The following is a 288,358-nucleotide window of genomic DNA, read 5'->3' as shown; positions in this document are numbered from 1 at the left end:
TCAGAAGTGGGTTGAGGAGCAGACACCTCCAGACTTGAATTCATCCACTAATGCTTCAGGGAGACCAAGTGAGAAAAGGTCAGAAACCAGCAGCGTGCATGAGGAATGGCAAGAACCAGCCTTTCCCATCAGAGAAAAGAAATAAAACTATAGCTGTGGAAATGGGGAGGTGAAGAAGACAAATAGTAGGAAGGGAACTGGCAAAGACAGACCTAATGGCAAGACAAAACCCAAACCCCATCCAGGTTGATTCTTTTTCATAACGTTTGCAGCTCGTCTCTCTGTTCGCTGCCCTGAATCAGCACAGGGCTGGCAGCAGTGAAGAGGATGGGGTGGTGGATGGATGGGTGAGACAGCGGCCTCGGTGGCATCCAGCCTCGGTGCTGCAGCCAGCTACGCACCTCTGATCTCTGCAAGACGAGTCCTTTCCCCGTTGCCACATGAAGTCTCAGACGAGCCCAAGGCAAAGCCTGCTGGCAACCGCAGTGCCCCAGGCAGGGACAGACTTGTTACGGACTTCTCCCTGCCATTTATCTTGAGCTCCCTTTGCCTGGCGCAAACAGCATGCAGGTCTTTTGCCTTTGGGTCCTAGCGACTTCCCAGACCCTTTACAGGTGTATCCAAAATTTCCAGATGGTAGCACAGCTAGTTCCATTAGCAGCATTGTGTTTTCCTTTGCTTTCTGGTACGGTCGTGTTTTTTTCCCTCATCAAATGCTTCAGTCCAGGCCTCACGGTTGGAAATTTTGTTTTGCTGCTTTTAAAGACTAGAACAGTGCCTTTCCTGGCCTCTTCATTATCCAAATAATCTAAGGACCTAAGCAAGAGAGATAAAACCCCGTGCTAGGCAAACCTGGCACAGGAGGGCAGAATTTTCTGAAGCAGCCGGTCACAGCTCCTCTGCAAACATCGCCTTCCTTCCCGGCACTTTAAAGAGGTTTTTGCACTTGATATATTCTCTTCGAAAGAAAACAAAATCCACATTAGCAGATTTTAAAGGGCTTTCAAGCTTCCCAGCAGCCTTGAACTCACACGAGGATCAATGCTTCATGGTAACAAACTCCTCTGCTACCCAAGCCAGGCAAAACCTCCAACATATTCCTGGTATTTCTGACACCTGGAGGGAATCTACACTTTTGACCACATTTTTGTACCAACAAACGGGGTCAAGGAGGATAACAACTAACATCAGAGACTCAATGAGCCCAAGGCACGCAGGGAAGATTGCCTTGTGCAGTTTAGCAGCCTGACCTCTTCTAAAACAGCACTAAATTGTGCATCCTTGCTTGAGAAGCCCCTTGCTTGGGAGAGATTTCAGTGGGAAAAAATAGCTGGAAAAGGTGAGAGTCAAGTGATTTTGCAGAGTTTAACTCTTTCTTTTTATTTGTGGTACACGGATAACAGGCTATCTGACTGGTTTATGGCACTTTGGTGTGCTCTCCAAGAGTTTCCGTGGTTATTTCTGGAGGGCAGCTGTTAGATGGAAAGCAGTATTTGCTGCAGTTTGAGGTTCTGCCCTCTCAGGCATTTTGCAACTACCGGAAAGATGCAAAAAGCCTCAGACAAAAACCAAACCAAAACAAAACAATGAGGATAAAAAAAAATCCAAGACAATACATTCCTGAATTTCCAGAAGTAATATTGGCTTATAGGGAGGGAAGTGCACACAACAGCTTCTGTTGCTAAAAAAACAAGTTTGCACTGTTTTGGGTTCAGCGTTTTAGCCAACTGCTAAGAACTTTAGAGTAAATCTCATCATTTCCCAGGGCCCAGATTGCATATTGGACCATATACCCTGAAATGTTTTTATTTAATTTGAGTCCACATTATGCTGCCTGCATATGGTGACACACACATTTCATTTTATGTAGCAGATGCTGCTTTGCTATTGAGAATGTAATATACTGAGTACATTATAGTATCATTTGGTCTAGGGTAACTGCAGTGTTTTTTAACTCTGATTAGCCTTAATTTTAAACCTGATTTCCTAAGGAAATGAAGCCTATGACGTCCCACTCTGTATGCATGCTGGTGCATGCTGCACATCTCTTTGCTTGTCCATCGCTTTCCTATTCCTTTAGAGCTTGGGGGCCAATTCCAACGCAGTAGGGGAAAACCCAGGTAACTCCCCCTCACACTGCACCAAACAACTTCATGTGGGAGATTAAGTTCACGATACAGGTTCATGAGTCCTGGGAAACTGCGCTGACATAGCACTTTCCTCTAAACCGTAAGCACTCCTGAAAATTAAAGAGATAAAGGTAATAAGGCCATTCTCCAGCAGCACCTGGGGAGAGGTATCAGTCAGGCTGAGTTGTGCTGCTCTGCACAGCGACAAAAGCCCATCTCAGTCTTAATTAGAAGCTGATTAAGGTCTACAAGTGATTTCAGCTTTGCTGACCTCCCTGCTAGCTCACCCTGTGGTCCCCCAGTTTGATCCGCAGTGACCAGTTTCCCGTTCCAGCGGCCACGGTGTTGCGTCAGGGCAGCCCCGAGTCCTGCCATCGAGGGGGTGATGTTTGGCTACAGCTCCGACTCCGTCGTGCTGATCACATCCAGCCCACCTGCTCCTGTTTTCAGATGATTTCCACGGGCTCAGCTGAGCTCTTTCAGGAGGCGGCGGGGCACAGCTGTGGCTGAAGTGAACGGCACTGGGAAAGCCAGGCGACATTTTTCTGTGGCTAATGTTAACGGTGCTCTGCACTTCTCAGCAAAATATCATGAGAGAATAAATAGCAGAGTAACTGCACTCCCATGCCCACCGTTCAGCTGGCACAAACAAGAGCTTGTTCCTTCTTTAAGAGACCAGGCACGGTGGGGTCTTCCCTCCATGCATCCCCAGAGCTTGGACCAAAGTGGTTGGGGAACAAGCTTGCCGGCCAGCACGGGGAGCTGGTCTGTGGGAGGACAAGAGCTGGCAGTACCACCGTGTGCTGACCTTGCAGGGACCCTCACTGCCCCGACGCCGGGCTGCCGGGACCTCAGGCACCTCGTTGGCTGTGCCCGCCGTGGCGGAGGCGATGCTCGGGCTGATGCACGGTGCAGCCGACAACCCAGGCTCCGCTCAGCCCGGGATTCATGAACTCTGCTGTGATACAGTACAGATGCCGGCCAAGAATGGCCATAAACAGCACTTAGTGATGCATAATATATGAAAATGGCTCATGCTGAGCTTTTAGATACAGAAGGACTTTTTTCCCCCTAATACTATTACAACATTCTGCTGCAGCCATGGAAGCACCATCATAAATATTTAAAATGAGGTTTAAAAGACCCAATCTGTGTGGATTGAATATTTATGGCCACCAAACCACTGACCTTTAGATTTAGGGTACAGCATACATAAAACAGCCTTATTAAACTACACACCACAGGTCAGCCTGGGGATCAAATCCAGACTGAAATCTCCTTCTGAGCATTTAGGATTTTTTAAATTTGTTCCTATTGGTGAACAAACAGAGTGTAATAAACAGGGATTTCAGCGGAGAGGAAGGATCTGCCAGGATGGGCAAGACCTATGGAGGCTGCACAGGGCTGGGGCTCTCCCCCCCTCCCCTGGGGAACAGCCCAAATTCCCCATGGGCCTCCATTTTCCAGCATCTAAAGCAGAGCAAATAATAGCAATGGGGTCAACCAACAAAAGTTGGCCAAGGTGTTAAATGCAGCGAAAAACGCAACGCCAGGAATAACGGGAATCGCTTGTGGTTTTGCAGAGTTTCCTCCAATCGTCTCTGCTGCCCTGGCCTTGTCCTGCTGTGGTGCTGAACGCCCCGTAACGCAGAGCCGGGTGTGCTCAGCCAAATCAGGGCCTCAGCGCCTTCATTCAGGTTTTTTCCAGCAGACCCGCTGCAGTTGAATACTTCAATCAGAGCCAATCAGAGAATTTCAAAACCGCCGTGCTTCCCAGCTGGCACATATGGTTTTTGTTCTGTTTCTTGAGGATTATGACTCACGCTCAGTGTTTTCAAGCTAAAGCCCCACATTCCCTCTGCGCGCTCAGCTCATCAACCCGGAGCTTTCCTCCCCAAAACCCCTGCCCGAGATAGAGATGAACCCACCCTGGAGAAGGATGGAAAGGGGGACCCCACTGCCAGCACTACCCTGCACCCTGGGAACCTCCTCCCCGCAGGCAGGTGCTAGCACTGGGCAGGTGATGCTGGGGCTGGGAGGACAACGGCAGGAGCTGCTGGGAGCCAGGACTGGACCTCACGCTGGATCCCTCATTGGGGTGCAGCAGAGGGCATGCACAGCATCCATGTGTTTGTGGTTGGTTTGGGTTTTTTTTTTAGAGTAAGGCAGGAGCCTCTCAAGAGCTCAAAGGCCTTTCAGATCTATTTGTAGTCAGCAGTCTGCAACCCTCCTCTGATGTATTTGCATACTTAAAAATTGGAGAGAGGCGAGAAGATAAAAGGGAAGAGTTTGTGCATGCCAAGCACTGACCTGCAGAACCCAGCGCTCACAGGGACCACAGAAAGGTGCCACCTGGTGAAATCCCATTCCAGCTGCTGGAAAAGGCGAAAGCCATGGGGTTTTTTTAACCCGTTTTTGTTTGTTCTTGGCCTACTCCAGCTCTTTCCTTTTTTTCCAATTACTATGTTCTTCCTCTCTTAAGAAACCTCCCTTATCTGCCAGAGCACGTGGCAGGTTTGTGCTGCCTCGCAGACAGGCAGGGCTGGGGCTGCAGGTGCAAGCGTGAGGGTTCCTGGCAGTTCGTGGTCCAGCTGGACCGTGCGTGCCAGAGCCCATGTGTTAAATAACTCAAGCCCAGCATGGATGAGCAAGGAGCAAGGCTCAAGTGCTGTTTAAAGCTTAATGGGGTTGGTAACAAGTGCTGATGGTTCAGTCACAATTTTGAACTCGTTTGCAGCGCGATGCCAGATGAGCACCACTCAGATGCCACTTACAGTCCTGCGCGGAGAGGTGCTGCGGGGAATGTTTGCAGCTGAGTTTTTGTGTGTGTGGCTGTGTTTCCAAGTGCAATTTTCCCATCTAGCCTGTGGCCAGTGATAATCAACGGGGCAAATGTGCTTTTATTGCTTTTCTGATGATAGGTTTTCCATGATTCGCATCCATTTCTGCGAGGTGTTCCTGTTCCCCTGCCATAGCGCTGCGTTAATTGCGCTACTGATGACTGTCTACCAGATGCATGTCACAAATTATCCATGGGAACTGGACATCATTTTTCTGACATTCCCGGATTTGTTAGCTGGAATTGATCCTGCTGCTACATTAGTTGGAAAATAAACAAAACCACAGCCAAGCTGGCTGCATGCCTATTGCTAGGAACCTGCTGGAAAAGACGGAAGATCCAATATTGCAATTAATAGGTCCACAGGGGTGTTTTGAGAAATGCTTCAGTGTCTTCACTTTGCTCTAGCCCTTTGCAATGCCTTCAGTGCTTCCTTTCAGACTGAGCCAAAAGCTGCTACGGATAATCGCCGCGCTTCCCAAGCCTGCTCCCCAAGGAGACCCACCAGGATCTGCCTTTCTCCTCTCGTTAGTGTCCTCTCAGGACTGCTGACAGCTCAGAGGGTTGCAAGGGGAAGCAGGGACAGCTGTCTCCACTCTCCATCTCAGTTCCTTCTAGAGACACTGGAGCAGAGAAACCTTTTGCCATCCAGGGCCTCGACCGCGGGTCCCTTCACACATAACCAGGCAGCAGCTGTAGGTGCTCATGGGCGGCCAGGGTTTGAGCAAGCCAGGAGTCTTTAACTTGGGTCTTTCTCAAGCCAACCCCTGTATTTTGCAAACCTAAGGAAATATCCTTAAAATCTCTCTCCTCCTCTCAAATTCGGATGGTGCCAGAGTTCCTGGGGGTGGAGCTGGCACAGAGGCAAGGCGGCTGCTTCGCCTTGTTTCCCTAGGAAGCTCTCCCGCCTGCCAAATCAGCCAGCGATGGTTCCTGTAGCCTGGAGAGCCAGGAAGAGAGATCGTAATAATTATTTTTGTATGTAAATAGTTGGGAGACATTCAAATGGGAAAAGCTGTGCAGATCACAGAAGGCCTTAGAGGGTGTAGGAAGGATTAATTAGTGAGAGTGGGCGTAGGATGTACAGAAACATGTGCTGGCTTTCGTGGGTTAAAATCGTTGGGGTCCAGCTGTCGTCTGGGGGGAAAAAGGCAAAGAAAACATCTGAATAGGTGGAACCAGACTTATTTATGTCACTAAAGGGTCTGTCCCTCTCCCTTAATAAACTTTGCAGAGGGAAACATTTTCTCAGGGCCATCCAAAGGGGTACCCTGGGGAATCTTTGGCACACAAGAATTTGGGAATGCTCTCGCTGCTTTGTTCCCTCGTGTGTTCAGCAACCTTGTCTCCTGTTCCCATCGTTTTTACAGGCTTTCTTTCCCTGTAGCTCCATCTCTGAGCTTGGTGGTCTCCACAGCAGCAGGGATGCTCAGGGAATCGCACGGGTCCTTGGGGAGCCCTCCCTCCCCTCTTGCTGCCCTGGGGCTTGTGCTTTCGGTGCTCCTGGTCCTTGGGTTTTTAGCAGCTGCCTGGGAAAGGGCAAGGAGCCGATGGAGTTAAGCCATTCGCAGGAAGGGGGAAGGTTATATACCTCATCAAAGCAAACCTTTATGGGTGTTTGACTAGCAGCTGTTTGTAGGCACTTGGCACATTAGCAGAGATGCTGCCATTTATTGTGCAATCATCATTTAAAACCCTCTCCTTTTCTTCCCCTCACTCCGCAATAACCAAAATGGAGCAATAAAAATCCAACCCAAGGGGGACAAATAATCACCTTTACAGTTTGTCCCTGGGCCTGATCTGCTCGCTGTTGGAAAGCTGTCTGGGAGCACGAGGGCTTGTCCGCGCTGCCTGGGGAGGGGGTGAGCAGCACAGGGCCACCCCCAGACCTCTGCTGCCACCCTGCCCCCTGCCCGGGGTGTCCCAAGGGGGGATCCAAAGGGGAAGGGGCCATTTCGGAGCAATCCCAGCCAAGCCGCCTGACAAAACCTCTCCAGTTTGAAACTGGTCCTGCTTCCCTTTTTCTGTCCTCGGGAAGAAGAAAGAGCCAAGACCATGATGGGAGCTAAACTGTTGTTTTTGCTGGCTCAAAGGCACTCCAATAGCCATGGTTTTTTTAAAAAATTAAATGCTTGCATCCAATTGTATTTGCACTGTGTAATGTCCTTATCCAATGCAATCACTTCAAATCACTGTTCTCCAAATCCTCTGGGGCGTCTGCAGTGAACAGAGGGCCCAGGTCAAATATAAACCTTCTGGCTTATTTGGGAATGTGTGTGTCAGTGTTACCATTGCATTAATGAACCGTGTAAATCATAGCCAGTTGTTAAAAAACAGAGGGGAGAAGGAGGGGAAGGCAGAAGGGACTTTATACCCTTTGCATAGAGAGCTTTGCAGCTACAAGAAATCTGTGTCAGTGTTGCAACTTGCCAGCTTGGAGGACATAAGTTTCCCATCCAAATATTTCTTCTTCAGAGGCTCTTGCTGCTCCCAAGAGATTCTGCGGAAATTCATAAAGCCCAACTTCAGCATGCCTTCAGAGGCATTTACAGAAGGCTATTATCAATGTGAATATTTTTAGTTCTTAAAAAAAAAAAAAAAAGGTAGAGAAAGACAGGTTGCTTGTCTACTCCTTTAAGCTTTCCCTGCAGTGCTGGGATGCAGGGATCAGGCTCTACCGTCTGTCACTGATTCCCAAATACACAGCGATGTTTCTTGGTTTGTCAATCACCTCTCAGTCTGCACATAATAAAAGCCCAGTCCTAAGAGGGGTTTCTCAGTTCCACATAATGTACTATTATTACTTTAACGTTAAAGGGAAAGAGAGGAGGGAACTGGATAACTGGACATATTGCTTGGCTGCAACTGTGTTTTTTTTTCTGGCCGTCTCCCTTCCCTCTCCATCTGTCCCAAGAGCCAACGTTCTCTTCACTTCACAGCCCATAACACAGCCCTGCGTTGCAGACAGGCCAGCTGGGTTTGCCATTTCATCCCTGCTCAGCTGGACAAACCCCTTTCCATCCCAGGCATTGGGGCTGAGTGCTTATGGGCACCAGCTGAGGGGCCACACCGGAGCAGACACGCTATTTAACAGCCAGGGAGGTGTAAGATACTGCAGCTAGAGCAGAATACAACATCTTACCAGGAACTCCCTGGCCTGCCCTAAGATAAACACCCACTGCTAATACATGTGCACCCAACAGTTACCATACGGGGAGTGATCTGGGGGTTTTTATGCTCTATTTTTCGCTGCTGCTCATGTCACCTGTAAAAGTTTATATTCCCTATCCATTTTATCAAGGAGACTTAATTTCCACTGTGTTTCCTCTCTAGAAGCTTGGCACTTACCTGTTCAGTAGAAATCTTTATTTGCTGCAGGTGGGTTCAACTCGTGATGTAGCTTCAGTCCTCTCCTCCCAATGCTCCTTTCCTGAAAATACAAACCAGGATGGTGTAAGGCAGAACTGCTTCCGTAGTTATCATTTTCCTAAGTTATCTTTACTAAACCCATCGTGATGTACCTGCCTGCAGTTTGGTTTGCGTTACTACGGGCAATGTGTTTTGGGAGCTTTGTGTTTTGACATCAGGCGACAAAGCAGGTGAGGTAAAAAATACATAGTCCATAACGATCCTCATCTATTACAAAACCCAAATGGGTTATTTCTAAAATTAGCTTTAAATATCTCAGTTTTGAAATGTTGTCAACAAAAAGAAAGGAATTGATTTTTCACAGTTATGCAGGTGACCGTCAGCTGTGTCCCTGCCGCAGCACCCAACAGCCACACTTCCCTCGGGGCTGCGGGTGCCACCTAACACAGGCACCGCGGCAGCCAGTAAATGGTGTGGGAGAACGCGTTGAACCCCAGGTATGAAGGTGTCAAGCAGGGAGACAGCTTGGTTCCGGATCTGGGTTTGCTGAACTGAGATACACTTGAAAAGCTTTGGAGAAATGGTGTCTAAAAGCTGTGGGTTGGGCCGGCCGGTGACAAAAGGGACTCGGAGTCGCAGTGAATCATCCCAACACGCTGCACATGAGTGAGCCGGTAACGTCGCACCCACTACGGAGCTGTACGTCATCTGTGCATTGGTGGATGCACGCTTCACCATCCTGATCCAAAATACCCTGCTAACCACAAGAAGAAAACCACATTAAGCTCATCCAACAACACTGGGACAGCATTTTCCCTTCTCTCCTCAGCGTCAGATCGCTTAGATCATTTACCAGAGCTATGGAGGAGATGTGTTTACTTACACTGGCTTGCACTAGGTCAAATCTGGAATCAGTCATCCACGGGGTAAAGAGTGACAATATTTCATGCCCAAGTAACCCGCCTTGTGAAAGAAATGAAGCTTACATGCTGCTTGGGCTGATCTGATCTTTATTTCCTGAAGAGACATATTTCCAGTGCTCATCATCATTATTAGCACAAATGTTCAGAACCGCATGCACCAGGCGGCTGCTAGGAAACATCCACCGCAACAGCAGCCGGAGTGAATTCAATTTGCCCTGCTCTAATAGCAGAGCCGGTCCTTGATTAGCCAAGGTAGAAGCTGATAGATGGGGGTGGCTGGGGGGTTAGCTGCCTTGTTCCTGATTTCGGCTCAGCTGACTGTGGTTGCCTGGGCGTTCCCTACTCCAGGGCAGGGCAGAGCATCTCCGCATTGTGAGTACAGCATCTGCAAATCCCCCCTCCTTGGGGTGACCAAAGAGACAGAGCGACAGAGCAACAATAGATACCAGCTTACTGGTCCAGAGTGGAGATGCCAGCTGGCCATTGAGTTTCAGGTGGTTACAGCTGCATCAAGGAGAGCTTGAAGCAGTTCATCCTTTAACATGCTCTTCCAGTCAACTACAAACAAGAAGATCCTCCATCTGATGTCCACATAGGGTTGTGCAGTACATGTTGATGATTAGGCAGGGATGCAGGTGGAAGCAAGGCCAAGGTGTGGTTGTCCACAGTCAAAAAAAAAATGCTGCTTATTTCAGAGAGCTCAGAGCCAGGCAAGGAAACATAGCTGAAGATAAAAACCCTGCCCAAATGTTTTTCCCTAGCTCCTAACTAAGCCAGCCTGCTGCGGCATCCCTGGAGCAGTGCTAATCCTCTAAATCATCATCCCTTTCCCACGACAGATCCCAAGTGAGATGAATTGGTGACATAGGAAGGAGGGGGAAAGAAAACACAGGAACTGCAAAAGAAAGTGGTTTTACCATTTTGCCCCTTGATTAACTACTGCTGCTCGAACGCTGGTTTTCTACAGGGAGCGAGCAGCCCTGGTCTGAAGCCTAATGGAGCGTGCTGGCACGCGGGACGCAACTCGGCTTACCCTAATTGGCTTCATCACCAATGCACCCGCAGCAAAGCCCCCATTTGTTTCACTTTGCTTCCCCCTGACCAGCAGTGCCTTGCTGTGTAAAACCAATCCATTTCCATCTCCTCCAGGCCCACAGCGCTGCTGCAATTTTTTCCTTCCTATTTTGAGGCCGACATTTGCAAATACGTGTATTTATACATAATCCCTTCTTTTGCTGAGGTGTTTTTTTAACCAAGCTAGAATGAGACAGTTATACATTTTTTTTATTTAATAGTGAGATGCCATCAGTGCCTCAAGCTGCACATTTTGCTTCTGCAGGAGTCAGGTATTTACATGCTGGAATAATGAACCATCAGCTGAGTTGCTGCAGAGTGACAGGGACATTCTGCGGTTTATGACTTTTTGTGAAAACAGTCCCCAGTCAGTAAGTGCAGGTTTTCTCAGGAGGAGCAGACCCTATTTGCAATTGATATTTTCAGGGCAATGGTAAGCTCTGAGCTGGCGTGAATCAGTGCAACAGCACAGGGTGAGATGTGGCTGTGTTGGAAATAGCCAGCGATCAGCTCAATTGATCCTCATCTAGAGATGGTTCTCTGGGACCCGGAGTTGGAGAAATGTAATAACAACATACATTTCTATTTTCTCTGCTGAGATTAGTGGCTTTGAAGCTCCATTACCCTGCCTTTTCCCTGTGATTTGGTTTTAGGGTTTTTTGCAATGGTTGATGCCTAAAGGCCAAACCCCTGGTAGGCAGCATCCTCCACCCCAGAAGGTGTTGGTGGCAGAGGGACATCACCCCAACGGGCTCACGGCTCCCCTGCACCCACGGTCCAGACCAAACCTTCCAACACAAACAGAAGAGGTGGAGAAGACCTGAAGTTTCCACTCCTTGAGTGATTCTAACACTTGTAATGGGGCAAAAGAAAGGAAGCATAGAGCCGAGCTGAAGTGTAGCACAGGGGTTAATAAAACCACCAGCAATGAAACACTTTGAAATGTTTGATAAGAAACTATTCCTTCCTTCTAGGCTTGCAGTTTCTCTTATTTTTCTTCCTTTTTGAAAGATTTTAGAGCGGTAAGGATTTTAACTACATCCACATAATGCAGCTTCAGACAGCAAACAGGATTAAAACCCGACTCCAGAAAAGGCAAGGAAGTCAGATTACTTGTCAAAATTAAATTTGCCTTTGGATGCCATTACGTTCTACATTAAAAAGCTCTGGGGATTAGGAGATAAAAGAGCTAAATCCAATCTGGAGACAGGCTCAGAGGAAAATGTCAGCCAGCCAGTAATCCAGGCTCTTTTCTCTAATAGGATCCTCCTGAAGTCAAAGAAAGTGAGAATAATTATTTAATTCTATTTTGGAGTCTGGCTTCTTTATCGATCCGGCTCAGCATCGCTGAATCAACTGGTGGCACAGAATTCACAGCCCCCACCAGCTCCACAAGCGGTTTGCTTTACTGGCCACGCAAAACGGGCCCTGCAGGTCTTTGTGTCATTCACCGATGGATTTAACCGCGATGAAACCGTGCCCAGCTGAGGAGCAGGGAATGGTCCATATGGAGCCGAGTGGGACACTCGGGGGTAATAATTCACTGTAGCCTGTGGCCAACAGTAAAAGTCCTCTCTTCAGTATTTTTTCTTTTTTAAAGGTAATAAAAACAGATACGATGCTGTTGCATGTCCTTATGCCATAACAACCATAAAAGCCTGACACTTCCCATCTTCCAAAGACCCAGAGGAACGGAGCCTTTTCTAGCAGATTCCCCTTCATCTTTTGAAGTACAGCCACAGAGCCAAAATTACAGTCTGCCCCAAATATCCTAGCACCTAAAAGACTGTAACCATGGTTGCACAGTTATCTGCAGTCATGGTGATCTGCACAGACACGCGTGTATCGACTCAGAGGATGATTTAATTCTTCAGCGTGGTACAAAAGACATGAGAAGCCCCGTGCTGTCTGACGCACTGATGGATTCATGCCAAAGTTTTCTTTAACCTGAGCACCAAAGCTCTTTGCCTACCACCGTGGACGAGAACCAGCGATCAATAAACATCAAAGTGTGTTAGGGCTTAGCGAGAAACCGTACACGAGTAGGGCTGGTGGGCACGTGCTCTGGTTGCCAAATCCAGGGAGATCAGAAGATGGGCTGTACTCGGTCTTGTTTAAGGCAGGCCCAGATGATCCTGGGAGTTCAGAGGTGGGTGAGAAGCAAACGCTGGATATAAGAGTGTTATTTTTAATAGGAGAAGGAGAGCAGGTGTCTCTGAAGAGCCAGAGAGATCACGCATTGGAGTTCAGCTGAATGCATGTGTCAAACTGCAGGTCAAGAATTATTTATCCAGAGACACTCTTCTACTCCAAAAAGGAATCAAAAAATAGCCTTGGAAAGAAGCAATAGGTCTCTGCTATCAAGTAGGGAAAACAAAGGCTCTACAAGACCCCAACAACTCTGGGGCTGGAAAATGCACCTTCTCATGTCGAGAGGGCAGCTGTGCAGCCTGCAGGTGGTACAGAAGGTAAGCGAATGTCTAACGGGATGGAGAAAACTGCTTTTAAATCCTCCTATGTGTTTGCTAAGTACTTTTTTTTCTGCTGGTTCAGGCACACGTTGGTACACCAGCAGGGAAGTGCAGGGCAGGAGGCTCCGGTGGTGTCTCCAGCATCTGCACCAAACCTCCCTGCCAGGGGCTGCAGGGACGAGCGTTGGCGTTGCCTGCAAGGGCTGCCCGTGAAGCGGGCTGCCTCCAAGGCGGTGGTGACCGCCAGTCGCCGGTGGTGGCCAGGAGGCGGGTGCTTCCCGTGCACCAGCCGTGAAAAGTGCTTCCTACTGTCACACCACAGGGTTCTGTGCAGGAGCTGACACCCCCTCTGCAGGGCTCCAGCCACCACGGGCACACAGAACTAGTCCAAGAAGCTCCTTTTAAATTTTTTCCTCGTGTTTTCCGAACATGCTTTCTCCCCAGCCAGCTGCCTGTGGATGCCGTGTTACTTCCCGGCAGTGACAGGTAAGTGCTTGCGCGGGGACGTGGAGGGACCGAATGTAGGTCATGAGCAAGCCTTTGCTCCCCACAGGAGCATCTGTCAGCGCTGCTGACTGGCTGAGGGCAGGAAGAAAAGCAAGCAACCCTCCACATCGCCTCAACCCCCAGCAAAGCCGGACCTGGGGCACCCCTACCACCTCCCTTCCAAAATTAAACGCTTGCCTCTATCCTTCAGGTCTCAAATCTGCACGCGCAAGCGAAAAGGACAGCAAGGCCGTTGCCACCAGCCTTGGCAGCCCACGTCATGCCCGCAACTGCTGGAAGGGCCAGGCTCTGCCACCCATCCCTCCTGCAGCCCAAAACTCACCCGTGAGCAGCGCAGGTGCTCGGCCCCAGAAGGACGGGGCCCAGAGAGAGGCACCACTCGCTGCCTTTGCTTCTCCTTTTGCAACTAAACGCAGCTTCCATGCCTGAGCCTGGGGGTATGGTAATTTGTACAAATCACAAAGGGCAGTGAGGGGAAAAACTGCAGCAAAGCTGGCCAAGCCGATGTGCTGGAGGGGTTTCTGGAGCCAGCAACATGGGTTTAATGACAGAGAAAACTGTTTGGGTGACATGGTCCTACCAGGATGCCATTGTCAGCGCCTCTGCCAGCCCTGCCCTTCCCACTTTGGCACACAGAAGGAGGCCCTTCATGCCTGATGCATTGCTTTTTTTAATTAAACTAGCTGTAGGGAAATATAACATTTTCCTTCAGTAACTCATCCCCCCGGCTCCCCTATTTTGTCATTTTAATTAAAGCCAGCCCCAGCCACATTTTGGATGTTTGCAGTGATTAGTATTAAATCAAGCTCAGGCCTCAGGGACTGGCCACTTTTTTGCTTTTTCTTGGGTTTTTTTACAGCAAAAAAACAGGAGGGTCTGAGACTGAATGTGTGAAACAGGCAACACAGCCACCAACACAGAGACTTCAGGCCTCGTTAGGGAAGATTTTAGCTCAGTTTACTGAGTTCCCGCTGGCTTTCCTCATCAGCTGGAGAGAGATGGTCAGGTCCAGGATGGTGAATGTGGGGAGAACCAGCTCCTGAGGCACTTGCTTCTGGAGGCAGGACTGTGACTGCGACTGCCACCATCTCCTCCTGTGAGCAGCTCATGGGTTTCTCAACGATGGAGAGCGGGCAGTGGGGTTGTCATGCCCCAAAACTCAGTCTTGGGGCTCCCGTGGCTGAATTTTTCAACCGTGTCTCTCAACTTGATTTTTCTTTGGAGAACAGCCAGCTCTTTACTTTGTCTCTCAGTAAACCCACTCTGGCCCCTCATCTTGCTTACACAGAGCAAAAGACAGTCCCAGACCTTTACAGCGTAAGGAGGCGAGGAAGCTGGGAGCTGTTACCTGCCCCGGGCAGGCAATGTCTGACCCGGCTCTGGCCATCCCTCCCTCCCAACTTGTGCCCATCCTTATATCTGGAGGTTTCCTTAATGCCTATCCTGAGCCTTCCTTCCTTCAAGGTTAAACAATTTGCCCAGAGCTGCTTTGATCATTGTCAGTGTTTTAATCATGAGCTATAAGGTATTCAGTGTTTTTCTTAAACCCACAGCTTCAAGGCCAGGTAGTTACCTGGGAATTACACATTTTACTTTGAAAAAAACCTTCTGTTGGTAGCCTTTAGAGTGCCAGAGCAAAGGGGGGGGAAACGTGATCTGTGCATCAGCTAATGGCTCAGAAACAAAGGAAGGAAAGAGAAAGGATCCCAAGAAGGATTTCCTAAATCTGCTTTTTTCACATAATTGCAAGTTTTCCCTGTGCCCGATTCAGAGTATTTCCGAGCAATAGCACAACAGCACTCGATGTTTCTGGCAACCAGGAGAGAAGTCACTGTGCTGTCAGGGCACAGCTTCATCATCGCCAGAGTCTGAATTTCACTCCCAGCTGCTTCTCAGCAGGGAGCGATTGCTGGAGGTGCACGGGACCGAACGCTGGCACAAGCCACCTCCACTGCCCTCCTGACCCACCAACGGTCACCCCTTAGCGCCAGCACCCATCCCTCCAAACCCCTAAGCACGCAGCTCATTTTAACAGCCCGGCCACCTCGGTGGAGACAGCAGCTGAGCTCTCACCCCCGCGTCTGCCAAGGAGAGGCGCGCAGCGGGACTCCAGCTGAAACCAGGCTGGCGGGACGTCCCTCCCCAGGTAATAAAAGTCGAACCAAACACCAGATTCACCGTCTGAAGGCTAAAGCCACACTGTGCTCGTGTGTGAATGTAAACCTCCCCGAAGACAGCGGGTACCTTCTTTTGACATTGCAGGCAGGGGCATCTTCTGCAGCACAGGAGGAGGATGCTCGGCGCTTCGCTGCGGCACGGAGGTAAGCACGCCGGCCAAAGGCGGGGGGGGGGGGGGGAGTGAAAGGGAGGCAGTGCTGCCAACTCCAACTATCTGAGCAGTAGCAGATGGAAGAAACAGGAGGAAGTATTGCAGAATGACTCAAGATTGTGATTTTTGCACAAAAGAAAACTGTTCTTTCCAAAAGTTTTTTTAAAAAAAAACCCAAACAAGCAATCTTGTCAACAAGTCCCTGGGATCACGGAGACCACAAGCCCTTGCAGGGACACCTGAAATTGCTCCAGCTTCTTCCTAGATCCAAGCTGGAGTTACATCGTTCTGCTGAAAGCACACACGGAAGTAAAAGCGATGAAAAGCGAGGGCTGCGCAGGCAGGAGCAGGATTTGTGTTTCCATTTCTCATCCCGTACACAGCGCAGGAAAGAGAGCGGCTGCAGACAGCGGCGGTCGCCCCTTGCCCCTGCCCTGCTCAGGCCCCCCCCTGCAGATCCCAACACCTTTAGCAAAGGTGCCCACGAGGGCACACATCCAGCCACTCGCTATCTACCTCGCCTTGACCCCTAGAAAACAAGACAGCGCATGCAAAGACAGAAGTTGAAGCCTGAATACCGAGACCTCAGAGAAGTAGCAGCCACATCTAAATGCCAAGCAAAGAGTGAAAATATTTCAGCAACAACCACAGCCTCTAAAGGGAAGGACCAAAAATCTTGCACTAATCTAGAAGCACAGAAAAAAACCCTAAAACCTTCTGCTTTCAGCCACTCAGACTTATATAGCCTCCTTAGTAATGACTCGGAACTTCATTAATAGTCATTAAAGTTACTCATCACACCTGACTCAGGCTTGCCTTTGACAAGGCTGCAGAGGCTTTCTGCAATGGAAGGCGGTTTAACCCCATCCCTCCCCAGGATCCCTGGGCTGCTCCCTGCTCTCACCCAGCCTTTAGCGCCTGCCTCTCGGGGCCTGCTGCGCCCCTCGGGGTGCGGCACGTTAGCATCAAGCTGTTTCCAGATGTTGGGAAGGCTGGGCCCATCTGGGTCCTACTGCATGTCTCGATGTCGTATCTGAAACGTCAGACCATGAACCTGAACGATGCAAATGTTTTTTGCCATGAGCTGCACTTCTGCTCGTGCCCTGTTGCTGCATCACCCCCAGTTTCCCACGAAGGACTGCCAGGGGGGAAACAGGAGCCTGCAAAGCCAGGGAAGCGTCATGTCAGAGCTCTTTCCCCGCTATCCCGTTTCCAAGAGCAGCCAGTCCCAGAATCCAAGGATTGCCAGGCAAACTGCTCCGCTGCGGGAATGCTGCAGCTGAGGAAAGGGGCAGGCGCAGCCCCCAGAGTTGCTGCCGGGTGGGTTTGCAATGAAACACTTGGCACTGAAGAACTGACGGACCTGACCTTCCCAGAGTTTAAGGGCGAAGGGTTTGCACCGTGCACATCAGCACGGCTTTAGGCGAGTGCTACAGAAATGCTTCAGAATAAATTAAACGCATCCGACTCCCCTCAGAACGACAAATCAATCTCATTTACACGTCTCCCCCACAACTCTCGAAGTGCTGATGCTGAGAGAAAGTTCCTCCGAATTTTCCCGTTTTCTCACTGTCTGTCTTCGTGGACGTCTCCCCAGTCTCCCTCGTCAGAGCTCTCTCGAACAGCCATATGCCAACGCAACGCTGGGAGGATGGAGCTGAATCAGAGGAGGAGGAGGATGGGCACCTGCACATGTTCTACCACGTTCTTGAGGTGCCATTTTGTGCACGAGCTCATCCGCTGCTGCTCCCTCCACGCTGCCATCCCCAGCATCCAAGGGCTCATGGACTGTCCCGCGGGGGTCTCTCCCCTCCCACCCTATCTAGCCAAGAGCTCACACATTTCCAGTGGGTGAAGATGATGCAGTGAGAGCAAAACACAGCTCGCTGTTGCTAAATTTGGATATTCTTGACAATGACATGGCAGGAATCAGCAATCCTGGTTAAATTAGCATGGGGGGCATCGTTCCCCTGTGAAAGGAGCTTTCATTGCTGGGTGTTTTAGTGCCTTCCTATCTACCACATTAGCAGTGAAAGCTGACCCCCATATCAGCTCCTGTAAAAACAAGTGCTGCAGGGACTCAGTGTGGTTTATTGCAAAGGAATCAGTTTTGCATTACAAAGGCCAGCAAGGAAAGCTTTCTGTGTTCTCCTGGTGCTAACAAGAGCTGTAAACTCAAGCTGACTGGAAGCCTAAAACATTAATTGATCAGCCTACTTCTGCTGGCCATGCAGAAGCAATTGCTATGGAGTAAAACAGAGAAAAGATCCCTTTATAGCTCTCACAGAGTATTTTTCCCCAAAGGAAATTAGCACCTCTCTCCTAAATAGGGACTGTATGATTTTTAGTCTCTTTTTGTATGCTTGACACACTTTTTTTCCTCCTTCTCTCAGCCTAAAATAAGCACACCTGCTGGGTAAACAGAAATGAGGGAGAAACGCTAAGGAATGGGAAGAAACGTAAATTGCAAGTTCTTATCACACGTACTAGAGAAACACCGGGGTGATACGGCTCTCTGGTCACCCGTGGAAGAAATCTGTAGGTGTAAACACGCACACGTACAGAAGCAATTGAAGGTTAAAGCTGGGACTCTTCCACGTAGGTCAGGTACACCTCCAGCGTGGGGTTTACGCCGGTGAGCCTCAGCGAGCAGCCCAGGTACCCACTGAAGACACTGAAGATGTAGATAAAAGCACATGCTGTGTGGCTGCCTATGCCTGCGTGTGCCAACAGGACTGTCGGCAAGGAACCAAACACCCAACTGGTGCTGGGTTCGGAGAGCAAGAGAAGAGACCAGCAGGAGGGACGGATGCTCTCCTTGGAGGAGGAGATAAACATGATTGTAGCCCCTGGGCACGCAGCTTTTGGATGGAGGCGCTCTGGGAAGTAAAGCAGACACATTTCTGGGATTTCATCCGAATCGCTAGCATTATTACATGTCTGCTTCCAAATTGAAACACGGTTTATGATCAGGAATTCTTTGGTCATAAATTGATGAGGTCTAAGTTAGTTGGAGCCAGCTGGGAAAGGACTTTGGAGCCCACTGTGGCTTTTTCCATAAGAACATCTGGTCAAAGCACAGCTGGAACGGTCTGAACCTGAAACAGCTCCCTGGGGCTGCAGAACTGGGCAAGAAGCGTCCAAAGGGATGTGTGATACGGGCGAGGTGCATGTTTTGTCAGCAAAACTACTTTTTAGGAGCGAGAATGAGAGATGACTTGCTGCCCTTCTCCTCGCAAGCTTGAGGCTCTGGGCACGCTCCTCAGCTGGCACCAACACCCACCGACGGCCCAGTTTAATCCCCAGCGGCACAGGGGTGCATTTATATGCCACTTTCCATGGGAAGAATATTTACACGCAATGAATAAAAAAATGATGAGGTAGTATCAGCTTTACGGGCTTGGCTCGCTGGTACGGTGTAGGAGGAAGCCTGAAAACCCCAGCGTTCGTGCCGAGCCGTACATCCTCAGCTGTTGTACGTAATAATCTGTTCCTAATGAAGCTTGAACTGAAGCCAGTGAAGTTGTACAAATATAAGGGAGAGGAAAAAAAAACCACAGGCCTTGTGCTTTAAGTCTACATTAAATCTTGCCTGCTGAATAAATATTAAATATTACAGATCATTTTGCACCTGGGGGTGATGAGAGGCAACCACGCTGAATGCAGCACCTGCTGTATTTCATGTTCAGGCCCAGCACCCTGGGTATCCAAGAGAAATGTATTGGAAAATATAGCTCTGCACATGTTGTTAAACATGATATATATCGTACCAAATTCTTCAATGGTTTGGCACAGTCTGTTGAACCACTCTAAGGAGGAGGATCCTTTGCACAAAGCCACTGGTTTATGAATGTGGACTTAATACACTAAACCTGACTGCTATTTATCACACTAGATCTGAGAGTGATTTGGAAACAGCAAATCACTTAGTACACTGCCTCCAAAACTGAACTTAACCAGCCCCCAAGGAATGACCCCGTCCATGGTCATTGCTTCCATTAAGCTCTTTGCTCTTGACATGTTTTTATCTGCAGTTATACTACAGTGGTGCTACAGGAGTATCTGACCCATCATCAGCTTTCTAATAGAGACGCTCCAGTTTTATACTTTTCTTTTCCCCCTCTGAACACCCGTAGAAAGGAAGGTGCGGGATTGTTGGAGATATGAGGGGAGAAAGAGTATTTTACAGGCTGTTCACCTACTCCTGTGCACACACACACAGAGCTGGTAATTGCTGCATCTCTCTCTGCAAGCCTTTGTCCATCAGTCCTTGATGATGGTGGACGTTTGCTCTGGGTTTCAAGGGGTCAAGCAGAATTTCAGGCTGGAAATATTCTTTCCTGGTGTTCACACTCAGAGAACTGAGCCAACGGGTGACGAGCAGCGAATGCCTCCCGTCCACTTGAAAGTTGAGTGGAGAGCTGTACCAGTACAGCTGAACGGAGGAGGATTCGATTGTAAGCAGAACTTAGACTGGCTCAGGTTGTTCCTGGGGCTTGATCAGGCAAAACTGAAATCATTAAGAGCTTTGCCAGTGACTTTATCAGGCACTTGATTCGATTCTCACCTGATCCAGTAAGAGCTGGCCTTTCTCCTATTAGTTACTGATCCTGCCTTGGCACCACCTCGCACTTGAGGGGTCCCTGGTGTTCTCGGGGAGGAGTTCCTGACACTGGCACCCGGGAGCTGAGCAGAATAGGGGGACCACAGAGCACGGGTGCTGCACCAGGCTCTGCCTTTCCATTGCTTTCAAAGGAGTGGCCCCACAGAGGTGGAACACAAGAGCCCCGAGTTTACTCTGACCCATTTGCTCATCAGGTGAAGAGCAGCTGCAATGCATAATCCTCTGTGACAAAGAGATTTTCCCCAAGAATCCCATAAAGGACTTGAAAATTACATTTATGGCTTCATAAAGCACTTTGCTAACGACTTGCTTTACCACTGCTAAATCAACTGAAATCATTTAGCACTGTCCTCTTGTAACTTTCCACAGTTGGTCTACAGGGAAAAAAAAAAGAAAGGGAAAAATAAAAAAGAGTGCTGACATTTGCAAAATACATCTCAACCCATATTAGATGGTGTTAATTAAAATGACTTGCTGGGTAATGAGCTACACACACACAAAAAAATCAATCAGAGTCTTAGCGCAATTAAAACTCCAGTTAGCCCTGCTCTGCACCGGCGCGGGCAGCACCAGCCGCTGTGGCCCCGGTGGCACAGGGCTCACCTTGCAGCTGAGCCTGTGCAGCTTCCTCCGATGAATAATCCTTTCCACACACCACCTCCTTCATCCCTGCAGCACGGTATGACGGGGCTCACGCCTTTCGTTGGATCAAACTGCTCCCGCGGGTGCTCCCGCAGGCACGGGGAGCAGCCAGGCGTGCCTCGGCAAGGCGCCGGGCGCTGGTGAGCTGGTGTTGAGGGACAGCAAATGCTTCTGCTGCCCTTATTTCCCGGCATTTCTCCCTCCATCCCCTCAAACAGACCATCTCCATCATAGCTGGAGACCAAACGCTGGTCACGGAGGCTGCACGCAGCACTGAGCCCCTCGGCTGCCCTGGCTCACCCTGGCTTCGCTCACAGCTTCATGACCTGGCTCCGATCAATACTGGCAGATAAGTCAAAGGATGTTCCAAGAACAAGGGAAAAAAGCAATGAGAGATTGAAAAAAAAGCCATATGAAGGAAAAACACTGTTTCATGTCCCCAAAAGTGCCTTTCAGGGTGGTTAGATTGCGGTGAAGATTAACAGCGAGGTGATCATTTTATAACACCATTGCAGGCACCCTGTGTATTTGAAAACTGAATTGCAGAATGAAGCGTAACCACATCTGCAAAGTGGAAGATTTCAATGCTCTATTGTGGAGCGAAGCTTGGCTGCGTATTCTCCAAGCATTTTGCAGCTTCTGCTCCAAAATTCAGGTAAACATCTGCCTTAGTTTAAGTGCTTCCTTAATACCAGTCCTTTACGAGAAAGGGCCTATTTCAGAAAACGCAGTACAAGGCTTCTGCTTTCTAAAGCTCTTATTAAGTGTCAGAGCAAAATGGGCAAAACTTGCTGGTAAAAGGAGCTGGGCTGACAGCACTGGAGAAAAGTGGCCTTTATTCATCTTCTGAACAGGTACGTTCGGGCAAGCAGCGATAAAAGCTCTCTGCTTTGCCCAACCCAGCCCTGGAGGACAATATGCAGAGATAGAGAGGAAGTTTAGTCTTGCAAGCTTGCCACGAAATCCATACAGCATATAATAAATAACAGTAATGGGCCTTTTTCATTGATTCTCTCTTGAGACTGTCATCCGAGCTACCAACCTGGGGAATTGCAGTGGAGGCTCGGGGAGGCGGGGGCGGCAGCGGGGCGAGCCGGCAGCTACAGCTCAGCTGGGCTGAGCAGGGTCTCCCAGCAGTCATGAATTTTAGTTAATTCTCTCTCAGTTTGGGTTTGGCTTTGAGGCAATGCTGCAGAACTAGAAGTTTATGTTTCCAGACTTATTTACTAGACCATTACGTAATGTGTCACACACTGGGTCTAAAACATTCACATTTCACCATTTTAACTATATTTCTAAAAGACAGGGAGGGGGAAAGAGTTAAAATGGAAGATGCATTTTCCCCCTCTCTTTAGGTCTCATCGCCCCTTGTGTATTCAGGCGCACCACCGAGCTAACAAACCTTTCAGATTTTTAAATACGTAAATTATTACTGCACAAGTATCTGACAGTCTCCCCGATCTCCTCCCCCTGTTCTTTCTTCCCCAGCTGTGTTTCTCGCAGGCACCGTGGGAGCTGGGGCAGAGCTGACCAAAATCAGCAGGAGGCTAAACAGGGAGAGGGAAGAGCATCTTCTGTTCCCAGTACCCATGGGAGAGAGCTCTCCTCCCATCTTACGCTCGCTCCCATTATTCTGCCATTAACAATGAGGCACAGCTGCGATGACTATGTAGGAGGAGAAGCCCTGGATGGGGCTCGGTAAGAAAGCCTTTCTCCTGCTCAAACACACCCATAGCAAAAGAGAGGAGAAAATTCCTACTTGTCTCCAGCAGCAAAGCAGGCACTATCAAGGGGCCCCAGGATTTTGGCTGTCAGCCTGCGGGCTGTTCACCAGCAACGACTGGCATCATGGCACAGAGCCTTTCCTTCCTAACGTGGGCCCAAATAATTGATAAGCGCTGTCAGGAAAGGTTTGAATGAAGGCGAGTGTACCAACAAGCCTTAAGTAGAGGCTTTTATTTATTCCAGCAAAGCCCCTGGTGACCCTGTGAATCAGAAGGATAGTCACATATGCACTTCAGATTTAATTTTCTTAAATAATGTATTGTTAGAAAGGATGAGAGCTGGGGTAGGGCTCTGGCAAGTCTGTTGGTGGTGATACACTGAAGGCAGCTCTGAAATACCATTGCTGCGATGCAGCTCTTCAGAGGACAGGGCAGATCATCGATTCAGATTTAAGCCTGTGTAAAAACTGGATCATGTGCAAGAACACATGTAGCGAGTTGTTATGAAAACCCCTCCGCCTCCCTGCTGACAGTGATAAACATCCCTGAATTTTCCCCAGGGAGTGATAGGAGTGCCAGCCTTCACTCTGGGGAAGGCAGAGCCAGAGACACCAGTAGCATAGCAGAGCAGAAGGGAAGTGGATGGGCTTTTTTTTATAAAGCAGGAGGGACCTAGCCAAGTGGGGATGAAGTGTTTTGACAAACTGGAATACCTACACAGGTCTGGGAGAGCTCCGGGTGTCGCAGTCGCGGGCTGAAGCGCACTCTGGCAGCTCAGGATGGATGCGACCCACCCCCCCGCTGCAATATCGCAGTGCATCGAGACGGGAGCGAGTTCGCTCTTCACACCTCGGGAGGACTGAAGCATCTCTCCCACACTTCTACAGCCAGCAAAAATGTTCACATTTTCTTAAAGGAAGAAACCAAGCAAACAAATGGGAGTAGAAGCTATTCATCACTGTCTGAAAATGATTCTCTCTGACTGTTACGAAGTTCAAAGTGTAAAATGCAGAAGTGGGCAAGCTCGGCTGCACCTGAGCTGCTTCGAGAATAGCTCTGCTGTCGGGATGTGCGTGCATTTTTAATTATCTCTGTTGAGAGAGTGTGTTTTGGTAAAGAAAGATGGGAGGAGAAATTTAAATCCCTCTTCAGACCGAATTTTTACAGAAACCAAGTCAAGGTTTGTGCACACCATCACTTTTATATCCAGACTTGAAAGACTCCAGATCTAGCACGGGGGCTCCACAGTTCTCTCTTTCTCCTTAGTTTTAATTTTTGTCCAAAAAGTCACACAATGCAGGTCTCTATCCACCAGAAGCACTGGACACCAATGTCAGGAGCAGCAGGGGGACTTCAGTGTGTAACTACCACTGAAGGGGGAAGGAATCATCCTCTCTTCCTTGTAAACGTGGGAGGACTCCCTTTCGTAAAAAGCAAATTAAAAAAAAGTGCCTGCGTCATTAAAAAAAGTATGGATTAAAGAAATCATCAAGAGAGATACAGATGCCAGCAGAGCCTGTTGCCTTCAGAAAACACTTATCAGCATCTTTGTCAGAAGGAAGCCTTATTTTCCTCTTTCTTCATAAACTGCCAAAGACGATGGGAAGCAGAAATAAATGATGAATGAAAGGCCTTAATTAAATACAAACCAAGAGGGACTTGGGGCATTGTATTTTAATCCAGTCTTCTGACAGCACTTCACAAGCCTGAGGACAAGGTCTTACTTACATTTTGTAATGCAAATGAACTGCTGCACTATCAACCTTCACACCCCCCCCCCCCCAAGAGACAAGATGGGAGAGTTGAAGGCTTTGGAAAAAAACCCAACCTCTGAGGGGCCAAGAAGAATTAGCCATTTTTGACAAAAATGCTGCAGCAAGCAGTCAGCTTGGGCTCCAAAAGCAAAGCCCTGCGAGCTGTGAACGATCTCCCCAGCTCACCCTGGTTAGGCGGGATTTTCATGGGAGCTGCCTGGAGCAGCACAGGGAAATTCAGTCACTCAGAGAAGGGCTCCCATGGTCTGAAACCAGAGGTTGGGGGAGGAGGCATCGGGGAAAGGGGCTTTCTATACTCATCTTCTCACATCAGAAGATGAGCCCTTTCTGTTGGGTGGGTCTAATCAGGAGCTGAGCCTGTGTTGGGCCAAAGCACCACAGTGCACCCTGTGCTGCCAGAGCAGGTACCTGCGTGTGCATCACGAATCTGGGCAAGACACAGAAAAAGTACTTTGTTGCCTCAGAGCAGGAGAAGGTTGCCAACCTTTAGGGTCAAAAACCCCATTAAAGCGATAAGAAATGTCTTCCCAAGTACTCTCAGAGCCTTCATACGTTCTACCCAAAACACCGAGCCTTTACACCCATCTGGGACTGGCTTGGATAGCTGCACCCTGCAGCTGAGATGGTAAAGGCAAAAAGACAAGGATTGGCCACTGCTGTTGGCCTATTCCACTGCAAACATGCAGCAGCCACTTAAAACATCAGCACAGTGAGACTGCAAAGGTGTCTCCCCAAGTACCTTTTCATCTTCAGTCCACATCATCATACAGCACAGCAAGAGAACTGAAAAAGCACTCCCTCCATGAGCTTTTTTCTTCTTTTCTTTCTCCCCTAGTCCTTCCAGATCTAATAAACAGGGCTAATAGACAGCTACATCCAGAGATTTACTGCATTTAAGCCTGACATGAGGATCCAGAGACGGAGCCCTCAAGCGCTGATTTGTATTCAGCACGAGCCGTTAGCTCAGGGAGCGATGCCAAACCCGGTGCTGAAATTCCCTATTTCACAGTGGAAGACTTAAAAGGCTACAGGCACAATGTCATCAGAGATGGTTTGAACTCATTCACGAGTTTTTTAATAAGACTCCCAAGCTCTCCGTTTGGGTTATGGGAGGATTTATGGGTTTAGAGAAGAACTGTTCTTGATACATCTTATGTGAAGTTCAAACAGAAGGAGAATAACTCTCTGGGAGACAGTGGCCCGGGCTGGTGACAAGGGAGCAGACTCTTGCAGCTGGATGTGCTCCTGATCCTGAACAAGTCTCCTCTTTCCCAGACCAGCCTCAAAGCTGGAGAACAGGCAAGAGGCAGGAGGCTCATTAACAACCCATTTTGTGTTCTTCTTGTTTGCCTCTGGTATCTTAAACCTTTAGGCATTTCAAGGAGCCTAGGAGCATTTCCAAGCCTTTTCCTTCAGCTGTCCCATCAGGAAGCAGAGCCTTTCTCCCGTACAGCCCCAGGCACCCACAGATTTTGCGAAGGTCTCACTGAGCAACCCCTGTCAGAAAGCTTCGGCAGGATCAGGGCTGATCCAGGCTCTGACGGCACACAGCATCCAAGGCCCCGCTGAAGGAAGGGCCAGTACCATTTGCATCCCAGCATGAACCCATCTCACATGTCCTCCTCAGAGGCCGGGCAACTGGTGTCCCTGTCACTGCCGGCAGAGAATGGCTCGTTGAACACTGGAGTCAGACTCACTACTTATCTCTGGCAGACAGACTGACAGCTTAGTGCTCTATCATCAATATTAATTGGCTCATTAGCAAAGGCTTGTAAAACCAGTCCCAGGGATAGGGGGAGGGGAAGGAAAAAAAGGGGCGAAATCAGCAAACCAATCTATCTTTGAGATTTTTAAGCTTTTGACTATAGATTTCTTTTTTCCACCCAGAGTCAGCCAGAGCAGGGAGGGGGTGAGGCCTGTGCAGCTAAACAAATCAATTGATGAATTTTCTCCATGACATTCAGGAGCTGAGTCCTGGGCTAATCATAAAAAGGCACTGCCAGAGGATTTTAATAAATCCCTTTAATTAAGCGATATGTTTTAGAATTAAATTATGATGAAAACTATAAATCCTTTCCCAACAAATGGAGTTCAGTGCGTAGAGAAGGAAAAGGGCATTCCTCTTTTTATCTTTCTGGTTTTTTTCTACCCCTTAACACAATAGGTTTCAAACAATTAATTATCAAACAATACAGGAAGCCGTGTTTTATCGCCCTGCAATCCAGCCTTTTAAATTAGTGGGATTTAACCTTGCACTAACTAATCCTGTGCTAGCAGAATGGTGTAACTTTTTTTTTCCCCTCCCCTCTGAAGGTCTCTGGGGCTTTGCTCCAAAATAGTTCCCCACAGCTGAGGCTGGGGCAGCTCTGCAACCACCTCTGAACGCAGGTGGCCCAGCCTGGGACCTCTCCATGGGATGCCTGACCAGTATCCCCTCTTCAGGGTGAGCAAGGTCCATACCCCGAGCTTGCCAATGCCCCTATAGAAACCTCAGCCCTGCCTGTCATCCCCAATGCGGAGTTCAGCCAGCCAGCCCCAAGGATGTACAAGCAAAAGTGTTATTCGTGCCACCAAGCGCAGTAAAATACCCTTATACGTGAGGGGTTTACACTGGGAGAAGGTAGATGGGTCACTTGTCCCTGACCCCAAGAGTCTTTGCTCGTGCAGCTCATTGATAATCACAGTCAGCAGCAGCACCAAGACCTCCTCAGTCCTGGCTTTGGCAGGAACAGATCGATGTCCCGCTCCTGCCCTCCCATTGATCCCTGGGCACGGAGCAGGCGCTTGCCTGTTTTGCAGTACATGGTTTCTTGAGATGAGAAACCTCCCCGTGGGACCCAGCTCAGCACTTTGCAAAGTCCCACAGGAGAAGGGAACTGCTGTCAAGCAGGAACGTGCAGGTAGAGCAAGAAAAATCCCTGGTTCGTTCACTCCTGACCAGACCCAAAGGCAGGGTTGTGTGGAGCTCCCAGCTGTAGGTTGGTGGTTTGTTAAGAAGGGGGTTGGTAGAGAAATGAGAATTACAGGGGGACACGGAGGAGGGAAAGGTCTGTCTTGCTGCGGTGCTCACACCACCCTTCCCTTGTGTCTGTGCTGCTGTGGCTCTGCTGAGGTTGTTTCTTAATTGCTGGTTTATCTTGTAGATTGAACACAGAGCTCGTGCAGTTCAGTACAGGGAAACCTTGAACCAGGGCAGCTGAAAGCATGAAAGAATGGAGTTGCATGCAAACAGTTTGGGAGGAAAAAAAAAAAAAAAAAAAGAAGAAAAAAATTGTATACAGCACTGTGCACAAAGCTTTACCTGCTCGATGGGCTGCTTTATCCATCAATCATTTTGTTGTATAATGCAAGATCTGTCTTAATGCAGCACAGAGAGAGTCAATAAGGATGGGAGAGAAACTTAACGGGAGAGATTGCTCCCCAAGATACAGCCTTGTCACAGCTGAGGCAAACAGAGGCTCTTTGTTAGCTTATTCACCCCGCTCCACCGTCATTAGACCTGCTGCATAAATAGAACTGTTCATTTTCTTCTCCCAGTCAGCTCTCCTCTTCCATCAGGACATCAGTGCAAACAGGGTATCAGGCCATGGTAATAACCTTTTCCAAGGCTGGCAATAATCAGGAAGAAAGAAAGAGAAGACAAAACCAAAAATCCAATTGGAATAACTGCTGAAAGATTGTAAACAAGGCGAAGGAGATTCAGAAGTAAAATAATACAGTATTGAGAAAATAAACTAATAATAGGAGCTTTCTTAACATTAGCTTCCCTGCTGCTACTGGAGGACCAGTGCCCTGCTGCTATTTCTGAAATCCACGGAGGCTGCACCAGGACCAACAGCAGCACTTACCACACATGCACCGCTTTCACTTTTAAAAAGTCTTGCTCTATCACTAAGCAATTTACCCCCAAAGCAAGCAGCACCATTTCTCATGAGCCTCCTTCCCGCAGAAAGTATTTTGGGGTCAAGAGATTCACAGAAAATTTTCATATTCATTTGAAAAATATCTATTATTCTAATCAAAATCCCAAATCACAATAAATTTTTTTTTTTTCAGTTTCCAGATGCTGCCAGCGCTAAACCTTCTGCCTTACCTCCACTTAACTTCAAAGGAGAAGCAAACACAAAGGGAGCAGCTCCTGAGCCCTTCACAGTTCACAAAGAAGAAAAACCCAGCAGCTGCTGGCTTTTTATGGGGCAAAAGCAACCTGGAGCCTCACCTGGTGAAATCCTGGTTTACTACCATGTGCCTCGGAATGAACCCTTTCAAAATAATGCAAGCATGAGTATTTTTCAAAAGGAAACAAGACACACGTAGCCCTGAGGTTTCTCACCCTGGAAACCTTTTCTGGGGCTTTTAATTTACCTTGCCGTAAGCATCGCCACTTACAGAACAGGGACACTTTGCCACACCAACGTCACCTCAGTCTGGCGTGTACATACGTTACCTCTTTATTGCCCAGCAGCCCATTGATCCCATGCTTCCTTGTTTCTGCCAAGATGCAAAAACCTGCAGGAATCACAAGAAATGCTAAGGTGAGAGAGGAAGAGGAACAGAAGCTGCTGTTTACCCGTCCCTTAGTGAAACAGAGGGTCATAAATTTCCAAATTAAAATTCTCTTGAAAGATGGCAATGGATGGAACATAACTTATTTCTGGTAAAACACAATTGTTTTCAATAATTAATATACAAGACACCTTTAAGAAAGGCAGAGGTCTTGTGAGTGGAAGGTGCAATTATTGTTTCATTAAAGATTGATTACATGTGTGGCCAGTCATTTGAATAACGGCTCTGCTGACACCTTAAATGGAATGATAAATGAGGTTGGGTCCACTGCTGTGACTTGATGAACAAGTTGACTCATGAATACTACTGACAAACAGCAGCATCTTTCCAGCCCAAAAGGTCATCTGAAATATTAAAGAGCTGAAGATCAAGTAACTATGAATAAGGTCAAACAGAGTGTTATGGTGACAGGACTGGAATAAATTCAGTGATAATTTTCCTACATTTATGCATTCGTTTTTATTTTATTTTTGTTATGAAACGAATCCAAAGGGATGGCCTCACTCAGAAGTGAAAGGCAGAGCGTTTGTAACAGCAGAACAGTTACTCTGCTCAGAGGGAAAAGGAAGGTGCCCATTTTAAATGACAGGATCCATCTGGAAAAGGGTGGCTGCCACCATAGTAGAGTCATCTGCTTGTGGGAAAAGTGCCATGAAATCTCTAGGACGGAGAGGAGCCATCTCTCTCCGACTGGTGGAGCCCACAGGTCACCCTTCCCTCTCCCTGTCGAGCAGGACCAGGCGTTTCGGGCAGGCTCCGCGGAGGAGGGCAGAAATGTGGTGGCATTTCTAGGGCTGCAGCATGGTGAAACCTGGCAAAGGCTCAGGACAGCAACCCCTGCCTGCGGTGCTCATTAGATCCTCCATGGGCAGGTCTTCCCACACCAGAATTCCAGCCTGGTGGGATGCTCCTCACGCCCGCTTGCACCCGGTGCAGAGCAAGGCAGACCCAACCTCCCCAGGCTGGGGCTGGCAGCCTGGGGGTTTGCAGGAGGAGATGGAGCCCTTGATACGCTTCCAGTAGCCATCGGCAGCCGCCTACGCGGCCATTCCACGCTCCCGTACCTCCAACTCCCCTCAGAGGCAGCATGAAAGGAAAGCATCCAAAGCACATCGTCCCGGGGGAACAGAGAGGGGGGACAGAGCTGTCACTAGAAGCACAGCTCGCAGTTCAGCCTTGTGCTCAGGGCCCGGGCAGGCGAGCGATGCTCCGTGGGTGTGCACGCCAAGGCACCGATGGGAGGGAGAGCAGCCTGGGGTCCTCACCGCAGGGACGTGAGGAACCATCTGTGAGTCTTATCCCCCCACCCCTCAGTGCTTCTTACAAGCCCTCGCACTATCATCGACACCGATTGTGCTCCAGACAAACGCACGAAGCCCATGACATTTTGGCTGTAGCCTCCTTGGGTTGTTGTGGCTAGAACAAGCAGAATGGGGGGGGGTGAAGTGGTCCCCTCTTCAATGGCAAAGCGGGGAGCAGGCCAACGCCAACATCCTTCTGCAGCCGGCAAAGTTTACAAGGCAGGAGTTACAGTAAGAAATAAATGTTGGAAGTAAATGCCTTAATGATATTCATGATCGGGTTTGCCCTAGACTGCAGCGCTAAGGAGACCCTCTTCTATCAAAGTCAATTAAATGGTTGCTGTTCTCCTAAAACCCAGCAATAAAACAAGACCTGTACATATCCATTAAACTGCAGTACACATCCATTAAACTTGCTTTTCCTGCTGCAGTTCATTTACTGCCAGGTTTGGACTTGATTCTGGTATCGTTTACGTGAGTTTTACCCTGGTGTAATAGCAGAGGCTTTGCAAAGTCAGTCTGGCTGATTTATGCCAGCCTGGTACAGATACTGACACCGTTACAAAGGGGATGAGACACTTTCATTTCAACGACCTGCAAATAATCTTTGTGCATCAATAAACCCAAGAGATTAATGGTTTGCTAAACAACCTGGTTATTCTACACGCACACACACAAATCTATATGTGATTCTTGAAGCAAATTCCTCCTGGAGATAGGAAAGCTTTCTCCCTGCAAACACCTTCAGGAAATTTCTGCGGAAGAGGAGCACTGTCTGCACACTCCTCCTGTCCCCCCAGATCGTGGGAAACTGAGTTGGAGGTGACAAAGGAGGGTGCCGTGCTGGGGCTGGCTGGGCTGTTTGCACAGAGCTGGTCTCCCTGTGCCAAGCAGGCTTCATTCCCAAGTTAGCAGCAGAGCGCTCCTGAGTTGGGAACCTCCGGGTCCTCAGCTGCACTCAGCTGTCAAATTAAATCACTTAAGAAGAACAAAAGTTTTTTTTTCCCCTTCTACAAAACTTGGCTGGGAGTTTGCTTGTGTCAAGCGGAGTAACGTCCTTAAGTTTGGGACTGAGTTTCTCCTCTGTGTTTTATCAGACATCAAGAGCTTTACTGGATCTCATACTCTGCTGTCAGCCATGCCAATCCTTTTAAAATAAACCTTCAAAAAGCATCTGGAGCTTTTCCCCGTTACTGGGACTGAAATCCCTGTCCCAATTCCATCCCCCCAAAGCTCTAGTAGTGCCCTGGGCGCAGTAAACGTATGTTCCTTCCTGCTTGTTCAGGTTTTATGATGTAGGTGGTGATGATGGATGGTGCTGAGATGGCAGATACAGCTCAGCCACCAGGAACGGACGGCAGAGCATCCGGAAAGTTTAACTTTTTATAACTACTGTTGGTATTTCAAAGTGCTTGTGGGGCATCTGCTCGTGCAGTGCAAGACAAGGCGTTGAAATTACCAGCACTTTAAAGATGCCTTTGCTTTCTTAAGATTTCCTTAAGAAGTCGCCCGGTAGTTTTCTTAAAAGGAGCTGAAGATGACAGAGAAATGGTAGAAAGGTAGAAAAGGGAAAGGAGAAATCAATGTTCGCCTGTAGGCAGAGCACAAGGGAAGTCAGGCAGGCAGGGGGACACTTTCACAAGCATCGGCACATATTAAAAGCTTGTGTCCCAGTGGCTTTCATGCTAAGTTGAGCAGATGCCTTTGAAAAGAAGTTCCATACATCCCAGCAGGCACCACCAGCTCTGTTCCTTTGCCTCTCTGGAGACTGTCCACCCTTAGCAGCCCTGCTTCTCTCTCCCCAGCTCCAAGGAGCTGTGGATGCACAGAAAGGAACGCGCTCTTGAAGGTGGAAACCAAGGGCTTCTTAGTTGTAGATGATGTGCTTGATGTGCCTTTGGGGTGACCCGTGGTGATGGCTTTCATTTTGCCTTTAAAGCAGCTGCAAGCACAGAGCTACGATGCTTCACGGCAATAAGCAGGGCTGTAATGAACCTGATGGAAAAAGAAGAGAAAAGGTCACCACACCCTTGTCTATTAACGTGGCCCTGCAGAAAGACCCAGTGCTAATTAAAACTGTGGGCTTCGCAGCCAGGAATACTAATCCTTACCTCTGTACTGGTCTTAATTATCTACCTCTGTGTGCTTCTTCAGGAAGGGGAAAAACAACCCACGTTCAATCTAATTGGCTTAATTTTTATAACTATATTCCCCCTGAGATCTATTTCTAAAACACTTTGGACTATTCTTTCAATATCCTTTTCTTATATCCTTATGATCATCTCATTCATTCTAATTTGGAAAGAGGCTCCGTGAAAGAATGAAAAAAACCTCTGAGTTTCTTTTGGTTTATGTCGTGCATGATGTGAATTTCCTGACAGCAAGACTTCTGGGTCTCCTCCTAAGAAACCCTTTATTTTTTTATTCCTGACTAGAAGTAAAACCTATTTTTTTAAGGCAGAAGATGAATAACAGCAGCAGCAGCACTCCAAAGATTGTAGTGGAGTGTTCTCAATTTTAAAATCAAGATAGGCTGTTTTTGTAAAGGAAAAGCTCAGCTTCAAAGAGGAATAAATTCATTCACACGCAGGATGTCTGACTAGTCTCTCCCTGCCCTCTAGTCTGTTTATCTCAGGCTTGTGTTCTCTGAGCACTCCAAACCCTCCAGAAATACCCCTGAAAACACGGACTTTGCAAAGGGTTTTAGTCTTTCTCCTTCTCAGTTTGGACTTTAATTATTAAAGACAAAAGGAAGAAAAAACAAACAAAAAAAAAAAGGTGAGAGCTTTGAGATTTATAGCATCCAGTAAAGGCTCTGTGCACGGTGATTTACACAGCCACAGCAGTGGTCTGATTCCAGAAAGAAAAATGTGTGGGACTGTATGATTTATGAACACTCACCTGGCATTTTCAAAATTGTTATAGCAGCAAACTATCAGGCCAATGACTCTGTTAGTGATCACCACTGAGCGTTAGGCCAGGTAGCAGACCCATAACATACACTTTGGTGCATGTTTGTTTACTTTTTTTAAATCACATCACCATCAATACTTAGCCATGGGCCACAGAGGTAGGGGGATGTGCCGGCAGATTCCTGATCACAGCTTGAGGCTTGTTTTCATGGCCAGCTGCAGGAAAGCCATTAAAACCAAGTCTTTATTTTGGCTATTTCAGCTTCCCAGGGTGAAGTCTCTGTGGCTGACCCCAGCCCTGAGAGTCACCAGCAGATGTGGAGCTGGTGAATGATGCCAGAGGGCTGGATTTTACAGGTGCCCAAATCCCTTTTAAAAATCCAGTCTGAAAGGGTGATTCAATCCTTTTCTCTTCAGTTGTCTAAAGCTAAAGCCACTAGTTTCAGGTGTGCTCTTAAACTGGAGTCCCTCAGTTCAGCAGGGGAAGGAAACAGCTTCTAAAAGCATTTGGTCCCATATGTCTGAGGAGACTGCGAACAAACTCCAGGACACGATGCCTATGCCAAAAAGGATGCATTCCCTTTTTAATCAATTCCACAACATTTCCATACCCTTGCTGAACAGGAGACTGCATCTGGGAGTGTTACACTGGTGAAAAATAGCAGAGGGAAAGAATAATTCAGTGTGCAAGGCATGGGAGCTAAGAAATGTTCCCAGTGAAAAACTGAAAAGGAGTTGATGAACGGGGAGGAAGGCTGACTCAGACGGAGGTGTGATGGTGTGGAGGAGACTTGGAGGCTGTTGAAGGAAGAGGAGGGCAAAGAGACCCTAATTTCTCTTCCCCTTTGTGGTAGTGGGCAGGAGCCCCATTCCCTGGAAATACACACTTCTGCAAGTGCCCTGGCTCCCTGGAGCTGGAGCGATGAGAAGTTACGGTGTCTGAGGAACCTTTAAAACATATTGATATTTACGGGACATCATTTAATTTGCAAGGCATTACAGCAAACCTCAAGCTGGGCACGAAGCTGAGCAACGCAATACTCTCTCCTCCTGCTCCTTTTCCCTTTCCCCCACCCCTCCTGAAATCCAAAGCGCACCTTAGTGCCGAGATACATACAGCCAGCCTAAAAGCGACGGAATAAACCTGTCGGCAGCATCCGGGTTCAGTAGCGAGAGAACTCCTCTGAGCAAAAGACGGTGAGATCCACATGCCCCAGTTAAGCTCCGAAATACCAGCCCCATGGCCCCTCTCCAAACGAATATTTCACTTTGTTTTCTTGGAGGGAAGCGAGCGCTGCTGGTCCTGCCGGCGTCGACGCGGGGCGGAAGCTCACCGGCGGGGACAGATGGACCCGGCCGTGAGTCACGGCGGGGAGGCTCCTCGCAGCAGACGGCGAGAGGGAAAAACAACTCCACGGCGTGGCAACCTGCCCGTCTTCGCACCCGCGCCAGCAAAGCACGGGCGACACGCCAGGCAGGAGCAGCCCCCGCGAGTCTCCTGTCCCCCTGGCTGGCTGCACCCCCGGGGCACAGACCCCGCTGCCCCCCCGACGCGGGATGTCCAGGAAAGGAGCTGGGTCAGGTCCTCGCATGGTGGCTCCTCCGGGTGACTGGAAGATGGGCTGCTCTCAGCCCTTGTCTGGATCCGGCCCTGGAGGAGATGGTCCCAGAAAGTATGAGGAGGTGATACAAAAGTCATTTAGCAGCGGGCTGAGGTGTGCACACTCAGGGGGAGAGGTGCAGGGGAAGACGTAATCAGTTAGATAGGATTTTGAGCAGAAGTTTCTTGATCGTTAGCATATTAATGAAGTTGTTAATAATATGTTAACCTTTCCTCCTTTCTCCACCCTGGAAAATCACAGCACTTCTTTGGTTCAGTGAAAAGGGCTGCCCTGCGGGAATGCGGTTCTTCCTGCCGATGTAGTCATTAGATTTAGCATAAGAAATAGGTTCCTCTGAAAAAAAACTTTCAGTGACTGAAGGCACCCCCCAAATCTCTGGGATACTGTCTGCAGGGCAATCCAGCCCTCTGCAGCTCAACGCCCAGCTCCCTTCTCAGAGGAATCTGCTTTTCCATTTGTTTCATTTATTGCTGCCATTTATTTATTATTTGGTAGATTTTATTTTTCCGTAAGCAAACATGACTGGATAGAAACTCAGCAGGGATAATAGATGCTTTATGGGTACCAAGAATAAAATATCAGCAGATGTTACACAGGAACTAAAGGTGTTAAAGAGCTTTCACTGCTCTTGTGCTCCTCGGGAAGAGCCGTTCCTTCCCTCTCTCTGAAACTCTAGTGAATGAAACTGTAGTTTTCTCGTACAGTATTTCATACAGAAGACTCCAGTTACTAACCAAGGATGTGTGCTGAGGTAAAGGAGATTTCCTCAGTCTCGGAGAAAAATAGCTTTGGATAAAATTGATTCCTTCTCTCCTTAAAGCCTTTGATTTCACACAGGTGGCTCCTCCAGCCTTTCCTGCAGCAGAGTCAGTCCAGGCAGACAGTGCAGATGATTACGTATTATTTCTCCTTACCACTATCATTGCCACAGGCTCAGAATTCTCTCCTGCATGCAACGCCAGTAGTACAGGTCTAAGCTGAAACCTAAGCTCCGGCCATGCCACAGGATTGATGAATTCAGCATCAGCCCTGGCCTGGTGGGTCTTGTAAGCTCCTATAATTTAATTTTTCCTGCTGTGATTTATGACACAAGGTGGAAGGCCCTGCTCGTGTTATTTTTGAGGAAGGAGCTGGAGTTTTGCAAACAGCTTTGTGCTTTGGGACCGAGGCAAAAAGAAAACCTCACTGCCATCAGTGAGCAGCAAATTGCGAGCCGCCACGCGGCTTTGCGGAAAGAAGGGACGTGGAAATTTCTCACCAAGTATCTTAGAGTTGTTGATGGCAACGAAAACACTAATTTTTTCTTGATTGCCTGTCAACCAAAATTATTCATCCCGAGTGAGCAGATATTTGCAAGGCTGCATTTCTTTGGTATTTAAACATATGGGCAGAGGATCCATCACAGCGACAAATGAATCTCGACAGATTCAGAAAAGCAGCTACACCCCAAATCTGGACAGGGACTGAGAACTTTCTCCCGTCTTTGGGAGAGTTGGAGCCTCTTCCCCTCTGTGCACCACATTGCAAAGAGAAACCTGCCCTGCGGCAGGCGCAGGGGAAGCAGAGCCCGTCGCAGACGGGAGATGCAGCTTGGGCTCTCCGCTGTCGCAGCCAAAGGGGGTCGGGGACCACCAGGACCCGGCGGTCTGGACAGCAGTAAATAAATTGACAAGTAAAACCAACAGGAATGGACAGAGGTGTTGATCCTCTGTGGCATCCCACACAACGCCTGTCACAGCTGGGCCTCCTGAACATCCTCCTGCTTCATCAATACAGACCTGGGAGGTGATTCACCTCCACGCGCTCTGGTTGTGGAAGCCTGGCTCTGAAAAACAAGGGGAGCAGTGAGAGCCCCGTCACAGCCAGGAACCGTGGGGCTGGGGACACCTGAGCGCCTCTCTCTGCCATCCCATCATCCCCAAAGGAGCCTGGTAAAAACGCAACTCTGCGTCCTGCATACGGGAACGAAGCCCACGGATCTGGTCCTCACCTGGTGCGATGGCACACGGGGCCGCTGGCATCAATAGAGCACCAGTGCTCTGCACTGGCTGGGGAGAAGCCCTAGACTGGCTTTACTGAGCGTCGTCGAGCAAGCATCTTTATGCAATCCTCTCTATAAATCATCTATACAGTGTCTATAAATCTCATCCGTCAAAGGAAGCAATACTCCATGATTTATTTTTACAGCTGGCTGCAAAATTTTCCTCGAAGCATTGCTTTTAGGAGAAAATGGCTTTTTAACAATATGGATACCTGGGAAAGTTTTTCATTTTGAAAAGTTTCTCAACCAGAAAAGAGCCATTTCTGAAGATTTCTGGAATTTTGAATGACGAGAGGAAATATTGAATACTTCGCCTTGGATTTTCTCCCTCTTCCCCACGAGAAAAGGGATAAATGTATTTCAACCCCATTTCATTTTCTGTTGTTAGTTATGTTAAGGCTTCTACCACATCAGGGGCATGCTACAGGACATCCATAGCATTACATGATACAGAACAATCTCTGACCCAAGCAGAGTACGGTCAGGCTTGAAATACAATGAATGGATTGTGAGAAAAGAAAACAGGTAGAAAAAGCTGCAGACTTGGAGAGGGCAGCAGGCTGGGACCCAACCGTGCATTTAGTCCCTTTATCCACCCCAAACTGCTTGTGCCCTTGACCAAATCGCTGAAATCATCCTCTCTCCAGCTGCTGCGAGAGGCGTAAGGCTGTTACTCACATCTGCTGCAGGCTCATTCTTGCTCCCGTAGCTTCTGTCTCTGTTTCCTTGTCCACGCATTGGCCCCTATTTTCAGCCAAAGTCTTTCAGGGCTGCTGCAATAAACAGTAATAGTAACTGTATAATGAGATTCCCACTTTCCCCCACCTTCATTTTATTTTTCAGGCTCGATTACTGAACTTGTATTTCCTCCAGATAATTTACACTATCTTGGCTGCAAACAAATGGGCAGTTTATTATCTGCAATTGGCCTCTGCAAGAGGACTGTGGCCGTTCTTGTACCGATGAGTTTGAGCTCTGCTTTTTTTTTTTTTTTTTTTTTTTTTTTTACCTCTGAATGATATTTCTAAGCCCTTTCCTGGGTGAGGGGAGATAGTGCATTTGTTATTGATAGAATTTCCATTTAAATTGAGGATGTTGCTCAGTGCAACACATGTACGAGTTAAATGAGACTCTTTCCTCCAGCAAAAGGCAGCAAATTATATGAAGGAAAAAAAAAATGTTGGGAAGGGGAGGGGGGAAAGGGAGAAATCACAAAACTTAATATGAAATCCAGCCGGATATATGCCTGCAATAAAATATCTAGATCTTAATAAGGCTATGGGTAAAGCTTGGATTACATGACCAGCTTTATATGCTATCTGCTATTCAGCAGCTGCTTCTCTTGAAAGCTCCTTTCTCTGCTTGCCAATCCGATTAGCTCTCTAGAAAATTAGAAACAAAACAACATAAAATCTTTTGCTTTTAAAAAAATAAATAGAAATGTGGCCACGAGAAGAGGGTTGGATCAGCCCCAGAAAAGCCTTTTCGAGTGGTTAGTGACTCCGTGGGACAGAAACTTCAGGTGGATTTCCTTTCAGTCACAAATTGTTATTTGTACTGGAAATTAGAGGGAGGGATCTCCTGAACAATAGGAAAACACAACCTGCTGGGGTTTGCGAGTCCTTGCCAGCCCTTCCCCTGGGCAGCAGAAAGAAGGCTCCAGAGCAGCAAGAGGAGGATGTCTCTCCTCTCCTCCTTGGCCACACACCACCAGCTCTGGAGTGACGCCTGGGCAGCTTCTTGCGAGCAGATTAAGGGCATCCTGACCGCTCCCCTTCAGCTCCTGAATTAAAAAGCACCGACGCAAACCAGCTCCTGCAGCTCTGCCCTTGCAACCTGCCACTTCCCATCAGGTCACGTAGTGCAGCCCCTAGAACGCATTTGGGCTTATCCAGAGTTCGGGTCCAGGACACTGAGCTCACTTGAGCCAAGCGAGGGCAAGCAGGTGTAACTGGTGGCCTGAAGATGCTCCTGCCTCTGCTGACTGGCAGCCCTGGATAACAGGCAGTGGTTATCCGGAGCACAGAGGGTGTAAGAGGCGGCTCGCTCTGCCGCGAGTGGTTTCTAGCCACGAGGACGCTGTGCCAGCCGGTGGGATGGCTCATCTCCACCCGCCCTCAGCTGCTTTCTACTTCTAACCAGAAAAAGGAAAAAAAAAAAAAAAGCCTTGCAGTGAACCAGCCTTGGCAATTACTTCTTATCAGCTCTGGGCAGCTGGGGCAGGATCCAGTGGATGTGTGCGTGCCAGCCCAAGTCCCATCATCCTGCCGAGTAGAAAATAACCCTGCAAACCACCTTAATCCCTGCAAAAACTGGAGATCAGCCTGCATCTGCTCCAGAAACGCACTCAGGCATGGACTCAGTTGGCCAGGCTGTCCCTGCTCTGGCTGCTGGGGACAAAGGAGGGGCACCAGGACCGTAAGCTGCTTTCTAGGACGAGTGTGCTGAGCCATGTTTCTGTGCTGGGCCGGTTTATACCTTCCAGGCAGCACAGGATCCATGAGATAAGTTTTTTTTTTTTGCCATTTGCAGGGTCACCTCTAAGTCTAAATCACAGGTGTGAAGTAATCAGCTCCATATTGTACGTTGGCGGTTGCTACGGGGGAAGAAATGATTAATTTATCACCCATTCCAAGATCTGAAGAAAGAAAGATAGAAAGGGAACGAGAGAAGGAAAAGAAAGAAGAAAACAAAAAAAAAACCCCTCAGAATAATTCTGCCTGAGCTGCACAGGAGCATTATTTATGGTCCAAAACTTCCACAACCATCTGAATATAAAGCAGAATCACATCATTGATAATACTGTGCCCCGATCAGAGGAAAGAGACATTTGAGAAGGAAGAGGAGGGAAATGGCATATTTTCAGCTAGCTGGGGAAATTGCAAAGAGATTTTAATTCCAAAGATGCTGAACAAATTGCAGATGAGACTATGAGAATAAATAGTGTCGACTCATAGATCAGCACAACTTGATTTTCTCCCCTTTAAGTGCAACAGTATCAATCTTTAGAGGGAAGGGAGTGAAAAAATCAAGGTGGCAAATGAATTATCCCTCATACCTCTCTTCTTACACTGGAGGAGAGAAAAAAAAAAACCCAGCTGGTAACTCTTGCAGTGTGAACCAGGGGTGCTGCTTTGCTGGGCAGACAGGCTTCGTCAGAAGCAGCAATCGAAAAAGCTGGAAAGAAAGCGGGGTGGGGAGAAAGAAAGTGTTTACAGACAATAAATATTTAAGACTGCTTAGTGCTTCCTCCTGAAGAAACTTACAGCAGGGATTAATTTTTACATATTCTGCCTGCTCCACTAACCTCTTCTCCACAACTGCCCCACACCTCCTCGCACAGACACACAGCAGGGGCTCAGCAGCCAGCTCCCATGGGGCCAGCCTAGACCCCAGCCCGGCTGCTCTCCCGGGATGGGAGAGGGGATGGGACGAGTCCTCATGGACCGTAGTGGAGCTACAACACAGCGGTGCCAGCTCGGGTCAGATGAAGGGAGCTTGCAGCTCGGGACTCGAGCTATGAGACAGCTTTGACTGCCAGGCATCACAGCCTCCCCCTGATTCCTGTCCCAGGCTCCTGCCAGCCCCCCAGCCCCCGGCAGGGTCAAGCTCAGCTCCACAAATGCCACCCAGCACAATCGTTATCAGACCTTGCCTCAACTTCTGTTTGATAGGGGAAATAAAAATATTAAGACTGTTAATACTAGAAATGTTTAACTTCTTTGTACTGATCCTCTTTCTAGACCACATGAAAATTAGTAAGAATGAGCTTCTGCTACAGCACGTTGAATTAGAGGGACCCATTTTGGGATCGTACTAAACTTCCATCAGTTCCAAGGCACATTTGTGGTTTGCAGATCACTACAGCCAGTTATCTGGTGTCCTCATCAGGTCATGACAGGTCTCTGCTGATACATCCCAGACAGCTAAAAGAAGGCTTGGGACTGAAGAAAGACAAAGAACAGCTGATAATCAAATCAGCAAGATGAAGTTCATGCAGCTTAACAGAGACGAATCTTGAGAGGACTTTCAGTGCAGGAAGGAGCCGCTGTCACAGGAGCCAACACTGGGTTCCAGGTAGGAGACGGCAGACAGAGAAGCCAACTTCAACACGATCTCACTTGAAATTTCAACACAAACAAAACCTTCCCAATATCCAGGTTCTCTTTAAGAGGCTGAGTTCAGCCGTAAACAGTCTAAAAACTGAGCTGGAGACCAGTTCCCCCAGTTCATGACACCGCAGTCTGGTGCGGATCCAATCTGACATGCGATTTGAACAGCCCGACGTGAGGGTTCCCATCCACACAGCACAGAAACCCCGCAGCAGCCAACCCACCTACACGCTCCCGGGCGGCGTCTCGCTCAGGCCGCGTTTGCTGGTGGAAGCATCACCAAAGTGGAACTCGCGCCTCGGCGCCTGCGCTCCGACCCACCGGGACACACCCCCGTGCGCCCTCCGGGTGCTCCCGCAGCAACTGCTCAGTGACGTGACCCTCCCTGCCCGCAGCCCGTCCTTAAAACCTGCTTGTCCTTGGACAGCTGCTCGGCAGGGAGCCTGACCTGCCTCCTCAGCACCACTGCTCCGTCCGGGACCTCAGCGAACACGGGGAAGGGAGAGGAGGCTCTGCCACACCTCTGCTGCCGTGGAAGGGGACAAGAGTGGAGGACAGCAATGGTGAGTGGAAACACAACCACTTCTGACACCCACCCGCCCTCCCCACGTCCTCAGGGCCCCACAGCCGGGGCCGGCTCTGGGAAGCGGCTTGGCACGCAGCTCGGCCGCCGCAGGCTTCAAAGCGCCGGGAAAGGCAACGCCGAGGGCAGAGGAACCAGCGGAGGCCAGCGAACACCAGAGCGCCGAGGGCTGCTCGGAGCAATTTTGCAGACGGGTGTCTCCGCTACGTTCACAGGCAGGACCCGGGGTTTTGATGGCATCTCCGCGTCCCTGCAACGTGCGCCGCTCTCCAGTTTTCAGCTGCTCTCCAGTTGAAAGAGTTGTCTGGTGCAGAGCCAACTTGACACCGGCCAACTCAAATCAAGACACTCAAACCTCCTGTTGATAGTCTGAAGCCAGCACGTGGAAGCTGGTTTCCCTCCAGCCAGTGGAGAGCAGAACCCCTGGGGCACTTTGACCTACACGTCACCTTCTTAGCGAGGGGAAGAAAACACAACTCTTGGTTTGTTTGGAGAGGAAAGGCCAAAGAGGAAACAACGAACGCTGCACCCGGTCCTTCCCAGCTTCCGAGTTAGTTCCAAGCATCTGGGTGTTTCCTTCACATCTCCTGAGGCACGTGAGGTGCTGCAGAGGCCGCTCTGTGCTGCCAGCGCATCTGGAGCTGAGGAGGTTTCCATCCACACACTTTCACTGGGAGCAGTATTGCAGCGAGTCCTTTCAGTGACCCCCAAACTGAACATAATAAAATATCTACACTCACACACTTACTGCTGCTTGAGAAGGGTTTGTTCAAGCTGGAGCTCCAGGGAGTACCAAGAGGAAGCGGTTTTCACTGCAGTGTCTTAAAAAGGGCATGAAACACAGAATCCAGCAGGAAAACTACTAGGAGTTCTGGAAGCCGCTGGGTCTGTGCACTGGCTCCAGATTTCCTCTTCCACTCACTGACGGTAGCATCAGTGCTCAACAGTACTCATTTCAGTTAATTGCTATCTACCATCAGCTGCAGAGCACTTACAAGGGATTCAATTCCACTGCATATTTGCTAATAAATTCCAAATGACAGTGAGGAAGACAGCTGTATTTAGTTGCATTTACCCTCTTATTAGCAGAGCTGAATGAGACCCCATTTCAATTCATAATGGCTCCAACAAGCTGCGTCATTGTCAGAAACTCAAATTCAAGCTCCCCATCGCCGGCTCGAAAGCAAAAGTCATCCAGCACCCCCCTGCTTACACAACCGCCCTGTGCCTGCACACAGCTCCCCATCTGACCAAGGGCCACGCAGAACGGCTGCCTCTGTGGCTTTGATCCTTGGGCGCGGTGAGAACCGAAGGCAGACGGGAGTTATTTGCTGGTTTAGCAGCGTTTTGTGAAGCACCTTGTGATGCTGAACTGGCATCCGTAGAAACTTTCCAACCCAAGGACCACAAAACACTTTGTGAAGGTGCGCGGGGAGCTATTGCCCGTTTTGCAAAAAGGAAGCCCCAGCTCGCCCACGGGGAGTCAGCTGTAGAGAACGGAAAGCAACCCAGGAGCCCTGGCTCCCGGCGCCTCTGCCAGCTCCTCCCTTGCAAGCACCACGTGAACCATCACATCAGAGCTGCTCTGTTGGGGATGAGCTGGAGCGTTTTCTGCCCAGGCGAGGATGCCCGCACAGCTTGTGCCACCAGCTCAACGTGATGCCAGACAATCCCTGAAGATCCAACCCTGCCCAAAGAGATGCCCCCAACTCCCCACTCCTCCCAGTTTTGTATCACCAGCAAACTTGCCGAGGGTACGCTCTGTCCCTTCATCCAGGTCATTGATGAATGCGTTGAACAAGCACACAATGACATTTTTCTCTGTCGTCTGAGGAGTGAAACCTCTAAAAGGTAATGAGCACAAATTCAAGCCTTTCTGCTCCAAAATTACTCAAATATCAAAGGATCATGATGGGATGTAATTAACCTGCAGCATTTGAGAAAGCTCAGATGGGATTGAGGTGCAAATGTGCATTTCATCTCACCCTGGTTAACAGTTTCACTTGAGGCCCAGTTTCGAAGCACTTAAATTATGAGATGCAAATACTTTCCAGGGTCTGAGGAAATGATGATTAAGGAGATACCAGTTTGAAAATTAATTCATTAAAACATGTTCTGACTCCCAAATAAAAAATAAAAGAATAAATCCACCAAACATATGAACTGATCGAGATGCCTCTTAAGGGGGACTGTGCAGAGAACTCACTTTCAAGGAGAGCGAGAACAAAACCTTCTGAAGAGCCTGGAACACCATCTCTTTGCGTGGCTCAGCAGCAGGGTACAACCCCAACCACCACCTGCCCGGTGAGCTACAGGAAAGCGAGCGCGGGGCCAGCAGCACTGGCTCGCCAAAGGCTGGCGGACTAACGATGCTCGTGTCCGGGGATGCTCCTTCCTTCCCAGGGGGCACCAAGGAGGATGCTCAACCTGCGCTGCCCGTAGTTTGTCTCACCCGCACACCTCTGGCTGTGGGCTGCAGGTAACAGCTCCAACGTCTGAAATCTGCCACGCAGGGAACCGAGCGAGCCGGCGCCTGCAGGAGGAGGGATTTGCAGGCGCTCGTGTTTTGTCACCGAGGGCGCTTGAAATGAGCTCGGCACAATGAGGGAAACATCCTGAGTTTTCCGAGAGCCTTTTCCTTTCTTGTACAACGTCAGCGCCTTCAGTGAAATGAATCCATCGCGCTGCAATGGAACAACACTCTTGAGATGATTTCACCAGAAGCGAAGTGCCATTTCCTTCAGCTACCTCCAGAAACCAGAGGGCAAGAGAGGACACGCAGCCTGAACGGCTTTTCATTATAACTTTACTTGGGCAATTAGGTCAACACATCCTCTCACTAAAACATACGCTGTCACTTCAAGCAGCACACTGCTCCTGCTGCAAGATACATTGGGTTACAATTACGATATACATTAGAAAAACAAATAGTTGGCTTATCAACAGCTATACAGTGAAAACGGCCAACTTCTTTATTTATTACCCATTTTATTTATACTATTGGTCTTCTATTACCCAACAATATACAGGGGTTCATTCATGCCAAACTTGTGACTGAAAACGGCTCGATTCTGGTTTGGGGGATTTCCAAATTCAGAGGCACTGTAAATGAGACGAGAGGTGTCCAGGCTCAGACACCCTTCAGCAAGGTTAACGTTTACCTGATGCAAGTTTGGAAATTAAATCCGTGGTGGTGTACAAACTTCCTGTGTAGTTTGATTCAATTTCTTTCATTTGCCACCAGAATGATAGATGCCTTTTGAATTCACAAACGCTTCCTCTTAGAGCAGATAATTCATGAATAGACGTTCCCCTCCTTCCCTCTCCCCCTCTCTCCCTGTTGTGTATCTTAATTAACGTTTCAAGTCTGGCAGCTTTTTGATTTCCATTTCAACAGGGTCTCTGATCAACCTGCTTGAAAGGAAAACCTTAAAGGAGGACAATTTTTTTTTTTTTTTTTTCGGTGGCTGCTCCTGCTTTCTCCTGAAATTCAACATCGGGCTGGCAACGGCAAGGAGCAGCTCCAGGCTGGGGTCCGACCTGCAGCAGAGAGGCTTCAGCTCTGGGGGAGGTGAGGGGCTGAAAGAGAGGCATTTTTCCAACCCAGGCATCTTTCTGGGAGCCCCCAGCAGGCATTTGGATGTGAATTAGCACTTCAATCCCAGAGACCAAACGCTCCACCACACTTGGCTACGTGGACAAGAGACCACCCATGGCAGAGGGACCCCACTAGCAGGTCCCAGTCCCTGCTCAGCTGCCCAGGTAAAGTTTTTGTGCTTCAAAAGGCACAATCTGCATGTTTTTTCCCCTCTGGATCCCCAGGCAATGGCACAACCACAGCAGTCCCCATCCCCGGGGCTGCAAGACAGCGCTGCAGCCCAGCATCTGCCTTTTGCAGGGCCAGGACCATGGCTTGGCCACGCTAGGGGACATCCCCAAGGTCAGGCTGGCAGATGACACCAAGACAATGCTCACCCAACACGGTTACTCTCTTGAGCATCCCAGGGTGCTCAGGGAAGGCTCCCCCAGGTGCAGGCCATGCCTGAGCCAAGGAAATGGAGCAAAAGGAAAATTTGCTGCACTAGAGAGCAGCTGAAAAAAAAGCCAAGCACAGCACAGAAAATTTTCTGCAAAGAAGAACATCTTGTTGTCAAATTAACATATTAATAATTAGGCAGAATGAGAACGTTAAGTCCCAACGCAGGGCCCAAAGATGGCACGTTTGCTCTCTGTGTTCAGCCGTGTCGAGCAGCAATTCCAGGGGTGCCTCTGAGCGTGACAGCCTGTGCCTTACAAGATGTAATTTTAGCGCTTCAGAGCTCTCTTGGTTATGCATCTCTTAAAAAAACAAGCGTGTTGGCTTCTCTCTGAAGGAGAAAAACAGCTTCTTCTTCAGGTTTTTCACATGTTTGATTTCTTTGGGGTGTTTATTTTTGCTCTAGGCTATTTGAGAAAACCCATTAAATACAAGCATAAATGGCAAAGTTTTGTTTGCTATGAAGGTAGAAACAGGCGGGGCCTGTCTGAACTATTGAGTTTGTGCCTCTGGAGAAAATCACTTTGCTGCCATGATGCCACAGGATGGAAAAAATCTGTAGCCAGAGAAGTTACAAGGAATAAATGAAATGGCAATAGGTGCCATAAATAAAACTACAGCACGTTATCCGTCCCCTCCTGCCCCGCTTTGGGGATCAAAAGCAAAACCAGCTTTCAGTGCTGTGATTTGGGGAAAAAACCCAGCGAAAGCCCCAAATCCAGCAGGTTGATTATGTGCCCAGAGAAAATGCTGGTACTGAAGCTCTCCTCGATGCGAGAGCCGACTGCCATTCCCCCAGCTGGAAGCACTGAGGGAGGGATGAGTTAAGAGTAAATTACTTCCGAGGCTGTAATGCTCCAAAGGATTGCTCCGTGGTGCTTTTGCAGAATAATCCTGGTGGACCAGAGCTCAGTGCTGATGATTTTGCAGTGACAATCCCCACTTGGCCAAGTGGGCACAGCACCCTGCTCCTCTGAAGGAGAGATGGAGACCAGCCCAGGGGGCAGCACTACAGACCTATGGCGCATCCCGGGACTCGGCTGCAGGCACTGAATGCCAGGGCTGATATTCAAGCTTTGTATTTCCCTGTCATTGCTCAAGTCATGAAGCTGTACTTTTGTACTCTCTGGTGTCAGTAGTGCCTCCTGGTTGAAATCAGAGCTTGGATAATGCCTTGAAAAGCGTTAAAGCTCTGTGGTTTTGGGACGCTGCGTAATGGCAGGAGAGCAGCACCGGTTAAACGGCGACCGGCAGATGTTGGGAACATCAGCCCAGGTCGGATTCAAAGGTTGCTCTCGCCTGAAAGTAAGAAAAATACATGGAAAGAGAACAGAAAGGAAGGAGAAAACCAGAAGTCTCCACTGCAGTGACACGATGATTTATGGGTAGTTATGATAAAACATTGCTTCCCACCTGCTGCTGTCGCACTACGCAGCACAGCAAAGCGGAGCGGAAAGTGGAGGAAAAAGGGAGAGCAGAAGAGGTGGCTGCATCAGATGAGCTCAGATTCCGCCCTTGGCAGCACCAGGTGGTTACAGGGCCGGATCCTGCCCCACCACCCGCTGCAGCACTGGGCAGAGTCTGGGCATGGGCTGCCCCGGCTGGGTGAAACACAGCTTTTCTCTGGGAAGAAGGGGTCAGGTCACACAGCAGTGGCCAGAGCTGGGATTGTTGAGTATTAGGGACCGAGCACAGCTGACAGCCCTTGCACCCATAATTCCTCTTACTGCTGCAAGCTGAGACATCGCTGAGTGTTTCCAGCCACGCTGTGAGCAAAGGTCCGGGGCATCGCTGCCGCTGCAGGCTGCTGCCTTCACCCGGACCCCGGCGGAGGACGGGATGCGATGCTCTTGGCAGAGGGACACCAGGCTTGAAGTGCCAAGTGACACAAGAATCAGCCTGATGCGACTCAGATCACCCAAGATAAAACAAAAATATCTGGAAATTGTCTGTCTGGAGGAGTGCCTGGCTGGCAGGAAAGCCACAGCAGTGAATTTGCAGTGGCGCAGTTCCCGGGCAAGGTGCTAAGAGAGCCGGGATACGTTTGACTTGCACTGTATTAGCTTCTGCTGGAGACTCTGCAGTTTAATTTAGAGGTGGTGGTGAGCTGCCAGGAGTCATCTCCAGCTCACTTGCTCTTTCTCACAGAAAGTCATAGTGAGGTGGGTTTTTTTCCCCCCAGAACTGTGGGTCAGGTCAGTTCTAGTCTTTTGATTGAGACGTTAATAAAAAAAAACCCAAGTCAAACCAGGCCCAGCTGGGGAGAAGACGCTGGACAAAAACCAGCTCAACAATGACAATAGCTCTAGCACATAGTGCTGCAAAAGCCTCCCTCTACCCAACGCTTTACATATCCTCTTCATGCTAAGGCACATTTCTCTCCCCTTCTCGTTATAACCTCCCACTTTGTCTTGCTGCTTCTCTTTCCAGGAGAGCTCTAGTCACACTAAGGAAGCCCAGTACTTTGTACAACACACCCATTCACAGTTTTTTGTCTAGGTTGTTTGCCCAAACTCACCTAGACCAGAGGGAAGAAACACCCAGGATCTGGTCTCTACATTTAATCATAGCCAACACCCCTTTTTTAGCCATTTTTATTTTTACCAGTCTCATGTAAACACAGTATTTAAGGAGCCGGGAGGAACACTGCTTTACGAGACAATAATAGAGCAGGGCGCATCCCAACCAAAGCTGTTGTGTCTTGCAGAAAGCAAACTGGGTGTGATCACTGCACGTCCCTGCGTGGCGCAGACCGGACCGGGAGCAGTACACGGCAGAGCTGTGCCTCCCCTGGCATACTGCACCCCCCCAGCCCCCAGCCCCCTTCCCCACCGGCTCCCACGAGAAGCAGGAACGTGTCTGTCACCACCAGCACAGCCCCAGGGTCAAAGCATGACTAGAGGGAGCTGCATTTTTGAAAAGCCGCCTTACACCGCCCTGGCAAACCTGTGGCTCCATCCCAGCCTGCCCCCACACCCCGGCTGCTCCCACATGGCCCTGGCCAAGAGGTACCTGCACCAGCACTTCATCCCCTGCATGAGGCTGTGCTCCCAGTGGCCTCCTGTCCCATGGGTAACCTCCCAGTGAAGTCTCCGGTGGCTAATACATGGGTGAGCTTGTGCTGAAGGCTCTGCCCCACGGCTTACTCTTACAAGCCACATCGAAATGGGCTTTTTTTAGGGACAGCCACTGCTCCGCCAGCTGAAGCAAGCCAAGGGGCTCCAAGATAAGAGACAGGGAGCCGACAGACACACAGCTAGCACAAGGACCTGGGCCCCTTTCTCCAGAACAGGGCTTAGAAATAAACCGAGAAGGAAAAATTCCCATTTTACCAGCCCGAGTTAAGTCACACAGCAGTTTGTGTTTTACCTTAGGAAACAGCCGGGAAGCAAACGTACACATCCTCAAGCCTGGGTCAGCTCAGGGAACTGGATGGGAAGAAACTCTTCAGGCTTTCACCTTCTTTCTTAATACACAGAAGCGCACAAATCCCAGCCTAGTTAAGCCCCTGCCTGTTAGAAAGAAATCAAGGCAGAGTAAAGCAGACAGTAGTAGCCTCGCAGCTACCCCTTCCCCTGCCCAGGCTGGGCTCAGCTGCTTTTAAAGGCTGTTGGAAATGCAACTGGGCTCAGCTGCACTTGGTTAACCTTCACCCCACGAGTTCTACCCGGAGTGGCTGCTGCTCTGCTCCCCCCAGGGCTGGTGGGGGTGATGAGCTCGGTGCTCTTGCTCTCCTTGCTGCATCCCGACCCTGCCCTTGTGCACCATCCCCGAGGTGGGGGAGGCAGCTGCTATGCTAGGGTTATGCCCAGGCAAAGTCCCTGGGGTCTGTGTGGGTTTGGGTTGAGCAGTCCCATCCTCAGAGGAAACCTGAGCTGCTTTGGGTGCTCACACTCGTGTTTCAATAATCTGTTGTTTTCTGTTGTGGATCTTCCAAAAATTACCCTCCCTATCTCACCCAGCAGACAGTTACTGCATTGTAGCTCTAGCACCCAATCATGGGCTTTCTATTATATGAAAAGAGGGGGAAAATATGCCATAGCTTCTGCATCTGGCAGTGCCAGAAACAGTCAAATCCTCGCTCAGACCTCTGCTTTCTCCTAATGGCAGATCAAAGCTCCTCCATGCAGTGAGACTCTCAGGCATTTGCTAGAAGCGTTTGCTGCAGCCAGCAATGATCCAGTGCAAAGCACAACTGGCAAGTCAGCACAGATGAGGTTACTGTCACCTTGAAGCATCATCAGGATCTAAGTTAAATCTTTCTAGCCAGGTCTAAGTAATTCAAGTCATTTCCCCCCTAGTTTCTTCCCCCACCTGTGGTACCTCTGCATTTCTGGGGTCCATTTGGATGAAGATTTGGCCATAAATACCACAAGATTTCAAAAATTACTCCTATAAGCCAACTATCCACTTAGACTAAAGGACTTTGGCTCCTTATCTCAACACCTTATCTATGATACTACTGCTAATTGCAGCCAAAGAGCGAAGCGGAGAGGCTGACGGGGACAAACAACTTTGCACAGTCATTGCAAAGCTTTGTGCACTGAGGTGGGTTTGTGCATGTGTGCGTGGGTTCGTGCTGCACGTACCTGCTGTGCTGCAAGTAACGACACGTTTTCAAGGCGCAGGCATCTTCTTGAACCTGCAAAACCAGGAGGACCAACCGAATGACCTTTGCCAGAAGCCCCTAAGAACCAAAGCGGTGCAAGTCCAGCCGCAGTGGCTGGGGTTGGCAGGCAGATGCATGCAATTTCTTACAGTCATTTCCAGAGGAGCCGTCATCTTCTTGTACATCCCTGGAGTGAAACCCACAGGAGATAAGGAGAAGAGGATGAGCGAAGCGTCCCCCGTGTTGCCTCCCCCCTGGAGCTGAGACATGAGTTTGGAGGTTGAGGAGCTCACCAAGAAGCTGGAGAAACAGTTTGTTTCCTGAATTCATCTCAGGGTGAGAAGATCAGCTGCTGTGCCAAGCAAAGTCTCCTCAGGTGCCACTGCCACTGGGGTGGAGGAGATGGAGAGCTGGTGGCCACCTGATCTTGTCCAGATCCCAGCTACCAAAATCCCTGGGTTGGATTTTTGCACTGTTAGGCCAACTGGAGTTCCTCACTGACGAAAAAAAAAAAAAAATAAAAAAAATTCTAGGCCTGGAAGTTCTCTCTGTGAAGGGTTTGTTTATTATTTTACAGTATATATTACCTTTGAGCACTTTCACTGCTTCTCTGATGAACTCTTCAGGCTCCAGTGAGCAGAAGGGTCGTGGGGAAATCCTGCTGCAATCAACTTCAAGAAGACATTCACATCACGTTGATTTAGGTGGAAACAGTAAACTTGATTTATTGAAAAAAAAAATCTATTACATTTATTCCTTTATTACACAGGTTTAAAATATTTAAAAATAGCTCTTATGGGCATTACACTTAAATTTTATGACATGTTTATTGGACTTTGAAGAAATGTACAATATGTCATTCGACACTATATTTTAAAAAGGGCCTTATGTACTAAAATTTTTTTCCATAGGTTTTATTTTTCTTATCAACATTTGTTCAAGTCATATATATTAAGGGAGGAGGGAAATAAAATTACACAAAAAGAATGTCTGCAAATACAAGTAGTAATTTTATTGCAATATACCGTAGCTAAGTGGTCTGGGGAAATCGGAACAGTTTGGAGCTCAGTACAATTACAACACTGTGGAATTCAACAGAGGAAATTTTTTTTTTTTTCTTAAAGCAAAGAAATAAAAGGAAAAATAAAAGAAAAAAGCTCCCTTGATGAAAATTTGTAACAGAATCACATGACCTAGACAGACACACACGTGTGTACATACATCAATATATGGCTTTTCTGTTGCAGAGAGGAATGTGCAACCTTTTCTGACCTTCCCACTGTTCCTGAACAAGGCTCTTGCCAAGGTGGCCAAGAAGCTGACTTCTCCTATATATTATTATATACTCCTTTTCACTGCTTTGAGGCTGGAGCCTGCAGGTTTTTTTAGGGTAGCACCTTTTTCCACCCCCCTCCAAATGGAAAAAAAAAAAAATACAAGAGAACAAAACAGAAGAAGGGAGATGGATGGACATGGCTCTCCCAGACCAAAAAAAGCACCACGGGGCGTCGCCGCTGCCTCCAGCATGGCTTTGCCTCCCTTCCTCGCGTGCTGCTGCTCTCTGCTTGGGAAGGAGGGGGGAAAAGACATCATATATAGGCTTTTCTTCACAGTTAATGTGATGTCTTTTCCTTTATGGTGAAAGACCCCCCTTGGCTCAAGCGTTGCTGTAATACTCCAGGCCAAATAACAATAAAAAAAAACACCCTGCAACATCTATTTTCCAGCTGAGAGATCTAAACAAGGAAAACGGCCAGGGAGAAAACAAACAAACAAACAAACAGAAAAAGAAGATGGTGTCAGCAGGTTGCAAGCTGAAAATGCTGCATGGAGGAAAAAAAAAAAAAAAAAAAAAAAAAAAAAAGCAGCACCATCCTGGCAGAGCCACCGTGGGAAGACCAAGAAAATTGCAGACTCCCGGGAGCGCTCGGTGGGCGGGCAGGCACCCACACGGCTTCAGCATCGCGTCAGGACATCCAACAAATACATAAATTAGCACCACAAACATTCAGCGACTGAGTACAATCTGGTATGGTTACCACCGTACAAAATGCATGAATAGTCTTGGAAAAGAAAAAAAAAGAAAGAAAAAAAGATGCAAGCACATTTAATACCTTTTCTACATGGACCGTATAAGCTACCGCAATACAATTAAGGAAAGGAGTGGGTCTTCTACATAACAAATATGAAGGTGGCATGCATTTATAATCAAAGACTGTGGCAAAAGCCTGCAGTCTGTGTTGGAAGTGGCTAAAAAGCAAAGGCTGTTGGGAGATTGGCCAATGGCAGGGTATCACCAGTGTTGTATTAAAGTCATTCAAATAGATAGCACCACAGAGACATGTAAAAATAAAAAGCACCTTATTTTTTTCCTTTTTTTTTTTTATCACTTATATTCAGAGAGGACAAAGGGATTTCCCCTGCCACTGCAATCTGCTGCTGGGAATGGGTTTTTTCTTTATTATTATTTTAAAAGAATGCTGAAGGAAAAAAAAAGAAGAATTAATTTAAAACATGTATATTAAGGTGTATAGAAAGGCAGAGAGTCAAAGCAGAGTCTGCTTTTTGGGTTTTGCAGAAATCTCATTAAAAAGTGGCTTAAATTTCCTTATTTTGAAGCAAATCATTCCAAAAGGCATCTGTGGCTCGGGGGCTGGTTTTGCCACTCATTGGGCCCTCATCCTGCAAAGACTCGTGCCTGGGCGTAACTCCAAGCCCCTCCAGATCCAGGCTTGGGGTTGGGAAGAGGCAGGAGCAGTGGGGACGTGAGCCACCGTCTTCATTCCCAGGTGGATGCTTGGCTGGGATGGTGGTGGGAAGGGTGGTGGTTTTAAGAGAGACAGGGTCACATGCATGTTTTGAAGCCAGAAACATTTAAACATTTAAAATAATATACAATACAAATATTTACTTACAAACATACAAAAATATAAGCACCTTTAATACATGGGAAAGAGATGCCCAGTGTGACTTTGAGCTATCGAATTCACGGGGTTAAATTTTGTAAGACGTAGAATTACGCGATTCAATGGAGATACTAAAAATTCTGGAAGTGGCCATGACGTCTACTTGCTAGAGCAGATCCAAATCTCATGGAAGTCAATGAAATGCCTCCGATGAGCTTCGGCAGGGTTCGGATTGGAGCCAGGACTGCCGGGACTTCAACGTCAAGCTGGACACAGGAGTTTCAAGTTTTTTCCGTTTTTCCTTAGAAACGAACAAACAAAACGATAATCTATAGCCCAGCGCTCGGTATCGCTTTGTGGCAAGAAGAAGAAGAAGTCTTTGATGGTGGTGGGGTCTGCTGGGTGGCCATGGAGCAGCAGTGGCGGGAGCAGCAGCGGCGTGGGGACAGGTCTCCGGGCCACGCGTGCGGCAGTCGGTCATGCGATTCTGCGTCTGTCGTGGGAACGGTCCTCTTGGTCGGCGGTTCGGTACGTGTGGGTGCGGTGGCGCAGAGGAACTCGGGCAAAACGAGGAATGAAATAAAACGGAAAAAAATAACCCATCGCTGTCCAGTTTCAGAACGTGCATGTGACAAGGAATTCTTTTTTCTTTTCTTTTTTTTTTTTTTGTTGTTTTTAATTAATTAAATGGCGCAATGAGGTTACGAGGTTGCTCATTTGGAGACTAGTTTTCAGGTGGCTCTTAGCCCATGAAGCAAGCTGGTCCCACCTCGAATCCAAATTTCTGTGACGCTTCTCCGAAGTCATTGAACATGATGTCGACTATAGGTACTTGCTCTACTTTGGGCGTGTTGATTTCCAGGATAGTCTTCTGATAGCCCTTCTTTGCCTGATGGGGAGAAGAGGGAGACAGGGGAGCTCTGATGATGCCTCCAACCCAACAAGAGCAAGTTATCATGAATGAGCATTCACCAGTCAAGCTGGGAATACGGTGATGATCCTGCCGGGGCATTTTCTGAGCTAAATTAGAGGCACCCAGCAACCAAACACCCTACATGTACCCTGGAGATATAGCAGAAATGCTCCCAAGTGGGATGGTGACCACTAAGCAAACTCTTGCGAGATGGCTGTCCTGAGCCCAGACTTTGGAGCAGAAGCTGCTGCTGCCATGCAGATCGAGAGACACCAACTCTGCTGTCAGCACATCTCAAAGTTAGAACAGGAGCCTGGTAAAATGGTTGAGGCTGTGGTATAGTTGTTTTGCCTCCCCGAGGACACGCATGGGTTGTTGAACAAATGTGAGCGATTTAATTTGAATATATTAGTTTGACTATTATCTGAGTGCTATTGGAAAGATCACATTTAAAGTTTGATGGAATTCACAAGGTGATGTTGTCTTTTTATCGTGCCCGGTAGCCATACAGTTATTTCCGAAATATAAATAATTATTAGAGGAGCAGAAGTGCACCCGAGGGCATACAAAGCTGCACAAACAAGCGAATTTATGGAGCAGCTTTTGGCTCTACCTTACCCTCATGATTTGTGTGTCTCAAAAGAACAGGCTATATCACAGCTACTGAGAATGGGCTGTAAGATCAGGAAAACCACATTCAAATAATAGCCCAAACATTAGCCCTGGAGATCTGCTGGCACCAGCTGCAGCAGCCTCTGTCACGGCCAGAGCACGGGTCCTACCAGGACCTCTGCTGCAACGCTGTGTCGGGCAGCCCAACCTCATTTGTCTCATGGTAGGGCTCAATCTTAAATATCCTGCCTGTGGTTCAGGAAGGGTGATCTACCAGGGTACCAGAGACAGTACAGGAGTACATCTCTGTGCCCAGCCATCGCACCGGGCCTCGTTCAGCCTCTCCTGGTGCCTGTTGCTCCCCCTGCTCTAGTTCTTGCTGCAGTTGTTTTATTTGCAACACCGAGAGCAGCTGTGCTAACAGCCGCCTGTGAGAAGCAACCAAGCAAAGAAACTCGAAGGAGCTACAGTCCTCTTTCCAGGCAAACGTCAAACATAGAATCGTTTAGGTTGGAAAAGACCTTTAAGATCACCGAGTCTGACTGTTAACCCAGCGCTGCCAAGCCCACCACTAAACCATGTCCCTAAGCAACACACCTACACGTCTTTTAAATACCTCCAGGGATGGTGACTCCTCAGCTTCCCCGGGCAGCCTGTTCCACTGCCTGACAACCCTTCCAGTGAAGAAATTTTTCCTAATGTCCAATCTAAACCTCTCCTGGCGCAACTTGAGGCTGTTTCCTCTTGTTCTGTCGCTTGTTACTTGGGGGAAGAGACCGACCCCCACCTCGCTACAACCTCCTTTCAGGTAGTTGTAGAGAATGATAAGGTCTCTCCTGAGCCTCCCTTTCTCAAGGCTGAACAACCCCAGTTCCCTCAGCCAATCTTGTTTTCTAGACCCTTCACCAGCTTCATTGCCCTTCTCTGGACACGCTCCAGCAACCCACGTGTCCTTCTTGTAGTGAGGGGCCCAAAATCCAACATAGTATTTGAGTATATCCCCCATTAGGGAGAGGAATGCAGGGCACCTGAGCCCAATCACTTAAACCAAAAGGCTTTTCAGCAGGCACATCTGCCTTGAAATGCGCAACGTGCGATCTTGCTGCATCCCTAAGAAGGGAAAGGGAGGGGAAGGCACTTTTTACCGAGGACACATTGCATTAGCAGGAGATACGAAGTACTTGAGGATAAACTTCCCCATGTGGCTTCTGAGTGTTTCCAGAAGCGGTATGGATGCCCTTTCCCTCTCTGCAAGAGTGCTAAAAGAAGCGATTCTAATCCTCGTTGCTCGTGTGTGTGTGTGCCAGAACAGAACCACTTTCAATCAAACTACGAGGAGGGCTTTTTCTGTCAAACATCTCAATCTTTCCATCCTGTGGGCTTCAAGCACTGCAGTTGCAGAGGGTGAGAATTATGCATGCTTTTGCACCAGCAAGCTGGGTCTCAAAATAAATGCAAGCAGCACCTGCTTTGCCAAATTTCTAGCTCCTGAGGGCAGATTTTTCTGATCTCAATCCAGAATCAGGCATCCAACAGAAGGAGGCAGAAGCAAAGGGAGGACGCTGAGCCTCATTGGCAACTCTGGCTGTTGCTCACGGTGAAAGCAAAGGTAAAGAGCAGTGTGGGCTGCGCAGGGAGAGGAGGGCTGCAGCGTGATGCCTGCTTCTGCACTCAGCAATGCAATGCAATGCATCCCCATGCCCAGCACAAGCCCTGGGGCTGCACACAGCAGCATTCTGCAAAAAAACCCAAACCAATCAACCCAATGCCAAACTCTTAATGCTTTGCCTTCAAGAGATCCTGAAGACACTTGAAAAAAAAATCAGTATCAAAACCTGCAAAATTCATATGCAACTGGGTGTCATTTCTCACCACTCCCCTGTGAATAAACAGAGTAAGAGCAAAGGCAACAGGGAACATTTAAAAGGAACTGGTGGTTTTAGGCAGGTCCCTTCCTTTACTCGAAGCCAGCAATAAAGCAAATTAATCTGGTTCCTAGAAGTGCTGCAGCTTCCCCTGACCGTGAGCGGAATCGTGTATTCCCAGCATAGGGAAGAGCAAGCTCGACACCTCCCATGCTGGGGACAATCCTCAAGGCAACTACATCAATGGGCACAGGAAATATGGAGGTGATTCGATCCAAGACAGATAGTGCTGGTCAACCAGGGGAGGGGGGCAGACACCCCCAGCACCGACCCCTTTTTGCAGGGACTGGCCGAGACCAGCTCTGCCCACGTACCGCGCAGCCGTCCAGGGCGGCTCGGATGTAGGGGTTGTTGTCGTAGGACATCTCCTCGTCGTTGGAGCCCAGGAAGCGGATGGCCTTGTCGTAGCTGTTGGTGGTGGCGTCGTGCCAGGCTACGGACTGGTAGCAGTTATAAGTGATGTTCTGGTGGGCCGAGGCGCTCAGGAGCCGGAGGAAAGTCATCTGCACCACTCCGATGGGGTTCCCGTCCGAATCCACGTAGGAGAGCTATGAGAAGTGGAGAAGGGGAAACACTGGACAGTGAGGGGCAATGCAACATGTCTGGGGGGGTCTGGGGACCACCAGTCTCGCCCATCTTTATTACCCTGTGCAGACACTGCTCCTGCCACACTACGGGCACAGGGCTGCTCTGGTCCTCCTGCGGCCAGGGCACGGCTACCCAGGGCAGTTTACGTCTCTTGCTGGTTGTGAGTTAAAAAATAAGGCTAACGTAGGGTAGGAGGAAAAAGGAAGGGGAATTTCAGCCCTGATTGCCAAAAGGTGCAGTGCTAAGCAAATTTTGGGATATATGTCTCAAGTTTAAGCCGATGCTGAGCATCAGCATTTCTGTAAGGGTTTGGGGCTTTATTTTTCTGCCCTATTTGACACGATTTTCTGACTGCTGTGGGCGTTTTGTTCTGCACACACTGGGGTATTTCCCATTAATTTTTCCTGGGCACCAACACGCTGGCTTTGAAGCAATCTTTGCACTTAAGCTGCAGCAATCCTATTCCTGATGATATGGTCTCGGTGCTGCCCTGGTTGGTGAGGCTACGCTCACCTAAAGGGAAAATGCATTTGCTGCCCTCAGGGCATGTCAGGAAACACAGAGCTGCACTGGCACAGGGATTTACTCCATTCACACATCAGGCTCCTTTTCTCCCTGGGAGGAGAACGGTGTCTAGAAATATAGTTCTGCAAAATGCAGTTTGTTGAAACCCGCTTCCAGCACCTCGGGGACTCAGGACTTTCTCTCGTACCCCACCAAGGAAGCAAACACACAGTGGGAATGCTCGTTTGCACGTATAAACCAACTGCACTTCAGGTGGCATCTCCAGCCATGGCCAAGCTACCAGAGCTGCTGTTCATCACTGTCCTCTATGGACAGGGGGTTTGTTTAGAAATGACCAGGAGAAAAACACAGGCACACAAACAGCGTAGTGGTCTTCAAGGTACCATGAAACATCGGTGCAAGCTGCAAACAGTAGAAGAGATTCATAACCGGACAAAAATCATGATTAAAAATATAATAAAAATAAATAAATATACCAACCGGTTGTCAGGATACCGTTGCACTGTCCTCCTGAGAGTGAAATATGACTGACCATGAGAGACCACGCATGCCAGGAGCAGAGCTACCAGAAAACCACCAGGACGTGGAAGGAAGGGGACACAAAATGCCAAGTACTTGGCACACACACAATGAGACGTGGCACTACTGATCTGCAGGACCCACCTCTATTTCTCTTATTTGTTCTTATTTCAAAGCAGTGCTTGGTTCAGGAGCCTGACTGCTGCTTATGAGGTCTCGGTTGCTGTTCTGCCTCTGCAGACTGCATGAAGCCCTGTCCCAGCTTTACAACTGGAGCCACTGGGAACTTGCATAAGGCTTGCTCCTGGGAACATGGGTTTGCAAAAATCAGTCCTTTCCCGTTTTCTCTGTGATAGCATTTCCCTGTGGCAGATGCCATACGGCTATGAAGGATAACAGGACAGGATGGGTGGCAGGCCTTGTTAGAGCTCCTGGAAATTGTGTGTAACACACAGAAGGAAAGCAGAGTCCAGAAGAAAACATCTGCAACCCTTTTATCCCTCTAAATGGAGTTTGGCTGTATCATGAGAAACGGTAAGAAATCAGCTCCAACTCTGTCTCATTGATTAATGACAGTGTGGAAGCATCAAAACAAGATGGTTTTCTTTGTATCTCGTATTTACTATGTTCTTCTTACTTTAGGTAAGCCCAGAAGAAAGGCAAGCATCCTCATGGCTGTACACCTTGTGCAAACACTGAGATGGATACGGAGCCCCCCATGTCAGCAGACTCTGCTCTTGGCTTCAGGGATCCTTGTGGGCTCAGCCTCCCCAAAAGACTGCGCTCGGGCTGCGTGGAAAGACACCAGGGACCTTCTCCATGGATTAATGGGAGCAATGCTACACCCAGAGGGGAACTTGAACTCCTTCATCCCACTCATCTACACATAGATTTCAACTGATCTTGGATCCAGGCAAATATCTCCCCAATTCACCAATCTCATGGCCCCAAGTACTGACTGGGGTGAAATGAGAAGTACTTTTAAAAATAAAATAAAATCAAATCAAACTGTAAATTTATGGCTTGTGTGTTTAACAGTTTTGCGGTTTGCTTAGGGAGGTCTTCTACGTACTGGTGGCTTTTTTCCAAACAGAAAATGCAGGACAGGTAAAAAAGCAAGAAAATGGCAACGCAGAAAGATGGAACAAAGGGCTCCAAGTAGCACTGAAATTTCTATTTTTAAAAAAATGGGCCCTAAGCTCTAGGTTGGCAATTCAGCCTCTAACGTAGCTGATGAACAGACTGTGGGGGGAAAGAAAAAAAAAGCAGAGAAGATGGAGAAACGGAGGTACTCATAATATTAACCGATGAAGTGCTCTGTAATTAAGCTATGAGTAGTTGCCCTCCAAGGAGCTACGAGGCTGAAGCCTTGGCTTTGCAGCCTTACGCGATAATGCAGAAAAGCTGCAGAAGCCGTATCTTTCTTGTGGGCAGAATCAGAGCAAAACGTGTTTAGTGGCGATGAAATGCGGCTTAGGAAAACAACGCGGTGATTCTCTTTGTTGTTTGCCTTTTAAGGTGGAAGTTTGGGACACTGTAAGAAACCTCTGCCCTGGGGAGAGGGCGACTGCACGAGGCTCCTCAGCGCGGTACGTCAGAGCATCTCCTGCTTTCAGGGGCAGGTCGGTTTTATCCGATGAGTATTTCCTTCTTCCCTAATTCTCCTGGTTTGACTGAGCTCATTATCTGCAGCCTGCTAATCCTACAAGAATTGATACACACGCAGGAGATTTCTGTTGTTGAAGGAGACCTGGCTTACACAAATCAGTTGCTGCTCTGACATCCTTGACCAGGGCTTCGGCTCTATGGGAGCGATGGATCTGTACACAATGCGAATGTCCCGTTAGAGGACAAAATACCAGAGCTTTTTCTCTGTTTTACATGCTGCTTGCTTGCTTGCTGACAGCAAACATTTTTTGACCTTACAACAGTTCTTCTTCCTTGAAAAAAATCCTTAATTGTGACCAAGTTAAATTCCTGTCCACCAGGCTTGGCAAACGCGTACAGCTTCAAATCTTCCTTTAGACCAATGATTTCATGTCTCCCAAGCTCCGAGGGTGGCATGAGAACCCCTAGCGTGGCTCATCTCCCGTGTGGGAGATGAAATCCATCCTTTGGGGAAAACCAGACCAGAGATGGGCAGATTCACCACCTCAGCCTGTGTACCAGCGAGCACAGGCTGTGACACAGCTCTGGGCTGAAGCATCACGTTAGGGGTCTCTCAGTTCTTGGGATAAGGCTACACTGCTGGGGGACAGCACCATGGGGAGACCCAGTTTGCCTTTGCCATAATGGGAACTGCTTAGGAGACAGCAAGAGCCCTTCTGCTGCGTGAACCCCGCCGCAGCACTCTGCAGGGGCAGACCTGCAACAGCTGCAGCTCTGCAGGGTCCCCAGCACGTCTGCGTGTCCCCTTCTAACGCAGGGGAAAGCTCTTCACCTGCTCCTCGGTCTCCAGTCAAGCAGACTGGAGAAAAAGCATCACCATTGGGGTTTGTTTCTTTTTCAGTATTCCACCTTAAATGTTTTTACTGCGCCTTGTGATGGTTATTAGTCCAGCATGCAGAGTGCAACAGGTCTGGCCATACCAAAGCAGATGACGCGCTCTGATTCAGACTAGAGGGCCAAGGTTAGCCACTTACCAAAGACCCCCGCTTGTATTGACTATACCATGTGGAAGGCTGTTCTTTGGGCCAACGAGCCATTTTACTCTGTAAAATATGACACGGGTTAAAGAAAAACAGAAAGCACCAAGATGCATCTTACCAGTTTACCGCGCTTGAATTCACTGAACCAGGAGCCTGGGTTTTCCTTTGGCCAAGAAGTAATTCTAGCCTAGTTTGTGGACGGCAAGGAGGAAAGAGAGAAAGAAGAAGAAAAAAAAAAAAAAGAAATAAAAAAAGTTACATTCAGTTCCAAAAGCAGAGCGTGCATGTCTTACTGAAACTGTCCAACTTCCTCTAAAATGTTTTCTTAAGCTCTTTACACCAGTAACAAGACCAGTTGGTAGAGCCCTAAGGTACCAGGAGGCTCTCAAGCAGAACGGGACAGTGTGGTGGTGCCCTGGGTGCCCAGCGCTGCCTCGGCACCAGCCTCCTTTCCTAAGGGCTAATGATCTCTGCCTCCTAGATACTTGGGATGCAAAGCCAGCAGTGCAGTCTTATCAGCAGGAGGGATAAAAGGAAAGATAAAGAGGAAAAAAGAAAATATCAACGGTGAAAGATGCCTTGATCTTCATGGGAGGGCTGGAGTGGAAAAGCAATTGCTGATAATGGAGAAGGTTGCTGTCACTCTCATGCCAAATCCAGATGCTGTGGGGCTGGGAAAGGCAAAGGATGTGGTTAAGGAAAAGCCTCTGCCAGCCTCCTGTGTCTGTGCGGCAGCAAGGTGCGGCACAGGCAGCGCATCCTCCGCTGTCAGTGCTGGACCATCGCACGTGATGGAGCTTCAACTACCCGGAGCAACGCAGGGGGTGACCTTGACGAGAAACGAGCTGTCGGAGCATCCTTTATGGCAGCCCAGTCTAAGCAGCTGAATCATTTGAATCAGAGCCCAAGGAAGAAGCGTGGTTGCCGTCTGCTCCCTTACCCTCCCACAAGCTCCCGCACTTCTGCCGCAAATCTCCCCAAAACCAACAGCCAAGATATATGCAGGTGTCTTGGGACTGTCCTATCCTTTCCGGTACGTGAACCATAAAGTGAGCCAGTGTGTTTCTGCTGGGTAAAGGCTGGACTGAAAGGGGATACGGTTTAAACTCTGCTGTGGCTTATAATAAAACCACTCAGCCAATACTTAATGCTGGTCTGGTAGCTGTTTTCACTCCTCTACATGGAAAAAAGCAGGCTGAAGCTTCTTCTTATTTACGACGGTATTGCAAAAGCGTGGCACAATTTGCATTTGAGGAGCATCGCAGCAGTCAGAAGAGCAGCTCCACAGTGGACAAGATGGGGCCAAAGAGCTGCTCGCAGAACGAGCGTGGCAGGAGTCTGAGCCACTGTACGATCACGGGCAGACTCTGCTTTTTTAGCTGTCAACATTTTGAGGAGAGCGATGGCAAGTTAATGCAAAGGAGAAGAAATCCATCTCCTATTTAAACAGCCCTAACAAAAACTCAAGGAAGATTTATGTGATGTGTTATTTGTCCTGCGCTGGCACATATTTCTGGTGGATGAAATTCAGCAAGCAAACACTTTTCACTGGAGTGAACAGCTTTGTCTGCACCTTAACCCAGCTGGAGCACAACTGTGACACTGAGAGAGCTCCCCCAGGCCACTCTGCAAGAGTTTCTGCTTGGCCAGTGCAAGAGCTGGTCCCTCGGCATTGGGGAGAGCAGCTCCAGAAAACAGAGTGCAGGGGTACACGACAAAAACGATGAGTATGGTTGAGCTAAGCGCATCATTACATAAATAACTTAATCAACCTCGTTCATCGGTGCCAGGAAAAGCACTGAGGCTAGTTGCAATCGTTTAGGATCATTTACCCACAAGAAACACCAGGAAAAATGACAGGAGATAAACATTTATCTGCTCTGCCTGAAGCCACAGTGAGGGGAGAGGAATCAGTGGTGCTTATGCATGCAGACAGCAGAGCGGCAGCCTGGCTGTGGGAGGGAAGACAAGGAATGAGTTAAATGAAGCTCACGGGGAGCCACAGTTTCTGCATCAGCACACACTTCTGCCTTTGTAAAGCAAAGGAAAAAAAAAATTAAGGTTTTAGCATTTATTATGCCTGGGAAATCATCAAAGACTTGTCCCAAATCACAGTTTAAATCTGAGTTACTCAAAGAAATTCTCTTTGTAAACATACTCCTTATTATTTTAGAAGCCAACGTTGTGTAACAAAGAAATGTTCTGGGTCTTTAATCCTTGCTTGCTATTGTTCAGTTCTCCTGAAACTGACTGTCTATGAATATTCATATTAGGAAACACTCTCTTATCACCATGACATGGGGGGGGGGGGAGGGCGGGGTGGGGGGGGGGGATGGAAATAAAAAAATAGTGTGGACTTACTCCTTCAGATTTCTTGTCAGGGAAGATACAAGTCTCTCCACCAGCTGTGAAATTACAGTACACTTTGAAAGAGTCCCTGGAACATCCTTGGTTAGGATCAACCCAGTATTCACCTGGATGCACAATAGGGAAAGGAAGGGAAGAATCAGCACTGGGAAGGAAGGACGATGGGCACTTCAGCAGCCGTCTTACCAGGGATGTTTTGTCTCTGTCATAGGCTACTATTTATATGTGTTTTTTGGAGAACTGGTTATGTTCTGATTCCACATGATCCTGTAGCACCTTACAGAAATAGCTATTTTTTCATCATATATCCCCATTCTCAAGAGTAGAACAGAATATTTCCACTGGAAGGGACCTAACAAGGATCATCTAGTCCAACCCTTCTCTACATGTTCCTTCTTTGTCCTCACGGAGAACCAGGGCCAGGGACTCCTCAAATTACTTCTCTTCCTGCAATCACTTGTATTCACCGAGTGGAGCTGGGAAACCCACAGTGTTTTCCCCGCACCCCCTCTGTCCCGGGACACACCGTCTGGGAAATCGGGGTGGCAGAGCTGCAGATCCTTGCAGGTACGTGCTGGGTTATGTTGAGTGCCCAATGGATGCTTCATTTGCTCAATTTCCAGTTTCAAGGAATTCAGCGACCCGAAAATTTCCTCCATGCCATCTGCATAGTCCATGTAGTTGTCAGCATTTCCATCATCCACCAACTGGCTGGCGTCAATGTTTCGCCTGGTCCTCTTGGAAGACTGGATGGGCAGTGGCTGGATGACTTCTCCAGGAGGACCCTGATTCACGGGGAAAGAAGATACAACTTCTCAGTGCGTTGGCAGTGGGGAAGAGACAGAAGAGATGGCCAAAGCAGCCACCAGCACTGAGAAGCAGCATCACAGGACACACACTAGACATATCAAACACCCGTGACGGTACTGAAAAAAACCTTGGCCACCAGGCCTGAACATTGGGTCTGCTCTTGTCATCTTCCCACTAGTAACTATTCCCTTCCCACCCTGCTGTATTCCCCAGCATCTCTAAGAGATACCAATCCATTGCCAGGATTCCTGATATGTTGAATCTTTGTCCAGAAATCTTCTACTTCCTAACATTACAACACCCATTAAATCTGAACCTCCTTTCACACTTCATGTAATGGGTTGTACTTACAGGAGGCCCTGGGGGCCCAGGAAGACCCGATTCACCCTTTGGACCTGTTGGACCCTGGATGGAAAAACAAGGGAAAAAACATATAAGTCACTCAGGAAAAAGCACTTGTCACTTACAGCACATCCCCAACATTATTGCTTTCCATAGTCTCTTGTGGCAGAAACTTTCTTTCTGTCCCTTCAGGCACACAAGAGGAGTTTCCTTGCAGCCCCCCAAGAAAATATTCGTTTTGGTTACTTTTGATGTTTAGGTAAAAGAAAAGATCAGTCAAACGCTTGGGGTTAAACAGTCAGATTTTGCTTAGGCTTCCTGAGAAAAAGGAAAGCTCTTCCAATGCATGAAAATGTGGAGTCTCCAAACCAATTCAACAGTTTTATAAATCAAATAAAATCTTAAAATTAATAAAACATGGAACTCTGCATGGGAAAGAGACATTAGGAAGTTGCCCAAGAGGAATTTTTAGTTGCCTGCACAGATCTGTAACATGAAGCTTGCTTCAGAGTTGCATTTCTCACCGAGCTCTTTGCTTTTCAGCTTGCCACCTCCCGCTTCACAGTCTATTTTTAATACCCTGCGCTTTACAGCAGTAGGTTTTCTCCTAAGGACTACGCACTGGATTCCTCCTTATGATCTTTTCTGCACTGATGTTCAATGAAGTACAGTGTGTGCAACAGAAACCTTCCCCAATTATAATTTCTGGGCTTAGACAGCCTGAAAAGGCTGCATTTGCTACAGTCAGCTTTGGCTAATTGCCTTAATGCCACTGACGTGGAGGAGTCGCAGCAGGTTGTACCCTTAGTAAGAGCTCCTCAGCCTCTTTGTTTAACAATGTCTATACTCACTGATGATCCTTTAGCACCTTTGGGACCAGGTGGACCCTGTATAGAGAAAAAACACAGAAAGGAGTCAGTACATTTCCCAGCAGAGAAGTCACAGAGTGGCCTTATACAAGGTGGTTTTATTTCATTCACTTCCTTTCTGTTTCCACTTTTCACATCCACTTGAGCTCGGTATTGCTTTTATTTGCCAACACACCAAAAGCATTTGTGTCAGACCAATCTCTGTCAGTGCTCCACGCTCCTGCTGAGCGATGGGGACTGGAAAAGGTGCTGTGTGATTCCTGTAACCCAGGGCTGATCCTAGCTCCATGCCAAGGGCACCCAGCAAGAGCCAATGCTGGTCACCCAAAGGTGCAGGCTTCAGCCTTTGGGCATCCAGTGGGGGGAAAAAAAAGATATATCAAAAAATACAAAAAAAATCATCATCTGATTGTAGAGAATCCAATGAAAGGGGGAGAGCAATAGCAGGGGCTAACTTCCCTGCCTTGATCACACCGTGCCCATCTCCCAGCGCACACACCACCTCCCAGTACTCCTGTAACTCATTCTAGTGTTTTCAGTGGGCTCTGCTGGGCAACCCGTCTCATTGGCATCCTCATGCAAGGTCAGGCCAGAAGGACTGTGCTGGGAGCACCAAGGTGACTCCAGGGGGACTGTGTAGCTCTCAAGGAATTAAAAGATAATTATTCGTCACGTACCGGTAATCCTGGCGGCCCTGGAGGTCCGATTGGTCCAGAAGGACCTGTGATACCCTGGAAAATAAAAGCAGAACACCATTGAGTTGCATGCAGCAATGCTGGCCTGTAACTACACAAATAAGATCTGCTCACAGACGACCACCCAGGTTTGGAGGACTGTTCAAATCTGGAGCTTTAACTGGTTTTTGAGCATGTGCTTGATTCAGACAAGAGCATGACTGGGGAAGCTATCTCATTTAGTCACACCATTTTAAAAATCAGTCCTCTAGATGCATATTTAACGTTACCATCCCTCCAAGTCTACTCCACTCTTTTCATACGATCCTTGAAAATCTGCTTTCCGCTAAAATGGGTCATTTTGAAGCATCTCTACATTTCACATGTAGAATAAACTACATTAATAGAGAAAATATTCCTCAAATACTAGCAAGTCTCTGCTGCTAAGGATAACCATCTCTGCTATGCCGTACCTGCTCAAAGCCAGCAAACCCTGTAACTCAAAAGCACCTTTAATTAGGGTCTTATGGAATATTTACCTGCTCTCCTTTGGGTCCAGCTGAACCCTGGGGGCCTGGGAGACCTCTGTCACCCTTTTCTCCCTGCTCTCCCGGTGGTCCAATAAGACCAATTAAACCTGGATGACCCTAGGGGAAAACAGCAGATGTTAATTATGATCCCTCACCAGAGGTACCCCAACACCAAAGCTACCCAGCAAAGACATTTCTAGATACAACCCCAAACATCTAAGCGAGGTGATAGGAGTTTGTAGCTATCCCTGACACCTGGAAGTGGCAGAGAGAGAAAAGAACCAGCTTTTTTTTTTTTTTTTTTTCCAACAGAAAACGCTACAAATAGAGAAAGAGAACTGCTGCACTGGAGCATCTGCTCATTCTGTGTGCTAACATATAACACATACATTTCTAAAAGATTGAGAATCATGCCTTAAAGCAAGCCAGGAGTCCACACCTCCCTCTGCCCTCTGCCAAAGCGCCTGTGTTCAGGCAGCCCCGACAACCAGAGCTGCTGTGGACTGCAAGGGCTGATGTAGGGGAACGCAGGGAATCAGCTCCTCCATGTCACCTCGCTGTCGTCAGTGCTTGTGATACGGGGATGGGAAACCAAGACATGGATCCAGATGGGCAGTGGCACACACGCTCACCCACAGCCCAACCCAGTTCATCCCTTGGGCCACATTCACAACTCTCCATCTCTCCTCTAAAGATATGTTTGATGCTTCCAGAGCATGACAGAGAGCACACAGGGCTGGTGGCATTCCTCAGCCTTGTCCTACCAGCTGCAGGACCCCTCTACAATGCCATTTTTTCTCCCACACCCAGACATGGGCATCAGGTCGTGCAGCAAGATCGTGTGCGCTGTTCTCACCTTCTCCCCTTTAGGACCAGAGTCTCCTTTAAGACCAGGCAAACCCGGTGGGCCCTTTGGGAAACAGGGGGAAGAAACAAAAGAGAGAATTAATTCACTTAAAATGCATTCACCGATTTAAAAAATTCGTGGAATTTGATGGTCTGGACATACCATTGGGCCTGGGGGACCATCTGGGCCAGGGGATCCCGGAAGACCTTGTTCACCCTGTAAAACAGTGAAACTCCTTCAAAACAATCATTCATGACAGCAGGGCTCCTAGCTGGGATTATTCTGATTATTCACCCATCCCTCATCTGGTCCTTGTGCCAGGGAACATTTGCCCTGGCTTCTCACGGATGGTAAAGGCAAAAGGATTTACATTCCTTTCATGCTCAAATTTCTACTGGAAAAGGGACTTTGGAGCTCATGGAAATGTTACCCCATAGTGGGTGAGCAGAACCAAGACTCAAATAAAACATGCTGGGAGATGATATTCCTCATTATGTTATTTCCACTAAATATGTTTTATCTGCTGTCAGGCATTTAAGCACAGACAGAACGTTACACTAGGAGAAAGGCATCCTCCAAGGGAGATGGGTTACGGTAAAGCACCAGGAACAACCCTGCCCAGAAGCTTTCTCAGACTTTGCTCAGTTTGGGAATACTCACGACTGGACCAGGAATCCCTCGAAGGCCATCGGGGCCAGGCTTCCCTGGAGCACCTTGGGGACCAATTGGGCCTGTCTTCCCAGGAGGTCCTTCCAAACCAGCTTCACCCTAGATGCAAGAGGCAGCAGGGTTTAATTTGCATTGGGGCATCAAACGATCTCCTCAACTACACCGCGGCTGCTGCCAGGATGTCGCAGAGGGGACGCAGGTCCATGCAAAGCACAGGAACCTTTCTGTTCGTTGGTTTTTCCTACTGCTCCCTACTCCTTGCGCATTAAGGACAAGTCTCCAAACTACTTCACTTTTCAGCCTTGCCTATTTCTGCTGATTTCCAGAAGAAAAGGCCCTTTGGCTGAGAGCTCTCCTGAGCAGAAAGCTTTCCTGGGGTCGGTCCTGGGAGATGAGCTAGGAGAGGACATCCTCCACCATCAGCATTCCTGCGGCTGTCACGGCAATTGATCTATAATTTGCAATGCCACTCTACATTTCCCCACCACTCCTACCAAAAGAGTCATGGTCCAATCATGCTGTGTTTACCCTGGGAAAGGACACAGGGTTGTGCACAATGTATTATTTACAACACACTAAATTGCCCGATATAGCACTTTTTTATTTCAAAACAAGGAAAACATTCCCATGACCTTACCAAGCCCTAATTGTCTCCACCAAGCTTGTTAAAAGATGAAACATAAGCTTAGATTTGGGACCATTGGCCTCAAATTCAGGCTGATTTGTTGTAACACAGAGCAAAATCAAACCACTGTCTTTCAAACCAACCAACGTTGTCAGAGGGTGGTCCTTTTGGTGTACAAAGGACATAGAAGAAGTGAAACCCAGATCAGCTCTTACCTTGGCTCCTTTCTCTCCTTGCCTTCCTTCGGGACCAGCTGGACCAGGAGGGCCCTGGAGAAAGCACAAGAGAGATGGAAAACACAATTAGATCACACTGATCTGAAACAGTCTATTGGAATTAGTAAAACGGTGCTACAGCCCCAGGAAAGAAGACAAAATGGAGACAAATATCTCTGAAAAGCTTTTTAAATTAGCTTCTCACTAAATGAATCCCTGGGCTCTGCCAGCAAGGCAGCAAGAGCAGGAACACCTCATACTTGTATATTCTTTTGAGTGTTAAAAAGCTCAAAAAAATCCCTGGGATTCAGCTGACTACTTCCCATCAATTTCCAATAGCTGTGAACGGTGCATCAATTTTTCTTTTTATTATTCTTATTCATTTATTTTACATGCTACTGCCTTGCATTTACTGTAGACCTAGTAATACCACTAGTTTCAAGAAGTCAGTACAAATACATGTGGAAAAATACTCCTAAACAATCAGCTTACCCTTTTTCCTGGGGGTCCAGAGGGGCCTGGCTCTCCCGTGGGACCAGGGGAACCCTAGAGGGAGAGAGGAGGAGAACAAGCCATAACTGCACCACGAGACATGGGAAGGAGGAGCAAACGTGTAAAACTCGAGTGGAGATCTAGAGTTGGTGCTAAGCCGAGGCGTGGGTGGCCAGTACAACTCCCAACAGCTCCTCAGGGGTGCAGGTGGTATCTAGTTTTATCCCTGCCCACCATGCAATACCATAAGGCACGGCAAAGTTAAAACCAAAGGCTAGATTTTGTTTTTCCATAAGCTAATTTTTTGCTTTCAGGATGTATTGCTGAGCAGCCTGGATGGATGGCAGCAGCCAGGCTGACGCAGACAGGGGGACAGGCATCAGGGGACCAGCGTGGCAGAAGCTGGTGGGAATTAGATGCTCTGTGGTGTTCTTCCTTGGACCTGCTCCCAGAAAGCATGGGGACTGATGGGGAACAAATCTCATCTATCCAGTTACTCACAGTCTGTCCAGGTTCGCCATCATCACCTTTGTCACCAGGGGGACCGTCTTGACCCTACAAAGGAAGAAGAAAAAAAAAAAAAGCAGGAGTATTTAGAGTATGAACAGAGTTGAGCAGAGCGTTGGCAGCAGCAGATATGGTTCAGCGGGTCTTCTTGTCATCAGGCACCATCCCTTCCCATCTCCTGTTGAGAACACTGGCAGCAAACGTCCTGTGTGAAATAGTGTGGATAGCAGCATTCCTACAGCTACTGCCCCAAAGGCTGTGGCATGGTCAGGCAGTCTTATGGTGGGACTTCCTACTCTTTCCCAAGTCAAGGAAGAGTAAACGCCAGAGGAGTTGCTGGTGAACGAACAGCACAAAGTCGTATTTCAGTAAACCAAGAGGAGAAACCCAACTGCCCTTCTGTGAGACAAACACTTACAGCTGGACCAGGTTCTCCAGGAGGACCAGGGTCACCAGGAAAGCCAACTGGACCCTGCAAAGAGAGAAGAAGGATATCCCCAAGTCAGAGACATTGCATCTGGAGAACTGCAGAGCACTAGTGACTGCTACCCCAGCGACCACCAGGGCAGTCACCCTACGGAGCAAAACCCAAGTCCCTACCCTCAAACACAATCTCAGATCACACCCCATCTTTGCATCTTCAGTGATTTCATCCTGTCACAGCCACCGGTTCAGCTCTGCATCCAGACTACACCAAGCCCCAAAAGCAACCCGGGGAGTTTCACCTAGTTTTTCATAAATACACTGGACAAGTGACAGCCAAATCCTCGCAGCTTTGGGGAATGGGCAGATTAGAAGATTTTGCTTTTGCTTACTACACCATGTGTAACGTTTTTCACTGGAAAATCCTCTCAAAACATTTAATGACTAAAACACTTCACCATTCTTCTCTGTACAATGTCTATTGTGTACCTCAAATGATTCAAAGACCGGCATTCAGACAGTAGACTACAACCAATAATGCGATATCCCAAAAACCCATCTGTTAAGAGAGATGAGTAACTCCCCTGCCTCCTCTGCTGTTACATACCATCTTTGCTTATCACATAACAAATTTCTTCAGCCAGCATGCATCAAAGAAGCTGGCAAGATAAATACCGTACCATTGTCACCTGGTATAAATCAGTATAGCTCTATTGGCTTCAATAGAGCTACAGCAATTAGCATCAGCAGGGATCTGACCCTAGAGGTACAACTCCCAAATTCACATAAATCTCCTCTGCACTATTTTGGAAGCTTTGCTCTGGTGCAGAGGACCTTGGCAATACATAAACTCAAGCACAGAGTAAACCTACTGCAGGCCCTCCCCATAGGGGTAAGTTTTCTGATAGACTGCAAAAAGGACTAATAATTCAAGTATTGCTGGAAGATACGGTACAGCTGGGTCTTTTCCTCATCAGCACCCTAAAGAAGAGGACCAATATCACATATCATTAGAGGAGGAGTTCTCTGGCTGGTACACTATTTCAAATTTCCACAAAAATCTCTGGAAAACACCATTTCATGCAGAAGTCTCTGCTGGGCAAGACAAGCAAGGGGTACTTACAGGGCTGCCTTTGGGCCCGTCATCACCCGGCGGACCTTTGGGGCCAGGGGGACCAGCAGCACCAGAGGGACCTGCTTCACCCTTTTCACCTCTTTCACCTTTAGGACCCTGTAAAGGGAAACGGGTGTTTCTATTATCCAGGAAAACAACCTACCGATCTCTAATTATCATTTAATCAATTCTGAGAAAGAAGCTCTGTTTGTACCTCAAAACACAAGGACATGATTTAGCAGTCTCTTCCCACAAAGATTAAATGGTGTTCACGTTGTTCAGTCGTGGGTAGCCCATATTCGGTGACTAAACGCTATACTATAAATACCCAGTAACATGGGGATGTGTCACCTGATACCCAAACCAAGGATACAGCTGGTTCAGTCCCCGCAGCCCCATCCATGTCTGACACCCCTTCAACCAGCTCCTCGGGGGACACCACTGAAGAAAAGCTCCATCAGAGCAAAAGCCACCCCCATAGCCTACTTACCGGGAGGCCAACCTCGCCGGGAAGACCAGGCTCACCAGATTCACCAGGTTCACCCTGCAGAGGGGAAAACAGGATGAGCACACTTGAATTTCTGCAGGGTGCCAAGTTTTCTGCTGATATAGCAAAGCCCCTGCATGAGTGTTGTAGCAAACTCCCGCTGGCTCCAGTCAGGTTTGTCTGGATGTCTTACCTTCTCTCCTACTGCACCAGGATTTCCTATTCCTCCAGAAGGACCCTGTGGACCATCTGCTCCTGGTGGTCCAGATGGACCTCTGGGTCCAGGTGGGCCTGGCGGCCCCTGAGAGAAAGGAGGCAGAAATTTAAGACACGTTTCTTGAAGCAATGTCTGTCAGTGATGAAAAAAAGAAGTATGAAAGCATCTTACCATTTGCCCAACATCACCTGTTTCTCCCTTCTCACCAGGTGGCCCAGGCAAGCCCTGTGGAGGTGGAGGCAATGAGGTTTAGCCATGAACATCTCAGGTGGAGCCCCAGCTCTCGTTACCCTAAGCCCTCCCTCCATGCTGCAAATTACCTGCAAGCCCACTGGGCCAGGGGGACCAGGGAAACCTCGGGGTCCTTCATCACCTTTCTGACCAAAGAGGCCTTGCTGTCCTCTGGGACCTGGCTCTCCATCGGCACCCTACGAGGAAAGAGTCTACCAGAGCTTAGCAAAGTCACGAGGCAGATGCAAAGCCCCATCCCCACCACCTCCTGCCGCAGCCAGTGGCCAATGCCCTGCTCGCGTGTTGGGCATCAGCAGCGTCTGGCAGAAACTGCCAATGCTCGCGGTGCCTCCCAGGAGATTTTGTGGTAAAAAAGAGGATTTCTGCCAACAGGGGACAGTACTCACAGCTGGGCCAGGCTGACCGATTGGACCCTGTGGGCCAGTAGGACCTGGTGGACCCTGCCATGAAACAGAAGTGCAACATCAGGTTAGGAGCACAGAGTGAGAAAAACTGGCCTGGAAAAGGCGATGCCCTTCAACACAGCCTCCGTTAAATATGCATTAATACTCGAAACAGAGAGGGAGGACAGGTCAAGTCTCCCCCAACACACCAGCATCCCTCAGCCCTGGTGCCAGTGGCACAGCAGACACATCTAAATGCATTTTTGCTCCAGCAAAACAGTATCACCCAGTTCTACCTGGACACTTATGTGTAACTTATATTCGTCAGGCTCTGAGCAGTACATAAGCTTCCTCAGGGAAGCAGCTACGATGACGTCCACCCCACTTACCTGCTCCCCTTTGTCGCCCTTGCTGCCCTTCTGGCCAGGCTCCCCAATCTCACCCTGCCAGGTACAAAGAAGCACAGTTAATTCACTTGGTGACCACTTCTATATCTCAACATTCAAACAATAGTCCTGTGTGTCTGCATCCTCATCCCAAAGATGCCAATTCCCACAGAAACACCCCAGAATGTTCCAAAAAAGGCCAGAGATTTGGCCACTCCAGGTGTAACCAGACCCTTTTACATCCTAAAACTTTCCTTAGCCGCCACGTGATGCAGGTAGCATCATTTTTGCAGACCTTGTCAGCAGTGATGAGCGATTCATCCCAGATAATGTTTTCTAAGAATCCTCCAGTCCAGAGGGGCTTAATGAGAGACCAGGGAAAGGTACTTAATTCAGAAAGGCCAGGCACCCGCGGGCAGGCCACCTGCTACAGGCTTCGGGGGAGGCTAACTGGATGTCAGCGAGCAGTTTTTGGCTGGCAGAGCACACACAGCCCAGTTTCTCTGCTGCTCCCCCGATCGGACGCTGCCGATCTCTCGCAGGGTCGCAAGCGCCATAAAACACCCTTGTGTTATGACCAGCAGCACGTCCAACCCGACGCGGTGGAAGCAGCGTGGTGGCAACGGGGCACCAGTTCCTTCCCAGAGTGACCCTGTGCAGCGGGGAGCTGGTCGCACCTTGTCTCCATCCTCTCCGGGGGGGCCAACAGGACCTGCTGGACCTGGCAGTCCCACGGGGCCCTGGATGCCATCCCGGCCAGCCGGTCCTTGAGGACCCTTCTCGCCCTGGAAGCAGAACAAGCAGACAGGTCACACAGAGCTCTCCTCCACCCTCCAACCAACCCATTACATCCCACTAACATTCTATTCAGCTGCTAACAACCCCTGACTCTACGGGCATGTATAGCAAAACCAGTTTCCAGCTGACATTTCATCAGACTCTCTGTGCCCGCTGTCTGAAACAAGACAAACATTTCCATTTTGAGAGATACAGAGCAAACAAATCTAAATGGTGAATAGCCAGATCACAGCTGCAATTTCACTGCTAAGCAATATAATCAGATTTAATCTAAACCCTCTGCCATCTCTCTCTAGACTTCAAACAAGACCCCAGCTAATTTTTATTCCCACAAGCCAATTTTTACTGATGCTGGTCCTGGCTGCCCCCAGCACTCGCTGCCTCCTCCCTCCCTGGCTGATCCCCAACTAATGGGAGTTTCTCAGGAGGCCCCAAGCTCCCTCCTGAGCTTCTGGACAAAGGAAAACACCTGAAGTGAATAAAGCTGTCCTCCTGCCTAAACATCTACTTGTATTCCTCCAACCTGGAGCCTTCAGTTAAATTTGTTTGTTTACAGGAACTGAACAGTGAATATTTTTCAGTTTTCTTGTCCATAATTTAATTGCATCTGAATTCCTGGTGCTCTCTTCTGAATAATTAGGTGTCACATAAATTGCTTATTTATCTCTCCACTGATACATCACACAGGTACTGGGCAGGACAGTGCTCATAAAGCTGATTCACCAGGAAATTCTTGCCTCTGGACTAGCTGCTGGAGTTTCTAATAAGCCAGCAAATGCGGAATATAGAGGCTGATAAACACTGTCGATAACGACAACCAATCCCTCTAAGTGTCCTCGTGTAGCCTGAAATCACCGATGCCAGCATTTGCTCATCTTGCTGGGTCTAAAGCAGAGCTGAAGTTTGAGGCAGGCGATCCAAAAGTCCCTACAAAACCCTTCGGGCGTGAATAAGAGGCAGAGCCTTCCTCCTCGGGACCGTCACGGTGCTCTGCTCTCCAAGGACAGAAATAGTCGGCCCAGCCCACTCCCTCCTGCCCGCACGTGACATTTCACGCGCGTGCCTGGGGAGCGAAAGACGTGAGAGTTTGCGCGGGCTGGCTGGTGACGGCTCGGGAGAGGGACCATATGGCAGGACTCAGCCACGCTCTGCTCGGGCTCCTGCTGAGCGCAGCCCTTTCCCTGGGCGCCAGCGGGATGCCTGGGAACGCTGGTGCTGCTGCAGCACGCAGCATCCCGGGAAGCAGAGCCGAAACCTCCGCAGCACCTTCCTGTGCTGCCCCTTGGCCGGGGCGGAGGGAGGGTAAGGGTTTATTTGGGCTCAGCGGAGCCGGCTGCTGCTGTTGCATCCTTGTAAGCGGTGCCCGGGCTGGCTCACTTCTCTGCCCAGAGGCCTGTCCTTTGGCTATTTGTCACCAGGAGGTCACGCAGGCTGTCATTTCACCTATTCAGTCTTCATCCCTTCTCATTGCCTGAAGACATTATGGTCCCTGGGATCACATCCATTTTTGATTGCATGCATGACACAAACGGGGCCGTTGAGCAGCTAACGTTCAGCGCTTTGATGCACCCAAGATGAGAAAATCCCTTTCTAATCGAATTCCTTTTTTTTTTTTTTTTTTTTTAATCTTTTATACACCTACCCCAGGGAATGTCTCCATGCTCGGCTTCCTACTGTACACATTTCTATTTGACCCACAGCTATTAATCTTTATACTGGTACTTACTGGGGCTCCCTTTTCACCTGCGGGTCCCGGAGGTCCCTGGGGGCCAGGTCGCCCTGGCAACCCTATCGGGCCGGCTGATCCTGCGGGACCACGCTCCCCGGGAGAGCCCTGTTCAGAAAAGAAGGAAGGAAGCGTTAACTGGAGGATCAAGCTCCACCTACATACAGGCAGAAAGAAATCCAGCAGTAGGATCCTGCAAATCCATCATCAGTACGTAAGCAGGTTTGATGGGGTCACTGCGATGTGATGACTTGGTACCATCAGCCTAAATAGTCCTGCAGATCTTTTTTTTAATCAAAATCCCTGGAAGGGCTGGGTTCTCCTCTGGATGCCGCAGGGAGCTCAGTTCCTGGGGGCACATTATCAGCTTGGAACAAGAGCATGAGCCACTTCATGGCCAATGCAGCAAGGAGGGCTGGATAATTAATATTTTCTTCCAGGAAGGCTGCACTGAGCATGAATCTCAAGTGGGGACAACTTTCAGAGGGAAAGCAGGTGACTTAGAAGCAAAATTCTCAATGTCCTGAATCATTCCAGTTCCCTCAGCTTGTCACGTATGTTCACAGCTGACACCACAAAATGACTGAGCTGTTACATGCATGTGTTGTAAAATAAAGCAATATAGCAAGTCGTTAGTTAGTGCAGAGGAAATAACGGATAAAGCACTGAGCTGTGACTAACCCTCCGTTTTGGCTTGCCAAGCTTGTAAACGCGTTAGGTGGTGCCTGTAAGGGCAAGGATACTCACTGCTGGACCTGGGGGGCCTGGGGGACCTTCGTTGCCTTTCAGCCCTGGAGCACCCTGGAGGGAGGAAAACAAAGCCATTTTGGGAGGTGGGTGCTGTACTGCCTGGGCATCCTTCCCGCTGAAAGGACCAGGCAGCCTCTACTCACAATGGGGCCAGGGAGACCTCTCTCTCCAGGGAAGCCTCGCAAGCCAGGGGGACCGTCCTTCCCTGGGAGGCCGGCGGGACCAGGGTCCCCCTGCAACGACAGTGATAAATAGCTGAGGATTTGCAGACTCCGTAGAGACCCAGCTCCTCTCTCCAGGTTCAAGTGGTGACGAGACACTGCGGAACATCATGTCTTTTCTGGAATCATCCCTCTCCATCTCTTGGAGAGAGGCAGGCTTGCCAGGAGGGTGAATTCAACAGGTTGCTGGTCCCTACCTTGGTCCCTTCTTTTCCAGTGAGGCCAGGAAGACCTTGTTCACCCGGGGGACCTGGAGGGCCTGGATGTCCCCGCTCACCCATTGGCCCAGTCTCGCCAGTTGGACCCTGAAGAAACAGAGATCAGGGAGAAGGTGGTGGGTATCACCAGAACAACCAATGAAGGAAGAGGTGCAGGCTACCAGTTTAGTCCTTTAGGTTGCAACGGGATGGAAGAGGCTCCTTCCCTTAGCTGTCCCCTGCAGCGCCATCTGTGCAGAGATGCCTCCTTTGGCATCTAAAGGGACCTTGTTTCGGAAGTGGGTAACATTTCACTTGACAGACTAGAGGCATTGGGAACCTCTGGAATGAAAGCACTCACATAAATGAGATATTATTACTGCAACTATTATGCTTAGGGTTTTGGTTTTTGTAATTGAAAACTTCCTAAGTATTCTACAATCATGCTGATTCTTCCTTATATGGGGCATAAATAATGGATTAGGCTTGTACTACACGGCAATTACTGACTGCCTCTGTGCTGTACGTGGGCACTAATGACGAGTGTAACAGAAGGCCCAGTGCAGAAAGTTCCCAAGTGGCCCATTTTGGAGGAGGACAAAAGCCACGTGCACGAGACTATAACGTCCCTGCGCGCTGGTGCCCGCTGGGATGGTGGTTGTAATTCACGTCACGCTGCAGGGTGCCACTTAGTGTAAGCAGAACGATAACATTGCCATCGCTCAGCAACCACAGATCACGCTAACTACGCGCAGCAGAGCCAAATAAAATTGCCATAGAACCTAATTTGCACTTGAGAAGACAGACACAGTCAGGGAATTGCCCCTAATCGGGGAATTTACAAATCAGGGCCTTTACACTATCATTAAAGAGGACAAATTAATTACTTTCTAATTAAAGAACAACCTCCCCAGCAGTTCGGGAAAGAAGACTCAATCCAAAGCCAGTCCTGCTCACTCTGGGACTCTGCCTACGAAACTGGTCCATGAGCCTTGCGTGCCTGTACTTAAGGCGCATGAATTGCGGCCGTGCAGTTACTACTTACAGATTGCACGGAGTTCTTTGTGACTAAAAGAGAAAGAACCCAACTCTGACAGAATCTGTCAGCACTTTATACTGAAGATGGATGCATTTCTTCGTAACGGCACGTACGAGTTTACACTGCCCTGAACACCCCAGCAGTTCTACAGCCCTTTAAGATCACGTTTAACTCTCTGGCTGCTTCAGGTCTTTTAGTCAGGTTGTAAGCAGCTGGTCTCTCACCCCACACCAATTTTACACCAAGGCAGTGCTGTTAAGTTCTCAGGAGCCATCTCATTTACAGCAGCCTTCAGGCACGTTGTCTAATTGCCGTCCTAACACGTCAACAAGGTGGGCTGGGACCCACTGGGGTATTTCACACCCTGGCTAGGAATTTCAGAGCCATCGAGCTTGCTTGGACACGATTTTATCTTCCCTGGAAGAGGAGTCTCTGTGCTGCACAACCTGCAGTCCCAGCAGCTCCAGCTGAACCATCACGGCTGTGAGAACCCGCTGTGCCAAACTGGTGAAGATGAGTTGCAGAGGGCTGGTGCAAGCACGAGCATTTGTTTCTTACCTGAGGGCCTACGACACCGGGGGGTCCTGGAGGGCCGGTCTTGCCTTGGAAACCCTGTTAGAAAAAGGGAAAAGAGAGAGAAATGATACTTCTGCCAAGGAGTACTCCAGCAAGGGTCACAGAATGCCACCCGACTGCTCCTCCTCTGGTGAAACTACTGACCAGGAATGGGTGGAGACCCAAAGACAGAAGAAACAAGAAATCAAACAGAAGGTGGAAAATATGTCTTTGTACATTCATACAGGGGTGAAACAAAGGAAGAAAAAGGGGTTCTCAAAGCTCAGCTCTGCCATTTCGATGCAGCTACTGTGGTCTGGCTGAAGGACTGGCCATATATATAAAAGAATTTCCTACACTCATAAAAGCTACAGAGGAAATGGCTATTGAAAAGTCAGTGCAAGTTCCTTCATGCTCAGCAACCCTTAAAAACCATCTCCCTTCTCCTGCTCCCCGTTCTGGTACTGGTTTAGGCTTAGCTCTGTTTTAGGCTTAGCTCCCAGGCTGGCTGACCACGTTAGGGCACCAGCTGCGCCAATCTCCAGCCCCGCTGAAGCCCAAGACCCACCAGCCTTGGGGGCCGCGTGAAGATTTATTTCCTTCATCAATAGGTGTTGAAAGAAACCACAAATGTGTTTCTCTCCAAATGCTGATGAGTAGTGAAGTCTCCATGACAGCTACTTATAACGACACTTTGAAGAGTGACAATAACGAACTATCACCGCTGCAATTCTTTAGCTCTCCTAAGCCACTCTTTAAAAAGCACATTAATTATCATTCTTACTATAGCATGCTGACAAGCTTGAGAAATGTCATTTAGGGCATACAGGCTATTTTCTCACTGCCACAAAAGAGGATCAGATAAATCCCAAGCCAACGGTAATGTGTCATGCTAAAAAAACTACTCAGTGCTATTCTAGCTGTCTGCAGATCACAGAATATCCTGTCACTGATGGGGAAATGGCAGAACATCTTTGTGAAATGAATGGACAATTTAAACTCTTATCATAGAAAAATATTTCAGCCATTTCTGTGCAGTACTTTTCTTATTAATCTGAAGAAAGGGGTTTCCTTTTACCCTGCTTGAGCCTTAGGCACAGGGTTTTTAGAATTTTTCATAGTTTTTTTAAGATCCCATCTTTGTAAATCTAGTATGGTCAAATATTTCAACACCCTTCAGTGTGCTGAAGCTCAGTTGCTACTACATGAAAACTAAAAATAAAGAGAATTATTTGACACACAGATTTCAAGTCCAGGTTTTCTTGCATGAAGATACAAGTCTACTGCTAAATAATGAGTATTTAATTTGGTTTTATGTTTCTCTCCTTGCTTTTTGGCACTGTGTAACGAAAGGGGGACAAAAAGGGACTTCTGTTACCTGGGTCTGCACATATCTGTGTGCACCTCAAGAGGAGAAAGTGATCTCTGGAAGCTTGTTCATGGCACAGACTAACAGAGCTTTTGTTTTCTGGAAGGATTTGCCTGTGATAGGCAAGCTACTGCTACAATGACTGAAGAAAGGTATCAGGGAGTAATTGCAGACCCCAAATAATTGATAGCCCATTCTCCATTCATATTTATGCAGACTTGGAGTTTGATGCTTTATTCCAGTCTCAGAAGTTGATAACAGCAAAGACAAGTTTTCCCTGCTGCTTCCAATTTGAATGTAGGTGCGCTGGATGTTACAGATAACGAAGGAAGACTAAATGTCACAGCCAGGCTCTGGCAGGTGAAAACTCTTCTCTTCACCTTTAAGTTAATCCTGACCTGAGGACTGTGTGTTTAAAAATACCACAACCATTACCTTAAAGTCAGTCTTACAGAGTGTAAATAAATCTCCGGTGTTGCGCTGAGCAGTATTTGCATTGCCTTGCTTAGCAAATGCCAGGCGAGTTAATTAAATTGTTGTGCGATAAGTTGAGGGGGAAAAAAAAAAATGCATAATGTGCACAGCCTTTTTAACGCTCATTTGCTAGGAAAGGCAGTGGAGTAGAATGCAAAGCTGAGTAGAGGAAGTGGTTTGGGGTTGGGGTTTTTTTTGGCTGTAAAATAAACACAGAACAAAGAGTCTATCTGCTAACATGCAGCATGCAGCGTTGGGGAGAGGGATATACCAACAACAGTGAATGAGCTGGATTGTAAACAGCCGAGGAAAAAGAATAAACATCCCCAAAAATGCCAAACAGAAAGATACTAATTACTGCATGCAGAGGAATACATGGCAAAAGGGTGATTTTTGCTTAGGGTATATCCTTCAAGCAAAAAAAAGGTGCAAAAAACAGACCAGAGACGCACGACAGCCAGGGTATCATACCTTCCACATGCCTCATCGTTCTCCTTTGGTGAGAAACAATGATTACATCTGTGCAACAAAACCTTTTAAAACGGACAAAGCAGTATGCGCACGATACAGTGAGGTACCTAAAGAGCCAGGAGCTCCCTGGGTTGCAGCAAGGGATTATTGCTGGAGGGGGCTTAAGCAAAACTCGGTGAGGCCCTTGTGCATCGCTTTGGCTAAAAGGCAGCGTCAGCAGAGATGCTTTCCTTACTCGGGTGCTAAGGTAGCAGTTGCAGTAACTGGTGTGGACAGAAGGACGATAGCAAAACCATCGCACCCCTCGTTGTGGCCAGGAATCGCCTTCTTCTCAAAACAAGCACTGCCAAAACTGGGCTGTGACTCTTCTGCTGTGCAACAGTTCTTGGCGTCGGCCACACGGCGCATCAAGAAGTGACAAGCGTTTATTTCTCCCCATTGCGGGTTCCAGAGAAAATAAAACTGCCCCTGACCTAACGCAGCTGGGTGCGGAAAGCTGAGCTTCCAACGGATGGAGCCCGTCTCGCATGAAAAGTCTCAGCTATTGCAGCCCTAGAGTTACGCCTCTGGAATAAAAAGATGGAAAACCTGCACATCTCCAAAGGACAGAGTGGGAAAAAGCACAGACTTTACCCATAACGCTCCAGAAAGCGGAGGCACAGCCTTCCCCCTTGGGAGGCCAAAGGGACGAGCGCTTTGGTGAGTCCTTGGGGCACAGAGCCCGGCTACAGGGGCTGCTCAGAAATCACCCCCCAGCTACTTCTCCACCTCACGAAAGCAAGAGCCACACCAAGTGCTGGCGCTGACCCAGACTCAACCCCAGCCAACATCCTCCCACCTGGCGAGGAGCTGCCCCTGCAGCACCCATCACAGCAGAAACCCAACTGCCTCTGATGCTGGTCATCAGCACAACTACACCTCTCCATTCCTGCTTTCTCTGTGCATGAAGCACATGTTGACCTCCACCATCTACTCAAGGGACAGAGAAAGAGAAGAGTTGGTGCACAACCTTCACATAAATCATCATTAGGCCGACCTGTCCTGCTCAGAAGAGGGTTGCTTCCCATAGACCATCCCATGCAGCTGGAGAGACACAGACCACCAGGGAAACCAAACGTGTGGCCACATCTCCCCAGCTGCACAGAAGGGTTTAGAAAAACCAACCGGCAAGACAAGACTCAGGACTAATGATCTGCCCAAGATTTTTCACTACTTACAGTTTCTCCTCTCTGTCCGGGGTGACCAGGCAATCCATCCTTCCCAGGAGGACCCTGCAGCAGAAAACCAGGGTGAGAAGAAACATCACTAAGCGCTCCGTAGTAAAACTGTGATAAGGACTGAATCAAACCTTCTTGCCTCCTTGCCTCAGTTCCCATCCATTTTACAGTGACGTGGGGGTGCTCAGAACCCTAGAAGAACCCTCTCCCATGCACCTCCCAAAGGAAAGATTTATCTTACAGGTCCAGAGCAGGAGCGAGCTGTCCACCACAGGAAAGGGAATCACTCCAAAAAGGTTTCTGAGGTCCCCCACCAATGTAAAATAATTGCAGAGACAGAAGTGTTACTCTGTTGTGCTGTCCTCCCAGTATACAGAGGGAAAATAAAGAACAGAGCAACCATGAAAGATCCTAGCGATATTGAGTCATTAGGAAATAAACATTTATAATCAGCCGCAATTTGCTTGGCTATTTAAAATCTTAAACCATCGGGTTATTGTCATGATGTCTCAGTAACGTCTTTTATTTCGTACGTCACCGCTTGCCAGAGAAGCAGCTAAGACTGAGCTGGCACAGGCAATCACAGCTGGACGAGAAAGACTTTTTTATTTCTTTGCACGTTCTAGAAAGAGAGTTACTTACAGGGGGGCCTTTTGGTCCAGGAAATCCAGTCGGTCCTTGAGGCCCTGGTGGTCCCTGGGATGCAAAACAAGGCAGAAGACACATTTAAGGAACCTATAATTCTTTACTATGAAACACTAGCTCTGTGTAGGCAGCAGATGAACACAAAGATACAGAAAATCAGCTACTTCTACCCCAAAGAAATGCCCCAGAGAGCAAGATGCAGCTGCACGGGGCCATCCCTTGAAAATAATCCATGGAGAGATAAGAACCGCTGGGCATTTTTACCCAAGTGGCCCGTCCAGCTGCAAAAAGCACTGCAAACAAAGAGGGCTATCATCTGCTTTATGCCTTTCCCTCCCAGCGCTATGAAAAACGGGGCTTTTCCCATCCCAGCTCAAGTGAGAGCACCTGGGAGCTACCAGCTTGTGCAGGAACAAAAAAGAAGAGGGGTCAGTGGCTTTGGGGCCAGCGCTGCAAGGAGCTGATGCTCTTCAGAGTGCTGCGTCCCCGGAGGGGTGTCAGCAGCAGCTCCACCTTCACTCCTGCGGTCACAGCCAGCAGATGCAAAGCAGGGACCAATTTCATATATTGCCTCCTTGGGCAATGTTGTAGAATATTTACAAACAAAAAAAACACCAGGGAAAAAGCAGAAATTGAAGCAAAAAAAATCAGGACAGTCCCATTGTTTCAGCACCTAGCGTGCTAGAAACTGGGGAACGCAGCACGAGGTCCTAGAGGATCAGCTCCTCCAGAAAACCAGGACTTTGGCTGTCTGCACAAAACCTGTGGGTGACTCCTCCCTTTTCCCATGGAGCGATGCTTATACAGGACACCTAAGGTCCCATTCGAGCCTTTCTTGGAGAGCGACCTGTAGGCGACTTGCGAGACTTCTCTCCACACAAACGTGTTTCACCTTGTATTTCTAAACAGATTTTTCCTTTCTGCTGACCGAGGTACGCCAATCTGCATCCTGGCTCCAGCGAGCTGCCCACCCCTCTCTGCTTAACAGGGTACTTGGTAGGATGCTCGCTGTAAAAAAAACCCCTCAGCACCACCTCAGCCCTGCAAACCCGCCTCATCTGCCGCGTTTAAACGGGTTTGGATTAAATACCCTGCTTTAGCCCCACCGAGTTGCCTTACCCTTTCGCCAGGAGGACCAGGGGGGCCGTCACCACCAGAGTTGCCCTTTTACGAATAAACAAAACAACACGCCATTAAAATTACATACATCACCGCTGCAGCTGCTTTGCGCAAAGACTTCAGATGGCACCAAGCCCACGGTGACACCACACCCCACCAGCTCCCCAGCCCCTCTCTATTAATCATTCTGCATCAGGAGCAGCATCCAGTGACAAACGAGCAGCTGCTCATTCCCCCCACATCGCTTAATAAAAATACAGGAAAGATAACGTCAGTGAGCTCAGGATATTTCCACCAGATAACGGCCTCCCTCCGAGAGATAAATGCCACTGCAAAGATGAGGTATTTATCAAAAATTCATGCCAACACAAAGCTGAGACATTTATTTTTAAAGCCGGCAGCATGGTAGTGACAACATCTCACTACAAAAGCTTTCCTTCCATCACGCCCAGCAATCGATGGTCACTTAATCAGTCTCTACAGCAGGTTCTGGAGCTGAGGGTGCCTCCAGACCGGCTGGCAGAAAAATACTGATTTTGCCCAGTGACCAATCGTGGCTGCACAGTGGGCATGCAGAGTGGCTCGGCATGGTGCAAGGTTCTGGAGCCCAGCAGCAATACGTGCTCCTTCGCCCGTGACGCAACCTAAGGCCCCTAAGGTGGTTCAAATGCAACTTAAACACCAAAAAATAAGGCTTAGCAGAAGCACGAGTGGATCGTAGGGTTGTGCTGGTCCCTGAGGTGGGGGTGGCTCTCTCCACTTCTGGTTGCAATGGCCCTTAGTTCGGGCAGACACTTGATGTCCTGCTGAAACGTGGGCCAACGCATTTTTTTAGGACCTGTGCATATACTTTCTGGTTGGGCTACGAGCCATTTGGCTGGGTGATGAAGCTCAGGAGAGCTCAGCTTTCAGAGTATGATGCAGAAAGCAGAGAAGGGAAATGGAGGGAGATGAACCAGGCAGTCTCTTACACCAACGCTTTTCAGGACACAATTCCACCACTAGGCTCCCCAGAACCTTACCTTTGGGCCGGGTTTCCCAGTGCTTCCCCTAGGGCCTCTTTCCCCACGTGGACCCTTAAAAAGACACAAAGGAGAACATTTTAGCCCTTTCTTGCTACTCACAGCACTACACTGGGGTCAGGCAAAGCACCCAAGCACCTCAGCTGCGCCGGCTCCACGAGCCATCCCACCGGCAGCGAGGGGATGACAGGAGCCTTCACCACTGCCACCGTAGATCTGGTCTTGTTCTGACCTTGAACCACACTCACTGGTGAGCCCCAGCCCCAAATCACCGTGTCCCCTCTGCTCCGCTTTAACTGCTGAAGGACAGATCCTACCCAGTGAGGACACAAACCAGACCCCACTTTCCCCTGACCTTAACAAGCTTTCAAAATGCACCAGCATGAAGAAAAGGATCATTACCGTTGGACCGCGCTGCCCCCTTGGACCTGGTTTGCCAGGTGTCCCCTGGAATGAAAAAGAAACGGAGAGGAGTCAGCAGCCAGCACCCCAAGCTGAGCTTGCAGCAGGCGAACCCGCAACAAAGCCTATCGCACACAAACTGCCCCCAAGCCACTCCAGTCCTCATTTGCAATGAAAAGGACAACAGCAAGTTTAATTTTTGTCTCCTGAGTCTTGTATTTATTTTAATTTGTAATGCTTGGGCAGCTGCTTTGCGCAAAGACTTCAGATGGCACCAAGCCCACGGTGACACCACACCCCACCAGCTCCCCAGCCCCTCTCTATTAATCAAGCCCTGCAGGGTAACGCCAATGCCCAGATGACATCTACCATCTGAGGGAAGGAATCTCTTAAGAAAAAGTACCCTGAGCCCTTTAAAACACCATCATAAAGACTTTCAAAGATGAGGCCACCCACTCGGACCATGCAGTCTCCTAAAAAGCCAGCCAACACACCAGAGCCAGCAAAAAAAGCACTCCTCTACCACCCTAAACCCCATAATCCTTTCTCCCACTGATCTCCGCTCACCCCTTCACCCAGCTCACGACGTGGGGAAGGGCTGGTCCTCGCCTCGGCCGGCTCACGCTGATGCACACACGCGTGGCCAGGCCTGCGCTGTTAAGCATTTAGGGAATGACAGCGGCAGAGGAGGATTCCTGCTCCGAGCAGTTGTTTTATGCCACGCAAGCCAATTAAGCTGCCCCACATATTTACAAATCTTTCTTCATCTCTGTGAACTTTGCGCTAAACAAGTAATTTAAGACATTGTTTTGCAGCAGCGACAAAGCAGCAGGCTCAGGAGATCTGACAGATGCGCTCAGCTCCCTGTAATGGGGGACTGTGATTAATTCTGACAGAAAAAAAGACAGAGATGGCTGGGTCCTAAATCTGGCATCGTGTTAAGCTCCATTACCCTGAGCCTAAAAGAAAACTAATGGCCTAGAACTTGCTCCCTGAAAACACTATTTTGGCTAGTGTCGAGTTCCCCCAAAAAATTCCAACAGGTTTAACTCTCTTCCTTTGGATCTGCAGTCCAGTATTGTTACCAACCACCTGTTAAAGCAAGGCAGAGAAAGGCTCGCTTTCTATGCAAGGAACACAGAATGCTTAAAATATCACTTGTCATTTTCTGCCCCAAATCCATCATCTCACAATCTTGCCTTCTCGTGTTTGGCACTCATTAACCAGGCGAACATAAAACAGGAGCTAGAAAACTTTACAATCAACTTTCTTCAAGCTACTAAAATTAGCCCTGCTGAATCCTCCTTGTTCTGTGGCTCCATTTAATAAACCCTGCTGGCACACCTTTTTTTAATTAATTACAAAAATCATTTTAAAGTACTCCAGCTGGTTTCCCTTTAGCTCCGGGAGGCTAAATTCAGAGCAGGTGGAGAGGAGTGTGTGCCACCTCCCTGCAGGTAGCCCCACACTCTCCTCTCCTTCTTCCTCAATTTTATTTTTAAGCAAAATTTTCCCCTGCTTATTGCTGTCATTAATCATGCATACAGCACTGTGTACGGCTGCGAAGAATTTATATAGCACTGTAAATGTACACAGACCTATATTTTTCAAATAGGGATACCAAGGGAAAGGCATCTAAATTCAGATTATTTTCTAGGCATCCAAATAAATGGCTGAATTTCGGTACCTCCACGCACCCCCCGGGCTCTGTCAGACTGGGTGAGCAGGGAGATCTATTACCCCATGCTAATGGCAGAGGCCTATTAGCTCTAAAAATAAGACCACTTATTCACATCTAACTATTGATTTTATGATCAGGTTTTGAAAACACCCAAGCCAGCTCACCTGAGCTCGCCTCCAGCTGCGGGCAGCCAGGTGAGAACACGCACGGTAACCAGCCGCCGCTCACCAGGACTATCGTGGTATTTAACAAGTCAAGCTTCTCCAAAACCACCAAACATCCTTCCCTCCCTCCCATTTTTAACTCCACCAGCCCTTTTGTGCAGCTGAACAGCCAGAAGTTGTGATTTCAGGTTTGGGGAGTGTTAGTGCTGCAGGCTCTGCCAGCACCAAAATCCAGCTGCTGGCGCTGGCAGGATCTGTTGGTACTGCTCTCCTGCCTTTGGCTTTCACCTTTTTTTTTTATTATTATTATTTAAAGACTTGGGAAGACTACTTGTGTTGCTGAAGTAATGAGCTGGAAAGCTTATTTCCATTCCTAGATGATGATGATCGTAAGAGAAACGTGTGATTCATATTATTTTGGACACAAACAACCGTGTTGAATAGCATAATAGTAACACCATGTAAAAAAAGACAAACAAACAAGTTTTGGTTGTTTTCAGCTGCAAATTGGGTTACTCCACAATGCACTGGAGAAGCAAATTTTAGAATCTCTCTTTCTTGACTATATGTGGACATGCTTATAAAACCAGCAAATTTAATGGTCTCAGGAGAAACAGAGGAGGATTTATCAAGTCTAACTCAATGAGGCTTAAATTAAGTTGATGGTCTCCATTTGCTTTAGCGTGGTGTGATCCCAGATCAGTCTATTGTTCTGTATATAATTGCTTTTCACTTGTTTAAAATTGGATACTTAGGAGCAAAAAAAAGAATGATACCAAAACAATTACTGAAAATCAGTATTTCTTAAAAAAATTTTCGAGCTGGGCTCCTTTCACTAAAGGAGAGATTTGCCCATGAAAATCTTCTCTCTCTCACATACAAATAGACTGATAAAACAAGCACAAGCTGCTGGATTGGGTGTCTAAAATGGCAGAAAGTGTCCAATTGCACGTTGGAGAGAAAAAAAAATATTAAAATTACCATAAAATAAACCATCATATTTCTATTCGACAGAGGTGTGCCAGGCCGTGCTCCCCCTTAGGGTTCAGGATGCCAGTCCCTGTCCCTGCTCCCCACGTAGAAAACCCCTATAATTTCTCCCCAAATTCCTGTCTCTTCCTTTACACCAGAAGTTTTGGGGCTGCCAGCCCCACTGCAGCACGATCCAGAGCCCAGCCTGGCCCAGGAGAGGGACAGTGTCCACCAGGCACCTCTCCTGAGCCAGGACAAAATGCGCTTTTGAACCTGAAATGCAAAAAACCCTCTTCAGTTCCTAAACTGAAGAAACGTGTGGATGCCAGGAGGCATAACTAGGTGTCCTCACCAGTTCCTCCTAAGAGCACAAAGCTCATTTAGAGTAAAAGTGAGCAAACTGCAGATTTTTTTTGTCATTTCTTGTCTTATGGTGGCTTGGTCCTGAAGTTGGGCCCCTTCCCAGCACACCTGCTCCCTCCTCAATCCCTTTCAGGCTGGACATTGCCAAAATCCAATCAGCCTAACCCTTGGGGTGTTTTTCCCCAGTCTCACACATGACCAGCTCTGGGTACCTGCTCTGCTCCCTGAAAGCTTTCCCATCCCAGCGGTCTGGCTCTCCATCCCACCAGAATAAAACTAGCAGATGGAGCAAGAGGGATGCAGATGCTCAGGGATGCAAAGCAGCACGTCCCTGCTCCGCTGAGGCGCCGATGCCCTGTTTTACACCACCCGAAAATCCAGCCCGAGGATTTTATTGCTGTGTATTTGATAAGGCGGGTGGTAATTATAGGGCTACAGTGAATTCAAGGCTGTCGTGGCAGCTGCCTTATTCATGGCCTCCCTCCTCCTGCCTGGAGCAGAGGGAGGGGAGAGGAGGGGAGAGGATGCTGCATTTGTAGTTCAGAATGAAATGAAAATTACTCAGTGAAAAAAAAAAGTAGGGGTGGATATAAACCAAATTTCAGTGGCATGATATTAATGAAGTGCAAAGTGATTTATATTTTCTGGGCTCCTATCAAACACGTCTGTTAAAAGTCATTTGTATTTAAATGAGAGCAAAAAGGAAACTAATTCCGCTCTCTCTCCTCACTCCCTCTTTTTGTCCCTGTGACCAGAGCTGATGCAGAAAATGACTTTATGTTTGTACTCTGAATCCCCTAATTCAAGCACATCTTCCACAAAATAAAAATAAAACGAAAGAATCATCAGCCTATTGAGACAATCTCTACTCGGGAGCAAAATCTGCGGAGGTGGGGTGAGAGGTAGAGACAAGTCTGGAGGACAGAGCCCCCACATTTTAAGGGTGTTTATGAATTTAGAATAGCTCCACTTATTAAAAGGAGGAACTTGTAAGAGTGTTTTCAGCTATGCATTTTGAATCTCAAGTTAGGCTAAAGATGGTTCTTGCTGCTTCTGAACAGATTCACCCATCTCTAGTAATTACTGTTAATTAAAAAGCTCTCCGTGCCCTGAGCAAAGTCTGACAGCGCGGGAAGGATCCAGGTTCAGAGAAATCTCCTAAAATATCTTGAGGGAAAAATTTCCAGTGTTTAATTGGAAAGCTGCTGTCTGCAGAGCTGCCTGGGCTATTACTGGCATCCTCCTCTCTTGCTAGTCCTGGGCTCCCTGCGCTGGGGACCTCATCCTGGGATGCGAGGGGGTGGGATGACCCATTTTGGGCAACCCCTTTGTGCAAACGCAACCAGAGCACCAGCAGCTGCCTGCAACGGAGCATTCCCCACGTCCTGCCCAAGGACCAGCCTTTGGAGAGGGAAAAAAAAAAAGCCACAACAAAATCAGCAAAGTGGCTAGACAAAACCGCTCTTACCCGTGTGCCCTTCTCTCCGTTGGCTCCTGGAAATCCTGGGAAGCCGATTGAGCCCTTGGGGAAAGAGCAAAGAGAGACAGAGTGGTTCAAGACACTGAAAGGGGCAGCTCTGTCCATCCATGCCAGGCGCCCACTGGCCTGGAACAACCCCCTAAAAGTGCCCGCTGACATCTACAGCTCCCCATGCTTTTTTATTTTTTAACCTTCCTTTCATAAAAACAAAACTGAAGACTGACCCAAAATGACCTCAGAAACTAAAATCCATCCAAAAATAACAATAATGCAAAAAATAGTCCATGCCTCATTAGGAGTCACTGCAAAGGCCCAAGCCCGTGGCTGTACCCGGTGCCTGGGGAACAGGCAGGCTTTTGTTTTTTAGCTCCTAAGTCACTACGTTGCACATGAAAATTTAACTCCTGGCTTGTTCCTTTCTGATGTCAGTGCCTGGAGAACAGCGGCTGCTGCTTTTAAAATATGAATTAGTCAAAGAAATGCAAAAAAACCACCCCCTACCCCAGATACAAAATGCAAATTAAAAAATAAACCATCAACACCAGAACCAGGAAACAATCTCTTGCAAATAATGATGTCTCCAGTGTTAAACAACTCTTTTTTTTTTTTTCAGCAATGAACATGAATAATAAAATATGATTCTTAAAAAAAAAAAATTAACAAAAACGTAAGTTCCCAAAGCCTCCAGGGTGTGTAAAAACTGGGCTGCAGCCTTAGTCTATGTAGTAGAATTCACAGTTTTACTTTAAAAAGAACATTTGAAAATGGCCCAAATGAAGGTGGGCGTGCAGATAAGATACAAAGGATGTTTGCAAATCTGCAAATGGCAGTTTTACTTTAATTTCAGGGAGACCCCGATTCATTAGCTAGTCTCCTTAATTAATTAGTTAACGCTAACGCAGATCTTTGAAGATATAAAACATAATACAAGGAGAAGGACTGTTACGCCTATTACAAGCACGAGAGCTCACATGGAGCCTGTTTATATCCATCACCAAAGCGGTCCCGCACGCCCCCGCGTGCTGCAGCCCCCGTCCCACTGCGTCGCTTCCCGCCGCTTTAGGAGACTGAAGCGATGCAGAACCAGGCGCTGATTCCCATCAGCTAAGTAAGGGCCGGGAGCTATTTTTACCCATCGATAAATTTATCCTGCATGGGAGGGAAGGAGGGACCGTGCGGTGGGAAACGCTGCCGTTCCCCCTCCTCCCATTAGCAGATGATTGAGTCCTCTGCACGACACCACCATCAGAGCCCAGCCAGTGGCCGTGGGGCTCCCCAGCACACCCAGTACCTCTTTGGGGCTGAACCGGGCCGAGTTACCTTTGGACCCTGCCTGCCCGGGTAGCCGGGCAGTCCTGGCACGCCGAGTTTTCCCTGAAACACAAATAAAAGCGTGTTAGCGCGGGCAAGCGAGACCTCGCGAGCAGCTTCGGGTTTGCACCAGCACAAAGGGGAGATGCCGAGTGCAGAGAAGTCAAGAGCAAAGCAGGTGTGACACGGGGGGAATAAAGCTGTTGGGGCGCTCCGATGGTCCTCTGCCCTCCCTGGGGGAAGCCCAGGGGGTCTGATGCAGAGTGACCACAGCAAACATGTCAGGGACCTAGTGGGGAAGTTATTTTTTGTCATCTTTTTTTTTTTTTTTTCAATGATGGATCTAAAAATTAGGCTGGAGTCCATGACACTTAATTTCCCCATTTTTTTCACGATGTTATACCCAAGCAGATAACCCCAAAGAAACCAACGTCTCAATGCGCTCAAGTCATGCTTGTGCAGTAAAACCATCGTCCCTGGGTCTCCTCTGGTCTTTGTGTTGAGCAACTCAGGCCAGCCTTCACACAAAGCTCCTGCAGCTCCTCTTCATCCCTTGGCCCTAAAACTGCCCCCTAATGCTTGGCATTGCCCCAGCCACCCACCTGAGACACCCCAAAAAAGCGGGTTTTACTGTAAAGCTTTCCTGGGCGATTCCATCCTTGAGACTCACCTTCTCTCCAGCAGGACCAAGAGGACCTGGATCTCCATTGGGGCCAGAACGACCTTTGGGACCTTCAGGACCATCTTCACCCCGGGGGCCAGGAGGTCCAATTTCCCCCTGTTAATCACAAGACAAGTGTTGATGAGGCAGGCAGGTCCCAGAGCCCGTGCTTGTTGACAGCAACACCCTCATGGCTGCAATCAGATACTCCATGGAGCTGCTAATACAACTCTTGGAGAAAGCTGGTCTTCACCAAGAGGCTCAGACAAGACTGTAAATTGCAGAGCGTTATTAAAGCACTAAGCTTTCATTCACACAGCCTGGCCATTATCTCCAACAACAGCCATCTTTTCCTGTAGCCCAATTATCCCGTCTACACGCGGCATGTCTCTACCAAAACAGCCTTCATTAGCTCTGATTGCAACACACCCTTTTACCCACCTCCCAGTTCCCAAATCGCAGTTCGATGTGCCAGCAAGCCCTGGGAAGCGTTTAATTGAGGGTTAAACCGGGCAACTGGAGAAGAAAGACTGGGCTGGAGCTTTTGTGCTGAAAATCATTAGGAAATCTGAGAGCCAAGAGGACCGAGCTATTAACGTGAATTGTGACACTGCAGGCTTCAGCACACAAAACAGCAGTTGTCGTTTTGTCACGCTGGGTAACAAGAGATGTTTCCACGCTGCGAACACAGGCAGCCTTCTTCTCGCTCACCAGAAGCTGGGTGGACGCAGATTTATCTGCGAGGCTCTCGGGTACCCCGTGTCCTTTCATTGCCCATCATAAAGCACGAAGAGCTTGCTGGTGGGAGCTGGAGTCGTGAGCTTTGTTTCAAGGAGCTTATGTCTATCTGTGTTTGGCGAGGACGGGAGTCACCTCCCTGAGACGCCACCTTCAGTCCTTCTTCCTTAGCGAGAAGGGGGGGCTGGGGAATCTTTCAATTGTTTTACCTGTTCAATTACACAGTCCAACGCCAGCAGCAACGGAGGATTTGATTTCTACTTTTACAAGCCTTCATGCAAGGTGTTCCTTTTTCCCTTAAACACAAGGATGAATGATGGCAGAGCTCTCCTGATCCCTGTGATGGCTTCAGAGCTCAGGGGGGACGCCAAGCCCCAGGCAACGCATCACTCAGAGAGGGGACGAGCACAGCCCCCTGTCCCCAAGGGCTGGGTGTGGAGGACTGACAGACACACCGCAAAGCCACAGGCTGCAGCCGCTGCCCACGTCCGAGCATGATTTGGGGTTTCTGGTGGTCTGTGTGTTCCGCCGATTTTAAAAGCTTTTCCAACCAGGCAACGTGCCCTGCTGCTGAAGACACGAGTCTAATATAACACTCCACCCCTGGCAGTTTTCACAGCGCTGCTTTGGTTTCTATTAAACTGCATTTACACTTCACATGGTGATGGTGTGGAAGCACATTAGGCTCAGCAAATAAAGATGCCTCCCAGACCCTAGATGTAATATTACAGGGCAAAAGAGATACTGGAAATAAATACATGATACAGCTGGATCACGCAGTGTTCCTAGCAGTCAAAGGAGCAAGACGGGGTCCTTTATTATCACTCAGTTTTATTTTACCTTCAAGGGGGGATTAGCAAATTTAGGGATTTACAGCTGCTCTGCTTGAAGTGAACATGAAATTCCTGCGTTCCTGCCTTGAGATCGGACACGCCAGAAGGACTCCGCCAGAAGCCCACCTTGCTGCTCTCCCCGAGCCGCCTTTGCATGATAATGCACAGGCTTGAAAGGCAAAGTGCTACAGGATCACACTGGTCATAGACTCTTACCCGGTCTCCTTTGATGCCCATATCACCTTTGAAGCCAGGGAAGCCATCTTCACCCTAAATAACGGAGAAGGGAAAAAAACAGACAAGGTGTATAGTCGGAAAAAAAGAGAAAAGGTTTCTCTGGCCTCACTGTACGGCCCCTACCCAGGGAGAACAAGATCAGGTCCCTGCACCGCCCATCACATTGGTTTCTGCAAGTCTTTGGGGTGCACACATGGGCATGGAAACCCAGCCAGGCTGTGACTGCTGAGGACCCCAAGGAATCACAGCAAGTATTCCCTACATCCCGTCCTGGCTGCAAGTCAAGATCACAAATCTGGCCCGATGTGTGGAACAACACCTTGCCAGCACTGGGAACCAATTATTTCTGAAGTACAACTGGTTTTATTTTCATGGAGGATGTTCTACACCATGCTTCAAGGCAACCTCCAGGACAGTGGCAATATTTCTTTCAGCCAAGAAGGTTTAATTGCAGAGCTCAAATCAATAATGTATTTCATCCTACAGCAAATCTCTCATAGGCAATGAAGTCCCAGAAAGACTTTTAAAGTTTGGAAGGTCCCTGCCAGGATTCCCTAGCTAAAACTGCCAGCTTTGCTGCCGAATTGCTGGGGGCAGGAATGAAGGATCTGTTTATGGGACCAGGGAAGATTTTTCTCCCCTTCCTGCTCTTCCTCTGGGAGAAACCAATTGCATCTTTAACACATGCAGAGAGAGACTGTCTTGACTCTTTCACTGAGTGGGATTTCACAAGCTGCTCTGATGACCGGGTTGGGCAGCATATCCCATACGCTGTTACCCGCTTTAACACACCACAAACCTTTCAGCTCCATTGAATCACTCAAGCTGCAAATTTTGTCAGGAGGAAACCATCCCGCTGCTGGACCCTGAGCTGTCAGTAACGGCTGGCCCCAGCAAACAGCTCAAAACCTTAGCGTGTCACGGAGGCTCGATTACTCCCAGGTCTGAGCCAAGGTGTGGCAGAACATCATGGAAGGTACCCAGCCTGCACCCACTCCAAAAATAGAGGTTACCAGTCCTTTGGGGGCTCAGCCCCATGCTTGGCTAAGAGAAACCCTCGTGCAGGAGAAAATGTCACGGTGAGCACCCTGCAGGACCAGTCTACAAAAAATTTTCAAAGCCTGGAGAAAATCAGTCCAAATGTGCTATGTTAACTCACCTTTTCACCTTTGGTGCCTTTCAGTCCACGAACACCATCTGCTCCCTTGCAGGAGATAAAACAAGATGTTACAAGGGTGTACGTAAGCTTAAGAGGGAAGAATCATTAATCATAATGATTTTTGCTTCCTCTGACGTTGACAATGGTATCTTTGCAAACTGTGATGTTCCTAAACACATTGCTAACCAAGTATCAGCCGCTGACATCTGGCTTTTGGGTCACCAGTGAGTACCTTATACTCACAAACCTCTGCTGACTTGATTGGGCAGGTGCAGTTGGTGGTCTCTGCCCATTCCCTGCCCAGGAGTTACGTATCCAAGGACAAAACTCACTATGAAAACTTTTTCTGTGTATATTTTGAAAAAAAACATTTCCACCCCTTGCCAGCACACCAACTTCACTTGGGTACTCACAGAAAAAACAGCGCTCGAGCTGTGCACGGACTACTTGGGAAGAGAATCCGTCTTAAAATCTCTGAGCACATAGCTGGAGATTTCCATGCTCCTCTGCAGCGGGCAGCAGCACCACATCTAACACCCCCAAAGGTTAAGCTTGGCTATTTTTTACCATGGTGCTCACCTCTGTGCAGGCACTATTTTTTTAAAGTACATTTAGGCACCAAAATGAGAGAAAAAAAAAAAAGTAGCAAGGCTAGTGTGGGCGTTTGTGACATGGTGCAGAAGGCCTCCAAAGCTTCACCAAAGCAATCAGTCCATGGTGCTCAGCCCAGAGGTGCTGACTGTGGTCAGGATCTTCCCCCTGCTATGTCACCAGCCCAAACCTGTTGGACCTCCACACTTCCCAGCTATCCTGCCTCTTGGGGTAAAACATCACCTCCAGATACCCGTACCAGCTGTACTGTGCAATGCGCCTCTTACAATAAAAACCAGAATATTTTGGTTGTTTTTCTTTTTTATTTGAGGAATAATATTTTGCTTGGGGTATTTTACATTTTTTCTTCCCCTTCACAAGTCAAGAAAAAGTATTATTAAAATACATCAAAATTTGTGCAGCAGGACAGGGTTCTGGTAAGCGAGGCAAGACCTAAAAATTATTTATAGCTACAAACCCAATGAGACGCATTTTTTTCCCTGAACTGGAGGCTCAGGCAGTTAATAGAAGGCTGCTTGTAGGAAGCAAACCCTTGTCTGTACACACTACGGGTTTGGTGCATGGCACACTTTCTCTAGATCACTCTAATGTGGAACAGTTCCACTCTGGTGGTAAACACAACAGCAAACCATTCCCTAATGGGCCACTACAGCTGAATCTGCAACCTTGCAAGAAACAAGATGAAAGCTCGCTTTGGCTAAATACATCCCGCTTAAATTTTGAAGGCAGAACACCAAATGTGCTTCTGCTATTGAAAAAATATACAAGGGGGTTTAAGAGAGCTTAACTTCACCTATAGTCAGTCCCCAAGCTGTGTTTGTAACTGCTAGCACAGATCCCTGCAGATTCATTGGACCTTTGGGATGCAAGATGCATCTGCACCTGAACTAATATATCTTGATGGGCATAATAGCCAGAGCTGAATGGGGAAAAAAATACCCACTGCTGCCTTATCAGCATGCAAGCGCTGCACGCAGCGGGAGCGAGGAAAGAGCTGGAATTCAGTCTAGTGAAAAAGCACATTGCTGAGACGCACAAGCTTCGTCTAACAAGGTTTTGGATCAGGAGCATGAAAAGCTGGCTTTGTTTTAGTAATAGCCTATTTTGTTTTATTAACAAGCCTTGCTAAAGTCTTCACATTCTGTCTGCGATTTACTTTGGTTGTAAACTGGAAACGATTGGAATGGGACTGAGCCATGCTCACAAAGAATTAAAAGAGAAATCTCTCCAAAGCGCTGAATGATGGAGTTATTGGGGAGCAGGGGACTTGCAATCCTCATGGCCTGCAAGAAGATGCTGGACCAAGGCTCACTGGGGTGGTGAATACAGTTGGTCACGGAGGTGACCGCTGAAGTGCCCTGGTAGGGCATCTGGGCCTGCTGGCAGCATCCATCTCCAGCACAAGCCGGAGAACTCGAGTTGAACAAGCAACACCACGGACACTGTTTCTGCATCCTCCTTACCTTGACTCCACGTGGTCCTGGGTAACCGATGGGGCCCTGAGGACCTGGTGGACCCTGGCATGAAAAAAAAGCAGACAAGAAAAACCCATCAGAAATCAACACAAAGGTGCAGCAATAAGGAGAGTGTGTGGAAAAGAAATATCCCAGCCATCTGGCTGCTTCAGACCAGGTGGAAATGGCAGTGGCCAGCTGAAAATAGCTCAAAATAGCACAGAGATCTACAGGAACATCGCCTAGAGCAGGTGCACTGGGCTGAGCCAACAGCAAAGGTCCATACGATAGGAAAGGAGGAAGAGAAGAGACAAGACAGCAACTTGTTAGAAAGGGGATTTACACATAAGGTTGATAGTTTGTGTTTTGGATTAAAGAAAAGAACAAGAACACGTTCTGCCGTCTCCCTCTTTCCAAACCATCCTCATTTCACAGTAAGGCAGCTGAGCTTGGGATGATGATGGTCACACAGAGGAGTTATTGCTTGAGGCACAAGCCCCAGGTAGGTGTCCTTCGGCCTCAGCTGTGTAGGAGAGGGGATGCTCACAAAGCTCCTTTCTGGCACCGAATGCTGCAAATCCCCAGGGACACCACGAGCTGTGCTAGACACGGTGCCCGATACACATCCTGCAAAAACTCTCCTTCCCACCCTCGCTGCCATGCTGTCTGATACCTGCAAATAAAGCCTGTTCTTCACTGAACCCAGTTGGCTTTCATTTTGTTCAATTCCCTAACTAAACAAACACCCTTCCACTTCTCCAAGCTTGAGACGGACAATTTTTTCCAGCCTGACAGACAGATGGAGCCGACAGGTCCACCAGTATCCCAGACCTCGCGCGACTGTCAGCTGGAGGAGACCTTCAGCGCCAGGGATGCTCAAAAATCACCTCCCTGCCATTTGCTAAATGCCTCTTCTCAGCACAGGGAGAACCAGCCCAAGCCTTTATTGCCTTCTCACATTCTGCAGAGGCCAACGTTTGAATTTTCAGCCTCGTGTGATGCCGGCCGGACAAACGGCCGTGGGTTGTGCTCTGTGCAGAGCCCAAGCAAGGCTCGAGCAGACGTCCATCAAACCGGACTGCGCTCTAATCAAAGACTTTTGACAAACGTAATGTTTTTCAACTGAATGGGACGCAGCAGGAATGCAGATGGTAAATCTCCTGGACAGACGGACGACTGTATAATTTAAGGACTCTAGCCTCCAGCAATATTCTCAAATATATTGTTAAAGAGGGACTTTGAGGACCAGGGGAAGAAAAAAGAAGGCCAGGAAATACAAAAAGAGTTATTTTCTACATTCCCCGTGCCACAAAGGGTATTTATTTGTGTCTGATTAAGAGAAGGCTTCCCTTCATAGTTTCAGTTTTCACGTCCGTTGGGCTACAGAGCACTGCTGGCCAGGAAAGCTGGGAGGCGTTGAAGAAAGACCAGTCCAAGCACCAGAAGAGTCTTCCAAGCAGATGAAAGCTGGGCTTAGCTTTCAAATCTCAGCAGGGTTTGCTTCTTGCCATCTCCACTGACCCACATGCCCTGGCTGCTCAGCCACCCCCAGAGCCCCAGGGAGATCTGTCTCCACCCAGCTACCGTGACCTCCCCCTTGGCAGCAACGAGGGTCTTGTCGATACCCACCTGACTCCCCTTCTCTCCAGGAGGACCTTCTTTGCCAGGATGACCCTATTAACGAAAGAGACAAAGAAGAGGGAAATGGGTTTAGTGCACATCTAGCACTTCAGACACCGACAAGCTTGCTCAGGCAGCTATGATTTATTTCTAAGGGAACCATTGCTCACCAGGAAGCACTTTCTGATACAAGTAGCCCCCCTGAAGCCAACTTGCAAGAGTAAGCTTTCACCAAAAGGAAGAGAGCTGCATTTGGGTCCTTGGTGGTATTCTACCTGGTTGTTTTACCCTTCACCACCTTTCAGCAGAGAAGCACAAACCATTTTGCAATACGCTTCACATATTAGAACACCCCAGGGAGTTCAGCAGCAAGCAGCATATGAATTTTGCAGATAGGAAAACAGATAAAATTAATTCCGTGCGTTAGCAAACTTGTGAAGGTCACAAGATACCCAGACTGGTCAGAGCCCCTCATTAATTTCCTAATTCCTAGAGTCCATTAAAAGATCTCATGACAAATACTCAGCCAACCTGCATCCCCGTTAGATGCCAGCTGGCTGGATGCTGGCCAGCATTCCTCTTGGGATTTGATGCTGAATAACTCAACATCCAAGAGTTTCCAACACTTTAGAAGCCTTTTGCTGGGGTTGCAGTCAGCAGAAAACAAAAGCGTGAGTTGCCTCAGATATAGCTTAGAGGAACTGGGGAAACCCATAAAAGTAGTTTTTAGTGTTGATCTTCCTACTGTTAGAACCAAAATGGAGCCAGGATGGAAGATGACCCTTTGGTCAGCAATGTCTGTACAAAAGCAGCAAGCCCCTGCAAAGACACTCACTGCACACTCAGGGACCTTTTATCTTATGAAGATGATGAAAGCATATCCACCTACTCTAAAGCCACTAGGACCTTCTGCACTCAATGGTTTCTTTACTTAGAACTCTCCTCTAAATACACAAATGACTTTCTACCTATACAACGGGGAAAATCGTAAGAGTATTTTCCACCATCAGCCTTCAGAACAGGAATGTCAGACAAGCTGAGTTTCATAAAACAAGCTGGTTTAATAAAGAAACGAAACATCAGCTGTCATTTTTACATCAACAAAATGGAGGAGAAAGTGCAATTTCAATTTGTCCTGTGAATTTAAATGACACCAAGAGCATCGGTGAGCAAAGGGGGTCACATAACCACACTTGCCTTCAGCTCCTGATCTCTCTCTGCACCCCAGGAGAGGCAAAATGGAAGTGCAGCAAGATTTCAAAAGCTTTTGTCCACTCTGCGCTAAATCATCACCATCTTCAAAATGCCCATCTCCATTACTGCTACTATGATAAAAACTCATGAGCAACTTGGTTGGCTTTCGCAGTAAGACGCTTCAGGCCCTGAGGGATTTTCAGATCTCTTCCAAGACCACTTTCTATAAAGAGAACAGGGGTGGGTTTTTGTCCTGGGAAAGAACTATCCACGTGTTTACAAACTCTCTGCAAACCTCATGGCTACCTGTGGCACAGGACCTGTGTCCATTCACACCCACATGTGCTTGCAGCTCTTATACAGCCTTCAGTCTGCATAAAAATAGACCCGGCATCTTCTCCAGCTGAACTTCCCTGGAGGGCGCTGCAGGAATTTCACATCAAAAACTACAGCTTTAGAGACGTCCTGGGCTTTGCTTTAGCTGCTCTGTTGACTCAGCTAACAATTGTACGAATGTTCCAAGTGCCCTCCGTAGGAATGATAATCCCAGGGTGGGAAATGTATTTTTTTTCTTTTTTTTTGCCATACTCTGCATTTGCATTAGTAGAACGTAACTGTTTTACATTTGTCACTCTTGAAACCAGGTTCCTCTGAGGTGTGTAACAATGAGATCAGGTTTGAAGGCCAGAGATTTTTTCTTAAGACCAATTTCTAGAGCAAGCAGTGAATGATGTTTAAAGTAGGCTTAGGAGGAGGCTGCAAGAACACAACATTGACGTGCAATTTCAACCTGTTCTTATCACCGTTCTGCAGCAATGCCCCGCGGCCCCAAGCGAGACGAGGACTAGTGCTGCGGTACGAATAAACACACACTCAGGAGACCATCCCTACCTCCGTGAGCTGCCAACCTGTGTAAGACAGAGGAGGAACAGGAGGAGAGGAAAGAAGCCCGAAGAGATGGTGAGAAGTACCTAGTGCTGCGCTGCCAGGCTGAGCAAAGCTTGGAGCAAGGCCAGGGCTTCTCAAACTCAAACCCTTCAACCCAGCCAAAACGTGGGCAGGGTGAGCTTGACCTTGGCAGGCTCACACGCTTCACAAGCCCATGGTGCACCCCAGCGTGGATGGGTGCAGGATCAGGCCCCACCGCCCTGATGCCAAGCAGAGACCCAGGAGCGGACGACTTACCGGGGGACCATCTGCACCAGGCATGCCAGGAAGACCGGGTTTGCCCAGCGGCCCCTAAAAACAAACAGAAAATCAACAGCTGCGACGGTCAGAGTCTCCAGAGCATCGGAGGACGGAGCTTTTCAGACACATTTCTTGTTTTTTCTCGCTGTGAAAGGCTGCAGAGGGGTGAGTCTGTTGGAAAAGCTGCCGTGACTTGTAGGGCGTCTGCTTATTCCCGTGGGCAGAGTTGTTCCAGCCTCCTGGGATGCTGCAGCGTTAGTGCCAGCACCTCACACGTACGGACATGATACAGCCATGAGAGCTCAACAGGAGGCGCTGGGGCACGAGGCATCAAGCTGCTGTCCTGTCAAAAGGGCACGACGCTGCACACGTGTGTAAGGACAAGTTGGAGGATATCGAGCTATGGGGCCCAGCGGACCGAGAAACGCCCATTCTTTGGTGACAAACGGCAAGGATTAACTGGCAAAGGAAGACTGGAGCTTGACTGTGCTGCCACTTTAACACTCTTCAATGATTACCTTTTTAATTAAGCAACCCCTCCGATTTCTCACACCACCGAGGAGTGCCACTGCTGTCGCGAGTGTGTGACTCAGCACTGAAACCTGAGAGCCCTTTATCTGGCAGAACTGCTGAAGTGCTCCTTCACAGGAGAACGATCCATAATTTCAGTCCACCCCATGCTGCCAACACAAGCGGGGGATTCTCCCGGTGCACACGCCGGGACACACGCTGTGTCCCTACTCAGCGGGAGCTGAGCAAACACACGGAGGAGAATTACTGCTCTGTAGGCAAAACTGTTCCCCTTGTTTAAATCCTGATGGTCCCAGGGCTGCCTGGGGGGAACCCAGGCCAGCACCTACCCCACGTCAAGAGCAGTGGAAAATCAGAGAGAGCTGGAGCAGGCGGGGAGCGGGGAGGAGGCAGAGGGAGGGAATCTCGGCTGAGCGAGCCAAATCCATGGGCTCTTCCCATTACCATCCCGCTCAGACTTCCAGGCATTTAGCCCACAGAAAAATACAATTTTCAGTCCTCTCCTAATGTTTTACCACAGGCTGCCTTCAAAACGTTTCTCTTAAGAGGGGAAATGAATGCAAATATTACGAATTAGAGGTAAACCGTGCTTTCTTGTCTCTCTTCTGTCTGGAATGAGAGGCATTAGACTTTCATAGACACGGCTGCAAACAGATGTTGCATATGGGGCAAAGGAGCAGCTGAAGTAGCAAATGCATATTAATGGCAACGGTTGTCTTAGGTCAGAGCTGCAGTATTTAAACGTACTTTCTCTCCTGGGGGACCGATCGCGCCTTGTGGACCTGGAAGACCCTGCGAAAAAGAAAAAAAAAAAACCTAGGGTCATTAAGGAACAAGCTATTCCTTCCAAATGCATTTTGGCAGTGCCTCAGCTGAGTATCATTGTAGGGCCTGCGATGGCTGGGGATTTCCCCAGCTCCATTCATTCTCAAAATGTCACGCAAGAGACGATAAAATTTCATTTTTGCACAGCCTGCCTCCTCCGGAGAGCTGCACCGCTCTGCCGTGTGCAGCCAGGCTCATCCCCAGGACAGAAACAGAGATGCTCTGAGGAGCAAGGCTTGCTAGAGCCGTGGAGAAGGCTGACAGCAAGGCTTGGACATCTGTGTTACCCATCTGGCTCCACAGCAACTGGACCGTGGGATGCTAAAAATCAGACTTGAGCCACAAGAGGTGGCTCGGCCGAAGAGACTTGCTTGGACCTAGGTTTGGCTTTGCATCACAGCAGCAAAAGCCAGGTGAGAACCAAGGAGATTTGAAACTGGGAGCGTTTTCAGGAAGATTTTGGGCCAGCAATGTATCATCAAGCCAATTCCCAGCAAATCCCCTTATTGCTGGTCCTGTCTCTGGCGGGGGAGCGAAGCTCGTTCAAAATTAGCATTCCTTTTCCCTACCCATGGGAAAGGAGTCGTCCTCTTACCTGAGCACCCGGGTTACCCTGCTGTCCTGGGGGACCTGGCTCACCTTGAGGACCCTGTGAGAAGACAAGCGCCGAGCTGAAGGCAGGAAAGGCGAGAGCGGAGCCAGCGCTTCCTCAGGCACCGCAGCTCCTGCCCCCTGCACGGCCCCGCACCCTCACGCAGCCCTTCACCACCCTCCCTGACCCGCTGCCAGTAACTGAGAGCTCCTGGGAAAGGGCAACACCTTCCCTCCATCGTTGTTTCAGGGCACACTCACTTCTCCGCACGGGCATGCAGCCCAAGCGAGCCGAGCAGGGCTTTAACGCTACCTGGCTTTGCACTGGCTCTTCTGCAGGGAGTCCATTTCATCCGACCAGTACAAAGTTTAAGGCAGGCAAAGATTTTTTTTTTTCCCCCTCTCACTTAAATTACTGTATCTTGATATTCATTAGAGCAACACACATCTTGATGAAAATGTTTGATCTTTCATGGGGAAATAATGTGTAATTCCATCAGAAATTATAATAAATTAACATCCATTTGCTGTAGGAAGATACTCTCTGTGGTTTTCACAGGCTCTGACAGGAATCTAGACCAGGCTAAAAAGCAATTAGCAAATTTAATTTAATAGAGTACATTTTACATTTCTTCCTATATAATATCTGAACTGTCTGTAAAATTTGCAGTGAAAACTTACCACATTCCCCTTGGGACCTGTTTGTCCATCCATACCAGCCACACCCTGAGGAAGGATTTAAAAAACAGCACTAAGAAAACGTCCTGTTACTTTGCACCGCCAAAGTGGAGAAGTTGCCACAAAACCAACAAAACATCAGGAGGCCTTTTGGACCGCGTGGAAAGGGAACAATTTTCTAAAGGTGTTTGGTGAAGCAGCCAATTCCATGAACCCAGTTTACACTTTAAAAAGTCATTTCAGTGTTTTCACCTCTGGTTTAACCCGCCTGTGAGGCAGAATCAGCACCAGATCGAGCAAATCCTGGCTAAGTACTGCAGCCAGATTGCCTCCGACAGCGAGCAGGCACGGCGTAGCAAACGAAAAGAAAAACTGGACAAAAGACCTTGCTCGGGGTGCGAATGCATCGTTCAACGAGGCAGCAGCTGAAGGCAACAGGGCTGTGCTGCCTCGTGCCAAAACAAAGGGCAATTGGGGTCAAACACTCCCTGAGCATCTTCGTTAAGGGGGTAACGTGGTACACAGTCAACTGAGGATGTCCTGCTGGGGGTTCCCCTGCCTCTATTTTGCTCTGGGCAGGGCAAGGTACCTGGTGTAACGGCACGCTTGTGGGAGATGAGGCGGTTTTGGAGCAGATCCTGAACCCTCATTAAATTTCAGCAGGACTAGGAGCTCAAAGCAAAGATGTCTTTGTGTCCCAGGAGGGGTTAAGGGCTTTCACAACGCTCACCGTTAAATTCTGACCCTTTTAGCTCTAGCAGCAGCCTACGTTTCAGTTTTTAAGTCCTGGGACTTCGGCGAGCTGCAGTGATTTACGGAGAGAGCCCCTGCATCAGCACTTCCAGCAGCGCACGACAGATAAGGTGACTGTCTCCCGAATAAAAAACGGCATGTTCTTTCCTTGGCTTTCGCCCGAAATATGAACGAACTGCTTTAAAGTCTCACCAGCCCTCAGGCAAAAGTTAATAGCAAAGCCGCTGTGTTAATAACTCTCATTCTTCCCTTTCAGCCTGAGCGAGGCATTAATATTTACTCAGACGGGCCAAATCTTGAGCTGCTGTAAATGGACGTGATGCCACTGAAAATGGGGATAATACGGACTTTGAGCCATAACTTTTTTTTTGGAACACCACTTCTTTTCCTTGCACAGACGTATAAAATTATGCAGCTGTATTATCTGCTTGAATGACTAATGGGGACAGGGTATTTCGCTCAGAAAGCCCAGCTGCCTGCCTGAGGAGGGGAGCAGCCCCAGGAACTCACCGGTGGCCCCGGGGGTCCCGGCGGCCCCTTCGGTCCCAGCAGTCCTCGAGGTCCCTGTTGGGGGAAGCAAACGGGGTTAGCGCTCCCAGTGCCCCCCTGCGCCGCCACGAGTGCGGATCGGGGTGACCTCATGCACGGCTGAGCATCGCTGCGCCCGGGGAAGCGTCGGGGCTGGCACGGCAATGACCTTGCTGGTTCTGCAGTAACAGCAGCTTTCTTGGTTTACAAACCGCTAAGAGAAATCCTGTGTGCACACATCCTTGGGTTATAAAGATCAATAATATAGGCACAGACATTTATTCTTTGGATTGGAAGGAGGCCTGCTTAAACCAACTTTTTTTTTTAAATTAATTTAATCATATTCCTGGATTACTCTGTAACGCACACAGTGATGCAAAACACAGCCAAGTCATTCTAGCCAGGGGGTATTATGAAGAACGACCTGATAACATTAATGGATCATTAAGGTTAGCATTTCAAAATCTCTCCGGATTTAATTTTTACCATTGACAATCTATACAACTCAACAAGGCTGGAAAAGGTTTTCAGCCTGCAGCATAAATGTGCGTTTTCAAAGGCATATGGTTCTTAAACCTTAACCAGTCAGGACTCCTGGTATCATGGTGTTTTCTTTCCATTTCTAGCTTTCTCGCCAGATTTAACCTTGTGTCATCTTCAGGGAAATTGGTAGGATTGGAGCATCACACTGAATAAGCAGAGACATGGCAGGAGAACTGTATTCATTCAGTAGGAAGCTTTGGAAATACCTCCTCTACCTCTTGAGCCTTCAAGTGTGTTTGTAGTAAAAGGAAAGGGATGGGGTCTTGTGTGCCCTCAGTTGCAGATCTGGAAGCTCACCTTTTAAGTGCAGACCCTTTCTTAAATTAGGGACTGTAGGGGAGCTCTGGGTATTAACAAGGATGATGCTCATTCACTGTCACGGAGCAGAGTGGTTCTTGACTGATGGGCTTTTTTATCTGTCTGCCCAAACATTATACATCCTTTTTTATGAAGCAGAGAGGACAGAGGAATTAAAATGAAATGTTAGAGGAGAAGATAGGAGACATTAAGGAAGTGTCTGATCTTGGGGACTGGGGGGATTTTGATCCTGCAAAAAACTCGGTTTGCAGCAAAAACTGAGTGCATCCACCAAGCGGTCTGTCCCAGCCACCAGAGACCTTCACGGGTTAAAGCCTGGCACGGCGAGCCCCAGCAGAGCAGAAGCTCTGCCTGTATCAACTGGCAATGGGAATGGGAAGGAAATGGAGCAGGATGGAGAGAAACCAATTTTGAAGTCCCACCGCTAGTTCCAGTTACCAATAAATCTAGAAAGACCCTCTTTTGGCTCAGGGCAGAGAAAAAGACAAACACGGAGATTTGGGGTGCGTGTATTTACGACAAGTTTCCTGTAATGCAATTTAAACCTTTACTCTGGCCATCGCAGATATTTTCACTCATGTGGCTGAAATAAAAATAAACTTCCCTGCATGCATTATCATCATTTAAGTTCCTCTTTTGTTACTGTGTTACCTAAGCACATAAACGCTTTTAAGAAGTTAATAACCCATAAGTTATTGCCTAGACATGTGCTAAGGAGATAGCTGAGTTGATTAATCTTTCCCAGAAGTTAATCAGACATCTCGTCTATAATTTACTTCCAGTGAGTCCGTAAATGCCAACCCTTCCCCTTCTCCCATGAAGTGTGTCCAACAGTTCTCATCAATTACTCCCAGGCCACCACGCTGGGCCTCAGAACAACAAAATAAGACATTTTGAAAGGAAAGCCGATGGTAAATGATAGATAATGTTCTTTTCATAACAAAGGAAATGCATCTTGGAGTAAATAAGCAGCCAACAACTGTTACACACACAAAAAACTACAAATAACCAGAAGCAGAGTTTACCACGACCGATAAAGTAAAAAATACTTGGTATTGGGGGAAAATGCTTTCAGAGTCTCAAACTGACAACCCAACTGATTTTTTTTTTTTTTTTTCAGTGGGATACTCTGAAAGCATTTATTTGGATTGATCAGGAGATTTTTGTTCAACACCACTTGCATCTCCTTTTAACTTCACTGACAGTAGGAGCCCCCCCCCTTCGCTAGCCCGGATTCAGCTGCTCTGGTGTTAGCAGCACATGGAGGCCCAAACACTGACAAACGCTGCAGATTTATGAAGTTTTGTGGACTTTGAACAAAATATTGACCCCACTGAAGCCAGGGAAAAAGTCCTCGAGCTCAATCCTGCCACGATTTCACCCTGAGATTTAAAAAGGATCGCTCACACCTCACAAAACTAAGTGTGTGGGCAAGGGAACTGCACGGCCAATTACTGCCATTGCCCGTGCAATAGCAGACAAAACCATCCCTCACTGGAGTTTGCCATGAACAGTCATGAAAACCGTATTTCACATATGTTTACCATGCATAATTTCTACCCCAGCCTACTTACCTGAATCCTAAATAACACATCAGGAAGAAGGATTACATGCAGGAAAGGTATGAGACCAATTTAAGTGAAGTTTTACATTTAAAATTATAGGGTTTAAATTTCAAATGCTAGCCAGGGAGCAATCAAAATCAATGAGAACTGTGCTCATTAAAAAAGAATAATGAAATCAACCACACAAAAACTACCAGAAAACATCTTCTCTTCTTGGTAGCCACCTTAGTGGGGAAAAAAAAAAAGGCAAGACAGCAAAGATAACTGCCTAAACCGTTCACATGGACCTTCGAGCAAGAGCAGCTCCGTCCGTGCAGGACCTCAGGGGTCTTTGTGAGCACCAGAAGAGCTGCCCCTAAACCATTGTTATCGTATCAAGACCTTGACTAAAGCAGTGCTGCTGTACGTCAAGCCAAAGGAGGAGATACTCACAGGTTCTCCAGGTAGACCTCTGGGTCCAACTTCTCCATCATCTCCCTGTTCAGCAGCAAAGGCGCAGAGAGAAGCAGCAAAAGAGACAGAACCAACCAGTTATATTTCAGTCACATCGCAGGTGTTTCGTTCTTGTTAAATAATAATCACACAGAAAACCAGCTTCCCTGGAGTAATAAAAGGGTAGCCGTGCATAAGGAAGACCTCGTAAGCCTGGGGACTAATACTGCGTGTGCAGCATTTACCGAAGATTAGAAATGCTGTAAGGATACTTCATAATTCACGTTGATGTTTATAAAGATGGATTTTGCTAATAGACAAGATATTGTAGAAACAATTCAGGGCATGCAAGTCAATAACCGCAAGATTTAGTACCAAACTGAAAGGCAAGCCAGTATGGGAGTGCCGCCCTGGGAACGTGATTCAGCCAAATCAGGGCTCCTCAGATAAACCAGGGGCAGCAAAGGGGTAATTCTCCGTCCCTCACTCCCATCACCTGCTGATGGCCCCCCAATCCCCAGGAAGTATAAGATGGTGCTTCTCCTGAGTTGCTTTTAAATCACCCAAAGCCTGTGGCTCCCTCTGAGGAAATCAATCCCAGCAGCCAGCCCTTGTAAACCCTCCTCCTCTGCTGATAAAATTCACGCTCTTCTTCCCACTTATGTGCTCCGAACTTCTCTCCCTGCGCACCTTACATGGTTTCTTTTTCTCTCTAGAATTAAAGTTCTCCAGACACTTGCTCTTCCCCCGCAAGACACGGGTTCGGTCTTTTCAACTTCAAAGCATTTTACAGCCGCAACTAATTAATCCTCACAACCTCGTGGTGAGGAAGGTGCTATTATCTGTGCTTTACAGAGGAAACAAATAGCCAAAGGTGAAAGAAAACACCGTGGAGGGGGATTAGAGCCTCGGAAATCCATACTCACTCCTCCGATTAAACCACATGCTCCTCACTGCTATGGATTAGCATTTTCAATCTCTCCTCTTAAACCAGCCCTTCTAGACCTGTAATCACTTAGCTTGAGCTTTGCTGAAGGCCTTCAACTATTGACTAAACAGCATAGAAGAAGTAGTGAACAATTTAATCTTTGACTCCCACGTCTGTCCAGAATTTTTGTTCTCCAAGTCTTGCTGCAATTCGCTTGCTCTTAGAAAAATAGAAGTGATAGTTCACCTGGAGGATGAACACTTCCCTGGTGTTATTTTGTTCTTTTAACAAACCCTGAGTTTTCTGACTGTAAATCTTTAAAAACCAGCGGCTCTTTTCACTTTTATTCCCACCCCCTTGCTCTGCTTCCCTCTCACCATGGCTGCCCACAGCATTCCCAGGACACAAGGACGAGGTGCTGCCGCTGCTGACTGGCAGCAGCCAACACACTGGTGGCTGGCTGCTCTTGCCACGTCTCCGGCTGACATTGCATCTGCTTCTTGTTTACAGGAGTTATGAATTCAAAGGACTGCTGAATCCAGAGATAGACTTACCCTTTCCCCATCCTCTCCAGGTGCCCCTGGGGGTCCGTGGGGGCCTGGCTCACCCTACAAAGAAACAACAGAAAAGCTTCAGAGAAGGTAGAAACTCTCTGGCAACAGAAAACCCTGGGTAATGTTGAGAAACCAAGCAACAGGCTTGACTTTTCTGTCTGCACCATGTGCTGAAGGTACCGATACCTTCACAGTTCTCATCTCCCTGGGCTCTCTGAAGCAGCAGCCCTTCTCCACCTGCTCAGGGCCAGGCGTGGGCTCCAGCGCTGCCCAACTAATGTCCTCCAGGGGCCAGAGCTCACGGGATTCACTGATGACATTTCAGCAGGGGTCTGGGAACCGAGCAGGCGCTGTAGCTCCTTCAGGAGAGGAACTCGGGCTCTGCATGCAGTTATTGCTTTACCTAAGGCATGCTATTCCATTTCTAGCTGATTAAGCATCTCTCTCAGGCACCATCTTCCCTTTCCTGTGCAGCTTGTAATCACGATGCAATCTCTACTGTTCAAACGTTCCCTTGCTTTATAAAGCAATGGCTGCACTCTCTAGGGAGGGGAGGCATGAACAGCCTGCCAAAATAACTGGCTTCTTGCGTATTTCCCCCGTTGTTTAATTATAAAGCAAAGAGAAGAATCCCATTATAATTTTTGGCAATTCCCATCCACAACTGCACTGTCTAAAAGCAGGTTTTCCTTCTTGCTTTATTTTTTTTTTATTCTGCATTTTATTAAGGCGACTTCCCCCCCCTCCCCTCCCCCCCTTTCTGATTTCAAGCAGTCCCAGAAGGATCTTGCAGCTTTCCGGGATGTGAATGGCCTGCCTGGGAGGGATGCTGAGACATCCCATACGCTCTTATGGGACACTCTCATCCTTTCCCCACTGCACCACTGTGGCTTGTCCCCAGCAATAGCTGCCCTCCTCCCAGCACCTCCCAGCCACAGTCTCATTACAGACCATGGCCAGAAGACAATTGGAAGATAACTTACTCTATTTCCCTTCTCACCAGGCAAACCAGCCAAGCCATCAAACCCTCGGTCACCCTAAAAGAAAAAATAGTTTAGTACATATTTCCACCTGCTGTTGAATATCTTTCCAATTTGTTTCCTTTCCATTCCAAGGAGGCATCGATCTTCTCCCTCAGACCTTCAGCCTTCACCTTCCATTAGACCAGTGATAATTTCAACCTTATAGATTAAAAGCTGGAAAAAAGCTCGAAGTCATTTTACCTCATCCCTCTTCCCCCAGCACCTACAGTTTTAAATGGTTTTCCATGTGGATGTCAGAGACTTCTCCGTGATCCAAAGCATCTCCCTACTGGACAGGTTCTTCTAGTCCAATTATTTACTCATTTATTTTTAATTTCATGGAATTACAAACAACAATCCACTGGTGAGCAAACTGGACACTAGTATTCCCACACCTGACAACGGGTCCCCAAACACCAACCTGGGCTTTACTGCGATCCATCCCATACATCCTTTTAACCCTCCTGGATGCTCCAAGGAAACAAATATATATAAATAAATGCTGAAAACTGTCTTAATGAAGTCAAGGTCAGAAGACAGATCTGTTTTGACGTAAAGGAATGTCATCAGCTGGTAAATTTGGTGGCTTCACGTGGATGCTTAAGTGTATTGTGAAAGGGATACCTCCATGCTGCCCTGCAAAGAGCAGCCTGCTCTGCCTGACCCCAGCCTGAGCAGGCACAAAGCCAGCTGTGAGACCAGGGATGTATAGGGGATGTATAGCCCCAAACCACTGGTACTGGGAAGGCAAACCAAGGCAAAGACAGCTCCCAACATACCTCTTTTCTTACACATCTCCAGTAGCTCCTGCCACTGCCTACTGCTGTAAATGCAGCTCTGGGAGTAGGATGCCAAGCCCAAAATAATGAGCTCTGCTAAAAGGCTGGGTGTGTTAATATGGGCTTGGCACCCTGTTGGGAAAGTCACGCAACCTCGCGCCGGCAGAGCGCAGGCAGCACTTGCCAGCATCTGCCTGCACGTGACTGTGCCAACGTCCCCTAAGTGCGTTCCTCGTGTCCCCCGCCCAGGTCTGAGGATGCTCCCAAAGGAAACGGGCAACGATGAGAAATTAAAGTTGTGAGGAAGAAAAAGCAAAAGCCGTTCGTCCTAGCACAGGCGGGCAGCAGGAGCCTGCCTTCCCGCGGCTTTCTCCCGTGCCCACGAGCTCCTCCGAGTCGGTACGCAGAGAGCTCGTGGGGAACCATGGCAAGATGTAACAGGGCTTCTCCTCTGACCTTGTGCCCTGTTCCAGTCTCCTGTTTTCTGGGGGAAAACGGGGACAGGAATGCACAGGGACAGCCTTTTTCCAAAAGCCTCAACTCTTTGGAAAAGAGAGAAGACACAGGGGTGTCTGCAAATCGTGACTGACACCATCTCCTAACACCCAGGGTAAAAGGCAGCGAGTACCAATGAGCAGACTGAAAAGTAGCTTTTTCTCTATAAAGAGGTGAAGCCACATGTATTTTCCAATACTAACAGTATGTGAAAATAGTTCCAGCTCCTCCCTTCCATGAACCATTTACCTACTAGCAAGGAAAGGAGAGTTGATCACACCTGAGCAGACCGGGGGACAGATCGGTCCAACCAAGGCTGTCAGAGGCACACCCAGGGTAGCCAACAGCTCTTTCCTCTTGGCAGGTCCTAGAGCAGCGCTCTGTCTCCGCTCGCAGCAAATTTCCTTCTCCTTTCCAGCCCAGCTCGTTACTCTGTTTTCCCTTCTTCCCTGGCATCCACTCTTGAGGGCAGTTGATGCCCATTAAAGCACTTTACTGGATAAATGATTTGCAGTCTCCTGTCTCTCTATCAAAACCCCCCCATCCATTCCATTCAGTATCTACGCAGTAAGGTACTTAAACCTTCTAATACAGGATTCTCTGAGCAAACTTCCTCTGCATTCAATTTCCATAGAACAACTTCTTGCTTGCTTGATAACACCAGCAGATCGCAGCTGAATGAAGGGATTTTGTCTCAAATAAAAATGCAGGGCATTAGAATTCCTCACCATGCCTTCTACATTTCCTCACCCAGTTAATAGGTATCCTTTTGTTAGTTATATTTTAGGATGTTTCCAACCACTCATTCATGTTTGTTTTTCATAATTGGGATTCCAAAGCATTTGTTCTACAACCGCAGCCAAGGGAGCATATTTCATCCTTAAGAGGATCCAGCAATTTAAAAAAATTTGCATCAAAATAAAAAAGGAAAAGAAAGGAAAAATTGCTATTCTGCCTTCTAGGTGTGTGTTTAACTTCCCTCTCTCAGACATAGAGCCCTTGACTTCACAGGAGTTGCTGGACCATTTCAACAACCTCCTCCAAGCAAGGTGAGCTCCTGCCAAGGGTCCCGCAGTTCACGCTTGCTGAAAAGCCGACGCAGATTCCAAAAGCACATAAATAGGTGGTGCTACCTTTGGTCCGGTCTGGCCTGGCATTCCCCGGGCACCATCGCTGCCAGCTCGTCCCTGCAACAGGGAAAAGCAAAGTCAAATACAAAGGGTAAGGCAGGACCGTGGGGACATCTGCTCTTTGGTCTGCAGCTGAGTGAAGTTTTATTGAAGTCAGAGCTCGCCGGCTGGGGAGCCGCTCCCCTTGGCGAGGGAAAAACACTGGTCTGCTTTTGAAGCAGCATCCCAGGCTCAGCCCGGCGCTAATGAGGGGTGTGAGACAAACGGCAGGGAAGCTGCTTCGCTACACGGGTCGCTGGGACATGGTCATTGATTTTAATTCCACATAATTCTCTTCCAGCATGTTTTAAGATATGCTAATGAAGATGTCCACAAATTGAAATGAGATAATTTTTTTTTTTGAAGGAAGCTAGACGTGGGTCACACAAGACACCTTGTTTCTTCCTCTGGCAAGCCACATCACGATGAGCCAGAGGATGGAGTAAAATAAAAAATCAGCATCAGGGATGTCGACAGAGTGAGTGAGCACGATTTATACCAGCTCCAGAACCCTCTGGGGACTGGATCCTCCTCGCACACTACTGAGACTTGGGGACTGTCCAAAACCAGCCTGGAGCGTTTATGCAGCTTTAACCTCGATGCCACAAAAAAAAATAATAAAATAAAATGAAGACAAAAGAGCGGGAAGCGCAGACTTGCAGTTCTCCCCACTCCACCCGGCTTTTAACTCTCATCCTCATTTGCGTCTGCCCAGATGGACAGAGAGGTCCTGGACAAGCCACCAGCTGGCCACCGGCCTGCTCTTGTGCAAAGTTCTAAGTGCTCAGAAAGTGTTTGGCAGCAGAAACAACTTCTAGCAGAAATTGTAGTTAATGCAGTCATCAGGGCAGCTCCCAGGACACTCACCCTGCGGCCTGGTTTTCCTGCCGGACCGGGAGGACCTTGGATGCCTCGTGGACCCTGCATCAAGGAGAGAGGAAGAAACGCCATGACCCAAAGGCAGGACAGTCGGACCCAGAGCCTGCTGACATCGCAGATCAGGTGCTGCTGGGGCTGTCAGGGTCACCAGGGCCACAGAATGGGACATGAACCCCCTGCGAGTAGAGCTCATGGTTCAAAACACACAGGAAAGGCTCAGGACCGAGCATTTCTGGACAGCAATTGCACACGTTATCCACGGGGAAGCTTTTGCCCTACAAGCAGCTCCATGTGGTGGAGACAAATCACTTCCCCTGCCACTAGAAAATGGGAATTTTCCCTTAATGCAGGATCTGTGGCTTGGAAGAACATTTTCCTGAGCATTAGCAAACTCCCCACACTCCAACCTATCTCATATTTTACAGGACTCCTCCGCAGATGTCTTTGCAGGAAAGGACTACCACCTGCCGAATTTTACGCTGTTGGCTTAAAATTATGTCTTAAGCCTGCATTTGGATACTTGAAGTGAAGTTTATTGCAAAACAGATGTTCCCACACCTTCCTACTTTCAGCTGGCATTGGGTTACTGACTTGTTCCTTCACAACAGCCTCTAAAGCAGGACTGGCTGCTCCATGCCTTCGTTTCCCCAAGACCCCCCTCATTGCCCAATATGCCCAGACTCACCTGAGGTCCCATTTCTCCAGCTTCTCCCTTTAGTCCTCCACTGCCCGGGGGTCCCTTTGGACAGAGAACATGATTTATTACATTTTTCCACAACAGAGCCAGAGGGAAGATTCATACCATGTTAAGAAAGAACCATTCACGCAGGTAACCCAGAGCATCCACGGAGCCAGCGCCCGCTGGGTCTGCTCTGTCCTCGCTTGCCCATTCACTTACCATAGGGCCCGGCCGCCCCGTCAGACCCATCGGACCCGCTGGTCCTCTCAGTGCAAGCTGGAACAGAAAGAGAAAAGTTGCTCAGCTGGTGCCTCTGCTTCATTGCTGCAATGGGACAAAGCCACCGTCTCGCCACCAGCCACACGTTCTCTCCACGCCCCGAGAACCACGAATCCAGGGAGCAATATCCATACCCTCAGGGGTTTACCCAAGAACGTCCAACCTGCTGCCCCATCAACTCTTTTCTGTATCTGCAGATGGACAAAGCCCCCAGACGGTGCCTGGGTCTGCTGAGAGGACGTACGGACCTACACCTCTATGCCCACTCTGCACCACGCATGTGAAGTACCAAACCCTGTATAGATGCCTACAGGCACGCCCTGGCCCAGACCCAGGGCAGATGGAAGGGCGAGGACTTACCTGCACTTAAGCCAGATGAGAATCTGCCCCTACAGGTCAGATCCCCTTTTCCATCACCACATACAGACACAATAAAATGGATGCTTTTGGCAGCAAATTATTGAAGGTTAATGTCAAAACTTTGCCTGGATAGACTATAGGGCTTTGTTCACATATATTTATGATCCCAGTTCAGTTTAGGAGGATTCTTTCTTTATGATCCTAAGAGTTCAATTTTGGAGAGATTTTTTTCCTTTTTTCTTTGGTTACTATTTAACATCCTGCAAACAGAGTAACAACTCTATTTGCCACAAGGGGCTTTTAGCTCGATAATTAAGGAGTCACGTAACCATGCGTCAAGTCAGTAATTTCCACGGTGGGTAACGGGGCTGGTCCACGGTTTAAAATATCACTCGGACAATTCATTCCCTCGTGACAATTTAACACTTTAAAAGAATTGTAATTATCTGTGTACTCCAGTAATTAAAATCTACCCATGATTGCACTTGGAATGGCATAAATATTGCACAAATGCTAGATTGTGTGGCATCTTTTTACAATACCCCATTAAAAGGGAGATGTTCTGAAACACTGCTGGCTGGGGCAATGCTCAGCGTCTAATGAAAGCCAGATTTTAAGGGAATAAATCAACTTAATAATGCAATTAACAACAATGATAACAAGAAAAACAAACCCCCAAAAAGGAAAGAAGATATCCTCCCTCCGCAGGACTCCTTTTCCCCTCCTGCCATATCCTGTAACTTCCCCACCAAAAAATGTCATTTATTTCCTTTTGTGCTTTGCTATCAGGGTGTTCAGCTAAAACTGTCTGACAAAAGGTTGAAGTTAACCAAGAAATGGATTTTTTTTCCTTTCTGGAAATATTCAACTTTTCGTCCACAGCCCAAAAATCATCCAGGATTTGTTTGGTTTTTTAAATTTTTCCCAAAACCTGAAAATTAAAAAAAAAAAAAAAACAGAGGAAAGGGTCTTTGAGTGAGGGGAGGGAGATTCTTTGTTTTTTTCATAACAGTCACATTTTTCAACAGGCAGAAAAAAAGAGAATAAAAACAGAGTGCCTGAGAAAGCAGATGCTTCTCATGAAACGTTCATCTGGTCAAAACCCCTATTTCCCAGCAAAATAAAATGCTGATGGAAAATCTGTAGGCAGCCTTGAAATTAAGACTGACAAGGTAACAGCAGAAACATAATCCACCAATATTATTCTCAGAGCAAGGTTAATGGACAGGAAAATGCAGTGGCTGGTAGGATCAGGGCTCTGTACTCTACCTGAATACGTATAAAATCAATCTCCTTTGTAAAAGGGGAGTTGGATGGAAACCAGAACAGCCCCAGCTAAGCTAAAACCCTTGTTATAAACCTAAAAGGGCCGTGTGCCACCCAGCTGGGTGGAGACCCCGATGGACTTTGTTTCATTCAAGGGTGAAATAAATTGCTTTTTAGCGTGTTTCAGCAGACCAGCCCAAAAAAGTCTGTGCTAATACGACCGCCAACAGCTCTGAACAACAGACTGGCTACGCCTGAGCCACGCATCCCAGCTGCAGACAGATGTGGGCTTCGGATCTGAGGAGCACACCTAAGCTCTGTCCCTGGATGATTGCATCTGGCAGGGATAGGTGCGACGCCCCCAAAGCTTTGCACCCTGCCTCCCTAAACTACCTTCTACGTTCTCCTTTACTGCAAGGGTGGGCTTACAGACAGAATTTGGTCCCTCCTGGGCAAGACTGGGGCAAAGACAGCAGGATGGCACTTGTGGGATGCCCACGTGCTCCCTCCTGCTGTAACTGTGCTTCTCGCATCTCTGCTTTTAACACGTCAGTGATCCAATGTAACTTCACACAAGCACTCGTGGAAGAAAAGTTTCAAGGCTGTGCTGGCTAGAAATGAAGCTTTGTTTGGAACAGGTGATTGTGAAGCCTTACACACTAAGGTGCTCATCTAGGCAGGGAACAGGACTTGTACCGGGAACGTGCATGGCCAGTCTTGTTTCACCAGGGAGTCTATGTGATAAGCACCACCAGGGATTATTTGATCATCAATCAATAAGGTCATCCAAGGGAAAAAAAATGGTTGCATGGTTAGTCATCATAGATTACCAAATAAACACCATAATGAAAATTTCAGTCTGCCTGGTGAGATTCGCAGAGCTGGGAACAGCTGACGTCTGTGATGTACGTTTAATTAGTACAATTTACTGGGGGGAAAAAAACATGAAGAAGAAAGAAAACCCCTACAGCACACCCCACAACTCCACAACTGTTCATATAGACAAAACTATCAGCATAAACAGCAAACACTACTGAAGCCAGCAGGTCTATGTCTACTGGCACCAGCAGAAGGCCTGGTCCAAGACCTGTAGGCAATTTAAAATCACATTTCTAGGGCCTGGCCTATCGCTGGCCATTAGTAAAAGGCCAAGTCATCCAGATGTCACCGCCTCAAGCCGCAGAAGCAATTCCACCTCAGGTGAGAGGCTGTTACCCCACCAGCACCATGGATGGTGCAAGTATGAAGGTATCTCCTCCAACATTTATTCTGGTCCTCCTCCCTTCCTTGGGCACCTGCTGCAAGAGACATCCCCACCACCCTTCACTTACCCTGGCCTGCTGCAGGATGGCTTGGGCTTGGGCCTCCTGGGCTGAAACAAGAGGTCCTTTAGAGCCAGCATCTCCTCCTCCACTGAAGCGGAACTGATGGGAACGAGACGGAGAAAGCAGGTCACAGGGTTGCTGTCCCTCCACCCTCACGCTAGCCTGACTCCTAACAACTCTGTTCAGCATGACTGACCCAACCTCATCACTGTCCTTCCAGCCCATCCCATTAACCTGTGGTCTCAGGTCACACAACTCACAGGCACAAACCGACCATTTCCCATGTCTGTACCCTCACAGCAACTTCTGCCAGCTCAAAGTAACGCACAATAAGAGGGATTGTAGGCTCTGAACTGTAAGGACCTCACACACCACCACTCAAAACTAAATGCAAAGTTCTCACAGGGCTGATATTCCCTGTGCGGATGCTGTTGGCCAGGAGACCCCTGGAGATGGGGTTGCATGGGGTTATTTGGCTGTAGCTGCCCGTTTGCCCCAGGGCAAAGGCTGTACTTCTCAAGTGTGGCAGTGTGCTTCAAAGAACAGAGTTTGGACTATTGTTCAAGCCAGGATCCTTCAGCACACAAAAGATTTTTTTAAAAAACACACCAAGCATTAATGTTTTATTTTCCCAAACTTGAAAGGGAGGGAGTTTAACGTTTTCTTTTGCCTCTTCCACCCCCAACAGCCACAAGCCCACTTTCCAGGACACACACCCTTCCCCTGCCTTAATTGCATGTGTGTTTGGGGTTTTGCAAGAAGGACTCTCCAGGCTGCAGAACCTACTTGGACTGCTCTTTCACCTCCATTTCACCTCTGCATTTTGCTTCGTTGGCGCTAGGTATATGTCCACACGAACTTGGCAAGCAGATTCAAAGAGATGCAATTTATAGGCCTATGGTTGGTTACTTTAGGGGCCAACAAATGTATTGTAATGGCCAGCTAAGCTCCATGTTGAACACTTGGCCCAGGCTGTCCTAGGCACCCTGCCAGGAACCTACACAAGTATCACTCTACCATTTGGAGCCCGTACAAGAGCGTTGTGGTTTTTCACTAAAGACTCTTTCCCTTTGGTACCTAACCACTTATTTTCAGCAGCTGGTTTCCTCGGGGCTTTCTCACATCAAAGCAGACACAAAATATAACCATTCCTTCAGCATCCCAGGACCAAGAAGGCTGACTCAGTACTTGCTAACTTCATGTAGGAGGGAAAAAAACAATGCAAAATAACCACTGGTCATCAAAAGAGACCGGTTCATTCAGGTACTTACAACTTTGGCACCTGCTCTGAAAAGCTGTTAGAGTTTCCTAACTGTAGGAGGAATGGTTCTGCCTGGAGATTTAGCCCTTGGATATGTCTTCAATTGCTTCTTCATGACTTTCCCTCTTCAACATCATGCCCAGTAAGAAACACTTAAGCTAATTCATCACTTCTGGAAATTTTAACCTACCTGCCCTGTGCTTTTGACCAGTGAAGAAGTTAATGCTTTGCAAAACGTAAATTTACAAGGGGAACCATCTGGATCCAGCTTTTATACCAAGGAAAATGTGTCCTTGGTGTAAAAGAGATGTGAGACTTCTGCAAGAACAGGCACTGAGCAGTGGCAAAGCCAAGAAGCCTGACTCATTTGAACGCTTTTTTAGGTACGCTTTTGTACTTACAGGTAACATCAGCATTGTCCCTGGTGGTCCTGGTAAGCCGTCTGCTCCTGGAAGACCTGGGCGACCAGGTGGTCCCTACAAGAAGAAGAAATAAAAATAAACTTCTGTAGCGTCATGTTAGCCATGTCCATACGTAAGCAGCCATGGCTGTAAAGGCATGGGTCGTGATACAAAAGGTTCCCTGTCTTGACAGAGAGGCACTGAGCATAGACATCCCAACGGCATGACCGATTTTGTGGAAGCACATCTCTAAGTGCACATGCATTTTCTTAGTAAATCCCTCTTCTTACACCCTGGCCCCCATATTTCCAGGGTCTGCCATATACAGTTTTCGAGTGAGCAATAAAAGTCTCTGCAATGTTCCAAGTTAATGGAATCGATGTTTAGTTGGGTCTGTTAAAACTTATTAGGAAAGTATATGAAACTTCATAACTCAGGTCAGTGAGACAGAAACGTGGAAAGATAAATACATTTCCATACATGTTCAGTCATCTGGGTCCATTCCATTTTTCTCTCTGTATTTTTTTTTTTTTTCAGTCCTATGAGGCTACTTCTGTCTACAACGGAGTGATCCTGTCAGCAGCTGTAAATCAGCAAAACTCCGGGGATCTCAACGGAGCTGTGCTGATTAACATCAGCTGAGTATCTTTAACTTGTACTAAAGAAAAGAATATGCAGTAAAAGATCTATTGATGAAGCTATAAATAATCAAATATGGCCAGTTTTCCTAAGACAGATCATAGATTATCTGTATTCCCAATTGTCTACTTGGCAAAAAGTTTAAGTTAACCCAAATTTGCACATCCATCCAGCAACCCTACATGCAAATGAGGACTACATCGACCTACTCAACGTGCATGCCTAATTGCAATTTTCACACCAGCTTAGGGACCTGAAGGCAAGTGTGACTTGATCACATCCCAGTGAGGCCAAGAGGAGCCCTGGTGCTCATTTCATGGCAAAACAGACAAGACTGCCTGACCAACAGCTCAAGCTTGAGGACTTGGACACTCCCCTATTTAGTAAACATCAATAATAAATCCATCTATGGAGAGCCACAGCTCTTGGAAGGGCAAGCAACCAATGTCTCTATTAGTTCTTGCTCTCTTCAACCTGCCTGAAGCCCTCCAGTCCATGGAGACATCAAACAAAAATAAAAATAAAACCCTGCCACAAGTCACAGACATACACGGACATGCTACAGGGAGACAGAAGAGCCAGACCTTGCCCCAGAAAGTCACACATTCACCCCACAAGGCAAAGACTAAAGGTGGGAAAGGAAGGAGGGAAAGAGAAATAGTTAACATAGTCCCTGAAAACCAGAACATTTAAAAAATAAAAAAACCAAACCACCAAACCAAAACATTTGATGTGTTATCCTTGCCCCACTGTCTTCTGGCAAGATCTTGGCGCATCTCTTACATCTCTTTGTTCCCTCTTCTTCCATTCCCTCTATACCATGTTCAACTTAACATCTCCCTCGTTTTCTCCCTTTCAAAAAGGAACCCAAAACATTCAAGCCGAAGTTTCAAGCCCTAAATTAGAGCCCAGCACCAGGGTGGGGGTGAAGAGCTGCCACTACTCCACCCTGCCCCAGCCCGCCCATCGCTCCGGCCGGGCTGCGGCTGGACCTGCACCACAATGACAGGGCAGAGCAGCGCTGCGGCCAAGGAGCCGAGGTCTGCACCGCAACCGGCCCGGAATAACAACGCTGCTCCCAGCGCTGCAGCAGACAGCACTGCAGCCAGTGATTTATCAGCAAAAAAAAAAACAAAAACCAACACAACCCAACCCCGAAAAAACCCAGCAGCTCCCTCAGCGCTGAAGGGAGACCGCGTAACACACCAGCCCATCCATTTTTCAAGACGAGCTCATGATGTTACATTCATGCTGTTTACTTAGGCTGGCCGACACTGGAGCCCCTGACTCCGCTGATGAGGTGCAGAGGGCAGACCCATCTGTTGGAGCAGAAGCACAATAAATAATTTAGGCCAGACTCATTTTATATAATAAACTTTCTTCCCTCTCTCTCTTCTCCTTTAATTCCGGTCCTGCATATGATGGATCAGGAATGAGGCTTGTTTATCTCTCTGTGTGTACTTTGTCTGACAAATGTTGATGCAATGTTTTTATACATAAACGCCTCTTTTTGTCTCAGGTTGGGTGTGTGAGGTCTTTTCCTTGTGGGGTAGAGCAGCGGGGGTGGGGGGGGGCAATGGTACGGAGGAAAAAACAAACGCATAAAGCACTTTGTAAATTTAAATTCATGAATGCCTTGAAGAAATGCAGCATGCTAGACTCTTGGTGTAAATCTGTGTCACTCTTATTATGTAAATAGAGATTAGCTGATATATAGCAGCCAGGGATAGGGACTTCAACTTTTATTTGGTGCAGTGCTCTAAAATGCCACGCTGAGTGCAAACACTAATGCAATATTTCAAGGGAATATTTAAACTGAAACCTCAGTGTGTTAGTGCTCCTCGAGCAGCAGACGTTGACAGGCAGAGTGCCGCCCAGCAGCCCACAGTATTAAGCCTCAAAATTTGCTTTAAGTGTCTCTCTCTAGGATTATTTTTCTGCCATTTTCAGTCCTGGTCGGAAAATTATTCAATAGAAGATCACCCTTGCAGTATCTGGGGTCTTTTAGGTAAGGCCACACTTGCCATCTGATGGAAAAAAAAAGGGCACCCTGAAAATGTCAAGCCTTTCAGAACCCCAGTAAGGATTTTAGGGACCCATTATGCTTCCAAGATGCAAACCTGTCCTCAGGTGGACTAAGTCCATTGGGACACAATGACTGCGTAGTCTTGGAAGATACAGCTATTGCTTTGGGCCCAGCCTTCCCCCAGAGGCGTGCTGATCAAGCCCAGAGCACCCAGACACCCCAGTTTTCCAACAGACAGCGGGCTGGGTGACAGAGCTGCAGTTTGCTCTAACGCTGCAGCCCATCTCATTCCAAGGAGCACATTTTCCCACTTTCTTCATTCCAGTCCGGAATACCCATGCAATAGCTGTCTGGTCTCCTAAGTGACATATTTCCTTCTTCCCACTGCTTGAAGAAACCTGCCTAAGTCATCCTGAACCACCCTCGCCCCCCCCCCCCCCGACGAGTCCTCCGAAGCCTCCCACAAACAGGCTGCTCTGCAGCTTTGCCGGTGACGCGAGCTCTTCTGCGCGTTGTAAAATAACTGGGATAAATGAACAAACTGGCATGATGAATAAAACAGAGCTAAATGAGTGTTGGCCAATATTAACATAGCTGAATATTGTTGGTGTATTAATTCAGTGCACCTGCCTGATTGCAAATAAAAAGTTTTTCTATCAGATGCAGGCATAGGAAATGTTCCTCACTGTATACATATAAGTGTCATGTAAATTCATGAGCTATGTGCAGGGTTAATAACAAACAAATTAAAAGAGGAGCTGCTCTAATTGAAAACAAGTGCTTCAACACAGTTGCAGTTCCTGGCTGTGCAAGTTCATCACTTCTTTATGCACAATATGTTGTATTACATTCTGTTCTGGACACTCAGAAGAGCAGGATGTGCTATCTGTGCTAGAATGCAAATTATGCCTTTCATTTCAGGGCGTGGAGCAACGTCACTGGGGACAGTGTGTCTGCTGCTGGTTGGCTTTGCACGGCCGTTCAAGAGGAGCCCGGCCGGCAAATGGCTGCATCTGCCTGGACAAATGGCAGAAACACAGACTCCCTCGTCACCAGGGTCAGCATCCATCCTGCCAGGCAACTGGATTCTTTGGAGAAAAAGCAGCACATCAAGAAGAAGAGAAAGCAGAGCAACACATGCAGGATGAAGACCCACCACACAGCTCTTTTGACTAATCCTAGACCGCTGCAAGATGGAAACCACTGGTGGGACCTCGCCCACCCTCTCTGAAGTCCAACACCAAAGAATGCAGAGCCCTCCCTTGGTCCTTCTGCCAGAGTGGTGCAGGAGGAACCAGGACGCGGTATCTCAAGGGTTAAGCCACCCTCTCTGAGAAGTGGCCCTGGCTTCCAGCCATGGGCTGAACCTGCAGCTGCATTGACTTTCTGAGCCTGCAGGCACCAATCGATGGAGCACAGTCAGGGCCTCTCGTTCTCAATCATGTCACAACCACAAGAAGCATTATTACTATTCCATCACAAAACAATAAATACACCAGGAGTGTAAATGAGGTGGTGGTCTTTACAGCAATGCTCCAGGGGGGGATGCGGGACTGCTGTGGCCAGCGGACTCCGGCCAAGTCCCTGGGGACCAACAAGGAAACAAAGAGCCTTAATTGAAAAAAAAAAAAAAAAAAATATACGAGGCCCAGGTTAGGGTCATCACCACAAGAATGCCCCAACACCTGAGTAATCTCCTCAAGTACACCTTCAAACTGCAGCAGACACTTCCCAGGGCAGGCCAGCAATGACTTTATTTCTCTCAGTGGCTGTAATTTGCAACACGCTGGTCGTTGGGCTGGGAGGTGAATAATGAAGATTTGGAGCCTGCTGGTTGCTTTGTCCTCCAGCAGGCAGGAAAGCTGGGAACCCAACCCCTCCTGCCCATGGCCCCCCCTCAGGGGTCCCAAACCCACCCCAATGGGACGGTAATTTGGAAAAGCACCAGAGCGCGGAGGGGCAGTTTCCCATCTCTTGCTTATTGCTGATGAGCAGGTGAGATGGAGAACCACCTCGATGGGTGGGAAAGGAATGATGGCAGCATTAAGGAAGGGCAAGGGTACATCAGACAGAAGGGAGACCACTGGATTTTAAAAGCTGAGGGGAGAAGGGAGGGGTAAATACCAGCTTAAAAAAAACACCACTGCAAGTTAACAGTGGGTCAGTCTCCACTTAACCCATGCAGAGAGCCAGGCCGGGAAGGACTTAGGGAAAAATACTCATTCTTTCTACCTAAGTTGGCGTTCTCATATTTGGATACATCCCTTCTTATGTCCTGGTGTCACTTCCAGAGGTGGCTCAGCTGATGTTGCTGTGCCCGCAGCCAGGCCGGGAGTAAGAAGAAATGAAAACCAGAGGGTTTGTTGCACACCTGACGGCGACCACAGAAGAAGCCATGGCAAACTTCTGGCATCGCTCCAGCATTAAAAACAAGGTTAAGGGGAGAAGCTTGGTAGTGCAGAGATCTTGTTCTGATCCACTGCAATGGAGTGAATTCTCCCTCTTATTATTCTTTCTGGGTCTTGTGTACCCAATTAAGACAAAAGAGTTAAAAAAAGAAGACAAGCGAGGCCACAACGCAAATCTTTAACAGCAGTTGCAGCAATCAGCTGTATTAAGATACACATCAGAACAGCACAACACCCCTTTATCTACCCAGACCTTCCCATTTCAATCTGGTCATTGTCTTTTTCCCACCTTGTCCGGGCAGAATTCAGAGGAGTTGGAAGCCCTACAAACACAGAGAGCCTGGGTCACCCCAGCTTATCCTTCCCGGGCACCCAGGAGACAAAGAGGAGATGGTTCCTCATCTGGAAACCAACTGTTGGATCGTTGGAGGATGCTGCAGTGCATGCGATCCTTCACGGGCAGCAGGCTGCTTCTCTACCAGCAGAAGGTGCTCGGGACCTCCAGGATTAGGGATTTGCTGATAAGTCCTTCCCTTCCTCAGGAAGGTGCTTTGTATTTGCTGAGTGTCAGCACTGACACAGCAGTGGGATGTTGTGTGTTCGGATGCATCTCCTGTGACCTGTGTGGCTGCTGCTCCCTGCCCTCCCGTGCTTTCCACAAAAAAACTCTGGAAAAACAGCTCTCCGACCAAACCTGCCCTCAGAAACCCACCTGTAGGCACATTTTTTTGCCCTTTTTGCTAACAGGGCTGTTGGGATGCCTCAGGCCATAAGGAGCCACAAGCGGAGGCTGGTGTTAGGGCTCCTGGGAGCCCCACTCCCCAGCTGAAGCAGCAGCGCACTGGAAGCTATTTTGAAAGCATACGTGACTACGCTCAACATCAAGACACGCCGAGGCACCAAAACGGTGTCAAGCTCCAAACTCTATTTGGTTTTGCTCACACAGACCTGCTGAAATCAATGAATTTATTCATGCAAGACGACTGCTGCTGGGACACGTGTATCTGTGCCACTGCTGCGCCAGCCTGCAGCCCTGCACGCTGCTCCGCTGGGCTGCATCAAGACAGGAACCGTCCTTCTGCCGGCACAGCCTCGATTTTGGTGCTCCATCACCCCAACCTGTATCACTCAAGGGCGCTGCGTGCCATCCTCTAGTTTCAGACCCAAACCGAGCTGCTCCGGCAGCCAAGGCCGATCCCACGTCAGCCCCTGTGCAAAGCCAGAGGTCATTTCAGAGACTCAGCTCAGGGAGTGAGGAGAGTAGGTTTTAATTTTTGGCATTGCCAAGCACACTGATTCCCCCTCAAACGGTGCCTGCGCACCACTTACTGACCTGAGGCTCCTGTTCGGCAGCTCCCCAAAACACAGGTCATTCCTGCTGCCAGGTGGGGACTCGGCAATAACGAATAAATACGCAACTCTGACCAAACTGCGGTGCTAAACTCTGGGATTTGGGGCCACAGCCCACAAAAGTGCTGGGGAGCAGCTGCCTTCAGTGAGACACCATGAAGGTGGAGGCTTCTGCAGGCAGCAGTTTACAAAGCAGCAGCTGCCAGGGACAAAACTGATCTAAAGCAACATCGAAACCAAACATGCGAACCCTAAGTTACTGCCTTGCTAAAGCACAAAAATCAGTCTGTAGCACCCGCTGGTACAGACCAATAACCCACCTACGGAAAAGGCAAGCTGCTGCACAAGAGCCACCTTCCCACCAGGACACAAAATGAGTGTAAGGAAGAACCCACAGCAGGGGTGCTGGCGTGACCCTGGCACCACCCTGGACCCAAGCAAAACCAAACAGCCTACCAGGACTCACAAAACGAGCTTGAACGAGGATGTAGAATCGTGGTTGAACTTCATTTTAGCGTGCTAATGGCTATTTTGTGTGTTTGCTCATCCTGTTTTCCCACTGCCACAGCCCAGCTCCTGCGCTGGAAAGAGCAGCCACACGCCAAACGGTGCAAAGAGAGCAGAGGGTTTGTCAGCCTTACTCTTGGTTTTAACCTGGAGAAAACCACTGAAAGCGTTTGACCAGCATAGCTGTTCCCCAACCCTTTGCCCCTTGACACAAAGGTCTGCCCTGTGTCCTACCATAAGCTCCTTTTGGGGCTCACTCAGAGGAGATGGCTCTGGATGAGCAGTATTTTGGGGCTCTAGTAATACACCACAGTCCCACTTTGCACACACAAAACAACCCAAGGCTTCAGCCAAAGAGGAGAAAACCATGGGTACTCACTCTCTCCCCAGGGTCACCCATTAAGCCCACTGGTCCAGTTGGTCCTGGAGGTCCTGGAAGGCCCTAGCATAGGAAAGATAGAAAACAATAAGCCACTAAAGGAAAACGTGTTATTATTTGTAACATATTTGTACAACAGGCAGGAAAAGAATTAGAGCTTTCTGTTTATTTTTGCACCAGAAAGTCAGCCCCGAAGCGCTCTGTACACATGCACGGCATATGGAAGCAATAGAGCCCGGGAACAGCCGTGTGCCGAGCCCTCCACGTGCCCCCAGCCCCACGGAGCCTTGCATCCTTCGGCGTAAGGTGTAGATAAAAAGCCACTTACTGCTGGGCCTTCGGGACCAGGTGGGCCTTCCACCAGCATACCCTGGGCAAGAGAAAGAAAAGGAGTGATTAGCAAGGCACGTCCTCAAAGTCACTTTGGCTACAGGGCGAGAAAGCCCAGTGCTTTATCTGGTCTTAAATATTTCGGGTCTTGCTGCTAGCTCTAGGCATCCCAGAGCTGAAGGGTTCCCACTCTCTCTGGATGACATCTCCTGTGTCCCCATTGCCAGAGGCACAAAAGGTGCCGCCCATCGAAAAGCCAAATACTGTCTATTTGAATCAGACAGGACACGGCAAACCAGCCCTTTCCCCCAGCACAGGATCACCTTCCTAACCACAACCCTTCTCCCTTAGCTCATGGCCAGGCAAAGGGCAAACCCTGGGGCACAGCCAGCCTTGATGGTGCTGGAGCGGGAGAAGAGCTCCTCTTCAGGAAGAAGCTGCTTCTAGACCCAAGCAGCTTAAAAAAAGTTAATAATCAAATTGCAAGGGTTTTTTTTTTTTTTTTTTAAATTACTTTCCCAGCAGACTGCATGCTGTGATTTACTCTGTGTACCTAGGAAATCACTGTGTGGGCAAAATGGTAGAATAATGTTATTCCATTCCTTTTAATCTAAATATTTTGTCATAACTTTAAATCAGGTCTATCATGTACTCAGTAGAATTGAGCTTTTTTTATTATTTTTGCCCTCATGAGTATGCAAGAGGCAGCAAAGAAACCTCCCAATAAACCTGACGAAAGCTTTCCAGAAGGCATCAGGATGATCTGTTGGGAAAAAGCCCACAGCAACCACTGCCCTTTTAGCTCTGGACCCGTGGCTGTGCCCCCAGCAGTACCCAAGTCAAGCCAAAGCAGTCCCAGCACTTGCCAGCTCATCGGTAGCAAACAGGGACATTTCTTCTATGGGATGAAATCAGCCTGTAAAAATCCGTAGATAAGCAGTCAGCTCGTATGGGAAAAGCCCAGAGGAAGCAAGTGCAGGGACTGGTCTTGGGTCACCCTTGGCCAGTCTCCCAGACTCATGCCCCAGTGCTAAAAGCCTCGTCTGACCCCGTGGCAGCCATTACAGCAGACAGGGCTGAGCTGGATGAGTCTGAAATGTCTAGAGGAAAAGCCAGGCATTCCTGCACCAAAAGCCACAGTCTCTAAGACCAGAGGAGCAAAAAAAAACAGGATAAAACATGCTGCCATGAACCACCTCTGCTTCCATTGGTAGGATGCGTGGTTCTGCATCACTAGTGCACAGCCAGCACTGTTTTCTCTCTTTCCCACTGCCCATACTACTTATTACCACCTCATTCAAAAATCTGGCTTTCACTTTGAAGCAACTTGATCTAGTGGAAGGTGTCTCTGCCCATGGCAGGGGGGTTGGAACTAGATGATTTTTAAGGTCCCTTCCAACCCAAACCATTCTATGATTCATTGGGATGTGTTAGGGGAAATTTTCTGCTGCTGTCATCACAGAAGTACCTGTGCCGTCGTTCCTCACCAGTAAAGAATTTAGGTCATGGACTTTGCCCCATGCCCATTTTGACAGCACTTTCCCTGCCTGCCATGGAGACACTGCTCTCTTCTGGCTGGGAACTCGGAGTGAACCCCACACACATTCCTCTGACCTGCACTAAGTACGAGCTATTTGCTGCTGGAGGCTACCAAGAAGAGGCAAGCTATGCTGATGGAAGTGTCCCCCAGGCCATCTACTAAGCACTAGCTCCTTTTCAGACATACGATGAGGACATTGCACTGGAAACCCCAGAGGTCCCAGCAAACCTTTCCCCACATGGGCACCCCAAGGTCCATCCCTGTTGAGACCAATGAAGGCACGTTTTGGTGTGGCAGGCTCCAGAACAGAAACTAATAAATGTCTCTGGGCTGGTGCAGAGAGCCGTGGCCTACATATGTCTCTCCCCAGGAGATTTTTGGGCTGCTGGGTGCCAGCATTACCATGGTCTGAGCACGAACAGCACCGAGGCTCTGCTTCCCATCGCTGGCTGCAGAGCCTCAGGACGCTCCTCCGCATGGGGGAAGAGTCTGGGCTAATTAGCCAGTTTGCAATGCAAACATCCTTGGCATCTTCCCATATTTATCTGTGGGTTTATGTTGAGCTCTAGCTTTAGGGACATCTGGAGATTCTCCTCGGCAAGAAACCTCCACTGTTTATATGACTGCTCATCAACAGGAGCAATGGAAACGTGGGAGGGTTTTGGGACCAGGACCAGTGGGGGGATGCCACCAAGGGCGATCATCTTGGGGGTAGCAAGTAAACCACGGATTTGGGACTGTCCCAGGGGAAAACCGAGTGGTGCTTCCACTCGATTGACACCCAGATGCTACCCACAAGTGTAGCTAATATCACAGAAACAGCCCAAAAGCTGGCTGCAACACACAAAGGCGCCACGCAAAGGCGGATCAAACCCTCCCCCCAAAGGCAGGTGCGAGCACCAGGGTCCCCCCCAAAGAGCAGAGGGCTTTGAGGAGGCGAAGGCAGCCTGGTGCCTCCAGAGCAGGGATACTGGGGATCCCAGCCATCCCCAGCTGCATCCCTCCTCACCCTGTGCCTGTGCTGCCCCGCTGCCTCCAGCGAGCGTCAGCACCGAGCAAGGATTGAGGGACAGGCAGTTTGAACGAAAAGGGAGAGAAAATCCAGCAGAATCTGACTTCTGCGTTTGGTTTTTAGTCCCCCCTCTGCTGCAGCTCCCATCGGGAAAAAAAAAAAAAAAAAAAGCGCTAAAGAGCATGGCAAATCTGAATTTCTCTCTGCTGAAGAGGAACCGCACGGAGCGGGAAAAGGCGGCATTTGGTCTTGTTTATTTTCTGGCAAAAGCTATACACGCTCCAGTGTTTTGAAATAGCGAAGGCGGCCAAATTCTTTCTGGATGATTAAACTTAACTATTTTGTTCGCTTTGTAGCATTTCAGATTGGTTCTGGACAGGGCAGGCTGGGTTTCTGCCATCGTCTTCATGGGGTATGGCTGCCCCCCACCCTTCCCACACCTCCAATAAGCAAATCGCTCGCTCCTCCTTTTGTTTGCAGTGTGAGAGCGAGACCCAGGAAGGAAGAAAAGGAAGGAAAGGTCAGAAATGCTTTCATAAGGCACTCGTCGAGGCTTTTCAAGCCCCACTGCTGCACCCCAGCTTCTCCCTGCCTGCCCCCCTCCCCCCTACTATCTGCAAAAGTGTCAGGCAAAGAAGGAAAGGGCGGAAGAATTAAAAGAAAAATAATGGCCTCCGAGCGATGGGAAGTGCCGCCGCGACGCTGGGCGCCGCGCTGGCCCTCTGCCAAGCAAAATTAGGTTAATTGAGTTGCTGGTGTGCAGCGAGCGTGTGCTCGGCTCTTGGGGATGAGGCTCAGGGGAGGTGGTCGCAAGGACCTGAACCCTCAGTTTCCAGCCCGGGGAGGAGCAGGCATGGAGGTACCTCAGCATCCTGATGTGCAACGAGGGACAGACACACGGCCATCAACCAACAGCCTCTTGCTCTGCTCAATGGGCACCTCTGAGCAAACACCAGCACTGGGAGGGCAGCTGGGGACCAACTCCAGCCTCACCCAAGCAGGTAGGCAGTTGGGCACCCGCATTTTTTGCGGACTACGAAAGGCACAGGCCTATAACCGTTCTTTAGAGAGAAAAACAACCTCAGAAACAGGCCAGGGCAGCATCGTAAAGAAAGAGAGCGCTGGGTTCCGCTCCTGGGACAACACAGGGTTTCTCTGAAAGTGGAAAGCTGGTGGGACCCTGGAGCAGACGTAGGAGCAAACCTCTGCTCTCCCACAGCTGTGTGCAGGGAGAACCCTTTTATTTCCACAGAGATGAACCCATTAGTTGCACAATTAAAGCCGGCCCCAAGCTGCAAGTTCAGGTCAGGATATGACCTGGCCACCGGCTGCGGGCGCTCGGGGGAGCGGGTTCGCTGCTGAGCCGGGGGCACTTCAAAACCCCCGGAGAGGTGAGACATGCCCTCTGCCTAATGCTTCAATTCTAAAAAGCCTAGGTTTTCTTTTGGTAAATGAGATATTTCATGGGAAATTCCTTCATAATTTAGATCATGCCTTGAAGTTTAAAAAAAAAAAAATAGTTACAGGATTTTACATTAAAAGTTTTTAGATGAACCAAGTAATTCTTCCACGGGAAATTTTCCTTCCAGCTGTACTGCTGAGAGCACCAAGCCATACCGAATATACCCTTTGTACCTCTGCCTTGTGGGGGGAAATAAATAAATAAATAAATTTTAAAAATCCCCAATCAAACAAAAAACAAACCACCATCAAAACCCCAGATGGTCCTTACCGGCTCGATAATGGCAGGCTCCCCCTTCTGTCCTTTCTCACCCCGTGGGCCACCGATCTGTAGCACACAAGGGAAACACAAAACCAGTCAAAGATGGCATCGCCTGCAGCAGCATCCCCACTCGGAGCAGGAACTGGAGCTCCTGGGACAACTTCTGCAACCAAGGGACTGCTGATGTTCGTCTAGTACAGCAACCGGGCACCTCCTCCTCGCCTTGTGCAAAACACGCGCGCTGCAGGTGGATGAATCCAAGCAAGAGGCTTTCCCTGGGTTTTCGTTCCTAATCTCCATGCTAGAAGTGATGTGAAGACAAACATTCTGAACTAGGCTCACTCTCGATGGAAAATTAACCCTTACCCCTTCATAGATGGTGTCCTGGTTAGCAGGCATGCCAGGGCCAATATCAGGAGAGACCGTTCGATCGTAATAGCTATCGTAATAATTTCCATCATATTCTTTTATTGTTTCCTCGGTGAAATCTTTATCCAGATCCTCTCCTCCTTGAGCAGGCTGGAAGCAAAAGAGCAGCAACATGTCAGGGTGCAAACCTCTTTAGGCTGCACACGCTGGAAATATAAGGGGAAGACCGTGGTTTTTGCAAATTAAGGATGTTTTATTGTAATAGTTACAAATAAAAAGGACAAGGGAAGTTAAATTCTGGAGTTTTTAAGGTCTCCAAGGGTCTTTTCCAATGGCAGGCAAGAAGGATGGGAGGTTCTTTACGTCAAAACATACACCCTGGCTTTCCCTGGGATTTCTCTGTCAACCCCTAAAATTAAATTGTGAGTACAAAAGCCTGAGTGAGGAAAACAAAACACGGCACAAAGCAACAGCTCCCACCAGGAGGACCCCACAAACACCAGAGGTCTAAAGAAACAGGGAATAGAAGTTTCAAACTCCAAGCCCTATTCATCTCTCACAGCTTCAGTATTGGAGACACTGGATTATTAAGCATAAAAAGTCACACATCCAGTCGCATATTTAAAACGCATGTCAAAAACTCAATGTGTCATTATGAGTAAATGATTACAGGAGGAAATGTGGAAAAAATTCAAGTTTGCTTCTACAAAAATCCTCCTCTTTGTTTAGTCTGGGATCCAAGCTGCGAGCGTGCTTGTCCAAAGAGCAGAAGGAGAAATTTTTATAAATCCGATACATTAATCCTTGAATCCTTTCTGAATCCTTACAGCAACAGATGTTAAGGACCACAGGCAAGGACATCTAGACAAGTGTCAGAATTTCCTTGCTTCTCTCCACACCCCTGCGCTTTCTGCAGCCTGGCAGCCAACCGCCTCTTGGCATCCTTTAGTCTGAACAGCACGGTAAAGAAGAACATGCGCTGATTATAGTTTTGTTTTGTTTCTTTCCCATCCAGGTAATGACCAAAATGGTCCATAAATTCAATTATTTCCAGTGCTTCCCAGAGAAATTCTCCTCACTACTACGAATTCATATTTGCTTAAATGCCACCACCACTTGCAGACCTTGTTTCTGTGCCAACACCACTCAGAACCCATAAGCGTGAGCATCTGTATCTCAATGCAAGGGGTTTTAAAGTAAGAATAAGCCTAGTACTAAAGGCAATTATTGCTCTGCCACCCCATCTTTTACCTCTGCAAATACCAACTGGTATTTGCAGAAATTTGAGTTTGGCAATTAGTCAATTAGAAAACTTGGAGAAGTTAACGTTATTTTTCCTTTGCACTGTTCAAATGGATCTAGCGCTGTCGCACACGTCTTTTATCCTGTTTGAAATCTTTTATCTAGGTTTGCACTTTGAAACCTTAAAACCTGTTTATCTTGCTATAAAGCTTTTGGGGATAATACAGCAAGCTTTTTTCAAATTGCATTTCTTGAAATGAATGTCAAAAATGTCTGGTTTGATATTTTGATTAAGGTCCCCAAGTCAATTTGCATGGAAAGATACACTATTTTGAATAACTCAGCAGAGAAGGAGGAAAGTTCTCCATGCTGAGATCTGCAGGTGTTTTGGAGAAAAACCAAAACAAAAGCCTAAAAATAATCTCCTTAACAATGCTGGTAGACAACCTGAATCACAAAACAGTCCACAAAAAAAAAAAAAAAAAGGAGGTCCAAAAATATCTGCGTGCAAAAAGCTGTGATAACAACTTCATTTAAATCACCTTTTAGTCTTCCCTTTAGAGAAAGCGAGGCAGATATGAAGCCCTAGTATATGCATCTAGACGAGTAAAGCAAACTGCCTGATGAATAGCAGGCAATGAACAAAATATATCTGTCCCCAGCTCCGCTTGTTCACGGGAGTACTGCTGCCTACTAAATCTCAGAATTGCTTCGCTGGCATTTATCACAGAGTTATTAGCTGTAATGACACCCAAGCCTGGGAGAGTTCAGTGACTACACTTGCCTCCAAAAACTCTCATGCAGCCTCCATAAAGCTTCACTCGTGTAAAACTAACCCCCCTTTTCATTCCCATCACAGTCTTCCCAAGACACAGACCGGTGAACTTCAACCGTGACGGACATGTCCTGCTCTTGCAACACCCTGTGAAGGGATGCTAAAAAGGACCGTTCTGCACCAGACCAACATTATCCTGTTTGCACCCATGACCCACAGCGAGCAGTGCCAGGGCTGGCAGCTCAGGGGACACCGGGTGTCCCAGCCCACCTCTGCCCCGCCACACGCTTGCATCCCTGGCAACAGCGTGGGAGCTCTGGCTGCAGGCAGAAACCTGGGACTACTTGAAACTACGCTATGCTTATTCGTGACCGTGAGCACTACTTTTTTTCCTAAACTAACCAAAAAACTATGCAATTGTTTATATACATATATTTAACAGCAAATAAACTCCAACCACCTTATCAGGCTGTATCTCCTGCTGAAACCCTATTTCTAGGGGCAGCTGCACACATGAGATCCTGATCCTCACTTCCACACTGCTCAAAGTCTGCTGCTGGATCAAAGGACTCAGTTTCCCCAGGAGTTCACGGCTGCAGGCAGAGCCCTTAGCTCCCACTCTGAGGTGTAAACCTGCAACCCATATCCTCTTGGGTATTTATTCCTCAGGTCAGCACTTTTTGGGAGTCTTCCCTGTGTCACACCACATTCGTCTTCGCCTCAGTGCACGGGAATCTCCTTCAGCCGGGGAAACTATGTCCTTTTCTCTGCTCATCAGCTTCAAGATTCACTGGAGCAACCCCCCACTCCAGGACCAGTCCTGCAGCCCTCGCCACCTCAACGCTGTCTCTTTTGGAGCTGCTGGAAGGGGACAGTTTGCATTCTCTCCCTGCAAGAAACTTTGCTAAGAGCGGGCTGAGCTTTCACATAGGAAAACTTCGCCGTGTGTTTCTCTACCTGAATTTTCCTTCTCTTCTATGTCCCTTCCCTAACAAATAAAGTGGCCATCGAGCCTCTTATTTCCTCTTCCTTTAAGGTCACGCTATCTAATCTTGAATTCCTCTCTATTAGAAAGTTCAAATTTGGCCAAAGATTTCTGGCTCTTTGTCAGGAAACAGAAGAGTTTCCCATCCATGGGTTCCCTCAGGTTGGCACTTGCTTCCCCGATATGCTGGAGCCTTTTCTGTTTCTCTCTGTGTAACATTTTGGGCTGCTCAACCTCCTCCTCTGCAGCACTTCTTTTTATCCCCAGTTGGCTGGATTGGATCCCCGCCGCACCACCAGCCCTCGGGGCGGCTGGCTCCCCTCCTGCCTCACTCCAGCTGCTCAGCTCTTTGCTTGGACACTTTCCCCAACACCTTTTCATTCAAGCTTCCAGGTCCAACTCCAAATACGTTGGCCAACTTTTGCTGTCTCTTTTGCCACCTTCCACCGCCTCGCAGAAAGCCTTGAGTTTTGACAGTCCCATAACTAAGTAATCCTTCTCCATTTGAGGAGGAACCACAGAACTCTGCCAAGTTCCGTCCTACCTCTGAGGAAACATTATCCCACTATCGACTCCCCTTGCTGATGCTCCTGGAGAACAAAAAAATTGCCTATTTATTCCCTTGCATACAGCACGCAGCTGCACGACAACTTATCTCAGTCTCACCTACGGATGACACCAATGTTCATCTATTCGAGCACCAATATAAAAGTCAAGAACTGGGCAAGTCTTAAGGATAGAAGAGTCTCAAGTGCAACATATTTAATCTGAAGCATATTAAAGTGTGGGTAACTAAAAATGTAATCACTCCAACAGAAACGTCAGCCGTGGGATCTGCACTGATCTCATCTTTGAGCAGATCCGTGCACAAAACAGAGGGGCTCCCTCTGGGTGAATGCAGTAGCTTGAAATCAAGGGTTTGTCCCAGTGTTGAAACGGTTTTTTAGAAATTACAATCTCAAAAACGTAAAGATGGTTATTCAGTGGGAATGACAAAATATTGATGTCCTCCATCAAATCAACATTTTAAGAATTTATATTAATAGCTTTGAAATAAAATGTTTTTACTTAGATTTTAACACCAACCCTCATTTTTCTTTTTGTCAGACAAGCACTTCGCACAGGGAGATGCAGATGTCCATATGAACAGATTTTTCCAGGGGAATAATCCTTAACCAAATTCTAAATATCTGTGTTCCACAGCCTGAAATATTTGGAGTGAAAATATTTTACAAAAAACTTCCTCTTCCAACAGCTGCCCAAACCATATGGATGAACACATCTCCTTGCTCTCGGGGCTATGAAATACCACAATCAAAAAAAGAAAAAAAAAAAAGAGAAAGGAAAAAACATTCATTAAAATTACATTGGTCTCATTGTAGGTGATGATGGTACTCGTGGGGAGTTCAGCTTCCACGGCATTTTCGGTGAGTCCACCCTGGTGGTCTACTTCTTCGCCGTAGTTGACATCTTCATAGGGGAGAGGTGTGAAGTACTCTTCGTTAATGGTTTCATAGTTGTACTCGTCGACAAGGGGATCATCCACCGTAGCATCCTCTTTTGTCTGCTTGCCGGGGTTCCCTCCACCAGGCGAAGGCGTAGGGGCAGGATAGTCCTATTGCAGAAACAAAATGCCAGAATTGGAGAAAGAAAAAGAAAATTCTGTATCATGTTCCACCTCCCCTTCTATAAAGGTGCCATTTATCCACCACATCTTGGCAGGACCCCACGTCGTTACCTGCTTGGTTTCAGGTCTCTCTCCCGCAGGCACTTCAGGAGTGCTGGGTTTGGTGGTGGGTGCTTCTGGCTTTATAGATTCGTCAACGTCTTCGTAGTAGGGGTACTCATAGTAGTAGGTGTCACCTTCTCCCTCCCCATCGGTGTACTGCAAAAAGAAGATGAGAAGCAGAAAATAAGCTGGCAGCACCCAAGCACATTCCTGCCAGCTCTTTTAGACATTTTTTCATGTCAACGGGGCCAGGCTGTGACGCAGGTCCATGCAGTGAAATCTTTCCCTTCCTCTTGTTCATCAGCTCCTGTGAAGCCTTCACCAAGAGACTGGCTCTGGGCTGCTTTGGCAATGACTGTGATTTGAGGTTCCAAATCATCTCTCAGTCCTGTGGCACGTTCTCCCTCATCAGAAAGGATGGACCTACCCTGCAGCAATTCAGTCACCCATGGTAACACAATTAAAAAAAAAAAGAAAAAGCATATTTTTTTTTTTTTTTTAACCTCAGATGGTTGAGACCTCCCAGGTCACATATCTGACATGTTCAGAGAGGGGAAGAAAACACTTGAATCACTCAGCCACCCTGAGAAGCGGAGATGCTATTTTCACTCATCTGACTGCACTAATAGCATCCGTGTGACTTCCCATCCACCCGCAGCCCGCAGGCAGAAGGGCTTCGAAAACAAGATATTTGCAGCGTTTTCCACAAGGTGTCAGTCATTCTTCAAAATGAAACACAAACAAAACATTTGGTTACAGCCAGGCATGGCAAATTTCTTCCCCAGCCCATCGCTCTCACTGGCAGCAGATGCCGGCGCGTGGAAGAGTTATTCTTACATGGAGCAACACAGCCCTAAGACAAGCCAGCCCTTGTTGAACTGCTGGCTCCAAACGAAAAGTTTTACTTTCCTACTACCACATAGTTTGACCATACTAAAAAAATCTATTTTGTTTTACTTATTTATTGTTTCTCCAGAAGTGCTGGCAGAATGGTTATGGCACTTCCCCAGGGCTGGGCGGCCGTGCCTTGCCTGCAAGCATCGCTCTGCTCCCCCAAAGCCCTGCTAGGCTCAGGTTTTTAATTCAATCCCAAAGCTAAGCCGGAGCAGGCTGACAGCATTACAGCTTCATGGGGATTCAGCAGCAGCCCACGGATCTGAGATCAGCTGAAAGCAAGAGAGTGCATGGACCGGCAAATCAGACCAAGAGAGCAGCCAAGATGCTGAGAAGTGGCTGAGGATGCCAGACACTTGAATTGTTGTGAGCTGAGCCTGAGACCTCTTAAAAATGGTTTTAAAAATGGGTAAAATTCAGGTGATGCTCTTCTGGAGATCAGCCACACCTAGACATTTCTAATTGAGCAGCAGAAATAAAAAGGTATCCTGTTCATTTATTTATTTTTATCTTTTTTTTTTTTTTAAGAAAAGATCTGAGGCTAAGTCTTTGTACAAAAAACATGGAGCACAGCAGCTTATATAGATGAGCTGGGAGCACTTCTGCCAAAATGAAACTCAAATGTCAAATACACGGGCAAAAATCTTTCCCCCTCCTTTAATACCTGTTATTTCAAAGCATATTGAAAAAGAACTGCTTTATCTTTTTACAAGGTCAACAGTAAAATTTGAAATTCAGAAACACGTCCCTGTTTTGGACAGGATTCGACCTGCCAGGGAAGGTCAGTATTTCACACCTGGCTCAGGTTGTCTCTCCTGCAAGTTTTTGAGTTCCAAGCAAATATTTCATTTCAGCCTCTGGAAACGGGAGGAGCACAGAAAGGAAGGGAAACTCCTGAGGGCAAGAGCTGAGACCAGAACCTGCAAACCCCAAAAACAAGCTCCGTCTCTGCTCTTGCTTGTGAGTCGCGGGGAAGCTGAATGGGAGGAAGAAGGCAAGCGTGGCTGCAACCGCAACATGGAGCTGGATGCTGCTGCCCCAAAAGCATCCCCAGACCCTGCAAGAGACTTACGTATTCATCCTGGTTGGGGTCCTGGGACTGGGGGGAGTCGGGGATGGCGGTGTCGCAGTCGGGGCTGTAGTGCTCGCAGTAATCGTGGGCTGCTCGGGGGTCCGCCACGATCAGGAGCTGCTGGATGTCACCCTGCGGGGAAGGAAAGAGAGAGCGTCAGGGGACGGACGGTGCCTGTGGAGCCACCAGCCTGAGACTGCAGTCGAGGGGATAAATATCACCGAGAAATGAAAAGCAAAACACTTGGCAGGGCCACCTCCCTGACACGGGCACGTCGCCTGAGATGAGCCAGGCAAAAACTCTCTGTCGTCCAGCAGGTCAGGCAGACGCTTCTCTCAGGCTGCTCTGAGGTGTGAAGCCACCACGCTTCACGTCTGGTTCCAAAAAATAACCTCACCTGCAGAGAGGTCACCCCACACCTATCATACAACAGCACTGACAGCCCCAGGCGAGGCGGGTGCAGTCAAAATAAGAGAAAAGGGCTCTGTGCACCCCAAATCAGCAGTGTCCTGTGGGTAACAAAACCAAAACTCCTTTCCTGCCCAGTCCCACACAGCTCTGCAGGGCTCTGGAGTTGCCCTGCCCCATCCAAAAAGCTGTTTATTGACCTCAAAGCCACTCTGCTTCTCCCACCCCATCAGCTGGTCCCGTAAAAGACATCACCCCTGCTTTCCACACCTTGCCTCACCTCCATTTTCCACCCACAACAGTGCAGCAGACACAGAAAGAGATCAGAAATGCATCTAATGACCAGAAAAAGAGGAAAGAGGGAGGAGGTTTGCAGTGGCTTATTGAAAATCAGGTGCAGAGCAAGCTCATTAGGCACTGAGGCTGCTTAATGGACCACTCGCTATATAGTGAACGCAGAAGGACGCAGCCCCGGCCCAAAGGTCAGAGCAGAAACTGCTCTTTAGTTTCCTAAAGAAACACCACGCTGCTCAACCCGTGCGCCAAACCCCAGTTTATTCAGTAGACAGTTACATAAGACTTTACTATTTGGATGATTAGAGCTGATACTCTAATTAAGGGGGGAAAAAAAAAGTCTTATTTAATAATAGAAAGACACAGCTAAGGCATCAGGGGAAAAAAAAGGAGCATTACAGCAGAACTGGGAGGATGACTTGGGCACGTTAATAGGAACCAGAAGCTCCTAATGGAGCCTGGCCAGGCTGGGAAACGGCCCCGTGGAAAACCAAAGGATATTTTTGAAGTTATGGGCAAAATCTGCCTTTGTGCACGCAAGCTGCACACAGGCCAGCTGTGGGTGCCGCTGGGTCCGTGGGGAGCTCAGCCTCCCGTGAACACATACCAATGTCACACGCACGAAAAAAAAGGGCTGTTCACATATTTGGCAGAGATCAACAGGGAAAGAAGGTTGCAAGGACCATGTGGACCTCTGAGGGGCAGGGGCAGCTTACTGCTGCCTGGGGGTTTCCCTCCTCGATTTCCAGATCATGACATCCATCTCTGTAGCAGCTCACCGTAACATCTGGGCACCTCTCAGATACTATGCAACTCATCCTAAAATCGAGCATTCATTTTAGCTTATTAGTCATTGTTTCCTGGGAATAACCTTTACAAAGTTAACAGAAATGTCTGCAAAATGGTTTTCAATTTTCTATTTTAAGAAAGTCTTTCCTTCCCTTTCTCTTTTTTTAAAAAAAAAAAATAAATAAATCCGTAGAACAGTTCTGTCACTGCTGTTCTGGCTTTTTCTTTTTCAACATAACCACCTAAAATAGGGATGCAGTATCGAAAAAACAGAAAATGCCAGGTTTTTGTCTTGTAGAACATCTCCCATTTCCAGCCAGCTCTGGCCACCATGTGACAGTGTGACCTGCATGGGGAGTTTGGCCATGGTGTCACCTAGAGTACATCATCCAGCCCTGAGCAGAGACTTGAAGGAGCTGGGGGTGTTATGGGGCTGCTCACAACATGTATTATTACCCCTGTCTTCAAAGGCAGGTCAAACAAAACAGGCTGCCCCTTCAGACCTCCCTCCAGTGGGGATGCTCAACCTGGCCAAGGCAATTTGCTTGAAGTCAATGATATGAAGATTGTTCCAGCTGCTATTTCTGCACACAGGACCCCAACCAGCCCTGTCCCTCGTTGACACCCGAGTTAAGCCACTCATGCCCTTCTCTCACTTAGGGGGTTAAAGCTCCCCAGTTTCCACAAGGTTGTGGGGATTGTCCAGCACTGTTAGGATAAGCTGAAATAAAACAGCCACAAAAGCAGACTTGGTACTTGTCTCCAAGAGGCAAGGAAGGAAGGCTGAAAGCTTTTTCTTCCTGATAAGGTTGGATTTACACCTCAGGGGGAGCTGATAGACTGCATCCTATAAGTGACCGGGACTATAACTGCGTTTCCTCGAGGAACAGATAAAGCAAAGAAAGGCACATTGGCTAAACACAGTGCAAAAGGTTAAGCGGAAGAGAATTTGCTAAAGCTGAGCTTGCTTTTGGTTTCAGCTGATGGCAGCTCCGGAGCTACGAATGAGGAAAAATCCTGCCTCAATCCCACCCTGCTCCCCTGCAGCACAATGGGAGCTGAGCAGCCTCTGGGTCTGATGGCTCAAGGCATTGGCAGTGCCTCTGAGTACACGGAAAGGCATCACCTGCAAGTCCCAGGAGCCACAAAGCTCCAGTCTTGGGGCCACAGCAGAAACCCCAACCTCACTCAACACACCGAAGGACAGCGTTGGCCCAGCAGTTGCTGCTGAGTGAGCGGGGGATGATGAACAAAGGAATCTTCCTGCTAGTTCTGGGTCAAGAACCTGAGAAAATCAGTACATAACTGAATAAATTCAGTACACGAAGGGTGCCAGGAAAAAGCATGAGCCGCATCAGACAGCGCCTTCAGAGCTCACCACGCTTCATGGGCATCCTTCAACATGCCTACTATTTTCCCATTTCCTTTTCAAACCAAATCAATCACCCTGCCCAGCAAAGTTCATCCTTTTCTTGTTGTTCCAGCAGCAGTGTGCAAACATGCAAAATCAGAAGGAAAACCAGCGCATCCGATTTTGGAGGAATGAGAGCCCCAGGGAGCATCTGAGCTCAAGTACACTGACATGGGTTGAGCAGCTCAGTGGTGGGGGAAGAAGGAGAGCTCACAGGGTTGCTAGACCATTCATCTTTGTTTCATTAACAGCAAGTGCACAGCACTGGTGGATACCCTGTGTTAACACTTGTAAAAACCAGACAGGAGTAAAACCTTGTTAGCAAGATTCCCAGTCAACTGACCTCATCCCTCAGCGCAAAACAATAAAATGGGCTAATTTAGCCTGAAATAAAAAGCCCCACTATCTGAACTTCACAAAAGATGCACAAAGCTCTGCTGTCAAGAGCCCCATTTCTTTGATTTAAAAAGCCGACTTTAAATAGAGCAAGCCGTGCTGGGAGGTTCGCGAGCCTTTTGTGTCCTCTCAAGTGTGTTGCCGCTAATAAATTTCACCAAGAGATAGCTGCCCCCAGCCCCGGCGCGGGCTGACAAAGGCAGCAGCCAGCTCCGCTCCCTTTCCTCACTCAAGTGTCTATTTGTTTCACTGTTATGGTTACACGAAACACCCAAAGCCTCTCTCCTTCCTATGTCAGCATCTGCTTTTTTCAGCAAAAGCAGCGATAACGAAGACACCGTTAATTTCCACACCCCCCCCCTCCACACACATGCAACAGCTACGGATTTTCCACGAAGCCTTTGTAAGAGAGAGAACTTACAATTACATTAAGAGAGCGGCTTAAAGACTTTACCAGCCAAGTCATCAAGGCTTTTAAGACTTATTTTCAACTAGAGAGGTAACTAAAGTCAGAGAGCAAGTCAGTAACGTGCTGGTATTGCTTCAAAGGTGAGGTCACCAGCACAGTGTCCTCCAGCCCCAGCCACCTGTGCAGACAGTGGGACAATGTCCTTTTGGCACCTGAACAAATTGGGCACGTCTGGGCACACAGGGCTCATGAAAGCGTTCCAGTAACCGGGGTACTTCTTTGCATGCAGAGGGCAAGGCACAGATGCACTTTCCTGGTTTGACAAAAAGATTTGAAGTGGAGGGGAAAAAAAAAAAGGTCAATTTTTGCCTGAAAACAACCAACGTTTCCTTCGTCAGAAGAGCTAGTTTTTGAAAAGGAGAATAAATCACATTTTGACCTTTATCCCTAGAGCTTCCCATGAAGAGAAAGGACAGCACATTTATGAAAATGATTGTGAATTGCGAGGCTTTTATTTGCTCCACCAGATGTAAGTGCTGTCAGGACCAGTAAGAATCTGTCTGACATTTATGGTAAAGCCATTTATGCCTGATGACTCATTTGCTGTATGGATTAAGTTCCATCAAGCCAGCTTAATTCAACTCCCCAGCCAGCTCCCAGACAAGACTGGAAAAGCTCTTCTGGAGCATTTTTTAACACTTATTCTATATGGGTGCAAAAATGTCACATCACTTCCAATGACATCAACTTCAGTAACTTGGAGAAATCGCTGTGGTTCAACAAAACAAACAGCTGGCAAGGATAGTCGGAGTGACTTCATCTGGCATTGGCAGCAGCTCCATAAATACTGGGATTCGTCGGGGCTGCAATGCACTGATAATTAACTGGACTGCTGCTTTAGTGCATTACCCCAGAAGTCTTAGAGACTTTTAACATCCACCAGAATAAATACTGCTTGATGTGCTTTTTTAAACTCCTACGTTTAAGTTGGATACCCACAGGCCCAGGATGGACAATTGTAACACACACACGCAAACCTTTAAAAAAAAAAAAAACCCTTAAAAAAGCAATTGAGATGTTGCTGAGTTTTATCATGACAAACTCCCTAGTTCCATAAACGCAAGCATAGTTGAGTGGCTTATGAATGGCAGAGGTTCAATGCAGCTCCATGACGAAGTGAAAGCTTAGAGATCCCCAGACACCAGCGGGCTTCCAAAAAAACCTAATCCCTGTCTCGGAGACAGCCTGCCAGCCCTCCGATGTTCCACTTGATAAAACCTGTCATCAGCACTTGCCCGTGGATGGAGGCTCTCCGCTAAGGACACGGCAGCTGCCCTGCTCCAGGGCTTCGAGCGGCTCCTTCTCTGCATAGGTTTTAGTAAGAGGGGTGTTGGAGAAGTCAGTGAAGAAGGGAAGCAAGGGGTTACCCAGAGCTCATTGTGCCCCCGGCTCTGCCAGTGTAATGAGACCCCAAGTCAGAGGTATAACTGCTCAGAGCATCAGTGCATCGTTTGTGGTACTGGCATCACCCCAGCGCCCCTCGTTTAGACATAACTGCTCCAGAAAAGAAGCCAAACCGCAGCAATGCAGTCAGACAAAGCCTCGTCACTCCCCCTGGCCCCTGTACCTGTCCCCGTCCCCTTGAACCTGTCCCACGCACAGGCCAGCCATGGACAGGAGCAAGCTCACCAGATGGAGCAACTGGTACCTAGAGGACATCCTTTGGCCTTCCAAAAACATTGTACTATAAAACGTGAAGGCAATTGTTGAACGTCTGGCTCAAAAAAATAAAAAGAAAAAGCTCGACTCGCGCGCAGTCATGAGTCAGCTACAAATACTTGGTGGTTTGGACACATCCAACCCGGATGTTTGCTTCCCCATCCCGCGCAGAGGGGCTGCAGGAATGGACGGGGCAGCTTTGCTGCAAGACCTCTGCTATTTCCCCTCTGAGGCTTCAGTTACCACAAGAATGGCTCCCTCTGGCTTTTGGCACTCAGACAGGAGCCTCTTCTGAGCCCGCTTTAGAAAAAAAACAGGTTTAATTAAGCAGAAAAAGGATAGAAGTTTCGCTAGAACCAAATGTGGCTTCAAGGAAAAACCTCTCTCAAGGGCTGATAATAGTTTCTCTTTCTCACTGCATCTCCGTCCGGGAAAGGAGGTACCCTAAGACATGCCGTTCTCGCAACACATCAGCCTCATCCTGCATCCCCACCCCAAAGCTAAGCCATTAGCATTTCTGGTATTAAACTTACGGAACACAAGCTACAGTAATTATTTGGACAATCCATATGCCTCTTTCCCTGACCACAGCAACAAGAAGCAAGCAAGCCCTTTGGCTCAACAGTAATTAACCTCCCTGGTAATTTTCAGCCTTTATATTTTATAATCCTAGGGAGGAACCCAATTTCCGATCACACGAGGATCCACCAACTCGCTGTTAGTCCTGGCTGCTGCCTTTGGAGAAGCGGGGCAGGGAAGCGCGGTCCCCTCCTCTGTGCTTCTTCCCTGAACCCTGCTACCCTCCACTCCGAGCCATCCTCACCCCCAGCCCTGCTCCAACGGATGGAAACACGGTCTGGCAACGCCACGTCGTGCTCCTTTGGGGCAGCTGCTCCACAGCTGTTTCTTACAAAAGGAGGCTTTTCGGAGCAAGGGGCTGCATTTCCTACGTGCTTGCAGAGACCACAGCACGCTCTAGGTCTGTGGGCATAATATCCCAATACAAATTGTGAGCAGTTTAGCAAAGACTCTTTACTGGAAGGGAAGGACAAGCGCTTCTCTAAGAGGAGAACAAAAGCCAGATGGCTTTGCTAATTCTGGAACGCTCTCCTGAAGAAGCTGTCGCTCTGCCAATACCCAAATACCAGTCGAGTACTCAAGTCCTTAGTAGAGCAGGAGACACTAATACAAGGTTCATTTCCAGGCAGCTACTTCCCTGCCCCCAGCCCCAGCTCCGATAACCACGCAATGTAAATAACACCCTACCCCAATGTAAACACCACCCCCGGCAGCGGCCACGGCCGCCGGGGCAACACCGAGCACCCCCCGCGCTTGCCGGAGCAAACGCGAAGCCAGAGCTTATGCCAAAGCCCTTTTCTGTTTAAGTGACAATGCAGAGCTAATTCCCAAAGACAACATACGCAGTATTCATCAGCAGCGTGGATTATTTACGCAACAGTGCTTTACAGGCGGATGGACCCATCCACCATTCCAGTTTCCTACCCGCAACGGGCGAAAGATTTTCTTGCCTTTCCAAATGGCTGAGTTTGTCAAACCCATTAATCATTGCTGACTTCTTCCTGCCACCTTCTCTGGCACCCTCACCAAATCCTGACAGCCCAGAGCCCCTTTGCTCTCTCCAGTCCCACGTAACATCTCTACAGTCGCCCTTCCTTCAGCCCTCTGCTACCCTGGTCCACTTAACCATCACGTCCCGCCCCAAGAGCTTCTTGGGGGGGGCGGGGGGGACGTCACAGGCAGTGCCCAGAAGAGAACAGAAAAGGGACAAGATAAAAAAAATTTGACTAGGCTCAAATAGACATTTAATGATGGGGCAAGAGCCAAAGACAAGCTCAAACTTGCCACCCAGACCACACGGTCCTGTCCTCACGGCACTAGCTCTCCATCCCTTCGCTGCCAACACTGATTCAATCCCCAGGCACTTCGCCTAATTGAAACCTCCATCCTTTCAGAAGAGACGTCTAATCACCAGTTTAAAGATCCCCAAAAGCTCTGGGGCTGCTTTATGCTTTCAGCCGATTGGACTTCACCTTATTCAGCCTTGTCCCTAACCGACTGAAGGGTGCCCAGATGAAGCACTATGTGGGCATCGCAGAGTCTGTTGCCCTGGGGCTCCCACCGTAAGCCATAAAGGAGCATTGCTTCCAGCGGGTGACGGGTCTTTCCTTGCTAAAAGCTGATGCCTTGACCTTGGAGGACGGTTTTTGTTCAAAAACTTACCACGTGGGTGGAAACACCCAGATAAGGCAAATTAACAACCTGCCATTTAATCAAGATCCAGGAACTTGGGGGACACAGGGCAAAGAGAAAAACAATCCTTAAGAAAGGGGCAGCTTGGAAAAGAGGTGGCATTGGCAGAAGCACAGAAAACATCAAATCTGCAAAGTATTCACCGCAAGGCTATCACAGCAAAGCGTTTCTCCAGGGGTTTTGTTTCAGGGCTGGAAAAGCCACTGCGGGGACAGCGCAGCATCCCTCGGCAGGTCCGCCCCACGCAGCCCTCCTCCAGCCCTGGCTCTGATGGGGCAGGACCTGCAGCACCGCACTGCGCGAGAGGCACGGCTGCTGGTAGCAAGGGGGACTTTCTCCAGCAAACGGGAAAGCTTAAGCTAAAAAAAAAAAAGAAAAAGAAAAAAACCTGAAAGTAGACGTGGCCAACTCAGCAGAAACTGGACTGTGGTTTAAATCTCTTGTCCTTACAACGCCAGCTGAGAGGCTCCTGCAGGAGCATCCTGGGTCAGGCAGCGCAGAGCAGGAGGCAGCGTCCATCCCACGCACGTACCAGGGGACGGGTCCAGCTTTCCCTTGACTCATGTCTGGTGCTGCAAACCGCCAGACATCGGCTGCGTGCTCCACAGACTGCGCTGCAAAGCGGGCAAGTACTCTTAATGACTGTTGCCGCTAATTACACAAGGGAGCAGGCCCCACCCAGAGGAGAAATGACTCCTCAGCTTCTGTTTACCCTCACGCCTTACGGCTCTGTGCAGGCGGCCTTACATCACCCGCTGCAAACGTGGTGGCATCACCCTCACGCACTGCAGCCCTCTGGAACAGGATATTCGCAAGCTTTGATTTTCCCTTCCACTTCGAGCGCCCCCACTCCCCTGCCAGCCCAGGCCCCTCTTAAAAGTGCTGCCATCCAAGGGCGTGGATGCTGATGCGCCCGCGTTCCTCCTCTTTCGAGCGAGAACAAACACTGCAACTCTTTCGATGGGATGAGAAGGTATGCCCAGGGCAAAGCTGCAGCCAAGCAGTAGGGACTGCAGGAAAGGCAAAGGCAGCCAAGATGCCTTAAAAAATAAAGCAAATACAAAGACCTGCTAAAAACACTCAAAGAGACAGATATCCTTAAATCAACAACCGTCATGCTCAGACGCTCAGCTCCATTGGCTCTTTTTATATATTTATGTCTGTTAAACAAACCACAACCTAGCTGCTAGGATTTTTGGGTGTGAAACAAGCAGTTAGGGACACGGAAAGCAGGATGCAACTCAGCAAGCCCCTACCCGACAAGCTCCAGCCTGGAAGGATGGACAGACAGGGAGAGGGGCTGTGGAAACCGATGTGACAAAAGGCTGCTTTATATTCACTCCTTCTGTACAGCCTGGCCAAGCACTGTGGTTAACACAGGCAAAAATAATATGAGAGGTTTCTGCAGCTATTTTGCAAAGAGGGGAAATATAATAGCACACAGTTCAGGTTTTTAAAGGCAAAAAGAAAGAAAGAAAAGAAGAAACTCCCCACTGTCCCACCTCTCGCCACCACAATAAAGAGAGAACGTTACTCTCCAATTTCATTTTCCTATTGTAAAGGCAGCTTTTATATTTGCAAAATGAGCATTTTTAAACTTCTTTTTTAATTGTGTGTTCTGGGCAGATGGTCTGAGCCCCCCCAGCAGATTAGAAACATATGTGAAGAACAAGGAATCTAAACCACACATTTTTATTGAACTGCATGACTTCTAGTTCCAATTTCATCACATTGAAGTAAATATTTTCTCTCCAAAGTAGCAGCTGCACATTAGCTTACCCGTAACAGACGTTTCATGTATGTACGTATATGCATACAAGCCTTGCAGGTGCCCATACACACGTGTCCCATGCTTGCTGATAAACTTTATAGATGTCAATGTGAGACCTCATGGCTGAAGCTGATGTTGCCATTTCTTTTAAAAACCACCTGCCTGTGTGTACACATACACAATTAAAAAAAATAAAAGATGCATGGGTTCCAAAATTTCAGAAATACCAAATTCAAGGTTGGATACCCTAAATCTATCACTCTGTACAGACATACTACCATATAGTCTTTAATTTTTACCCAGGAACATAATCCTTTTCCACAGAACTTCCACCACACATGGACGCTCTCCTCCACAGCCCCTTTGCACGCTTCCCTAAGCCCCGCTTTGCGGCCGCAGCACTTGCATACATGTTTTGCACATCCATGCTGCGTATCTAAGCATGTGTATTTTTACACATGACATCTATAGATGCAGAAGTTAAGCACTGCTAACGCTCCCCTCCACTAACAGAGGAGGAAAGCATCCAGATTTGGGTACTTTTGAAAGACTCTTGAGTTCCCGATGACTTCGTTTCCACTTCTGGCACTGGGCATGCACCCTGCTAAAGCCTGACACATCCCTAAAGCAGCTCTCCTGAAGCCAGAGCTTAATCCTTATCCCCAGCCTCTTCCTGCAAAAGCTGGGACGTGTCAAACACAGCTATTGCTGAGTGTTTGCAGAGAACCTGGACATCGCCTCTGGAGCCCAGCATGCATTTCCCGCTGGAGAGTGCACACCACATCTGCAGGGATGGACCCTGACCCAGCCAGCTCAGCCTCGGAAGCCCATGCCAGAGGCACTGGTCCTACCATGAAGCAACCTGCAGCCCAGAGCAGGCTCCCTGTCCCACCCAGCCCTTTGGAGGACACTGGTGCTCTCCACTAGCCTCGAACCCCTCCCCTGAAAGGCTGACCCAGGCCAACTTGAAGCTGGCTGAGCATGTGCCATTTACCCCCTTCAGCAGTCACCCAAGCCAAGCCCCAATAATCTTCAGGATTTCCACCACCTGCAGCCACAAGACCTGCTCATGGTACCCACCAGGGCTCTGATTTCAGCCCCAGTAGTGCAAGAAGCCCACACCCTCCACTGGTGAACACCAGCACCAGGGGGAACTTAGGGCTGGAGGATGAAGAACTGTGTCCATCTACAACGAGCAGCCTGCTGTGGTTCTCCTGGCCTGCTGGGGACCATCTTCAGGTGACACTTTTCTCTTAAGAAACCATTTACAGCTCTCCTGCAACAACACCTGCCCCAAGAACAGAAAATGAGACAAGAACTGAAGTCCCTTGGTTCACTGGGACCGAGTCACCAAAGGCCCCAGAGATTCTCAGAGCTGTGGGATGGAAACCTTGCAATGCAATCTATCTAGACCATGCTACTACCCTAGGCTTGACTGGAAGAAATAACTCCTTTGCTGGCTGGGCAAAGGTGTTCCTTCTATTTCAGGGGAGAGTGAAGAAAAAAAAAAAAAAAAAAAAAAAAGGTAAAAACCTGACTGCAGAGAATCCTTCCAAAGTGACTCAGTTTTCTTTGGCTGCTCCAGAACTCCCATGAACATGGTAAATAGTCTGACTCTTTTCCCCTCTCTAGTTTTGACTGAAAAATAGGAAACCCAATTCTGAGAAGAGCTGGAACAAGAGAAAAGCAGGTTTAGACTCTGCATGCAGGGCCAGCTTGGCAGAAGGACTTGGCACACTTGCACCATCTCCTAGGGAACGTGTGAGCTGTTAAGGTCAGACCTGGTGTAGGTCCTTAGCAGACCCGATCTGTGCATGCTCCTTGTGCGGGATCTTAAATGTTGCCTCCGCTCAGCCAGGCAGAAGCAGTTCTTGTGGTTTTGCCAGGACAAGGAGCTAGAGCTGAACTGGGTGTCTTCCTACAAGGAGCCTACCTAGAGGAATTATTTGGAGTAGAGCTGTTATATACATAGCAGGCACGCTAGAGGGAAATACCTTCACCAAAGAAACAACCCAGCCTTCTGGCCACCTCTGTAATTACAACCACTAGCAACTAAATATTCATCTCTTGTGTATACCAGAAACCACACTGAGAATTAATTTGAAAGTTAAAACTAACACATGAGGAAGCATTCTCCTCTAATGAATTCATTAGAACAGCAATGCATTTTTTTGGCTGGTTTCCCCTGAAAGCAAGCCATGTGTGATCTCTTTATGCAGCCACAGGTGTGTCCATCTATCTCAATAACTCTCGAATCTGATAGTTGATTTCAATCACTTTTGACAGAGGAAAAAGGCTCAGGATAATTAAGCTCCTATAAATGTCATGGAAAGAGACAGCTAGGTGAGAGAAAAGCATCATACAAGTTCATTGTCTGAGGGAAGGCTTTTCAGCGAGTCCACATCTGATCAGATGTAAGCATGCACAACAAGAACACATCTCTCTAGTGTTCCTACCATAAGAAAAGTTTAAGCAGCCATGAGACAAATTAGAAGGAATCTAGACCTGACTAATCTCAAGGCATCTCTGAGATTCCCAATTCCCACAGCAAGTGGAAAAAGATGAGCTGAAGCACCACAAAATAAGCAGTTCTTCTTGCATTTCTGCCTATACATGGAAAACACCCTCTTCTCAATTTGCCAGACCCAAGAACGGAGGACAAAACCAAGCATCTCCAATGTCTCAGCTAGCTAGCTCCCCTGGCAGCTCTCAGAAGAACATCACGGGACACAGCAGAGCCCAAGGGTTTGTGGCTACTTGTCATCAGATGCCAGCCACATTTAAGCTGGCATTGCCACCCAGGCAACCTTGGATGAGCCTTTACTCAAAAAGAGTAGCTTATCCGTCTGCACCACAGGCTTGCAATCCTTACTGGCTCTCCAGCAAACACACTAGGATCAAACCCTTGGAATTATTTTTTTTTTTCCTGTATGACCACACAGCAGCTTGTCACTCTGTGATTTCTGCCTTCAAACTCTTCATTTGGTAACTTGAAAAAAAAAATAATTGTATTTATGTCATACTCCACACAAATTACAGTGTTGATCCCTAAAAATAGAGGCCCCACAATCACCATGTGCTCTGTTGTCACTGTCTTTGCATCTAGCCCAAATAGACCTTTATAGCATGGTCACTATATGGCTGAGGTTTTGTTCCCCCCTCCAGATTACAAATGCTTAGCTAGGAATAGCGTACCTCTATAGGACAGCTTCAAAAGGAATGCTTTAAAGACTGCTCAAAAGTTGTACTGCCGAGTTCACAGGTTTTCTTTAATAGATGCACCCACCATCTGTTTACAATATTAATACCACCAGCTGAAAGTGACTTCACAGCACCAGATTATTCAAAGAACCAAAAGCTATCTATCAGAGATCTATCCCGAATTTAAATGTGCCTTTCTTTTTTCCTTTTCTTTAAATTAGTCTATTCCAAAGTGTTTGCAAAATAACGAGTGTGAATAACTCCACAGCAGAAGTTTTTCAAGTATTTCCTTCCAATTGTTTTCTAATAGGAGCTGATTTGGCCCAGGTCTATTCACACGGTGTGGTTTTGTTCCCTAATTGAAGCATCAAGTCAGATTACGCTTCTGAACGCTTGCAAGCAGCAAATTAGACTATTAAAAAGAAAAAAAAAAAAGTCTTTTAATACTTGCTCAGAAAGTTTGCTTCCATGGATATGCTTAAGCAGGACAACTCAGGAGGCACCTGGCAGTGGGTTTTTGCAACCATAGCCTCCTCTTGAGGGTCAAGGAAAGAGATTTTTCATGCCAGGATAAAATAATGGGACAGTGTGACAAGGTGGTGCTCTCCCTGACAGCCATCGCGAGTGCCCAGGGTGGCAGCGGGGCTCAGTCCCCGCCAACCAGTGAAGTGGGCTGCTGGGACAATCTGGGAAGGTACCAGAACCAGGCAAAGTTTGGCTTCACATCAGTGGTTGCAGTGAAAAAAAAAAAAAATAAGGAAAGATTTTTCCCCTCTCTCTGCACGCACACCCTGCCCGCTGCTCCTGCGGCGCAGGGGAGGAGAGGGCAGCAGCTTGCACCCACAACCATCGCCCTCTGTCAGGGTGCTAATGGCTTTGGTGGTGCCCCAAGGCCAGGGTGAGGGGCACCAGCACAGGTTGGCATTGCCAGGACAGGAGCCCCACAGGCAGGATCCCACAAAACCCACATTCAGGCCTGCTGGAAAAAGACATGAACTGATAGCCTGCACATTATGTGAGGTATTTACATAAAGGGAGGATAGTGTCAGCCTGACCTTCCACTGTCCAGCATGGAAATTACAAAAAAAAACCCCAACAACAACAACAAAAAAAAAAACCCAAAAAACCCACAAAAGCCCAGCCCAGGCCTCTGAGAAATGAATAGAACAAGATGAATGGATGTCATTGTCTATCATGATCTGCTAGCCCTTTAACTAGCAGTTAATAAAGCTGAGAGGGAGAGAAGATGAAACAATGAGCAATTTTGAAATAACACCCTCATTTTGCATCCGGTGTATTCCAAATAACGCTGCCTTTCTGAAGGATACCCTCAATATCCTGCGCTCCATAGAACAGGCTCAAAAAGGTTATTTTCTCCATTTTCCTCATTGCATTCATTAGGAATCCCTGGAAGAAACCCAAGTCCCCATTTCCCCTTGTCCTCCACTGCTCTTTGAGCACCAGGTAGCCCAGGCCAGCCCGGCTCTCCCCCACCAGTGCCACCACCATTCAGGTCCCAGTTGGCACCACTCAAAGGTCATCCCCATTGCAGCAGGGTCCAATGCAGACAGCTCAAGCAGCCCCCACAGCCTGGCTGGTGTCCCCATCTGCAGCCTGAGGGTCAGCTCTGGGCAGCGCCCTTTTATCCAGGCTTCGTTTCTCCTAGGAAATGAAAAAATTGCAGCGTTTTCCTTGGAGAGGAGGTGCAGCCTGGAGGGGAGGGTGCAGTCTCTGAAAACTCCATGTAAACCCAAATCAGAGCCCGCAAGGCTGCCAAAGGCTGCCCAGCCTTTGCATTTCTTCTTGTGGTCATGCAGACCTGACCACATACTCAAGTTCCCCGTTTTCTTTATCATTTCATTTAGTGCTGCATTTCCTCCATCCAACTTCATCTCCTGATGTCACCGCCTTACCAAGGCCCGATCGCACAGTTCCAAGTTTCCCCTCTCCATCCAAATCAAATAATCCACTAATAACCGAGCTAAAGGGCTGGCTTTTTCCTATAGAAGTTATTTTTCAATGACATATGTGTGAACCATAAGGGATAGTTTAAAAACAGATTCTCCCTCATTACAAGCTGCGGCACAGCACATCACGGCGTTGCTCTTTTGTGTCCTCCCCCTCCGCGTCGAACGATGCCGTTCCTGGCTCCGGTTTCACGTTGATTTATTTCCTTTTCATCTATGGAAAATTAGGAACGAGATCAGCTTCTGCTGGCTGCGCCGCCTACACGAAGCTGGATACGCCAGCGTATTGTAAGGGGGACTCTCTCACAGTGGAAAATATGTAGTAGAGCGAAGCTCTTGGCTTAAGTTACACGTTTGAAAACTCACTGTTGGAGCTACGCTGAGCCAAAGTGGAGGCAGTTGCTCAGTTTTTACTCAGCTCTGTGTAAACAGGGTCGCGGTGTCTGCCTGGGAGGTGTTGGTCCCAATGACCCAGAAAGCTTCGGGCTTCGTTTCCACCCCTGGCTACGAGGGAGGTGGGGGGCGCAAAGGGAAAGAGAGGGTCTAGGGAAGGTGGTGAACAGCCCCAAGAGAGACTTGAGGAGCAGCCAGTCTTGGTACAGGAAAGGAGGAGGCAGCAGGAAAGAAATCCAACCTAAGGTCTCCATCAAATATCTAGCCATGAGGATCCATGATGGCCAGACACAGCAGATGACATCTTGCAGCTCCATCAGACAATTCACACCACTGCCACAAGGGTAGGAAGAGCAACCAGGGGCAGCCCCACACTGCTGCTCTGTGGATTTCACATCATCTCCTCTCCTCGCTCCCTAAACTCTTCCCAAACTCTAGCATGAAACCCCAGGCGAGCCCTCAGACAACTCCAAAGCCCATGGCTCATTTTGTAAAGCCTTAGCCTCCCCCAGTCTGGGCTCACTTCCATCACCAAAGGGTGGCTCTTTGCTTCTACCAGCACATCAGGGCTTCCTGCTCCCATCCCACAACAGCTGGAGATCTTCTGAGTACTAAGGTACCTAAAAGCTGTACACCCCTTGCTTTTACTCCCTATTTTTTTCTCATAGCTGAATTAATCTGGAAGCTGAGCTGCCGTTGTCTCAGCCCCACAGACAGGCCTTCCATCCCCTGACTGACACAACCCCAAGATCCACCCTGAGGTTTTATCCTCAGCCCTCCACACCAAGATGGCTGAGGATCAAGGGGTTTGTGTACACAGAGGCTTTTAATCAGGACTTGGAATGTTTTCTGCCCCAGGAGGTAAATACAGAATCCAGGTTTTATGGATTAAAGGGAATGAGGGAAAAATAGACCTGGCTGCCAAAGTTATCTCAGGATATAAGTGGGATTACATGCTTAGCCATGGGGATATCTGCTGACACACTCAGAATTTAACTTAACACCAAATTTTGGTTGGGAAAGAATTTTCCTGCATTTGGCCGGCAACAGTCACCAAGCCGTGGAGCGTTGAGCAGGACACATCTGCTGGGACCACCCGAGAAGGAAGCTTTCATGCAGGTTCCTATTGCTGTTTCCCACCATCGCTGCAAATTTGGCCAATGCTGCTCAAGAAAGAGCTGAAGACTGATAGCTGTGCACGTGCAGGCATAACACCTCTCATCCATACACCCTTCACCCTTTCTTTCCCCAGGAAACTGGCCTGTCTCCTTTGTCCATCTTCACACACCTCTCACCTCCATGCTCCACAGGGTTTCTGCAGTTGTTTCAACACTGCTAGTCATCCACGAAATAAGATTTTTATTTTTTTTTGGGGGGGGGGTATTCCTGCAAGAAAACCTCTGCTGTCTCAAATTCAGCATTCAAAGAGTCTTGTGTTTAAACACAAAATCCCACATAGCTCCCGTAACAAAGCTAATTGGGCACTACCCAAGCTTTTCACCCCAAGAAAGGGAGCTGTGTTTGTACACCCTATGGCTTGAAGAGCAGATGTGAAGTTCAGCCCAGAAATGTGGTTATCTGAACAAAACCCATTGAGGAACAGGAACGGACGCAGCGTGACCGGCGTGGCCAGCAGTAGCTGAGCATCACAGATCAGATTGCCATATTCTGAGCAGCAAGCTGGAAGAAGGTAAACATAATTTGCAGATAAATTTGCTTCTGCAAAGCCTGAAAGCCTCAGGAAAACCTTGCTATGTTTGCAGACATTCCAGAGCAGAGAACAGTGCACAAAAGTAATATTCACCACGAATTCTCTCATCTCCCCACACATTTCGCTTCAGTGGCCAAAGCGCTGTTTGTTCAAGCAGACTTGACCTCCTGAACCATAGCCAGTATGTGGCTACGTGTGGAGAACAATGAGCCCACGGTTAGAGACTTTTTTCCGTGTTCTTGGAGGGAATAGAAAACACACATACACACAAATACACATCCAATATTCTGCACAACTCATTAGGAATACCCTCTTCCAGCTCCCATCCCGAGGGTGATGTATTTATTGTGAACATATACATTTGATCCCGCTCGGCTCTGTCAAAGTAGTACACCTGCACACTGGGGATGTCTGGAGTGGGCTAGGATTTTCCTTTGGGCTTTGGCAAGCAGCCCAGACTGCCTCAAAAAAAAAATAAAAAGGCCTCACCGTGTGTAAGGAACATGTGTTTCATTTGTTCGTACCTAAATGACAAGGGAATGAGTTGAACACCAAGTCAATAAGAGGCTCCTAATTCAGGATGGTCTTTTCTATGCTAGGTTTACTTTGTCCTCACTGCAATGAGAGGCTATAGGCATCAAAACCTAGCTTAGAGAAGTGACAGACTTCAAGCAGCACACTGCAAAGGCAGGACAACAGCAATAAAGACCTAAAATTTCAGTGAAACATCGGCTTGAAGCACCGCCAGGTCAACAAGAACACAAGCCCACCCCCCCTGCGCGGCCAGCTTGTCGCAGAGCTCAGTGCTCACCATCTTTCTCAATGCAGCAGCTCTCCCATGAGTTTGGCTCAGATGAGCCTGTGCTTCTTACAACAGTTTGCTCCAACAATGCAAATCAATCAAGCTTTTTGGTCACAGAAGAGGATTTTTCCCTATCCACACGCTTCTATTCCAGAAATTCACTTTTATGCAAATAAGACTAATTGGTGCGTTACCTCCCACGTAGACCAAGGTTCCCAAATTAGCAGGGAAGGGGAAACAGGCACAAATCAGTGCAAACTGGCCCAAATCAGGGCCAGTGTCACACTATCACTCTCTGCTCTCAATAATCACTTTTCCATATTACATAGTGATGCTGCCAATGAAGTTCAGCTGGAAACTTCTCCCCAATAGCATGAGTATTTGGCTTTTCCCCCGTGCTCCAGTTGAAGAAAATCATCTTTCCCAAACATGTCTATTTGCTCTACTCTTCAGTGCCTTTCTAACACACCCGGGTCCCTTTGCAGCAGCCTTTCTGCTCCTGAAGCCCTGTCCTGATGCCTGCAGACATCCATGTCCACAACGCCACTGTAAACCTTGGCATGATGTCACCAGAGAGGAGCAGGTTTCCAGCATTACATCACCCTGTCTGGGCTCAGCAATCCACCTTCTGCACCTCAGAGTTTCCATGGAAGAAAATGAGCCCCCCCTCCTTCTTCCTTCCACTATCCAAGGGCGGAATCAGACTACAAACGAAGCCGTCAGCTGAGAGAGTAATGACACTACACCTAACAGCATCCATCACATATAATGAGCCTGCCTGGGTTGCTGCCTGCCAGCATTTAAATACAAAACTCTGCCAGGTGAATGTCAGGAGCAGCCAGACACAACTCTGCTCCCCAAACCCCACAATCCCTGCGGTGGATGGAAATTGTTTTGAAGGATGGGCTTTGCCTTCCGGAGACCACTTGGTTTTCCTCGCTAGCTGTTCCGACTGATTATCCCACCCTGCAGGAGGTACACTTCAAGCCAGAGAAAGTCAGGCAACAGCACTCCTGTCCTCTCTGTGCTGGGGCCCAAGACAGCAGTGATGGAGAGCCCTGCGAGGTATTGCTTAACATCCCTCTCCTCTGACCGTTCCCACTCAGGAACCTTGTCCACGCCCTCCAAAATGGCAAAAGCTCATCCAAACCAACCTGCCTGCAGGAATCCCTAGTAAGGCAGCTGTCAGGCTCCAAAAGCTGCTTATTTGAACCATAATAATAAAAGACTTGTTTATTTCCCACTTCAGTAGCCCCTGGAGTCATGGCACATCACTGCTAATGTGACCACTGTCCCCGAGCAGGCAGAGAAGCCAGCAGGTCCTCAGAGCAGGGTGAGGTCTCATGTCCTTCACTGGCCGTTCACAGATGGCATTAATCCTGAATTTTAACGATTGCTAAGCACCCCGTATCCTCAGCATTCACCATGCTTTGCCAACAAAATCATGAGGAGCGACCCCTCAACAAGAAATTGCTCGGGGCTGGGTGCCTTTTCCCACCTACAGACACCACCATCCCGTTGTCACACTCAAGTTCATGACAGGCAAGCAGGGCTCCCTACAAGCTGTCTCTCATCACCAGGTTCTTCAGTGCTGCCTGATGCTGCCACCACTCGAGATACTCAGGCTATACCTAAGAGTTACATAGATGAAACAACAGGCAGAGCTGCACGCTTGCCCGCAGGGACTGCACAAGTGGGATCGCACGGTGAAGCATCAGTTAAAAAGCCCTTACTCACAATGTCACCCAAAGGACTAAATCCCATTTCTAGACTAACCGCACACCAGCATCAAGGCCAGGACAGGCAGCCAAGCGCACTGCTATTACAGACTGCCCAGGCTTCCTGGGATTCTGCTTTCTCCCCATCTCCTTTCCATGCAGCGACCTCCATTTATCTGCTAGACACAGGGAACATGAAGTGCTTTGGAGAACAACAGCTTCCCCTTACTGCTACCTCAAGTAAGATCAGTAGGATGTAAGTGCCTCACTTTTTTTAATTACAGCACACACCATATATCACAGATTGCAAAGATGCAGAGGAGGATTCTTCACCTTAACTCACGCAGGTGTCTGAAATCCAGACCCGCAGCAGTCAGAGCCCATTTGGCACAACGTAAAGCTGGAAGTTAGAAGCAGCCCCCACCCAGCAAGAGACATCCATTGCCTCGAAGGTAACCCCCAGCAGCACCCATCCGGAGATGAAACCCGTGTGGGTCCTCCTGGAAGGCTTGGGGCTTGACTCCAGACAACATCACTAAAAGCACATCTATGGTTGGTTTGAACAACAAAGAACATCTCCCCGTGCAGTGTTTGCTAGCAGAGGCTGGAATGCATTTAATACCAGCAAGCTGCAGTAATTATCCACGGATGCCAATGCAGTTTCTTTTATAGTTTATGAAAAGGAATTTACCACTGACCAAAAAAACCCCCAAAATCAAAAAAGTAGAAACTTTATGTGTAAGTTTCTATTATGTATGTATATAATATGTATTTTGTAATCATGACTAATAAAGGCTACATCATTGCAGGCAATCCTGATCCAGTCACAAAGCTTGACTGCGGTCCAGATGGCTAAACTGCCAATTACCCAGCAAATCTAAATGAAAAACAAGAGTTTCAGCAAAGTGTACGCAAACAATTGATCTGATGTTTCCACCCAAACTCTCACTTTCCTTGCTGGCACCTGACAGTTAGAGGTCAGATGAAATGGTGTCAGCTTAGGATTGAAATGAAACCACCTGAAGCACAGGCTGACTTTTACAAGCTGTTTTGCAATTCTCATGCTGGATCTGGTCCTGCCCCTCCCTTGGTACAGACATGCTGATAAAACCAGATGACGTCCCTGGGCACCTGTGTAAGATGATGCTGCGTGTGAGACTTTGCCAACTGGAGCCAAATCTCACATTTGGGTTTTGATTAGACCAACTGCATTGCTTGGACTCTGGCATAAAAATCTCACCATTAATTGCAAACCCATCCAGAGGCATAATCTTCAATAATTGTAGACATTTTCTAGGCAGCAGTGCTCTTCTGGAAGAGCCTAGTTCTGTGATTTAATCCATATGTCTCAAGTGCACCATTTCGCTAAAGAGGATCCCTTTGAAAAAACAAAAGCAGAAGAAATGACGAGAAAACCAGCAACTGAATGGAGAATTATTAGGAGACTGGGGAAAGCTACAGACATCTTCAATAAAGAACCCTAATGCTGGCCCAGAACGTTTTATTTTCCATCATCTCACACCATGGTATATATGCTGGTGGTGTAAAACATCGTTTCTTTGCACTCCCTGAAAGACTGTGCAGCAAAAGAGGTGAAATCAGATTTGGCAGGGCCAGGAAAGCAGGCAGCCAGAACTGTAAATTAGCTTCTTTCAAGCAGGCTGCCAAGGTAAGGAAAAATACACGGGAGCATGTATCTGTGGAGCAACTTGACAGAGAAATTCAGGGTAAAAACCCTAACTAATGAAAAAAAAAAAAAAAAGCGCCTTTTGAAGGTTAACAAAAACTCTAAAAGCATGAGCTCTGCCCAGTTCGTTCCTGACCCTCGGGGCTAAGCCCAGAGCTTGCAGAACATGACTGGTTCAATGCCGCACTCATGAGAAGCCTCGCTGAGCTCAGTGGAGCCATTACAATGCTTCTGGTTTAGAGATATTGGGGACCTTGTTGCTTCTTCTGTAAACAAATATGTTCCCACATGCTCTGTACCTCACCACCGCTTTTTCTGTTTGAACAAGACCCTCCTGCAAGCAGGAACAGCAAAGGCAGCCTTGCCAAGGCAAGCCTGGGTCTGGATGTGAATCCCACGGCACGTTTGCCCCTGTGAGCTGAGAAAGTCTGCGAATTTTGCAGTTGCCACCAATCTGGCTTTCCCCAAAGCCCGTGGTGGTAGCAGCACAGCTTCTCCGTGCCAGTGCAGGAAGACGGCTATTTGACACATTAACATGCCTGCAAAAGGGAGGGCTCTTAATTCTCTCCATCCTCAAACAAAGAAAATACCATAAGATGCACTTACGTGTATAGGAACCTATTTTCATTGTACACCTTTTGCTAAAGTAAAAGCTATTGATTTAATCTTACAACCTCAGAGGTGTCCAGGAAGAATAATGCACAGAAACTTGAAAAATAAAAGCACTTCCCAGAGCTGGAAATGCTACAGCCAAGAGCACGGGAAGGGAGGGAGAAAACCCTGACGATAGTGAAAAGAAATCTGGGATTATCAACCACAGTGATAATTGGTTTTTAAGTGTAAACAAGGCAGAAGATGAAAAGAGAGTTGGCATTTCAACCCAAGAGCAACACAGCACCTGAACGGCCCCAATGTCTTGGCTAAGAGCACTGAAGCATCTATTCTGCTTTGTCTTGTTGCGCCTTGAAACATTCAACAGCCCTAAGAGCACCTCTGGCATCTTGCCCGGGCTTTCTGGCTCACCCCAGCACAAATTGCTCTCCCTCCATTTCTGACGTCTTGATTTCACTAGTGGTCTTCAAAAACATAACGGAGCAAAGAAAATAAAAAGCACCATGCCTTCAGCTTCACCCAAACCCCAGCAGCACACCGTATCTCATCCCAGGACAAGATTTGGCATAAGCTAATAGCAAATACTTCGTCAGCCCCTCACGATTTCACTGTGTTGGCGGAACAGTGTCCACAGGTGTCTGAGACTTTGCACCTTGTTTGGCAGGATCAAAGGAAACCACTAGGTTTTACAGTACCAGCTAGACTAATGAGACACAGTTATGGTACTCAGCTGGACAAAAGAAGCTTCTCTTGTCTCCAGAGGAGCCAAAAGTAGAGGACAAACTTTAAAAAGCAACACACACGTGCACTGAGCTTTTCCACTTATGGGAAAACGAATTTCATCTACACCAATACCAGACACCACTGCAAACCAATGTTATTTATGAGGGTCAAAACGCCAGTTGCAGGATTGTCCCACAAGGTAAAATTTTAAACAGATGAACCAAAAATAATTTACATCAAACGTACCTGCTTGTTACTAGGGTATCCTCAGCCATTTTACCAAAACCTACTCAGTTTCTTTACCAATATCCACACCACATTTTTAATGGTGCCAACGCCAGCTCTGCCAGCCGGGTGCTGTAGAGTACCTTTATCAGCACAGCAGCCTCACACAACAGTCTCTTCCTGACAGATCAGAAAACAAAATGGGATATGCAGCAGATAGATGAAATACATCACTATCTGGATCTTTGGCAAGGTCCGAACACATTTCATTGTGTTCATCAGCCCATCACTGTGAAGTGCTGGTCTACAGAGTAGTGCTGAGCAGTAAAACAGGGCTGGGCCACACACTAGCACAGAAACGAAGCTTCTTTCTCTGGGATTACATGAGATGCTTCAAAACACCACTGCAAAGGGGTTAGGTTCACCTAATCCTGCCCAGAGACAGCAACGTTTACCTGCCACAGACATCGTGCAGCACGCATAAAGATCCTCCAGTTATGGGTTATGAGATTCCTCTGTTCACTGCTGCAATAGAGCCCTTTCTGGGACTGAAACGCAGCCCCAGTGACCTTACTAAGCCAGGATCTGAACTTTGTTTCAACCCACATCTGCTAAATCAGAACGACTTCAGCCCAGAGCCAGCCAAACTGCTTTTCCACCAGGCGACCAGAGCAAACGGCAGGTGGGAAAAGCCAGCCCATGGGGACATGCCATCCACGTGGTCCTAGGACATAGTGGTCAAATGGATTAAGCAAGCTGCACACTGTTTTAGCTAAACACGTCAAAGCCTTACCAGGCTTTGGTTAGGGGTGGGATACAGACCATATTCAAGCCTGGTGGCTCACCTTGATGGAAGCAGCAAGCCCCAGGGAGATAGGTACTGTCCCCTGAACCCAGCAACAAGTTGTGCAGGGAGCAGAAATTCCTCGGCAGGAGCATCTTCCAAGGACAACCTCAGATGAAAGCCCACAAAGCACCCAAATAGCCCACAGTCATGGTCGATGGGGATGATACATAACAGAACAGCACATATAACAGCGGAGTAAACCCTCAAGTGAGCAAAGCAGTGGCTTGGCAAGTGCTCAACTTATTCTCAGCTCTTACACCAGCACGGGTTACCAGGGATCAGCACAAAGGCCCACGGGTCAGCCCTGGGATCGACACACTGCTGCCGGTAAAGATAGGCTCAACACTTCCAGTTTCTTGTTGTCTACACAAGAACTGACGGGATCCTGCACAAAAAGGTGACCTGAGATAGATCGTGGGCACTGAACAGGCAGCTCCTGGCTCGCGTCCCCGCAGAGCGGAGGCAGGAGCAGGGCCATCACATCACCAGGATGATTTGGAAAGTCTCCCTGGGTTTTGGGCAGAAGACGCTTTGCTTTCTGGGAAAGGGACTTTCCCAAACTTCATCCTCTCTCTATTGCTACGCCTAACCATTAGACTGGCCTAGGACTTGGTTTCTAATCTATATTTTAAAAAAAGCACTCAAGAGAGACAGTTAATCCCTCTAAAAATGAGATAAATTCACATGTCTTCTGACTTCCTTCCAGGGCTGCTGTAGCCCCAGGAACACTGCTTACTACAGCCTGCAAACACAGAGAACGTGTTTATCCTGCACCACGGGCCATTTCTTTTCTCTTTCCATCTCTCTCTGCAAAAAGCCCTTTGCTGTCTCACAACAGCATCCTCTCAGTCACAGCTTGAAGTCGGCCGCCACTTCCCAACCCCGGTGCGAGAGCCTGTCCTGACATTTGTAAACTTCTGTTTTGAACAACAGCTCAGCACAAAACTTAACTTGTATAACCTAGGCTCCAGGCTTGGCCCCTTTTCAAACCTACCCAGCATTCCCCCAGCCGTACAGAGAGCCACACAGCCTCGGAACTAATTGAATTTTAATGAGAGGAAGTCTTTTTTCCACTGGAAGAATGTTGTACTAGAGAAATATTTTGAAACTCCTCTAACCTTTCCTGCCAGGCTTTTTCTGCCCATCGATCCACGAATACAGCAGAGCTGCCACGCTTGCGACCCCAGCTAGACCTGGAGCTTAAATAATTACAACTTCCAAACCAAAACAAAAAGTGTTTAGGGTTTTATTTGATTTCAGTCCTGACAAGGAAGGTATGAATCCCTACTATGTACAGCTCTTGCTGACTCACGCTGAGCCACAGCCCACCTAAGCCCTCCCCAGCACTGCCTTCCATCCCACTCCCACCTAACTGGGTTATTTTAATTTCGAGCAAAAGCAACAAACACGTAAGAGCCAGGCAACTCCACGGGTGCAGAAAACATTCGGGAACATCTTGTCAGCTGAGTTTGCAGAGCAGTTGCCTACAGGACAGCAGCAGCTTCATCTCATCGTTCTGCATTCAGTCCAGAAATTATCAGCTTTCCAGGAATATGCAGCTTTAACAGTTTACACCCACTTCCCATTGTTCCGAGCCACAATTTTCCTTGTACAGTTTCCGCTTAGGCTTGTAGAAAGAAGAAAGGAGGGGCCAAAGGAAAATAAGTTGCTGAGATATGAAGGAAATTATGTTATAGACCACTGCCTTCACAAAACCTATTAATTACATTCATTTTAAAGCTGATGGTGTCTTGATTAGTGTGTGCGGGGATATGCTAAAAACCCTCTTTGTCTGATATGGATGACAAAAGAAAAAGACAAATATCAGAACTAGAAAGGGAGTTTTTTATACACACGCTGTACAATATCAGTACATACATTATAAGACAGAAGGGAGAAAAAAAAAAGCCTACTTGCTAATTGTCCAGCTCTCAGTAAGTACCTGCAATGACCTTGTAGCGGCATCTTGTACCCAGAACAGGCAACAGGCTCCAGCGGAGGGGACCACTTGCTCTGTTTTACCCCACCTCCCAAGATCGAGGAGGTTTCACAAGCCCCCTGAGCTTGTACCCCTAGGTAAGTCCTTTTCAGCAAGGAAGCTGTGGCCAGCCCCAAGGGAAGGGCTAACAGTGGGGCTGGGAGAGCGTTGCCACCCATAAACGTGTCTTCTCTTGCCTGGCCAAGGAATCTGCAGTCCCATACCCAGACGAGTACCAAAAGCCACCTGGGAACATCTCAGGCTTCAGGGGCAGTTATGGAAACCGTGTTACTCAGCAAAATGAAGTAGTCTAAAACACAGGCTTCTTACCCAGGTTGGATGCGATACCAAGTTCTTTAAGTGGATCTACTCAATCCCTGGGTCCAGTGGCTCCCCAGAACAGTCACCACTTCATATAACAACTCCACTTAAAATACGGCATCCAGTACAACTGCTGAAATTTTTGGCAGAACTTCCACCAACACTTGCAAAAGACACTCCAGTGCCCATTAAACCCAGCTTTTACTTTCCATTTTAATTGTTCAACTTCCTAGGGAATGTCTATTAATTTAATACAATTTAGAGATTCAGCTTTAACTCCATAACTGGGATTTTGGCAGCAACATTCAGTCCATGCATTCTTGCTCTGTTTACAGCAGACCAGTTCCCAGATGTTGGTAATGTTAAACAGACTGGAACTTTCCTTCCAAGTGACAGCGAAATGCAGACAAGCTGGCTTTGCTACAGCTCTAATTATCCACCGAAAGATCTTCCCCATCCCTGTGCTGGGTAGGGGAGGCCCAGGAGATATAGCTCTTCCTCCACATAAATGCAATAAAAATAAAGAGATAGAGATCAATAGGTCTTAGTTTACACTTCATTGCACTGGCACTGATTTCAGGGAAGCAATTCTAGCTTGCAAGAAAGATCAGGGACAAGATTCTCATACACATGAAAGCCTCAGAAGTGCAGACCACAGATGTTGAGACTGCTAGTGAAATGCATATATTAAACTAGCTGCTGAAATATGGGAAGAACTTCTACCATATGTACCTTGACTATAAATAATCTTCTATCTCTTTGCTTAAATCAGAGGCGCTCATGGGAACATTCCACCCGTCACGATTTTGGTTTGCTTTTTAAAAGCAGTGACTGTGTGGGAGGTGACAGGGCTGCTAAACAAGCTGTCGAGGAGAGCCCCTTATGTCATGGTGCACAAAACCAAGAATCAATGGCCAGCGCATGGGAAAAGTGAAAATTCCTGCAGCCCCAGAGCTAACTGTGACTTGCAAGGCAGCTGCTTTCTTCAGCCTTCGTTTACTGCCCCTGCAGCTTTATCTAAATCATAGCACAGGGATGAGCCCTTCCCATGCTAAATAAGCCAAGAGCTACAGACCTACAAAAACCCAGTGCAGGGACTTGTCTAGAACCCCAGCAAGGGCATGGAACCAGAGGAGCTCACTCCAACAGGTCAGCTGGCCCAGCGTTTTCATTCTTACTACAGAAAGTGTTTACCTAGGCGAAATAAAAACTTCAAGAAAAATTGAATAACATGCAACAGTGCCCTATTATGCAAAAATCCAATACAAGTTTCAAAAACAAGCTGTAAATATCTCATCAACCAGAACCCAGCTCAACATCTCCATAGAACATCTCCAGAGCCGTTCGTTGCCATGACTTACCTCAAAGACTTCCTCATCCAATATCCTGGTCCCAAATACAATGATGCCATTAACGTCAATGATGGGATGGTCGCTTCGGTCCAAGAACTTGGTTATCTTCTTTTTACAGTCCAAAATCAAGGTGACATTTTTCTTCTGCACACTGATAGCTACTCGGTGCCACCTAGAAGAACACAGTCCACAAATGTGTTAAACAGAGCCTTGGGCTTTCAAGAACAAGCTAACAATTGTATAACGATGAAGCTTTCATAAGCTGGTGTTCTGCAAACCTTCATGCCAGCCACCATCTGCAAACCCAGGAAAATCATCCTTGGGCAGACCCTCAAGATTTCATTTGAAATAGAGAGTCTGTATTGACAGATGATGCCATTCACTTGTCATCCCTCCAAAACAGGTAGGGGAGAGACGTTCTGGCTTCAACAAAAAGCAGAGGGAAAAAAAACCAACCACCCATAACTCCCTGGCTATGCCCCTTTTCCACCCTCCTTATGTCCTGCAAAAGACTCGGTGTGGATTTTGCAAAACAGACTGATTTTTTAAGGCCCTCTGCAGCAAAAGTCCATAGCATTCCTATCCCCATTGAGTGTCAGACAATTTGCACCAACTGGTATGCAATTCACACTTTTTTAATATATGCAGTATTTATTCACCAAAGGGCAAAGTTCAAGAACAGGACACTTAGAAGTAGTCAAAGCTGTATGTATGCACTTATATATCCGTGACTGCTATTTTACACAATGTTCAACATGCTGGTATTGATATAAACAGTGTACTGATTTTTCCTTTGTGCACAAGATTTCACTTACTTGCCATCTGCTAGGTTAATGCCTCTAAAGAGAGGATAGTCTTCTGGGCCTGGCTTTCCTGTATGGTCTTCATACAGGAATACAGGAGATCTACCCATCTCCACACCAATTTGCTGGATCCCTTGCTCATTGTAAATTGAGATCAAGAAGGACTGACCTCCTTTCTTCGCTTTTACAGTGGTTAGAATGGAGAAGTCCTCTGGGAATGGGGAAGCTGGAGTGGAAAAGCAAAGAGGTTAGTTGGGTTTCCTTGAAAATTAATCCCTACAGAAACAGTCTTGTTGTCTAATAACCCATGGGGAGACTTCTGGTTTACCCCTCCAGATGTGTGCACACCAGCAACCTTAAAAGTTTATATAAGGCAGTATCATAGTTGCCAGGTGAAGATCTGGCTTCCCCCCAAAGCCTATTGTGATACGGGGTTGGGATGAGCTGCAACCCAAAGTAGATTGCACCAGAAAAGCCTGTGCAGAGCAGTGTCCCCAAGGGCTACCTGCTCTAATGGTGCTTTTAAAACCCAAGCGCAGAACGGAGCATCTCAGAGGATCATTCATTTATTGATCAGAAAGCCTTTTTGCAGCCCTTATTGCAGTCTGTCACAGAGCCAAAAGCCACCCCACATTAGAACTTGCAAGCAAAGGATGGCAAGGGGTCTACTGTTTTGGGATGAAACCATAATGCTGGGGAAACAGAGGTTCTAAAAAAGCTGTTGGTTTAAATCTGTATTATTCATGCCTAACCCTTCCTTAGTGTGCTCTAGAGCTTTTTAAGACACAAGGCAAAAAACCTTGTTTCATATATCATAAAGGTCCCCAAATTAACTTAAGATGTCAGAGGGACAGAGGAAATTAAGCACCCTGTGCCAGTTTGGCACACACAATATTGAAGGGTTTTATTTAAGGGAGTAGGGAAGTTGGATCAGGTTTTGTCCATTCCAGATGAGAACAGAGCATTCTGTGGCTTTGGCTTTCAGGGTCAGGGCAGACAAAAAAAATAATAATCTGAAAACAGAAATAAACCTGGCAAGCAGTAGGAGATACTAATTTGTCCACATATTAAAAAGCATCTGATAAATTTCCTAGCTTTTTCTCCACTCAGGAGAACAACTCTGATCTCAGGTGAATCCTGTCTCTATTTTTGCAAGGTTTGGAGGATTCAAACCATTAAAGTATGGAGTGGGTACAGAGGCAATGCTCTGCACAGGGGAAGGGTCAATCCCCTGCAATACCAGACAAATATATTTCAAGTTTCAAGTCAATATGGGCATCAAGTCACACCCTGTGCAGGACACAACTCCTCCAATTTGAGTTTTCTCTGCCATTCATGCTGGAAAGATGAGCCCAAACTGAAAAGCCTGGATGCACATCCCAAACATGATGTCTTAAAAAACACCAGAAGCATTAGTAAAGGAGCTTTCTTGATCAAATTATTATTGGAGATGGGACCTATTGAAACAGAGGGGACCTACAGGGTAACCTCCTCAGATGCTGCATTTCAGCATCACGAGACTTGCAGGGTACCTTTCCTTTAAGGTCCAGGCTTTCAAAAAACAAGGACTGCACTGTATGGCTGGGTATCTGCTTGAGAAATCTTAAACCACAGCAGGGCAGAGTAAAGTGGGGCAGCCCCGCCATGGGCACCGGGGTATGTGTGCTGGGACTATCTACACGCACGGCAGCCAGCGGCACGCAGGGAAGGAACAACACAATGGATCGTTTTTAAACTGCAGATGCGTAGCCACATAAACCACAAAAAACATCAAGCTCAGAGCCTGTACGCTTCAAAGAGATTTCCTTCATACTTTTTAGGCATTTTTAGGTGGTACCCCAGGGCTGCAGAAGGGATTTTGACCCAGGGAGGGGACCAGGAACATGGGAGTGGGGAATTCTTCCAACCACAGCAAAGCTAGCAAGTTCAAATGCAAAGAGGTCATGAGCTCGCCCTCTCCTCTTCTGCCTGGGAGCTGCTTTAACTTTTATTAACAAACCACTGTTTTAAATGCATCCAACTGCCTAGCACAGAGCTACACTGCCGGGCAGTGGAAAAGGCAGGAGGCACGAGCAGGCTGGGCTGCATCAAACACCAGCGCTGCTACAAACAGCTTGTGCAAACAGAGGGCACCGCGGGGGATATCTGAGGATACCTAGGGACACACACTGTTTGCATCAAGTTAATATCCCCCACCTTAGTTAAATAACATTTAGAAAGAAGCATAAAGCAGTATTCCAGATAGAGGACTTGGTAATTAAATGCCATGATTATAGCCTGATTTTCCCCTAGGACAGACCCAGATATTTGGCAAATGCAGGCATCAGATTGTTGTGCCTCCCATAGGATGCACCGAGCTTTATCTCTCTCCTGCTGTATACAAATCCTCCTGTAGAGCTGAATCAAGACCATACGCCTTCCTGGTTCCAATTACAGGCTACAGTTTTGGGCCTTTTATGTAAAATAGTTCATGTCCAAAATTTCATTATGAATCCACAATACAGTACCTTTCAACTTGGACAAGCTGCCAACTCATTAAAAAGCTGCTTTTAATTTTTTTTTCATTATTATTAAAATGTCTCCATGGTGATGCGAGTTTCTCAACCCAAATAACCATAATGGATGAATTATAGATGACATTACTCTGTTACTGCTCTGCTGTCCTGGCAAAATAACAATGCCTTCACTGTCATAGCTAGAAATGACCCAGGCTATTGAATGATGTATGAAAACACATCCACACAGGCAGCAATACCAATAAATACATCATCATAAATATATGAAGCACATAGAAATTGACCCAAATCCCCTTAAAGACAATGGAGACACCCCCCCAACAACGGGTTTGGGATTAAGCCCTTATATTCGATTCACTTCAAATGAGCTCCTGCTGAGAGAGGTTGCACATCCATCTCTTCACTTAACGACACTGCACCGATGCTGATCCGGCTCAGCATTGCTTTTACCCCAAGGCCAAACCCTTTCAAAAAATCACTACATGCAACCTCCTGCAAGGCAGTGAAGGGTTAAGACCCCAATTCTGCAGACGGAGGCACAGAAAGGGCTGAGGAGGTCCAGGGTGGGCAGAGATCCCTTTACTCCACGCAGCTCCCCGCTCAGCACACCGATGCCATTAGCTTCACTCAAGCAGATTGCATTTGTAGTACAGCCCAACACGTCAGGCTGAGTTTCTTCTTCCCTGAGCACCATTAAAGGCTTCTGTACAATCTCATGGTCTTCAAAACAGGGACTGCTGGGACCTTCTCCCTAACCCAGATCCTGCAGGTGTATCCAAACGCAGACTAAAATACAAAGCCCTGCCGCTAACCTGGGAAGGACAGGAAAGCTTTAACTGCTTAATAGCAAAAAATCAGCAAACACAACGAGCTGATCCAGGTTCCTGACACAAAGACAAAGCAGATCTGTTGTGCGAGATGCTGTTGTTTCCAGAGCCACTTTTCAAAGGACAACAGCTCTTCAACGGTGTCACCAACTTCTGGCGTTTTTCTTCATCTGAGAAGATTCTCAATTTTGGAAGGGCTTGTTTTCCTCAGACATGACTGTTTGAGATGTAATAGAGATTTTTGAGCTCTTAAATATATATATATATATGCAGACACCCACAAGCAGTGTGGAGAATACAGAGTTTGCTAGAAGAATGCAAATGACATTTTGCTGGCTGCCACTGAAAACTTTGCCTTTCTTGCCGCTGCTCGAAGAGCACGGTTTTTGCTGGCAAGCAGAACTTGTTTAGGTAGCAAGGACAAAGAGCATCTCAGCAGATTTTCTCACTCCTGTGGGCTTGAAAACAAACAGACAAGCTTTTATACATATATATATATATTTTGCTTTGCTGGCTGTGGCAGCAGAATGCAAAGGCCATAAAATTACCATTTTAGGAAAGCACTGACTTCTAATTAGCACAAAATATTATGTGTAGTGTACACTTGCCTCGGGTGCTCTATAGCAGAGAGGGAAAGTTATGCTACAACCCACCCGCCTGTTAACGTGAAGTCACTAAAACCGCATTTCCCTGGTACATTGCACTGCAATTATCTTTGTTATCTTTATCTCCTCTCTCGTTCATTTGGTGGTGTGAGCTGAAGCCACATCTAGTTATGGAGAAGTACTGAGAAAACATCTGGTGATCTGATGGAAAACACTGGGGGTTCTTCACTCTTCCCTTTCCATTTACTTAGCAAGAAGCAGAGAAGACTCAATGACTCTGGAAGTCTCCGGAGCTGCTTCAATCACCCCATAGCTGTCCAGATGAAGTGATGAAAAAGTGGCTTTACAACATCAAGGAAACACCATCCAGATGACCTCACCCAAGGAAGACAGCAGATGTAAGCCAAGAAATCAAGGAGGACATACAAGTAGTAAGGTGGGACAAAGGCAAAAGAATCTCCTACAACACTGAGTTCTCTCCTGGGGCCATGGATCTGTTCTGTGTGCTGTCTTGTCATGTTAACCTTTGTCCTAAGGGACATCATCCAGTCTCCTTGTTACATTCATCAGCCAAAAAACTCCATCCTTGTTTTTATATCTTTGGGTCATCACTGTTCGCTGGTTTCCGTAACACAAAGGTGATCAGGCAGGATTTTACAGTGGCTATAGCAACTACTGGAAAGCTCACAAATCCACTACAGTTGTATATTCCAAACTGGAACAATTTTCTTCAAGCAATTCTGAGCCTGAAGATACCAGTTGGGCCAGAACTTCGAGTCATTCCAGATACATGGTAAGAGTACGTGAAAGTGGTGAAACACACGATGGTTAGGTTGTACTGATCTTGCCTTGGGACAGGTGGATGGACTCAGGAGCCATTGCAGGGCGCTTGCAGCCTGTCCCTGGGATGACTATTCCCCATATCCACAGGCACAATCCTCCAGGTCATGAAGGCACAACCTGGCAGAGGGGTGCAGTTGGGCACATGATGATATTATCTACAGTCAGAAAGGACTGTCCTGCCCTGGGCAGCAGTAAAGACAAATGCAGGGTCTGTTCTGCGCTTCTGCAGACATCAAAACAGGGTTTAGGCAAAACTGAGCAGCTCCTTTGCTAAGGGTTGACCATGCGGTGGAGGGTTACCAGCCTGCAGTCCAGGCATAGCTGCTCTCATCTTCCTATCAGGCTCTCAGTACGCAAGACAACAGGGGGTGTGCTCCTGCTCACCACAGATTAAATATAATTCACCTGCTTATTGTCACAGCAGGATAGTAACGAAGTCTGAAAATAACCTCAGTCATAACACACGCAGTGAAGGAAATACAGGACTGGGGGACGCAAGCGCATCCGCAGCCCAGCCTCAGAGCCCTCATTTAGGCCATTGACAGGCCGAGTCCAATAGATACAGCATGTTAATTAAAAAGCATTAGTAGTGGCATGCCACATTACCTCTGATTTAGCTAATGCATTTTGTGTCATTAATTCTCTCACAAACACCAAAGGAGAACGTGTGGGTCTGTCTGCTTTGCTTAAGTCATCTGCTGCTTCACAGACCACTTACACGCAGCACCTTTCTGCCCCGTTGCTAAACCTTCCTCAGCACAGGCGCTTTTCTCACCAAAATGTGAGAGTCCTACCACGCCTACTCCCAGCACCTCTATGGAAAATGGGGATACAGCAGTGCTCCTGGATGGCTTTGGAAGGAAGACTTCCGATGGTGACTACATGTTCAAGACAGAAGCTCTCGGGCAGTGAGCAGTTCGGGCCCGCAGTGTGCCCGGCCTTTTCACAAGCACATTTTACTCCACAGTAGCGATTGTCCCTTGGCCTGAACTCCAGTGCATCCTCAGTGACAAATAAAATGGCCAGTAGCCCAAATGCTCTTCAAAGACTCTGTGAACTCCTGCATCTTAGTGGCTTTCTCTAATGAATCTCCGACTTCTTCAAACAACTTTTCTTGGGACATCTGTTCTTGTGGGGCAGTCTATTATTTTTATATGGTGATTATTTGTGTTATGAGAGACACCACAGCCACAGAATAAGATCCCACTGTGCTTGGCACTCCGCAAACACAGAACAAAACACAGTCTGCGTTCCTTTGCATCTTCCAAGTCTCTCTCCCCAGCGGGATGTCACTGTGTGATAATGAGACACTCGAAACTTTCTAATATAGGAGGGAACAGATGTAGGCACTGGCCACATCTTCTGCAGTGAAACCCGCCACCACGTGCAAACGCAATGATAAAAGAACAACTCGCTGCAATATTGTTTGATGGTCGAAAATTTGCAGCCCCCTGAACCAGCAGAATCACTCCCTGCCAAGGGAGCACACGAGCACGCTTGGGAAAATGAGAGAATTACATAGTGCCCTGTACACGCTTGTGGAATCTGAGAAAAAGATAAGATATTTCCCTATGACAAATAAAAAGCTGTGGACTCACCAGGATACAGCTGCTTTGTTGGTGCACTAAGCTGAGCATCTTTTGTTACTCTGTAAGCAACATCTGCTTCTTTTGAAGATCTTCTGCTTGTGCAAAACCCTGTTGTTTTTGTTATACCATCAGGTAAATTATGAAAATCTAACACCTTCAAGAGGTCTGCAGGTTCAGCTGTAAAAAGAAAAGGAGAAAAGTATTAGCAGGCAACAGGACTGGTACTTGCTCAGATCCAAATCTGTATCGGCCTGCATCACACAAATCAATCACAATTTTACAAACAGATGAAATACGTTTTCAGTACATCTGCAAATACAATATTAATACCAGCTTCAAAGCTAGGACATCGTACTGCTGGTCAAAGACACTAATTCAGAGCAGAGAGGAACAGTTAAACTGCTGTCTGCACTAGGGCAGAAGGGAGAATGTACTATCTTATTAGCTACAGTAGTTATATTTTCTGGATGTCTTTACTCCATCTCCATCATTCAAGTACATCCTGAAGATTCAGCATTAGACAGGAAATTCAGGTGCTGAGAGAAAGGCTTTAAATCAAGAAGTTGCCATTGCGCTGATGCAAACATTTCCATTCTTTTTTCTTATGTTGGTTGACCCACAAATTTATTTTGAAGCAAATACCTGAGCAAGCTTCCCCGAAGGATTACACACACACCGTGCAGAGCAATGGCATGTAAAGTCACACTAGCTGGGATAACAGGTAAACCCACAGCCATACCTCAGGGTACAAACAAGTTACGGCAGAGCAGCGCCCCAAGTGCAGTATTTCGGTGCTCACGGGTTGGTCGTGCTGCCTGCAGGCTCACCCAGACCCTCGCAGGGTGAAGCAAGGTGACACGGGGCAGGACTGCAGCAGCACAACTCCACTGCAGGCAGCCAAGTGCCCTCTCTAACTCAGCCTAAGCCCAGGCAACTCCCACCAAATAACTGCCCCTCTCTGCCAGGTATTCACGGCCACGCACTGGGATTTCTGCACGACTACCAGTGCATACCAGCGTGCAGCTGGACGGCCAACAAAACACATACGCTTCACAGGCGAGAAAAAAATCTGCATGGGCATCTTGACTAATGACATGAAGCAAAAAGGCTCCTTTCCTCAACAGCCCTCCTCAACCATATTCCATTAGGCTCATACCCCAAGGCTCTTGCTGCTGCAGACATTAAACTAGTTAATGCAGAGAGCTTTTCTGACACCCAGTGCTCCCCACACCAGCAAAGTCGGGGCTGGTTCACCTCCAGATGTTCAGGTCTCCAGAACATCAATTAAACTATGCAAGTGATGTGTCTCATTAACTTCCTAATCTGGTCTTGCTCATGTCAGGAGAGATAGTGTCTCCAGAATTGGAATAAACAGATCTGACTTTAAATGCTTAAAAGAAATTATTTTGATTTTTGACTTGATACTTGGAGCAAAGTGCTGTCAGAAATATGAACCACCCAACTCAGCAAACCCCTGGCAGTGCTCAAAGCAAATGTCTACCTGACAGCTTCATTTAGCCTTGCCTGGACGATATCTCGCAGCTGCATTCTTTTGCCACTTGATCCATTATTTTCCTCAAAGAGTGATAGTATTCAGATCCTCAAGGACAGCCACACATTACACAGTTTGATGTTTGCAATGATACCCAAGCCCCTGGGCTGGCTGCTCCAGCCTCCGTCACACAGAATGATCACAAGTAGCCCAACTGCATTCAGGAAGGTGCCTGGCATTACTGCTGCTACTACAAAAAAAGGACACATCTCCTCAAAGGGAAGGAAAACACAGGAAAAAAAATCTTGCAAGGGAAAAAAAAAATAGAAATTTGCCTCATGTTGGGATCAAGCATATTACTAGAAAGACCAGAGAGGAAAGAAAGGGAGAGGATTTGTAAGGGATATGCCATATGCAACTGGCTACTGCGTGCACATCAGCGCTGAACACAAACACCCCAGCAATGGAAAGAAATAGCATGAATGGATCTTTTACAGTATAAAAAGTTTTGGTTACCAAGAAGATCAGCCTAACATTTGCATGGAAAATTCATGTACATTGTTAGGCAGTCTTTAAAAGTTTCCACAATCTTGAGAAGCTGGGCCCTCAATGAAAGATTACAAACATATGGCAAATCCAAGTCAACGCTGCAGATAATAAACCAGCTGAGAGAGTCTGGCCTGAACAGCACACAGCTGTAATGTTTCCTCATCTCTCTTATTCTTGTTAAGACAGTATATGGATGACACACATTCATCTAAGCTGTCCTTGCCACTTGGATCTTCCCACTGCCTTTAACCATGTTTTATTTCACACAAATATCTGCGTGCATACAGCCCAAGCTGCATTTAAGCAACTAAACTTACAACAAAACTCCAGCTCTGCTTCCAGTTACCTCCCCGTGCTCCAAGAGATTCAAATCAGCCAGCTCCTAAGCTGCCTCCGACATTTATTTAGGGAGGAGAGGGGAAAAAGGCAAAAGGCAAGGGGGAGGGGATGTGAATTCCAGACTCCTGACATCAGCCCGGTCCCCACGCCGGGTGTGGGGGCATTTGAGCGTCGCTCACACCACTGCATATAAACCATCCCTCAGAGAGCGACCACGGCAGGGCCGAGGTGTTTGCAGGAACAGAAATGCCTGCAGAAGAATCCGTCGCCCAAAAGTTCAGCTGCGGTTCCGACAAATACCGTGCGAACATCATCTCCTTTGGCAAGGGAGCCCTGGCTGACAGAGCCAGTCGTGGTCATCTTGTAGGAAAGAAGCACATGGTGCTGGATGAGTTACGTGCTGCTCCATTGTCATGATCTCAGAGCTAAAATTGTGCAGTGTATTGACAGGAACAAAGTGCGACATGAAAACCAGAAGATTTCATCAGCTCTTTACATTAACAGAATGACACTAACTGCAAAAACATGGCAAGTGCTGGCCAGAAGCTCCTGCAGTAGTTCTAGCAAGTTGAGGGGCATTCAGCGGAGCTGGACCTCCTCCAGAAGAAACCAGCCATGAGCAGGTATCAGGCTTGGTGCTCCAGCCCCTATTCCAGACCCTCTGAGCCACCATCATCCATCATCAACGCCCTGGTACTGCACTTCTCATTTGTAAAGGGTGATTCAAGCATCTGCCCACCTCCCTGTGCTGCTGAGAGCCTCCAAACACAACACGCAATTCATCTTCGTTTTGAAGGAACATCCTCTCTACCTCCATAACTACGATAGATTAGGTCAAAGCAAGCTATTAAAGCAGAATAACAGTCTGGGTATTGCACAAACAAACTGCAAACCACGCAGGTAACCAGCAGGAGAGGAAACAACCACTGTTCACAGATGTGCACAAGCGTCTCGCCTCTGCTTGCTCCTGGAAATCAAAGAGGAGGTGAGGAGCCAGCTGAAGCCCTACAGACCACTCATGTTGCACTTCACTAAGAGCACCCATTTGAGCAGGACTTAAGCAGCATGTAAGTCTCCAGCTCTTTCCATAAAGATGAGCCCTACACACGAGCAGCTCTTATTCCTGCCCAGTTGACCGATTTATTTATTTCCCTTTGATTTTTCAGCCAAACCTGAACTCAGCGATCTCCTGCTAGGAGCTATGACAGCATCATGCACAGGACAGAGACTGGACTGACCAAAATCAGGCCCTACAGGGTATTTCTTTGAAGCTTGCACTGGGCTTGACCATCATCCAAGAACTGAATTAGCCGTTGCTTTATGAAAGCTTTTCTTTTCTTTTTTTTTTTTTTTTTCCACTTGCTATTTTATGAATAACATTACTATGCAGCATTACACACAGGATCGTTCTTTCACTCAAGATGCACAGGGCTTCCCAAAGAGACGGGCAGCTTGATCCCTGCTGCACCGGAGGAGGGTGGCAATGTACCCAGTGCACAAAGAGGCAAACCCCAAACAGCCAAAATTAGTCCGAAATCAGACCAGAGGCTGCCCCAAAAGCCTGCACCCAGCAGCATGTAAAGCCCTTGAGCAAGACCAAAGCACTACTTCTCATTTTAGCAGGAGCAGAGACGAATGACTCCCTGATCAACCAACAGTGGCAAAAGGAGGAATTAAATCCCTAATTCCTCCATGTCTGATCAAGGCTTTAACCACAAGACCAATCCTTCTGTGTTAATCCAACTCCTAATTATTTAATTACCTGTTAAAACCTGGAACAGAGGCAGCTGGTATTAAGTTTATAACTCTATCCCCCTGTCTGCGGTGGCCAGTAGCCACTTTTTCTTTCTTACACGTCAATATTAAAGCAAATAAGCAGCATTCGTTGAAATAAGCTCCCTGGCTTTGAGCTGGGCACAAGCTCCAGCCAAAACGGGGTCGGTGTGGCCATGCCCTGCCACCCTCGACCACAGCCAAACCGCCTACTCGGACTGAGCTGTGGCATGTAGGAGCAGAAATAACCCCAAGGAACTCAAAAGGAAACCAGAGCATCATTAACATCTGAAGGCGAATATTAGAGCACACTGAACACCCTTGCCTGTGGACAAGCCCTGTTCCCAACACGACTGGGTTGTTCATCCTCGCCTTTCCTTTCCCTGACTGTTCTTTAAATCAAAGGATAACAGGAAAAGAGGTCTTAAGCCCTGGTGATCCTTCAGGCCATGTACAATAATAAGCAAGGATTTTATTTTAAAATGCAAGTACACTTGCTAGTCAGAGAGCAGAAAAGGAGACAGCCAGCCCTTGTGTAGAGACTGCAACGAAGGTCAGTTAAAGACTTTCTCCGCGCACCGTCTTCCCCACAACCATTATGCACAGGTTAAACAGTCTGGTTTCTCCACCAAGATATCACGCCCAGACTCTCCTAATTTTAACTCCCCTGGCCAAGGCATTTTGTTTTGCTTTCACCAGGAAAGCTATGCTGTCCTCGCTTCGCTCCCATGAGGGCTAAGGGGCGTCAGCCCAGAGAGGGCATGCACCACCAGCTCCCTCCTCCTCTCGTTTCATCACCCCCTTGGGCTGTTCCGCAGCTTGATGGTCTTTTAAAGCAGGATGGATCAGCAGGGAAACAAGACAGTGTTCCCCCCGGGGGAAAAAAACAAAACAAAACAAAAACACCCCACCAAAACAAACCACCAAAACCCTACAACTCAACAACGTAATGGAAACGGTGCTATTGAAATTCAGCGCGAGATGGACCTGCAGCTTCTGTAGACCACGCTGAAAATCCCAGCGTATACAGCATTAGCCAGAAGTCATTAATCTAAGCCATATTTATGCTGGTGATAAATTTTAACACCTGAAGCAAATCTCTTGAATGGATCCCAAAGCACTTTACCAAGCGTCAGGATGCATAAGTCACTTATATGTTACTTGCAGGTATCCACGTTTCCAGTGTCTGGAAAACTGACCAAATTACAAACAACAAACCTCAAAACAATTCTCTCTCCCATTGTTTCTCAAGGTCTTTAATTAAATCCTTATCCCCAAGGAAATACACAGTAGTTAAACTTGCCACCGAGGTGAAGGCTGAAGCTGTTGCAGCCTCGCAGTGCCGGTGACAGACATTCTCCGTGGCGTCCCTGCTTTACGCCGCGACATTCGGCGGCGGCTGCTCTCCCTGGCCACCCCGCACAGCCCACGAGGGTGAACTGAGCTGCACCAACACGCACTGGTCAAAAGGCAAAGCCAGGCATTCAAAGTGAGTACAGTCTGGATTCCAGTAAATTAGAGAGTTCAAATATATGTATTTTCCCAACTATATACAGTCGGATTTATAAATCTGTTATTGAAGTCCAATTATGCACACGAAATTTTATAAATCTGTTCTGAAAGTTGCCTCCCAGTTTTTCAGTGTGATCTCCAAGCTTTTCCAGCTGTCATTTGGGAAGATGACACATGGCTCCAAGAACAGAAACTTTGAGGAAAAAAAGAAAAAAAGGCAAGAAAACCCCACTAGGTATCACAAGACTCCTCGTACAAATCCCAGCAAGCTGGCAACGCCACAGCACTGTACCTCAACTTAACAGCGCGGACTTAGCGGCAGGATAACGAGCGTTCAAAGGCAATCCAGACTCTCCAAGCCACCCCGCAGTCCGCAGAGGCAGGTGCCCCAGCAGAGCTGGGCACGCGGCACGGGGCGGGAAGGAGCACAAATGCTGTTTCTGTGGTACGGAGAGCACAGCTGGGAACCCTCCCCCCGTTCCTAACGGCTCTGTTCATTCGTTGGATCGCTAGCAAAAGTCTCTGCCTCGACAACCCCGGAGAGCAAAGCCAACCCTTCGAGAACACTTGCAGTAACGAGAGCAGCAGATGAGCTCCCACTCCATGCCCAGCCTGTTCCTTCCTCTGAGGTCCTGGCAAGACCACGTATCCACCAGTCAACAAGAAAACTACTTCCCCATCAGGCCAGTGTCCTCACTGGGATGAGCGCTGTGCCCACAGCAGTTTGCATACTCCAGATGAGGTAGCACCTAGGTCTACCTCTTCCTCTACGCATTTCCCAGTGGAGCTGCAGAGGATGCTGTAGCAAAACTTGGTGTTTTCCTGGAAACAGATTTGCTTTTCCAACTACATTTTGCTCATCTTGGTCGAACAGTCAGGAGGCCCCCAAGGATCTGGATGGACCAGAAGCTGAAAAGGTTTTAGCAGAGGAGTTTAATCAACCAAAATTGCACACCCATCACCAGCACTGCCCAGTGCAACATGCTGTCCGTGAGACAAGAAAGCAGCTGCACTGCCACACAGCAGCTGTATTACAGCCGTGTCCAAAATTGCGCTTCAGAGGTCGAAACCTTCCCCTTCAACTACCACTGCCATCTCAAGGCGCACCTGGAGCTTATTCAATCTCATCTGACAACATCAAGCATGCCGTCAGCATCTTCACTGAACACATTCCTAGAACTCAGTGTCAAGAAAATCCCCTTTCTTCAACTTTTTGCCTTACAATACCCTTCAAAGTGGAAAAACTCCTCATCAGCATCCCAAGACACACGTTTATGGTGCACAGCTGACCTGTTGAATTAATGCAGTAACTGAGACATTTGGGTGTCTGGGGAAGGGGTCACCATCCTGTAACAGTCGAGAACCATTCTTCTATATTTGGTTTCATAACAACTAAAGGGCATCCAAAGACCTTCCGGACTTAATGACACAGCACTTAGTCATACTATAGTTCATGTGCAATTATTGCCAAAGATTTGAGGTCATAAGGTGAAGAATGAGTAAGCATTTATGTTCCCAGCTCATTCCCGGTGTCCTCTGCAACTTTCTCATCACTTAATACGTAACCATCAGTCTGGGTATTTGTATTCCAGTGTCACATCACCAGCGAAGCAGGTTTACTAGGAAGCAAAGGCTTCCTATATGAACAAGCAACATAAACCAAACTTGCCGTCTTATCCCACAGCAAATAGTAAGTAAATAAACTGAAAAAGGATTATTTCAAGAGCAGCATCTCCTTGAAAAGTACCTCAAGTGCCACACAAAGGTGGAAAGAAGAATTTTTGCAGAAAAAGCGAAGCAATACCAGGGCAGTTAACCTGCCCACGCTGCCTCTCCCTGCCTCCCTAACCACCCATCTCACTTTAGACCTTAACCAGAAAGATAGTTTCATATATTTCAAAGCCAAAGGGGATCACTGTAACTGATGCAAAACAATGAATAATTTGAATCATATTCAATAGATGAAGAACAGGGAATTTGCCTTTCTAATGTAAAGGCAGTAGCTAAAAAAAGGGATAAAACTAAAAAAAGGAATTGGATCCTGGGCTTGACTATGCCAAGGTAAATTCAGAGCTCTGACTAAGAGTTGCCCCAGGTCTCCATCACCATCTCCAAGAGCATGGGCACATCCAGTTCCTGTACCCAGCCCACACAGCCTTGGCCGAGCCAGTTAGTGCCAGGTAACTCAGCAGATAAAACTCCCAGCTTTAATGAAACAAGGTCCTCCTATGCCACCAGAGAACCTACTCCTTAACATCCCCATCTCTCATTTTTTTTTCATCTTTAAGCTAGAAAATCACCAGCATCTGTGTAACGAGGAGGCTGTAAGAGATACAATTTTATAAGGCACTTTCAGGTACTCAGAGGACAAGTATGAAGCTATTACCATATTTTCCCCAATTAAGATCAATATATCCTGCACGAACAACATCGGGCAGAGCACCGCCCTGTCTCACTGCATCGCCTTCTCAAACAAGAAAGGAGGATTCTGCAGGGCTGCCTGGATGCACAGCAAAACCCCATTCCCAGGAGGAGGCAGAGGAGAGGCTACTACATCTCGTTAAGGAAAAGGGTGATTTCCAGCAGAATCCCAAAAAAGCCCCTGAGCTGCGAGAGGTCAGACCAGGGTGCCCTCACACAGTGGCACCGCAGGGACGGGGGACAGGGAGAGCCAGCTGTGACCCAGCAGCAGCCCCACGCTTTAACCCCGGCCTGGGAAACCCTGCCAAGGTCAGGGTCCCTCCGGGAGGGAGCCGAGCCTCTGCACAGAGCTACTGGCAAGGCATCGTGCTGGGTGCTTTACTGCCCTGCGTGAAAACGCGCCAAACATACAGACCCTTTCCCTTCCATCTTCACCAGCTTTTGCTTCTTTAAATATTTTTCCAAGATAGTTTATTCTTAGTGCTAAATAAACACTCAATTATTCCCTTTGGAGGACCAAGCTCCGACCAGCAAGGCAGAGCAGAGTGTGCAGGGAGATGGATGCCCCTGCCGTTGCGTTTGGGGCTTCTCACTCCTCAGAGGTTGAAATGGATGTCTTGGCTTGTACTAGGAATTAAATCCCAGGGGGTAAATGCTCCTGTGCTGAGATCCATAGAGGACAGCCAAATGCAGATGAGAACTGGATGCTGCTTCACTTAGCAACATCTGGAGCCTCCAGGTCATGCCTGTGGGATTTCAACAATTTCTACCCTTTATCTAAACACATTTCACCACTGTCGACCTTCTAGCTGCAGCCCTTGGATAACCAACTAAAACAAGATGGCAGAGGCCAAGACAAAATACAGACACAAAATAAGAGTATAAAGCTCCAGTTGCCATTGCTCAAGCATCCTTTGGACGAATTTAACACAGACCCTCAAATTCTTCAGCATGGCATAAGCCCAATAAAACAAAATGATGTTTGGACAAAGAGAAAGGCATTTTAAGGAGGAGATTCCAGGAATCTGAACTGCAGGACTGAAGTTTGTCCCTTAGGAAGGGGCACCAATACAGCAAAAAAAGGCCAGCTACAAAAGGGGTCAGACGCTCATCTGGTGCACATCGGCTCCTTCCAATAGCTGCAACAGAGCTGTGTCAATTCACATTGCTCTAGATAGCTGAATATTTCACCAATGACTCATGTCATCCCCTTATGGGTTTTTGTTTTTTTTTTTTTTAAAGGCCCAAATATTCCCAACTGTGAACAAAGGAAACCATTATGCAGAGTCAGATACGAAAGATCGTATGCATAATCCCAAAAGGGAAAGAAAGAAACCCAGAACTGGTACTGGAGCAGCTCTGCAAGACTGCATTAAATTCAAAGAATCAAATAATCTTTGTTCCTTTGAGCATAAATCTTTTTTTAAAAAATAATCAATCATTTGGGTTTCTAACAAAGCAGTGGTGTTAGCAGCTAACAGCAAGCAAAGAGCAGGCCTTTCCTCCACAGCATATAATTAAACCACGCAAAAAAAAAAAAAAAAATTCTCTGCTGCAAATGCCATGAAACTTAAAGACACAGAAAACAGAAAAATGTTTAGGACTTTGGGGGGGAAAACCCAGCCCCATGCAAGACCAGCAAATATCCCATTCATTTTAAAGAACCAAGGATTTCAGGTTGTCCCCTGGTAGGGGAAAGAATAATACAGCAGTAAAGGGCTGGCTCCTTGAGCACAGGCGTTGCTCAGTGGAGGAAAAAGGGTGCTAAAGGGTCGGGGAGGAGGACAGGCTTTCTTCTGACGTCGGAGCAGCTCTGGCCAGGGTGATTCCTGCCCTGCACCGGCATGGGAGCCAGGGCACATCTCTCTGCGGGCCAAAAAGCAGCCAAGTGACACAGCCATCACTGGGAAGTCAGGGACAGCCCGCTGCTGTGTGCCTAGAGTACACGGAGGAGAGCACCCAAACGAGGGGCTTCTGCTCCTTTCAAGGAGCTCCTGTCCCCCATTCCCACAAATCCTGGGGGGAAAATAAAAAAGGGGGTGAACAAGATCCAGAGCACAAGGAAAGGACAGTGGCAAGATCCCCAGAAGGGCAAGTCTGAGGGTGTAAAGCCAGTGCACAGCATCTCTTCCCCTGCTCACGGGCAGCCTCCTCCATCCCTGCAGGGATCAGTGGGATTTGCTGGTGTCACCAGTTGTTCCCAGGAAGGGGGCCATGGCATGACAACTTCTACCCCCTTTCTCCACTGAAGTAAACCGTTGCATCAGCTCAAGAGAAAAGCACAAAGCCTTTTAAGGCAGAGCCCACGTCAAGCCCTGCCAAAGCCTCAGCCCACGTCAGCGCGACTGTTCAGTGTCCGAGGAGTTTTTATGGGCCCGTCCTGACAGCAGGGTCAAAAGAATTAGGTGAATCACCAGCTTCGCAGTCGCCATCGTTGCCTCTGCTCACACACCCGGGCTACAGCAGAGATGCCTCACATACCACCCTGCCCACGTCCCCGCGCTCCTCCGATCCCAGCCAGTCCTGCTCCCTGCCTAGCTGGGCTCCAAAGGGAGACTTCCAACCCCCCCAGCAGTTGGATCAAGCATTTCTGGGTCACTGTGACATTTTGGGAAGTTTTCCAGCAGAAGTTTGATTACTGGCAGGAGTCTTGCCCTTTAAAGAAAAACTAAGAGTGAATGGAGCCTAAAACTTTTAGAGTTATTAAAACTACGAGCTCACACGCTCAGCAGATCTGCAAAAGGAAACTGTGACAGAGCATGACTCCATCTTCTGAATGATTAACTGAGAGGTCTTAAAGAGAGCTCAGCTTTAGGAAAAGTTTCTGAAAGCCAGCCATGAAGGGATACAAGTTACATGCAAGTGAACAGGCAGCCTCCTCTCCTTCCCTCCTGCCTCAAGTCTCTGGTTCCTTTACTCAAAACCCCACTTCAAAATCCTTGCAGGGCCCCTGGATTGCCTCAGCCTCCACAGAGCACATGGAGAGGAACCATCAAGAGGTGGAAATCACATCCAAGGAGTCCTTGTTCTTCCTGAGCCTTTTGGAAAGCAGCCCCGCAGGCACAGCGTGGAAGTCTTCTAGATGGAGGTGTGTATAGGGGAAACCTCTGACATGAGAATTATCTGGTCTCTGCCTGTGGCACCTCATGCTTTACTTCAGGAGGTGATGAGGAACCAGCTAATATCTCTGCAGACATCTGACCGCACGGCCCAGCTTGGTGACAGAGAGGACTTAATGTCCACAGGCAGCATCTCTTCACACCGAGCTGTCCCAACAGGAGGCAGGGCTCACAGCTCAAGCCCGTGACCATGTGTGCAGAGCAGAGCGCAGCAGGGATTGTGGACACACCAGCATCACTTGGAGACCTCTAAGTCACACACCACCATGGCCACGTTGCACGGTCAAGGCAACCCAAACAAACTACAGGTTTCACTTCAGGCTAATGACAAGCTTTAAGCAAAGTATTATTTACTGATTCTGTAAGCGATCATTATTTTCCAGCTGGGCCTTACAGGACATCCACACCCTTTCCCAGTTTCACTGCGCCACCGTGGGACTCACACCTAAGCCAGGTGCAGCCAATGTGGGGCTCCTGCAGCTCTCAAGCAGATGCATTTGAAGGTGGAAAGTTCAACCTTTTGTCTTTGCTCCAAGGAGCACCATATGTTTCCAGACAACCTGGCACTCAGACAGCATTTGCATTTTCAAAGTACTTTGTAATGATCAACCACTTGAAGCTCTGCAAGATTTAATTAGGGCCCGATGCTGCAGCACATTGAAGCCAACAGAAATTCTGCAACTAGTTTTAATGGAGTGCAGAATAGTCACTCCTGCAAGGAAGGAAGGAGCTGGCGTGTTCATCTCCCAGACAGAGGGAAAGAATATAAAGAGACCTGACATAACAGCCTCTTCGTCACAGCAAGTGTGAGCATCCTCCCACAACCACCGCTGCAGCCAGCTGCAGCGCTCTGCCAGGGCCTCCATCTGCTCTGGACTGCTGCTCCTAGATGCTGCACCACATCATAGAGGGCACCTTTCTTCCTCCTTTAGGTATCCAAAGCTACTTGGCATTGAATCAAGAACAGGAAGGGCATCACCCTTTGATGAAACCAGGGACACACGGATCAAGGCAGTGGCCTCCTCCCTGTGACATCTCTTAAAACCTCCCAGACAAAAACCTTCCAGAACAAGAAACAAAATTCAAAGAGCTGAACTGTGGTTTTCCTGCAAAAGCAGTACTTCGCAGCCCTCTGGATCCTTTTATGTGGGTGACCATCTCTCTGCATCCCAAGGATGTCACTAAGCACTCCCAGACACAGGATGGGAATCGCATCAGGCAGGCCGGAGCCATCGTATGCAGACACACAGTCATGCCCTACACCCAGGAAGCCCCAGCCCATCTATACTGGGTGCTTGCAAGCAGCCAGTAGCCTACATGCAAGTCAGGGCAGTTTGGGAACCCAACAAGACGTGGTCGGGGCTTTCTCCCCCTCCTCCCCCTCCCATGCAAGTGGCTGCAAGGACAGTGGAATGCACCGGGATGCACGAAAGCAGCCTACATCCATATAGGACAACCAATGCCACATCTCTTCTTGACACTTCAGGGCTAGAGAAAAGTTCATAGGGCCACTTTCTAAAGGGAAGTCTGTGCCAAGGGAAACAGGACCACCCCCCACCAGTGCAGTGCAAAGGATTATGCTCCCTCTCAGCGTCTTCCAACAGTCCTCAGGGAAATGGGAGCCGCTGGAGAGGTACCATTAGAGCAGGCTGTCCAGCCACCACGGCTGGAGCTGCTGTGGTGCAAGACAACAAGGGACAAGAGGTACAGAGGGGCAGGCAGCATCTTTGTCAGCTAGACCAATACAGTCTGGAAAGAGCAGCCAAAGCGGACAAGCTTTGGCAGAACATTAGCCATTCTGAAATAATACCCTCTCCCCAGCCTTCCTAATAGCCATGTCCAGCCCTTTAATTCCTGTTGTGGTGCTGCAAGTGGATTGCCCAACCATGAGCTTAATTAAACACATTAACACAAGCACCCGCATAATTACAGTCATTTCCACCATGGTAAACATTGCAGCTACACTCACATTGCCAATCAGCATCGCATGGTTGGCACATCACATCAGCCACTTAAAATGGAACAAAACCACAAAGGGGTTTACGGCAGGGCCTTACCCCACACCCCTGTACGGATAGCCCAGCTGGATGCTTCCAGAATACGGTCATTCAGGAGCTAAAGACTCGTTTTCACGCACTGTGGCATTTTTAGTTGTCCATAAAGTTAATGGGACCAAGCATAAGTAAATTTTATTCTTAAATATTTCATTGGATGATTTTTAAAAAGCCCAACAGTGAATTATTTCCAGCACTACTGTATACTGGAATGTTTTGACAAAGGGAAAGAAATGTAAACCCAATTCTTTCTCTCAGATGTTTAAATCGATGAACTCTTAGCATTTACTTTATATCTATCTGTGATTTTCCCCATCAAAAACATAGCCAGAAGGCAAATTTCAAATTGATATCTGCTTGACTTCATGAATAGTGTTTCTGAAGTTTGTTTTCCAAAATTTTCTCAGGAGCAAGAGGAACCTTTGTGAGTTTATATAGCCCACATCTGCACACCACTGGTGCTGCTTTCAAGGCAACGGCAGGAGGAAGATGCAGGTCTGAATTAACCACCCACAGCCCTGAAATTCATCAGTTCTCAGCAAACACCACAAACCAAAGAGCTGCGACGCCCTCAAAGAAAGTCTGCAAGCAGGGAGAAACTCCCAGTGAAGTTACTAGTTCCTAATGATTTCCTCAGTTCTAATCCATATTTATTCAGCAGATCTTATTTCTGATTAGGTGTTTAAACAGATTTCTTTGTTAATATCACCAGGGAATGCACGTTGTTTTACTTCAGGCCACTTGAGTATTTTTATGGACAGCTAGAATAATTTATAAACTCTTGATGCCCAAACATGCAGAAGAGGAGGCTCATCCAAATACAACACTCCAGCTCCCATTCCTTTCTGATTTCCAGTCCCATTACAAGTAAAATACAAATACATGGTGTATTTCTCTACTGCCCAAATTAAGAAATGGCACATCATGAGGTTTTGCATTAAAAGCACAGGATTCCTCCCCACCCGCCCAGAGCTCCCTGGTTAGGGCAGCACCAAATGGTGGAAGGGGGTTTATTACCATTAACTGAGCACATCAAGTGGCATTAGGGTAATATCAAGAAACTCCTGTTCAGCTTTGACCGACCTTTGTGATCTCTGACCCTCGGTCATTAGGGGAGAAAGCCAAGCCATTAACCCCCTCATACACTCAAAGCAGTATCTCCATTACAAATAGCTACCAGGAGCCAAATAGGAGCTAATTACCCAGCACCAGCCCCCTCCTCTCTGCACCAACCTACTTGTGACAGGAGACAAACCCTCCCAGAGGCAGCAAAGCCACCGTGCGAAACCATCTCTCACTACTGTTTCAGGAGCACGGTGGATTTTTGCTCATCTTGTACCAATATTCCCATAAGATCACGGCTTCAGCTGCCCAAAACCCACGGCTGCCACTACGGTGCTTTGGGGCAGTGACCAAGTCGCACCAGGATAAGAACCGAGTTTAGAAAATTTGCGTCACAGCTGCATGCCCATTTTTACCCACCTTTTCAGATATTTTCTATTAAACTGGTTACAGTGTGATTTGCACATTGACTGTTCTTGGAAATATCTGCTGCACTTCATAGCTGAGATGTCATTTCAGGTCTTCCATTAAACACGAAGGAGAATTCAAACCCAAAGATAGCATCTAAATTGAAATGTGCTACTATAAAAGCAAAAAAAGAAATATCCAAGACACCCATCCAAAAAAGCTTTCCCAGAACTCAAACTAACACTAGCCCAGACAAATATTTACATAATTATTCACATGGGTTTGTTTTAAATAAAGAGCCTTTTATTATTATTACTTTGGCATCAACCACCTAATTAGAGGCCAATGACAGTTATAAAAATCACTGTGTGCTCTCCCAGCAGCACTGACAAGGAGAAGTGGTACTTGAGTGATGGGCAGCACCAGAGCCATCACTGCCCTGCTTGCCTGGGGCAATCAGGAGAGGGAACTGCCAGAAAAGGGACCATCTCCCTGCAGGCACGAGGAGATGGAGGAGGGATGGCTTCTGCCTCGGCTGACTGCAGGCTGAGGAAACAGAAAAGCAATGGGCAAAGGGCAAGAGATCTCCTGGTAGAAATGCCCACTCATGCCTGGTTCTTTCTCAGCTCTATGCCAGCACTGTGCTATGACACTGGACTGGTCACTTTTAAGCCTCTCTGCTTTACATCTTAGCTTTTGGGACTAGCCAAAGTGCTCTCAAATTCACCAATCTGAGCAAATAGTCCAAGTTCAGCACATAAATCTCTTCATGCTCCTGAAGCTCCAGAAAAGACCTTCCCCTACTGACCTGTTTCAATGAGTCCCTGCAAGTCCAGTCTCCAAGCCCTACCACTGTTTGGGCTGCTGTTTCCTAAAACTTTGCCAAATCTTTTAAGAAAAGAGATGAGAAGACACAATATTCCCATCACAGCCTTGCTCACAGCATGCAGGGAGGGACCAGTGACCGTGCTTGCTCCTGGGCATGACCCTCGATTTGCATGTGTAGCTCAGACAATTGTCCATCTCACCCCGCCACACACTGCCACATCATGCCACTAGCTGGTATCTAGCAATGGATAGTTGAAATACATAACCACTTGCTGAATAACTTTTTTTCTTCTCTTTTCTCACAGTTATTGTGCTCCCGAGGCCTTTGGAGCTGGGATTCAAGTTACTGAGAGCAAAACAATCCATCAGAGCATAGCTGAGAAAGAATAGAAATGAAGCTATCTGAGGCCATAACGCTAAGCTAGAACAGCAAGAAAAATTTCTCACCCCTCCTATTGATCTTTCTACCCCCAGGACAGACGTGAAGAGAGGAAAAAAGCCAGCAAATGCTGTCTTTGGAAGCTGCTACCATCACAGTAGGAAGGTGGTGCTGAGACCCAGTGCCTCATCACTGCTGCTTGGTCTGTGCAAGATTGTCCTGGTGACCCTCTGTATTTGCATTTGCAGGGAGAACTTGAACCCCTGCAAACCCATTTAACTCAAGCAAGAAAGCAATTAGTGCTCCCTCCTAGTAAAAAGGGAGAGAAATATCAGGTGACCTTCCCACGAACCAGTCCCGAAGCACCAATAAAACATGAAAATATATTTTCCTCTACTGATTCCTTTCCAGCTAACGCATGCAAGCAACGGATGATTTCCATATGCAATATTCAACCAGCATGGTGACCACTGCTGCATTTCTTTCTGTAGGTAAGAAAAGGGCTCTGTGTTTCAGTAGCTCTGTCTCCAGGATATCTTCTCTCAGGCTGGAAGCAAAAAAAAAAAAAAAAAAAAACAACCACCAAACAAAAACCACCCAACCTTGCATCTGGAAGAGGTCAAGTCCAATCTCAAGCTTATTTTCACTTGCCTGGAACTGGTTCATGGCACAACCTCTTAACCATAGTTGGAGGTTTAAAGATCTCAATCAGAACTTTGATCAGTCAAGCCTGTAACATTTGCAGACTGCTATAACGATGCTTTCCACATCCTAATACGTATATTCTCCAAGTGCTTTCAGGAAATTCTACTTCTGGCTTAACTGAAGCACCTAACTGAGTCGACATTGAAAAAGGAGCTTGGCAGACGGATGAGGTACTTGGCACTGCCACGGGGTGCGCACTACCACAGGCAAAGATAGCCAGACCCTGGTAGCAGCAGGATGCTGAGCCCTTCAACCCACCATTGTCTGCTCTTGACAGGCAACTGTGAAAACTCTCATTCCCAGGGAGGAAAAAATGAGTAAAGCACCAAAAAATCAGGGCAACGTAAAGGGTGGCACGTGCATGCTCTTGGCAGAGGGAACCAGGGGGATTAACATCTTTCTTTCACACCTCTGCAGAGCAGCTCAGCCCAGCCTTTGCACTTTCAGCAGCAATTCCCACCACGTTTTATTTCCTCTGCCTTTTCAGCCATGGTCAGTGTGCATGAGAAGGAAGCCCAGCAAGATATTGTCCCCCTTTAACGCAAATTTCCCCCTCCTGGGTTGCCAGCGAACTTATTCTTCAGATTGTAGTTCAAGTAGTGCCTTAAACCCAAGAGATTTTGGGGAATTAGCAGTATAAACAATAAAGAAGGCGGACACATAAGGACTCTGGGTGTAAAGAGTGATGATTCATCCAGATCTGAGTTATTTCAGAGCTCTGCCAAGGGTCAGGTACAACAGCAAATACAAAACAAAGTCTTGGTGCTGCTTTAGGAAAAGATCAAAGAAAGAAAATTAAGTCTCACTGCCAGCAGTAGTAAAATGCAATTTTAATCCCAAATACAGACTCTTCCTCATGTATCAAACTAAAACCAGAAAATAGATTAAAGAGATGCTGAAAGATTAATTTCACTGCAGGGCCACTCTCCTGATGTCCCCCAACCTAAAATAGCTCCACATTTGGAAAGAAATTCAGAATTTTATCAAGGAACAAGTACTTCTCAAATTATTCTGAGGTTCTGGAGCACAAATCACAGACAACTATAGAGATGCTCCACTTAAAGCCAGTAAAGTGCACAAGTGCAACACCTTGATATACTGGCCACTAAAAGCTGGGCTGCTTGGCTTTTGCTAACACTGAATGAGTCTTCCATCGGATAACTGGATTCCCTGAGGGGAAGCAACTAAACTCCAGCTTTGTAAATAAAAATGCTTCGCAGAACTGAGGTTTTCTGCAGAAGCCTAGCACAGCCATGTGCTCCCCACATAACTCTTCCAGGCCCTGAGGAATAGTACATTACTTTGCTTTCAAACAATCCTAATACATTCAGCAGCAATTTACTTAAATAAGGTAAGGTGATAAAGCTGGCAGAATCTGTCCCTGAGAGATGGGTAATCAAAAAACAAATTTGTATAAGAACACAGCACAACAAGCATTCATTTACATGATGCTGAGCAACGCAATCGCAGCATCCAGACACCCAAGCAAGATCTAACACAGCAACCTCAAGCACCACCAGCAGCAAAGTCAGTGCCCCAAGCTCCAAGGCTGAGACTCAGCTCCTGCACTAAGCTGAGCAGCCCCTGAAAGCCATTTGGCCTCAAATGATCGATCCAGCATGGCTAGACTAAATGTAGATTGGTATTGATGTGTACTCTACCCATGTCTCTTAACTACAGCACAAGGAGAGCCCACATCATTCTCGCTCTTCCAAAAGGTGCAAAAATGCAGCAGGTAAGAAACCAGATGAGTAAAAAGCAGAACAGAAATCAATACCCTGACATATTAACCACTTTTTAAATTGTTCTCTCTGTAGCAAAAGACATTTACCTTGACATTATCCACTTTGTTTTAAGGGCTCACAACATTTCTTCTTAAATTTACTTTCTTCCTTTATCATAATCAGGATAATAATACAAGTGGCCTTGAGCAAGGTCACGGGAGTCAGTGAGAGATGAAGAGACAGTTCATCTACAGCTCTGAACATTAGACTATACTGACTTGACCAACCAATAAACTTCCCCTTAATCACCTATGTTAGACATTAAATGTTAATTAAGCATGTGCTTTATAAGCCTTAAACTGGAAATTTTTTTTCTGCCACTGCTATTCAGTCCCAAATGCATCGTAACCTTCCCCCTCAAGCACGTGCACAAGAACCTGCCTCAACTCCCCAGCCATTCAGCAGACCATCCGTAATGATGTGTCAGTCATCCTACAAGGATGACTACTAGCTTGCCCTATTGCCCTTTAACAGTTTAACGAGACCCCAGGCTGTTTTTGAGCAGAGAGGCTCATGGGGCGGGAATCTGCTCCCACACTTTCTACAAAAGGCAGCTGCTGGCCACCTCCATCCACACGCAGCCCAGCTGGGCAGCCCCAACCACCCCAACAACTCCCACACGCATGCAGACCGGGCAGGGAGTGGTTATTTGTCGTCTTCTTTCCATTTCATAAATGAAGACCCAGCAAGAAACACACCTGCTTTGCAGAGCAATGTATGCTGGAAAACACTTCTCACCGTTACAACACTCACCCTTCCTCCCCAACTCCATCCTCTGTCCCCTGGGTGAGTTTGTCCCATTCCAGCACAGCCACAAGCAGAGCCGGCACTTCTGTCCCCGCAGTTAAACTACTCTTGTCTCCCTTGTTCCTCCTCACACATCTGCAAAGGGCAGGGGAAGAGATCCCCTTTCAGGCAGAGCGCTGCCTGTGGCAAACCCACTTTCTGGTTCTTTCTCCAGGAGAAATCATACAGCATCTCAGTGTTTTGGTTTGTTTTCTTCCCTTTAATAAGCACCACGGTTGAACAGCGTACGACGCTGATCTCCTCTGCCAAGCACACCTTTTCTGTGTCAGAAACAAATTAAGAGCATCACCCAGGCAAAGCCATCAGAATGAAAAGCCACAAAGGGATGTACAGGGAAGGACAGCTGACTCCAACGTGTGTTCAGAAATACAGCCAGCCTACATCAAACCCACAGCCATTGTGGGTACCAGCCCACGGAGGAAGAGGTAGTAACTTTGGGAGGCGGATGAAGCTGGATCCGCAGAGATGTTCCAAAGAAGCTGGCTGACAGGACCAGCAGCAGTATGGCTGGGGACCGTAAAGGTAGTGAGGTGGCTCATGGATGCTGCTCCAGCCTGAATCCCAGGGTGGTCACTGAAAACAGAGCTGGAAATGTTTTCCCAGATAAGTCTGTGCCTGTGTGAAGGCCAGAGCTTTGATGAGCAGCAGAAGAGGGATTTTGATTAAAGATGTATTGATAAGGTAGGAAAACAGCTTAGCTGTACATAACCATGATATCACAGAGCAGATCCTCCTGTGGTATAAATCAGCATCACTCCACTGAAATCCTAACAGAATTGGGCAATTCATTGCAGGGAAAGATCCTTCTGCTCCACGTAGAGAAACCACAACCTCAGCACACGACAGTCGGTGCATGAGAAGTTATCAGGTCCTTTGTTTGGACATGATCCTTGAAAAGCAGCCAGGAGGATGAATGAAGATGCCACTGAGTAAGAGTACTTCAAATTCAATGATGCCAGCAGTATTAAAATACCCACAGAGGCAAGTATTTGAGGGAGCCACACAAATAGCTGCCAGCTTTAAGCAAAAGCAGAGGGAAAGATAATCTGAACTACAAGTGTGCAGTCCCATCCCAGGGGAGCCTGACAACACACAAATAGGAAATATTTGGGAAAGTCTGAAGCCTTGCAATTAAAGTTCCTTCCAACTTAATCCAGAGAGAGAAGACTCGTGTGAGCCAGCACAGCTGGGTATGCACAGGTAGAAAGGGAGCTGAAAAACTTTTCAAAAACTTACTCGCTGCGGTAAAAAGAAGGGTCAAAGGAAAAAAAAATACAAGCAGGATCAAGTCTAATTAAAGGAGCAAAAATAAATGACAGCTACAAAAAGGCAGGGGCTATTTTCATACAGAGCAAAGGGTCACTGGCACGTATTTGCAGAGCCTCAACACCCAGAAGGCAGGGAGAAAAGAGGTCCTTTGTGAGAGGGATGGGGAAGCATGGGAACGCAGGAGCCCTGGGGTAGCTCAGAGGCATTACTGTACTTAGCACAAAAGAGGGAGACAATAGAGGGCAAAAGGAGACAGGGCTGTTTGTTTTTCTGGATATGGTAGGCAAGGGAGGGCTCACAAATAGTGTTGGGAGAGGCACTGGAAGTGGCCACTGAGGAAGAGAGAGTACCAGGCCCAGATAACAGCCCAAGAGGCATGGGGGACCATGAGGTTAAAAATGGGGGAATCCTAAATCAGGCATAGTTAGAAATTCTCTGATAACGGCTATTTCCTCAAGGTAAACTGCAAACTGGCAATCTGCTGAAATAACTGCTGCAAGGTATCTTCTGAAAGGAGGAACAAGGGTCTTTGAGAAATGCAAAGGACTATTGGAAGGAATTATCTAGAAAAGCCCCTACAAGAACATTTTCTTCTTTTATATGAAGCAAAACGCAGGGTGGAAACCAAACACTTTAAAATACATGCACAGTTATTGTTTCTATGAAGCCTCTCAGATCTGCCTCTGACCCAGGGGCAGTATGAAATACCAAGCAACTCCCTGGAGCTCTGCACAGTTCCCAGAACCAGGACAGCCACTATGCAAACAGACTCCAAGAACTACTTTTTCTGTTACTGCTTTTGATTTCAACAGGACTGTCTTGAGACTCGCCCACCCCAGTTTCCAAAAGTGACAAGAACTCCAGGCTTTCATTCAGAGAGCTGTTAAGCTGAACTTCAGTCCTTCATTGCCCCAACTTGGACACCCAAATTCAGCATCCATCCCTGGACATTCGCCAACATCCAGCCAAAGCAACTTCTGTGCAACTCTGCCCAACTTCTACAATTCCTATCCCCAAAGAGCCTGAGAAATTATTAAGATATTGTGCAAATAAAAAAAAAAGCAACGCCAGAACAGCAGCATGCTCTTGCAGGTAAAGTAGAAGGGCAAAAGATTATGAGCAGATATTAGTGCTCGCTAGAGTGCAATGAGAGATGCCAGAGCAAGCACCAGGATACCAGCACTGTAGTCACAAGCAGGGCAATAGCAAGTCACTGCCCAAACCAGCTGCTGCATTTGGGCCATGCAGAGGACAGAAGAAATCCACGACAGTTTTTCACTCACCAAGCCATTCTTCCCTCAGAAGACATCCCTCCCTACCAAGACCAAACCCAGCTTTCTTCATGAAACCAAATAAAGACTGGTCATCCTGCTGCCAATCCAGGTCTTTACATTGTTTGGAGTCACAGCTGAGTGACTGCATTTCAAGTCCTGAAGACTGCTCCTGCTATGGAGTGTGCAGCTTCACCCCACGCTGGTGAAACAGAGACAAGAATCACTCCATCGCTTCAGTTCAAGTCTGGTAGTAATTAATTTCATTGAGTTTGACATTTGAAATAAATGAAGTAAGGAACATGCTTCCACCATCTGGAAAAGTGCATGCTGACACTTCCAATCATTTGTGCATCCACTCGTGAATGTGTATAAGTAATGTTTGGTATTTTTACATATAGAGAGAGAAGGTAAATGACACATCAAGGCATCAATCCATGCAGACAAGCACAGCACCACTCATCATACAGATGAGCAAAAGGCATGTTGAGTAGTGGAAGCAGCCAAATGAGGTAAGGAAATATTTGGGAAACTGGAGACAAGGCAAATGCCAAGAATAGTTATCAGTATATTTTGAGAAGACTGATTTATACACAGAGCATGCTTGATATTCTCTGCCTCACTAAAATAAGCAATATATGAATTGCTTTGTACTAGGGCATACACAATAGCTTAAAAGTAATCTGTGTACATGTTATATGCCCTCATTTATTACTCATAGGGAAAACAGACCTTTCATAGCTACAGGAAAACAAATTTTGTCCTCACAAAAGTGCAAAGAGGTCACTTACGGTATGTTCCTCTTCATTAACATGCCGAGATATCTTTTCCAGAGCAAGAAGAAGGGAAGAGACATTCCCTTTGACATTAAGACAGATCCTAGAAAATACACCACCAGCTGCGTACAAGACTCAAACCCATGAGAGTTTGGAAAGGACTCTGCCCTTTTCCAGTGCCATCCTGGCTCTTCCTGTCCTCCTGCCCACTCCTGCCAAAAACCATCAGGACATGCACACCGAGAAGCTCCAGTTGCAAGTCTATCACTACATGTGTGGATAACAGAAATAGAAAAATAATTTCATGTAAAAAACAGGACAAATTCAGGTCACCAGTTTATTACAGGTGAACTACAGTTCAAATGCACCACCACGTCAATTCAAAGCAGCCATAAACCCAGTTTAAGTGTTGCTGAGGTTGGCGATGTGAAACAGGAGTTTAACACTAACCAAGACAAGGCTCCACCAAGGCTGGAGCTGCAGCGAGTACATCAAGTCCTTCTTGATCCAGCCCTGCACTCTTGCCATCAGGCTCAACTCTTGCTTCTGCAAAGATCTAAAATAATCCTACTGCAGCCCTCAGTACAAAGGGAAAGGGTTTCTGCCTTTCACACTCAGTCTTCAGTGGAACACTAGTTTCTCCAGTGGCAACTGCCTCCTCTCCATGAGGCACTGACACCTTGTCTTGCAGAGCAGCTCCTGCCCCACATCCATCCCTTCCTCTGCTCACGCTGGGAGGCTTTATACATGACAAGACACTTTGGAGCGTGGTAATGCAGAGCTGCCCTCAGCGCTGCAGGCTGCTCTCAGACCAGTAAGCCTCACCCACAGCAATTAAGCCCCACTTCCTTCCAAACTGCTGATCCATTGCTTGGCAGATTTCCAGGGGCACAGATGAGGACCACGGCTTGTGTAGAGCAGGTTAGTTCACCGCCCAAGTCCTCTGATGATTACTTCTTACGAGACTTCACTTCCCAGAAGAATTTTCCACATGCCTTATTTAATCCCATGTCAACTGACATCACACAGGCAGGACACACCTGCCCGCTTTACCACCCCCTCCACTGCCATTCATTGCTCACTGAAATGGAAAGTGTGGAAACAGATCTGTTCCCCCAAACACATTTCTTGGGGGACACCTGCAGCTTTCGCTCCTCAGCATAGGAGAACAAATTTCAGTTTCATAGGAGCTCCCCCTCATCTCCCACATCTATTTTCAGCCTTTCTGTTGACTAAAATTTCCTATCAGATGCTCTGGGGCTGGGCATTTTGCCACCATCAGATAAATTTGACCCCACAAGTCACAACAGGGGCAGGTATATGGGGCCCCAAATCCCACCCAGGTTCCTTAGAGGCCACCTGAGCTAAAGCAAAGACGTGGCAGATGTCAGTCCCCCAAAAAGCAGATGTTCCAGCTTCATCCATAAAAAGCTCAGTCCGAGGCCACAAATTGGCCAGCTCTGCTCAAGCAGCAGAGACTCAGCTATTTCCAGGCCTGAAGAAATTGTGCTCATTTTAGCAGCGGCGCTGTTCGTTATTTGGGATGAGTGTCCCCAGGGCAAGGAGGGCCCCGGCTTGTCTGGCCAAGGCTTTGGAGAAGGGAGCTGCAGGGAGGAAAGCATGCTGGGTTACTCACTTTAAATGTGCAGAACATCTTTAACTGATGTTCTGGCTCTAAAAGTTTCAGAGCATCTCTTCAGTTTATTGGTGTGAATTTTTAAGTACCTTCAAAATGAGGAAGCCAAAGTTCTTTACAGACATTTCCACACCCAAAACAAGCTCCAGTTTTGGTTCTGGTTCATATTTCATAGGAAAAAATCTTAATCAGTTTGGTGTTATCCAAGCCTATTCCCCATGGCCACAAGAAATCACACTGAATTTTCCTAGGCTGAATCCCATCCAGTACTGTAAAATGCTCCATAAACCGACAAAAAAAAAAAAAAAAAAAAAAAGACATGCAGACCTCTATGCAACAAAGGCAGCAAGTCAAAAGCAGTAGCAGAAAAGAGATGAGGGGTAGGGTTTGTGATTTAGGCCTGATGATGCTGTGATACTGGTTCACTGCCTAAATTCCCAAGGTCAACAGGAGTCTGGTCCCAGCCCTGCATCTGCCTGCAGCCCCGCATGGACAGACTTCTGCATCAGTGCAGTGCTGCAAGAGCCAGACTCACAGCCAAGAAGCAAAAAAATCCTGTCTCTGCCCAGGCACGGGGCCCTGGGCCAAGACAAAACTGTGTGCAAGCGCCGAAGGGTCAGACCAAAACTCCTGGCCCATGCACATGGATGACTTTCCCCTCGGTGCACAGGAATCCCCTACGCAGCAGGGCCACGGCTGCCTTCGGAGGCTGGGTACAAAGCACCACATCCATCATCCTGGGGCACTGCTGTCTGCCAAAGGCTCCAAAGCCGCTCGGCTGTGCTTTCCCATTTAAGGAGCAAAAGGGCTGATCCTGCCCAGCGCTTAGCTCTGCTCACGGGGAACATCTCGCCGTCAGACCCCGCTGTGGGAACGTGGCTGTGGTTGGAAAAGAAAAGGATGGTGAGACACTGCAGAGGACCTAACCCTCTGTGCTGGCCCTGGCAGAAGGGTTAAGCACGCCTGCTGCCTTTTCTATACATAGTCCTGTAAGACAATAGCTTCCAGTGCATAAAGGCTTCACTGCTTCCTGATATAGCTCTTTAATTACAGAGCACTGGGAAAATTGATGTTTCCAGAGCAGATATGGCCCTTATTGTTTTTCTGGTTTGCATCCTGCAGAGAAGGAGGACTGAAGTTTGAAAAAAAAAAAAAAGCCCAGAGTCAGTTATAAATGCTGGGGTCTGTTTGCTCCTCCTCCCCGTCCCAGCTCCTGAGGTCAGCAGGGAAAGCATCCAACAGTTGCAGAAAGACAGATTGTTTTAATTTAGACATTTGAGAGAGGCAGAGTGAGGGACTTTCTCCCAAAGTGTACAAGACGTGATAATATGCCTCTCCCGATCCCTGCAAACCCTGGCGAGAGAACATTCCTAGCAGTTTTCCTATGTGAGCGCTTGCCAGCATGTGCCAAAGGCAGTGACCAGGATGAAAGGCGCTTCCTTCTCCCACCCTTGCATCGCTTTTGGAGTGCCGAAACGATGAGGGGATTCTTAGTGACCTGCCCTCCCTGTTACAAAAGGCAGAATACCCGACGGGATTAAGAGAAAACCAACATCAGCCTCATCAAGAAAAGCGTCTGCAGCCGCAGGGCTCCAGACGAGCAGTCCTTATCCTTCAAGGAATCGACAGCTTTCCAAGATGAGACACTGAGCAGCCCACGGTCAGAGAACAGATGCTGTACACCAAGGGATGGACGGGCTCATATCTTCTCGGGAAAACCCTCCGAGGGGCACGTCCAGCGTGGCTCCTGCCCTGCAGCAAGCTTCTCCTGCACCGTGGCTCCCACGGAGTCACACGGCAGCAAGCGCAGAGCAGCTCTGCTGGTCCCGCACATCTCGTGCTGCCACAACCTGTGTCCTGCCCGTCAGCAGCCAAAACACCCCCACCACCCACCTCATCTATTTCCAGAAAACTTTAACTTCCACGCAATACCAACCCAAGGGTTACAGACCCAACGCTTCATCGCACAAACCGCGACAGTCCTCCCCTGCACATGAGCTACAAGCCACCAACTCCTGCCTTGCTCCAGCCCTCAGTCCGCGTCGCGCTATCGCGTCGTTAGCAAATGAGTCCCGGTTCCCAGTCATTTGATATCAAATGGAACTTGTGTTGAATTTTCAGCCGCCTTGGATCAAAGCTACACTGGCAAATCCATTTGAAAGTTGTTTATGGAAATGATCTTGCATTAGGTGGGCAAGAAAAATAGTTGGCTTAATTTCCTACTGAAAGTGTTATTTTTTGGTGGAGGGAAGATAAATCAGGACTCTAAAGCTTTAGTTATTTTTTGGAGGAATATCTGTTTTACGCCAGAGGAGTGGCTTCAGAAGAGAGAAATCCAATGGCTAGAAATCAAAAATGTAAATATTTCTATGTACTGTCTCTCAGGATTCATATTCTGCCAAAACACCAAAGCAATGCTAGACAATATGCAGAGGTGTCTGCCCCAGCACACCAGGATCTCAAATGCGCTGTGGATGTTTCCTTTCCAGGACAGTGAAAAGCAATTAGCCAAAACGCTGATAACCCCAAAGGAGGGTGTTTCAGCCATGTGAAAAAGGAAACCCATAGGTACAGGAGCCCGTGACTCAAAGAAACTCTACCCCATTAAAAAAAAAAAAAAAAAAAAAAAGAAAAAAATTAACAACTTCTGAACTGGCTTCTGTTTTCTGGCCTCCTGGCCACCACCGCTGTTTTATTGAAATTGCCCCAGCAGTATCAATTAAAGGAAAATTCTGGCCAAGTCCCCATCCTACCCCACCCACTTGGCATTAACCCATGCACAGCTCACCGCTCCCCTTTCCACACGTGCAACCCACGAGCCACACTTCTATTTCCAGCGCTCTGCCAGTGTGGTTAACCAGCTGCCTGGGGCTCGTCGAATGAAGTTTTCGGGCAGGAAATTAAAAAAGCTTAATTTACAACGGGGCATTTACTAGGGCCAGGGCAGGGGACAGGCCCACACTTACCCCAGGCACCCTGCAGACTCGCACGTCCCACCACCCTGCTCCGACACTGCAGCTCCTTCCCCCAGGGTGCTGCAGGAACCGAGGTGGGACCTCACTGGCACCCATCGCTCAAGGGGGACACATTTTCCCACCAGCATTTGAAAAAATAATACCATCCCATGACAGCACCTTCACCACACTACTAACCCTTGCTGTATGTGCAGGAGGGAAGTGGCCTGGCTGAATACCAGGAGTCTCCACACGGAATTGGAGGACGCCTTTTCTTCTGGGTACCGCTGGACATGTAAAGGAGCTGAGAACAAGAGCTTGCTAACCCTACAAGGTCCAGCTGTTTGTTTTGCAGAACAGCACCAGCAATAAGCCCAACACTTCCACAGTCTTACCCTAATTTTCTCTACCCAGCCTTTGGAGCCCCTTGCAACGACAACCGCCACACCTCAGCTCCAGCCCCTCGCTAACTTTTAGGTGCTTGAACATTTCAGCAGATCTCAGCCGAGATCTACTCTTGTAACTCCCTGAAAGTACAGTGAAACAGAGCTGTTTGGCACCAGCTGAAACACCTCACTTGGAAGCTCCTTTTTTTCCATTTCTTCTGAGCAGAATGACACTTGTATTCACAGTGACTCATCTCCTTGACCTTTCTATTCACTTTTAATGGTGCAAGCTGGAAATAAGGGCATACAAACAATGCATTCATTATTCAGCTGGTGAACTGCAGGCCTCAGACCAAATCTCTATCCTGTGGCAGACAAGAGCACACAGAGTAGATATCTCATTCCAGCACATCTAGCATAAGCACCCCTCAAAGACCACACAAACCCACTGCTTAATTCATATTTGAGGGGTGCAGCTGAATGAGCTGCACCAAAAAAAAAAATCACTGAGTAAAATGCTGCAGGAGCACAAAAGATCCTGGGAAATTGGCAGTGTCATCTCCAGGAATTCAGCTGCAATGAATTCTTAGTTTAAGTATTGTCTTGGAAACAAAAAAGGGGGTGGAGGGAGGAACAGAAGAGGAAAAGAGGCCAGCGAGGCTCTCCGTGAGGATACATGAGCTCAGCCAAAGCACAGCTCTTTCCTGTATATCCATACTCAAAAAATAGAAACTCCAGCTGACATGTAAATGAAACTCTAAATCTGGCCACGAAAACTGCCTGACAGTCCCTTCAAGCAGGGACTCCAACAGACGCCCCTAGTGACCCCTCTTCTCTCTAGGAGCTTCCCCCATCAATCCTTACAGCATTTCCAGCAGAGCTACAAACTCCCCCGTCCTTTGCAAGTTACAGCAGTGAAGTGCAGAAAGGCAAGGAAAGAAAAGGGCTTTAAACAGTTTGCTTAAAAGCTGAGCCAGGAAAAAACTTATTACTTTATTTACTCTGAAAGAATTAGCATCTCTCTGGCTGCAGATGCACAGCTTGATCCAGGCAGGGATGGCACACAGGGTCATCCCAAGCTAACAGTAAGACTTAGCTGCATTTAAGCTAGGCAAATCATTCAGGTTTTCAGCAAGCTGCAGCTTCCTAAGGAGAACACAAGGTCCCCCAAACATGCACCCCCATCCCTCCTTAGGAAAACAGAGTGCCTATCTCCTTTGGGTGACATCCAGATACTGTTCAAACCAATGGAAAAGCTGTCCCTGAGCACAGCAAGACTAAGGTTTGGCCTTCAAATCTTTCTCCAGTGAATCTAGAGCAGTAGGGCTGGGCACCACGAGGAATATGACTTCTCAAGAAATCAAATCAAACCCGTAGGGATGAACACACCTAGCCCACAGCCCAGCAGAGCACTTGGCAACTACATACACTGGAATTACTTTCTTGTATCAACCAAACAGCTGAAGGTCACCACCCCAAAGTCAGCTAAGAGACACTCTGACATCAGCTTACCTGCCCTCCTGTTCCTGCCCACAGCACAGGCTTCACATGCAAAACCCTACAGGGATATCCAGCTTCAGGATCCAGCACCCTGCTTCCATCTGCATCCCTCCACCTTCCACAGGGTTTATTTCCCAGTGAACTGATGCATGTGTGTGGCTGCCTAAGAGATCCCCTGCCTGCTTGGGATCTCAGTTATAGATTTAATGCTTCAAAGCGTTCTAAGAGTAGCCAGTATAACGGCATGGTGGTCTGTATTGTACCCCATCATATAATCTGCAAGAAATCTGTCCAAATCTAAAGACAAAATCCAAATAACCTTCTGGATTTGCAGTGTGAGGCACTAGCGTTGCAAGACAGGAAAACACTGTCCCAGAGGAAAAGTACTTTTAAAGCAGAAAATTCTTAGACCACAGCCACTAATATAACCTGAGGCACAGGGATGAAGAGAAACTCTTAGAACACTTCAGTGCTTGCAAACACACGTCTTATTGGCATATCAGCATTAAATTTGTGTTAAAGCAACACCTCAGTGCCAAGTTCCGTACAGGGAGGCAGGATCAGGCCATGGGAAACACAGGGACTTGCCTAAGGGCTGACAGAAAGTCTGTAGCAGAGGTTAGGAATGAGTACTGATGTAGGTCATTGCACTCATTCAATCCCCAAACTATCCTTTTTCTCTCCAGTTTATTACTCAATCTTGAAGGAAAACTCCGGCATTGTAAATACATTAATACCATTTTCCTAGTTTCAAAAAATGACATCTGTCAACATTGTGAAAGCTTCCAGATGATGCTAAGAATCCTGTTGGCTTCTGCAGAGAAAAAGAGTCCAGACTCAAAGCAACCAACCTCAAAAATGCCTTTTGTGTAGCTCCTTCATTTATTTATTTTAGTTCTAAAGATTTTCCAGACACATCCGCAGAGAAACCAAGGCATCATTTGGACAGTTCATGCAGTGCTAGGCTTCATTTCAAGAGCCTTGAAACTTGCCAACAGTAACCCAGTGGCTAATTATACCATGTTGCCAACCTAAGTTTTTTTCCATTTAACATTAGATTTCAACAAAATTTTTCCATTCTTTCATGTCTCAACTTTTTTTTTTTTTGGTTTTGCTCATTCTTCCCATACTGGGTTTTTCTTTGTTTCACACAAAGGTTTATTTTATTTTTAAGAAAAACTGCCAGCTTGCAAACTCATTAGCTATCACATAAGCTCCAATCTAACTTTAGTAAGACTAAAATCTTTGATGCACAGCAAAGTCAGGCAGCAACTGGAGAAGACAGTCCCAGGAAGCTCTCAAGGAAGCCAGGAGGGCAAAGGAGAGGGAACGCACTGCCTAGATTAACAACAACCAAAGGTGTAAGTAGGTAACAGGCAACACCAGGAGGCAGGGAAAAAAAAAAATCTTAAGGGTCTGAGGATTGCATTCTGTCTGCCTTGGTCAAAGATTTGCACCCACAGCCAAACAGCAAAGCCGCTAGCTCAGGACACTGCTATGCTTTGCTGATGCTCAGCCAAAGGGGAACAGCTGAACTCCAGCAACGAAGCTGTTTCCTGAGGCAGATGTGAGGCTGTCTGCCTTCTTCAGAAACCACAAGACAATGTCCACCTGGAAGGGTTTCCCTTCTAAAAAATCTCCTAAAACCTGCCCAGAAAGCCACCATGTTGTTAGCAGGGAATAAGAACCTACCAGCCTCTTCAGACTGCTATTCCTGACAGCTCTGTACAATAGCTGCACTCCAAAGGGTTCATAACCAGAGAGAAATCCAAATAAAAATAACAAGAGCCAAAAAAGGCACTGAGCAGTCCTGCTCCTGAAGAACAGAACAAAGGTTTGACTCAATGATCTTGAAGGTCTCTTCCAACCAAAACTGTTCTACGATTCTATGAGCACCCAAGAAGCCTCCACATCTCAGCAGAACCAGAGCTTAGAAGGAAGCACAGGAGCAGCAGTACCTTTGGTTGCATCAACCCTTCCTTGGGGCTCCCCAGCACGTCAGCTGATACAAGGAGGAAACCCTCTTTGTGGGGACAGTGTCTCCAGGATGATGCCAGTACCAAGTCCCACTGCTTCAATTAAACAGACTTGCCATGTGTCCAAGATAGGTGGGCGCACTCCATACTAAAAAGAAGCTACAAGTCGAGGACCTACACAGATAATGCAGGGAAACCAATGGAGATTATCAAAATGAACTCCAGAAGAAGCAGAACTCATGTGTGCACGTGTCTCTGTGGTGATACTGATGTTTACTGTGGGACAAATCCTGCAGTTCTTAAATTTGACCCAATTCCAGCAGATGACTCTCTAAGGTCTCGGCATTCCCAAAATACTCTCAACAGTAGCAGTATCAGAGACCTGCAGCAGAGTCAGAGTCTTCCTAAATGCATGATTAGTAGAAGCCTACGCCAGATAAAAGCACAGAACCAAGAGTGGAAGAAGTCTTCCTCCACATGAAAAAAAAGTCTGAGAGGAGGTATGCTGTGTGGTTCACTTCTGGTTTATTTCCCAGACCATTCTCATTTTAAACAGCAGTTACTATTTACCAAAACCTAGGTATTGAAAGGTGGTAATCACAGTTTCAAGAGAACCCAAATAAAGTTTCAAACCTTTCTCTGCAAAATAATTCATTTTTTAGAACAATAGCTGTATCCTGAGGATACAACTCCTGCTAAACAAACCAGGCGAGAGCATACGTGGGCGAGTGTGTACATATGTGATGACGTGCCAAATTTATACTTGTGAGGCAGCAGGGATTCCCCCGTCTTAGGGGCTGCTACGCTTCAAAGCCAATTCACACGACAGCAGAGCACGAGCTCCAAATGGGATTGCTCTTCCCAAATCACTCCAGACCCGGGCACCTCCTCCCCGAACCATGGCGTAGGCAAACCAGTCCTTACCGTCCAACACCAGTGCCAACCAGCAGGCCAGAGAGGCTCCTCACTGGACCCTTTGGAAGTCCTGGAAGGCCAAGCAGCCCCTGCCTGCATCGTTTGCTTGAACAAGGTCCTAGACCCCTCTCTGCACCTGCAGTGTTTGCTGCCATCCAACAACCCGGGGGGCTCAGCTCCCCACTCTTCCCGGGTCCCACCATTCTCCAGACGTATCTGCAGGCAACCATGCAAACACCTAAGTAGTAAAACCGTGAATCACCATGGCAATACCTCACTTGAGCACTTTTTTACATACACTATCGTCCCAGTGGCCAGCTGGCCCGTCCTCCCTTCCCTGCATTACCCCTTGTAGGTTTGCTGGGCCACAAAGCCCCTAAATCCTCAATCTGCTTGTGCGGGGGCACTCACAGCAGTATTGCTCCATGCAGTTTTTCCAAGTGTAGACTCCCATGTTTACACAGAGTGGTGGGCATCCATCCTCCACCTGCTTTGGGAGGGGGAGAACCTCAATGAAGCCCCAGCATCGAGATAATGTGGAGAGAGGGAGGGCGCAGGGAGCAGGTCGAAGAATCAGGGCGTAAGAAAATAACAGAAAAAGTAATTGTTAAAAAATTGTCAATTTGCTTTACCTCTACAGAAGAGAAAAAGCCCAGACTGAAGAGCAGTTTCTTGGAAAGTACTCCCACAGATTTATTTCTGAAGTCCAGGCAAAAGTCAGGTTACTTAGAACACATCTATAAATGGTGCTTCACACAAACGCCTCCGCATTAGTGGCACACGCCACAGCAGTGCCTTCTGCTTCTCAGCAGCTGTTGCCACGCTTTGTCTCATCTTAAAGAATACATCTGTAATCCAAGGCAGTTGTGAGAATGCGGTCTAAGCCTATGCCCTGAAACCAGGACAGAAGGGGAAACCGAGTCACCAAAGCAGAGATGGACAGACAGCGTCAGGACAAGACCTCATCCTCAGTGTTAGAAGAAAAGCGACGCACACACCACTTGGCACATACTACCAAGGGTGACAGGACATCTACATATGCCACTAAGGGTCTGGGCCTCTGGGACAGTGGCAATGATTTTCATGAGAAAAAGAAAAGCTCTTTCGAAATTAAAGCTGTTAGACCGAGCATCGCACACAGCACAGCTGCTGGTACCGCACACACAGGGAAACAGAACTCAACTTAACTTGGGAACCACCAGGAGGGTATGCCCAGTCAGCTAAGGCTTGCACCTCCACACCCACACCACAGAGGTGGGAGATCAGAGCAGGAGCCACGTTACCGAGTCCCACCCCAAAGGCTTCCGACAGATATCGGCACATCCCCTGCATCGCTACCGTGTGGCTGCAGGTTATCACGGGGCAGAAAACTGCTGGTTAGATTCGCTCTACAGTTCAAAAAGGAACCAACTCGAAAAGTCAGTCTCCAACAACAAAATGTAAGGGGCAGGGACAGTACCCACTTAAAATACGGATGTGCATCCCCTTTACAATCCCTCCTTATTTGTTCCAGGGCGGACACTAACTCTGCAAGCAGCAGGAGTAACACCAAGACAGTTTTGTTCATTGGATAACTCTTGCTCTTGAAAAGAGTTTTCATGTGAGGATCCAGTATTAGAGATCCAAGCTAGCAATGCCAGCAGGCAACTCCACACTGTCATCCCTCTTTGTACACCAAAAATCAGCGACTCTTCAGCGTTTTGCCTTAGAGCTACCCCTAAAGACCAGACATGAAAAGGGATTTCTACAGTCCCCAACAAATCATTGCCCAGACAACACTGCAACGCTTTGTATGGAAGAGCTGAAGTTCCCGTGAGCTTTGGTGGGACCAAACAGCACCGGCTCCTCGACCACAAGTTTGAAACCAGCTCCCGCATCCAGCACAGCTACAACGCTGCAGGAGGCGAGTGCAGGGGCAGCCTTCAAAAACCAGCTCGGAGGGAAGGGTCAGCAAAGATTTTTCATCTTGACCCCAGCTTACATGGAAGAATAATATATTACCTCAACTGAACGCCTCTACCACGTCCCCCGGACAGGGCATGTCCAACAGCTGGGTGCTTTTAAGTTACAAAGTCCCGTTCCAATCTGGCAGTGCATTGACAGCATAATCCAGGTTTTACACTGGAAATCAGATCTGCCATCAATTCCAGACTTATAGAGTCATATTTCTTCTTGTAAAACAATATCAACACTTTAGATTGGCAAAATATTAAACAAAACACTTCTAACTGGCTGGATAAAGACTATTTTTTTTTTTTTAGCTCATTCTAGATGACTAGGGAAGAGCCAAGGAGAAAAGCAACAGATGGTAACAGGATACTTCATAATTTCCAGCATTTTTATTTCTTTTAAAGGGCACGCCATGTAGTCTTATTACACTTTTCTTCGCCACTAAAGGAAACTGCTGCTTCCAAGAATTTTCACCCAGAAACCTGATTCAATTTTATAGGGATTTGTAAAAGCAGAGACAGATTCCAACTTTGTCTGTGGGTTAGATTTTTGTGTGACATCATCTGTTAAAATATGGGAAAATCTGAGCTGGAAGGGCAGCATTCAGAGGCAGTTCAGTTCATGTTGCCTTTGACATTGTTATTTCTCTGTTTTTCTGGAAACCCTCTCTGCCAGGTGTCTTCCCTTTTTCTTTGGAGCCACCTGATGGATCTGCTTCTGAAGACGATTACAGAGGAGTTTCACCTCCATACAAAGAAACCAACTAAAATGAAACTGAAACAGAAACAATTTGAGCTGAAACAAAACCAAAGAGAACTTGGAAAGACTAAAAGAGAGCTATAAAGAGCATTAGTCAATGCCATCAACAGTCCCCATCTGACTCCTCCCTCATACAAATTATTTGATGTCCTATTAGGAGGCTCATTAGGAAAACTCAAAGCCTTTCACCGCATGACTCATTCCTTGGAGCTGCACCTTGGCTCTACAAAAAGCTCTCCAGCTGCCCACCACAGCATTAGCCCCAGCCAGCCCACAGCTGGACCCAAAAGTTTCAGAAAAACTATCAGGTAGCTTTAAAAGGCGCTAGGTCTTCGATTGAAGCTGTCCGAAGGATACACACCAACAGGCAAAATGCCTAAAGATGCTTTGAAACCATTAACACCGGCGCAGACCAAAGAAAAGGAAAATTTTCTCATCTTCCCTTTGAAATAGTTGAGACTGGTAATAATTCAGTTTTCAACTACTACAAAGTAACAGAGCAGCCGGACAAGCTGGCTGCACGGAAAGGGAACTCAAGATGAGCCAGCAACATTCCAGTATACTTCTAGTCAGAAAACTGCTCTAACAGTCCGATACATTTGCAGTACAACAAACTCTTGTGGTAGCTCCAACCGCCGTTAACTTTTCCTGCAGGGACGTTCTAAAGGCATTTTATTCACTGACTAGCAACTTATTTTCCGTCTTGCTCAGACTTTGCAAGCAAACCACTGCTGAAAGCATTCCTCATACGCCCACCTTTTCTTCTTTAAGGTCATTTTAAGAACCTAGAAATTACAATCATTTGCAACCGTGCTGCTATATAGAGAATCCCACATGCAATTTGTCCTGGTAAGACATGAACAACCCTGCAAACACCGCTGCCTGAGTTTCCCAGGGAAAAATACCCAGAGCACACAAAAATCAAGCATGAAAGCGGAATCCCAGACAGCTCAGCTCTTCGGGGCACTTCTCAGTTTCTCAAGTTACCCTGCAGAACTACTTTAACTTTTTAGTTTTCAAAATCAGCTTTGCCAACTAAACGCTTCGTAGCTTTTCCCTCTAAACACAACATAAAAAGACTTGAGAGCACCAATGCCTCCGAGTGTCCCTTACAAACTCGGAAAAACACACAGAAAAACTTTTCCAGCAGACCCACAAGCCTCCAGCTGCCCCGCTCTGGCATTTCACAGCCCACCCAGGGAAGGCAGACATTTGGAAAGCAGAGCTCTCGAAACACACTCAGCAAACCCAAAGCATCCACTTAGAGAAATAATGTGCTCAATCCCCCTCCTGCATGACTGCAAAAAAAAAAAAAAAAAAGTGACATTCCAGGGTTTTTCTGGCTGCATGTCTAGTGCCGCTGCACATCTGGTACTTCACAGAGCTTCCTCTCGCCACTCTCGGCCCCAAGTTTAGGAAGAAACCGCTGCAAACTGGGGCTGGCGAGGCGAGGGGGCAGAGTGAGATTTGGGGTCCCGAGCAGAAGCGGCTGCAAAGCTTTTGTGTAGCCAGTTGTGCCACTTTTCCGTGCGGAGGGGAGAGCAGATTACTTCGGGACAAAAAGTTTCTTCTCCTCAAGGAGAAGGAACTACGCAGGACGAGAGGGTTCCAGTTCACTAAATATATATTCACACATGTATATACACACACACAGAGATATATAAAGAACTGGAGCCTCCAGAAACACATCTTGACTTTTGCTCTAGAAAAAACGAGCCCAGCAACAGGCAGCTCTGCTCTAAAAAAGGCGAATAAAGTATTGTTTTAAGGGCTTTTTTTGTTGTTGTTGCTTCTTTTTTTTTCTTTTTTTTTTTTTTTCCCCTTTTACGGGCCCCCTGACAAACGGCATTCAGAGACTCAGGCAGCTAAAAGAGGTTGGGTTTTTTTGGTGTGGGTTTTTTTTTTTTTTTTTTTTTTTTTCCGGAATGCACTGAGTAAGGAAAGACAAACGCTTCGCCCCGCACAAAAGCCCCCTCGCCCACCCTCACGGCACCCCCCGGCCCCGCACGCCGCTGCCCGGGACCCGCCGCCCCGGGATTTGGGGGGGGGGGGGGGGGAAGATGGGGGCGTCTCGGGGGGCCGCTTACCTGCCCGGCCGAGGGACAGAGCACCCAGCAGCACCAGAGCAGCGGGTACCGACCAGCTCCGTATCCAACTGCGCCTTTTCCACCGCGTGTGCGTATCCATGGTCCACAAAAAACCGGGCGACAACTCGGAGGGAAAGGATGAAAAAAAAAATAAAAAATAAAATAAAATAAAAATAGATATCTATCTACAAGCGAAGAAAAACCGCTCAGACCCCCCCCGCCAGCCCCCCCCGGAGAGCAGCCGCTTTATAACGCCATGGGGCGGGCGGAGGGCTGTGGGGGGCTCCGCCGCGCTCGCTCCCGGCCCCTGCCTGCTCCTGCCGCCACAAAACTTTTCTTTCTCTCTCCCCCTACCCCCCTTTTTTTTCCCTTCTTTTAAACCCAAGGCAAGAGTTTGTCAATCTCGGAGGAGAGCAGCAAATCAGGACCGGGCGGTGCGGCCCCCCAGCCCGGCCCGGCCCCCCCCCCCCCCAACCCCCGCCCCGCTCCCGGCCCGGCCCCGCGGCAAGTTTGAACGCTGCGGGGCTGCAGCAGCCGCGCTGGCCCCGGCCCCCAAAACCAGGGGGTTTCTCCCCGCAGGAATGAGCGCCAGCTGGAGTTTTCTCTCCTTTTCCCCTCCCAGCCCCCTCCTCTTTCCGATTCCCGAGGGAAATAGAGCCCGGAGCTTGTGGAAGCATGAAAAAAACGCAAGGATTTGGGCAAAATAAAAAAAAAAAAAAGAGAGGAAAAAAAATGCGAGGGCGCCGCTGCAAAACGTGCATGCCAAGGGTAAAAGTGCAAGCAAGGAGTGGAAAGGGAAGGCGGCATCTCCTGCCAGGCTAGCTGGGTGCTGGGGTGGCGAAACCCTCCTCTGGCAGGCAAGTGAGGAGGACAGTAAGGGATGAAGGGGCTGCTGGTCCTCCGGCTCTGCTCCTCTTCCTCTCACTGCGGCCCTGAGCACTGATCACCTTTGCACACCAGTGGTGGCTGGTGCGTTATCACGCTGGTAAACATCAACTTTAAATGATTTTACTTGTGCTGGCAGGGTATAGCAGCAATGCTAGAACAGTACTGGGGAAAAGAAATAAAAATAAAAGCTGGTGTGACTTCCCCACACCAGACCCCTTCCTCCAGCACTGCCCTCCCCCAGGTCCCAGGAGAAGAGGGCAGAGCTCACACTGTAGCAGTAGGTGGCACACAATGCTGTAGACCCCTCAACAAAACCGAGGTGAGGTGGATCTGGAGACCAGAGAAGGAAGAACAACCAAATGCAGCCCTCTCCCTTAACTAAAGTGCTTTGAAGACACTTGCTGGTATCAGTTCTTGGTTTGTCAGTGCCATTAAAGGTCTGAATGTCACTGCTAGCCCACATCCACACTGCAGTTCTAGCTCCTGTGACTTCACTGTTTGGTGTGGTACTGATTTTTCATGGAACAGTGATTTTTAGCTATAGACTCATACTCTGAACCACACCAAAGCATCCCAAGCCTTCCCCAGTCCCTGCACGGCAGCATCCTTAAGGCCTTCATCATCCACCAGGAAAACAGCCATTGCCATCACCTGGACTCCAGTCTCCTTGGCTCTGGGCTTGGTCATTCAGCACTGCAAGAACTGGGGTGGTCACTGGCCATTCCATTTAGGATATACAAGGGGGCAACGTACAAATTAGGGGTCGCTCATCCTGTCCCTGCTTTGGGCTGTCGGATGGAAGAACTCAGGACAACAGGGGCTTATGTTGAGCTTTAGCTATTCACTCAGCATAAATCTTTGACCTGCTGGAATCAAAGTTGCTTGGGCAGGTAATTGATATCAAACTAACGCATCAAAACCTACAAACACAGGATGCCAAATCCCACCAAATCTGCAGAAGGAAGCAAAGGGAAAGGGGTGCTCCCAGCCTGCTCACCTTCTAGTCTAATGAAGAGGTTGTCTAATGGTTCAGTGGAAGATTGCTGCAGGAAATCTTCCCCTTTACCTCTGAACCTATTGAGATGCCTCCTCCCTCCTACCAGCCTCCCAGTGAAACTGGAAAGGCTGGAGCATGAGCCACACACAAGAAGAGATTCTCTGCTGAAAGAGCCTTTCACCAGAGAGGTGAAAGTCAGATTGGCTGCAAGCCCCTGAGTCAGGAGCTGGGAGGAGGCACACGGCGTGCGTGTGCTGGCTGCAGCCACGTGTAGGGTGGGTACCGTGCCAGTGGCACTCCCAGGCAAATCTCTCAGATGAAAACCCCTTCCAGTTCTTGCCTTTCATGAGTAACCAGATGACTAGAGGCTGGCGAGACAAATCAAGTGATGCTCCCTACCCAGGAGGAGCCTGGAGGCACGCTCTTTCAGTACACCACCTGTGCACCCCTGCAAACACCACTGCAGAGCACTGCAAGAGGCGGTCCGACTGGATGCAGCCCAGCAATGACAACATCCATCACCACTGCACCTCCCTCCTGCTTTAAAATATCCCACTACTCACAGCAAGAGTCCTTTCCACAGCTGCCTCTGGTATGGAGCGGAGGAGCTATTCCACAGCTCACAAACACTGCGTGACAGAGATGCTTTCTCTCCCCTCCATTTGCATGGACAGTGAAGCATCTCAAGGATACAGATATGGAACTAGGACAGCTAAAAGCACCAGCAGACCCCTGTGGGTTGCAAATACCCCACTGCTTCGCAGTTCCCCTTCTCGTTATGATAACAACGTAATAACTTGATCCACAGCATTTCTATGGATGCCTAATCGCCCTCGAGAGGCACTGCCAGCCTCGCTGACAGAGGTGGTGTCTGATTTCAGCCCCAGTTACACAAATGCCAGGATTCTGGGTCTTCTCATCCCAGACTGGCATTTCTGATCACACAAACAGCTCATTGTTTTGGAATGAGACCCTGTTTTGTCTTCTGCAAGTGCAAATCCCACTAACACCTGAGCACTGTAACCAAAGTGTTGACATTCCCTGCCCTTCCAGAGGCATACAGCTATCAGAAAGGGGGTGCCTAAACATCAAAAGCACTGCAGACAAGGAAATAAAAGCAGCTCAGAGCAGCACACTCACACACCACACGTTTTCCAAGGGCTCTCCACTCCAGAAGCAAGCCAGATTATCCAAACCTGGACCCACATCAGATGCAAAGCAACTGTACGTTACACCAGTTGAGGATCTGGCCCAGGGAGCTTTTGCTGAGCAGTAAGTCTGAGTTTCCAGTTGCTTTCCAGGTGATTTAGAAGCTTGCACAGACCTGTTTGCCCCTCCTTCACAATAACAGAGAAATACAGAAATCAACTTGTAATGGCAAACTGGAAAATTCCAGCATCCGCATGCCAAGTTTGAAGAGCCAACCTCCGACTCGGAGAGGGCCAGATCATCTGGTGGTGCAAGCTCCAAGTAGGTTTACACGAGCTGGGTTGGTTGACGCCAACTCCAAATCCCTCCAGCAGCCAGTTGGGGTAATGGCTGAGTAGCCAAAGGAATACATTGCACCAGTGGCAGATGGCCAAATATCTTTAAGGAACAGCAGTTTATAGAAGTATTTTCATGACTAAATGCATCTTGAGTCCAGTTGGCTGTTTACAGGATGGAGGACACATCTGTGAGCTTTCACAAAAACCCTTAATATACATACATAAAAATTTTTTTTTTAATCATTTATATGCTATGAAACCAGACATGAACATTCAGCCAAAAAACCCAGAAGGGCATTATTCTGTATTCTGAAAGTAAGTATTGGGATAATCAGAAAGAATAGCCCTAGGTGTTACTGATAACACCCTATGACCAGCTGATGAGAACAGACTGAAAATTAGACTCTTAGAATTGCCTGAGCTGTTGCATAAATAGTCATGAAAGACACTGCTCTTGGAAGAGAGATTTCAAATACTATTTCCAAAGAGCACATGCTTCTAAAAAGACAATTTTCCTCTGCAATCTGATTGTCTGCCTTTACTCTCTGCAAACATACAAACACAGTTGCATCCCTACTCCTAACTCAAGTTTTGTGATTTGTCTTGTGCTGAAGTCACAATCCTAACATATGATCTCACACCTATTGCCATGGCAATGATTGCTCTCAAATTCAGCTTCAGAAACAAAAAAAAAAAAGATAATTTAATAGGACTGAGAAATTTTGGATGGAGACCTGGAAAATAAAGCTATCTGTTTATCCAGAGGAAGCAGCACATCTGGTATCCCAAAGCTGGACACTGTCTCAAGCCTCAGTGCTTTGTACTCTGTGTGGTCTTTAATCTGAGCAAAGGGTTTCCTGCGCTTCCCAGGACTGTTCATATCCATTCCCACCCTGTTGAAGAGCCACAGCGTGGCAGCAACTTCCCCAATGCCCTAAAACCTTTCCAGAAACGCTGTTTTGAGCAAAGACCACCCAAATCTGCATTTAAAGAACATGGTGATGGGTAGCACATCAACACTGATATGGCAATACTGCAAACTATCAGGTGACACCAAACAAGTGGAGCAGATACCATTGTCTTCCAGTTAGGCTCCAGGCTGGCTGGTGACATGAAGGGATTCAACAGGTACCTCCCAAATGTGAAAAATATATAACTCTAGGAAAAGTTAAATTTTTTTCTCCCAGAAAAAAAACCACAAAACAGAAATAAAAATAACACCACTCCCATGGTTAAGCACCTATTTTGGCTTTGCAGGCCATTTTCTTTACAAAACAGCTACAGTGCTGTGAGCCTAGGAGCTGGACAGCCAATCCTCCCAGAGCCCAGCTGCTCCGGTGGAAATTCAAATGTGATCTTTGCCATGAGGTGGCACCAGGACAAGTCCCATCAGTGGAAAGAGCAGCCAACACAAGGTGAGGCTTGTTTTTTGGCTATGAAACATTTAAACATACAAAGAGGTTGGTTTAACAGAGGAAACAGCATTATAAAGAGAACAGACTTTCCACTCCTCCTCTTTTTCCAGTGTTGCTGCCTTCCCTTCAGTTTCATGTTAACAACTCCAAGCCTTGTATGTGTTTGAAGCATATTGACCTATTAAACCCAGAAGGACAAATTGCACCATGGTGCCTATTGAGAAGGATGAACTCAGTTCACCTTCTTCCCCTTCCGTCCGATTCCTCTCCATGCCCAGTGCCAGCCTGGAAGACTGGTAGGAGTTACAATTCCCTCTTTACACCCCTGTGTTTTATTTTCTCATGCCCTATGATCTGCGGTCAATGGCCCAGGCTAAACCCTATATAATCTGTCTAGACTTCAGGGAGATAATCCTTGGTGCTACAGAAGCATTACGTTAAACCACAAGGCTGTACGTTAACAGGGACCTGTGACTTACCCTGTGATCTCCACAAGGGTCAAAAAATGAAGAAGCTCCCAAGTGACTTGGGCTAAACTCTCACTGACCCCCATGAAGGTTTGCTTGAATACAGACCACAGAGTTCAATTTCTAGCTCCAGTTTGTCCGTCATAATCATGCCTGAAGATTAAAGGTGAGCCTAAACCACAAAGCTTATGTGCAGGTCCAAAAATCACCCAGCAACATCTGGCTTCAGGGGCTGAGCTTGGGTGCCTGTTAGGAATGTTGTCATCTGGACAACTGTGGTGTTCATTTTCAAGCCTATCCACAAGGAAGGCTTTTAGTATTTTCCCCAGGAACGAATGGGGATAAGCAGGAGTCAAATGAACACTTGACAACTTATTTCTCATGCACCTTCACTTTTTGGATGTTAATGGTGTTCATAAGCTTACTTAACACTCAGCCTGCCAGGACCACAATATGTTTTTTTTTTTTTCCCCAGCAATTGTTATGTTGTAGGGTTGTTGTCCTCATTTTTATCCCAAGAATGCAGATGAACAGTTTTGGTGGTAGAGCCCATTTTCAAGAACTGAAGTCGCTTTCCTCCCTGCTGCCTTACATTTCCTGAAATAATGACCAGGACAGATGTCAGTTGTGCTCATCCCCAGCAACCCGCCATGGTTTAACCTGCCATGGTTTAACCTGCCATGGTTTAACCCGCCATGGTTTAACCCGCCATGGTTTAACCCCAGCCAGGAACAAAGCCCCACAGCTACTCATTCCCCCCACAGCGGGATGAGGGAGGGAATCAGGAGAGTAAAAGTGAGAGAACTCATGGGTGAGATAAAGGCAGTTTAAGAGGTAAAGCAAAAGCCGTGCACAAGCAAAGCAAAACAAGGAACTCATTCACCGCTTCCCATCAGCAGGCGGGTGCGCAGCCGTCTCCAGGAGAGCAGGGCTCCATCACACACAGTGGTTACTTGGGAAGACAGAACACCGTAACTCCAAACATCCCCCCTGCCCCTTCCTTCTTCCCCCAGCTTTACACGCTAAGCGTGACATCGTGTGGTGTGGAATATCCCTGTGGTCAGATGGGGTCAGCTGTCCCAGCTGCGTCCCCTCTTGACTCCTTGTGCACCCCCCCCAGCCTCCTCACTGGTGAGTGATGTGAGAAGCAGAAAAGGCCTTGACTATGTAAGCACTGCTCAGCAATAACTAAAACATCCCTGTGTTATCACCACTGTTTCCAGCACGAATCCAAAACGCAGCCTGTACTAGCTGCTATGAAGAAAATTAACTCTATCCCAGCCAAAACCAGCACAATTACTTACCTCTTCAAGCAATCACCATGCCATTTTTGCCAAACATTCCACGCCCGGTTGTGTGATATTAGTAAAGTTCATTTTTGGGAGCTTCTAAGCATAAGCAAGATTTGGTGTTGTACCAAGGAAAAGCCAGCAGCTGATTTTCTCTAACCACATATAGCTACAATTAGCTTCTTTGAGCAGAGTTCTTTCCTAACGAAAGATGTGCTAGAATCCTACCAAGGAAAGCCCTGAATTCAAAAAATGAATTCCTAGAAATCCTGGGATATCAGACTGAATAAGAAGTAAGCAAAGCTGTAAATCTTGATCTATAGACATGGAATAGCTTCTGCAAGCATGGAAATGCAACTATTTCCCTGCAGAGCTTTCTCAGAGCCACCTCTAAAGGTGTCTGTGTTTTTTTGGGGGGTATTTACAACAGTGCCAGAGCTCTGCACTCTCAGAAGCAGCCCAGGTGTGTGCTACCTGTGCATATGTGAGTGTACAACACTAAACAGGTAGAGTTTAGGGTGTGCATAGGATTACTGGATGGAAATTAAAGAGCACAAAATCCAGACTAAGATGTCAGGAAACAAATCCTTACATTAAGATCTCCTCAGCTCCGGAAGATCTGTTAGACTTCCCAAAGGAAGTGGTGAAAAATCCCATTGCCTGAGTCATATCAAATCAGTCTGGACAAACCTATACACTGTTGGGAACAATCCTGCCCTGGCATGAGAGTGGGTTGAATGACCAGAAAGTTCTTTTCCACTGATGGTTTCTGCAGCCCAGTAATCCTGGAAAAATTTGGGTGAATTTCACAAGAAAGTGTGGTCACAGCAGCAAGACGAGCCTGGTAGCTCCTGGTCCCACCATCAAGCAAATGGGTTACAGCCTTCTCCTGCCTTTGCTGGCACATGTGAGACTTCCCAGCAGGCCTTCTGCCTGTTTTGCCCGTTGGCCATGGGACACTCTTCAGGACAAGGCACATCACTTGCAAGTTTTTCCATACACACAAACTGGCAAAAAGAAAAGTCACAAGTGGGTTTTTTGTCCTCATGAGCAGTAACAGTAAAAAAAATTTGCATGTTCTACATACATCCAAGCACACTTAAAATTAGCATCATTTATGAATTGCTCTAACCAGGTCTAGTAACTGGTTTAAGCATCCCAGTACATTTTGGTTTCATCAGCTGTTGGTCCTTTCAATCTCTAGTCCTTCCTCAAAAGTGAAACAGAGCAACCTAAAGGATTTACCAAGCAGTTTTCATCCACATTTTCCCTTCACTAATATTTCTGTCAATTAACCACATAACACATTTTCCAGGCAGCTATTTCCATTTATAATTTTGTTGCGTTAACTATACCAAAAATGGCACATTCCATAGATTCTCTTTTGATTTCACAAGATTACAGGTTCATTCCACCAAGGGCTTCTGGAGTGACAAAGCCCTTCATTTTGTTGTCTTTCCCCCCCTTGTTGAAGTAGTGGTTTAGAAATTATGAGAATATAAGGATGCTATGTGCACCACCCAGCTATCAAAAAGCAATTCAGACAACAGGCAAGGCCTTAGTAAGTCTAAGCTACTTTCTAAATAGAGAGGGGAAACAAAATGTCAGGCAAAGCAGTCATTTTTGTGGATGAATCACTCAAGGAATCCAATCCAGCTACCAAGTGGTCTCTAACATGACTAATTTTTTACTTCTGTCTGTTCAGTGTTTCCAGTAAGGCACCTTCTCAGACACATCAGCACCTTTCCACAAGTCCCCACAGTAACTGACTCCCTTCTCTCTCCACTGATGCATTTTCCAGTTTGGGGAGCTATGGGGAGAGCTAGACAGCACGGACAAAGCTACAGGCCTTGGCCAGATCGCTAACACTTTTCACCAGAGACCCAGTGCTTGTACATCTAGATCAAGCACCAATATACCACCCTAGATCACCCCTCCACCTGCCAGCTCTGGTTCATCCTTCAGCCTCTTATTTCAGCTGGGTTTCCAAGATGCAGCACCCACACACCCACCCTATTTCTACAATAAATGCTCAACTACTGCTTGGGGGATGATGCCTTCTAGTGCTGCTGTCTTTCTGCAGCATCCACAGGCTTCTGAAGGTGTTACCAGGTTTTACAGCTACCTGAAATCGCAAATTGGCTGATCACCAAGGAACACTTAACAGGGTTCCTTGCTTAATTATTTTTTAAATACAGACCCGGTTTTGTTCAGTTACAGACCAGCATCCTAGAGTCTCCTGTTCACATATTTTGGGGTTTTGCAGGGTTGGTTTTTTTTTTGGGGGGGGGGTTCCCCCCCTCTACATTTTTCAGACACCTTTAAGGAAGTCCAAGGAGTTTTGACCACACAACTTTAAGATCAGCAGTGCAAAATACTCCAGCAGCATTTCACTTCCCTTGGAGGATCTGATCCAGGAAAAACAGCAGAGTATCAACTCCAATTGTTCTCTCCTGAGACATTAAAGCAACTGTGTCAGGGAACAGGTAGCAGATAGACCCCAGTCTGCTGTGCTTCCGATCTTTGAATCGCAACTAAATACCACTGGCTTGCAGTTTATTTTTTTGCCTGCAACCCCCTCCCCAGAGGGTGAGGACATCTCTAGGAGCACTTACACTTGCCCTGTGGGTTACAACTGCCTTGTTGGGTTAAAAGGGTTTGCTGCATCACCATACCCAACTCCAGCGTGCGATCGCAGCCACAGCTTTGTCACTCCTTGTGGTTTTATTAGCCCTGGGAAGCAGCACTGCGCTTGTTAGGGGTTCTGCAGACACGTACAGAGAAACCCCCAAGCAACTAATGCACATAGGCAACTCCTAAACATTAAGAAATAAATATCTGCATAATTAACATTTGGGGGGGGGAGGAATTAAGTTAAATTCATGGGGTTCTGATTAGGACCAGATGTGAGGTTTTGTTTTGTTTTTTTTTACTGTTGTGATCACAACAATAGGAATTTGGCAGTGCATCTCCGAGACAGGAGGGCTGGGAGAAAGGCTGAAAGACTCAGCTGGGTCCTGCCCCTTCCCTGGCACCCAGCCCTGATGGTTGCCCACCTGGTTCAGTCCCTTCCACCTCTGACCACCACAAAACACAGCCTCACAGTGCTGCTATGGATTTATTCTCTTAAGTCTCTCCAGACTCACACAAATCAGAAGCACCGGGCTGCAGGAGACCTCAGTCCCAAATCCTGTACTAAAGCAAGGGCGCTGACTCCAAACTATCCTCAGCAGCTCCCCCTCCACAGAAGCAAAGCCTCTCTGGGAGGGCAGAGCTCTTGACAGCTCATTACACCTCCCAGCTGCGTGGCTTCCAGTTTATTGGTGTCTTTAACACTTTCCTGCCCCACTGCCTTTTATTTACCTATCATACAGCTTGTTTTCCTCTGGCAAGGCTTCCCTATGGCTTTGTATTCATAAATCATGAGGCCAGAGGGGCTCATGTTTCACAGAGGCCATGGGGCTTCGATGAATTAAGTCTTGTTTGAACTAGAGTATCTTTTTTAGCAAACCAAACAAACTTCTTGACCTGACTTGTACTACAGCAAAAGGAGCCCAGAAAGAACTCCAGGCTGCAGTGGGAAGGTATTTTGCTTGAAAAGTCAAGTATAACAGTTTCCCTGTGGCACTGCTGAGAGAATGGAAGATCTGAGGAGACACCCTCATCTCAGACATATTCTATGGGGTCCAAGGCTGATTTTTGTAAGGGCCTTTTATACCCTTCTGGCAACCCTTACCTTGCCATCAGTGCCTTGCAGTTTCAGACGCTTTTCTTGGTGTCATGTCTGGTCCCATTGAGCAGTTTTTCTCCCCCTTGGTCCCTGGCTTCAGTAGCAGAAATACATATATATTATCCAGATCAAATGCTCAGAGGGTTTGCATTGACATAGCTCCGAAGGCAATGAGGCTTCACACATTCGTGCTCACAACATCTCTGCCCCCATGCCTTCCTTTACATGAAAAACTCAAGTACTTAAACATCAAACATGACTGCAGTTTAATTTCCAGAGTGACATTAAACCTTAAATCCGGACTCTAATTCTACAATCTTGCCCAAGACCCACAGAAAACTCAGTCCTTTCCCAGAAATGCTTTTCCATTCAGACAACAATTTATTTCCAGCTCATATACAGCTTTCATGCGGGACTAAACACTTACTGATCAACACTACAGGCAGTGCCAAGTAGCCAGCTGCATAAGTGGGGCTCCCATGGCTTAACTCACGCAATGTTAAGCCTAAGATCAGAAATTCTGGGACTATTTGCCCCAGTCCAGTTCTCTGCTAAACCAGCTGCTCACTTGAGGGACATTTTAGCATAGATTCCACTTTTAAGGATCTGTGTATTTAAAAAGACAGAAGAGTCTTCAGATGAAGGACTCAATTGACAAAGGTCACCAGCAAACATGACTAATCCATTATGCTGTTAAACAACTCAACATGTAGGGGTTAATCAATGCTAGCCCAAGGTCTAATCCCTCTTTCTGCTAAATAACTCACTGAAAACAAACTCTGCCTACTAATGGTCTGGAAAGGAAGATAAATGCATACAAGGCTTGAGAAGGTTCAGTTTTCAGAGCTCTCAGTTACTATAAAGCCTGACTACTGTCAGCCTGGCCAGATGTTATTTCTATCCTTGCAAGGATATGGATTAGGGGAAGGTTGGCTGGCGCTCTGCCAGTTTACAAGAGTCAACTCCACCTCAACCTGGGTTAGCAGGGCTGTCCTGCACAGACAAAGCAAGAGTCACTATTCCCTTGGGGTTCCTGTGTATATTCCAGACCCCTATTTACAGCTGTGATTTGTGCTTTTACAAGATGGTAATTTCATGCTGCTCATAAATCTTTCCCTGAAAACTGGTATTTGTAGGTCAGCAAGGAGAGGAAGCCAGCAACCAAAATTGCTGAACTGCTGCAGAAACTGTACAATTGGGCCGCAAACACTGAAATACAATTAAGAGGAATCAAAGAACCTTGTGTTGTCTCTCCTGTTGGAAGTGGACGTGTTTGTTCCGTGAGGATCAGTGGCTGCTGCCTACACATTGAGGAGGTTGTTCGGGATCGGGGAAGAGGATGACACCATTTGCTTACCCAGCAGATAGAGCTCACTGCATCGATATACCAGCCAAGTTTGGACTGGCAAGTCACATCACTGACATTATGTCATGAAAGCGTTCATCCCTTTTGATTTCTTTTTTTTTTTTTGCATTTCTTACACCTCTGGGATTGCATTTTCCCTCAAAAGGGAACAGAGACTCAGCAGAAGGTTATTTCCTCTGGCATTTAAAGATATTGGGAGGAAACTAATGCTAGTTTAGGTTCTGCAGCGTTGGAAAGCCCATAAATACCAATGCTAACCTGTCCTTAAGACCCTCCTATGTCCCATTGATTTTGGGGCAGCCTTTGCAAAAGCCCAGTCCCTTAGACCCAATGGCCACACACAATGTTACTACAGGTCATGCCAACTTTCAACAAGCAGGTATTGCACGCTGGGATCCTCAAGACACAGGATCTCAAACACCACGTTTCTTTTTCCTTGTCAACCCTTCCAACACTAAGAAATAAGGGAAACCCTTAGGGCTGTGCCCATCCTTGCATTCATTACACTCGTGATGCATAAGTGAAGTAAAACCTCTTTTACTCCAAATGCCTTACTGTTCCCTGTAAGCAGGCTTTTTACAATTAGAGAAGAGGTGCTCAATTCCTGAAGGAAAAAAAATATTAAACCAAACCGTTTTCTAAGTTGCATTCAATTGCAAGGGCTCTCCAGCTTCCAAGTAACTTGGTGCTTTCATCACCAAAGTTTTGCTCACCTGCAAATGGCAATAAGTAACTTGCAGGATTTTTGCTCTTTGGCTAAGCACCCAAAACATTTGCTGCTTTTCTAAGTTGATTTTTTTTTTTTTTTTTTTTTTTTTGATATGCCAGTGCAAGGTTCACAGAATAGCTCCGTAGTGAATTTGCAAGCAGCTTCTTTCCTTCTGAGCTCTCCAGGACCATCTACAACCCGATACAACCAGAGGCACCCAATGAAAAAAAAAAGTGATTACAAAGCAGAATCAGTCCAACGCAAACTCTCAAAAAGTAACTTAAAATCAAGTCTCCTCTTAAAGACCCTGTGCCTGATCTCTGCCTAGGAACACCCAAGAACTACTGACAGCCAAAGCAATCCTGTTGCCCTACGAACCTTGACTTCATTGAGTTTTTTCAGGCAAAAAGGTGCTTGGGCCTGGGATCTGAATAAGGACAGTCATCCATGGAAAGCCAGAATTGTGGTCCTGCATCCTGGCTCCACCATCCTTCCCGGCACATTTCAGACTGCGAGCAGCAGGCAGTGCAGTCCCCATTTCCCACTGTCAGCACTGGAGGATCTCGACTGGGTGGGCCCCCGTGGATGATGGAGGGCAGCTGGGATCTCACCCAGCAGCTCTGCCAGACCCTTGCTGGAGCAGGAGGCAGCGAATGTGGAAAGCAGATGTGCGAGCGGAGGAAATGGGGTTTGCAGAAGACAAGGAAAGGAAGCACCGAGCAGCCTGCGGGAACAGCACCTGTCCTGCTAAAGCGAGCTGTGTGCTCCTAATAAAACGGCTTCGCAGCAGAGGCAGGCACACCGACCGACCAGCGCTCTCCCACACCCTCTGCTCGTTTGTGTCAGCACAGCGGGAAGCAGTCTAGCCTCCAAGATACCGAGAGACACCAGCAGGGACCAGGCTGAGGACTTCCAGCAGCGAGAGGTGCATGGCTCCTGCCTGAATTGGTAACTCACCATAAGAGCCAAAGGAAAGAGCTTTTTGACTGAGTCACTGGCATGGGGAAGAAGCCTAAAGTATTTCCCCAGCTCCTCTACTGAATCCGTCCCTGAAGTTCAACAGCAGTCCCTGCGCTGGCTGTAAAACTTTATTTCTTTTTGATAAAAAACACTGAATGTTGGATACTTTGAGATCTAGTACTGTCTACCTGATTTGGAGCAAAGATTTAAGCCTGCCGTCCTCCTTCCCAGCTGTGGAAGATAAATGATAAGTTTCTACAAGGTTTAGTCCCAGAGAAGCAGAGCTCACCAACTGCACAGGAAGCAAACATATCAAAATCATCCTCAGACAGCTCAGAAGTTTATCATGTAAATCTTTCACCTGTGACTTTTCACTTGATCTGCTCCAAGGCAGGGTGAAGGGAAAGAAGTCAGGAGTGGCTCTTTTCACGTAGAGCGCTGTGGTTTGGTTCAGTACTAGTTCTGGAGTACAAGAGATTTGGTCATGGGTGTGTGTATAGTGTCATACTGAAAGCTGTTCATCGTATAAAGTTTACATCACAAAGTTTAGGGGTTTTGGCATATTGTATAGTAGCTGAACTGTGTCCTAATAATGCTGGGAACATCACAGACGTGCTGGTTCAATCATTTCCCAATAAAGCTATGCGTTGACCTCTTCAGCGCCTGCATTTTCACATCCCCACATGAGTAACCAAATACCTCTGAATATCTGTATTCCTCAAGTCTGTAGTTTAATCATGGGTTGAGCAAATTCCTCAGGCAGGTTGGAAACACATTTATGAACGTATCAGTCTGCAGTGCACTGTAAAACCATTATTCCCCACAGAAATCCCTGTGGTGTAAATAAAGCCAGACAAGCTCAGTTGCTGCTCTGCATTCTCCTTGCTAGAGTCCAAATTCTCTCAGACACTTACGGGAAGGGATGCCAGCCCCCCCCCCCCCCCGAGTGTACCATTTGAAAGCCCAAGAGCAACACCCCCCCCACCCTGACCCCGACAGGGCTCACACTTCCCTACATTTGCTTCCTGTGGTTCATTCCCTCACATGCAACGTTATCCCCATGGGACGTGACAATAAGTCAGGCTGGTGGCTGTTTTATTTACTGCCAGCTGCAGTTTCCCCTCTGAGAGCTGCAGCATCTGATACATGAAACCTGATAAGCTGTATACATGTCTTCCTTATCATCCTGCTCTGGCTTTTCATTTATTGAAGTCCCATGAACACAGAAGCACAAAAGGAATCGCATCTTGCAATATGCAGTTTGGCCTGAAAAAGGGCCTCGGAGACACTGAGCACCTCAGTTCAGTGCAGATGTTCAGCATGTGGCAGCACAAGTACCATTTAATAACAGGATTGAGATCAACATTTGCTGCTAAAAATGTCAGTTCAGTGTAACTGAAGTTAATTCACATGCAGATCCTCCCAGAGCACGACAAAGATCCACGCACAAAATGATCTGTGCCAAGAATTGCGCATAGTAAACGGGGCAGAATCAGCATTTACCACAACAGCAGCATCATTGCAAGAATCAAGAGCAAGTTTGGGGTGAAGTTTGGGCCATTTGCACAAAACCTCAGGGGCAGATTATTTGCAGAATTTATCCCAGCAACTCCGAAGCAGCAGTGTGCAGTGAGAGCACTGGCATTAAGAGAAACTGCTGAAGAGAAGAGGGCAGCTGAGTGATGAACCCAGGCACCCTGCAAACATTGTCTCCAGGAGAGCTCTGTGGAGGTGGGAACACTCCATGTCCTTGCAGCCCAGAAGAGCCTCTCCTTTTCTCCCGTTGATTTATAACCTTGCAGGCAGCCCAGTTGGAAGCAGGGTGTGCAAACAAGAGCACTTGAGTCACTGCAGCCATCACAACCCTTTCCTTGCGGCTCTCCTCCCAGCGAGGACCTCTCCCCTTCCCTTGCAAGGCTTCAGCTATCACCACACTGCTCCAGGAGCAAGCATCGCTCGTTTCTCCTGCACAGCCAGTTTCATACAATACAAACTGCATGTTTTCATCATTGTGCTTAAACCAAATGGCAATTAACAGGGTTATTCATCCCCTTGCTGGCTATGCTATGACATGGAGTTAACATTATTTGTTTAAACAGGAGCTCTGTTGTTTCCTGAACTCTGCATTGGCATCAATAGCCCTGGGGATGAGGAAAAGAGCTGCTTTCTGTAGCCATCACTCCCATCTCTTTTAAAGCACAGTAATATGAAGAGAAGATAATCTACGGGCTTTGTTACAAAAAGGAGACTGCAAAACCCCAGCTTTCTATGGCTTTGGATCATTCTGTGAGCACCCCTGACAAAACACCACTTCAAGGCTGTCAAATGGCCCTTTCTAGACACACTGTCCCTCGGGCACTCACGATTTGTTTCTTCCAGAGAGCAAGAGGCATTGGTCCTGTGTTTCCCCCCCACACACACACACCTTTCCCAGGTCCAGCTGCCTTGGTGACTGCAACAGCTTTGGGGGCTTTAGAGGGAACTATTTCCAGCGTGTACTTTGGAGGAGTCACCAGTTCATAAACACATCTGTGCTAGAGGTACAAAAAAGCCCCGTGCCAACTATTACTGCCACAGACCTTAACATAAATGAAAGTTTCTTGCCACCGTGTCATGGTTTCGCCTCGTTATGCTGCAATCTTCTCTTTCCAGCTCCGTGTATTTACCTGCATAAACTGGAACTAGTATGGAAAATCTTGGTATTCAGAGGTGAGACAAGAATACTGCTACATTTCAGGGAAAGGTGGAAAGAAGAGGAAAGTGCCATCACAAATGTTTTTCTCCTGAGCCTACTCAAATCCTGCATGGAAATTTGGAAATTCAAGTTGCATTGGCTCTAGGGAGCAGGCAGTGTGCATGAATGTGCACGCATGTGAGCAATGTCAGTATTTCTTGTTTTACTTCCAGAGGAGAGTTAAACATGAACATTTTCAGTATATTTATTGTGGTTAAATAAAAATAAGTCTCTTGCAAGAAAAAAACCCAGCACGATATATCAGCCTCCTCCTAAGCACTGAATTACTTCTTGCTTTATTATGTTCCTCACTTATTCTGTCCAGAGGTTCAACAGCAGTGCAGTTACAGCTGACATCACACATGGCATGAAGAACCAGGGCCAAGGCTCAATCCCACTCTGTGGGATACAGGCCATAATCTTAGCTGCTGACTTCCAAAATTAGCCAAGCTCTTTGCATTTCTCATACATACCATGGCTTTCTTTTGACGCAAGGAGAGAAAAAGGGATTTCTTCTTGCCAAATGCATCTTGCAGCTAGAAGACATCATAATGAGTCTACCGGCCCTTCAACACACAAGAAGATATCAGATGGAAAAAGCTACAGTCCTCGAGACTGTTGGACAAACCTTACTTTTTCCCCTTGTTAGAGCTGAGGTGGACATGGGGAACAGCTGGGATGTTTTTCAAACAAGAGCAACCAATTTAATGAAACATGAAATTTATGAGCTGGTCAGCCTTAAGAATAATTAAGTTCAGGGACCCTCTGGGATCCAGAGGCTTTCTCAGTAATGGAAAAATCATCTGTCTTCCTCTAGGATCTATAGGCTGCAATGAAGAAGCTTGTAACCCCTTTGGGTAGCCCAGGGACTGATGTACCACAACTGGCATCATGATCTAGAAGTGAAATCCCAGTTGTGACTGGGAATAGCAAACTCCCAGCACTCCTACTACGCTACACAGCTGGCTTTTTCATTTCTTCTGTGCTTTTGTTTTCTTAACTGCCTCCAGCGACATGAGCCTGGAGTTTTGTGAATCAAAGCTGCAGCAGGAGCTCCGAGTCCTGTTTTGACTCGAAGAATGTAAATCCACTAGCAAAATTGCACAAGTGGAGGCACCAGTGAGTGGGGAGGGAAGAAGCCAGGAAGGTAAGGATGGGAAAGGCAACAGTCTGCATCCAGAGCAAGAGGAATGCAGGAAGAGAATAAAATATACGTTTCTTTTGTACTCCTTTCAGCTTAGTGGTTGGTTGGGTTTGCTCATTTTTCATATGGGCAGACAGACAAACTGCAATATGCTGTAGGAGGGATGGGCCTACAATAGGACAAGCTGCCATGCTTGGGCTGTACTGCAGCTTTCCAAGGCCACCGCAGTGACTGTGGGATGAGCAGGAGGTAGAGCTCCCTTGCCACTGCCAGCAGAGAACAGCCCTCCCTTACAGCACTGCTCCAGACACCAGTTTGCAGAAGAAATAAATACATCCCACAGCTCAGGGCAGCAAAGATCACAGTTCAATGCTACAGTGAGCATGTATATATACACCAAGTGCCAGAACCTCCCCTAGTACTCCTCCAAAGCAAAATAACAGCAAAGCAAAACAATAACTGTAACAAACACGGCAGCTTCCAAAAGAGACAGGCTTAGCCAGTCCCAGATAATAGGATGTGTCTGGTGCTCGCAGTGCTGTCCTCTTCACTTACCCACCAAAGCACAAGACAGCATTGTGCAAACCTTGTCCCTAATACAGCTGGTGCTGCACAGCATCCAACCACCTCAACACGGAACAGCTCCACCACCTCCAGGGGTGTTTCCAACACCCCCCACAGCCCAAGTGCGCCTCACAGGGTCCTGATGCTCCTAAACCAGCTCCCCTGGCAGTGGTAGCGGCAGCCGCACAGGACTGCAAACAGCAGGAAATTTTTCAGGGCAACCAGCCCTGCGAAATACCACATTCCCCGTTCTGAGGGGTGGTCTGAAAAACCAAGCCACTTCCAAAGCTGTAAATTGAAATGGTGATTCAAACCAAGGCGAGTGGCCCAGGAGCTGCTGGGCCAAACCTGACTCCCAGACAGCTTGGCCAGCCATCAAGCCAAGCAAAGCGACAGGATTGCTGTGGCTACGCTGGCTTCAGGCCCAGAGCTGGGGCTGCATTCGCCTGCTGCGTGGAACCGGATCAAGACCTTCACCATTAGGCTGGTAATACCAGTGGCCCTTGGGCAAGGAGGGTTTGGGCAGTTCTGCCACAGCCTGACTCTTCTGCAGGTGCTTCCAGCCCCAGCTGCAGGGCTTTCCCATGGGGGGCAGCTCCTTCAGATGCATCTGCAGTTCAAGGGCAGCTCTGCCACTCTTGCCGTCACAGGGGAACTGAGGATTTTCCCCTTCCCCCTCAAAAAAAGGTCCCACAAATCTTTAAGAAATAAATCATATATTACCTTTGCAAAAACTTAATACCTGGCATTAGTAAGGAGCTGCCAAGACACTCTTATTTTTGAGACAGAAAACAGTCTTCTCAGAAATCCCAATGTAGTAAATTAGTCCCAGGAGGTAACAGACTGAGCTTTTGCTACTGTAAATAGACTTTTTCATTATTCTGGAGAATTTTGAGGCCAAAAGACTGTCCCAGCATATTGGAAAGTGTAAGTAACTGTCTCACTTCTCTGCAGAAGAGGAACATTAAACAAGCAGAGCAAGACAGATTGATTAGTTCTTCCATTTAGCTGGCAGGGTCTAAAGAGTGACTGTTGTTGCTGCTTTCACTTGTTTCTCTTGCTGGTGAGGAAGGACACACACTCCAAAGCCCCCCACCCCCGCCACGACAGAAAGAGCTGACACTGGGAGAACAGAGGTCCAGGTCCATGTTCTCATCAGCTTCAGACACATGGCGTTGGTAACCACCACCATGAGCTGAGGAGCTGCCCCAGTGGGGTTTTTTTGGTTTTGCTCTCAGCTGCAGACACCATTGTCTCTCTTGGCTAGGCACTACAAGGTGACGCCTATGCAAGCTGCGATGGGAGTTACGAATGGTTTTCCAAAACCCTGCTCATACTACTTTGTTTTTCTAAACTGGGAGGTACCCATGCCTCCTGCCTTATAGCAGGGTGATGGCACGTGCTTTGTCCTAGGGAGGAAATTATTTTGGGGAACCTTTAAGCTCTGCTTAACCCTCTGCTCCATTGAACTCAGCAGCACAATAAGTATCCCCATGTCTCAGCTCTGAAGGGAATGCATCAGTCTGGTCTCCTGTGCAGTGAATGTACATTTAGGAGGCAGCTTGAGGCATTGAGGTGAAAGTTTAGTTTCTCAAAACCATCTTTTGCCTTCTCCCCCCTTTCTTAAATTATGGTATGGATATGCCAAACAACCTCTAGAAAGCTCATATAATACTGGAAAAGATTAAAGAATTATTTCAGCATGAAAGCTGAGTAAGAAGCTATGCAAGATTGGTAATGGTTAATGAAGATTGACTGTGAAGCTGCTCAACAGGAAAGTATGAGCCTAAGAGCCACGATGCTATAAGCAATCTATACAGCCAAGAGGGAAGGGAATATCACATGGGAGTGGATGAGGCTGGCTGGGTAAGAGGAGCTGTGCCTGACATGAGCTGCATGGTGTGACTTCAGATACACTTCAGGAGCCAAGACCTGATCCCAAAGTCCTTCAAGACTGAAAAAAGCAAACCAAGAAAACCATCAAACAAAACACACTAGCCCAGTGAAAAAAAAAAACAAAACAAAATAAAAATCTGCAATTCCCATTTTATACTGGACTGGAAACAGAAAGTTTAAAATCCAAAAGACAAGACTATCCTGAAAAGGATTTTGGATCAAAAGCAGCCCATCCTTTCACCTTTCCTCCCTGCTCCTAGGGATTCCCTCTTCCCAGCCTGGGGGGGAATCCGCTTTTTGCGCCAGCATCAACCCCATTTCAAGTGTCACCCCCACTACTTCAGCCTTTCTTCTATGTATTTTCTTCTGCACACAACAGGCCACCCTGGTCTGGGCACAAAGCCTGGCTCTGCCCTCAAAAAAAGCCAACAAACTGCCAGACCTCCAACTTCAGCGAGGTGGATGGCGGGGGCCAGACCCCGGCAGGGCAGCCTCGCCGCCCTGGCTGTACCAGGGCAAGGAGTCCAGCAGAGCCCCGGGGGGGGTTGACTCCTGTGAGCACAGGCAAGCCCTGCTGCAAGCCCAGGCACTGGTGCAGCAGCCACACACCCACAGGGCCTCCTGACAAGCAGCAGCTGTACCTGATGCAAGACCTCAATTGCCACCTCTCGAGCACCGCTGCAGAAAGTGCTTTTAAACTGCACATTTTCCACCAGCTTCACATTTCCCCCCACAACTTCTCAATTAATTTCCCCCGGCTTTTAGCACCACATTTTCAAGGCCTGTTTGGCAAATTACATCAGACAGACTGCAGGTAACATTGCCCTATTTCTTTTCACTAGTATTTTTACCAACATTCTTTGCAAAAAGCAGTGCTGATCCCATCATTCCCAACTCCCCGGTTCTCTAGCAGACACCCAGCCACCTCCCTGTGCCATCTCAGGGATTGGAAAGACTCTTCAGAGATCAGAAAACCCCTAAATCATCTTTTCCCTTGTCCCTCCTCAAAGTCTGCTTTGACTCACAGTCTGCAAAGGGGTGCCAAGTGAGAACCAACAAGCAGAAGAGATGAGCTGCTGCTTTGATTTGGGTGAAGAGAAGCAAGTTCTCTTATGTCAAGCACAGAAAAAGAGTAACAGATTGGACCAAGCGTTTCTGCACTGGTGCACCCACAACGTGACCACCACAATAGTGCACCTCAATGTGCATTCACCAGCAGCATGAGCTAATGAGGGCTTCTCACCTGCACGTCAAAGGAAGCACACGAAGACACCTAACAAGCATTTGGAAAGAAACCTGCAACTATCAGCTTTGCAGTCTGCAAAACTCAGCTGGTCTTCAAGGAGAAGCCAGTAGTTATTGCTAATAGCTGGAGCTAATTCATCATTGATTGGGAACACAAGAGACACTTGAGAAGAAAGCAAACCAGTCTAAGTGCATCCCAGCACCAGCAGAACCACATCCCAATGTTGTGGGTGCCCCAGCCCTCCTCCTCATTATTTCACCACTACACACCTTAATTGTTCACCGAGATACTTGCTTTTAGTGACACCGCAGGGAGAGGTCAGCTCCCATTTGCCTGGGACTTAAGGAGTTTTTCAACTTCAATCGCCACATCATGTTAGGTCTGCTAAACTCTTCTCTGCAAATAATTAGAGACAGTAATTTTGTATTATCTTTGACTAATGAGGAATGGTGCCTCCAGTCTCTGGAATGCTAGTCTGTGGTTATGCCACAGATTATTTTTTTTTTTAACTCTTTCAGCTGAAAACTATCTCCCCCCCTCGTGAATATCACACACTGCTCAGCTGGACCCAAGCAACCTGCACCAACATTCAAGCTGAGGCTACAAGTGAGTTTTCGTTATTTTAGGTCCTCACTCACACACAAGCTTACAAGCATTTTATGTATGTGATGACTAGAAATCTGATGTTGCCACCAGCCGTCAATGGGACTTTTCTCGTTGACGAAGGTATAAACATTTCCCCATTGGACTCAGTGGGAAGTATGCATAGCTCTGTGGTTTCCCTTCCCAGGGATCCCAGCCAGCTGTCATTTGGTTTCAATTTAAGTGGATTCACACCCCTTGACTTTAATGTGGCTTTGAAATTCAGGTTCAAGGGAATCAAGCTAAGCCGTGCACAATAAATATTACAAACCAAGATATTTTGCCTTCTTCCCTATCAGTATTAAGCAAAGAACAAAAAACCCCCAGTCACTGGAAAGGTCATTACTATATTTGTAAAGGTACTATCCATTCACAGGAACAGTTCTTGTCCTCTAACTAAATCCCACTTCAGCAGAAGTTAAAGTTTCCCAGCTAACAGCAACCTGTTCTCTCTGAGCAAGGTCAGAAGAAATGCACCTCTCCAAAAGCCACTGTGGCCTGGGGAGCATCCTCAGCCCTTTGAGTTAGAAGATCATAGGACAAGGGAGTGCCTTTTAGCTTTATATTCCACATTCTGTGCAAAATAACAGAGCAGTCTAATGCTGGGGTGCTACCATAACGCAAATTTTTTGATTCCACATAAGTGTATTGAAATGACTTTCTCTTTCTCATACTAAGAGCACACATACGAATAGTTTTCCCTCCCTTAACATCCCTCTCTCTATAGATATGTGCTGGGGTATGTCTATAATTTCTAGATCACCCAGTAGCAGACTTGCTCTGACTCAAGCTTTAATACCCAACCAGCTGTTTCTACAGGACCACTCAGGAATTTTAGCCCGTCATTACCCACAGTATTCAACCTGGCCCACATCAAAAGCTTACAGGCTTTTTTAAGATCAAATACAGAAGGAATACATGAAATCTCTGTAAGAAAGAAAATACTCCCTTTGCCTTCATTCCCAGGCAGGGAGCCCTCCCCGGGCAGAGCTGCCCAGCAGCCTGCAGCACCCGCTGTACCAGGAGCTGCTCCCCAGACCCCACCAGACAGAGCACAGCACTTTGCAGAGGAATTCCCAGAGAGCATTTCCCACCTTCAGCACTCGCTGAGGAGCAGCCTCTCAAAGGTGCTTCCCGAGGACAGCAGACATGGAAAAAGACCGATATCCTCCAGCAGCCTTGCAGGAGCAGGACCCAGAGGAAGATCCAAGCTGGTGTGTCTGCCCCCCAGCTCAGCTCTACCTGCCCCAGCACCACCCCAGTCAGGCAGAGGGGAGGGGGCTACCTATGGGCTCCTAATGAAGCTCACTCCTGCTTTGCTCAGTCACCCAGAACTGGGCTCAGCTGGCGGCTCAGCTGTTAATAATGTGAAACTTCAGCCTCCTGCTGCTTTTTTCCTAAGCTTGGCAATTCCAAGGTGTTTCTTGTAAATCTTTCCCTCCTGTCCTACAGCTCTTCTCCCCCAGCAGATGTAAAACCCTGCCGACTGCCCTGCCAGAGCAGGGCTTGCACAGCAGCCCCGTGCAGAGCCCTGACCTCTGCCAGCAGGGCAGGAGAACGTGCTGTGGGATTTGCTGCAATTGCCCCGGAGCGGGCAAGCAGATGCTCTGCTCCAGATCTCCGGATGGGAAATAAAAAGGACTGCTCCCACCAAGGCACTGCCGCGCTGCGAAGGGGAGCAGAGGTGCCAGCCGCCGCTTTCCTAGCTAATTTCCACATCAGGGATGCGCCTTCTGCAGACACGAATTCCCACTGCGGTGTAAATGAGCGCAGGATTGCGTTTTATTTCCAGCCAGCTGATGGCAACTTTTCCTCTCTAGCATCGTATGTATAATTCATCGTACAGTGACATTTTAGGGCATATCAACTCTGTAGCTGCTACCATGTCACAGCTTTACAGGTCCAAGAAGTGTCTGTTCCTTTACATTTCTCTTCCCTTCCCAGCTGCCCTGTTCCAACGTTCAGCCACTTTACCGTACATCATTAAACTCCCCCTACACTGCAGCCCAAAGGGGGCTGCACGTCGCAATGCTGAAAAAAATCCCTCTGTGTAGTCAGCCTGTGGTTCGTGTAAAGCACCGAAAGGCTGGGGGAAAGGCACCGTCATAAATCAACATTCAGTTGGAGATCGGTGCGGCGATTGCAAAACCAGGTCCCGGGTTAACGGATCAGACGGTGCAGGCGCCGTAATGAACGAAGAGGCTGCAGACAGTAAAATTTCCTGTTTGTATTTGCCACTGCGCGATGTCCCTCAGCATCGGGGCTCAGATCACGACGGAAACCCGAGCTATGGTTAGAGCGGGGCGATTGATTTGTGTCCTGCCCTGATGGACATTTGCCCACGTGTAGGACGATAACACCCGCACGGATCTGCGGCATTCGTGGGCTGCTCCTGTTTATTGTGGGTCAGTGTGTTTAACCCAGGGACGCAGAGAATACAGGGATTTATTAACCACCCCGAGCCCCCCTCGCTCTGCTGCAGAAGCAGTCCTTGGCACAAGGCTGCCCGCTGAGGCCAGGGTTGTTGATGCAAGACAGAGGATTTTCCTTGCCTTGAGTCCCAGCTGGTTTTCCTAGGTTAGTGTTAGGAAGCCAGCAGCAATGCCCTGTTGCAGGGTGCCGTGAAAGCATGGAAAGCACAAGCCTTGGTGCAGAGTCCACTCGCTCTCCCTTATTTTGCCTCGTCCCTACCTGACGTATAATCCTGTACCTAAGCGCACGCACCTCAGCGCTCGGTTTGGTCGGGGCAGGCGGTCCCCATCCCTCGGCATGGGAAGCAGGACCCTCATGCAGCACCAGCTGCGTGCGGGAGCATGGAAAACAGGCCTGGGAACCAGCTGCAAAAATCCCACTTCTGGGCTGGCTCCAGTTTACGGGCCAGGCTCTGTCTGTTCAGTCCTTCTCTTCATCTCCAACGCATTTGAACTCGTCAGGTGCCGCAGCCAGTGCCTGATTCAAGCCCTGACCCGCTGGTCAGGGACTAAGTCTGAAAATTCCTGCCACCACCATCACATTTCAGCTGCCTGCTGCTTTCTCCAGGGCTATAAATGAGATAAGAGAGAATATATGTTGATCTAGCAGTAAATACAATTGTTTATCTCAAAACCTGAAGCTGTCTTGCCGGAACAGCGCTAGAATTTGATCACTGATGACTAAAAAAAAGGAAGTGTAAGAAGCAACTCTTCATGCCCTCTCCCATACAGAAGAAGGGATGAGATCTTGGGTTTTATGGAGTTCACCTTCAAGGGAAATAGCTGGCCACTGACCCCAAGCCTTACCTTTGCTTCTTGCCAGCTTTGCCTGTCACTGGGGGCACGGATGGGGTTTACTTCTGCAGACATGACACGACATCCTGCAGAGCGCCAAAGCAGGTCTGGGTCACAAAGTAAACCTTGCTGAGGAGTGGTGAGGAGCCCAAGAGCATTACTGCCCTGGGCACAGCAGGCTTTAAGTATTGGGTCTCCACTGAAGAAATCCCAGCTTTAAGAGACGAAGGGAGCACTCATCAGCATGCACGGGGAGAGGGTGCCAGGGATCAGACCCCACCACAGAGCAGGGCTTGGCTACCTGGCTGAATAAGCTATGGCATGGTGTGGGCAGAAAGGAGGAGACTTCTTTCCCGTAAAAACATCCATCACACCTTCCAGTTGGTCTGGCAAGTGCTAAGTGGAGGATTTGATTTCTGGTACCCAAACCCTGCAGACAGACGGGCTTATAAACAAGGTGATGCTTATACTTGTTTTGCTCTGCCACGCTTGGAGCCGAATCTGCCGTGTCTCTCCAGCACAATACTTTATTATTAATTTATTAATAAAAAGAATGGAGGGAAAATAACTCTCCGGGGATAGGTAGGAACTTTAATTTAGCAGCGAAAGGCTTGGCTGCGCCAGCTGGAAATTCCTGAAGTTATGAACATGAGGTAATTCTGACGTAGGTGAGATATGAAGGTGGAGCATGTCCTCGGAGAAGGGTTCAGAGCCTCCCTGGCATCTCAGGCTGCAACTCGCCCTCTGCCACAGCCACAGCAAGTGCTGTGATGGTCACCCCCTGCCATGTCCCTCCAGCTCCCATCTGTCCCAGGAGCAGACAGATGTCTGGCTTTTTCCCTCTGGAGCTCGGCCCTCCAGCCTGGAGAGCCTGGGGAAGTCCCCCTGGAAGAAGGAGACCGGCATGAGGGCTGCAGCCCTGCTGTTTGCTGTTGCAAGGGCGCGCATGTGTCCTCTCCCGGACTGGGACATGAAGGTCGCTCATCAGCTTTTATGCTTTTATTTGGAAACGGGACAAAGCTCAGGAGCAATTACAATTTGTGCTGTAGCAGCACACACGAGAGAGCAGCCTTGTGGCTAAAGGCTTAGATCTGGATTTCATCTCAGCTCTGCCACATGTTCTTTGCATGACCTTTGTCAAGCTGTTTAATTGCTCCGTGCCTGGGTCGTTTGGCTGCAAATGAGTGAATGGCTCTTTTCGACCACTCCTTATCTCACTTGTCTAACTCGCGTCTAATTTTGGTCCAGCAGCCCTTTCTGACCGTGCCCATGCAGCACTGTGGGTCCACAAGGAATCCTCCAATTTCCCTTCATAAAGGAGATGAACAGAGGAATCACCTGCGGATGAAGAACTTCCCTTGCAGCTCAGGTTGTTTAGCCCAGCAGAGCAGAGCAGAGGTACAGCTGGGGAACTGGACATCGCTTCCAGTGGAGCACCCCAGCCAGTGCCCCTGTCTCAAACCCACCTCCTGTGGCTGCTGGCTGAAGGGAGCTGGGGGATATGCACGTACACACCCCCCCCCAGAATAAATGATGGGAAAAGCTGGCCTTCTCAGAGGAGGGGCAGCAGTAGGGGCAGATAGAGGAACATTTTATTTGTATTAATTTATTTTATTCCAGTGAGCTATCAGCAAATATCACACAGAGGTATGGCCAAAGACCACTGCAGAGTTTATACACCCTGGCCAAGAACACCCCTATATATATGTGTGTGTGTGTACACACTTGTACAGGGCAGTGCCCTCTGCAACACGGGATAATTCAGGAGAGGTTTAAGGGGTGCTGGTGGATCTCAACAGACCTACAGCGGGCTCCTGGCCTGAGAGGCCTCCAGCTGCTGATCCATATACAAAACGTTCCCAGTCCTGCATCATTGCTTGGCACCGTGTATCAAGCAGCTGATCCTCCTTCCACACCCGCCCAGCACCGCAGCCTTGCAGTGCATGGCAAGCGCGCAGCCTCGCTCCGCTGCAGCTAAAATCCACAGCTTCCCCGTCTCTCTGCTGAGCTGTGTTTTCCATTTACCACAAAACCATCTTTTTTAATTTATTTTACCTTTAATACAATAATCTTTAAGAACACTGTGTCTTAGACCAACTTCAGCACTTGAAGGGGACCTTGTGATACTATTGCCTTTAATCAGAGTTTCAGTAATAATATTTTTCTTTCTCCAACTACTCCCTTGTTAAGCTGCTGCTTCTCCACTTCCCAAATAGTGGCAGGTTCTGGTGAACAAAGCACTGTGGAGAAAAAATATGACATATTTGTCTTCCTTGAAGGCTCCTATGTTATAAAATAGATGCCATTCTGGGTTGTGGACAGCAGCCTGCAAGCGTCTGGTCTGATGTTGGAGTAGGGAGCACACGCAGCTAACACAGACTTGGAGTGACCCCGCCTGTGTCCCCGTCTCAGAAAAAAAATCACCATTTAAATACCCAGATCTGCACAATGAAGCATGATGGCAGGAGCTTTACAGACTTTTTTCCTCTCAAAATTGCCCCTCAGCTTTGGGAAATCTCAGTTTGCAAGCAGGACTTTTGTGTCTCTGGTGTGACAAAAACATAACCACGCTCCCTACAAACATCACCTCCACCGAAGCCCATGCCCAGGTCACGGTGTTGCATGGAAGCGGAGGAAGCAGCCAGAGCTCGTACTCATCTGGTGCTTCCTCAGCGAAGACAAGATTCCATTTTATACTTTAGCAAGCAAATGCCATTCCTGTGCCTTTCAGTCGGGGAGCAGCTAAATAAGAAGTAGCTCAAGTGAGGATAATCGCTGGCTGGTAAATAGAGGAGGTAGAACCATTCCAGCAGACGGTGCATTTATAAATTGAGACCCTCATGGTTATTATAGGATGATTTTATGTGAATTTTCCATTTTCAGCAGGGTTTCTTGTAAAACCTTGGTAAAACTTCCCCAGCAGAAGTTTGGAGCACGCTTTGCCTTCAAAGCAAGGCTGAGCCGAGGGCTGGCAGCGGGGCTGCCCGTGGGCTCTTAGTGCCAGCACTCCTGCCATGAGCTCCACGGGCAGGAGCGAGCAGAGGGCAGGCACTGCCGAGCCTGAACAGAGTCCTTTTCTCCAGGCCTGATCCAGATAACACTGGTGACGATGGGAGCTGGTCCTCTGGCTTTGCTGAGCTCTGGATCAGGTCCTTGGTTTGAAACAGAGGACGCAGCTGGACTGACCCAGGCAGTGAGCTGGCAGAAGGAGAGGAGCATCCAGTTCTCATGGAAATAAAACCCAAGTAAAGCTTAAACAACAGCTTTGGGACCAGGCTCAGGTTTTTGTCTCCAAGAATACCTACTGGCTTGCAGAGCAACCTGGCAGCTTTCCTTCTCTGTATAACACACAGCTTGGAAGATGACAGCACTGATAACATGGGATTCCTCAGCAGCTATCAAGTGCCAGCTAGAGAGCAGTATCCATCCCCTGTGACAGCTCTCGGAGTGAGCGGGACAAATGCAAATCACATCCAGTTTTGTGGCTGCAACTCCTGTGTCGTCTGCCAGCTGGAGCTGGCACCGTGCTGCAATCTATTGAGCAAAGTGCCTCAGACAGCGGTAGATCAGGACTCAGCATGGGAGAATCATTTCTGAAACGAGTTATGTGTTACATTATCCTTGCTTGTTCATGACCAGCCTAAGGAAAAGAGCTGCCTGAAATTAGATGTGACAAAGCAGCACCAATTTCCTTGTTTTGTGTTGCTGCAGGATTTCTTTTTAGCCCAGAGAGATGAGAGATGCTAAAATAGAAAGGCAGCTTGAGCTGATGTAAGCCCCATCAGAAGACTGTGTGATAGGGAAAAAAATTCCCTGTCGTAGAGCCTGCAGTGGATCTGAACAGGTTGGATCCAGCTGGACCTCTTCCAGGGTCACCAGAATTCCTAACTGAGGATTTGGGATCGATGGGAGTCCCAAGTGGGGTCCCTGGCCATTTCCACTGTGCTCAGGGCCAAGCAGTCCCAGCGAGATGCTGGAGCAGGAGGAAGGATGCTTGTTTCCTCGAGCGATTTTGATGGCATTCGAATCATTTCTTGAAGGTGCAGTGTTCAGAGACCACCTCTTGGCATTTCATGCACCCAAACAAACAAATTATTTAGGGCAGCGACCCAAGTGCCAAGCCCCAGTGTGCTAGTTTGCCGGCCACGGGAGCACGCTGGTGTTAAGAACTGATACAGCTACAAAACAGGGGATGGGAAACAAGAAAAGTCCCTACCCCAGGCACCAACCCGGCGCGTGGCTAAGCTGGAATTTGCTCCCAGGTTGGTGGAGCAGCCAGACTCTCCTGTAAGCGGATTCCTGTGCCTTGTGCCTCGGGCCCTGCGGGACTCCTCTTTTGCATTACGCCAACTGGGCTTGAAACACGGCGCTTTGCACAACTCGCTATCGAAGCAGAAGGGACCGTTCCAGCTACCAACCCTAAAAAGTCAGTGGCATCTAATTCACTTCTCTGTGAAGGCTTTTGGAGACTTGGCATATGGAAGGTGCTGTAAAAATCCATCTTCTGCTCTATAACCCGTGTCACCGCAAGAGCTAATTGCCTATCAATATGCCAGGTTTTTATAAGGCAATCCATTCTTCTGCACTCAAAGGAGCGTACTGTGGAAGGAGAAAATAAGAGAGTTTCTTTGTTGTTTTCTAACTTATGTTAAGCCCTTCCTGAATTGGTGTTGTTTTGTTTTACCTGTGTTTTTAAAACATCCCTTGGCCCCTGTGTCATCCTAGTACGATATTGAGTATTGAATGAGAAATGTGGCTGTTCTGTGTCTAGGAGCTGGTGCTAAAGGAACCAGAGGCAAATTTAAAAACTAGCAACTGTGTTTCTTCAGAGGAAAAACAAGACATTTTTATGTGCAACAGCACAAGCAAGCAGTACTAGATTCTGATTTTGATTAATAGTTGGCTAGAGATAATCTTAAACTATTGGGGATTAGGGAAGCAGTCCTCCAACACTGAAATCTTGGAAGGGGAAATCTGTCTGTGAGCCAAAAAGCTCAAGCACCAGCTTAGAAACAAAATAAGAAAGCAAAATTGATGTGGACAGAGTCTCAGCTGGTGACAGCATTATTGAAACCTGTGACGCTGTATGGCATCCATGGGCAGCGTGTTCGGCTCAGAAAGTCTGAGGGCTGATGTCCTTGGAACCAGAAGCAGGTATTTTCTTCCTTGTTATAAGGTGGGGATTTGAAATGCATATACTTACATCAGATGTTTAAAAAATTCTGCGGCTGTGAGAGCCCAGGCAGCACCTGCCACCACCCCTGCGCTGGTGGGGGCTGCTGGAGGGGAGCTTGCAGCAGCCAGGGCAGCAGGGAACTTCCCTGGGGGGCTGCTTTTGTCCTTCATCTCAATAGATTTTCTCAGCGTGGAGGTTTATACCTGATTTGGGGGGCACGGCTGTTTTCTAAACTCATTTCTGCAGCTGGGCCAGGGCTATCTGTCTATTTGATCCAAATCCCAGGCAGCTTGGTGTTGCTCCATTGAAGAGAAAAAGCTGCTGCAATCGGCCCCAAGAAGCAGGCGCAGCACAGAGGACCTAGCTGCAGTGCAAGAGACCCACAGAGCAGCCTGGGATGCCCCCAGTTTATTCCCAGTCCCATGCAGATGCCGTTAAACAGGCAAAACAGCAGGCGGGTTTGGTAACCAGCATCCATGGAATCTCACTGGTTTGGCCCTATAGCAAAAGTCGTCGCATTGGAAGCGGAACTGAGAGCAATTGAGTCTGATGGTACCCAAAGAGCTGTCAAAACCCAAGAGAGAACTGGTCTGGAGACCCCAAACCCCAGTGGTGGGTCCCAGGGGACTCACCCGTAGCGTGTAGCTTGCTCTGGATTTCAATTCCTCAAGCGCTTGGGGATGCGTTATATCCTTGGGGAATGGGTTCCAAGGCTTAATTGCTCTCACTGTAAGAAAAGGATGGCCTATTTTCAGCTTTTTTTTTCTGTATTTGTTTCAGGGTGGTGCAGTGAGGAGGTAGATGGACAAAGTGCTGTGGTGATCACTAGGAAGGTATACACATCTAGGGCCAGTTTCTTCCCTCTTCTACGAAAATAACTCCCCGAGTAAGTTGTAAGAGCTTTGCTCAGGTCTCTGAGAGCAGGACTGACCTCAGTTGATTGTGTTCTCAGAGAAAAATCTTCTGAAAACCACGTGGCTCTTCTCACCAAGAATTTGGACAATTATTTCCCCACTGGAAAAAAAGTGTTGGTACCTCTGTACAAACAAATGAGCAAGTGAGTGCAATTCTTCAAAAACACATCAGGGTATGTCTGCGGTGACAGCAGCAACAGGGTAGTTTTCCAATTTTCATTTTTCAAGAGAATATAATCACCAGGAATCAGGAGCAAGACTGGCTTCCAAAACTGTTTGCACAACTCCCTAAGAAATCGATCAGTTTGCTGTTTCTATAAATACCCTCAAAGACGCAGAGATACCTCAACATGTTTGATTCTTCTTCTGTCTTCTGTGAAATCTCCGATGTTTAAGAGGGAAATTCCCTTATTTGTCTTTATTTCTTAAGCATGTCCAGTTGTAAAGTCACTAATGATAGGGTTTCTTTATTTCATTAGTGTATGTTTGATGATAGCTCATAATTGTGATTATGACTACATGCATTCAAGTTTAAGAAGAGATCCCTTATATATTACTTTCCTTTGCTTCAGATATTAAAGACATATGCTTTTGAGCATGCAATAAATGTCTTACCATAAGAGAAAGACTAGATTTAGTAGCGTAGGTTTTATTCACTTCTTAAAAATATTAGCCAATTATTGAAAACATACTTGCTGAAATTCAGCAAATCTGACAGGGGTCTATACCTACAGCACAGCTAATCCTCAATATGTTTATTTAACAATCTATTGACATATATTTAACCCCCCCATTTGACTCAGTGTTGGGAGCAGGAAGGCAGCGGCAGGCAGGAGCCGAGTGTGCAGGGTCTGTGCTGCCGCCCTCGCCTGCTCCTCCCTGGGGCTGACGTGGCTCTGCTGTCCATCCGTCCGTCCAGATCAGTATGGATGGCACGTCAGCGGCCAGGGGGATTGTGAACGACTCCTCTACTCCTGGATTTGCGGTGCAACACTCATCCCGCTTGGGAAAAGTGGTTTTCCAGCACTGGCAAGGGACCTCTTCTCCTATGTCACCATGTCACCTCTATGGTGCCCAGAGGAGAAGAGACCTTCCTCCACACTCCCAGTTACAAAGACAAAGTGACCTGTTCAACATCCCATCAGGAATTCTGGGAGATATCTACCCATCTGAACCACAAGCATCGTGCTCAGACCTTCCATTCAGGGCTGACACAATCCTGGCACCAAAATGGGCATCAGCTGCTCCTTCTCCTTCCCGGCATTCACCAGCAGGGACCTCCTTGTGGGACTTTCACCCCCAAGTGCCACCCCAAGGAAGTGCCTGGCCCTGCGTATCCCAAAATCCGTTCTGACCAGCACATGGGGGAAAAGACAGCCAAAATAAATGAAGCAGCAGCATCTGTGCAAGGCGAAGGGGAGCAGGAGCTGCTGTTCGCTGCAGGCTGGTGGCTGGGTACATCCCACCGCTCTCCTGCTTATCTCTGCCAGCTCTGAGTTGAGCACGTGCTCCTCAACCCCGACTCTCTCCAGCCAAAATCTCCCATGCATATAAACTGCTTTCCCAGTCTTCTCCTCCCTGATGCCAGGACCGAGGGTTTTCACAGAGGCAGGTCCCTGGGAATGAATATTCCATCTGCAGTCAAGTCTTCAGGTGGAGGAGGACACTGGTCAGCGGGCTCCCAGCCCCTCTGCGAGACAGTGACCAACCGCACCCGTAGCTGCTCAGACCCACAAAGCAGAGCTGGGGCGACGGCTTTTCGCAGTCATTCCCTTCCCTGAGCCCAGCGCTGCAGAATAGGCTGTGCCCAAAATTCCTGCGGTGCACGCAGGTTTGTGTTGGCATGTTCAATGTGAGCTGCAAGGGCCAAGGCAAACAAAAGGGGAGAAGTGATTCTAATTATTTGATGCATTAAGGGCAGTGACATTTCCAGGAAAAACACAGGGGTGAGACGAGGTTTTTTTCTTTTGTGTATTACAGCACACGTCTTCTATTTTTTCCTAGCTCTGCTACAAAGCATCACTTGTGAGCCCCGCTCGGGGAATGCAGGGGATAAAAGGCAGCGACAGGAGCAGAGCTGACGGCCGTGTGGACGCCGTCTCCGGGAGAGGGGTGAGATGTGGATTCATGGGGAACCCGCTGTATTGACAAAGGAAACACTGGTCATGGTGCTGGGGGGAAATGTGCTCTTAAAGCTGGGAGCTTTGAACGGCGCTGCTACAAAGGTCCCCATTTATTGTGCGTCAGCAGAATTCAGCTAAGCTGGAAATTTCCCAAACAGATCTTTACCTGCAGCAGCGCTGCCAGCCCCAGCTCCCCAGCGGGGTTTCAAACCCTTCTTTCTGCTTTTCCTTGCAAATTTGAGCAGGCTGCTCTAGCAGTCTGAAGCCTGCCAGGGTGCTTGACCCGGTGAGCCCAGCTGCTGCCTGGGGACCCCCCTTGTCCTGGACTCTGGCCTTCTTGGAGCAGGGGTGGCTGCACCTCCGTGCTGGACTTGGGACATGGCCTTTCGCCGGTCCAGGAGCACACACATGGGGAGAAGGGCCCTCTCTTTTGGGGGCAGTGGTACAGGGGTGCACATGAAATACCCAGACAAACCTGGGAAGGGAGACAGCCTGGACAGGATTAAGTCCATCAGGCTTTTCTTGCTGTCCCTTTTGGTGTAGGTGAATTTGGACGTTGAAGGCTGTGACTGGTGGGCAAAATATCTACTGAGCCTCTACAGAGGCTGGTACAATGTGCCAAGAGCCTGATGCTCATTTAACCACATCCTGCTTACATGATCGAGCGCCTTTACCAAGTTTCTGCTGCCTGAAGTCTAACATCTCCCTCCTGTTCAACACAAGGACTGTTCTCCCCTGAAGCAGCCCCTTTGGGTATAACCTCCTTTTTCAGACAAAAAGCAGATTTGGCTGAGTTTTGTCCAGCTGTTTCCCAGAAGCGACAGGCTGCTGCGTTCCTAGTTTGGCAGGACAACAGCCACGCTGGGGAAAATCATGCTTTGGACCTACCAAGCCCTAAGCCAGTGGTGCTGAGCAGCTCATCGCCAGCAGAAGTTGCTTGGCTCAAGGGTAAGGGGTAGCTCAGCATGTGAGCAATGCGGCTGTTACAGGGCTGGTACAGTTAGACCTGTAAACAAGCGGACTCTGTCAGTAAATGAGGTGAGATCCTGGTGAGGACTGGGATTTAGCATGCTGCCTGGGGCATGCCTGCTCACTTACTTGCCCAAATTTCCCCCTACAAGTGTGCAATGAAGACCGGTGACCCCTGTAATGTCCAAATTCAAATGTCGAATGTCCTGATATAAGGGAAAGTTAAAGGACAAAACTTCAACTTACTTCTGCTGAGAAAAACATCCCCTCTGAAGATATTTCTCACTTCTGTGGCTTAACCTGGCTTCTGCCTAAAGCAATGGCTCACGCAGGTAAAATGCACCATCTTTTGCAGCTCAAAGATTCGTGTGCAATGTCTTTCCAGGTCAGTGAAGTGAATTTAGCACCAGCCAGTGGCCACTGGCAAGGCAGGCACCAGGCAGCTGCCTGTGAGCCGACGGCGCTGCGGGCAGACGGGCTGCTCGGCAGGTGCGTGGTGGCGATGGGAAACCGTGCGATCCCCGTCAGGTACGTGCCTGTCCGGGGCTGTCACTGCTCCTCCTAACACAGCCTGTCAGAAGATATTAATAGCAGCGTTCAGCTCCTCCACTACCCTGCAACATCCCCCTTCCAGTTCATTTGCATCTCCCGAGTGGATCTCACGCAATTACTTAGCAAAAAAGGATACTAATTAAAAGGCTCATTAATAGGATAACTGGAAGAACCACTTCACCAGAGCTCTGCCTTTGATGTAGTAAGTGCAGAAGAAACAGGGAAGCGGTCTGGGAGAACCAAGGTTGTCCTTTGTCTTACAGGTACCGGGGGAGGAAGAGACTGCAAGGCAGGGTTGCCCCGACGGGGTTTGGGAGCCTCTGCAAACACTGGTGACCCAGAGAATGGAGCAGAGGTTGCTATGAAATTCAATCACAGTCCTGAGCGGTGAGCTTAACGCAGATCCTTAGTGGTGGATCTTGGTGCCTCGTTATTAATATCAGCATAAACTGCCTTAGGCTGGGGTAGATACTATTGATTTGAGTCAGGAGCGTTGCTGGTTTTAGCTCCAGCACAAATTGGAGCTTAGCCAGCCAAGCAAGCACGAGCTGCTGCGAGGGGAGGGTAAGGATCACCGTGTACCCTGCACTGAAAAGTGGGGAAACGGGGAAAGGTGTAACTAAAATGTTGAGCTGCTCTGGAAAAAGGAAGAAGACAAAAAAGTCATATATTAAGTCCTGTTGTGTTGAGGAGCGTGCTGGTTGCTGCAGTGGGAAAGCTGGGGGTCGGCCAGCTGGCCCAAGGCCACCAAGGACGATCTCACAGGTCCCCTCCTTGCAGACCCATGTGCGAAGCAAATATGAGCAAAGGCAACTCATTGAACAAGGAAGGGAGGAGCACGAGGAGGCTGTGAAGTGCTGTGAGGGACACAGCTGGCAAGCCATCCGGCCATGCAGGCGGACACATCCCATTTTCCATGCAAAAGGGCCAGAATCCACTGGCCGGACAGTCCTGCCGGCAAGGAGCTGGGTGCAGACTAGAAAATAGCCCCAAAGTTCATGAGAAGGTCGAGTTTCTGGCACACTGTTTGGCATGGGCTGTCAGTGATGCCTCCGTGGGAGCCAGGAACATGTATGCTGGAGCTAAAGCAGAGGAGACAAACCCTAGTCCTACCACAAACTGGAAAAGCACAAAGATATGGAAGCACACTCTTGCAAATGCACTTTCTCGAAAGGTTTTTCACTTCTCTTTGGGCCACCATGGGCCAACCCTTTCTAGAGATTTCTCAAACTTTGGTAGCTGGAGAGTGTGGAAGATGGAAAGGCTGGAAAGAAATAAAACTTCCAAGGGAAAACGAGTATTTCTGACCATTCCCAAGCATCTTTTTCTAGGTTGCTGTGTTAGATTTGGTTGTTGTTGTTGCTATTTTTATTTACATGGCTTCAAAATGCTTTCTCATTCACAAAAAACATGTGCCCCGTCCTTGGTTCAAAGAACCAGCCCTCCATGCTCACATCCCCTGTTGACAGTGGAGAGGAGAACATGAAGCTGGATCCCAGGGGAACAGCACAAGGAGATGTGAAGAGAAAGAGGGACCTGGGGGCGTTGGGGTTGGAGGAGGAGAAGGAGATGCAACAGGCAAGTTCCTTTACGATAGAGGACGATCTTCAGTAACAGACTGATGTGGAACAGAGGCCCTTAATTACAGAGGAATCTGGGTCTCATTTAGTGTTAATTCAGCCCTGGGAGCAGGAAAAGCATGTCAGGAAAATGAAGGCGGCTTTTTGACATGTGCCCTGGAGGGAGGGCTCTGGCGCTGGAGGGGTACGAGTGGGTGGGGGCCAGGGACAGGCAGGCTGTGCTCCGTGATTGCAGCAGCCGATGCAGGAGAGCATCGGGCTCTGGCTCTCCCTGGAGCGTTTGCTGGGGATTTGGAGAGCACTGTGCTTTCTGCACGTCCAGCTGCTCCGATCCGGAAAGTCCTCCTGCCGATGGGTAAGACACTCAAATCCCCTCTGCAAGAGATTGTGGTCTTTTACCGGCAAGCCTTCCTCTAAGCTTTACACCTGCAGTTCTAGACATGCCAAACCCTGAGTGCCTTAGGGGGGGGGAAAAAAAGAGAAGAAATAAAGTAAGAGCTCACAGGGTGTCACCAAGCTCCCTTTAGCAGGAGGGTGACCCACCACTGCCTCCCCTGCTTCTAAAACGAAGCAAGGGTGGAGAGGGTTGAGACGTGGGACTCCCTTTCTGGCCCCACTGGTGCCTGGTCTAGGATAAACCCAATGAAGGTGTGCAGGAAGGGCCAGCTCAGAGGCTTTCATCTCCTCTCTTCTGGACTCCTGTATGGCAGGAATTGTTGAACAACCGCTGCCAAGCCCTCAGCTGGTGGCATTTTAGAGTAACGCTGTGTGCTTGAACCCTCCCGGAGGCATCCTCTGCAGCGATGGCTGACCAACCTGCAGCTCGTGCAGTGTCTGCAGCAACGAATGCTGGGCGGGGGGGGGGGGGGGAAGCACCACTCCAGTCCATCGTGACGACTTTAAGGGGCTTTGGGTCAGGCCCAAAGCAAACAGTAGGTTGCACTTGGAAAATCAGACATGCAGGTTGAGATGCAGCTTTTTAAAGCCTGGATCTCTCAGAGCACTCGAAGAAAAAAGCCCAAAGTTTGTATTTCGTTGCCTGCGCTTGACTCTCTCACCTCCACACTTTATTGATTCACCAGAACTTTCTAAATAGAGTTAATAGCATTTTTAAGTGTTCATATTTGCAGTACCGATGTTTATTAAGGAAAGGCTGTTTTTTAATCTTGGCCCTTTCTTTTTCCTTCAGCTGGCAAGCAACTCCCAGAAGTTTGCAGTGATTCTGATCAGATGTCTAAAACTTTCCACGTATGATGCCAAATTAACATCTCTGACTGTAGAAATGGCAGTGGATAAATGTGTGTATATCTAGGAAAAACAAATGCTAAGGAAAAGATACACAGCTCTGTGTGTGCAAGAAAAATGCCTCTCTACTTCTCTGTTAGCACCATGCCAAAATGTGAGATGGAGGGAGCGGGGAGCAGGAGGGTGAAAGTGGGAGGGGAAGGATCCAGTTCTGCCCTCACTGCCCAGATCCAAGTGTCCATGGTGATGCCAGGGGGTTGGGAAAGGGGAAAGGTTGTGTATTGATAGGGAAGGATGAAGAAGGGCAATCAGTAAATTGCATCTCCGTGAAGGCTGATACCACGCTCCTGCTTTCAAAGGTAATAAATAAGGGAAAAGCTCCCAGAGCAGTGGTTAAACCAAAGAGAGCTGGCAAACAGGGTTCTCTAACATCTGCCACCTTTAAAAACATATGCCTCTGAACCATAAGCATTGCACAGGACTCTCTGAAGGTCTTGTCTGGTCCCTCCAGGGAGGGAGTTGGGGCCCGGGGAACTGCGGTGCAGGCTGGGATGGAGGCCACCCGGCTGTACTGCACTCCCCTTTGCAAGGACGGCGGTGCAGCGGAGATGGCATCCATGGAGAAGGTCTCCTGGAGTTTGCCATCGGCTGCACCCCATGCCCAGGAGCAAAAGTAAATGGAGGTGAGGTATCAGTCATGGCACACCTTGCTGAGCAAACACAGCTGGATTAAATCTGTTTGTTGCCCCTCTTATCGTTTCTCCAACAGCCATTTGTGCCTCTATCAAGCATCTACGTGCACCTTTTTATCCCCAAATTCTTTCTGTGATCTGGGGACTCAGTGAGCAGCTCATTAGAAGCGCTCCTCTGTGCTGAAGCAAGGCAGTCTTGTCCGCAGTTTGCCACTGTGCGCCAAGCCAGACACAGCAGACTTGAGGATGAAAAGTAAGTCTTAGCAACCAGGCATGTGTCTAGGAGCCCTATTCATCCTCCTCTCACACTGCTTCTGCTGGCTGGCTAACCAGGTGCTGATAAAACTGATGCACAGTTGGGGAATGTTACTCATCCAAAGCTTGGCACCTTCAGCAGAATATGTCATGGGAACGTGGAAAGCATAAAGCAGGCTAATTTCTACGGGCAGAGCAGCAGCATTTCAGGGAGGAGACAAAATTCAGCTGCAGACTCACAAAGACTCTTGTTGAAGATGCTTGCTCAGCTCTCCCATTCCCCAGAAAGAAAAACTCCCCGCTCTTGGGTAAGTGCTCAGCCAGAACTACCAAAGCTTTCTCACTCTGCTAACTCCATCCTAAAAGTGTGTCATGTCCTGAACACACCCTCACCTGTCTTAGTCACTGTCCCACTAATGGCACCACGAAGGCCCAACGTGAATGTCCACAGCTCCCCGGGGCACCCCTCACTCCCTGGTAGGCTGTGTCCCCACGAATACTGGGCACTGATGGGACTGCCAGCAGCACGTCCCTGCCATGTCACCAGGATTCAGTTCGCAGGCCGGTCACATGCAGATGAGAAGGTCTGAGTCTCCATGTGGCACCCGTCCGCCCGCAGAGCACCACAGATGAAGCTTCAAAGTAAGCTCTGCATCCTTTTTACTTCTGAGCAGCATATGGTCCAGAGCAGAGACAAATTCCACAGACGAGGTTGCCATCTGGGCTCTGTCCATCTGTACTGAAGCATTTAGCTGCAGCTGATGAAACATGAGGGCTGGAGTTGAATTTTCCAATATCTCATAAATGTTTAGCAAAACTATCCACTCAGTGTTATGCATTTAATAAAGGGTTTGGGTATTTTTTTGTTGATGTTATGTTCTGTATTCAGAATAACGCTTGAAGAATCATAGGAGCAAGCTCTGCTTTCAGTTATTCTGGATTTCTAGAGGCCATACCCCATATTTCTGCTTGTGGAAGTATGAGAGGAAGATGGTCTGTAATTTTAATTGCTATTTAAAAGACCCGTAAATGAAAGTCGGCTTTCTGTCTGGTTGGTAAGCTGAGCTGTTGGCAGATGTTTCCAAATGCTTCATTATAAATGCAAACAAAACAGAGTTTTTGCACTCAGAAATTTGCCAGGGGATGCAGAAGAAAGCAATAAAGCCCTGTTAGGTGCTTCACCGGGCATCCTCCCAGGAGAGTGAAAAAAATATATTTACCATCTGGTGCAATTAAGTGCCTTCCAAAACCAGCAGAACCCACCCCTTTTTCCTCAGAAATAACTTCATGAGCAAGGGACAGAGACATCCTTGGAGGCATCCAAAGCAGGGCCAAATTGCTCCAGAGGAACCAACCTCTCCTTTCCCCTCCGTATTCTGTTTCTAATTTGTCATAATTATGTACATATTATTTTTAATTTATCCCGTGACGGAATACATCCTGTGATGAGGAAAAGGGCTGATCCCATGGTTACAGCAGGGAAAGCGGACTCAGGTTGTCTGAGCTTTGTTTGCAGTTACTCTTTGCCTTTCTGGGGGGAGAAACCGGGACCATCCGTTTAGGGGCACAGCAAGGTTCCTTCAGACCGCCTGATTCTTAGGCACTGCCATTCCCCTCGCTGCAGAAACAGCCATGGCTTATAAATAAGGGAGATATCTCCCTGATGAAGAGCCAAAACCCATTGCATAAGTGGTGCCTGGACATGCCGAGCCACTGGGGTCAGGTGAGAGCACGGGGAGCAGGGAAGGTGAGCAGCAGCCCCGGCGGGAGCAGCAGCAGCAGCTGGGTGTGCAGGAGCAGATGTTCTGCAGAGGAACGTGTCGGGGCGATCCCAAGAGGGACATGCCTTTTTTTTTTTTGCAGGGCTGGGATGATTCTGATTCATCGGGACAGCATCTCCTTTGCTGCAAAGAAAGCTTCACTGCATCCACTGACTCCGGTCCAAATTCAAGCTGAAAGCAAGCGGGGGCAGAGCTACCTCAGAGGCCACGGTCTGGATGAAGAAATACATTTCTGCCAAGATGCTTTCAAGGACTACATTGGCTCCTGGGGCTTAATTCTCCAAAGACAGCAATTAGTCTGGAGAATGCTGTTCAGCCCGGAGTACGCTGGGAATTACAGGGAGCTTTGGTTCCCCAGCACCACTGAATTTATCTCTTTTTGTGTTTGCCACTCTGGATCTCCTACTCCCTGGTTGCCAGATATCTCTTGTTACAGGCCGCAGTCAGCGTTACGGGTACCACAGCACCCGCTGCATCTCTTGCTGAAATGCACAGCACAGTCAGAGGACCCCGTTGCGATAGGAGGGCTAGAGACAGTTAGATGACCTGGGTATGGCTGGCTACAAAAGCCACATTGAGGTCCCACAGCTCCCTTTACACAGAACCTTCTCCTCCCTCAACCATCCCATGAGCTTTTCAAAGCACCCAGACAGCATTCCTCCGCCTCGGGAATGAATGAAATAGGCTTTTCCAGAGACTGTCTGCAGCCCAGATGCATTCAAGGGACAACTGGGCTCCTCTTTCCAGGAGATCCTTTGATCTCTCCCTGAAAACGGACGTAGCATTATTATTTCTTTTTTTTTTTCAGTATGCATTGCCTTCTATGGGAGATGCAAAAGATGTAGGACATTTGGTTATCATAACACAATGGTTTCAATTAGCTGAACCCCTCTGCCCTCTTTTAAATCAACTGGCCTGCCTATCAAAGATGTCGTGATGGCATCTGGGGTGCATGTTGTGACTCTGAAGCTGAAAACTTTCTGTGAGCCTCATCTTCCCTTTCTGTGCTGAGGTCGTTCATGGAAAACATGCTGGTTTAATATACCCCAAATTAAAATGTCGTTCAATCAAAGACCTGATCGCTATGGACGCCAGGATTTTTTGTAAGTAGAGGCCAGAGGAGGGACACAGAAAATGGTGTTGTTCTGTTTTGATTCTTTTTTTTCCTTGTTCCTTTCTTTTTCCCTCACCACTGGTCCCACATCATAAAGAGACGGGAAGATGGTGCAGGGTGGCTCCAGCGATGGACAAACCATGAGACTGGAGCCAGCCATGCAAAATGGCCATGCCCACATTCCCAAGCACAGCACTGGACTGCGCATGGGTCCGAGGGCTGCACCGGGATACCAGGATGCTGGGGACACCAGGACATGCTCCTCACCAGGACCTCAGATCACCACCCGGGGTGCCCATCCCCAGATCCCGGCCAGCAGTTGACTTCTTCTCTTCAGTGGCTAACTTTTTCTTGCAGAATCCACGTTCTTTTTCCCATATTTAAGTTGGCATTCAGGAATTTCCCTGCCCAGGCCCACTGCTCCCCCCTGAACAAACACTCGGATCAGCTATCCTCTGCAATTTCCTCTCCGAGGGCTGCTTGCTGGAAGTGAAGGCCAAGCTGCCATGCACCAGCCTCCAGATGTGTTTCTCCTCTCCCTTCCCATCTCTTTTATACTCCTCTACGGTAGCAACAGAGCTCAGGAGCTGAAACAAACCTTTTTGATCCCAGCTCCAGTGATTCTTTTGCTGGTAAGAAAAACAACAGCAGAAGGAGAGGTGGAGAGGAGCTTTGCAAGTTCCTGGAGACACACTTTGAGTGTCCTGCAACCCCTTGGGGAGGAAACATGTGGCAATGAGCTGCAGGAAAGAGCACCGACGGGGAGAAGAGGTTCCCCAATTTGTGCTTGCTTTGCAGCACCTACATGACGCAACCACAACCATTCCACAAGCACATTTTTAGACTGTGAGTCAAGTTTCATGGAGGTTTTGCAATCATCTCAGAAGCAAGTTTGATTTATAGTAACTTTCCAGCGGAACACATGGAAGGACACTCCAGCCCTGTTAATAATATCTGGAAACAGAGGCATTATGCAGCGAGGGATTCTCACAACATAAATTAAATTGGGAGTCCAGTTCTCATGCCTAGTGCTTTCTGGAAATCAGTCAAAATGGTGCACGCTGTTTTTTCCTTGGTACTTCAATCAAAGAGCTCTCAGACACCAATCAGCATTTAGGATAAAATTGGAGATAGCTTGATCCGGACCCTAGGTTTAACTCCAGCCTGCTCCAAATGCAAACTGCATTTATTGGTATGTCTCTCTGAATACAGACATGTGACTTTTGCTCTAATTGCACATGTTCAGTCTGTATTTCTGGGGAATAAAATGGAGATCTATTAAAAGCGATGCTCTATGCTTGCAACAGGAGAGTAAAGCACAGCAGAACCTGCTTACCTCTGCTTGGATGTAAAGATGTCAATGAAATTTTAGAATAAAATAGAAACATGACCCTAACTTATTGTCTGTTCCTTCTGATTTTAATTAAACAGATCCTAATGGGCAATGAGCAGGCATTGTATAGTTCTCTGCTTGTTGGACTGCCTAGAAAATTACTGCACTTCCCTCTGGTGCCTAGTGATGGCCGGTTGTGGGGAGAAATAAGCCACTATGCCCTCCTAAGAGATATCTATGGATGGAGCGGGGTAAGGTAAGACAGTACATGACTTCTCCCACATCCTTGCAGCACTGCTGTTGGGGTGCTGGTCTGGACACAAGCAAAGGTCTAGGCGGAGTCGGGCCACAATCTATACTTTGGGAATTAATTGCTGCACGTCTTCTTCCTAGAAGCCATAATCCCTTCTGTTCATTCCCTCATTTATCCCATCCTTTAGGATGGCACCAGTGAATCCTGAGCCTCGGGAATGCTTCATGTGTTACTGGTGCAGTAGATTCAGATGAATAGTGCAGAAAAATTGATTCTGGAGATTCTGGGTTAATTATAAATTCTTAATTAGGGTCAGTGGAGTCTCCCTCTCCCTGTGCTTGCTTTGCACTGGCTCATGGAAGAATCTCTGCAATCGCTGGTCGATGAAAGTTGTCAGGGTTGCAGGTGTGATCAAAGCCTAGTGCAGAAGCAGGAAGGCAAAGGTGCAGCATCAGCATGAGCTGCTCACTCCGGATAATTTGCCCAAGTGTTCAGAGCAGCCACGGTCATTTGTGTGTGCATGGAGGGCACTCTGCATTGTAGCTTCCAATTAAGTCTTATAATTTGGTTTGCTTTGAAAGTATTTGTCCTGGAGACTGAGAACCTCAACACACAGAGGAAAAGTGGAGACTTGCTGAGTAAAGGCTTTTTCCAGATATGACGGGCTGGATTGAAGCCAGAAACTGGTAGGAAAATAAAGTCCAAATTATTAAGGACAAGCTCTGAAAACTTGACCAAAAATGTAAGTTAAAGGCTGTGAGAAAGATTGCTTTGCCATGAGGAAAACTGCAGAACTGGGCTGGCAGGAGAGCAAGAAACGCGACAGTGACAAGGTCACAACCAGGACATTTGCTCTCGATCCGCCTCGGAGGGAGAAGGGCACCTGTCATTGAGTTTTGGGAGAGAGCACCGGCGTGAATGCGTAACTCAGCTCAGATCATCCTTAGCTCCAGGGTCTTTGCTCTACCCAATTTGTCTCTTTTTGGATCAAGCTGAGCACATCCAAGAGGAGAAAATAAAATGGATGGACCCTGTGAGACCTCCCCGAGTTAGACCTGGGTCAGGCACATACTGGGGTTCTCACCCATGCTCCCAGTATGTGCTCTGGTGTGGTTCCCATTTCCACTGGCTGTCCTACCCTGCACCCAGCAACGAACCCCTGGCAGAATTTTTCCCCCAAAAAAGACATATTTACTTGGAAAGGTTTACATTTTACAGATGCAAACTACTTTGTGAAAATAATAATTTTCAATCGTTTTTACTGCTGAATCCCTAATTTCAGCATGGTCTTCAGGATGCTCTGTGTATCCTCGAGCTGCTGGGGATACAGGCTGTTTCCTGCCCATCACAGTTAAGAAAAGCTTTTTCATACCATCTCCCACCTTAAAATTTAAACACTGAGTTTTTCTTCTGTGGGAAATAAGCAACTGCGGTCTTTTCAGGCTCAATTAAGGGTGGATTTGAATATCAGGCTGTAACAACCAATGCTGGTTTGACTTTTTGGCAGTTTAGAAATTGTAGGAAAACAACCAAACTTTGTTTTGAATACCTCCTCCTCCCCAACAGGAATACATCTGCCTGGGTTTGAATAAAGCATCCAGGTTTGACTCCAAGCTTTAAAATATTTCTTCTTTTTAAGTAAAAATCCCAACCTAACAGATTTAGTATTTTCAACATATCATATATATTTGTTTGCTGGTTCTATAGAAATACAGAGCTATATCTTGTTTCTAAGAACTTTCCATCTCAAAATGACTTTCAATGTTTACCTTTTCCTAAATGATGAAATAGATGTAGGTTCAGTACACATGTTCAAAGCACTCTAGTGTCTTTGAACCTGCATTTTCCGTTGAAAAAGCTTTGTGAAAAAATGCCACCTATCTCTAGTAACAATTCAAACAAATAAAAAACTAGAAAAAACAATCTAATGGGTGTGTGTGCTGCATATAATCATCTCCACATACAGGATGTACTGGGAATGTTTTCATAGCTGGAGAAATAGAAGACTGCTTCTAGGAAATCATCTCCTCAAGGCACAGACTATATGAAACGCCACAGACTGCGAGGTTTTCTGACGTGGACTACACTGACTTGAAAGTTGAGTAAGAATGAAGGATAGTGCTTTAATGAACCAGCAAGATCTTAAGGTTTCCACAGCAAGAGAAGGAAACACCATATCCTTCAGCTCACAGCAAAAGAGGTAGAAGAGCAGCAAGAGATGATGTGTTTATAGAAACATCCCCAAGCCTGGATCCTTTCCAACGCATTACTCGGTGCGAAGGAATGTATTAAATAGCTTTTTGAAAATGTATGTTGAACCACACAGCTCCATATGTCCTGTGTCATCGCCTTTGTGATATACCGCATGGCTGGGATCCCAGGTCCGAAAGGCAGAGCGGGACTGGTAACGCACCCCTCGCTCAATCCTGCTCAGAACTGAGCCCCTGCAGCCTCCAGCCTGCCCCTCCTGGCAGGGGACACGCACATTTTGTCCCAAAAGGTCTGTCTCTAGCGAAGCTCAAGTGCAAACCCGACTGTAACGCTTGCTAAGGCCCACGTCTGCAGCATTGCAGGGATGGGAATTGCTTTCTGCCTGAGCTCATATGCAGGAAAAGCTGCAGCTAATCAACTTTGTCCTAATCCTGCTGCAATAGGGAATAATTAAGGCTGTTTCAGGAGAAGAAATGCAAGCTGAAAACCTGAAGTTAAGAAGCAGCAAACCCTGAAGGCACCTACACGTGCAACACAGGGAACCAGAGTTTCATCTCCTGAGGTCTCTGCCTCAGGAGCCCCAGGAACCGGCACCCCAGGAGCTGCCGAGCGCCGGCAGCACTCGGAGCGGTGGTACAAATTGCCTGTCTCCTCCTGAACGCCCACCACCACGAGCCTGCTGATGGGTGCATCGCTCAGGGGTTGAAACACGTTAAATAACAACAACCCCTTTGCCTTCGTGGCCTCTTTGCTTCATTGCTTCCAGGTACCGGCCGGGTCAGCTCAGGCCGAGCAAGTGGTGCTGGTTAACAACTGGCATCGTCTGAGACGGAACAATTGAGAGTCAAAGTCAAGTCCTGGTGGGGATGTGTCTGTCTGTGTCAGGGATGGGACCTGCTCACCCTGCTGTGGTCTGGGAAAACTCAGCACAGCGTTATTCGGCTTTCTTCCGTCAAGGCTTCACTTTACGCTTGGTGCCGAGGTCCCCTGAAGCGGTGGGGATGTCCAGACCCAGAGAAACAACAGGTCTTGTGAGTCTCTCCCAAATCCATCCACAACACAAAAGCCCGTGGGATGGATCTCTTCTGGGGAGAGGGGTATCCCGCCAGACAGCCAGGCTGTCGTCCCAAATCCTGGGGCAAACTTGGACCTGGGGCGACCGCTCTCGCTTCCTGCTATTTAAACAACAGCCTCATGTTGAGATTCCCCTGATAAAGTCAAGGCGATGCTTCTCCAGGCAGTGAGATAAAAATCTCTTCTGAACTTGTAACTTCTTAAGTTATCTGGGGCTGCTGCAGAGCTAGAAACAGCTTCAAATAGCTGGAATTGCAGTTTGCCTTTACAAGTTATTTTGCTGTTTCTTCACTGCAGAAATAAATCCCTTTGTTCTGTCAGATAAAAATGTACAGGAAAAGCCAGTCCTTAATACAAACTCTATGCTTGATTATTTCTCAAAGTAAACAAATAATAAAAAAAAAAACATTAAGAGAATAAATTGAGTGTTCTAAGGACATGTGTGAACACCATGCGCTTCAGGTTGCAGCTAGGGGTCATGTCCCATTAGGACACGGGTTTTGGGTAGGGATTGTAGTTGGGGTGTCCAAGCCAGTGGGAGTGGAGTTGGATCGCTGACTCCCCAGAACTGGATTCGGGGTCTGATTTCCCAAATTGAGCTTTGTCTCTGCAAGGGTGGATTAATCCAGACCACAGTGCTGGGAATACGTCGGGGTGTCCACAGGAGCTTTTTGGATGAAATGGACAAAGGTCAGAGGTTTGTGACATTAAAGCTGCTAGGAATTCTCCATCAGGAACTTCTTATAGTTCTTTTTTTTTTTTTTATTTCTCATCCCAAACTAAACAACCTGGCAGAAAATTTGGTCCTACCTCTTTGCCCTCTTTCTCGTTTGTCATTCTTTTTTTGCCTCATCACTGGAACAGGGAGTTCTTTCCATTCGGAAAAAAGTAATGGAAAAATTACAGTAAGAGAAAGATGAAGGAAACTGGATTTCTCCCCATTGATATGTTGGATCTCTAGCAGTGATTAAAGAGAAGTTACAATTTCCAAGGAAACTGTAGCATTACGTGTCTAACCTTCCAAGGAATTTGGGTGCCAAATTCCCTCCAGATTCCTGAGTAAAGCACAGCCCAGGTGCCTGTGTAAGAACAAGTAGCCCTGAGCCTTAACAGCTCTCCTCCCTTTCACGTCAGCAGCAGATCTGCTTAAGGGTTAACGGCGTCTTTAACTTCTATCAGCCGGATTGTGACTCAATTTTACATTTCATCGCTATTCACAGAACTCCTGTTGATGTCAATATCCTGTTAGGTTTTTTTTTTTTTTTCCCTTTTGATGTTTGATTTTCTCCTGCTGGCTGCGTGCGTGTACACAGACGCTGATCAGAGTATATGACATTTATTTTAACAAGAGAGGAGAGGGAATGGGATGTTTTGTCTCGCTCAACATCCCCCTGCTCTGTGAGATGAGGTAGCTGTCACAAGATCTCCTGCATTTCACACACGGACTATACAGTTACTTGGCTGACAATAACGTAGCTGTTAAGTGCAGAGAATGAAGCCTGCCCGGGCCGTCGAGGGAGTCGAAGCCCTGAAATCCTTCCGCAGGCTGAGGAGGTCTGGGGAGGTCAGCGAACCTGGTGCTGGGGATGCAGGACACATTCCCACCCAGTGGCAATTACTGGTGACCGAACACACTGCTACCAGCTGTCGCTGCGGCAGATCTTCATGGCGGGGAGGTTACCGCTGCAGACTGCCACGTTTCTTGGCAGTCTCCCTTTGGCAGGACTTTGGAGGCTGAAATCCTCCTCCCCTAGCAGCGGGATGGTCACTCCAGGTTCAGGCCGAGACTCACAGCTGCTTCTAGTCCAAACTTCGTTTTGATGGATGCACCTTGGATGAGGATGAGAAGCTGGATTTGCTATGTGCTTTTTCTACAGTCCGTTCCTGATAAAGTAATGCCACTTCTTTTTCTTCTTCCCATGGCACAGGCACAGCAAAATGACGTAAAAGTTTTTCACAAAAATGGTATTGATGTTGGCATACCTGAATGGCATGAGCTGTATCCAGGCAGAAATAATTGGCCGTGAAAATCTTCTCTAATTTTGTCATTTTTCTCCATACAAATATTGCCAGCTTCAGAGTTTGGAATTCAAAATTTAGGTCCAGATTTCCTTTGGCAGTGACTTCCTCAACTTAGGATGGGCTGACACAACTGGGGAATGAAGGCATGTATTGAAGTCTGAGACAATTTGGACTCTGCTCAGAATCCACAAGTTCAGCCCATCTCTTTGCAAATAATTTCCTCTGACGAGGCATGCCTGCTCGGACTTCTGCTTTCCTCCGGCTGTGGGGGAGGAAGGGTCAGTGTCTGAGGGGACAGATGCGAGGCGGTGCACATTATGGGAGTGCCATGCATTCGTACTAACACACGACTCGTCAAGAGCTTGTGCTACCAATGGACGTTTGTTTTAGTCCTGTTGGAGGAGGCTAAGGCAACCTTCCCGGCGGTAGCTAGGCTAATAATAATTTAACAATGTGCAACTGCTCTGTTTATGGTAAAAACGCTGACCACATAGTGTACGATGGCTTTCCGTGCACTGTACCTCACTAGGAAAAAATGCAAAACCCACAAAGAACAACTGAAGTCTGCAGTTTTCCCAGTCCCCAAACTGTTTTCCCCAGTAGCTGGAATGTTTCTGATGTGGCATTTCCGACCATCCCACTCACGGAGCAGGAGCTGCAGGAACACGGCTCAGGAGCAGGAGTGGTGGCACTGAGTCGACTCCATCTCTGACGGCTTTCCCCATCCACTGCTTAACAGAGGCAGATGGGAAGTTGTCCTTGGGACAGAAGTGGGGGGGTATAACCACAGCCCTTCCAGTAGCAAACTGGAGGACCCATCTGCAGCCTTCTTCACTCTGTCATAGCTTATTTTAAGAAATTACCAGCATCATCATTCAATTTTAAATCTCTTGCTTTCTAAAATCACATGCTACAGTCAGTAAGTCAGCACATCTACAAGGCTTTGGGATTCCCCAGTGTGAGACAGGGCGTGTAAATACTAATCAGATCACTATGAGGCCAGATACTTTTCTCTCTTGATCAATAAAAAACACACTATCTTTCTACAAACAGCTGACATGAAAGAAAATATGATGATGATGATGATGATGATAAAATAATAATAATAATTGCAATGGATAATATGATAAATTGCTATGCAAATCTGCCAGCCATCAGGAAAGCATTTTAGCGGCCTCTTTCCATATTATGGGGTTTAATTAATGTGATATATGGACAAACATGTATTTTATTTCCAGAATGGGAGTTGTAATTTCCTGAGGCTTGGAAACCCAGATGTTTTTGAGTTTAGAATATATAAGGATTTGTTTTTAAAGAGTATTTCAGTGAAGGTTGGAGAGGGGGTCTTTTTATTTGGTTCCAAGTTTAATTTGTGTGCTTTCAGATGAAGTTCAGAGCTTCTGATCAGATGCTTGCTGGGAGCAGGGATAGTGAAGGGCTGAAATATGCAGACAGCCACAGGACAATAGCTGTGGGAAGCCTTGTCTGCCTTTGAAATGAGCTCTCATCCAAGGAACCAGGATGGTCCCAGTCTGGAAGAAGCCTAGGATGCTGACAGGCGATGGGAGCAGGGATCGTGGCCCTCAAAAGCAAGACCCAGATCCAAAAATAAACCTCACTTTTGTGGGTCAGGCTGCCCAGCCACCGTCGTGGTGTGGCCCCGGAAGGGTTCCTGTACTGGTTTTGAATGGTACCCTTGCAATGACACAGTTAGAGGGTTCCTGGATTTAGTCATCCACAGGCATGATAAGGACGCATTTAGTCTTTTTCCCTGAGTTTCTCTGCTTTGTATGGGCTGGAAAAGTGACTCACGTCTTAAGTGCATTAAACTCATCTTAATGGGCCGACGGATGGAGAAATCATTAAGGAGCTGACAACATCTCTAGCTCAAAAATCAGCACACACTGAGTCATTAAATGTTCCTGCGATCTGGATGCAAACCACTTTGCTGTATCTCTAACTCTTTTTCCCACCCACTTTTTGGAAGCTTATGTTTCTCATTAACTTTTTCAAGTCCCACCACCTCCACAGAGCTGTCAGGAAGCATTATTCCAGATGTGCAATGCCATCTTCTTGATGCTGGTTACACATTCACAGGATGAAACATCTCTTGAAAAGAAAGACCCATTAAGCAAAGAGAACGGAAGATGTTAAAAGGCATAGAAGTTCTCATGTTTCTTATCCTGTCATGTTTTTAATGCTACTGGTCATGGAAGCAACTGTGAATCAGTTTCTCTGTCAGGACCAAAAAGCTCCTCTGGTTTTCTCCTTCGAGCCCTTTTAGGAATTAATTTAGATTTAATTACATCTCTAGTTAGCATCTCCCTTCCTTTTCCTTTGTTTAGTTCACCAGATCAGAAAGTGGTCATTTGGAAACCTGCTTTCTGCAGTGCTGAGCAAGCTGTCCTACCCCCACCAGCTCTGTGCCTTGAAGAATCAGGTTCTTCTGCAGGAGAAATAGATTTTGGCAGAAGTAATTTCGTACCCAAACATTGCAAAGCCTGGTTTCTCTAGATCTCTGCAAAATACACCCAAATGTCACTTTTTGTTCTTAGTGGAGTCCGAAGAGTTTCAGCTCCTCTTTCCCAGCAAAATTAATCCTGGCTATCGACTGTGTCTGCATTCGAGAGGCCAATAATTGTAGAGTTCTTCAATAAAGTTGCATCTGACGGTGAGTTCCTACTGCCTCGAGCCTTTGTAACCAAACACATGGCTGAGTGGTGCAAATGCTAGAACCACTCAAGCTGATTGTCGGCGAATGGAAACTGCAGTCTCAACTTTTGGTCTGCTCAACAAGTTTAAATAATAGGGCTATTAGGTAACTTGATTTCCAAATCAAGCTGAATGCCAACAGTAATTGCAGTGGAGTGTATGTGGACCCAATGCCTCCACTAATCAGGGTGGGTTTTGTGCTGTCACAGCTACGTTGAGCACGGCTTATTGGGGTCCTGATGCTTTTCTACAGGCAGAATAAATTGCTCTTGGATTGAATCTGTTCACACCATTAGAAAACACACCCTGATGGCAGCAGCTCCCAGCCGGACAGCAAACTTGCTGTAACCTTAGGATGCTGCCAACATGGCCTGAATTGGAACAAGCTGATCTTCAAAAGGAGAGACTCCGTTGCCACATCAAGTCCCCTGGGGCACTCATTCTTGCATGACAGCGTTTCCTTTCAGAGGGTTTGGTGGATGCTGGGTAAGGAAAGTCTGCAGGCTCTTGGTAGTCCTGGACTCAGGACTGGGAATTTTAAGCTACACAAGAGGTGCGAAAGCTAGAAGTGTCTCCTCCATAGGCATAGCAACCCCGAGCCTTCAAATGTCATGAGATGGCTCAAAATACCTCATTTAATAGAAGTCTTGTTCCACTTCCCTCCCCACCCCAAACTTCAACCATTACAGGTCTCATTTACTCTGGGATCACTGAGGGTGAGAATTTTCTGTTTTTACAGGAAAGGAAACAGCTATTCCTCTGTAGCCATTGGGGCCACCAGCAAAACACCAAATGTCCCAAGACTGCTGGTAAAATTGGGGGCTGACCGTGAGAACTGTCCTACCACCATCAGAAACAACTGATCAGATTTTGGGAATGATGTAAATCCCTCCATACCTAGGTCCTCTAAATTAGGACCTAAAAATACAGAAGGCTGTCTAGACGTATTTTAATCAAGAGCTCATTCTTCTTCCACCTGCTATTTAGCATGTAAGCACCATGGCTGAAATCATCTTCCAAACACAGAGACTTTACAAAATTGCAGGAACGAGGCACCACCGTATCATTATCCTCCTCAGAAGAGCCTGGTTAAAAATACACCACATATCCATGCAGGCTCCAGTGCTGAGGGGGGCAGCAGCTTTCAGATGCAGTCACCAGCTCAAAGGAATCTTAATTAGGGATAAGCAGTCAGCTGGGATGCTGCGTTTTCCACTCTGGGGTTTGTATTCTCTAAACAAATTGTGCATCAGGGTGACATTACTGGTTGAGATTTGGGCTCCCATCTTCTGGTCAGGGAAAACAATGGAGCCTCTTGGAAATCATCTCGTCAACATCTGTTGGATGCGGTGGGACATCTGAACTGAAGCAGGTGATGTCCTCGCCCACAGCATTTCAGAGTGGATATAAGCAGCAGCCATAAAGCATCTGCCGCATGGGAAAGAGTCGGGGTTACAAACGTGCTTTTGGTGGCTGTTGTGTGAGTGCCCATGCCCTGAAATTGGTTTCTGCTCCCTCGAAGTGTCAAAGTGAAACAGGATGGTAAACAGCTCTATTTCTGCTTCTGTTTCAAGCCAATGTCATCTTGCTTCTGCTTCTGTTCAGTGCTGGAGCCTCAGACCATGAGCTAATTTGGCTTCTCAGAGCAGTGGCAGAAGCCAAATAGAAAGGGCAAAAAAAAAAAAGAGTAAGGGAAAAAACCCCAGAGTAAACACGCTCCCTGTTTTCCAAGGCAAAGGGCTGTGATGGCACCAGCCTGCGCTTTCCATCCAGTCCCTTAGCAACGTAATCCTACATTTTCTGTGATCACTCCCTGCTCTGAATTTACATGCGGCTGATGAGGGACTGGGGCTTGTGGCTCACCACAGTCAAGACTCTTTTCATGTGGTCTCGGTTCCCTCTGAAGGATACAATGCTCGGGAATGAGAATATTACAGCCTTCGTGAGCCACAGCCTCTCCTTCCTCCAGAGGAACATTGCATTTCAGTGAGGTAGGAGGGCCTGGTAAGATGCTCCCCTGGCACCTATTCCAGGATGTGCTTCAAGGAGTCATAGAAATCCCTCTCCAGTCCTTCTTTCAGCAGCTTTTCTATCGAGCATCACCCATCCCTTGTCCACAAGCTTCTGCCAAGTGCTCTGGCCCCTAGAGAAACATGCAATAAGGGAGAAGCTCCTGGAAAAATGACTGATGAAATAGTAGACCCCAGTAAGAAAGGGATTTTTTTGTGCATGTGTTTTGTGTGATCTTCATCTGACAAATGCTGAATGAACATAAAGCATTTCAATGGACATGGACAAAAATATTTTCACCTTTTAACATTGTTCTCAGTTCCAGTTTTTGCTTCCAAATGGGGACAGGGATAGGGGATTCTCCCAGGACAGAAAAACAGACTCTCTCTGTTCCTTTTCCCAAAATCTGCTCAGCATCTTAACATAAAGCAAATTTTCCAATAGAAAAGTAAAACCTGCAAAAGCCATTCTGAAGGATGGTTGAAAGACATACATATATATATATAGAGAGAGAAGAACTGATAAGGGAATTATCTGGCCTCAGTGCAGGCCATTAGAACATGATATGTCCCCAAATTTTTTAACGTATCACATCTGATGTTTAATTCTCTCCAAGTCGTGCCTTGAGACAACTGTGTTAAAAACCAGGGCTGAGAAAAAATAATCAGTGATAATGCAGGTACCAGCCATGCCAAGGGATGTTCCCAGTGAAGCCCTGGACCTGCACTGAGCCCCTCCAGCTTCAGTTCTCCTTCTGCTGGCTCTAGCAGATGGCAAAATATGAAATAAATGCTGGATAGGGAGAGAAAAAAAAAAGGAGACAGTCCAAAATACTGGCCCCTTCTCAAAACAAAGGCCATCAGTGGTATTTTTTTGTAGACTGTTCACCCGGGCCAGTTTCCCACGGCGAGCACGCAGCAGAAATGTAACGTTTCTATCACCAAAACAGCTGGTTGAGAGCACCTTTTCTCCTGCTTGCAACAAACAGCTCAGATCCTCCCATCTCCCCACACGAATTCAGACTCAGCCTCTTGCCCAGAAGGGTTTCATTAACAAACAGCCAAGATCTTTGCAAATTCTCGTTAGTTCTGCAAATTCAAGGACTGTCAGTTCCCAACACTGGGAAAACTTCAGGCTCTTGAGGGCTTAACATGGCTCTTTGTTGTAAGATCATTGGAGAGTTAATGGCCATTCATGAACTCCGAGTGTTGCAACATGATCCCTTTTTTTTTTCAGGATGATTTAAGAAAAAAAGGAGAAGAAAAAAAGAAAGAAGAAAGTCTTTTAGCAGAGACATTTCAACAATTCCTTTAATGGGTATATAAACAGGACCAAAATCAAACAGCAATTAGCTGTAATTATACTTTAGCCTAAAAAATCCCACACATGTGAAATGATTACCATAGCAATTACCGAGGACTTCTGCACACAATTGGCTGGCGTAATTATACCGAGTGTGCCCTTCAGGAGAGAGCAAATTCCTTCCCTTCGTGGTTGCTGGGTTTTCCTCCTCCCTGCAGACCTGCCATCTTCAGCAATGGCTTTTGCAGCGGCTGGAGCTAAGCAACCGGAGTGGTGACAGTAAGAAGACTGAAATGCTGCTGCTGGAGTGAGAAGACCAAGGAAAAAAAAAATAGAAAAAAAAATAATCTGCGGACCTTCCGCGTGCTCGTGGGAGGGATGATAACGGAGGGCTTAAGGCAGCTGGCTGCGGGTGCCGAGGTGTGAGCTGGGACCCTTGTGCTACCTTTGTGTTTACACACTGGGCTGTAGTGGCCCAGGGCTGGGGGATCCAAAGGACACCACATTTTGCCTGGGAATACCACACCGGGCTGCAGCACGGGGATAACGCAAGGCCTCCAATCTGCTCTGCCAAAATTCAGGGGTTTCTACCAGGCAGGTGGGGCCAGGGCTGACTAGTCTTTCTCGCAAAGGCAATAGCACCAGCGAGAGCGGTGGCAACGTGAATGACAAGTCCATTCGTCCCCGTGGAAATGTATTCTCGAGTCGGGTCAGAGCCTGTGCTAGGGCTCGTTCTTCCTCCAAAGACGGCAGAACTGCCGGCAGGCTGATTTCTATTCCGTCCAGCCCCACTGTTTAATCTTGACTTATGGAGGGAACATATGGAATGTATTGAAAAAATATTGCTGTACTCTTTGCAGCTCCTCTCTCCCTCTCCTTGGAGAAGGGACCAGAAATATTAAACATCTGCGACTCTTTATCACAGGCTGACTTACCAGGGTGAGCTTTCACCCCATGGACCACTGCTTAGTCCACGCTGCAGGTGCTACGGAGGGACGTGGCATACATTTTGTTGAGCTCAGCCCACTCCCCGGAAAAACGTGATCTACTTTCTCAAGACACAGGGTTTTCAGATGGAGCAGAACTACAGTCATGTCCAAACCTTCCCAAGGCATTCGGCTGTCAGGTCTGGCCAAGCAAAGGCCACAGGTCCTGCCAGCCCAGGCAATCCACCTTGGATAGATCAGTGTCACTGTCTCCTGTGATATCCAGTTTGTGAAAGCCTGTGTTTAATAAGAGCAGTTTTCTTTTAAAAAACCCCAAAACAACAGCTTCGTCCCAGCCCACATGCTTTTTGTGACCGGCTGTTGCTGTGCAGTGGCCACAACCACCCACGTTACAGCAGACTGTTCTGACAAGGCCACGGCCCGATGACATTAAGTGAGATTTCAGTACTGTGGAGGGTTTTGCTCTACTCAGCACAGGGCCGAACGTTACCTGGGGCTATCTGCATTTCGAGGCTGCTCTCAGAGGTGCAGGGATTTGGTTGGGTGCCTCATGCGATGCTCAGCCCACAGGAAATTCACACCTCCCAGAGCTGCTGGCATCTGCGAGCCCTGGGCAAGCGTGCTCTGACTTGTCCTGCTGATCAACAGGGCTGCTCAGAAGAGATCAGGAGCCAAGACCTAGATCCACCCTTTCATCCATCCTTGTGTTTTCAGAGGGAAAGGAGAGCAGAGACAGGCGAGAGCGTGTCAGGGTCATACGAGGGCACTGTAGTTTCCAAACACGGCGAGAGCTGTAGCAGCTTTGCAGCCCTGCAACAGCCCCAACAGAAAAGTCACTGGGTTTCGTCGCTACCTTGGCCCTCAACAGCATTTGAGGCTGTCCCAGCTGGAACAAACAATGTTGGCCCAGAGACCCCGGGCTTCACTGTCCTTCAAGATATTTGTGCATCAGGGCTGAGCAGCAAAGACTTAGCTCCCCATGAAACACCCATGTTCACACAGCCAGCGGACGGGAACCTCTGCCAGAGGCCTCGGTGAGCTGCAGCAGTTGCAGAAGAGAGCAATGGGGAAGAAATCCACACTCCTCAGCAGCTGTGATGGGAAAGAAGTCAACCTGCCCATACCGACAGCTCTGCACCCTTTGGGACAGCAAACCTCTGGCATTGATGTCTCCCAGCGAGGCACCAAGGTGCAGAGATCAGCAGTATCCCCTTTTTAACCTGGAAGATTTATGACTTCAGCATAAAGTCTCCCATTTCTTGAACTCACCCAACAGATCTTATGTCAACTTAACATTCTTTCTAAAGTGCCTGCAGTGTTTATTCAGTCCAGCCACTGGTTTATTCTAGTTAAATATCTGTTTCAATTTGAGGCAAGTTCATTGCAGGTTCCTATTTCCCCACTGAGGAGCTTTAGGATAAAAACCCCACTTCACAGCTGAGTAAATGACATCGATAAAGAGCTTGAGTTGGCCTGTGAAACAGCTGAGAGATATGGAGCAGAAAACCCTGAGCTAAAGGTGTTCATACGTTACATATTTGTTGGTACTGCTCTGGCATGGACTCTGCCTCTGCTTTCCTACGGCTTGAGCCAAGGGCCAGTCTGGGTATACTGAAAAAAAACCAACATCTCTTAATTGTAGTTGGGATTGCTGCCGGGAAAAGTGGCTCGTTTCCTTCTGAGGGCTCAGCACGAGCTGCAAGACCCCTGGGATATTTCAAATGGAAAACATATCTGTGCTGCCTCCCAAAAGGAGGAAGAATAAACTGCCAAGGCTGAAAGCACGGGCTCTTTCGTGGGACCCAGAAGCTTCCTTTGTATGTGATTCATTCTCCTGCACAGATATTTCTAGATATTTTTCTGGCTTTTAAGTTAAGGTAGAAAAAAGACCCTGAACTCGGTGTTCTGGAAGGATTTTAAATTAGCACAGCCCTTCAGCTGTGTGCTCTGTGGTACCGCCTGAGACGCCTCCTGAGAGGGAAAACCCTGTGGTCCGTGTGCAGTAAAAAGATGGCGAAATAACCAGGGACCCTCCTAAGGACTTTGGGAAAGGTTTGGTTTCCTTCTTGTGAGCTTCTATGAGGCCGTTTATAACAGAGCTTCGTGGGTGTGGATGTGTGTTCACTCGGGGTCCGAGCCAACTGAACTCAGTGGGAGTCCTTTGAAAGTCCTCTCCTATGCCCTGAGCAGGCCCTGGACTCAGCTTGTACTGAGAATATTCATGGGGAAGGATTTACTTGAAGGAATGCTTTGTGGAAGGAGCAGATTTTCAGAGCGTGTTGATAGAAAGTGATTACCGACCTCATAAATAAAAGCGTTTGCACTGGCAGGGGTGAATTAAGTGAAGAGTGCATTAGGAGCGCAGGTCATCCAAAGCCAAAACCAGAGGAAGAGAGTCTTTTAACTCCAAGAAATTGCTCACATGCTATCAATCCTCCCAGATATTTTAACTTACCATCGCATTGCCTGGATGAGCTGCTTGCGACGTGAAGTGATGTGACAGGAGGGAGCAGAGGCTGTGTAGCCTGTGAAGTGCCGGGATTTTTTGCATGTAGGGGTAAATATTAAAGCTCTGCAGGTGCTGGGGGAGTGACAGAAGTCAGGGAAGCCCCCACTTCAGCGTGCTGCTGCCTGGGAGGTGGGGAAGGACCATGACAGCCAGAGCACCCCAGGGATGGGGCCCTTCTCCTGCACTGGGCTGCTTCTTCTGCTCATGCTGTTTGATTGCTCTCCTGGCCTTCCCCTCGCATCAGCTGTGCCAAACATTGAGTGGAACCATCTGATAAAAGCTGGAAGTGTATCAAAGATGTGATTTGAACACAGCAATTTAGTCCTCATCTGCAGTCCAGAATCGCCATCTGCTCAACGTGTCCTGCCCTGGTTCTTCACCGCTCGGCGAGGACCGTGTACAGCATCCCCCAGCTTTGTCTTTTGCTCCAGTTATAAAATGAGCCCAGAAAACTGATTCTCCTCTCACTCTGGTGTAAGTTTCTGGACTTTTATTTATGTTAGAAGAGGAGAAGTGAACCCACAAGTTGTTTCACAGCTCTTGGAAATATGAGAAAATGGTCAGGGCCCTGGAGGGACTGGTTTATGGGGAAGAATTAGAGCCTGGATGTATAGCTTGGCTCGGAGAGCTGAATTAGAGAAGTGGACATGATAGCAGCCTGGAAGGGTTTCAAGGGTCTGAGCACAGAGGACTGAAATATGTGGGATGGTACAAGGAGGTATGACTAGGAGCAAAGGAATGATATGGAAGAGGGAAGGACTGTGCATTAGGAGGTGAATGAGATTAGCCTGTGGCCCAGTTTCACATTGTCACTGTGAAAAACTGGAAAATACGGATTTTTAATTTGGCCAATCGCTTCATTTATTTTGTTGAAGCGCCACTAAACATGACAGTTTTTTGCCAGCTGGTTTTGGGGCTTTCAGAACAATCACAGACAGCTTTTGTGCCTTACCCCTCTGTACAGCATCATGCACTGTGCAGTTTTGAGAGCTTAAGAGTCATCTCTCAGTAAAAGTAAATACTGATATTAAACCAGGGGATATACAAACGTTACTGCTTTTTCCACAATAAATAGGTACAGAGTCCATACTCTAAAAAACTTTAGTTTTCAACATGTGTGACTATTGGAGATTTTTCATCTTCGACTGCACAAATCTGTATTGGCGTATAAAAAGAACTATGTGAGAAGGGCTATATTTTATCTTAGCCGAGAGTTATTAATGAAAAAATCCTCTGCATATTCTTACGTCATGCACTGGGAAGCTATTCCTAATTAGGGACAGATGAATCAATTCAGATAAAACTAAATCCGGTTTCAACTTTTGCCCCAGTTTCCAAGTGACTCCTTTCCTGCAGTTTGCAGAAGCCAGCCTGGAGTGCTCGCCTTGCTCTTCTCATGGCTGAGCTTGTGTTTTGGTGGCTCTGGTTTGCAGGTTCAGGCCTTGGCTTCTTCAGAAATACAGGCCCTGGGATGTTTTCTGTCCTGCTTAAACGAAAGCAAAAAGAAGAGCCGTGCGTACTTCTTAGCAAGGAAACCTCAGACTGAATAAGCCTCAAGGGGACATGAATATAAACCAAAGCTTTACTTTGCTGTAAAAAAATGCAATTTACATTAATCAAAAACCTCTTAAGAGATTTCCAACCCAGTTTTTACAGACTCAAGGAGCTTTGCAGACAGAGGATTCCCACCGGCTGGGTCTCCACTGGGTCACGGTCTCTGCTGGCATCTCTTCTGCCTCAGCAGAGCAGTCAGAGCGTCTAAGGGCAAAAGGCAGCGCTGCACTAATCGAAGAGGATCTCCCGCTGACACCCGCCAAAGCACCTCACTCGGTGGTTTCTTCATCAGATCTAGTCACCTGTGGTCGAAGGAGCGTGTGCCTATAGAATGACATCCAAGGGAAAACCTGGCGTGTCAACATAAGTACATTTACTGCTGATTTATAATCAGGCATGTAAGCGGAAAATCAGGTTTGCAGTGTTCAGATAGACACCAGCATTTTTTCCCTTAGCCAAGCTGAACCCCCAGGCTTTCTGAAATTCATTTATCACTGTGCTCTCAACCTCCTTGGGAATAGCTCTGCAGCAAGGATAATTCTGTATTCCACAAACTTTCGTCACTCGCTGCTGAATCCAGGCAAATCTTCTCCAGTCACTTCCCTGACCATCATTTGCTCTTCCACAAGTCCCTCCGTAAAATACCAACAGCAACCTTTCCTTTTGAACAGAGGGCTGAGAAGTCCTCATGAGCAGCGAGCATAGGTGACAGTCCCATGACAAATCAGTGCTTGAGTCAGGCTTCAAGTTTTGCAAGCCGTTTTCCAACACATTCATTTTCTAACAGGGAAAACTTGGTTTTTTTCCCAGAAAAACATATGCAAATCTCATTTCTCTGTTTCTTGCTAAAACATTTATTTTTGCTGTGTCATCCTCCTCAGAGCGTTAGCAGCTTGGATGTTTTCTGGGACAGAAAGGTAAAGAGAAATATTCAGAAGAACATATATATGTATACGTCCTGATGTACACATTAACCAACACTTGACTAGTGTGTTGTTCACAACCAGGATGACTCACGAACTCATATGGCCAACATATTTCCTGCCCAGGCATCATCCCTGCCTCTGGTTAGGAGAACAACTACTTGGGATGGGAGTCTCGTGGTTTTGGGGTCTTTCCATTGGTTTTTCCATTGGCCGAAATTTCCAGCTGAGGAAGACATCAAATCCTCAATTTCCACCACTCTTCCCTCCGGGCTGAGCAGAAAATCCACACGCTCAGAAAACAATTCCCTCACTCTGTTTCATGGGGTCCTGCCTCTTGGCAGAGTTTTGCTCCCCAGGACACAGCCGAATGTGACCCCCATCCCAAAGCGTAACCCCAGCCGCGTTTCAGCTCCAGACACCAGAGAGCGTTTCCCCAGGGCTGGGGACTTGCCCAGCTGCTCCAGACCACAGCAGCCCTTGGGGGATCTCTCTCACCAGCTTTCATGAGCCTCTCAACCTTTTTATGCTATAGATCCCAAGGAGCCCACCCTACGACATCCCATTTTCCATCATGGGTGCATCACCGCAGGCAAGAAGCCAGGCAGGGCTGCGAGGGAGTGCTGCTAAAGCAGTCGTTCGGTGCAGATGAACCCCCAGGCTTTCCTGCAGACTGACACATCGTGGCCCGTGGCTGAGACAAGATTGACAGCCTTCAAACCCATTTTGGAAGCCGCCTCGCAAACATGTAAAGAACAAACCACAGGAGGCTGCTGCAAATCCTTGCAGCATTTGCAACTCAGCTGCCACAAGCCGAAGGAAAAGCGGTTCTAGTGTAGATGTGCGAGGAAGGGGCCAAAGATGTTTTAGGCAGCTTTCTACTTCTCATCTTGTTTGAAACATATGCTGTTTATGTTCTGACTTTAGCACTGGAGCTCTCCTTCCCCTCCAAATGGGCTCTGTTTTTTGTAGGGAAAGCAAGAAGGCTTCAGCAACCATGAGCTCACGCCAAGTCTCCAAACAAGGAAGGTTCCTGGTCTGGTAGTGATTAGTCCAAGAATGGGGGGTGAGGGGGAGTGGGGGAGAGAGAGAAAGAGGAGAAAAGATAAGATAAGGAAATGTTTCTTGCAGGAATATTGTATTGTGATTATTCAGGGGTTTATTTTATGAACTCACTGGAGTCTCGTGGCATGTCCATCTCCAATTTGTCTGCGGTAAACGACATGCCTCTCAACAAGGCAAGAAGAAAATGAAGCTCGTTTCAGGCTGTCGCCAATGTTTTCATTCTTGTGCGTGGCCTTGAAGACCGGTGGCAAACACCCGTTCCCCAGGCACGGTGCCACAGCTGAGAGGGAATGGGCTGAAGGACACCATCCCCATCCACCCAGGGCAACCAGTGATTAAACACATTCCTGGGGGAATGTCCAGCAAGTGGGCTGGAAGGGCTCTGGCTATGAATTAAATCGATTAGAGTGTTTTTAAAACTGCCTCTACAAAATATCTTGGCTTTCTTATTGGTGAGTCAAGTGGAAGAGCACAAGGAGCACGTGGGAATGTGGCCACTACAACGGCATTTAATTCATTCTGCTCATGCTTTTTTTGCTTGAAGAGCCTCCCGTGAAACAACGAGTGGGGAGCTGGGATTCACAGGCTCGATTCCTGCTGTGGCAGTTAACAGCTTTTTACGTGGCCATAGGGAAGAACTCCAGCCTCCGGGTTTCTAGTTTGGTCATCTCCAGGAGAGGGCATGGCCACAGCTCGTCACCTGTGCCTTCCCCTCGTGCCAGCACCAGAGACGGGGGAATCGACTCCCAGCCACTCTTAAAGCCATCGGAGGGGATGGTTCAGAGCCGGGGCAGCATGCTGAGGCTCCAGGACTGTTGCAGCCTCCTGTCTCAGATGTTACTAATGCAAAGCTCAAATTTTCCATCCCTCCAAGCTCTGCTCACTCTTTAGGAGTCTGATGCTCCATCTCTGCTCCGAGACCAATTTCAAACCACGGTTTTAAAGAGTAGATGAGAAGAGCTCCAGTTAGTCTTTCTCTCTGAGTAATTTTACTGGTTTGGAAGGATGTTTCTGCCATGTACCTTGTCCCCAGATCACGGCATCCTGCGTTGATGATGAGGACAGGCAGCAGATGGTTTCCCTGCCATGCACAGAGGACACAGAGCCGACCCTCCTGCGCTCACACCCAGACTGGCACATCGGAGCGCTCCGGAGTAGAGCCTGGAAGGTGAATTTTGTCAGGCTGCTTGCAGAGACAGCCAGTCTCCTTCTGAGGGAGGCTTTGGGGCCATCACCATCACCTGTGGCCCTCCAGGGAGAATTTTCATGGAAAAGGAGCATTTCTTTTCCTCTCTTGCTTCTTACAGTGGTGGGGAGCCCCTAGGGTGGTCCAGAGAGATGGGGAATATGTAGGGTTAAAAGCAGCCCTGGCACCAGTGAAAGTGATTGTGAAACCCCCTTTGGCTTCGGTGAAGCAATTTTCCCACCACCATCACCGGTTCTTTCTTCCCAGAAAAGTGCAGGACACGAAGGGAAGCTACAGTCAGAGCTGAGCAATAGATGTTTTATTACGAATACGTGCCGGTATTTCTGCAGCAAACTCGATCCTCCTGTGGCCGTGCCTTGCAGCTTGGTTTTTGTAAAAACTCCAGGGGGCCAATTTAAAAAGCAGGTGTGTTCACCAAAAAAAAAAAATAAGATGCTCTAGGTCTGTTGCTGGTCCTGTTAGCTGGGAAGTGGAAGCTAGGAGCAGGAAACCTTTGAGAAAGACATACACCCATCAAGTCAGGGCAAAGCTATCATTCATTGCAGCAGAGCCAGGTTTTTACCTCTGGCCTTGCTTCTAGCTCTCCCCCAACACACTCTAGAGAAGTCAGCTGTCCTATTTTTGGTTAAGGCTACAGACTCCCCCTGTACACATCGGCTCTACAACTCAGGTACAGCACACTGGATGTTGACCTGCAGGTGCAAAGAAAAATGTTAATAAACCTGTTGTGTTGCTCCAGCAGAGAAACAGAAAGGAAACCTAAACAGGTCACAGTCTGGGAGATTGCTTGTGAAAAGTTTTGCAGACCAGGAGTGTTTGCAGAAGCATTCTGAGTAATGCAAATGATTAAGAAATTACAGTTGTCTTTCCTGAAACAACTCGGAAGTAAATGCATAAACTAATGGGAGATCGAGGAGAACTTTTTAATCATTTTTACAACCATCTGTGCACTGACAACAGCTTCTGCTGTGCAGTGTCTTTGCTCTTCTTCATACCAGGGTCACTGGGAAAAAAAACTGTTAGTGCTGACAGTAAGATGCCACTGAAGGGGCATGAGGATGTAAGAGGAAGGCTCTGGGCAGCTAACGCATTTATTCAGGATGAATAAGCCCCTTGTGGTAAACAGAGCTCCCTAATCTCCTTCTCTCATGGTGTAACTTCTCTGATGGTATCAGATCTTTGCTATAACCGGCAATTTTTCCTACCAATTACCCGCCGGTTACAGTCCATCTCCCTCTGAAATAACAGGCAGGTCATTAATGTCAAATTCCAACAGGATGATAAGGGAATTTATTGCCAAGATGATCACTGGAGCCGGGGTGATGAATGGGCTCAGAAGGATTAGGATTTTAGGGTATTATTTCCCAGCGTTCACCAGCCAGTTATCTCCTTCGCTCAGCACTTTGTGTTTGTAGCTTGTAGGCTGACTCCTCTATGGCTTTTCAGTTTGCTTTTAGGGGGTTACATCTGCACGAGGATGTGTGTGTTTCTCCAGGCTCTGTGTTTGTTACAGCTCTTCTTGTTTGGGAAACAAGACAATAACAATCAGGTCCATCATAGGGATGATGCTTTCGATTGGGTTTGTTGTACTTGGCATCCTGTCAGCAGACAGGTTTATGATGAAAAAGGTGCACATTTAAGGGACTTTAATCATTGCTGAAGTGCCATGTTGTGTGTTAAAATGAGCTGCTTTGCTTTTGAAGCTGGTGAGGAGGTGCAGTTTGAAGATCGGCTCCCTGCTGCTGTTCGGCTCCAAGATTTAGGTTGTACGGCTTCCTTTCCTAAAGTGAGCTTTGTGGCTTTATCTGAAGCCGTTTAATAGCAGAGATGGATCAAAAAGAAAGATTTCCAGCTGCAGCCCAATAAATTTGGGGCACAGGCTGGTGGTAAAGCAGGTTGTCATCTGAAGGGCTGGTCCAGTCCATGGTAGAGTTCGGGCTTTTTATCAATCCCAGCCGTCAGGAGCAGAAAAATCTACAGTCACTTTCCTTCACCCAGCCCAATTTAAACCAGCAGCCAGTAGCAAGAAGCAAAGCAGAACCAGGGAAATCCCTAAATTGCTATTTCTGGTGAAGAGGAAGAAGAATGTGAACCTTATAGCAGCCCTACTAAGCCTAAAAACCTACTAGAAAGCCCCAGCAAATCTTTACACAGAGTTTTTTCTTTCCAAGCCAAATTCTTCAGTGTCCTTTTCTCATTAAGTATCGCCTGTTGGATCACTCTGCAGGAGAGATGTGATGTACAAAGCAGTCGCTACCATCTCATAGCAGCCCTAGCACAGACAGCCACTGACAGTGCTGTGTGCATGGCGTGGAGCAATGGAAAAAAATATAGCTGAGGACACAGGTTTACTGTTTGTTTTCACAAAAAACACGATCTTTTTAAAATTTGGAACTCTACCCTGACGGTGTCCTAACACGGAAGGGCAGGGGGCACTTCCCAGGGCTTATAACCAGCTGGAAGACTTAACCCAGGCTGTTTTTCTCATTCCCAGCAATACAATCAGGGCTAACATGCCTTTTTGTTATTATAACCCATATAGATTCTTCTTTTGGGCAGAGAAAGATAATTCCCAATGGAAAGTGCTGCCCTTTTCCCTAACTCTCACTTTGGTCAGGCATGGTGTTGTTCTTGACTGGTGCTCTGCCAGGCCTTGCAGCTCTGCTAAAGGCCAAGGTAGGGTTTATAGAATTGCTCAAAATTTATTCGATCTTACGGTGGGAAGGAACAGGAATCAAATGTGGGTTTTACTTTTAGCTATATTTTTGCTGCTTTCTGCTTTTGCCTCTGCAGGTGGGTAGGTAAAAGACAGGGCAAGCCACGTTCAATGAAAAGCCCCCCAAATCTGTCTAAAGTCAGAGAAAAAGAGTCATTCTGGAAAAATCTTCATTTCTCTATGAGTAAAAACCCTCCTGTGCCAAAGAGGAAGAAATATGTAAGCCTTTGTGCCTGAGGAAGCAACTGCACCTCTCAAATCTCCCTGTGTGTTAAAAGCAGCAAATGTGAAGCAACGAAATGTCATCTTAGCACGGTTCCCATCAGAAACCCATCCCAGGTCCTGGGATTGCTGGATGGAGCAACTGCCATCAGGCTCCAGCGGTTTCTGCCTCCCGCCTGGCTACTGGGTGATTTTGGATGAGTCGATTCATCTCTTTGTGCTCATGTTTTTCCCCTGTAAAGCAGTGATCTTGATCTCCTATCTCTCTGTTCTACATGAAAGGCGGTGGGAGGAGTGTTGCTCTGCTGGGTTCAGGTGGCCTTTTCTGAAAGATGGGTTACTGATGTTTAGAGGATCATTAGTCTGATCCAGGTGGGTCTCATCTATAATATCCCACAGAGAGAAAGGTCCAAGGTGTTTAGAAGCAAGAGCCCTTTCTAAATTTATATAGAGACGCAGTTTATGCTATATTTAAAACTGACCGGAAGGCAAACGTTTGATCTGTGTTCAGCCCTTCTCCACTTTATTCTGAAGATAGTCACATTTGGGGATCTGAAGTCTGGATCTAATATATAGCACAATATTAATAGATGTTGGAAAGGGTTGCTACAAGCTATTACTAAGGCAAAGTAAAAGAAATCAGATGTTTACATACAATTATGCTTTTGTGCAGATCAGTGGCCAGGAGAGAGCAGAGACAGTAAAAAGGAAAAGTGCCTTTTTGCGTTTGGGGATGGCGCCGAGATGGATGGATAAGGAGAGGAAGGCGCAAGGGGCTCAGGTTTCCCTGACATCCCTCTAGCAGAGCAGTGCAGGGCAGAAACAAGTCCCAGACCTGCTGGCTGTCTCAGGGAAGGCAAAAAGGGTTTCCCTGCCCACAGTGCCTCCTCCGAGCGCCAAGCCATGGGTGCAGCATCGCAGCATGAAGCCAAGCCTTTCCCCTGCCTGTGGTGACAGCAGAGCCCTGCCGCTGGCATGGACAGCAGACCCCGCTCGACTCAAGGCAGCGGCCAGAGGGGATGCTCTGCTCTGCAGCAGCTGCAGCAGCAACGAAACCATTTTCAGAGAGGTTGCTCTACTTCTGCTTTGATCACCTGGCTCTATAGCCCACCCTGCAGACACTGGCATTTCCAGCAGATCAAAGAAGGTAGTTCACCTCCACCTGGACCCTGGGGTTGGCAATATCTCTCTGGCCAAATTTCACTCAGAAACGTTCAGCACCGTGCTTGTGTTTGCTCCATCCAAACCCTCTAGCAGAGGTTCCCCGGGCATCTGCGGTGCCGAGCCACCCTGCCTCAGTGGTGCTGGCGCCTTCCTTGTGCTGGGGCAGTGCCTTGGGGCCCCCCAGCCCTGTGAGAGAGCCGCCTGTGCCCCTCGGGATGGCGGGACTGGCATGTCACCCAGCAGACGGGGAGACACCACGGCCTGCAGTGCTGTCCCAGCCGGAGCTGGCTCCACGCTACAGGCATGGGCTGCGAAAAAAAATCCTCAGGAAAGTTCCCATCGCCAGCGCCCCGGCTGTCCGTGCAGCCCGTGGGAGGATAAAGGCAGAAAGAGGGAGAGGGGGGAGAGAGATAAACAATTTCCTACACAGTTGTGGCTTGAGCCCATCTTACAAGAAACACATGGTCCCTGACACAATATTTAGCTCTACTGTAACATGGTCCATTTGGAGGCTGGTGGCTGTGTGGAGAGCTGTAGTAAAACATTCTTTGCTGGTAACACACACACAGACAGAAAAACCCACCCTTAGTAATAATAGTTGTGGTTAACTCCATAAAAGCTGGAGAACAGGGCCGCAGCGACCTGCTTCTGGAGCAAGGATCTGCTTGGGCATCTCGTCAGGCTGAGCAAACCCTGAGCTCTGCTGGTTTGAAACGCTTGTCCCGACGGGTGTTGACCCCTTGGCTTTGCCCCATTAGACTCAGAAGAGAGGAGCCAGGGTCTTTGGGGGCTGGATTTTTTCCTTCAGCGTGCTGTTTCTCTGCTCAGAAAACAGTCCTGGGGAGGATTGCTAAGTTAAGCCAAAGAAAAAGCCTTTTTTTTTTTTTTTTTTGTTCAACTTTCCTGCTCATTAGCTCGGGAACTTACAGTTGGAGTTGTCACTAGGCTCCTCCTGCCAACATATTGCAGGGCTTCGCGGGAGTTACATCATTTGGCCTCGGAGGACCAGCTAAGTGGAAACACATTTGCCTTCACTCATGTTGCTCGGACTCCTTTTCGCTCACTCCCCGCTTCCACGGGCGCAGAGCATGAGGTCAGGCGGCTCTCGGCGCCCGCAGAGCCCAGGACCCTGCACCAGGGCACGCACTCCCCAGGGCTCCCCCAAACTACCCGAAATCCTCCTGCAGCCCATCCCCATCATCTGGGCCCTGGTGCTGGGCGAAAGGGTGAAAGCCTGGGTATTTAGCTCATCCTGGCTAACCCTGGCAGGGACTAATCCCTTCTGCCTCCTTACATTTTGCCTCGAATTTCTTCTGGAGCCATGTCCTTCCCCTCCCAGCTCACTCTCAGCCAGCGTGACCCCACTCCCTGCTCTCTGCCCTTCCCACTCATTTACTTTCTGCTCTGAAGCACAGGGTTTGGTTTGCCCAGATAAAAATCTCTCTTTTTTTCTGCCATTTCTCCAGGAATTGTTCATTCTTAATTAGCATCAGTGAGGAAATGGCTGTATCTAGTGTGCTCCATCACTGTGGTCCTCATTATCAAGATCAGGCAGAAGAAAAAAGGGGCTAGATGGTCATAAAGAACTGTTTGTTTCTTTAAATACCCAACACTGAAATATTTAGTAAATTAACTGAAGGAAAGGGAAGTTCAGAAGGGTTTTTTTGCATCTCTCCCTCCCCTTTCACAGCTGGAAAGTCCAGATAGAGGGTTTTCATTTACAATTAACACTGGTACAACTTTCATCTTATGGCCTGGGGGCAGAAAAAGATGTGCTTCTCAGCACTCAGGGTACTTGCTGTTGGGAGTAGATGAGTGAACACCACATCATTCACTAGCAAGAGTCTTTCTAGAATAGCTGGCTAAAATCAGCGATGGCCCGTTCCCACGTGGTAGGAAACACATGTCCCTTGGCCGTGCTAATGGGGCCTGGAATCCGGGGAGAAAAGCTTCGACGGTGAAAGCCCGTCTGCCGAAGTCAAAGCAAACCATGAGCTGTTACAGCAGAGTGTGTCGCATTTCTGAGCTTGCAAGTTCGGTTCAGGTCCTGGAGTAGCCCCGTTACTGACCCCATAAATGATGTCTATCTGGACCCACTCGTTACCCAGCTGTGCTTCCTCTGCCCAGTCAGAGAATGACCATTTCCATCTCAGAGGAGGCCGCTTCCCCACACGTGGTGGCTCTGCTGCTGCCACTGTCTCCACAGCTCAGGAAAAACGGGCATGAGCGGCCCCAGCTGCAGCAGCAGCGTGTCAGCACCATCAGCTGCCTCCTCCCCAGACCAGATGTCCTGATTTCCAGCATTTCCCTCCCAAACACCACACAGCACCAGGAAAAGGGAAATGCTTTTTGCAAGAGGTGCTGCAGCCACCGAGCACTTTTGTCTCAGGGCTGCGGTTTCATGCTCTGGCTTTTACAATGTACGGAAGGTCAGTAGCCCATCCGTGATGTCCCAGGCTGGAGTGAGACACTGTGTGCACGGGGCAATTCCTCCCATCCTCAACCTGTCACTCTTTCCATCCCTGTCCTGGCATCAGCAGCCCAACACTGCCTGAGAAACAGGGAAAGATGGCCAAGGCGACCCCAGCTTTCCAGGATCCCAGCAACGGGGGAACTGCAGGAACCGAAGTAGGGCTGACGGCTTCCTCCAGTGCAACCTGCGTGTTTGCATTTGCAGCGTTTCCATCATGGGAGAGCCCCTCTGCTAAAGCCAGGTCTCGAGGCAGCACGGTATTTGCGTTTCTGGCCTGTCATATGGGTTTTTCCACTCACTTAGTGCTGGGACATCCCAGGGGTCGGGCGCTCATGCGGGGCAGGTTTCTGAGGGAGCCCCAGGGCTGTCTGCCGCCCCTGAGCAGCTAAAATGGGTGTGTTAACACCTTCACCTTGAGTGCTGTAACTTGGACAGCGGAGACAAATCCCTACCCAGACTACGTGCTTGCTCCTTTACATTATATCAGGCCATTAAAAACTCAACTGAAATGGTCCATTAATGCCTGTTCATTTAAAGGAAAAATCAAACTTTACTAAAGAATTGAAAACACGACCAACACCAGCCCCGTCCTGATATAACCAAGGGCAAATAAGATCCTGCAGAAGAAAATTTATGAATGATGTAGCCTGAAACATTTCTGACCGTGATGGGGCTGTGTGCAGCATTAATATTACCTACAATGGCTTCATTTGCTCCTCTATTAGTCTATTAACAAAATTACAAGGGTGGCTGGCACACAGCCATGCCTACAATGACTCTCTCTCTTGCTTGTAGCTGGCACTTTTCTAACTGCCCTCAAACCCAAGGAGAAGGGGGATGATAAAGCAAAAAGTGAGGGTCCCTGCTGACAGGCTGGAGTGGATTTTTTAATTAGCTGCAGAGAGGTGCTGGTGACCCTGTCGCAGGGCGCCTGGCTGGCAGTGACTCCTGCTCTGCCCGTGCCCCAACCTGTCTGGGGAAGGGGACTTGCAGAGAGCCAGAGCTGATTTGAAGCTTCCCCATCAGTTTGCGTGTCGGTGGAATCCCAGCTGCTCCTCTCCTGGTTGCCACAAGGAGCTGCTAATAAATACATCATTCTTTGTAATAATAAAGCCAAGAAGCTGTCCTTTCAGCTGCCACCCCAGCAGAGGTCCCTGCTGCCCAGGGTCATTGGCTTTGCCACGTGAAGCTCTTTGAAAGGAGTTGTGTTTGAGCAGCCCTCACTAACACAAGCAAACCCTCTCCCTGCATCTGCTTCATGCCACGACATCGACACCAGACTTTTCTCTGGGCTGGGGAGTCACTGGTGATTTTTAAGAAAAACTTTCTTCGTGGTTCATTTTTTCTGTACCATTTCTTCAGAGAATGCCGTGAGGTTCCCTTGCTCCTGTGTGGGTTTGTCTCGGAGGATGTGGTGCAGGGATGGCTGCAATGACTCATGGCTGTGTGAGCCCCACGGGAGACAGAGGTGCCCAGGGAGAGTAGCCCGGTGCAGCAGGGCTGGCATGTGGCAGCAGGTCTGACATATAGTCCTCATAATGGAGAAAGCAGCTCCTCAGTCCTCACCCTCCTCCCCACGTCCTCTCTGCCTTTGAACACAGTGTGAAGATTTTGATTAAAAATGTCAGGGGCTTATTTGCTCAGCATGATCTGATCAGATCCTAAAATCAGGATGTTAATTATTCCCATGCATCTGATCAAACAGCCAAAGCTGCTCACCTAGCCAGAGGTAACCTTCTGCAGCGAAGCGATGTCAGCTGCCAAGGTGAATGATGGCCTCCTTTCCCTGCTCAGTAAATACTGTTAAAGTGTTTCTTCATCCCAAATGAGATCCACGAGGCTGGTGAGGTTGGTGTGACCACTGGTATTTAAGCCTGGCTTTGCCTTGGTCTCTCATGCTTCTGTGTTTCTAACTCCAGTGATCTTCCAAGAGCAAGAACAACTAGGGTGGTGGCACTGGTATTTGCCCTGCGAGTGGTGTGAGGATCGGCCAAAGCCGTGACCTGGAAAGCTGGGGTTTCTGACAAATGGGGCAGAGCTCTGGGTTCCCTTGTGAGCTCTTACATGGACCCATGGTTGACCTTGAATAAGTCACTTCCACGGCTGAGTGGGTGACGTGCTTGAGGGTTTGCTCACAGAGGAGAGTGGGAGCAAGTGGAAGGAAAAAGTTGAGAATTAGCAAACTGAAGCCTTGCTTTGGTTCTGCTGTGGGTGCTCTGCCATCCCTGCCCTTCCCAACAGGGCTCTCTGGAGACTTGAAATATCCATATCTTGTCCAACTCCACAAGAAAAATTACATTCAGGTACCTTTTCCTGCAACAATCTCCCCATCCCTGCAGAAGCCAGAAGCCCTTTGGACCATGGGCAGGGTAAAGTGTATGCCCTTGCTCTCTCCCTGCAGAAGATTTCATGCTATTGACTGAACATCCCTGCTGCTTTCTGCACCCAGGGCCACATCCTGAGCCTGGGGCTGACCACCCCATCTGGGATTGACCACAGCCTCGGCCAATGCTGCAGGAGGGCACTGCTGACTACGTCCTCCCCGCTTTCTGGGAATTCATCACATTACCATGAGCGTCTTGGCACCCTCCGGGTGAGTCAGTCCCATTTCCCAAGCATCGATTTCCTCCAAGGGACCAGGGGCAGCTCTGTCCCCTGAGCCCAGAGTGCCTGGTGAGCAGAAACATGACATTCCCAGACACATTTGTTCCGTGTCTGGCTGTGGCAGCTTATCAGCTTTGAGTCAGCCGTGTGGGTGAGCCCTGCTCCCTCTTCCTTGTGCCCCAGCACCTCCCCAGGGCCACTCGCCCAGCGAGGAGGGGTGAGATCAGCCAGCTGTAGCTCAGGCTGTGCCTTGTCAGCCAGGCGTTTGGAGAGGAACTCCCAAAAGCCAGTGATCCTTCCACAAGAGAGTCCCCATCCTACCAGCTCCCATTTGAGCACCGAACTCCACCAGTGGTGGGAGGACAGGACCTTCAAAAGGCTGTGCTCCAGCAACAAGGGCTCTGGCGAGGCACACGCGTGTGTGCTCCCAGTTCACCACCAGCACAGGGAGCACCAGCTGGGATTTGTAGCCGGTTGCCCTTACCCACACTGCAGCTTTCCTCCCTTGGCCTCAACAAACCCTGGTTAAGGTTTGAGTCAGCGCAAAGCCACGCAGAGAGGGACTGGGGGATCCCTGCACCCCGTCACAGGCTCCAGCCTCGACGGCAGCAGCAGTCAGACGGGCAGATTCCTGCCGACACCCCAGGGACGCATCCTGCAACACGCTGAGCCCTTCCTTTTAGGAGCCTGGAGACAAGCGGAGAGGAAGGAAAGCTCTTCCTCATCGCCTCTATTCTTGGTGGCATCACCGCTATCGCCCCTAAAGCCCCGAGGACCACCAGGACATCTCACCCCTGAGCATCCCCGCGGCGCTGGCTCGCCGGGTGCCCCCTGCCCGGGCGCTGCTCCGGTGCTCCAGGAGCTGGGGAAAACGCAAGCGTTAGCACCATCTAGTGATGCCGGCTGCGGTCCTCTCGGCAGAAGGGCTACCCGGGCAGGACCTGAGCCAACCGGCCCCAAAAAAACCCCACGGTAGCCGGGCTGGGAGCTGGTGTGTTGAGTTGGGCGCCACGCGTGGCATTCCTGTCCCAGGGAGGGAGTAAGGGAGTGTCAGGGACAGGGAAATCAGGTAATCCCATCCCAAGGTGCTGCAAACCCTCCGGACCCTGCTCCCTAAGCAAGCTGCAGCACTTTATCCATCTCTTGCAGATGATGCCCGCTCTGCCCCGTCAGCTTCCAGCATAGCTCTGCCTGGGAGGACATGGCATGGCTTCCACCCTCCGTTGTGCAGCGCAGGGGCGGGTAGCTCTGCGGGGTGCTGCGCCAGCTTTGGGGTGTCTAAGTCCCTGCCCTGAAAGTGCAGAGGATGCAGATGTCAGCAGGATCCTGCCTGGGCTCGTGAGACACGATGGCACTTGTTAGGGAGGTACTTTTCTTAAATATCCATTTCTCAGAATCATGTGAATTTATAAGAGTCTCAGCTTTAGTTTAATAGTACTTGTTTGAAACGCTAGGGAATTTTGAATGCTAGGAATTGTGGTGCTTAGTGGCACAGTTTAGTGGTGGACATGGCAGTGCTAGGTTAACGGTTGGACTCGATGATCCTAAAGGTATTTCCCAACCTAAATGATTCTATGATTCTATGAAAATATGAGCTAAGACAGCGGCAGGGCTTCAGAAACTTGAAAAGCCAAATGAAAGATGTATCACAGATACTGAATTTGAGAGTTGGGTGGTAAAAGGACAATTCCACTTAGTGAAAATTTTCAAGGTATTGAGGGAAACTGTGGCCTGTGTTCTATACTGAAAGCGAAGTGTTTAAAACTCGGAGGGTTTACCCAGAAAATCAACCCTGCCCAGGTCAGGCATCTCTGAAACTGGGGCATCTCCAGGCCAGTCCTGTAGAACTGCGTTTTGAGAGACGAAGTGCCACCAAAAGCCTGCTCCGCTCTCTCACAAGATGTGAGTTGTTGTTTTGCTTGGTTTTAAAGTCAGAGCTTTCAAGATAAACCTCCTGGTTTCTGGTACCAGCCTGGAGTTAGAAAGGATGCGTTTTGCTAATAAAGCCTAGCTTGACAGCCTCTGAACTCCTAGCACAAAATATTCATCATATTCTCTTTGCCCAATTCCACCTGAAAACATCCCAGAACAGCTGATACCTAAAGCACAGCAGGGGACAAGCAGGCAATTTGTGGAGCACGGCAATAGCACGGATCACTGCAGTTATAATAACAGCAACCATTTGGAAAGGGATTTTCAGTCTCACTCTTCAGGGTTTAGGTCGATCTGCTGTTATTAAGGACTGGGATGAGACTTAATATGGGCAGGCACACCCGCTGCTGTGAGTCCTCCACCTGCCTCCAGAGAAGCAGAGTCTGGCTGCTGTAAGAGGTGCAGAAGGGTTTCAGGTCTCATTTAACCTGGGATTTCCTACATCCTCCCTGAGCAAGGTCTGGCCATGTCACTTAGACCTGCCTGCTGAACGTCAGCCCACCTTTAGGTTGCATCTGATACCCCCTGCAACACCAGTTTTGCTGGCACCTCTGTGAGAGGGGGGGGCTTTGTCCCTGCAAACAAGAAGGCAGCTGCCAAGCCCCGGTGATTTCCACTCCCCGGGGTGGTTTGGGGTCCCCAGCAGTGTGGTGCTTGGTGGGGATCAGCTCTGTTCACAGCTGAGCCCACGAGGGCGAAAGGCAACGCAGTGAGGAGGACACCCCCGGAGCACAGGGCTGCTACCCACGCCTCCAAAGCCTGAGCTGCACTTCCCGCCAGCTCGACTCCGTCTCTCCCTTTTTTTCAGGAATACACAGCATGTTCCCAGGCTGGGCTGACAAACCAGTTTCCCCTGTGTCCAGAGGCCTGCTGGCCCTTTCCTAGGTGAGCTAAGCAAGCACAAATGTCCTCCCTAAACAACAACAGAGAGGAGACAGCTGGATTCGAATGCGCGGTTCTTGTGCAGGCTCCCTTTCAAATGAGTCATAAAAGTTCCTTGGCAGCTGCCTCTGTGTATCTAATTGGGATCAGGTTAGGGGCAACGTGGATAGCTGAGGATGGAAAATATGTGTCGAATTTACTCCTCTGTCCCACTGCTGATCAGAAAGCTTGGGAACGCTCCTGCCGGAGCCTTCTGCTACACACCGGCTCCTTTTGCTCTGGTCTGAGCCATTCAGGGGCTTGTTCTCCTTCCCATTCCCTGCCGGAGTCTCTCCTTCCGTCCTCTCCCACATGTCCCTCTGTCTCCCCCCGCTTGAACCTGAGGCAGAAGCATTGCCACGTTGGCCAAGCGAAGAGGCAGCCCCAGTCCTGGGGGAAGGCGGGGACAGCAGGCAGCAGACTCGGATGCCCTGGGCACTCAGCGTGACTCACATTGTCCAGGCCACAAAAGAGGCGTGAGGGCTGAGGCTTTTCCATCTCTTTTTTCGTCTGAGAGCAGCAGCAACTGGCAAACAGTCCCGTCCCCTCTCGGCAGGCAGGCAGGGAGCAGCGGCACCCTCCTGCCCTGCTCGCTTCTTAGCAGAGAGGTCTAGCGGAGCTCTCGCTTGTGCAAAGCATGGCAATTCCCCCAGACCTTCTCTCTGGTGCAAACGCACCAGAGTGGCTGCGTGTTAGATCAGGCTGAGATTAACCGATGTGTCCTGCCGCTCAGAGATTATCGCAATAGAAACTAGGTGTGCACAGCTCCAGCACAGCCCAACTTGAGCCAGTGGAAAGCAAACCCAGTGAAAAATGCTCTCAGTCTTCTCTGAGTGGTCCTTTAGCTTGAAAGAAGTGTCAGGGTCTGGAGGAAGCTCTGTGTGTCATGGTGCATGAGGCACAGCTTGGACATGGTGCCCAGCATCTCACTCTCTGAACCAGCGCAGCTGGATGAGAGCATCCCTCTGTCCCCGGTCCAGGAGTCTCAGTGCTCGCCCCACACACCTCTTCCCCACAGACACATAGCGAAGAAAGGAAGGAACAGCATAAAGCTCTTGGAAAGAGATTCCCAGGAAATGGAGACTCTAAGTAGTCCCTGAAAGCCTGACACAAATGGAGTTCTTGGCAGAGACCAGAGCCATGCTTTTTAGTAGATCTATATTTGGTTGAGAGAAAGAAAAGCCCCTCCAAGGATCCTCTGCTTTCAAGGCAGAAACCAGCACCCTGGTTTGAACAGAACCTGGAAGTAAGGAGGGAAATCCTACCAGAAACGTCCTAAGAGGCTGCAAATTCCCTTCTGCACCCCCTACCCTTCCCCTTGTCACAGCATCTCAGCCGTCAGTCCCACCACCAGCCGTCAAACACAGCTGTCCATCTGCTCGCCTCCCACTCCCACAGGCCTCCTTTCAAACATGAGCCATGATAAAAGAAACCCTGGAAAGCCGCTCTGCATCACCCGCTGCCGCTGGGCACATCCCTCCCAGCATCACCATCAGTCAGCCAGATACTCTTCAGGCCTGGGGCCAAAAAAGCGGATCACTCTTCTATTCTCAGCCATTTCTGTGCCTTAAGTGGACATTTAAAAAGGAAAAAGTGAGAAATGAGCAGAGAGTACTGGGGCTGCACATACAGTCTTGCAGGGCCAGATGTGTGATGCCTCCCTGCCAAACTCCCTGCTCGCTTCTTCCCCCAATGTCCCCTTTTCGATGGACACTTCCAGGGGCTCCTCGAGGCGTGAGCGTGTCACGCTTGCTACTTTTTTTCCCTACAAGGATGTGGAAGACCCCAGGAAAAGCATGGGCTCTGCTTAAACGGTCCCACACTGGTAATCCTGAGCCATCACACGGTGTTTAAAAGCTCTCACCTCGTCAAGCCGAGAAGGAATGGTGCTGAGGCTGCGTGTCGCCAAACGGGGACTCACTTGGCAATTTCCCTGCTGTTTTATGGGGCAGTTCCTCCCAGATTTGGGAGCTGGTACTCAGCTCACAGCAGCAATGTCAGAGCCCGAGCTCATCACAGCTGCTTGTGCACACGCAGGACCTGTTTCTATACTGGCCAGCAAGCAGCCAAGACCACAGAAGGATGCCTAGGAGGGAAGGATTTGCTTGGGCAGAGGGTAAGGGGCAGGAAAGGCTCGTCCCAGCAGGGAGGATGCTCACTCCAGGGGATGTTTGCAGAGCAAAGACCTGGATGCTCCTGGCTCCCAGCCCAGCAGCGTGCCCCTGCCCACAGTGGAGACAAGCCGATGCGACGTCTGGAGTTTGGCTGAGAGGTCACAGCTCTTCCGCTGTTATTTTTGTAAGCATCCTCCCGATGGTGTGTGGCGTGGTCACAAAAGGAACTTTGCCCTCTCTCAGCTCACAGTTTTCCTAAATAAATAAGTTTGGGTCTTTGCCAAAAAGCCAAAAGTGAAAAACCTTATCTTTTAAAGTTAAGATCTTCACTATTTTGGTGTTCGAAGTTTTATAGAGGAAAACCTCAAATTGAAAATACCTCTACAAAAATTCTAATGTAGTATTTTGACAGAAAACTTGGTGTCGCTGAAATTTCTCATGGATAAAAAATAAAATTGAAGCATCATCTCAGCAGGAATGCTGATCCTGGAGTGTGTGGCACTCCCAACCACCAGATACTCACAGGGCTTGATCAGATGCTCAGCGCTTGTTTGGAGAGAGACACTATCCACTTAGAAGAAGAAGGACTGAAACAAATGCAAGGAGGAGCTATGGTCCTCCTGTTTTAGGACACTAGCCTCTAATGATGGGAACTTCCCACAGGCAGTGGCAGGTCACTGCTGGGGTAGGATATTGGGTAATGTGGACCACGGGTTTGATCTCTGATCTGCTCAGCAATCATACTAGTCCTAAATTCCTAAAATTTCATGGTGGAAATAGTTCTAGGTTAACGTTCAAATGGGGAACGATTGGCCCCGTATTCTGGTAATCTGTGGGATAAGAAGCGTGAAGCACTGTCTCATCCCACCGGGTTAGCGGAGCCAACGCTGGGCTCTCTGCTGCTCTTTGAGAGCTATTTAGAAATCATGGAAGTCAATAAATCTTTGAAGTTATTTTGGGCTGGAACCCAATGATGTGTAATCGGAAGCAGATGCTGATGGAGGTCTTTCCTGGAAGGCTGGTGTGGGGGCAGCCACACAGGCTCTAAAATACAGAGAATTTTTATTATAGGTTAATGTCTGTGCTTTAGCCAATATTTCAGATGCACTTGGAGGTGTCATTGGGTGCCTTGCACCAACGACAGGCAACGGCTACGCATTTCAGAGCAGTTCAAAACCGAATGAGAACTGAGCTTTGATGAAAAAAACTCAAATCATTTAATTTACTTAGACTAAATGTTCCTTCAATGTCTGCTGGATTGGATGGGCTTTGTGGATGGACGGCTGAGTGGCCAGCAGCGGCCTCCTCCATCCCCGGTGCCTGTTTTCCCTTGGGAGAAAAGCACCATGCTTTTTGGACTGCCTCCAAGTCTGCAAAACTTAAATATTTCTAAAACTGCTGCTTTCTGGTGGGGAATGACCTGCCAAGGGCCGGGAGCTGGGATGCTGCCTTAGAGATGAGGTCTGCTGCCTGCATCCCAGCCCATCCAGCAAGGCATCCCCTGCCACAGCCTGGCCACAGACCTGCCCAAGGCTCAGAAGATGCCCCAGGCTTCCCTGGAAGGGATGAGCCAAACACCACCTTGCATCTACAGATCTTAAAATCACGGTGAAATGAAGGGATGAGGAGACACACGACCCTGTTACCTTTCCTGCCCCATCACAACCAAAAGGTGAGACTACGCTGCTCCCACTCTGCAGCCAAACACTTTGCTGTAAGGAGCCACAAGAGGGCATTAGCTTTATATTTTTCCCTACCCAGAGAAATCCAAGACAATGTGTGGGTAATGTTCCATTTTCCTATGTCCAAGTAGAACTGTGAGAATATTGGCTTGTGAATCCTAAAGCTGTAAGAAGAGGGGTTGGCCCATAATGGTGAGCCTGACTTTCTTTCCATTCTTGAAATTTGGGGGTTCAGTCGCCTCCGTGGAAGAAGAGGAAGGCAGAGAGTGTTTCCTCCATGTGGGAAAATAACATTATCTTGAAAATTACAAATAAAATAAAACAAACAACCAAACAAACCCAAGCCACGACATTGCCAGTGCCTGAAGATATTAAATAAGCATTAAAAGCAACATTTTTGAAAATGTTGTGAAAGACCATACTGATTATGCCTCATGTGTCAACATTTTTTAGATAACAAAAGCAGGTTCAGCGCCCCTGCTGGCATCCAGTGCTTCCTTCTGATTTCGAAGGAGATATTTCCTACCCCGACAGCATCTGTGCTTATACGTGTCTGGTGTCACTCCAAAGCGTCCCACTGTCCTTAGCCGAGTTCACTGCCTCGAGTATGATCACACTTGCTGTATTAGATCCATATGCTGTAAGCACCCTGCAAGCATGCAGAGATATTTTTCAACCCTGAAGTGCCATTAGGCCTAGCCCCCTTAATGAAAAGATCATGCAAACCAGATGAATGTCATCAGGCTGAAGCAGAAAACAAATGGGCAGCAGAATGGCCCTTCGTCTTCAAAGTAGTGCAAGTTTTTCAGCAATATCAGTACTGAAAGAGAAATAGGTAAAGAAATCAATATAGACTAGCGCAGATAAAAATGAGCCTTCTAGATGGGGGTTTAGAAGAGGGAGGTGCTATTAAAAATGTTACAGCTGCTATGTCCATCCAGAAGTGAAAGATAACATTTGGTCTGCAAGGACCGGTGTAGCAGAACCTAAAAAAGAAAAAGTAAAACCTTGAAGCAATTTTATGAAGATTCATTTCCTTTTTGTTTTGGGCTCTCCTGGGCTGCCTGACACACTTGGAAGAGAATCCAGAGAGATGCATGGGCCAGAGAGAAGCTTTCTGGGACATAAGGCCAGGTAAACGCAGATCGAGTCAGCGCAGACTTTGCTTTCCCAGCGTAGGGCAGACCGCAGCGGCTGAGGCAGCACCGTGCCCTTGGCAAGAGGCAGTGTCAGGGCTGGGGAACGAGTGCAGTGGGAACCCCTCGGTGGAGATGACAGTGATGCAACAGCACGGAAAGGTCCTGGCAGTGCCTCCCTGCTCTCTGCACCCAGCTGGGGCCGTGCAGCCGTGCACATCCCTGCCAGGCTGCAGCAGGGACATCCCCTCCACCCAAAATGAGACACGGCCCGGCGATACCGGTCTGTGGCAGCGGGCTGGCATTTCATAATCCGGGCTCTGCTG

The 288,358-nt window shown here is 47.9% G+C and overlaps 1 protein-coding gene across 1 annotated transcript; it reads right to left on the bottom strand.

The window, feature by feature from the left end:
* Window positions 1-53,836: 53,836 nt before the first annotated feature.
* Window positions 53,837-208,845, bottom strand: COL5A1 (collagen type V alpha 1 chain). Its single transcript, XM_086475890.1, has 66 exons — window positions 208,746-208,845; window positions 172,044-172,211; window positions 165,667-165,880; window positions 164,861-165,023; window positions 137,847-137,978; window positions 135,890-136,036; window positions 135,518-135,766; window positions 131,147-131,299; window positions 130,790-130,846; window positions 126,504-126,545; window positions 126,176-126,238; window positions 118,867-118,941; window positions 117,211-117,303; window positions 114,194-114,250; window positions 113,981-114,034; window positions 113,284-113,337; window positions 112,381-112,434; window positions 109,935-109,988; window positions 108,952-109,005; window positions 107,470-107,514; window positions 104,594-104,647; window positions 103,334-103,378; window positions 102,657-102,710; window positions 101,984-102,028; window positions 100,703-100,756; window positions 98,333-98,377; window positions 96,713-96,766; window positions 94,638-94,682; window positions 93,458-93,511; window positions 91,680-91,787; window positions 91,019-91,072; window positions 89,687-89,740; window positions 85,039-85,083; window positions 84,637-84,690; window positions 83,615-83,659; window positions 82,493-82,546; window positions 81,851-81,904; window positions 78,323-78,376; window positions 76,726-76,833; window positions 76,451-76,540; window positions 76,305-76,358; window positions 75,558-75,665; window positions 73,711-73,818; window positions 73,037-73,090; window positions 72,651-72,704; window positions 72,333-72,440; window positions 72,184-72,237; window positions 71,989-72,096; window positions 71,799-71,852; window positions 71,318-71,425; window positions 70,190-70,243; window positions 69,766-69,819; window positions 69,265-69,318; window positions 68,773-68,826; window positions 67,924-68,031; window positions 67,426-67,479; window positions 67,273-67,326; window positions 66,426-66,533; window positions 65,890-65,943; window positions 65,195-65,230; window positions 64,353-64,406; window positions 63,718-63,976; window positions 63,186-63,298; window positions 60,943-61,011; window positions 56,859-57,092; window positions 53,837-53,983 (listed from the first exon to the last, which is right to left on the bottom strand). Exons 1-66 carry the CDS (start codon window positions 208,843-208,845, stop codon window positions 53,837-53,839), a joined length of 5,514 nt encoding a protein of 1,837 aa, XP_086332016.1.
* Window positions 208,846-288,358: the final 79,513 nt, after the last annotated feature.

This window comes from Leptosomus discolor, chromosome 19 (genome assembly GCF_034619465.1).
Source record: "Leptosomus discolor isolate bLepDis1 chromosome 19, bLepDis1.hap2, whole genome shotgun sequence".
NCBI classification, from domain to species: domain Eukaryota; kingdom Metazoa; phylum Chordata; class Aves; order Leptosomiformes; family Leptosomidae; genus Leptosomus; species Leptosomus discolor.
This window is presented reverse-complemented; position numbering and strand designations above follow the sequence as displayed.

Excerpts from the sequence above, each read along its gene's own strand:
- COL5A1 (XM_086475890.1), bottom strand. The coding sequence starts at position 208,845 with ATGGATACGCACACGCGGTGGAAAAGGCGCAGTTGGATACGGAGCTGG. Across the intron at positions 76,834-78,322 it reads CCGGTGTCGTAGGCCCTCAG|GGTCCAACTGGCGAGACTGG; the intron begins GTAAGAAACAAA and ends CTGTTTCTTCAG. Across the intron at positions 53,984-56,858 it reads CCGCCCTGGACGGCTGCGCG|GCAAAGAAGGGCTATCAGAA; the intron begins GTACGTGGGCAG and ends TCTCCCCATCAG.